The sequence below is a fragment of the Eurosta solidaginis genome, chromosome 4 (assembly GCF_040869045.1).
Source record: "Eurosta solidaginis isolate ZX-2024a chromosome 4, ASM4086904v1, whole genome shotgun sequence".
Lineage (NCBI taxonomy): Eukaryota > Metazoa > Arthropoda > Insecta > Diptera > Tephritidae > Eurosta > Eurosta solidaginis.
In genome coordinates, this window is record NC_090322.1 from 124,520,132 (window position 1) to 124,808,489 (window position 288,358).

The following is a 288,358-nucleotide window of genomic DNA, read 5'->3' on the forward strand; positions in this document are numbered from 1 at the left end:
TATAAATAAAATATTAAAATAGTATATTAAAGTCAGTTTGTTTTGATTGAACTTGTAGACGAGCCTATTACACTTAAACGGCTAAGGTATTTGGAAGACGAGGACTTGGCATACTTGTTTATAAAACGTAAATTGGGAGAAAAGGTAGAGTTCCGTTTTAAGCTCCAGCAGTGGAAATTCGCAAGCGTGAGTAGAAAAATTAATTTTGAATTTGATTCAGTAATAAATAATAGTTTAAAAAAACTAAAAAAACACGCTTTTATAGCAAACCGAACTAAAAAATAGAAAATAATTTTCCATTAAAAAGAGGTTATATAAGAGTAGTAGAAGGTCAAACAATCGTTTATAGTTAATCACCTCAAAATAAAATTATAATAAAATTTAAGTTATTAACAGAATAATTTAATTCAGATTAAAAAGCGTGGGGTGCATTTGACTACATTTCATATCTTTCCTCTCAGATAGTTCCCCAATAGAATGATTGTAACATTCAATATCAAGCACCCCACGTTTCCGTTAAGGTTAAAAAGACAACCCTGGTCCACCGCCATCTTACACCGATGCAGGGTGGTTCCAGGGCAATGTCAAGCTAATTGCCTGTGACGCCAGGTCGGTCAACCTCTATAGGGCCGCCGTCACGCTGATAGGGGTGGTATGTCCGGGCGCGCGCCTCAGGTTAGTGGAGGCGCGTGATATCCCCTCACGCCCAAGGGATAGAGCCTGGGTTCCAGTGACGCCAACGGACCCAGCTGACATCGTGGAGCTGCTCCAGGAGTACAACCCGCCACAGGTTTGGAAGTCAACCCGAATAAAACCGTGCTTGTTCTCTTCACGAGGAGGTACAAAGTACCAAATCTTACATCGTCAAGAATTGGGGGTACGTTCTTAGCGTTTAGCGATCAAGTCAAGTATTTGGGAGTCATTCTGGAAAGGAAGCTATTATGGAGTGACCATATAGTGGAGCAATCCAAGAAGGCAGCAGCAGAGCTGTTCACCTTGCAAGAGGGCAATTGGCACCTTCTGGGGATTCTCCCTTAATGTGACCTACTGTATTTACACAGCAACTGTGCGCCCGATTCTTCTTTATGGTGCCTTGGTCTGGTGGCCTACACTAGCTAAAGGTACCTATCTTAAAATGATTCAAAAGGTGCAACGGAGCTCGGAGCTCTGCATTACCGGGGCTCTCGGCTCCACTCCAGATTCCGTTACATACATACATGGATACATAGATACATAGATAGATACAGGCCAAGCTAATAAAAGCGTGTTAAACAGGGCTCCAGTATGCTCTTTCGTAGATGTGCCATGCATCCACTTCTATCATTAATAAAGGAATGCGTTTTTCGCATTATGTGCAAGGTTTCAAATTTATGGCTATTTGGGGTGGTCACAAGTTCAATTGACCTTTTTGTCCGTTAACCTTATGTAACCCCACCATCACATTATTGCATTGTCATCGAGCCTTGATACGTGTGCAAAGTTTCAATCAAACTTATGGCCATTCAAAGTGATAATAAGGCCAATTGACCTTATGGCCGTTGACCTTATGTCACCACACCATCACATTAATGCATTGTCATCGAGCCTTGATACGTGTGCAAAGTTTCAATCAAACTTATGGCCATTCAAAGTGGTAAGAAAGCCAATTAACCTTATGACCGTTGACCTTAAGTCACCACACCATCACATTAATGCATTTTCATCGGTCCTTGATACGTGTGCAAAGTTTTAAATTAATCAGACTTCTAGAAACCGGTGAAAATTAAGCTCAAAGATTCCGTTAGATAGATACAGGCCGAGCTAATAAAAGCGTGTTAAAAAAGGGCTCCAGTATGCTCTTTCGTAGATGTGCCATGCATCCACTTCTATCATTAATAAAGGAATACGTTTTTCGCATTATGTGCAAGGTTTCAAATCTTTGGGGTGGTCATAAGTTCAATTGGCCTTATGTCCGTTAACTTTATGTCACCCCACCATCACATTATTGCATTGTCATCGAGCTTTGATACGTGTGCGAAGTTTCAATCAAACTTATGGCCATTCAAACTGGTAATAAGGCCAATTGACCTTATGGCCGTTGACCTTATGTCACCACACCATCACATTAATGCATTGTCATCGACCCGTGACACGTGTGCAAAGTTTACTTATGGCCATTCAAAGTGGTAATAAGGCCAATTGACCTTATGGCCGTTGACCTTATGTCACCACACCATCACATTAATGCATTGTCATCGAGCCTTGATATGTGTGCAAAGTTTCAATCAAACTTATGGCCATTCAAAGTGGTAATAAGGCCAATTGACCTTATGGCCGTTGACCTTATGTCACCACATCATCACATTAATGCATTGTCATCGGTCCTTGATACGTGTGCAAAGTTTCAAATTCATCAGACTTCTAGAAACCGGTGAAAATTAAGCTCAAAGATTCCGTTACATAGATACAGGCCAAGCTAATAAAAGCGTGTTAAAAAAATTAAAGTTCTTTTATTTAAGGAAAACTCTGACGATAAAGCCTGCGATACAATTTCAATAGATACGACTTTTTTGGAAGACATCGAAAACTCACCCTATTTGAACTGTAGTCAGTCTACTAGCGCATCTTCAAAAATTGTCAATGATCTTCATGGTTATCGCGGTTCAATCGTAAGTACATACTTAAATAAATATAGTGAATTACATTCAAAATAGAAAACCATTTCTTCAAGTAAAAAATTACATTAAAAATAGTTTGTCATTTTGTTTGTAGTTTACAAGTTATTTACACTTTCATATGTATGTATGTAGAAAGGCTAATGATATATATATTTTTTCCAACATTATAGAACATTCAATCGGTGTTGGGAAGTCATCCAAATGGATACTATATTAACCAAATTTTCAAAGAAACTGGAAAACTTAACGATGCAGCACGTAAAATTCTAACTGATTCGATATTGACATGGCATATTAAAAATAAAATAAAAATTGGGAGAAAAGAGTTTGAGCACATTTCTATTCAAATTGAAGAAACATTTAGGACAGAATTTGATGAGAATCGTTTAAAGGCAATGCAGGACAAAATCGAGAGGCACCATGGTATATATGTTGCACTTTTTGGAAATACACTATAACCAAAATTTCATTTTCAGGTTCACAACGCGAACTTTATAAAAAATGGTGGATCCTTAAAAAATCTTTGGTGCTTTCAATTCGAATCAAAATACAGGGAATTGAAAATATACATGAATTCAAACGCGTATGTCAGAAATGTCGACACAGATTACATCCAAGATGGAAACTCAACTGGAAGAACAGAAGACATATATGGCATCCAAGATGGAATCACAGGAGACACGTATTGCAGAAATGTCATCTGAAATAACAGCGAAGATTGAAGCACAAGAGGCACGAATATCCGAAATGTCGGCGCAAATTTCAGCACAGATATCATCGCAGATCTCTGCTCAACTGGAAGAGCAAGAAGGACGTATTTCTTCGAAGTTGGAGGCGCAAGATACAAAAATTTTACAGTTCGAAGAAAAAATCGAGGCCGAGGTGGATGCTTTGAGAGGACGTATCGAGCAGTTGCAACTAAATCGCCCAGCAGTTTCAACGAGTAATCCAAAGGTAAAAACACCATCCTTTGACCGTTCTGTTCCTTTCCAGGTCTTTAAGCTACAATTTGAGAAGACCGCAACAGTGAACAACTGGAATACTGAAGATAAAGTTGCTGCACTCTTCGTAGCATTGAAAGGGCCAGCTGCTGAAATCCTACGGACTATTCCCGAGGGGTAGCGGAACAACTACGAAACATTGATGAGCGCTCTAGAGAGACGATACGGAACTGAGCATAGGAGACAGACATACCAAATGGAGTTGCTGAACCGCTTCCAGAGGCCTGGTGAAACATTGCAAGAGTTTGCGTCGGATATTGAAAGGCTAGCACATTTAGCGAATGCGGACGCACCCGTGGAATACACTGAAAGGGTAAAGATTCAGAGCTTTATAAATGGCATACGGGACGTCGAAACAAAGCGAGCTACATACGCAAACCCAAAGCCAACATTTGCAGAAACGGTGTCACAAGCTCTGATTCAGGAAACAGCGTCGCTTCTGTGTAAGCCAGTTTTCAAAGCACGCCGTGTGGAAGTAGAAAGGCCAGAGTGGGTAGACGCAATATTGGACGCGCTGAAAGGATCGCAAAAGCGGAGTGAAAAAGTTATCAAATGCGGGAAGTCCGGTCACATTGCACGTCATTGCGATCTTGGTCCTAATAGCTCCAACAATGTGGGTGGCCGTAAACGCAAAGCTGGAGGAAATGAGCAAGAGCGTGTCGGATGTAAAGAACGAAAACTTGCTCCGGCTATTGAATGTCCTGTGATATCTGTGTCGCAAATTGGAAGGAAATCAAGCAGTCTTACCGTCAGAGGGAATGTGGATGGCAAGGAGAGTGTACTGACTGTAGATACGGGCGCATCTCATTCCTTGATCCGATCTGACTTGGTCAACAGGAGAGTAAAACCGTTACCTGGAGCATGGTTGCATACGGTCACTGGCGAGTATAACCAAGTTCAGGGAGAAGTGATATGTGAAGTCCTAATTGGGAAGGTCTTGGGTCTACACAAATTCGTTGTGGCGGGGATCGTTGATGAAATCATATTGGGAGTAAACTTCATGGTTGACCACGACATCAAGATCGATATGCAGAGAAGGGTGATGCGTTATGAGAACCAGGATATACCACTTAATTTCAAGTTGGAGAAAGGGTTCAGTAGTAATCGAGTAATGGTGGAGAAGACTCAATAAAGGCCACGAAAGTCAAAAGAAAAGGTTGATGGATCGAATGTGCCAAATAAAGCGAAATTAAAAGTACCTGCGAGAAAAAGACCGGCATCGACAAACCCTAATGGACGAACTAAAATGACTGAAAGAATTTTTCGGAAGGAATGCAAGGGTGGTTTCAAGCCAGCGCGTACTACTGTTGTGAAACGTCCAGACGATAATGATAATGCAAAGTCAATCCGTCAAGTGCAAGCTCTGCGAAGAAGTTCATTGGCCAAACAACAGAGTGCGATCAAGACTAATGAGTAGTAAGATGAAACGCAGGTACAATGAGAACAAAAATTCGGAAGGTTTTTTGGAGGGAGATTTGGTACTGTTAAACAACGCTCACCGACGGGAAGATGTTCCAGCCAAATTTCGGTGCAGTTGGGAAGGCCCGTACAAAGTTGTGAAGAAGATCAGTGATACCACTATCGCATACAAACCACTGGGAAACCACGGATTAGAAGAGTTGTACATTTGGAGATGCTACCAGCGTTTAGATCGAGAGATTTGTCTGATCGGGAGGATCAGACTTAGGTGGAGGGCAGTGTTACGAATATTAGCAAAACTAAGGGGCGCTGCCATCTCTAGGCCGATGCTAAGCAGTGACGTGAATTCTCATCAATAATTCAATCATTATGTATCTACATAAACGAATCAATAATTGCGTCTACACATATGTGCCATGTACGTATACAAGCAGCGGAGAATCAATGCATAAATACATGCATATATCTGAGATACTCCTGAAAGTATGCAATGAGAGAAGCTATAAATCGTGCAATTGTAGTTACAGCTGAGAAGTTTGAGAGCTGATGGACTAGTAGATTCTGGAAGCGCCTAGAAGATGCGAACGTTGAAATCTGAGAGTATAAAAGGCAACAAATGTAGAGGTGCTGGAATTCAGTTTAATTTGAGCTATCAATCAGTTTGGTTATTAAGCAAGCTATTCGTTGCAAAGTATAAGTGTTATTGTGAAGTACTTTAATAAATGCCATTTTTCCATTATTCAATATTGGAGTTATTTATTCAACAGTTTAGCGATACGAACGTTGGCAGAAGATTGCAAATAAGGGAAATTGCAGTAAATTCGTTACAATAGCTTACACACATACGCATTTATTTATTTATAAATGTGGTCCAATTTGTAAATATGTATACACTTAAACTCAATAGGATATCTTAACTATTTATGTCTGAAATGATATGTAAAAAACAGGCTGTTATGAACAATTTAAAAAAGTATTAATAGCTGTAAGGTTGTTTCCTTTTGTAACTTACTTTTCTTAATATTTAAATCTTTATTATAAAAAAAAATAAAAAATTTTGTTTACAAAAATGCAAATATTATGTATGTATTTTTTAGAAAAGTAAAAGATCAATGAAGGAAAAAATGTAACTACAGAATTCGTAATGATACTTTGAGTTAACTATTCTCTCTCTAATGCTACAATATAAATTGTATTATGACTATTTTTATAGGTTGTACTACCAAAATTTTAGTTACAATACACTTTTAATAGTTACTTTACAGCGAAAATAGTAAATTCTACAATTTTTATGGTAATATTACAATTTCTATAGTATTTTCAACTGCTTTTGTGGTTAGATAGGAATTACTATTAATATTAGTTAGTTTTACTATTTTTGCAGGTTGGAGCCATTCGAACCTACTTTTACGGTTAGATCAACCAACTTCACGTGGTTCAAAATCAACAATTTCTTTTGGTAAAATTAACAATTTTAACCTCATTTTCAGTAAAGACTTCGTAACTATTTTTTATTGTTTAAATTTACAACATTTATGGGTTGGAGCCAAACGAACCTAATTTTTTGGCTGGTTTTACCAAGAGCATTTTTTGAGTGTATTAATTACCACAATTTTGGCAAGAATGTCCTAATGCCTGTTTTTACTTGTTTTAGTTGCTCTTTAACGAGATACTATATCCGAAAGTATTGACGTTATTAACCCTCCTCCTCTTTTTAACAAACATGATACAATTAAAAAGATTGTATGTGAAAGATTTTCTCTTAGTGAAGAAAAACGATAAAAAAAATTATTTTCAAAAACAGAGCTTGATCGTTCACCATCTGAATTATTTAGATTCATCACTTATAGGCAGCGACTCCATTGTTAGTCAATAATTACTTTTTTAATTATGGATCCGAAAATTGCCACAAGAAATACAAATCCATTTAACTTCTAGTAATAATCAGAATAAAAATTAAGTTATTATTTTAGCAGATAAATTTTGATTTAATTAACAAACCCCAATCTTCCAAATCCCCTGTAGTTGCAGATTTAACCACTACGATTTGTCGAAATTTAAATAAAATTTCAACTGATATTAATCAATTACAAATCCGTTTTAGATCTTGTTAAAGAAACAGATCTAAATCACGAAATTCTTCAAGATCCAGAAATTTTTCAAAAAGTCGCAATTTTAATAACCAAAATTACATTTGTTTGTATCACAAAAAATTTAAGAACAACGCTTTTACATGTATACCACCATGTATGTAATTATAATCAAAACAGTAATTCAAATTCGGAACAAAATTTAAACTAAAACAATCCATTATAACGGTGGTGGATAATGGATATTTCTAAACCAACTCACCGCCTATCCATTTTTGAAAAATTTAATAAACTTAATTTTCTATTCGATGCAGTTGTATCAGTCATTCCTTTTTCAAAATTCAAAATTTACAAAAGAGTTTCGGATCCATGATTCAATCACATGAGGATTGCTCGACAGGCACATTTTGTGACAATTGCAGCCATTTTGCTCCCAAATCGAATTGACATCCGTTAACTGTGTTGTTTCTTTGCGAATTTTCGAAAAATAATAGTAGTAGAAATAGGAAGCAATCAGTTTACAGATACCCGATAAGTACTTAACTGCATAATTTCTTACAACATTTATTTTAATTTTATGATGAATTTATTAACTAATGGCATGGATTTATTAGTGTGGCTGAACATAGGTTTTATGAAAAGTATGGACACCAAGGAATCGTGCACTCTCGTAAACCTATGATCATACGAAAACTAAACCAATTCAAAATTCATCGTTCAACGTCAAAACATCGACTATTAAATCGATTCACCTAAAAATGTCATTAGTAAATAATGAAGATGCCATAACGAAATGTACTCTTTGGGCATGTTAACTTATTCAGGTAAAAGTCTAGAACAGGAGTCTACTGCTAATAGGTGTCCAAAACTATCGAGAGAGGTGACCAAGGCAACAATAAGCCTAAGGCGGAAAAGAAAAATTGTATCTCTGTCCGGAGATATTTGGAGTTGAAGTTGGCAATTTTCATGTGGTTGTTGTAATGTTTTTGTGAACTGAAAAAGATTTTGTGTACAAAGGGATTTTGCACGAATTTAATTTTGATTCCACCTCATTGGTGGACCGGCCAGGGTATTTTTTATAAGCTCGGCTGAAGGCTGACAATGCAACCCGGGCCATTTTTCGGTTTTTCGTCAATATCTTTTGAACGAGCTAAAATTTTTATTTCCGCCTTCGAATTATTGTTATCGAGGTCAATACGCTTTTTTGACACTTCTCTCGATATTTTTGGGCTCGTATTAAAAGTTCTATTAATTCCGTATGTTCGGAACATTCGTCTCCATTTAAGAATCTGGAGAATCGGTTTATATTTGGAACATTATGCATATTCGGACCTCGTGAATTAGTATTAAATGAACGTATTCCGAATATTATAAATTAAGAGTTTATCCGGAACGCTTCCATGAATGCTTAACGGAAAAGAGCTTTCCGAAATTTCAGAATAAAAAGGTGAATACTCCCTGTGTAGCAGGACCGCACAAAAGCTTAACTCTTTTGTCAAAGTCATGGTAGGAATATAAAATTCTAAGACAATAAGCCATTTTCTTTATTTTTGTTTTTGTCCGTTCATTGCGGCTGCTGAGTAGTGTATCACACCATGTCGGCTGCCTGTTCAAAATCATGCTATCTCAAAATATTTTTCAAAAATTTCCCAATTCAGGATTTGTCACAAAACCGCCCTATATTAGAGTTAGATTGAAGAATGCTTCATCTCAGAATGCTTTTCGCTAATTCCCTCTTATAACAACAGGCATTGAACTTATGCTTATGTAGGGAGTTTTGGCAACAAATTTGAAGATAGTGTATTTTTGAATAAAATTCTAACGTAACGAATTCTTCAAACAATTTCTGAAAGAATGACCAAGCAAACATAACTTTATCAATTCACAAAATATTTAGTAGAAAATGTATTCTTTCCCCAAAAACTTTTGGCATTTACAAATTTATTTTCACTACTAATATACTACCAAATATACTTGTCTACTACAATTTCACTGAAGGGGATTGAATTATTCCCCGTTTTCCTTACTTCGTAAAAGCAACCCGTCCAGATTTTTCAATTTGGGAGTGACAAAGATCTGTCATCATTGAAGAACAAACCTCTAGTAATTTAATCATGATTCGGATCTTACATTAACTACAGCTAACGGTTCTACAATCGAAACTTTCGGTACAAAACTTCTTAAAATTGATTAAAGTTTACGAAGAGATTTTCAATTTCCTTTTATTATTGCGAACATTGATACACCTATTTTAGGAGCAACCTTTTTAGAGAAATTTGGAATTATCGTTAATATGAAAAATAAAGAAATAATGGATTCTACAACAAAAATTATGGTTTCTGGATTTCCTCCTCCTCATACCATCAGGTACTTTTGATCATATTCATAAGGATATAGTTGGACCCCTTCCAGTCTCAAAAGAAAATCGTTACTTTTTAACAATTTTTGGCAGATACTCACGTTGTCCTGAAGCTTATCCGCTTAAAGATATTTTAACAAATACTATAGTGAAAACTTTTACTCAAAATTATATACCACGTTTTGGTATACCATTAAATATTACAGTAGACCAAGGTTCACAATTTCAACACTATTTATTGAATTAACTAAATTTTTAGGTTCTCACAAAATTCACACATCTCCCTACCTCACACATGCAAATAGCATGAAAGAGACACTTCATCGAACTTTAAAAGCAGCAATTATAGCATCTAACGATTCAGTTCATTTGTCTGAAATTTTACCATTTATTCTTCTTCTTCGAACTTCCAATAAAGAAGATTTAAAATGGTCTTCTGCTGAACTTGTCTACGGACAAACACAACGAGTACCTGGTGTATTAATTGTTTCCAATAAAAATAAAGAGAATAATTTTTCTAATGAAGGTCTTCAAAAAATAAGAGAACACTTTTCAATTATTCGTTCGAAAGTTTTTCATCATAATAAAGAAAACCTAAACGTTCCAGAAAATTAAAAAAAATTGTGAATACGTTTTTGTTAAAGTATTTCGTAAATCTAATTTGGAATCACCTTACGAAGGACCTTTTAAAGTTATTTCTAAACAACACAAACCATTTACAATTCAATATGGAAATATTGCTAGAACTTTTTCTACTGATTTACTTAAACCAGAAAATATTCTTAAACACACTAATTCAAATACAATTCCCAACCAAAAAACAAAAAAAAGTTACCTTTAATATTAACTAATAATTACTTCTTATTAAATTTTCTTGGAGGGGGAGTAAATATGGTGTTTATTATTTGTAATAAAATATACTTTCTATTTCATACTTTAAACTTTTAAAATAATTTGTATGATCATAAATGCAACCATGTCAACTAATTGATAGAATAAGCAAAAATACATCACTGTAAAGGAAGAAAAGAGAAGATGGCGGACTTCCGGTTCATTATTGGATTGACGGCTGAAGAATAAAGTATTAAAATAATTAATCCGGACGTTTCTGCTGTTTTATTAACCATCGAAGGTAGAAATTACATCTCAGGTGTGTTAACGAACTTCGCGCACTATTATAAACAACTATTTTGTAAAATGGATGCTCGCATTATTAAAGTTTTAACTGAAAATAATGTGGATTTTCCTCCTACTGCCAACATTATACAATTACGCAGATTACTGAAAAATATAGTTGGCGTGGGAGATAATAGCTCCGCAAATACGATGAATACCACTCCGAACACAAATATATTGGAGAACATTCCGGACGAAATGATTGAGATAAATGCTGCCGTTTCTATTGAGTCCTCTGCCGCCAATGCCGTTACCGCCGTTCATACTGCCGCCACTGCCGTTCCAACTGCCTCTACTACCGATGTTTTGGTTGAATTCAATTCAACACCTGCCGTTCACGATGTTTTCGCTGCCGCAACTTCCGCCTATTCTGCCGCCGCTACGGCCTGCTCTGCCTCCACTGCCGCTACCGCCGTTCATACTGCCGCCACTGCAGTTCCAACTGTTTTTACTACCGACGTTTTGGTTGAATTCAATTCAACACCTGCTATTCACGATGTGTTTGCTGCCGCCCCATCAAACTCTACCCCAATTGACGCAAGAGCCACGACCATAAGTGTGGATGACGAACTGGTGGCGCTACGAAAACGTTCGGAAATGTTAAAATTAATGAAAGAAATCGACGAGCTAAGAGCTAGTACTGGGGTACAATAGCAACGTAGACTGGATTTTGCCGATATAGAGCATGCTATGCCCAAGTTCAGTGGTGATGATATATCATTGACGGTGGGACATTTTCTTCAAGATTTCGAAGAAGTAATGGAGTCGTTAAGAGTAGGTGAACGATTTAAATTGCTGGCTTTTCGTCGCTGCCTGGTGGGAACAGCCAAAGATTTCCTTACTACCACCAAAGCGTTAAGCTAGGCCGAGTTAAAAAAGGCCCTTACGACGGAATTTGACGTGCCGATACAGAGGAACGAAGTTTATAAGATGTTGGCAAGACGCAAGTGGGACAAAAAGAGCGAGTCATTACATTGCTACGTTCTATTGATGCAGGCAATAGGAAAACGGGCAAACATATGCGAAACAGAAATCATCGATTTCATAATAGACGGCATAGGCAATGTAGTGCCAAATGCACATCTACTGTTACCGGCCAAAACACTTGATGAGTTGAAGGTATTAGTGAGCCGTTTTCAAAGACAATATTTTACAGTAGAACCAGACTAATATTTGTTAGAAATTAAGTTATACTGTATCGAGGTCGATTACAGTGTCATATTGGCCGAGCGGTAACTCTGAACACAAATAGCGAATTGTATTAGATTAAGAAATGTATGACAGTAAAAGTAGAAATTAAGATAATGTATGGAGGTCGATACAGTTTCAGGCTGGCCGAGTTGTAAGATCATAAATGCAACCATGTCAACTAATTGATAGAATAAGCAAAAATACATCACTGTAAAGGAAGAAAAGAGAGGATGTTGGACTTCCGGTTCATTATTGGATTGACGACTGAAGAATAAAGTATTAAGATAATTAATCCGGACGTTTCTGCTGTTTTATTAAACATCGAAGGTAGAAATTACAAATTTTAATTTTGTTAACTTTTGTGAATGAAAATGTTTGATTTATGTACATATGTATGTACAATTTTTTAACTTTCAATTTATTAATAAACATTTTTTTTAATATATATATTAAAAGTTTGTAAGTTAAATTTAAAAGCTTTCAATACCGAAGTCGAACAAAAAGCGATGTATGTACATATGTGCATAAGTAGTATGTTTCAGCTTTCATGTCATTTAATATTCATGATTTTTTCTCTCAATGTGTCCCTAATATATGTATATGAGAGCACACAGCTGGGTATATAATGTTCGGTTTCGCCCGTACTTAGTCTTCCTTAATTATTCAAAAGAAGTTTTTAATCTATTCTAATTAAGTCGTTCCGGGAGAAGTATGTTTGTATGAAATTGAAAATCCGATCAACAATTTGATTACATGACCATACAGTGGAATAGAAGTGTCTGATTCTACTCCAAGTCGTTTATTTGAGTAAACTTGTTGGCTTGAGTCCTCTCTTGCCCTGAATGCTTAATAAATATACATACATATAACTATTCGGAACAAAGCAAGAATTTTCATCACAGCATTTTCTTTAGACTTCGGTTACACATATACTGGCATAGATGTCATTGCAACAGCTTTATATGCGGTTTTGCACTTTCACCGAAGATATTTTTTCTCGTAATTTTAGGTAAATTATCAAAATATTAAAACAAAGTGAAAACAATTGAGAACAAATCCATATAAAATGATGTGAGTATAATACACATTAAATCAATACTTTGTACATATACATACAAACATACACACTTACATATAGTATGAACGTCATATATGCCCATATTTATGTATGTATACATTTGTATACGAATTCGGGCATATTGCACATACAGTAGCATGTGCAAAAAATAGAAGTGTCACATCTAAACTCAAAGCTTCATCATGAACAATCGTTATTATGTAAAACTTAAGTTAAAGATGAGCTCGTCAAGAATTATGACACCCTAGAGAGCTAAAAAACACAACATTACACGTTACATTACACATACTACATACATACATTCATGAGTAGAATATTTATACCCTGCAGTTAAACCTTCTGGTTTTAAACTACCCCGAAACTACTTAGGCGACCTAGTAAGCAAATTACATATCAATTTTCCCAAAAGCTGCTCGTATATTTAACATGGGATAGGCCTATAATACCGAACATTCCACGTTAAAAGATATCAGGTACACTAAAGCCGTTAAACCGCTGTTTTGGTCGATTACTGTTGATGTAATCAATTTGGCTCACTTGCAGAATGGCAAGTTATTTTTTTTAGCTCAGAGTAAATTAAAAAAATGTGTCAAAAATGTATGAGTTTTACCCCTCACGTCAGGTTAACTCTGAGTTAAAAATATAACTTGCCATTCTGCAATTTGGCCTTAATTTATCACTTCAGCAACATTTCGGTATCATTTCGAGAGAGGGTTTAGTGTCGTATTGGAGTACTTTCGGCACTATTTAAAAAAAAAAAAATACTTGGTACTCGAAAACATGGAAATCTACAAACAGAAAACATTCGACGGTAGAATAATAAACGAACAGATAAACACAATTTCTGACACAATATTCGAGCCTTTAAAACTTGTTTACAGGAAACAACTTAATCACACAGGTACAACAGACAAACGCACAACAACAAATAAACACAAAACAATTAACACACCAAAACAAAAAACCGACAAAGAAGGTCAAACGACTAAAATCACAGATTTCTACCTACCCCAGTCAGCCACACAAATCGATTAGTAAACCACCCTCGGTTCTGAACGAACACACAGCACATACACATAACTAAATATACACAAGCATCAATTTGACAATACCTGCTCATATACCTACGAACTATAAATACAGGACAAATGACAACAACAGATCAGAACGAAAATCGACACTGATGATGGCACAACGCCGAAACCGGTTTGTCTCAAAACCAAATTTGACAAGGGATGACGGAAAATCGTTCCAATATACATCATTTATCCACCCTGTCGGAAAATCAACCAAACAAGATAAGTCAAAAAAAATATTGTTTTATTTGTTGTAGACAATACAATAAATAGGCCGAACATTATCTTGAAACGGTCATTAATGTTGGGAAACAAGAGCAAGCACTATGAGTACTGTTCCGAAGGTCAAAGGGCTTTCGAAATATTATAGTGCTGGAGTGGCCTGATATGGGGTCACTTTGTTTCTGAGGGTATGTGGAAGTAAGCGTTTTCGAACTAGTTCGATTACACTATCAAAATTCTATTTTTTAACTAGCCTTCCGTTCTGACTAAATAGTGGGGTTTTCCACTACATGCGTATATGTACATTTAAACTAGTATATTTATATGAAAATGTGAACATACATACATATTTATTGAAATAAAAGTATCTCATACACAACGGTAAACAACAACACTTGTCTGTGGAGGGTTGTTGGTCCAATATTAAACCATCCCCATCTGAAACAATAAAGAGATGGCAACACCCACATACACTTGCACACAAACATATGTATGTGTATATATAAAAAGTTCGCTGGATTGGAAAGAAAATCACTGAAGTAGGCGGCAAGCCAAATTGGCTGCGGCATCAAGGGCATTGGCGTTAACATGCCAACATGTTCTTTGGCTTTGTATTATATTGAAACAGATTGCCGTTCTTGAAAATATTGTGGTCCGCAATTTAGAGCAAATGACTTTACGCTTTGCTGCCACCACAACAGATACAGTAAAAAAAATTAAATAAAAATCGAAAAAGAACAAAACCGGAGGCCAATAATGTTATAAAACGACTTTGGCTACAATAGCCAATGTATACATACATACATACATATACTCCTACAGACTATATAAACATATGAACGAAAAAATATATGAAAACATTTATGTGTGCAGTTTTGTGGGTTGTAAAGTCAAATGATGGCCCACTACGGCTCAGTGGCTGTTGTTATCCCCAAGCACCTCGCCACTCTTCGATCTGCTATGTTTAGTGAACGAGCTTGTGTGGTTCGGGGAAAACATCCTTCTGCCCTATTCATAATGTTTACATATGTGGTTCCTGTTTTGGGGTGAGTCCGATATGGATGTTTGACTATTTGACTTTTCGAATACTGTACACGTATTTGTGCGGTTGTTATTTGAAGAACATTCACTCACAGAAACCCACAGGGCTTGTGCACGTAATTTGTTGGCTCGATGGGCATTCATTCTTGTTATCCTTGTGAGTCAAAGTTGTAAATGTGACGTTGAGCGTTGTGGGCGTAGGAAAATTTTTTTGGTGCCGTTTAAAATTGGCAAATTGGTTTTGAAGATACCTTTATGCCTTTATGCCTCTTACACATTAGACTGGCCATAGGCTCTTGAATGAAAAGCGTAATGCTAGGGATAGAAATTCTAGGGGAATGATTTGCAAAACCCTCCGCGCACTCTTAGGAGTTTCGTATTGGATTGAAAAGTGAATATATATAAGGCATTTTCTTTTTAAATTTAAAATTGTTTAATTTTAAAAAATTGAAATCGGTTAAAGTCATCTTTAAGAAAACACATCTAGATATCAGAAATGCGTGGAACGGAAATTGAGCTTACATATTTCTTTTAAGCATAAGTAAACAGAAAATTACTCTTGTTGTTATTACTTTTGTATACGTTGCCCGAGATTCGAAATAGTAGTGTTGTCCTGAAGGTTTTGCTATGGGCCATAATTAACTTTTTAGCGGTTTGGCCTTGAATGTTGAATTTATTATTTCAGTAAGTTAAGATATATCCGTGTAATTTTTTATATCACACTCACGCAAGATAATTCACTACTATGGATAAAAAAATAATGGGCGTGATTTACCTCCGGTGAGGTTTAGGCCGAGCTTCTCGTACAATTTTCGTCATGTTTTTTTTTTAACTTTTCTTGCAATATTTTATGCCGTCAGCGAACGGCAGCTGCATTTTGACAAAGAAGCTATCCATGTTCTAGTGATAAGTCCAATATTTGAATATCCACAAACTATTCGTACGAAATACATTTTATATTCATCAACATTAATTGGCGCTTAACCACCTAGGCCCTGTTTGGTGTTTCATAAGACGTCTCGCCAGCTATCCCAATTTTGCAATAACTTGCGCCGGTTGGCAGCACAAAGGGTGCAGATAGAAATACTTTCTCGGCCGGAGCTTCTTCGTCCATTCGCATAACATGACCCAGCCACTGAAACCTTTATACATTTATTCGCTGGAATATCTTCATATCTACGTAAGGCTCACACAGCTCATCATTATACTTCTTCGATACTCCCCGTCGGCATCACGGACATGACCATAAATCTCTGGAGAACTTTTCGCTCGAAAACTCCAAGGGCCATGTCATCTTCTCTCGACTTCGTCCATGATTCAGAGCGATACATGAGAGCAGGTATGAGAGGGATTTTTTTATCGCGAATTAGGTTCGTCGAGAGAGGACTTTACTTTCCAATTGCCTATAACAAATAAATGTAAGGTGCGATAACCTCTGTAGAGATTTTAGGCCGAGCTTCTTTTCCAATTTGCGACGTGCTCCTTTTAATTTATCGTACAAATTGGCGAGACGGGACATACTTGTTTTATACTGACTCCGAACGGCATCTGCAAGGCAGATGAGTTTTCACTGAGAAGCTTTTCATGGCAGAAATACACTCGGAGCGCTTGCCAAGAACTGTCGAGTGGCGACCCCGCTTAGAAAAATTTTCTTCTAATTGAAAAAACAAGTTTCTAAAATTTTGATGTTCCTTTTCCTGGGGCGTGAACACAGGATCTTCGGTGTGGTAGGCGGAGCACGCTACCATCACACCACGGCGGCCGCCTCCAATTGCCTATACCGAAAGAAATAACGCTAGTAAAAACAACAAATCGGGTATGTTGTTTTTGAATTAACAGACATTTGGTAAATTTGATATTTTGACTATTCCGATTTTTCTGTTAAAAGCCCTAATTTCATTGGTAATTTTAACAGCTTGATCATTGCATCAGCTAGTTGTAAAGAGACACACGCATGATGCTCAATACTTTGTTTTTGCTACCTCAGAAATCCCTCCCACATCAACAGCCCTCCCTGATATTATAATTATTTTTGCAGTTCTCATTGGCATTCTGAGGGTGACAGTAATAATTGCTAAAGTTAACATAGCTATGGCCTAGGTATAATGAAGTTTTTGTTGTTGATTTGACTGATGAAACAGTCAATTCAGAATCAACAGTTTGTGCAAAGTTGATGCAACAGCTATTTGCGATAGATTAAAATTAACAAACATTTTCGTTAAGTTGACTCCTAATTCGGTTGATTTTACAAGCTTTTTCTTGAGTGTACTCGGTAAAAAGTAGCTCGTGTTCACAGTCTCGAATTTATAACCGTCAACAGTGACGTGGATGCCAAGCCGCGGCGCGTCGATTCTTTTCTAGAATTATCTGCTACAGCATTAGGTTAAAGGAATTATACGAAAGGGAGTCGCTGAAGCCTTCTTTGGTTTCCGAATGTCTCCACGAGGTCCTTCCCTATCCTTGCGCAGCTCGTGGTGTTGCTAAGCCTTTTTAACTTTAGAGGGAGGTTAAATTCAGAAATAGCAGTGCACAAGAAACTCCTCTTCGCGCTCTCAAAGCTGCCTCGAAGTCAGGTCGAGCAAGCTGATTCCGTTAGCGCGGTTTCCTTTCTAAAGTAAGAGCACACTTAAATTTCTATCTGGATGCCTACGCTCGTTCAACCAAATTTTGCAAAGAAGTTGGTGCATGATCTTTACCAACTCCTCGTGCCGTGCTATCCAGGATGTTTGAGTTGTTACTTCGTTATAGTCATCTATCTGCTATCGGCTTCGCCTTCTCCCTTGCTTGCAATTTAAGCATACTCTGTATGTCAGTTACCAGGCCGCCATTGTCTTACTTCCTTACTTACTTAATTGGCGCTTAACCGTCTAAACGGTTATGGCCGTCCAACAAGGCACGCTAGACGCTCCTTCGCTCCGTCAACCTTCGCCAATTGGTCACACCAAGGGAGTTTAAATCGTTTTCCACCTGGTCCTTCCAAGGGAGTGGGGGCCGCCTTTTACCTCTGCTTCCATAGGCGGGTTCCCATAGGAACACTTTCTTGGCCGGAGCATCATCTTTCATTCGCATAACATGGCCTAGCCAGCGCAGCCGCTGCGTTTTAATTCGGTGGACTATATTGATGTCTGCGTATAGCACGTACAGCTCATCATTAAATCTTTTTCCGGTACTCGCCATCGCCAACGCATAGAGGTCCATAAATCTTTCGAAGAACTTTTCTCTCGAACACTCCCAAAGCCGCTTCATCTACTGTTGCCATGGTCCATGCTTCTGCCCCATATAGCAGGACGGGTACGATAAGTGACTTGTAGAGTATGATTTTCGTTCGCCGAGAGAGGACTTTTCAATTGCCTACCTAGTCCAAAGTAGCATATATTAGCAAGATTGATTCTTCGCTGTATTTCAGTGCTGATGTTGTTGCTAGTGTTGATGCTGGTTCCCAAATAAACGAAGTCTTTTACTATTTCGAAATTATGGCTGCCAACAGTAGCGTGGTTGCCAAGGCGATTATGCGCTGACTCTTTGCTGGATGACAGCAGGTACTTCGGTTTGTCCTCATTCACCATCAAACCCATCTTTACCGCTTTAGGCCGATGATATCAATGTCATCAGCATATGCCAGTAATTGCACGTTTTTATATTATATTGTTCCAGTGCGGTTAAGTTCTGCAGCTAGTCAAGGGTCACCCTGTCTGAAACCTCGTTTAGTTTCGAACGGCTCGGAGAGGTCCTTCCAAATTCTGACTGAGCTGATGGTGTTGCTCAACGTCATTTTGCACAGCCGTATAAGTTTTGCGGAGAAAGCAAATTCAGACATAGCGGCATATAGGGAGCTCCTTTTCGTGCTGTCGAAGGCGGCTTTAAAGTCGACGAAGAGGTGATGTGTGTCGATTCTCTTTTCACGGCTTTTTTTCCAAGATTTGGCGCATTGTCACCTACATGAATATGTCATCCGTTGGATTTTTTGGTATCTTCCCGCGCTTACGACGTTCTGCTCGCGTTCTTTTTTCTAAATAGGCGTCTCTTTTTCTTCTTCGCATCACGATAACGCCCCAACAAATCGCGCGCTGCCTCACCCGTAAGCAGTGTGGGCTTATAGCAGCGTTTTTTTCCGAGCCAGCAAGCAATTCCTTATCCCACCATTTTCTTCGGTAGCACGATGGAACCCTATGGTTCAGCAGTGGAGGTCCGCAATAAGAGAGACATATGACTCACTGCTTGGCTACATATACAGGTGGAAGGTTGCTCTTAGTGAGCTGGTGTGAGAATAGAGTGGGGTAAGCATCAACTGTCTGTTTCGTGAGCAGATTTGCGCCGGCAAACTTTTTTATTTTTCGATTTATTGTCGAAAATTTATCGATTTTTTATCGGAAAGGTATGCCTTTATCCTCGAAAAGTTATCGGTTTGTTATCCGAGTGTTACTTATTTGTTATCTGTTTGCTATCGATTTATTATCGAACTATTACGATTGTTATCGGAAGGTTATCAAAAAGTTATCGATTTACTGTCGAAAAGTTATTAAATTTTTATGGGAAAGTTATCGACTTATCATCGATATCTGTTTGTTATCAAGAAGCTATTGACTTGTTATCAAAGTGTAACCAACTTGTTCGCCGTGTTATCGATTTCCTATCGAAAAATTATGGATTTTGTATCGAAAAGCCATTGCTTTCTTATCGTACTATTAACCGACTGCCCCTTGGTTTGCTATGAAGTATATACCGACCAATTAAACTTCAATATAAAATCGATGATAGCTAATACGAAGGCGTTGACTCTGACAATATCAAACAAATAACTCGGCGATAATAATTCCCTGTAGATGATTAGCCGACAATAAAAAAATAACTTGTCGGTATCGGTGACTACCGATAAGAAGCCGTCGAAGCTATTTTCACAAAAGCCCGAAATTGATTGTCCCGAGTAAAGACCTCGGTTGTGGATAACCATCTACCTTTGACCGAGCTCTTGTTAACCTAAAAACGCTAGTCTTCTTGACATATGTTTACACAACGAACTTTACGAGTACTTGGTACTCGTGCCTATTTTTCTGAGTTTCGTGCAAGTTTTTCGAGAAATCGGGTATTTTTCATCGTAGATGATTGTATATGCCACGTTGGAAAAGTATGGACTTCTCCTTTATAAGAATATTCGCGATGACCACCAAAAGAATCCCCGAAGTTGGAAAAATTTCCAATTTTCAACCATTGTTTGACATTCTTACCAAAATAATAATTATGTATGTAGGTATAAATCGGGTTGCACACTAAATGGATGGACCGATCACAAGCAAATCTTAAAGCTCACACTAGAAACTTCCAAGAATGGGCATATGTTAAAAATTATTTCTATATATAAAAGGGGCATGGCTCCTTTCATACAAATGGTATCTTTGATACTGTATTACTCTGGATGTAGTAATAACAGAATAACGAAAATCGGTAAGGAGCTGTATGACGTTAAGTCCTAAGTCCTGCTGAGATAATTTTCTTACAAAAGTGGAGACTATGAAGATACAAATATTGTAAAAACCTTCAGTCAACCGAAAAATATTAAATTTGTTCTTTAAATGCATTTTCAACATCACTTTTTTCCTCTTACAGTAAAGTGCTGATTGAACTGCGTTAATTAGGTAGAAAAAGCTTGTTATGAAAAAGCTCGAGTGATTAATGAGAAAAATAAAGACATTAAATCATCATTGTTAAATCATCTCCATTTAAATATCAAATTGCAGTTCAATATCTATATCTATATACCTATTAATACGCTAACAAAATTTCCATAAAATCAATTCACAGGTAAACAAAAAAGAGCTGATTCACTCAAGTGCACTATCTTAATTCGAAAAGCAAAAGCTCAGGCCAAAGTAAAGACATGTAAGCATATCGCGTGGGATGAGTGCACCATAGCTCATAAACAGCCGCTAGAAGCTTTAGAACGAGCCCTTATGGACTTGAGTGGTAACGGTCATCCCATGGGTGGTGCTTTCCTCTTACTTGCTGAAAATTTCAGATTCTGGCAATTATTCCGAAAAGAACAACCGCAGATGAAGTGAATGCGTGCTTAAAATCGTCATATCTATGGAATTACTTACAAAAATAAACTCTCGCTACAAATATGAGAGCGCATTGGGCGGAACAAAAGAATCTTTTGCTAACCAACTTCTTGAAATCGGTAATGCTATCGGCAGAATTCCTATTACTTTACCACCAGATCTGAAATTTCAATAGCTAACTAGAAGACCCGGCAGACGTTGTCCTGCCCTAAATTTGGCCTATCTGCATACATTTTAATAAGCTTTTTCCGTCTGACTCTGCCCTCCCCCCCTCTTCAATTTTTCCTAATCCTTTTATTTACTCCTCCCTCCGTCTTTTTCGCTTCATCTATATCCATCTTCGTCTCATTCTATCTCTTTCTCAATCTCCTTCTCTCTTTTCTCTTCTCTCAATTTCTTCTCATTCTTCTGCATCCCTTATTGCCTGTCCCAGAGGGTGGTATGTATTTTATTCCAGTCCCAGTCCCACCCCAAGTCTCAGTCCCAGTCCTAGTCCCAATCCCAGTCCCAGTCCGTCTCTGGATAATATATTACTCTGTACTAAAGCACTCATCAACAGGTTTCATTTGATATCCATATTGTATAAACACTGTCTAGGCATTCACTGGCCCACGTTTTCGCCTATATCTCGAGACCCTAGTCACCCAGGGGTATGAAAATTACCCTCTACACAACTAAAGACTCTTCTGAATTAAAAAAAATGTCATAGTACCTCTAAATCGCGGGCCCCCTCAGAAAATTTGGCGCCTAAAAATGAGGATGTTAATATCATTAATACCAAAATCCAAGAAAAACTACCAAGGACCAGGACAACTTATCAATCCATTGACACAGTGGTGGAAGTATCCCAAGTTGTGCATTATCCGGTTGAGTTTCTTAACTGATTGAAGCCATCAGGAATTCCTCATCGATGGATCCTTAAAAAGAATGGTCCATAATATTTTTCTTTGTAATTTGGATTCTCCGCGCTCATGTAATGGGACAAGATTTATCATAACAAAACTTTTATCGAATGTCATTGAAGCAATGATTTTGCTTCGGGAAATCTCGAAAACAACAAAGTTCTTATACCACTGATTCCGTTGATACCAACCTTTGCATTTTAAACGCCTCGAATTTCCTATTAAGTTGGCTTTCCCAATGTCTACCAATAAAGCTCAAGGACAGTCAGCCGTAGCCGTAGTCAATCTTACCAACTCATGTTTCTCCCATGGCCAATTATATGCATAATACTCCAGAGTTGGCTCATCGAAAAATCTTTTTATTTATACTCCAAATAATATTACAAAAAATATCGTTTGTATATTCTATGTTTTCGGCAATAACTAAATTCGCAAATACATAACCTAAGAAGAGGTTTAAAATTTTTTTTAAATCAAATTAATAGATAATTGTTAGGCGCGATAACCTCCGAAGTGATTTTAGGCCGAGTTTCTGTTCCAATTTGTGTCGTGCTCCCCTTAATTTTTTCTACAAATTGGCGGGACGGAACATATATATTTTATGCCGATTCCGAACGATATCTGTAGGGCAGATAAGTTTTCACTGAAAGCTTTTCATGACAGAAATATACTCGGAGTGCTTGGCAAATCACTGCCCAGAGGCGACCCCGCTTAGAAATACTTTCTTGTAATTGAAAAAACTTGTTTATAAAATTTTGATGTTGCTTTGCCCGGAGTTCGAACCCAGGATCGTCGGTGTGGTAGGCGGAGCACCACACCATGGCGGCCGCCAAATTTTTACCGAAACGTGGAGTGAAACCCACGGGTATAAACTAAAATAAAAATAAATAAAAAATAATAAATGTAAGGCGCGATAACCTCCGAAGAGATTTTAGACCGAGCTTCTCTTCCAATTTGCGTCGTGCTCCTTTTTAATTTTTCCTACAAATTGGCGGGACGGGACCTACATGTTTTATGCCGACTCCGAACGGCATCTGCGAGGCAGTTGAGTTTTCACTGAGAGCTTTTCATGGCAGAAATACACTCAGAGTGCTTGCCAAACACTGCCGAGGGGCGACCCCGCTTAGAAAAATTTTCTTCTAATTGAAAAACCTTATTTCTAAAATTTTGATGTTGTTTTGCCCGGGGTGTGAACCCAGGGCATTCGGTGGGTAGGCGGAGCACGCCACCATCACACCACGGGCATGAACTAATACGTAATAAATGAAAAAAAAATATGTTTATGAAAAACATTTCATAAATTTTTCGAGCATTAGATTTCAAAACTCAGCGATTATTCGAATAATCAAACAAATCAACTATTCGAGTAGTAAAATTCCATTAATGAACGTAAAACGAAAATCGAAAAGTCAAGTACTCGACTAATTTTATTTGAATAGTCTAAGCGCCACTATGATAAGGCTCACGTGATTCCAGCACTTCTAGCCCGGCTTGGTTCTGTATACATGCTAAAAAACAATACTAGATCCTTATTTTTCAATTGTTGGCAGAATTTTGCAACTGACGAAAACGGAAACGTCTCGTCGAACCGCCTTAAAAGCTGTTTGATGGCCAGGGTCCAAAGCACATATTGCGACTTTGGAATGGCCCTATTTAGGGATTTTATGGCCTTATATGTGTAGGTGATGAGTCCTTCAATACCTAATTGACCGTTTTTTAGACATTGTTAAAATATTTCGTTGCGTTAGGTGAACTAGAGGTCAATAAACATCTCATATGAAATGAGTGTGCCCATTGTATTACCAAATTGGGTTTGACGACAAAACGGGAAGTCCCCAATAAGGTACAAGGACTCATGTCATAAAATAACTCCTAATGGCAAATGCCAGAAGTTATTCTACGACTTTTGCTAAATTGCTGTATCGAGATGTGGCAAAAATATGATTGGTAAACCAACGAATACTGCCCCATTTCTAGACAAATAAGTTGAATTTAGTTTTATATAAAAGTTGAAACCCTAGCTCTGTAGGCATATCATTTCATCAACTCGAGGGGGTTCCCTTCTCGTTATTTTTGCATCCCCCTCGAATTTGTGGATTTGTTCGTACGCCTTTGTAAATTTGATCGATAATGCACATGATTTTACATACATATGTATATACAGACTTATTCACGAGCTGCATTGCAACATGCGCTTATGAATTAAGTGCGGTTGGGCACAAACTTGCACACACAGGCCATCATATTTCAATTGAAAATTAATTTGCAAGCGCAAACAGCTGAGTACAAACAGACAGGGCGGACTTAAACGTTGCTACGGTAAATTGTGGAAAAAAATTGCGCACATCACTTTATGGACCTTGATTGAGTTATCTTATTTTATGACCATAAATATATACCTGACCATGCATGCGACGAGCGCCTTCGAGCCAAGCAACCGGAGCGCCAGCCAGCAGCCAACAATCGGCTTACGAAAACTACCAGCTGATCGTGGAAGCAATTTTTGAGTATGCAATACGAAAGTTAGACAATGCGATCGCTCATATATGATTTCGAACCCAAGAGATGCGCGGTTGAACGGACGAGGAACCGTTGCTGTGTGATATTCAGGTGATAATATGCCCGCCATTTTCGTAATGGAAAGTAATTATTGTCTGTGGCAAACGAATTACAGTAATCGTCATAAAATGTTTCCCCATGACTGCCTGCGGTAACAGTCAACTAACCAACCAACCGACCATCTAGGTAACCAAAGGGACAAACAGACGGACGGAGCTTTAGTGGCAGCAACAAATGCAATAATAATAACAACATCAATAACAATAGCAACATCAATAACAACAACAATAATGAAAACAGCAACAGCAGTAATAGCAACAGCTCATTTAATATGACCAACACCGAAGCGAGAACAACAAACACTTGCCGCTTGTCTTCCTCCTATAATCAAGGGAAATAACATTTTGAGGCAGCGTTAAAACTAACATTAATTATGTCGAAAGATCGGTTCGAAGTCAACGCGAATAAAGACCAAAGCAAAATTTTTTTCACTGTTTGCTCCTTTTCCTTCTAAATATCTTTGCATGTATTAAATAAGATGAGTGTGTATGCAGTTTTTTCTTTTGGATATTGAATTGGCGACTTACCTGTCGACATCGTCATTGTTTAATCATATGTAAAATATATATATATATATATATGTATTTATGTATGTACATAAATAAATGGGCACGTACACATGTAGTTAAGGATATTGTATATTGTTTCATAATATTTGCTATTGACGATTCGATTTTGCAATTTCTACGCCGAGGTGTCTTGGTATTCATTTTGATTGGCATTTCAACCCCTTGGCGACGTTGGCATACTCAAGGACCTTGCATCAGCTGTCTTTGTTTGTTTTAATCGTTATGACGCCATTTGGCTACCTAAAGCCAACGATATTTCGGTTATGACTTATGGATGTACATATATTTGTATTTATTTTCACAGATGAATATTATTCGTATACAGACATAGATAGGTGTTTACCACATGTTAGGTTTTATAACTTTTTACTTATCAGCAACCGGTCGATCTTCCGAAAGTTGTTGCATCGAAAGATCCATATGCTACTTAAGAAGGTCCTTACAAAAATTGCTTTTTTGTTTGCAATTATAAGTTAATTTTATAAGTGTACAAAACTTCGAAGAAAAGTTACGTTTTCTTTTTTTTCGTTCTAATGAAAATGAATACCAATATGTGGTCGCTTAATGGTCTGCCAAAAAAACATGTGTGATACCTAAATAAATACTTCCGTGTCATTGCATCGCCTTTTAGATGCAACGGAGCCAACTCCTTTGCCAAAATGATAACATCCTGAAATAAACAAAACAGCTGTTTGACTGCAGAATTGCCGATGAACGCCTATTGACAGTTCCGAGCTTAAGTACCAACCACTACAGAGGAGGAATTAAACCTGTCTTGAGAGATCCGAGTAAGACTGGCACAACCTCGACCTAGAAATAGGAATTTTTTTCCCTTAACTAGTTCAACAGCGTAGCATGAGTTTATCCATTCGCATTAATTTGATTTAATATGGCGCCTAACCTTTTAGCTAAATTTTGTACTCCGCTACCTAACGCCGTTTGCAAATATCAAGGGAACTCGAATCGTTTTACACCTTTTCCTAACGTAGTGGGAGGCCTCCCTTTTTCCAGCGGGCGCTACTAATAAAATTTTTTGGGCTCTAGCTTGTGTTGTTCCGATAACTGTGAGTAGTACATATATTGTTCGAAACATAGATGAATGGATTTGCAACTCTTTATTTCGAGAGAGCGCTGTCAAAATGCACATTTTTGTCAATGATGCCACTCCAAACAAAAATGAATAGATCTGAATATGGAGATTTTTTACAAACTTTTCGGCGATTTTATAGTTTCAATTATTTAATAAAATGATAGTCCAAAAATATTCATTTCTTTAAACTTATTTTACAATAATAGACTAGTTAGATTTAAATCTAAGTAAAATTTATATTTAAATCACAGTGAAAACCAAATATTCTTTTAAAGTTTGAGAGTAAATCGGACCTAGTATATAATAGTTAACATTATTTAGTGGATAAGGCTTATCTTACATGTCTGACGTTCCAGGTTCTGTGATCCAAATGGACTGGTTGCATCGGGACTTCATATTTAAAAAACCTGTTTTTAGTGATAACTTTTGTATGGGAAATAATATTTACTCTCCGCCTTCGAAATAATAATATTTACAATATAACAAGTATTTTTATCTTTTTCCAATAATTTTGAAGGCATTTCTACAGTTGTAGGTCAAACTAAAGTTTACCGAAATTTTTGGCCCGTTTTTCGTTTTAGCTGGCACATCTTTTGTTCTGTCACCCGCTCCAGCTGGCGCCAGGGATTTATATGTGATTGTTGCCAGCACAAATTTTAGATAACTCCCTCGTGCGAGCGAAAAAAATGAGAGTGTTTCTATCAAGTCATCTTTTGTTCGAAATACGTTTGTGGAGCTAACTTGGAAACAGATTGAGATATTTACAACAAAGATACTGATCGAAAAGAACTTCAAAATAGTCCTTTGGTTGATAAAAATATTGCACAATATGATTTATGGCCTCTTTGGGTCCATATATTGGTCGATATTTCAACAACGGTTAAAGAACTGCGTGCTGTAGAATCACTTCCGTGCTTCGTTCGATACTTTTACTGTACGAACGTATTTCGGGATTCTCTGGGTTCGAGTGAGAGTGAAGTCTCCGAAATGAAATGGCTATGAAGCAATGCGAGTTTAAGAGAGTTGCTTTAATAAGTAACGGGTTAATTATTATAAGTTTTACTGAGCTTTCTAATGAGTAATTTTCCTCGATACTTAATTTCGTATCGATTACTTTTCTCATAGTTATCCCTTTCATCATTTTCCGGCTCTTAATTGGACTTAAGGCTGGGGGCAAGTTCGCCTAAATTTTAGGTTAAGTTGTATACAAGACTGTTACTACAATTGGGCATGGCATCAATAACTTATTTTGGGCCAGTGGGTCCCCATCCCTACCAAATAGTCAGGATCCAATTTTTATGCCGCGGGCGTCAGCGAGAATCCAAACCACCTCTTCTTCATATTCAACTATCAATCGGACATTGATCATCGCCCAGGGCATTTTTTAAGTAATACGAACGTGGCCAAATGGCCACGTAGTAGTCCGCCGTGGCCACGTAGTAATCATAATCTGTCCACAACTAAATTTCGAAAATGCGTGAACAACACCTAACTGAAATAATGTCAGAAATTTTCTGAACATACATGATTTCCCCAAAATGTCAAAAAATATATAACTTGCTAATTCTATTGAAGTTTTTGGTACTAATCGAAGAAATTTATCAACGAATGAATGATAGTTAGAGATGGGAAAAGGGTAAATACCCAAATGGTAAATACACGGTAAATTGGTTTTACATGGTAAAAATGGGTAAAGTCCCAAATATTTACCCAAAATAAATACCCACGACGGCCACCGTGGTGAGATGGTAGCGTGCTCCGCCTACCACACCGGATGCCCTGGGTTCAAACCCCGGGCAAAGCAACATCAAACATTTTAGAAATAAGGTTTTTCAATTAGAAGAAATTTTCTCTAAGCGGGGTCGCCCCTCGGCAGTGTTTGGCAAGCGCTCCGGGTGTATTTCTGCCATGAAAAGCTCTCAGTGAAAACTCATCTGCCTTGCAGATGCCGTTCGGAGTCGGCATAAAATCATGTAGGTCCCGTCCGGCCAATTTGTAGGGAAAATCAAGAGGAGCACGACGCAAATTGGAAGAGAAGCTCGGCCTTAGATCTCTTCGGAGGTTATCGCGCCTTACATTTATTTACATATTTATTTTTAAGGGTAAAAATAATCTTTTGGAAAATATGGGAAACCAACACACAAATTCATTCCAAAATGTATCCAATTTGTCCTATATTGGTGGGTAGTTATCCATTATGCTATCGGTTGAATTAGTTTTAATCTGTAATCCAGCGTTTTTCAAAAATATTTAGCCAATAATGCATGCCGTTGCAAATATTTAAGTTTACCCAGTAAACATTTTGAGTCGAAAAAGAGTCGGAAAAATATCTAAATTGGAGCCTTTACAGCCGGTATGTGCTCATTTGGGAGGCCGAAACCAATGTATTTCCTTCTTGCAATGGTCGTCCTATATGAGCCTATTAACGTAAATCATTTGAGCCTAAAAAAGATGCTTATACAATAGGGCGGGTCGATTTAAAAATCGCTCATTGCTCTGTGAAAATCGTATTCTAGGGATCAAAATAAGGAACTTTGACGAAGGAACCATACCTCTAAAACGAATTCTGATGTCCCCCCTTTGGGTCGAACTTTTGGGTAGGGGCAATTTTAATTCTACCTGCTGTGTCTTGTGGTGGCTTAAAAACAACAACACAAGTAATTTTACGATCTGCAATTGTGTCACAGTGATACCTTCATTTTTTAAAATGGTTGAATAAAAAACCCACACAACTATGTTTACGACATGCAAATGCATCACAGTGATGCCTTGCTTTTAAAAGGGGGTTGTAAAAAAGCTAATAATTTTTTAATTTCTTTTCTATTACTAAGTTAAATTCATTTTTTCATTTACATATGTTCTGACTAAATAAATTTCTAAAGAGAAAAATAAACTCCAAAAAGAAAAAAAAACATAGGCATTTCAAAGTGGGATTTTTCAAAATTTGCAAGTTCGACCCAAAGGGGGGGGCATCAGAATTCGTTTTAGAGGTATGGTTCCTACGGCAAAGTTTCTTATTTTGATCCCTAGAATATGATTTTCACAGATCAATGGGCGATTTTTTTGCCTCCCCATAAATCGACCCGGCCTATTATACAATAAAAGAATAGGAAGGGTAAAAGTAATGTAAAAATGTAATTCATTTTGTATTAAAATGAACAGTGATCGTAACAAAGTTTCAAAATTTGTTCCAAACTCGCTGTGACGAACATAAATAGTTGATAAATGATAATTTTTGCATGCAAGATTAGGAGCTTTTAGGCCGTTAAATAAAAGGCAAAAATTAAATTTTCTTTTACCCTCCTACGCGTTTCGACGCTTTTCTGATTCCTATATTGCCCACTTATTTTGGATTCGTTTCGGATTCTTAAATTATGAGCGCCGTGAGCCTGTTTGTTTGGGTAAATATGTGTCCCTTATAAATATTCTCTTACAGTTCTGGAGTTTAATATGGTTCAAAAGCTTCAAAAATGCTATCACCTTAGAGTCTTTTATGACTCCGATTTGATGAAATTATAAACAAACGCAAAATATTAGAATTAGTAAACTAGGCAGCTCCGGAAAAAACTCTGAAATTTTTCTGCGACAATTTATTCTAAATAAATAATTAACTCAACTAATACTTATTTCATTTCTATCTTATCCTCATGTGAGTTTTATCACATTCTCCCCTATGTTTTCCGCTTCGGATATATGTCAAAAATTCCTCCTAAAAGCCCTGAAGTAGTGTCATTAAAAGGCTCAAAATTAGCAGTATATGACGCCAATAAGGCTCATATATGATATCGGAAGAAGGTCTGTATAAGACTTATGTTAGAGGCAAAATATAAGCATATAGCATTCGCTTCAGGTTCCTAAATGAGTTCATAACGAGTGCAAACGATCCAAAGTTTGGACTCTTTTCAGACTAATTGTTGACTCCGAGTGTTTGCTGGGTTGTTTGTTTAAAATAAAAACGAAATTTTTTTAATTTCAAATGTCGTATAAATTTAATTGCTGAATTGTAATTCCAAGCAGCCTCGATTCAAACGATTTTTAAATACGCAAAAAAAGATACAAAAAAGGAATATTCCGGGTATTTTCCCGGTATTTACCCATAAAAATGGTAAATACCCGGTAGAATCCCAACTCTAATGATAGTTCATCAAATATACTATCAATGAGGATTTATATGGAAAAGAACATAGGTACTCACGACTTCCGTGACATATATAAATTCTACAAATTCTGCACGTGCTCGAGGGTTTTTTGTCAGCATATAATAAAAAAATTTTGGCCAAGTATGTAATAAGTTGGATATGAAAAATAACTATTCCTGGGATTACTTGTTTTATTGCAAATGTTTTGGTATGAGTGAGTCACAACCACGGTTGCCACAGCATGTTTTTTTTTTTTGACCAAAAATGGCAATAATCAAAAGCTGACCGGTATGGTCAGTCATGTCGAGGAGATATTTTTCTTTTGGCCACCTAGTGAAAAATCCTTAAAAAATGCCCTGTCATCGCCCTCTGACCTATATATGTATGTGGTACTTGTAATGGCGCACGCGCATGTTATTTGGAGATAAAAATTTTTAGAAATTACTGAGCATATATTTTCGCTGCATTCACTCAACGTGTTTATTCGCTGTCTGACAGTTTTTTGACATTTTAAAGTATTGATTATGAAATACATTGTTTCTCTATTAATACATATAGTGAAGTGTGAAAAATAACTTAAGCAGTCTTTTTCCGTAAAATGTAAGATTATTTATTTCATTTGGCTTACCTCGTTGTTTGTAGAACAAAATTTCTACAACTCAACTGACGGAAACATGTTTGCAGCGTATCAATAGAAGTTGGGTACGCTGAAAGCGAGCAGAGTTCACAACATTCGGTTTATTTGAAACAATAAACAAGAAATCAATAAGTTTTCCTCACGAAGGGTAAAAAGAGATGGCTCTTCTTGAAATCTAAAAGAAGAATCGAACAAAACTGTCATAGGTGGCAGAAATAAAAATCACTGCTTGGATAACACAATAATGTGGAACAGTCCAAAAGATCAATGTCAATTTCAGGAGAAATAAAAAAAATACTTGGCACGATTTACCTTCGATGAGATTTAGGCGGGGCTTCGTGCGTTGTGCTCCTTTTTTAATTTTGTCTACAAACTGGCGGGACGGATCCCATTCCCTTTATGTCGACTCCGAATGGCAGCTGCAACTCCGATGAATTTTCGTTGGCTCTGAATATGAACAAAGCAAAGCGCGGTATCTACAACATAAGATAGCGCTCGAAGTTTTTTTTTTTTATTTTCTCCTTCTTAGCCAAAGTTGAAGTTGTTTTTTTTTATTGGAAAATATATATGTATTTTCCTTTTTTATCATTCACATTCTTACATACAAAAGTTCGTTCAAGACGCGGTCTACATGCATCAATTAAAACTTAAAAGGACTCACAAGGATCTTGTCGGCTGACGACCTTCTGTGACGGTATTGGCAAGAGGTGTACGTCATTATTTTCACTTTATTCTTCCTCTCTGATGATTGGCCGGTTCGCGTTACCAGCTGAAGAGTGATATTTAACAAAAATAAAAATAAGATCAAACACATTGTTTTAGAAATTTTAATTAACAATATGTATTTTCAAAAGCCTTTTGCTATCGAATAAATTTGATTGACGTTAACGAATTTTTGAATACGCTCACTAAAATCGTAATACCAAATTACGATACTGATTATATGTTCTTGTATAACACTATACGAAATAGGCACTTTTACTAGATCATGGAAGACCCTCGACTCAGAGGTCATTGATCTTTGAGCAAGTTTGAATCGTCAGGATCTTGTCATTCGCTGTTACTTTCGCACAAATAGTTCCCATTCTTAAAGCGAAACATTTATTAGATGCAGACAAATTTCATTTGCACTTAGCTTTTATGAGGAATAAATTAATCGCATTTAATCTGAAGGTATATTATTAGGCTTTTCCGGTCTAAGTTTTTGTTTTTAAGTGCGAAATAAAATAAAATTATTCCACTTTTCTAACCCAACGTTTCGCTAATAACTTTTTAGCATCATCAGGGGTATGTGTTTATTTGTTAAATCTATTACAAACAACAAAATACAAAAATGTTAAATTACATACAATTCTATTGAGTTTGATAAATCCGTGTGAAAAATCAACTAAAAACAGATAATAATACATGAAAAACCAACTTACAATATTGCACCTTGCCGAGGGGTTTTCCTCTTTTGAAATTATTTAAAACTATTGTCTTTGAACATACAACACTTTTGAAAAACATAAAAACATTGAACATTTATGGACAGTAAATCAATACCAACTTAACGCTATGGTAATCTCGTCAATACTAAAAACTATTTTCCTAAACACGTAATGTAAGCAGATGCTATATTGTCTGTATCTTCTTTCTTGTTAATCGTCTTTTCTCTTCTTTCCATGATTCTCAGGCTTTCTAAAGTGTATCTTGTTGTTTCTTTCCGTTCCCTGTCAATAATCTTCGCATTAGTAAAGTCAGCTGAGTGTCCACTTGATCATTGTTTACTATATAGTTTGGCAGCTTAAGTAGAGGTTATGTTGCGAATAGGGTGGAAGGCAGTGGACTAGGCAGTCGAATTTCATATAATGAAGGAATGGTGTTCGGAGTTTTTTCAAAGTTAAAAAAAAAAATGATAAAAGATTTAATATAAATAAAACTATTGTTTTAATAACAACAAAAACGCCATATATATTCTGTATACATAAATTTGTAAGGATTATCTCACTTTAAAATTTGAATTAAATAATCTTAATTTTTTTCTGAAACTGAGTCGAGAACTGTACGTGTGAATGTGCGAATTTTCACTGATCAGCTGTTAGTTGCGCTACTTGGTAAAATTTACAATGCACTTGATATTATGTGTTGTGATAACGCTGTACTGTTCTTTTGTTTTCTTATATCCGCTTCATATTCGCCCAGTCTAACACCTAAGGGACGCTTTGTTGTGCCAATATATATTTTGCCGCATTCTTCGTTTGGTTTTCCTTTACAAGTAATTTCGTAAATGACGTTGTTTTGTTGATGGAGATCTACAGGACACTTTGTTCTTGTAAATATCGTTGACCAAGTGCGGTTTGACTTATAGGCAAGTGTTGCGTTAGTTGTTTTTTATTATGCTGTGATCAATATTTTCGGTAAGCTTGGGTATGTATGTGACGCTGTAAAACTTTTTCGCTGCTTTCGTTTCTAAATTTGTTCTTATGTTAGGTTGGTTGCTGGATTTCATGATTTCTTGGTTTATTAGCTCTCGTATTAAATTATTAGGATAATTGTTGCTGCATAAAATATTATAAATTTTTTGTATATTGGCATTATGAAAAGTTTTGTGGCTTAAGGTCAAAATTTTATGTATGAAATTTTTTGCTGTATTAATCTTATATTTGGTCGGCTGCGAGGAAAGGTAGTTTATTAGGCGTCCTGAAGAGGTAGGTTTTGAATACCAGTCAAGAAAAAGGTTGTGTTTCTCCCTATGGATGCAGACATCAAGAAAAGGTATTTTGGAGTTGGCTTCTATTTCCATTGTAAATTGCAGTTTTTTGTGATATTTATTCAGAATATCTAGAATAATGTTCGCATCGTTACGTTTAATTATCGCCAAGAGATCGTCTACATATTTACATATAAATTTTATGTCTATATCAAATCGTTTCTTAAGTTCCAAAATAGCATTGTCAAGTAAGTCATCCATAAAAATGTCAGCGATTGTAGGTGAAATTGGATTGCCCATAGGCATTCCAAACGTTTTCGTATAAAGCTTATTATCAAACATAAAATAATTTGTATCTTTAAGGCAGAAATCTAGTATCTCCTGGAATTTCGGCTTTGGAATATTGGTTTTTTCTTTTATTTGGTTCCATTTTCCTAGAATTATTTTCGAGGCTAACATTGTTGGTATGTTAGTGCACAATGAAACGACATCAAAGGACACTAGAACTTCATCATCACATAACCTTATATTGGCTACTCTATCTTTTAGGTTGAACGAATTCTTAACATTGTATTTTTTCGAGAAAACAGTTTTACTTGTAAATACTTTTTTGTTTCCAATATCGTGATTATTAACACTTCTGCCAACTATATACATATGTATTCATTATATATGTAAATAATAAAATAAAAGCTAAAGGGCAATGATGAAAGACCTGAAATAAACAACGTACCTACGTCTTTCAATTACGGTGCCTACTTGTCTTTAACAGTTCAGTGCATTTGCTACAATGTGTACGATAATAAAAAATAATGTCTTGATCATATTGTATCGTTATGTAAATCAATCAGGCAAATTATAACTTAAGGGCTTGCCACAATAATTAGACCCCATTCGTAATAACATACTTATATAAATACGTGCACATATGCATACCATTGAACGCAACATAAATATATTTCCGTGGCTCTCTTTTAGCGGTACGCAAAAAAAAAAAACAAAAGAAAAACAAGTAAGGAAGGTTAAGTTCGGGTGTAACCGAACATTACATACTCAGTTGAGAGCTATCGTGGCAACATAAGGGAAAATAACCATGTAGGAAAATGAACCGAGGGTAACCCTGGAATGTGTTTGTATGACATGTGTATCAAATGGAAGGTATTAAAGGGTATTTTATGAGGGAGCGGGCCATAGTTCTATAGGTGGACGCCATTTAGGGATATCGCCATAAAGGTGGATCAGGGTTGACTCTAGAATTTGTTTGTACGATATGGGTATCAAATGAAAGGTGTTAATGAGTATTTTAAAAGGGAGTGATCCTTATTTCCATAGGTGGACGCCGTTTCGTGATATCGCCATAAAGGGGACCAGGGGTGACTCTAGAATGCGTTTGTACTATATGGGTATCAAATGAAAGGTGTTAATGAGTATTTTAAAAGGGAGTGGGCCTTAGTTCTATAGGTGGATGCTTTTCCGGAATATCGTTATAAAAGTGGACCAGGGTTGACTCTAGAATGCGTTTGTACAATATGGGTATCAAACGAAAGGTGTTAATAAGTGTTTTAAAAGGGAGTGGGCCTTAGTTTTATGGGTGGACGCCTTTTCGGGATATCGCCATAAACGTGGACCAGGGGTGACTCTAGAAAGCGTTTGTACAATATGGGTATCAAATGAAAGGTGTTAATGAGTATTTTAAAAGGGTGTGGGCCTTAGTTCTATAGGTGGACGCCTTTTCGAGATATCGCCGTAAAGGTGGACCAGGAGTGACTCTAGAATTCGTTTGTACGATATGGGTTTCAAATGAAAGGTGTTAATGAGTATTTTAAAAGGGCGTGGGCCTTAGTTCTATAGGTGGACGCCTGTTCGAGATATCGCCATAAAGGTGGACCAGGGGCGACTCTAGAATTTGTTTGTACTATATGGGTATCAAATGAAAGGTATTAATGAGTATTTTAAGAGGGCGTGGGCCTTAGTTCTATATGTGGATGCCTTTTCGTGATATCGCTAAAAAGGTGAACCAGGGGTGACTCTAGAATTTCTTTGTACTATATGGGTATCAAATGAAAGGTGTTAATGAGTTTTTTAAAAGGGCGCGGGCCTTAGTTCTATAGGTGGACGCCTTTTCGAGATATCGCCGCAAAGGTGGACCAGGGGTGACTCTAGAATTCGTTTGTACGATATAGGTTTCAAATGAAAGGTGTTAATGAGTATTTTAAAAGGGAGTGGGCCTTAGTTCCATAGGTGGGCCAGGGGTGACTCTAGAATTTTTTGTACGATATGGGTATCAAATGAAAGGTGTTAATGAGTATTTTAAAAATGAGTGGGCCTTAGTTCTATATGTGGACGCCTTTTCGAGATATCGCCATAAACGTGGACCAGGAGTGACTCTAGAATGTGTTTGTACGATATGGGTATCAAATTAAAGGTATTAATGAGGGTTTTAAAAGGGAGTGGCCCTTAGTTGTATATGTGAAGGCGTTTTCCAAATATCGACCAAAATGTGGACCAGGGTGATCCAGAACTTCATCTGTCGGGTACCGCTAATTTATTTATATATGTAATACCACGAACAGTATTCCTTCCAAGATTCCAAGGGCTTTTGATTTCACCCTGCAAAACTTTTTCATTTTCTTCTACTTAATATGGTAGGTGTCACACCCATTTTACCAAGTTTTTTTCTAAAGTTATATTTTGCGTCAATAGACTAATACAATTACCACGTTTCATCATTTTCTTCGTATTTGGTATATAATTATGGCATTTTTTTCATTTTTCGTAATTTTCGATATCGAAAAAGTGGGCGTGGTCATAGTCGGATTTCGGCCATTTTTTACACCAATACAAAGTGAGTTCAGATAAGTACGTGAACTGAGTTTAGAAAAGATATATCGATTTTTGCTCAAGTTATAGTGTTAAAAGCCGAGCGGAAGGACAGACGGCCGACTGTGTATAAAAACTGGGCGCGACTTCAACCGATTTCGCCCTTTTTCCCAGAAAACAGTTATCGTCCTAGAATCTAAGCCTCTACCAAATTTCACAAGGATTGGTAAATTTTTGTTCGACTTATGGCATTAAAAGTATCCTAGACAAATTAAATGCAAAAGGGCGGAGCCACGCCCATTTTGAAATTTTCTTTTATTTTTGTATTTTGTTGCACCATATCATTACTGGAGTTGAATGTTGGCATAATTCACTTATATACTGTAAAGATATTAACTTTTCTTTTAAAATTTGAATTTAAAAAAAATTTTTTTTAAAAAGTGGGCGTGATCGTTCTCCGATTTTGCTAATTTTTAGTAGGCAGACATATAGTAATAAGAGTAACGTTCCTGCCAAATTTCATCATGATATCTTCAACGACTGCCAAATAACAGCTTGCAAAACTTCTAAATTACCTTCTTTTAAAAGTGGGCGGTGCCACGCCCATTGTCCAAAATTTTACCATTTTTCTATTCTGCGTCATAAGTTCAACTAACTTACCAACTTTCATCGCTTAATCCGTATTTGTAATGAATTATCGCACTTTTTCGATTTTTCGAAATTTTCGATATCGAAAAAGTGGGCGTGGTTATTGTCCGATATCGTTCATTTTAAGTAGTGATCTGAGATGAGTACCCAGGAACTCACGTACCAAATTTCATCAAGATACCTCAAAATTTACTCAAGTTATCGTGTTAACAGGCAGACGGTCGGACGGACGGAGGGACGGACGGACATGGCTCAATCGATTTTTTTTCGATACTGATGATTTTGATATATGGAAGTCTATATCTATCCCGATTCCTTTATACCTGTACAACCAACCTTTATCCAATCAAAGTTAATATACTCTGTGAGCTCTGCTCAACTGAGTATAAAAATTGGCAGCAGCGTTTTGAAAAGATCGACTATTGAACGATCAAGGCGAGAGACCTCGCCTGCTTTCGTGCCACATGCTATGAGCATTATTTTGGTAGGACGAATAACAAGACAAAAGCAATCAAACATTTTTGATATATAAATATGTGGTTGTAAACCTTCAGGGCCATGGGCGTATTCAAGTACTTGCTGGGGGAGGAGGAGCAGCGATTGCATGCATATAAAAAGCTGATGCAGTATACCTTAACCCTGAACGAACTGCCTTAATTGCGATTATTTAAACAATCCTAATAATTGAATCCAAAGATTCAAAAGGATTAGGGGAGTTCTTGGTGATAAAACTGGTGAAAATTAGTTGTGTGATAAAATGTTAGCGTAAACTGGCATTACTGATAGATGGATTCTCGCTTTATTATTTATTGTCAATTTTGCCTTAGATTCCAGAGAAAGACAATTTGTACAACTTTTAGTATTTACGACACTGTTTTCCGGGAAGTGGGCCAGGGGCCGACTGGGACTGAGTCCGGGACTGCAACTCGGAATAAGGGATAGAAAATAATAAGAACTAAAGAGAGGCGATAAGAAGGATAGAGATTCAGAAAGAGATAGAGTTAGACGAAGATAAAGAGATAAGGATAGATGGAGTGGAACAAAAGTAGGAAAAGAGGGAGATGCAGCGGAAGAGAAAAGCAGAGGGAGAAGTGGATAAAAGGATAAGGAAAATGGGGAAAGAGGGGAAGGGAGAGTAAGCGGTAATTTTTTTTTTAATTTATGCAGATAGACCAAAGTTATAGCAGACCAACTTCTGCTGGATATACTAACGAAAATTAGAAAAACAACAAAAAAATATAAAATCTTATTTCTGCAGCAAAAGATAATAAGGCTTTTGAAGAAATATGCACATATTTGGTTAGATGCAATCCGGGTCTGGAGCATGCAGCACATTCAGGGAGGCACTCGCTGCCGTAAAGGTCAAACAGGCGCGCAAGTATCAGCTTCATTCAAGGCAACCTGAACCGAAGCAGGTTAGCCAATATTCTGCTGGACCAACTGGCTATGCGATCATCAGCGAACCTTAGAGGGTCAGGAGTGACTGGCACGTAGACTTAACAGGTGCTGCTGCGATTTGAATCGTGAACGCTGGGACCTACGTAAGAAGCCGTGTTGCCGGAAACGGCTACGTATTCGTAACAGTGGCGCACACTACATAAGTGAGCTGCTACTTGTTTCCAAATGATCCAATTCAAGGGTTTAAAGATAAGCTGGAACTACTTGAAGACGATCTGCGTGATGAAGCTGGTAACTTGGTTGTGACTGGAAATTTCAATGTTAGGTCTGTTGAGTGGGGAATGCCCCAGGCTAACTCCATTGAAAGATTAGTACTTGAAATGGCTGCCCGCCTTGGATTGGCCATTCTGTACACCGGCACGAACACGATATATCGGAGACCAGGCTTTGGACACTCGATATTACATTAGTATCATAAAACCTGCTGTCAAATGCGGCTGAATGAAAGGTCATGGAGAATCTTACGGGTAATGACCATAGCTACATCACATTCCATCTAAATGACTCAAGGCAAAGTTAGATAGGGAGAGCGCTACAAAGTTATCCGCTGTTGTACAAAAAAGCGCACGGCAGATAGTCGACAGTGTCGAAGCGGTGAATGCTACGGTAGAAGCGATCATGCGCTGCACTGGAGAAGTCGACTTCTACCTGAAACGGTTTTTAAGTGGCTACGGCTACTTACAGGAATATTTCCACAAGACGGGCAAGGGTGAAAATCCGAATTGCTTAAACTGTGGGCTCATAGACGACGCCGGCCACACCTTCTTTGAATGCGATCACTTCGCACAGCAATGGAAAATAATGCAAGCAACACTAAGTGACCTATCCCTGGTCAGTGTCATCCATAAGATGACCTTCGGAAGTGACAGATGGGATATGGTTAGCAGGTGCGCGACGCATATTCTCCTCACGAAACAGCAAGATGGTTGCTTAGCCTAATAACGTGAGAGTAGCGAAGGAGCTCACGTAGCGCGCATCTATGAGCCCTCTACATAATCAGTTCGGATTTTCAGCCTTTCCCATTCTGTGGAGATATTCCCGGAAGTAGCCATGGTCACTTAAAAACCGTGTCAGGTAGAATTCGACTTCTCCATGTTGCAGCTCTAACCGTTGCCCCAGCTTGGGAATCAGTTCCCTGGTCCACTTGCCTGCAGCTCTGCAGCCCCATTGCTGTTGCCAGTGTCGGATAGATTATTTTTGTGCCTGCATGGCAGCAACATTTCTGCGTATTTCTCCTGAGCGAGAAGAACTGGAACTGCGTCTCCGGAAACCGTGCGGTAAGCAGAGGAAATTTGTAGCGCCCCTCTGCGTTGGACTGAGGTAAGAGCTGCTCCGTACTTTCGAAATTTCATTGCATCCGCCCAAATTTCTGCACCGTACAAAAGTAGAGAATCGGAAGCGAAAGCAAGCAGCTTTCTTATACATGGCCTCAGCCCGCCTATGTTTACCATTAGTCGACTAAAGTACCCTATGGTCTGCGTAGTTTTCTCGCAGGCTCCTTGAAAGTGTTCTGAGAAGGCTCCCTTACTAGCGTCACCTCAAGGTATTTCGTCTAGCTGCGTATTTGTACTTGTTGTTCCCCAACCAAAATATTGATTATGGTGGTAGTTTGTTTCACGATCTCATTTTTCGCTGTCGCAAGCTGAAGTCCATGGTCACTCATCCATCTATTTACACTGCGTATTGCCTGGCGATGGTACGAACTGAGTTCGAAATACAATCCAACTGAGCACTTTAATCGTTTTGTCTAAAATTGCTAAATGAGTGATTCTTGACTTTTGGTCTTTAATTTGAAACCTATATCCACGGAAAATCGTATCAATACGTGCCAAGGTGCTGAACCAGAAATGAACCCCCCCTTCAAGTACCTCATTGGAAATTATGCCAAAAAACTATTACTAATAAAGGTAGTTAGCTAATAATTTTTACTATAACGGCCTAAATGACTAAAAAGCAGAAATCAAGAAAATAGTTTGCGGACTCAAGTAGAACTGAAAAGAATTCACATCAAAAACGGCCTATCTTAGCTAATAATGTGGATGGAAATTAGTTAAAACTATATTTATATAGATCGAAAGCGAATTCTAAAAACAGCAATGGACAACATTAAGCGTAACTAACTTAAATTTAATGTAAATTAAGTCAGAGTACAATCACTGCACAGAGTACATAAACAGCACGAATTTCCACCTTTGCCATGAATGCGTACGCATTCAAACATACATATGCATTAATGTATGTATGTATATTAGGGTGAGTATCGAGTAGATGCGATACTACATATAATTCTTGGAATAAAGGTCATCTAAACCTCATGTGTCTGAAATCTAACCAATGTAAGATTGCAGGTTTCCATGAACTAGGACTGTTCTTCAAAATTGCTTACGTTCGAATTGAACTAAGCTGCCGTTCCTAGAAAAAAGCAGCTACTTCTCTCACTGGCAATAATAATTTGAATGCCAAGAAGTAATTGGTAATATTATTTACTCATTTTATCAAATAAACCCCCACAAATTTAAAAAATCAGTTCCATTTGTAAAGTCGACTTTTGCGTCGTTTTGGCGCTGGCGTCCTTTTGATAATAACAACCGCTGAAAGCTCCGAAATGAACGTCGAAAAAAATTCAATTTTGATAGAGATGGAAAGATTTTGTTAGTTAGTTTTATTTGAAACATATAAGTGAAATCTAAATATGCAATAGTATTTTATTTTTATTAAATAATTATATTGCTTTAATCAAAAATGTAAGTATCACGGGTGGGACAGCATTTGTCACTGGTGGGACATGTGCGAATTAAAAGCTTTTGATATGGTGGCGAATGTTGACATCACTATGCTGTTAGTAAATAAACGCAACAACAAAACACAGCAAACAGCGACACTTATGTACTAGGCAATGAAGGGATATCTCACACACACACATGAAGTCATCAGCAGAAGAAGTTACTCACACATACGCACGCACATGGCTAGTAGAAAAGCATAAACTACAAATATGCATGTATATAGCTGGTAACCAGGCATGAGATATAACTGTTCGCGAAATTACTAAAACTTAGGAGCAATGGGTGAACGAGAAATCCGAAAGTATAAAAGCAGCGCAAGCTGAGGAATCAGTAATCAGTTTGATTTAAACACGCATTAGTTGTGAAGTACATATTGATACGAACGTTAGCAGAAGGTACAAAATAATCGGAGTTCCTCGACATTCGTTATAATATATTTATTTTTACCAACAACGTATTCCAAATATTCAAAATATTGTTCATTTATTCATGGGCTAAGTAATTTTTAGTAAGGGGAAATTCTAGTAAAAGGTACTTTTAAAACCTTTACATACATCAGATTCAAGGGTTAAAGGGATCTACTTCATAGATGTATTTTGATGAAAATATCTGCTGTAAGTGTATAGTTCTATTTAAAACTATAAGACGTATTAGCAATGCTAACTAACCAGTATCTAACCAATGTATCTATGTTAGCTTGAATTTACACTGAAAGCACGGATCCTAAAATAGTTAAATAAGTACTTGATTTTAAGTAGTAAAAAAGATTTGCAAATGCATTTAAGGACTAAATTAAATTTTGTTAAGTTGATAAGTTGCTGTTTACATGCAAAACGGTTTGTTGCTGACTATCGGTAACTTCTCTTTCGGAGTAGCGTATCATATTTACACACGACGACTCTTTCTATGCAACAATTTCACATTTTCTTTCAGTTCTTTCTTAACATATTTTTTGTTTATATTTATTTAATTAGCAAGACAGGCTAATATTGCTTTATACAATTTTTTTATTATTGATATTAGAGAAAAATTAGAAATTTTAAACATGGTGATGGTTACTAGGGCATTTGTCTGAATTTCACTTCTTCATCAGTTGAGCTCCCGAAAATCGACCTGATTAAGAAGTGAAATTCAAAACCTTGACCTAGTAAACATCGACACGTGTTAAATTTGAAATTTTTCTCTAATATTAATAAGAAAAAATCTTATTAAGCAATATGAGCCTATCTCGCTATATAAATACGAAGTTCTGTTGAACGCGCCTGAGAATATTCCACACTACTTGGTTAATATATATATAGTATGAATATGTACCTAACTGTGCAGAAAAGGAAGAGCACCAAAAAGGCAAAACTTGGAGACAAATTACAAAGTGTACAGTGGGGCACTCATATCGCTGAGTGGGTAGAGGCATCTGCCTGCACACCAGTATGAAGTATGAATGTTGGAGATGTCGAATAACTCAGCATTTGAAAGCTAGCTAATGAAGAAGTGAAATTCAGAAGCATGTCCTAGAAATATCGCCGAGTGTAAAATTTTGAATTTTTGTCTTATATCACGCTGGCCGCCGTGGTGTAGTGATATCGTGCTTCGCCAACCACATCGAAAAACCTGGGTTCGGGGCAAAGCAAGATCAACAATTTAGAAACAAATTTTTTCAATTAAAGAAAAGCTTTTCTAAGCCATGCTTGGCAAACACTCCGAGTGTTCTTCTGCCACGAAAAACATCCCAGTGAAAACTCATTGGCCTGACAGATGCCGGTATGTCGGACAAATTGAAAGAAACATGATGTAAATTAGAAGAGAAGCTCGGCCTAACATCTCTTTGGAGGCTATCGCGTCTGTATTTTTATCAACAACAAAACAATTACATTTTTTATTTATTAAACATTTGAGATTTATTATGAAATATTGGAGATATCAAATAAACGAACGTAATATGTGTATTCAAAATCAACAGTTTTTCAATAAAAAAAAATTTACAAAAAAAATTCTTTCCACAGAGGACAGAAAGAAAGTCGCCGATGAAAAAAACTCGGTGTCCGTCCACTTTCCTCGTCACCCCCTCTTCACTGAGTAACAAGTTTCAGCAACAAAAATATTTGTGTGTAAACAGCGGCTTAAAGATTTTTACAAATTTTGTATCCTCAGTTGAAAATGTTATAAGAAAAGTTATTTCCGAATCAAAGTTTACTTTCTGATGGAACACCTCTAAATGCAACTCCAAAATTCAAACTCCGAAATTTAAACTTTTACGATTTTTCTTATTTCACCTTTTTTTAGTCCCTTTATATTTTGTTCGTTTCATGCTTGTCGGCAAATTTCAGTACAAAATTTGGGTATATTGCAATTTAATTTTGAGTAACTTCCCGTGGAGCTGTAATCTTGAAGCTTGGAGCATAATTCAGAATACGATGACGATGCAACATTGGGGAAAGAAATTCGGATAGGCGGCACACGTGGCAAGATAATTAGAAAATTCATACGGGATTTAGAATCTTGGAATCGGCTTTTAGGTAGCTTCCGGGTAAGCTAGAGATTTAAAATTCAAAATGTAATTAAGTGATACGTGGAGGTTTGACCCACAAGAAAAGGGGTTCCGCTAGATATCGCATGGATCTAGATATTTAGAAATTTTTGGGATCGAACGGAGCCTTGCGATAAATTTTTGAAATAGGTACCTTCCATTGAGCTACAAACTTAATTCCTCACGCCTGGTTGAGAGCCTCCTCTCTTCGTACCAAAATACCTATTATTTCACACATATTTAAGAGGATCAAGACAATGCAAACAAGAAGAAAAAATTCCGGTAGGTGGCGCACGAGTCGAAATGCCAAAATTCATATGAAATTTCGAATCTTTTGATCGACTTTTATGTAACTTCTTGGAAAGCTGGAGAGAGAGGCCGATGGGAGTAAAATACTCATCGCAAATAAATCCGCTTGGAAACCCACATAATTTCTCATGCGTTTTGAAAGAAAGTGTAAGAAAAAAATAGTATCCTTATTATCCTTTTTATCTTTTTTCTAAGAGCAGTATGTTCCAGTGAACATCTTTTCTCAGAATTTTTCGTAGGATTCGAAATTTTTGGGAACAGAATCGCTCTTAACAATTTTTCCTATCCATATATTGCAATATATATATCCTCATATCATTTACCATTTATACATATGTACATATATACAAAATAATAATTATGAACTTTGGTTAAGAAAACGATTTCGTGTGCATTGTGTTTTTAATTTCAAAGGTCGTTAAACAAACAAACTCAAGTGGAACCAGCAAAAAAGCCAAACCGAATCAGTTTAAGCTACCGGCAATATTTGGCATACGCCGCGTCGTTCATTTGGCTGGATTTTATCCACCCTCCGCACAATCGTTAAATACATATTTGTACGTTCAACAAGGGCATTTTGGTGTTAGGGGACATTTAGGTGATAAAACTACCCTCAAATTAACTCTAAGCTATTCAATATTGAATTTGTTCCCAAAGGTGCCGTCAATGTTACATTACAAAAAAAAAACTCACTGAAACCAACTTTAACAAAATAAAAAATTTAACAGACGATTGTAAAAAAAATGTCAACCCACATTTTTTGCTTTTGTTTTTTTTTACACTATAGTGTTAAGCGTGAAATTTGGCCTTGATTTGTGCGCGTTTACAGTTAATCAGTTATTTGGTTAATTTACTGAAAAAAACCTATCCTTTTGCTATAGTTTTTGCATTTTTTTGGTACATTTCGTAATTTACAGTTTTAAAGTAACGACATTTATACATTAATGATGAAAATAGCTATGTGTATATATGTATGTGCCTACATATTTGCATTTATAATTGGTGTAGAATCAAAAAATGTCTACCATTAACAGTAAACGGAAGTTAACATGAAACGTTAAAAAAATGTGTCACTACAAATTTGTTGTGTGGGACAATCACGTCCCAGGACACCCGGCACGTGTGCAATTGACAGTGACGCTGTCAAATAACTCCCATACTACATTTTTTTATGATTAGCGAGATTCCATGCCATTTATGTTCGACTAGACAAGTGATCGGGTTAAAAAGTGATTGATTAACACTTTCTAGTTCGACGTGTCGAATTAGCTGACGATTAGTATGGTCAATATGATCAAAGGTCGTGAGAATCATTTTCTAAAAATACAAAGAACAAAACATGGGATGTTCTGCAATACGACGAGTATTTCATCTAGTTTTTACATTAAAGAGGATTGTTGTTGTAAAGATGAAAGGCAGTATCAAGCTCATTGTTGAATATGCGCATGTAAATTTTAAGGCGATTTTCAAAGCAAGTTGAAGCCCAACGTAGCTGACTTATTGGATCTTATCAGTACTGCCTGGGAAATCTCGACCAGATCTTCACTCTGCACTAAATCTGTGCAAAATGATGAGATAAATTAGCCGCACCCTATTCGATGGTGACATGCGCGCCCTTGTTGTTGTTGTAGCAGTGCTCCGCCCCCTGCCAATAGGTGCGACCACTCACAAATTGTCATCAATGCCGTCCTCTACCGGGAGTCCGAGGAAACTTGCTATTACGTGGGCGTGGCTCCGCCTTTTTCATTTAATTTGTCTAGAATACTTTTAATGCCATAAGTCGAACAAAAATTTACCAATCCTTTTGAAATTTGGTAGTGGCATAGATTTTATTACGTTAACTGTTTTCTGTGAAAATGGGCGAAATCGGTTGAAGCCACGCCCAGTTTTTATACACAGTCGTCCGTCTGTCCTTCCGCATGGCCGTTAACACGATAACTTGAGCAAAAATCGACATATCTTTACTGAACTTAGTTCACGTACTTATTTGAACTCACTTTATTTTGGTATAAAAAATGAACGAAATCCGACTATGACCACGCCCACTTTTTCGATATCGAAAATTACGAAAAATGAAAAAAATGCCATAATTCTATACCAAATACGAAAAAAGGGATGAAACAAGCTAATTGGATTGGTTTATTGACGCGAAATATAACTTTAGAAAAAACTTTGTAAAATGGTTGTTACACCTACCATATTAAGTAGAAGAAAATGAAAAAGTTCTGCAGGGCGAAATAAAAACCCTTGAAATCTTGGCAGGTATTACATATATAAATAAATTAGCGGTATCCAGCAGATGATGCTCTGGGTCACCCTGGTCCACATTTTGGTCGATATTTGGAAAACGCCTTCACATATACAACTACCACCACTCCCTTTTAAAATTCTCATTAATACCTTTAATTTGATACCAATATCGTACAAACACATTCTAGAGTCACCCCTTGTCCACCTTTATGGCGGTATCTCGAAAAGGCGACCACCTATAGAACGAAGGCCCACTCCCTTTTAAAAATACTCATTAACACCTTTCGTTTGATACCCATATCGTACAAACAAATTCTAGAGTCACCCCTGATTCACCTTTATGGCGATATCACTAAATGGCATCCACCTATAGAACTATGGCCCACTCCCTCATAAAATACCCTTTAATATTTTTCAAATGATACACATGTCATACAAACACATTCCAGGGTTTCCCTCGGTTCATTTTCCTAAATGGTTATTTTCCCTTATATTGTCACCATAGCTCTCAACTGAGTATGTAATATTCGGTTACACCCGAACTTAACCTTCCTTACTTGTTAATGATAGAAGCAACTTTGTTAGTCTAAGGTTGTAAGACCTGCACATAATTTTCGACACTTAACACCCCCGCGCTTGAACCCACGCCTTTCCTGCTTGGTCGATCATGTGTACCTCTCGCCTTCGCTTAATTTCGCCCGATCTAATTGGGACGTCTACAGAGCAAGCTTAAAGGGATGCGCCTTTTTTAGCTAATTCATCCGCTTTTTCATTCCCATCTATTCCCATATGCCCTGAGACCCAATATAGATGTATGCTTCTCCCTGTCCCGATTCTCTGCAGGGACTGCTTACACTCTAACACGCATTTAGATACTGTGGTATGCGAGATTATTGCCTTAATTGCTGCTTGACTGTCAATATAAAAGTTAACACGATTGCACCTTGGGCTATTTTCTTCCAGGGTTTCTACTGCTTTGGTTACGGCTACTATTTCCGCTTGGAAAACGCTACAGTAATCCGGCAGCCTGTAGGATCTGTTTATTTCCGGATCAGCACATTTTACCGCAGACCCTACTCCTTCCACTACTTTGGAACCATCTGTGTACACATATATCGCCTCGTTCGCCATTTGAGCACCCTTGCGTCAACCGTCTACCTCTATTGTGGCCTTAAGATCTGCCTCGAAGCGCAGATAGGGAATCTGGTAGTCTGTTCGTCTTGTGATTGATGACGCTATACTACTATGGTCATATGGTCGGCGTTCAAGCTGCACCGAGGCACCGAGCCTGGTTGCATTTGTTAACGCTATGTTCTTTGCTACCAGGTCTACATGTAGAATGTGTAGAATGGTATACAGTGCAGCTGTCGGGATTGTTTTCAGGGCTCCCGTAATGCTAAGCATTGATAGTCTGCATACCCCCCCCCTAACTTTTGAGGTATGTTGTTTTTTGTGTGGCTTTCCACCAAACAAGAACTCCATAGTATAGAATAGGGCTTACAATCGCTGTAAAAACTCAATGAGAAAGAGAGGGCGATAGGCCCCACGTACACCCCAGCATTCTCTTACATGCATAAAGTGCCGTTGAAGCCTTCTTCACCCTCTCCTCCACGTTGAGCTTCCATGACAGCTTACTGTCTAGGATGATTCCTAGATACTTTGTGCAAGGTTTCTCCTTAGGCCTGATCCAATTAGGGACCTTGTACCTCTTTGTAAATAAGACCATATCCGTCTTATCCGCGTTGACTTTCAACCCGACATTTGATGCGCAGGTATGATTATCCGGAAGCGCCCGATCCATCAAAGAGCTAATCGTTGGAAAACACTTTCCACTTGTGACAATTGCAACGTCATCCGCATAAGCCGTAAATTTTACGGGTCCCTCATCAAATCGCCTGAGCAGTTGGTTGATGACCAGCGCCCACAGCAGAGGGGATAGCACCCCTCCCTGCGGCGTTCCCCTGTCCACTGATTTCGTGGCCTCGTACAATCCCCATTGTGATGTGATCTTCCTGCAATTTAACATGCATCCGATCCATCTGGTTAAGGCTGGATGTACTTTAATGTAATTAAGACCATCCATAATCGCCCATTTAGAGACATTATTGAAAGCCCCTGCAATGTCTAAGAAGACTCGCAGAGCATATCCCTTATATTCCAGGGCTTTCTCTACGCTTATTACCACCCTATGCAATGCGGTGTCTACCGACTTGCCTTTGGTGTACGCATGTTGTGTTCTGGAGGGCAGCTTTTCATCCATGTTGGAATTTATGTACACATCGATCAGCCTCTCGATGGTTTTGAGCAGAAATGATGTTAAGCTAATGGGTCTATAATCTTTTGCATATACGTGACCGATCTTCCCCGCCTTTGGTAGGAAAGCCACACGAGCAGTTCTCCAAGAGTGCGGTACATGATTCAGTCCTATGCATCCATCGAATATTATTTTAAGCCATTCGACGACCGCCCTACTTGAAACTTGTAGCATGGCCCGGAATATACCATCTGGGCCCGGCGATTTAAACTTAGAAAACGTCTTCACTGCACACTCGATCTTGGTATCGTTCACCAAGTCCGGCACTACCCGCTCCGTGATCGAAGTGTGAGTGCTGTCTGCTGGCCCTTCTAAACCATTTCCCGATGGGAAATGTGTTCGAGAAGCACCTCTAGGGATTCCTCACTATTACGTGACCATTCCCCGTTCTCTTTCTTTATTAGTCCCTGGAATGTATTTCCCTTTGCTAGGACTTTTCTCAACCTGTTTCGCTGGAGCACTCTATGTCCGTACAGAAACTTTTCCATGAGATTGTCTTCGCCCTGGAAATTTCACGCTTGTAGTAGTACAGTTGATCCCTGTATTCGTACCGACACGCTTCGCTTTCCGCGGTTTTTGCTAGCTTAAACATTTCTTTTACCTGTCTTCTTCGAAGACTCAGCTAATTGCTCCACCATTGCGGCTTTGCTTTTCCTCTGAATCTTGCTTTTCCTCTGAAAATTCTTAGGAATTCATTAGACTCCTCTAGTTCTCCCACATTGGCAACCTCTTTGGGTGGTCCCAGTTTCGTTTTTACCTGTTTCTGAAATTTAGTCCAGTTTGTTGACCTAGGGTTTCTAAAGGTTCCTCCCTTCTCTACCCTCTTTAGGGGGATGCTGAAGCTGATATATGCATGGGCGGAGAAGGATGGTCTATCAAGAACCATCCAATCATACCTTGATATATCACGTTTGGAGCTCAGTGTAATATCGAAAACATTGCTGGATGTTGGACCAATGTATGTAGGGACATTTCCCCTGTTGGCTATCTGCGAATTGGTTTGCAGGATGTAACAAAATAGAGATTTGCCTCTATCGTTCGTATCTGATCCTCCCCACGCATTGCGGTGCGCATTTGCATCCGCGCCTATGACCAACCGCCCTTTGCGCCCTTCGTCCTCTACTAGCCGCTTGCACTCCATCGGTGGAACCTCCGCAGCACGGGCCATGTAGCAGGACGCCAGGATAAATGCCTGCTTATTCTTTTACTCAACGGCCACCGCTACGAGGTCCTCAGTAGTGTAATTAGGCAGCATATATGAATGCAGCTGTTTCCTTACCATTACTACAGCTCGCACCCGTCCTTCCGTTTGCGCATAGTAAACGCCAATACCGCGCGCGCTAAGTCCAGAAACCTTTCCTCCCGATGAGAGCCATGGCTCCTGGATCAGCGCCACGTCAAACGAACCCTCCTCAAGGGTTAGGAGGAGTTCGCTCGACGCCACTTTACTGGGTTGGAGGTTTATATGTAGGACTCGCAGCACCATTGGGCTGTTTGTCTCCCTCCATCACCTTTGTCGTGACGTCGTCGTCATCCCCTTTCCCTTTTGGTTTAGAGTGTTCGATGCCCCCTTCAACCTCTAGTAACTGGTGTGCCGGGTGTTCCTCTGTGCGACGCACAGCACAATCTGCCGTTGGTCCTCTTCTAACACCTTCGTGGTGACGTCGGCTACCTCCACCTGTCTTTCTTCCCTTTGGCTTTTGAGGTTCTTTTCGACTTCGCCCACTTCCAGCGTGTTAGGATTTTTATCCTCGGGACTTCTTTTCCTGAGTCGCATATAAATTTTGCATGTACCAAAGGAAATTTTTGTAAGCTGCGTGTACAATATATCCTCCGCCTGCTTGTTTATTTGGAAGATGTAGAACTAACCTTCCTCCGTAGGCCGAGATACAGTAAGTACCTTTCAATCCTGTGTCGGTATGTTCGGATTCTGATTCTGCAGAAGTCGCAGTATATCCTCCGACTTCATCACGCATGGTATCCATACCTTAACTTTTGGTACCGTGGGGATTTGCGCTTTATCCACCACCTCAAACCGCGCGTTCGTGCCTTGCCTTTGGAGGTTTGGAACCACTTCCTCTAGCCACCGCAAGCTCGCGATGTTGTCGCACGCTATCATCTTCACACCATTATACCATCCCCCCGAATCAAAGGTTGGAATGGGCTTACTTGGTTGTTCCCGCATCATCTTAAGCATTAAGCTAATAAGTTCCCTATCTACAGATCTCCACCTTTCAGTATTCATCTGTCCGAAAGGACTCCTACGATCAACCAGTGCCACAGTCAGTGACTGCTTTTCCACATCACTCATCTTCTCGGGAAAAGCCGGAGTCTTAGTGTTAACTCCCTTTGGCACCTCCGAGAAAGCCGTAATCTTAGCGTTGTTTCGCTTTGACTTATCTCCTACTTCCGTAGTTGGAACTTCCCTCTGACTCGCAGCTTTCGAGGTAATTGCAACCTCGCTATTGGGGCCCATCTATTTTACAGCTTTGGGCCTACTTGTCTTGTCTATGCGACTGCCCTGCCTCGCGGCTCTGGGACTGGGTCATTTCTGCCTCTTGAAAGCAGGCTTGTCGCCTTCCTCCGAACGTTGCCTATTCATTCTGCCATTCGACGCTTCTTCCTCCTCGTACCGGTTGCAGAACCGAGGGTTTCTAGCAGCAAACCTTTTGAACAGCCCTCGACCTACTTCTACCGCCTAATGGGCCCATTCCAAGCGCTCCATCTCCACTTCTGTTGGGTCGACCACTGCTCCCAGGCGTTGGACAATTCTTAGTGCTGCACGGTACTGCGAGAGAGCTCTTTTACTTCCTCTGCTCCGTACTCTTATCCACTCTTCTACTCCGCTTTTCCAACACGGAGTTCATTGAATCAGCACTACCCTCGCTCCCCGAGTCCGACGCATCGCTTAGTGCGTATTCATCGTCCTTGGCTTGCGACTCAGTCCTCCTCTTATCACCCTCCTTATTACAATTTGGTAATGAGTCGTTCATCTTGGTCGTACGACCACCTGCCCGACAAGGCAGGCTCAGCGGTCCAGTATTATATACGGGGAAAGAACCGTCAGCCACAGCAGCCCCCCTTACTGTGATAAGGCCATCAATACTTCCCGAGGTGGCCCGGTATCGGGAAGGCTCCGTTCGAATACAGCCGAATTTATCCCCTAGCTGCAAATCGTACAATAGGCACGGTCCGCATAACACCCTGGATTAGGGGGTTGGCAGTTCTTGGTCACCGACATCCCGCCGCCCTTTTATGAGGCGAAACGGCGCAGATGCCAGTCCTAAACATCTCCGTCTCATAGTCGGGCGCTATGGAGATCGGCTAAGCCCTGACACCAACGACAAGGTGCCTACCTTAGTGCGGGCTTCTAGTGGGGACGGGAGTTTCGAAATGTAAAAATGAAAAAAATTTGGGTAGAACAAAACCCTGTGGCATGCCTTGTTTAATTCTTCCAGGTTTTAATATTACGTTTTAGACAAGGTGGAAAGGGTAGACTCTTCCAATTCCTTTTCACTCCTCCGAAGGCATATTAGGGGATCCTCTTTCTCTCCAATTTCGGAGCGGTCCGTACTGATTCGGCCGGGTGGTTGTACACACAATATCGTAATTTATTGAATTGTTATTTCAAAAACAGGATATTACATTCTTACCAGACGGCCACCAAATTGACCAGATTTTTAATTTAAAGTGCGAAGCACCTGAATATGCATTCGAACCATGACATTATGTACCTAATTAGATAAAATAAATTCATATACCCAACCGAAAAGGACACAACCCGCTTCTTTATTATGGATTAAATTCTGGTCTTATTAAAGCAGAAAATTTGTCTTTAAAATGTAAATAGGTTGTTCGTACGTTTATATGAAATTGTAAGTAAGGATCTGTATGTAATTACGTATGTAGGTATGTAAAAGTGTACAAATGCATGTACCTTAACATCCCTAATCAAAAAAAACTTTCGTGCTAAAAGAAACTCATTGGAAATCAACATCAAGTGATTCAAATAATTTTATTTATCATACCCGTGAGGATATTCCACTTACTACTAGTACCAGTTCTCCACGGCTAATCTGCGAATCACTGTTTTGCCATTCGCTTTGCCAAGTCCGCTTATACCGTCCAGCGTGTGTAAATGATATATGTATGAATCCAAAAAATGTTTGCAAGGGGAGAAGATAACAAGGGCTACTTCAACGCCGACGGCTTTTATTCTATAGCTAAAAAAAGGTTCCTTGTCTTATAGAATCAAACATATTTGACAGTAAATTCACCCCACTCAGTCGTATTTTGGATTTGCGCCCCTTTTGCTAGTCAGGAATCTAACCTTACTCTTAAATAGTTGATGTTATATTTCCAGAGAAGGTTTCAAAACCAACTCCGAGCGATATATGCTTTTTTGTTATGAGTATCAACTCTGTTCTTTATGCTGTCGACTTAAGTCCGCGCTAGTCTAGCGTATCATTACCGGATTGAGCTTCATGTGTGCTCTGCATATCCGACTAAGAATGAATCATCGCGCGAATAATCTTTCATCGTTACTGACGTTACATAGGTCGGCCCAATAATTGATCCTGTGCTGTTACGCATGTGACTTTCATGGTCCGCAGAGCCTTTAAGGTTTAATATATATGGATGCGACCACTTAGATAGCATCTGATGAGGCGCTGTAGTAGCCCGTATGGCCATCTCGCGCTTTTGAAAGCTGTTCTTGCGTCTAAGGTGGCAAGTACAACTCGATTGAACTTGGCATTACATATCTTCGATTGTAGATATGTAGCCATGTTGCACTACGTGGTATTACAATCCTTTCAAAAAGTTTTCCTGCAGTGTCCAGCATGTATAGCCGCCAATTAAGCGCGGTATGTAGTTTTTGAAAGCCATAATGGTGGTTGCCAAGTCGGATGATTGCGGTGAAATACGGGCAGTAGGACAGCTTCAATTGTCTAGGCTGCTGGCGGGAGGGGAGATATCGGGCTATATGATTAATTGCTTCTTCGAGATCTGACGACTCTGTCGCTTCTAGTATTAGCCCGTGCTTGCTATATCTGCTGTTGCTAGGCCTAATTTATGAGCATGTGGCGCCATAAGACAGTGTCCCTTTAGCACTCCCATTATGAGCCGAAGTAGCTTTCAAGGCTCCGGCTCTTCATTTTGTAAAATTACTAGCTTTACCGGCGTACGTTGTAACGCCTTAGATCGAATGAATGTTGCGTTATTTTTCTTTTTGTTTGTTGATAATTTAATTTATTGTTCTGTAAATTGAATTGAATTTTGTTGGCATATTTGGTGAAATTTTCGTTTAAAACATTTTATTATTGTATCTTATTGTAATGCATTTGGGTACACAATATTTTTGGTTTTTTCGTTCGGTGCAAAGATAAACATTTTTTTTTTTTTTTTTTCGTTCCAACTCTATAGCAAGCAACATATACATACATAGCGGGGCATGGGAAAAGAACGGACCCTCTAAATTTAATCCTGCAACAGTCCTTGTGCTTTCTTGATTGTAATTGCAAAATCAAGGCGTACAGTAAACTGTAAGGGCTTAAAATTGAATGGCAAAATTGTAGGAATCATTGGGATCCGTGGTATGAACACACCTTCACCTTTGGTTTTACCGCGGATGATTGTTGCTTCGATTACATTCGGCACTAATTTCTAAACGCATTCCATTGCACAATTTTTGTAGGTTTAAATTCCGAAGAAGCATGATTGGTGAGCCAATTTTCAAAGTTGTTATATGCGCAGGCATTCCAGGTGGTTTTAAAGAGTTTAGAAATTCAATTGGATAATTCACAATTTTATCTTCATCTGTAACTGTGTCGATCGATTTATATTTCGTCACTTCACCAGGAATTTGGTTGTGAATGCGATCATTGATTTTATTTACATTATCTTTTTTTGAAGTTAAGATTGCTCGTTCGAATAGCCAAAAAAAACAATTATTTAAAATTCTTAATTGTGAAATATGACAAACCTTCGTCTTGATCGAAGGAACCTATAGCCAAAATTTGGTAATGGATGAAGTGTGGGAAATGCGTTTCCATAGGGAACACACACACATAATTTTTATTTTTATAGAAGATGTAGATAGACTGAAGCTAACAAATTTTTTTAACGACGGCAGATTACTAAACGTCCAATCGGAATAACAGCCAAACTCAACAATGCAGTCAAACTTTAGGTGTTAAAATAACCTAAGTTTGTACTGCTGCCAAAGTTCTAAAAAATCCCATTTGTATGGTTGGTGCCACGTCCCTTTTATATATTGAAATAATTTTTAGCCTAAAACCTTCCCGTTGATCGAAGGAACCTATAACCAAAATTTGGTGATGATTGAAGTGTGGGAAAAACGTTTCCATAGCGAACACACACTCTCACACTAGGCCCGGTCGATTTGTGGGTAGGCAAAAAAATCGCCCATTGCTCTATGAAAATCGTATTCTAGGGATCAAAGTAAGAAACTTTGCCGAAGGAACTATACCTCTAAAACGAATTCTGATGTCCCCCAATTTGGGTCGAACTTTTGGGTAGGGGCAAATTTTGAAAAATCCCAATTTGACCCATTTAGAGTGCTCCAATCGAGTCCAAATGTATGGCCGACCCCCACTAACTTGGGAAGCCCGACCCACCGATGCCAGTGGCACACCCCCTGGAACCCCCCTGAGGGTTCAGCATACAAACATTTCAAAAAATCGCCGGTTTTGCACTTTTTTTTTTTTTTTTTTTTTTTTTTAATGGACGTTGTGGCAGCGCGCTGCCCTCAAGTGGCCCAATGAAACCAGGCTAATCCTGTTCACGCGATCGATTTATATATATATATAATAACTTTTTTTATTTTTTTTATTTTGCCGAGTCTTTGATGGGCAGCGGTTTGTCAAGCGTCACGATCTGAGACTGCTCAGCTACAGAAGAAATTTCATCAGCCAAGCGTAATACTTAAAGAGAACAGAAGCAAACGTATTATACATTAATTTAGAGAGGTGAGAACAATCTTTTTTATAGAAAAAAGGGAGTCCGAGCTATCAAATGTGTTTGAGTGAGAGTTATATTCTTGGCATAAACGCCGAAAAGGTTCATTTTGTTCGAAATTCGTTCTACATTGTTTCAGCAGAAGAGGTTTGAAGTGTCTCGATGTCCGAGAGGGAACGCAAAAGTTCACTTCATTCAGAAGGAATGGGCTCGAAATTGATCCATTTAAAAGTTTTGTCATAAATATTACACCAAGCATTTCCCTTCGAATAGCAAGAGTTGGAAGATTGATAATCTTTAATCGATTAGTATAAGGTGGAAGATTAGTTAAAGAGTCCCATTGGAAATTTCTTAAGGCAAATAGTAAAAATTGTTTTTGTATTGATTCGAGACTGTCTGCATGGACTTGATAACGCGGATTCCAAATTATCGAGCCGTATTCTAATATTGGCCTAACTAATGTTGTAAAAAGTGCTTTAGTTATGTAAGGGTCGTTAAATTCTTTTGACCACCGTTTAACAAATGCAAAAACACCTTTGCCTTTATTCACTGTAGCATTAATATGAAGATTGAAACTAAGTTTTGAATCCATCATGACTCCCAAGTCAATAAAATTATTTACAGTTTCTAGACTATAGTTGTTAATTGTATATGAAGCTGGTGGCGAAACTCTCCGAGAAAAACACATGAATTTACATTTTTTGAGATTGAGCGGCATATAATTTACATAGCACCAGGTAACCAAGTGATTTAAATCCATTTGAAGCAAGGAATGTTCCTCAACCGAGGCACATGATTTGAAAAGTTTTACATCGTCTGCGTACATCAAGATTTTTGAGTATTTAATTGTACCAGATATATCGTTTATGAACAACAAGAACAGAATCGGACCAAGATGGCTGCCCTGAGGAACACCAGAAGAAACATTGATGACCCCAGAAAGTGTATTTTTAAAGATTACTTTTTGCGTACGATAACCAAGATACGAAGAAATCTAACATATAAGACGGGGTTGAAAACCGAGTTGACTGAGCTTATGAATAAGTAATGCGTGTGATACTTTGTCGAAAGCTTTACTGAAATCGGTGTAAATTACATCAGTGTGAAGGCCTTTTCTAAATCCATTAGAAACGCGGGTGGTGAATTCTAGTAAATTGGTGATAGGTGATTTGCCCTTACAGAACCCATGCTGCGAGCTTGCAATTATGGGGGAAATAGAGAATGTTAGGTGGTGGGTAACAATAGCCTTAAATAACTTTGGGATAGCGGATAACTTTGCTATGCCCCGGTAGTTTTCTATTGAAGACCTGCTTCCATTTTTATGAAGCGGAATAAGAAAAGAAGAAAACGCCATAAATTAAAGATAAATTGAATAAATCTGTTAGCGGCTGATAGACGTTTGCGGCACATTTTTTAAGAAAGTGTGTCGGGCTCCTGTCGGGGCCGTATGAATATGATACTTTTAAAGTTTTTAAATAAGATAATACATCTTCTGAAGATATAAATGGAGCTCTGATTGAATAACATGAATCAATATGGTATGGGTATTCATTAGGTGAAACGTTGGTCTCAATAGAGTAATTTGATTTGAAAAATTCCGCAAAGAAGTCGGCGATCTCTTGATAATCGCTGGAAATATTATCTTGGAATTTCATGGATGATGGAAACCCTTTCACCCTGCGTTTAGAGTTTACGAATCCGTAAAATGCCTTCGGGTTGCAAGTTATATTTCTTTTCATTTTACAAAGATAAGCTTTGTAATACTTTTTGTTCAATTGAAAATACTTGCAGCGTAGAATCGAGTACTGTAAGTAATGGTTATGTAAACCCGTCTTTTTGAACAACTTGAAAGATCGAGACTTTTTATTCTTTAAAATTTTCAGCTCTTTAGTGAACCATACTTGGCTTGTATCGGAATGTACACAAATCCGCTTAGGTACGTATTTTTCAAAAAGACAGTAAATGGTATTGTAAAAGTGAGAAACGCTTTGCTCCACATCAGCACTACATATTGGCCACACTATTCGAGATAGATCACGAAATTGACAGTTCTTAGCAAGGAAATGTGATGCATATAAACGGACAGTTCAGAAGATGGCGGGATATAACAGATGGCCAAATAAATGTGGATATTTGCTAGTTGTGTGCGTATGCACAAGAACTCAGTTGTATCGGTGGCGGTTACGCAAATCTCTTCAGATGGTATTGAAGAGTGTACAGCAAGCAGAACCCCACCTCCAACCCTGTTCAGGCGGTCATTTCGATATATCAGGTAGTCATTACAGAGGATCTCTGAGTTAAAAACATGAGGTTTCAGCCAGGTTTCGGTTAAAGCAATTATATCGTAGCTTGAGTTAAATGACCTTAAAAACAGTTCTGTTAACTTGGTGTTTAAGCCTCTAACATTTTGGTAAAGTATATCTAAAGCAGATTTTTCGTTCAGTTTTTTGACTCAGTGTTATTAACAGGGATCTTTGCTAAGTTTAGAACACTCTTATTCCGCCTATATTCAAATTCCCGCACAAGTGCCCCAGAGGGCCAAAAATCGTTACTCAAGATAGTGTCAAAATGGTCAATAGGTACATCTAATCTAAAGGAAGATACGTTTCTTTCATAACTAAAATTAAATTTCCGAATTGTTACGTCATGGGTTTTCCTTTTTGAGAAGATATACGATTTCAGATCCTCCTCAGTAGTATCCCTCTCGAATCTTGACACGAATATCGATTTTTTAGGAGGGACTACAACCAACTTCCTAGTTCCAGGCTCAGTCGCCTGAGAACGGTTTGCAGGTTCAATATTTTTTCTAGCTGCTAGTTTTGTTGGAGGTGCCTTTGATGTTGAAGGCTCTACTGTAAGAGGACTTGGAGATGCTAAGTTTATTAATTCTATCGTGCTAGGTGTAGGAACGATTGGGTTCTGGATGTTTTGAACGGGGTCTAGGGTCAATACGCCAGCCGAGACATCAGTTCGTTTTCGTTTGCTGTCACGACTGTCGCTGTTAGCATTAGCAGCTGAATCGGTAATACATTTGAAAGTTTTAAACAAGTTTTCATAATACTTGAATTTATCCCCTAATGTAGAAAGTTCCTTACCGATTTCGGAGAATGCGTTTCGGGTATGTTTGAAAAGCTTAAAAAGATCCACTTCCGTGGATCTGCATTTCAAGCACGACCAACGCACACCCTTGTTATCGTTGATCGCATCACACACCCTTGCTGTCAAACTAGCGCACTTCATATGAGCAAGCTCATCACAAAGCCAGCACGACACGAAACGCTCGGTATCACCTTTCAATTGGCAGTTAACAAAATTGCAAGACATTATAAGTTAAAGTAAAATTGATTAAACAGACGGAGGTAGTGAAAATAGTTTGGAGATCACAGTAAGAAAATCACTGTTTGAGCAGTTTGAAGATCACTGTATGAGCAGTTTAAGATCGCTATTAACTGACGCTTAACAACACACAATGCAAACAGCTGTGGCAGTGAAAAGAAAATGAAGTAAATGTGCACGAGCAAATAACAATTGAAAACTGAAAATATATAAATGCCAATCAAATGCAACAACAAATATGCAAAGTGACTCGGCAAATATGTATGTATGTATGGATATACACACTTTATCAATTATTTTTAAGATACAATTTATTTTAGTAAAGAAAAGCAGAACTTTAAATTGCCAATGCAGTACACAACGTGTTTACACTTATTTTTAGCACAATAATTATTTAAACAAACAAATTTATTGATTTAAGACAAAATAAGGCACAGTAGAAATCAAAACACAACTTCACAGCTTGACGTTCGCACTTTTGAAAAAATCAGCGAAATGCCTATGTTTTTTCTTTTTGGAGTTTATTTTTCTCTTTAGAAATTTATTTAGTCAGAACATATGTAAATGAAAAAATGAATTTAACTTAGTAATAGAAAAGAAATTAAAAAAAATTTATAGAAATAACGTTTTTACAACCCCCTTTTAAAACCAAGGCATCACTGTGATGCATTTGCATGTCGTAAACATAGTTGTGTGGGTTTTTATTCAACCGTTTTAAAAAATGAAGGTATGTAACTGTGACACAATTGCAGATCGTAAAATTGCTTGTGTTGTTTTTTTAAGCCACCACAAGACACAGCAGGTAGAATTGAAATTACCATTTCATTCTTATTACCTCGTCTCCTAGACCATATATAACGCAACAGTTTGTGTGAATGCATTAAGTCGTTGTGAAGAACTCAAAGTGTGAAGTGCTAAGTGAAGTGACCATTCCAAATCAAAAAGTTTACAATGAATCCACCATCCTCTACACCGCAAGATGAAGCAACTACATCAACAACTATCGAAAACCCAATGAGTCATATACCCAAGCATGATGTTACTGTTTTTGGTGTGTCTACTGATTTAACTGATCTTAATTTACCAACTCATCTGGATATCTTGAGATATTATTTTTACTTAAGTGAACGTGCTAAAACAGAACAAAAAAGTTTTCCCATAAATCATTCACTATTCAAGTACAAGATAAGTTGATTGGAATTTGGGAAAAACTTGGTATGGAAATAATGCTGAAAAAAAGTGTATTTAATAAATTGAATAAATTGCTTGACAAGTATCAAGAGCAAATCAAGAGAAGAAACAACACCCAACAATTTACAGAGTATGTAAAATTTCTGGAAACAATTTTTTACTTGTGAAACTCTTCCGGTAAGTTATTGCTATCACTCATTTATTATAATTGTCAGCCATTTTTAATTATTTTATTATTATATATTTTCAGGTGGTGGACGGCTTCCAGAAAATTGAGTTGCAAAATATGCCTCTTGCTCCAGAAAAAATTGAATTTTCACCGATTCGCAGTACTTATACGACATGGCCCATGCAATTTCCAGCGGCGTGGTTCCAGTGGATCTGGCTAACATCAAACCAGGGAAAATTGTACATTCTCGGTGGCTCACCAAGGCCGCTAGATTATTGCGATTATATGGGACAACGGAAAATCCAGATGCAAATTTAAGAATTCTGGTTGAATTTATAATTAAATGTTATGTGCCAATGTACTTCAATATCAAGTATTACAGCTCTGTCGTGTACGGCAGTGCGTTATTTTTCAAGTTCATTGGTTGGTCACGATTTCTAGAACCTCGTTTACGCAAAATTGTCAATCAAGTAATTAAAGATAATTCATATTATGCGCATTCGGAAAATATCTTGTTATCAATGTTGTTTGATGATAGCAAAGAAAAGCGCGACTGTACCATCAACACAATTCTACGCTATCGAACCGATGTTGACAAGCCAATGGAACTTAGAGTTTATAAAAAACCAGATATAAACTTTAATTGCACAAGTTATACGGAAATGACCAATCTGAATGATATAAATAGCGTATTTGAACCACCATTCACGCGAAGCATTCCGTACGATACATTGAAAGAATATTTAAATCAAGATGATCCACCGTTTAATGATCCAAAAATTCCATCACACATACAAAGAACAGAACAACATGTTCAATTGCTAGCTAGCGTTTCCAAACGGGTTATACCGGAAAATGTAGAGGCTGTTATGGCGACGACATTAGAGAGCCGTGCGAAATTGCCCAGACTTGAAAGTAAAAAAGACTTCAAACAATAACTTTTGTTTCTTTTCTATAACTCACTTAAATTAATTTTTTCATTTACATATGTTCTGACTAAATAAATTTCTTAAGAGAAAAAAAAGATATTATTATAAATAAATAATAAATATTATTATAAATAAATAAATAAAAATAAAGAAAAAACATAGCCATTTAGCTGATTTTTTCATGTAAAGTGCAAAACCGGCGATTTTTTGAAATGTTTGTATGGTGAACCCCCAGGGGGGTTCCAGGGGGTATGCCACTGGCATCGGTGGGTCGGGCCTCCAAAGTTAGTGGGGGTCGATTGGAGCACTCTAAATGGGTCAAAGTGGGATTTTTCAAAATTTGCCCAACCCAAAAGTTCGACCCAAATTGGGGGACATCAGAATTCGTTTTATAGGTATGGTTCCTTCGGCAAAGTTTCTTATTTCGATCCCTAGAATACGCTCACAGAGCAATGAGCGATTTTTAAATCGACCCGCCCTAACACACACACAGAATTTGATTTTTATATATATATGGCTAAGCCGATTTGGGATTTCAAAATCAACTAACCATCATCTCTCCTTCCTGTATCTTTCCTAAAAACTTCATGGCAATCTTTCTATCCGTTCTCGAGTTATGGAGTGACAATCAAAATGTACACTTCTTTTTATATATATAGATTGTTTTTCTCTCGTTATGCTTATCATTGACAATCTGCATATCCACTTTTTTGTGTGGCTGTCCACTTAACACTTTGTGGAGTTCACAATAAAGAATGACAATCGCACTAAATACCTGACGGAAAAATGTGGGCAATAGGGCCTACTGCATCCCAGCAATTTCTTGCATACATACAATGCCGAGGAGGTTTTATTCGCCCTCTATTAAAAATGGAGGTTCGACAACAATATACTATGTGGTATAATTCTTGGACGTTTCGTGCTGGGTTTCTTCTGTAAAGTACCAGGTAAGGTTGGTACAATTAGGGACCTTAAATTTTTTTTAGTAAACAATACTAGATTTGTTTCTTTCCCTTTGGTGGCTAGGCTGACTCCGGATGCCCCAAGCGCCTGATCCATCAAAGAGCTAATTGTTGGCAAGCATCTGTCAGTTGGTTGATGTCCAGCATTCATACATTAGTGATAATACCCCACGTTACGGCTTCTCTGCTGACAGATTTTGTAGCTTCACATTGACCCCACTACGAAGTAAGCTTTTTACAGCTTAGCATGCAGCCAATCCAATTTGAGAAGGCTCAACGTAGTGCATATGGGCTGAGACCGTCCATGATTTTTGGGTTTGGGTCATTTTTAGCCATTCTGTAATCGTACTACCTTCCATCTGCAACATAGCAGGGAATGTCCCACCTGGACCCGGCGATTTGAACTTGGCAATAGTTTCTATCATCCACTTAATTTTGGTACTGCTCGCTTCGTATTTGGAGTGTAGACGGATGTATGTTAAGCAGCACCTCAAGGGACTCTTCACTATTACGTGAATATGCCATAGTCCTTCTTTATCAGACCATAGACTACATCTCTCCCAGATAGAACTTTCTTCAGCATCGAAATTTTTCAATGAAAATCTCATCCCCCTATTTATTTCAAGTATCCAAATCTCTGTAATTTCCCTAGCACACCTCTTTGACGCAGCTTTAGCCCGCTTAAAACTCCCGTACCTGCCCTTTTAGAAGAATCAGCTGCTTACTCCACTATGGTGGCTTTGCTTTTCCCTTGAATCTTCTTTAAGGGCAAACTCTGCAGCTCTTCTTCTTTTATGCAGTTCTTCTTGCAATCTCGCTGGGTTTTTCAGGTCTTGCTTCTTCACGTTTCTAGAATTTATACCAGCCCGTTGTCTTACGAATTTGTACCGTCCTTAGGGGTATGCTGAAGCTAATTTATGTATGGTCTTGGAAGTACAGCATGTCAAGCATCCTCCATCAATGCCCTGATATATCTTGCTCAGAACTCTATGCTATACCAAGCACATTAGTTGACGTTGGCCCCACATATGTAGGAATGCTACCCTTGCTAGCCACTTGTAGACAACTCTGTAGCTTAAAAAAATAGGGACTTATCTCTATCGTTAATATAAGATACTTTTCACTCACTGTAATGCTCTTCCCCTATGACAAACCTTTGCATCTGTCTTGATTCACCAGCCTTTTGAGCTATTATTATGGGGTTTCCACGATATTAGCCATGTAGCAAAGTGACAGAATAAGGGATGGTTGATTTTTGATTTATTTATGAGCTTTGCTATAAAATCAACAACAATTTCTCTCGTCTTTCAAGTTTTTTTCGCCTCGTGTAACTTGGCACTATAAATCAGTGACCTTATTTATAACGTGGACAAAGCAAATGTCGTCAACAATGGACATGTTCTTGTTGTAGAGATAAAGGCACTGCCGACGGTTCTGGGGAGTGTTATCGATGTTGATGGTCTTTTGTCAGATATTGATCCAGTACATCCGGTAACAATCACCATTAAGGCACAAGCCCGACCATCCTTGGAACGATTTAACATGACCACATTGAACTTTCTAGGCCATATCGCAGCTACACAGAGATCCAGCACACAAGGACTCAGTCGTTCGAACAAAAATGCATAAATAGGCTCTCATCCACAAAGAGGCGGTAAAGTCTTATGCCGATAAATGCCCGGCGAATCCCGTTCTCAGTGTCCAATACTCGAAATTCGTAACAGTGAAAAGCAAACTTCCCAGGGGGTGCGCGTCAATTTGGCACAACTTCGATCTGGAAACAGCAAAAGGTTAAAATCTTCCTCGTATTTTTGGAATTTTTCGATATTACGTACGTTCTAAGATATTACATTAGGGACCATTAAATACCACATATGTTCGGCATTATTTATAATTTTTACCTCGATATTATTTCAACCAATTTTGAACTATTTAGAAGAGTTTCAGTCCGCCAATTCTTACATCTTTCTAAGAATAGTCCTGACTTATCATTAAATAATATCGAAAATAGTGGGACGATAAGCCAGAAATTTCATGAGTCATGAGCATTACAAAAACAGCGTTTTGTAAGAGACAACATAATTGAAACCTCATTCAATAGAAAAAAGAAGTCTGAGTTGCTGCAAGTGAGAAGAAATAAGTAATTTAGGTAAAATATTTAAGCCGCTTGAGAAAGCAGCCGCTGTACTATGTGGGGATAAATTACCATGTAAGTACCCTGAAAGATTCCCCAAACTCCCACAAATGACCACAAATTGAATAAGAAATGACCACGTAAAAACCCCGAAATAGTTTCCAGAACTATGGCGAAATTATGCGGAAAATTACACCGGTAGTACCTTGAAATGGTCCTTAAGATCATCACAAAATGACCACAAAATTACCCCGAAAGAGTCTCCAAAACAATCCCGAAACTATCATGAAGTGATCCCTAAATGACATCGGCAGCGTCCAGAAATTATCACAAATTGACCTCGAAATTACCCTGGAAGAACCACGAAATAGTCCCCATATTATCAATAGCTTCGAAATGATCCCGAAATTACCCGGAAGTGATCCTTAAATGGCCCCAGCAGAACCCCGAAGTAGTCCCCAAAATCATCAAGAAATTACCATAAAATAGTCCTAAAATGATGCCGACAGTCCCTAAAACTATCGCGATATGACAACGAATAGCTCCTAAAACAATCCCCATATGACAACAAAATAGTATCTAAAACCTTCCCCAAATGACAACAAAATAGTCTCTAAAACCATCTGGGAGTGACCGAAATGACCATGGAAGGCAATGCCCTACCTATCCTACCGCTCTGCTACAATTGTTTTTCTATTTGCTGCGCTCTAAAACACGACGTATATGTCACAGCACTGCAAGAGCATTACTATCACTTCTTATGCAATGGTTCCACTCTATAATCTATTCATAGAGCCGGAGCAGGAGCAGGCCATATTTTCCGTTGCGACTGCTGCCCTGGAGTAGCAATAACAAACATTCCTGGCCTTCAAGACATTTTAAACCTTTTTACCTAAGACATTGTAAATCAAATATAGAATTAAATGAGCCTTTCCGCTGAATGTGTCAGCACTCGCTTTTTGCATTAAAAACTCTGTTCTTTCCTCTCTTAATAGTAACTAACTGTATTCATTAATATATTGAATTCATTTCCTACTAATTCTATCCATTATATGTATGTACATTAATTACTAATACGTCATTTATTTCTTCCGTAGGCAAGAGGCACGAGTTCGCTTGATCCCCCCCGGCTCCTTTATGAGCACAACGCGTCAGCCCCCTCATGGGCAACATGTTCCTTTCTGAGCACCTCGCATAAGCTCCCTTCTGAGCTCCTCACAACGACTGATCTGATCAATTTGAATTGTTAAATGCATACGTTTACTTTTATTCAATGTTAACCTTATAATTTACAAGTTATAATACTTTTTGAACTAATTTTATACTTCACCAGCCGACCGTTATGTACGTAAGCGAATATCAATTTTTAATGTCCGCATTGAATATTTATTGTAACACAATTTTTCTCCAATTATTTTAAGTTGTTAATGTAATTACGAGTATTCATTACTTCTCGTTTTCTTATAACTGTAACTCAGCCTTTTGCTTACACATCTATATTAAATATTTTGTGTTAAAAGGAAGCGCTTGGTTAGGGTGGGCCAAAAAAATAAAGGTCGTACATTATTTTTCCTCAATAAACCAAAGAAAAACTTGGTGGTAGGCACCTCTAGAATATTTTCACCAACGCCTTAACCGTCTCCAATCGGAACAAACATTTTTTGTTAAATACTTGTTTGTGGCAATACCCTTTTAAAGGGTGATGAAACTTTGAAACATCGTTCACTAGATTTTTTAAGAATCACCCTAATGTTCTCATATGTAGTGTTACGTTTATAGATGTTACTAAAATACATTCAATTCCGCGTACTTATGAACTTATGTGATGTGCATATGTAAATCTGTACATTAATATTCACATAAATATAATTGCACTAAACCGTGTCATATTTGATTAGCATAATAGGGTTGTTTAATGAAATTGTTTCTTAATATGACATATCAATTTGACAACGAATAAAATTACCTCGACAGCAGTCACAGTTGGACTGACGATTGGCTGAAGAGTTATATGTATATGGTAACGTATTTACATCGTGTACATATATTCACAATGAGGATGCCCGAATACCTAAAATGACTCCAAAGTGATCCTGGAATCATTCCGAATCGGTTCCGATATAGTCTCATACTTACAAAACCGTGTCCCAAAATGGTCCAACAGAATACGATACAGTCCTCTTCAAAATTGTGTTCGAAGTCCATCGCTCCTTTACGCATGGACAAAGCTAGCACTTAGCTTCATATAAGTTGATATCTTCGCGATTTTTCCGTTTTAGCAGCCTTCATTTGAAGCTCCATTCCTCCTTCATTTCAAACAAATTTTCGAATTCTTTGGTTTGAACGTGAGTGAAAAATCAGAACTTAAATGAATCTTGCGACGTTTTATAACTGTACTAGCAGACCCGGCAGACGTTGTTCTGCCCTAATTTTGGCCAATCTGCATACATTTTAAAAACCTTTTTCTGTCTCTCTCTGCCTTCGCCCTCTTCACTTTTTCCTAATCCTTTTATTCACTCCTCCCTCCGTCTTTTTTGCTTCACCTCTCTATCTATCTATCTCTCAGTCTATCTCTTTTGTTCCAGTCCCAGTCCCACTCCGAGTCTCAGTCCCAGTCCTAGTCCTAATCCCAGTCCGCCTCTGGTCTACTTCTCGGAAAAAAGGATCGTATATACTAATATAGGCAAATTTATATACCAAATTTCAGGCAAATCGAATAGGACATAATAAAATATGTATGTGGGTATTACTAATTCATGTCTCTATTTCGGCTTCGCATGCATATTTATCAGGTTGATGCGACCAAATCGAACGTCACAATGAAAATTACTTTAGAGCTCTCAGCAACAGCTTTCATTTGATATTCATATTACCCACACATTCTAGGGGTATCCGGGTCCACGTTTTGGTCTATATCTCGAGACCCTAGTCACCCAGCGGTATAATATATGTGACCCCGCCTATGAAAAGTGGCTTATGACTCAAAAAAAAATAATGCAAAAGAAAAACTACTAAGAAACTGAAGAAATGCATTGTTTATCTTTAATAGCTGTTTCTTTTTTGAGTCATAAGCCACCTTTTAATAGGCGGGGTCAAATATTACTCTGTGCTAAAGCACTCATCAACAGCTTTCATTTGTTATCCATATACTATAAACCCATTCTAGGGGTACCCGGGTCCTCGTTTGAACAAAATCAACCGACGCATCTCTTCAAACACCGGCGAACAACTAACACACATTTTAGCCTTTCCTTATATTAATATAGATTTTTATTTTTCACACTTCACTATAAATTGCACATGGAACAACTAAAGACTCTCCTGAATTTAAAAACAAAAAAATTCTTAGTACTTCTAAATCGCGGGCCCCCTCAAAAACCCGTGGTCCGGGGGTAATCCTCCCCCCCCCCCCCCTCTCTCGACGGGCCTGGTGATGTGCTATACTTGATATCATTCGCTATAATATTTTTTATTGATAAGCACCTTGTTTAATTAAACACCAACCAATTACACGGAAGTATATCCGCACCACCTGAAAATTGCCGTGGCGTATATATAACATTTTATTATTACGTATAAAAATAAAAAATAAAAATTTGCAATAAAATAATATTGAGAATATAAACTGAGATATAACCTATCCTATATTTCATAGTTAGATCAAACTACACACGGGGTGCAAAATAAATTCAAAATCGGTTCAGTAGTTTAGAAGTCCATCGCGGACAAACAATGTGACACGTGATTTTTATATATAAAGATGGAAGGCTCGCTAACCACTGAATACTTCCTTTCAATGGCGAAGAGGCGATGCTATTCTATAAAGATAGCATCTTATGAACATTATTTTTTCTTTTAACATTTTAAAAGTTGTCAGAGTGGCAGTAAAACTTGAAGATGTTGTGATAAGACCAGTGTGATATCTTCAGCATAGACATCAAAATAATAAATATACACGATCTCCTTCTTTACCTAGTTTTAAGATGTTATCATGGTCTCATTCTGCGTCTCTCCCTATCACCCGTTAAAGATAGCCGACCGTATGCGCCGCCATATTGATCATCCTTTCAAAAAGCTGCCAAAGCCCTAAAAAGTAACCATCATGAACATAATGTTGACGGATAAGGTTTTACAATTGTTTTGTAGACAATGCTTGAAGATTGTAAAATATATTTTTTAAGATGTTTATATTCCAGTTTGAGGGGAGGCACTTTTATTTTATTCTACGAATTAAATGTTTTTATGCTGATTCCGAACGGCAAGGTAAAGGAAAATTTTTAGAGAATTATTTCATAGCAGAAAAACTCTCAGAGCGCTTGCCATATGACTGTCGATTGACGACTTTGGCTTTGGAGAGTGTTATCGACCTTCTTGGCAATACCGCCCTCCAACTCCCTAGACCCATGATAAGTTCGGGGTTGCCAGAGCCTCGGATGTTAATAAGACAGGATTCGCCACGGATAGGTGAGGTGACAATTGGGTTTGGAGTAGCTATATATTGCAACCTGAAAGGGTTGCGCTACACAACCCCTTGAATCTGGTATTTTAGTCGCCTCTTACGAAAGGCACACCTACCGCGGGTACATTCTGACCCCCTAACCCGCTGAGGGTGAAACACTTTTTTGTGAATTATTATGTTACTGGGACTCACGGCGAATCAAACAAGGTAGAGTGACCACTGAAGTATTCACTTAAAAAATTGTAAGCAAATATATTAACCCTTTGTGGGCTCACTATAAATTTGGGACGTCCAAAAATCATTTGTTAAAGTAGCAAAACGTATTAATATACATACATTCTTTGGACTTCTTCTGGTCGTGAGCCAGAGTGATCGGGGCAAATAATTGCAGCAAGAGTAGTAACGTGGAATGATTCTTGCTAACTACTGCAAGTTTACCAAGCTTAGAAATGAAGTTATATCCCTATTTGATACTGGAGAAAATTATACTAGCGGCAGAACTTAACCGCTTTTGAACAATATTTTATAAAAGCATTCAAATACTAGCGTATGCTGATGACATTGATATCATCCGCCTGACCATCCGCGCCGTAAGTTCTGCTTACTCCAAACTGGGAAAAGAAGCGGGAAATATGGGTTTGATGGTGAATGAGGACAAAACGAAGCACCTGCTATCAACGAGAAAAGAGTCAGCGCATTTGCGCCTTGGCAACCACGCCACAGTTGGCAGCCACAATTTCAAAATTGTAAAAGACTTCGTTTATTTGGGAACCAGAATTAACACAAACAACATCTGCTTTAAAATCGAGCGAAATGCATTACCAATAAATACAACTTTGGACTAGGTAGGCAATTTAAAACCTAAAGTCTCTTGGGAAACGAAAATCATGCTCTAAAAGTCACTTATCGTATCCGTCTTGCTATATGGTGCAGAAGCATGGAGCAAAAACATCAGATTAGGCTGCTCTGGGAGTTTTCGATAGAAAAGTTTTTCGAGAAATTTATGGACCTCTACGCGTTGGCGACGGATTTACGCAACCATCAACATAGTCCAGGGAATTAAAATTCAGTCGCTACGATGCCTATGCCAGCTAAGAATGAAAGTAACGATTTAAATTCTTTTGGTGGTACCAATTGGCGCTAATTAACCCAGCGAAAAAGCGACTGGCGCGCTTTGTTGGACGTCCGTAACCGTTTAAACAGTTTAAAGCCAGTTAAATAAGTAATTGGAAAGATATCGTTATATGTGATTTTGTGCAATTCTGCATGTTATATCTGAAGCCTTTAGGCGTTCCTTCAAATTTGTAGGAAATTTGAAAAAAAAAAACACGATGAAACCGGAGAAGAAGCTCGGCCTAAATCTTCTCGCGGGTATACCGCGGCTATTTATTATTATTATTTCGGTAAAAATTAGGGTAAGGGCCAGTCTAATGTACATATAAACAGTATGTAATTGATGCGAAAATGGAGTTATGGCTTCGTGCTGACTAAACATCGCATGCAACCCAGTCACATCAAAAACAATTTACTTCACAATTGTAGGCAATTTACCACAGAACTATTTAATATTGAATTTAAGGGCAGGCACTTGTTTGACGGCCACCGTGGTGTGATGGTAGCGTGCTCCGCCTATCACACCGTATGCCCTGGGTTCAACTCCCGGGCAAAGCAACATCAAAATTTTAGAAATAAGGTTTTTCAATTAGAAGAAAATTTTTCTAAGCGGGGTCGCCCCTCGGCAGTGTTTGGCAAGCGCTCCGGGTGTATTTCTGCCATGAAAAGATGCCGTTCGGAGTCGGCATAAAACCATGTAGGTCGCGTCCGGCCAATTTGTAGGGAAAATCAAGAGAAGCACGACGCAAATTGGAAGAGAAGCTCGACCTTAGATCTCTTCGGAGGTTATCGCGCCTTACATTTATTTATTTACTTGTTTGAATGCTATTTGTATAACTGACATTATTCCCTCATTTAATTTCGTACGGAAAGCATATAATATAATTTAAATAATAATAATCTGTGTATACGTTCAACATTTTTAACATTTTTTTTTTCATTTGACGCAAGAACTTCTGTAGAGAAGAGAGAACTGTTAAATTCACAATTAGGTACCTTGTTTAACATATTTTACTGCGATATTTTTCATGCATTTGAATAAAATATGATGAGTACATTTTTGGCATGGAGTACAGTTTCGTACTTAGAATAAAAATAAATACTTAGCGCAAGTTACCTCCGAGAATATTTATAATGGGCTTCTCTTCCAATTTGTATCGAGCTCCTTTAATTTTGATTACAAATTGGCGGAACTACAGTGCTTAAAATAGATACTATTAAGAATGGAGTACTGACATATGTATGTGCACACAAAAAAAAAATACTTGGCGCGATTTAGCTCCGAGGAGATTTAGGCCGAGCTTCTCTGCCAATGTGCGTCGTGTTCTGTTTAATTTTCCCAACAAATTGGCATGACCTGCATGTTTTACGCCGACTCCGAAGGGCAAGGCAGATCAGTTTTGACTGAGAAGCTTTTCATGGCAGAAATACACTCGGAGTGCTTGCCAAATCACTGCAGAGGGGTAAATCCGCTTTGGAAACCATGAATAAATTTACGGGTGTCGAAGGAGGGCAGAAGTCAAGGCATAAATATCAGGTGTGGGAAAAACGGACATAATAAACTCAAAGAGTGCACCATTTTTCTAAAGAATTTTGATGTTAGTTGTTCCGTCACTTTAATCGAGGAATTTCGAATAGTTTGGCCAGCACACGTCCTCTTTGTTACAGTAGCAACCGTAACACACTGATCGCCAATTCAGCATGCAACAGAGAAGGTATGTAAACATATATCGTTACCAAGCAGATTAAAGGCAAGTAGCGGAGAATCAACGTCCAAAGTGGCACAGGTGAGGACAACGCTGCAGCTACTTCGTGGAAACCACATCTAAGCAAAGACGCAGGGGCCATTGGAAATACTCTTAACATGTGAAGTATATAATACAAATATACATAGTAGTTTCTTATCACACAACGGATTTTTAATCATTTTTAATTTTTCTTGCCTTTTTACTTTATTATTACATATATTTAAAAAAAAAGCCCCCCCCCCCCCCCCCCCTAGAACGTAAAAAAGCAAGAAAAATTAAAAATTAGTAAAAATCCGTTTTGTGATAAGAAACTAATATGTAGATTTCTATTATATACTTCATTACAGTCAATACAAACAAAAGTCCCCCCCCCCCCCTGGAACCGTGCATGCTCTTAAACAATGAGAAATGAATCCACATTCTGAAACAATGCGAACTTGCTCCCGGGGTGGATGATGATTTCAAAAATTGGGAAGATTTTAGAGGCAAACGTAACTAATAGCGGCAGGATTGCCACGGAATGTATCCTTATGATATGTGAACATCATTTACACAAAGGGGCGATTTTAATTCCCATCAAGAAGGGAAACGAAATGCTGAACAAACAGGTTCTGATCCATAGAAACCTAGATATCCGAACAGAAAAACTGTTGCTGCGGCCCCACTCCGCAGGTAAAATAGTAGATATCTCCGTGCGCACTATGAAGAGATTCAGCTTCCAAGAACTCAGCTGTTTAATATAAAAGAGCACGAAAAAGCTCTCAACCTCCCACACAAGGTTGGCAAATTCTAATGCCTTCTAACTCTGTACTCAGAGGAAAGCAGACTTCCCTACGCTGGTCACACTGACTTGTTGACTGTGTCAAAAGCTTTTGACAGGTCGAGTGCCACCAGCACCGTCCGACGGTGGGAATTTTCCTAATTTAGTCTGTAATTTATCTGAGTGTTTATGGCATTTAGCGCGGTGGTAGTGATATGCATTTTGCGGAAGGCATGTTTATTGGTGGCTATACGCAATGAAATGAGGGGTCAGTACGGTTCCAATATCTTCACTACTGACGAAAGGACTGATATCGGTCGATATGGCTCACCTTCGTTGGCTGATTTCCCAGGCTTTAGGTTAGGTTAGGTTGAACTGGACGGTCCATGAGGACCTCACATAGGCTGAATAAGTCCGTAGTGTTACCAGAAGTTTGTTTAACGACCAAACTGAAAAACCCTATCAAAAACCAGACCTATGTTATAAAATAACTCCGTCCTCTTGGCAAATATTAGAAGCTTCCTAGGATTTAAGCCACTTGCTGCTTCTAGATCTGACAGCTGTATCACTCCTAATAGCTGGAGTCTTAGCCTGGCAAGCGCAGGGCAAGAGCACAAAACGTGCCCGATCGTTTCCTCCTCCAGCCCGCACTTCATACATCTGCTATCACTGACCAAGCCTAATTTAAAGGCATGTGACGCCAGAAGGCAGTTTCCAGTCAGAATACCCGTCATGAGTCTACAGTTAACTCTTTTTAATGATAGAAGCAACTTTGTTAGTCTAAGGTTGTAAGACCTGCACATAATCTTCGACACTTTACAGCCCTGCGCTCGAACCCACGCCTTTCCTGCTTGGTCGATCATGTGCACCTCTCGCCTTCGCTTAATTTCGCCCAGTCTAATTGGGACGTCTACGGAGCAAGCTTGAAGGGATGCGCCCTTTTTAGCTAATTCATCCGTTTTTTCATTCCCATCTATTCCCATATGACCTGGACCGAATATAGATGTATGCTTCTCCCTGTCCCGATTTTCTCCAGGAACTGCTTACAGTCTAACACGCATTTAGATGCTGTGGTATGCTAGATTATTGCGTTAATTGCTGCTTGACTGTCAATATAAAAGTTAACACGATTGCACCTTGGGCTATTTTCTTTGTGTGGCTTTCCACCAAACAAGAACTCCATAGTATAGGATAGGACTTACAATCGCTGTAAAAACCCAATGAGAAAGAGAGGGCGGTAAGCCCCACGTACACCCCAGCATTCTTTTACATGCATAAAGTGCCGTTGAAGCCTTCTTCACCCTCTCCTCCACGTTGAGCTTCCATGACAGCCTACTGTCTAGGATGATTCCTAGATACTTTGTGCAAGGTTTCTCTTGTGGGGTCACCCCTCCTAACTTAGGCTTGATCCAATTTGGCACCTTGTACCTCTTTGTAAACAAGACTATATCCGTCTTATCCGCGTTGACTTTCAACCCGACTTTTGATGCTCAGGTATGAATCTCCCGAAGCGCCCCATCCGATTGAAAGCCCTGGCAATGTCTAGGAAGACTCCTAGAGCATATTCCTTATATTCCAGGGCTTTCTCTACGCTTATTACCACCCTATGCAATGCGGGGTCTACCGACTTGCCTTTGGTGTACGCATGTTGTGTTGTGGAGAGCAGCTTTTCATCAACGTTGGACTTTATGTACACATCTATCAGCCTCTCAAAGGTTTTGAGCAGAAATGATGTTAAGCTAATGGGTCTATAATCTTTGGCATACACGTGACCGATCTTTCCCGCCTTTGGTAGGAAAGCTACACGAGCAGTTCTCCAAGAGTGCGGTACATGATTCAGTCTTATGCACCCATCGAATATTATTTTAAGCCATTCCACGGCCGCCCTACTTGAGACTTGTAGCATGGCCGGGAATATACCATCTGGGCCCGGTGATTTAAACTTAGAAAGCGTCTTCACTGCACACTCGATCTTGGTATAGTTCACCAAGTCCGGCACTACCCGCTCCGTGATCGAAGTGTGAGTGCTGTCTGCTGGATCTTCTAAACCATCTCCCGATGGGAAATGTGTATCGAAAAGCACCTCAAGGGATTCCTCACTATTACGAGACCATTCCCCGTTCTCTTTCTCTATTGGTCCCTGGACTATATTTCCCTTTGCTAGGACTTTTCTCAACCGTGCTGTTTCGCTCGAGCACCCTATGCCCGTACAGAAACTTTTCCATGAGATTCTCTTCGCCCTGGAAATTTCACGCTTGTAGATCCTCAGTAGATCCCTGTACTCGTCCCGACACGCTTAGCTTTGCGCGGTCTTTGCTAGCTTAAACATTTCTTTTACCTGTCTTCTTAGTAGACTCAGCTCATTGCTCCACTATGGCGGCTTTGCTTTTCCTCTGAATCTTCTTAGAGGGCAAGCTTTGTTATACGCTGTCATAAGCGTCCTACTTAGGAATTCATTAGACTCCTCCAGTTCTTCCATATTGGCAACCTATTTGGGTTGTCCCAGTTTCGTTTCTACCTGTTTCTGGAATTTAGTCCAGTTTGTTGACCTAGGGTTACTAAAGGTTCCTCCCTTCTCTACTCTCTTTAGGGGGATGCTGAAGCCGATATATGCATGGGCGGAGAAGGATGGTCTATCAAGAACCATCCAATCATACCTTGATATATCACGTTTGGAGCTCAGTGTAATATCCAAAACATTGCTGGAGGTTGGACAAATGTATGAAGGGGCATTTCCCCTGTTGGCTATCTGCAAATTGGTTTGCAGGATGTAACAAAATAGAGATTTGCCTCTCTCGTTCGTATCTGATCCTCCCCACGCATTGTGGTGCGCATTTGCATCCGCTCCTATGACCAACCGCCCTTTGCGCCCTTCGTCCTGTACTAGCCTCTAACACTCCATCGGTGGAACCTCCGCAGCATGGGCCATGTAGCAGGATGCCAGGATAAATGCCTGCTTATTCCTTTGCTCAACGACCACCACTACGAGGTCCTCAGTAGTGTAATTAGGCAGCATATATGAATGCAGCTGTTTCCTTACCATTACTACAGCTCGCACTCGTCCTTCCGTTTGCGCATAGTAAACGCCAAATCCGCACGCGCTAAGTCCAGAAAGCTTTCCTCCCGATGAGAGCCACGGCTCCTGGATCAGCGCGACGTCAAACGAACCCTCCTCCAGGGTTAGGAGGAGTTCGCTCGACGCCACTTTACTGTGTTGGAGGTTTATATTTAGGACTCTCAGCACCATTGGGCTGTTTGTCCCCCTCCAGCATCTTCGTAGTGACGTCATCGTTCTCCCCTTGCCCTTTTGGTTTAGAGTGTTCGAAGCCCCCTTCAGCCTCCTGTAACTGTTGTGCCGGGTGTTCCTCTGTGCGACTCGCAGCACCATCTGTCCTGTTGGTCCTCTTCTAACACCTTCGTGGTGATGTCGGCTACCTCCACCTGTCTTTTTTCCCTTAGGCTTTTGAGGTCCTTTTCGACTTCGCCCACTTCCAGCGTGTTAGGATTTTTATCCTCGGGACTCCTTTTCCTGAGTCGCGTATAAATTTTGCCTGTACCAAAGGACATTTTTCCAACCTGCGTGTACAATATATCCTCCGCCTGCTTGTTTATTCGGAAGATGTAGAACTGACCTTCCTCCGTAGGCCGAGAGACAGTAAGTACCTTCCAATCCTGTATCGGTGTGTTCGGATTCTGATTCTGCAGAAGTCGCAGTGTATCCGCCGACTTCATCACGCATGGTATCCATACCTTAACTTTTGGTATTGTGGGGATTTGCGCTTTATCCACCACCTCAAACCGCTCGTTCGTGCCTTGCCTTTGGAGGTTTGGAACCACTTCCTCCAGCCACCGCAAGCTCGCGATGTTATCACACGCTATCATCTTCACACCATTATACCATCCCCCCGATTCAAAGGTTGGAAAGGGGCTTACTTGATCCCGCACCATCTTAAGCATTAAGCTAATAAGTTCCCTTTCTACAGATCTCCACCTTTCAGTAGTCGTCTGTCCGAAAGGACTGCTACGATCAACCAGTGCCACAATCAGTGACTGCTTTGCCACATCACTCATCTCGGGAAAAGCCGGAGTCTTGGCGTTAACTCCCTTTGGCACCTCCATCAAAGCCGGAGTCTTAGCTTCAACTCCATTTAGCACCTCCGAGAAAGCCGGAGTCTTAGCATTATCTCCCTTTGGCTTATCTCCTACTACCATAGTTGGAACTACCCTCTGACTCGCAGCTTTCGAGGGAGTTGCTACCTCGCTATTGGGGTCCATCTTTCTTATAGCTTTGGGCCTACTTGTCTTGTCTATGCGACTGCCCTGCCTCGCGGCTCTAGGACTGGGTACTTTCTGCCTCTTGAAAGCAGGCTTAACGCCTTCCGTCGAACGTTGCTTTTTCATTCTGCCATTCGACGCTTCTTCCTCCTCATACCGGTTGCAGAACCGAGGGTGTCTAGCAGCAAACCTTTTGAACTGGCTTCGACCTACTTCTACCGCTTCATGGGGCCATTCCAAGCGCTCGATCTCCACTTCTGTTGGGTCGACCACTGCTCCCAGGCGTTGGACAATTCTTAGTGCCGCACGGTCTCTGCTCTGTACCCTTCTCCACTCTTCTACTCTGTTTTCATTTGTGTGCTTTTCCAACACGGAGTTCAATGAATCAGCACTACTCTCGCTCCCCGAGTCCGACGCATCGCTTAATGCGTATTCGTCTTCCTTGGCTTGCGACTCAGTCCTCCTCTTATCATCCTCCTTATTACAATTTGGTAATGAGTCGTTCGTCTTGGTCGTACGACCACCTGCCCGAAAAGGCGGGCTCTTGCTGTGGTAAGGCCAGCAATGCTTCCCGAGGTGGCCCGGTATCGGAAAGGCTACGTTCGAATACAGCCGAATTTATCCCCTGGCTGCAAATCGTCCAATAGGCACGGTCCGCATAACAACCTGGATTAGGGGGTTGGCAGTTCTTGGTCACCGACATCCCGCTGCCCTCCTATGAGGCGAAACGGCGTAGATGCCAGTCCTAAACAGCTCCGCCTCATTGTCGTGCGCTATGGAGATCGGCTAAGCCCTCACACCAACGACAAGGTGCCTACCCTAGTGAGGGTTTCCAGGCTTTAGTAGTGGCATTATCCTTGCCATTATCTGTTGTTAAGGAATGACTTCAACGAAAGGTTGAAAACGTGCGTTAAGGTAGTTTATTCCCTCAGCACCATGATCTTTTAGTATTAGGTCTTAGTCTTTTTATGGCTTCTTCAACTTCTGTGGGGCTGATAGTAATGGGTAACACGTCATCTTTGTGTGTATGTGTCTGTCTGTTTATGTGTTTCGTCATCTTGGCAAGTACTAGAAGTTTTCTAGGACCTAGCTTATTTGCTGTCGACAGATATGGCAACTCTGGCTCCTATAATAGCTGGAGCCTTCACCTGGCGAGCGCAAGACACGAGCGCAGAACGTGATCCACCGTTCCTTCCTACAACTCATACTTCTTGCGTCTGCTTACTGACGAGGCCTAACTTATAAGCGTGTGACGATAGAAGGCAGTGTCCAGTTAGTATGCCCATCGTATATGGTCTTTTCTTCAAAATATTTTGTCATTGTACATGATCTTAGAAATTTTGCATCCCCGCGCTTTTGTCAACGCCTTTCCTGCTTGATGGATCAAATGCAGTTTCTGTCTTCTTTTGAATTCTCCCAAACGGGTTGGGGTGTCTACTGTCGATTCAACGAGTGTTACATCCTCCTTTGCCAGTTCATCGGCATTTTCGTTACCTTCTATCCCTTTATGGCCTAGAGCCCAGTATAGATGTATGGTCCGGCCTGAGCGAAGTTTTTCCAATGCTTCTTTGCATACCAGAATACTCCTTGATGAAGTACTGTGTGAGATTATTGCCTTAATCGCCGCCTGACAATATATATGCATATATATTGGCGCGACTTCTTCACGGCTATAATTTCCGGCTGAAAAACGCTGCTGTAATCTGGTTGACAGTATGATCTACTTATTTCTGCATCGACGCGGTAAACACGATCCCTTCCGTTAATTTAGAACCATCGGTATACACGTGTACTATATGTTCTGCCATTTCTGGACCCTGGCGACAGCCCTCCGGCTCAATTGTTTCTTTCGAAGATCAGGTACGGGACCATATATTCTGTTTGCCCGATATTAGACGGCGCTATATTGATGTGACCATACGACCTGTACTCAAGCTGACCCGCTAATCCTTATTGCAGTTGCTGGCTCTATATTTTTGCCTATTAGGTCTGCAGATGTGATGTACAGAATGGCAAAATAAGAACGCCGATAAAACTATTTTCAATAAGGAGACTTCCTTTTTGCCCTTTCAAAGAACCTATGAAAGATGTAAATTCCACATTTTACACTGTCTGGGAACCACTTTTCAATTTTTTGGTATGTGTTTTACACCGACTCCAAACGATATATGGGAAATGACAGCTGGTAAATGAATTTTTGAAAAAAATACTTTCGTTACATTTTCTGTGCTGGCCGAAAAATTGCCGATGAGTGACCCTCGGTTAAATAAAGTTTTAAAATAGGTTATTATGAATAAAGGAATTTGAAGTCAGATGGTGTCGTATTATAATTCCCAGCAATTTTATATGTGCAATATTACTTATAATAAGGTTACACTATGGTACACCAATCCTTATTCAACCTCGTTATTATAACAGCTTATGTAAGCCTGATTTTGGGTAGCCTATATATAAGCCTTATATAAAATGACCTAATACAGCAAGTAGTTTCTTTTAATAAGGCCTTATGTAAGTAAGCCTTATTTTCTTTCCTCCATAAGCCGTATAATAATTTCATTTTCTTAGCTAATAGTGGCTATAAGCCTTACACATAACGGTATCTCTCAAATAAATCGTATGGCTGTTGATATAAATACAGAAAAATCAGGAGTTATCCTAATCGTGTGAATGCAATTTGCAACGGATCGAGTCCGTCGTTTAGGGCAGCATATATGTATCATTGCATAACCCTTTTGTCTACATGCGGACTTAGAAAACTGATTAAATGTGCCTGAAATCAAAAACTCAATTTCGCTCGGAAGCAGTTTCGAATCAGATGAAGCAGCCAATCGAATCGAGTGGCAACTACACGGAACGATAACGTTATTAGGTTGATGTTAATTTAATAAAGTTACTAAGCCTCGATTTCTACCTACCATGAGGCAAGCATTATCTGATCCTTAGCCCCTCAAATTTTCAAAAGCTAGCCCGAATTCATTCAATGTTCTTTAAATTGAATCTAAACAAAACTGTTTATCTAGTTTTCCAAAATTTTGAAAAAAAAGCTGAAACGAGCTAAAAAAATTTCTGAAACAAAGGATAGAGCTGAATTTGCAAGTTTTCGAGCTAAACGAAGAAAAAAAAAGCTAAATCTAGTGTGAAAACAGCTAAAATAGCAACACTAACTGTTTTCTGTGGCGGCCACCGTGGTGTGATGGTAGCGTGCTCCGCCTATCACACCGTATGCCCTGGGTTCAACTCCCGGGCAAAGCAACATCAAAATTTTAGAAATAAGATTTTTCAATTAGAAGAAAATTTTTCTAAGCGGGGTCGCCCCTCGGCAGTGTCTGGCAAGCGCTCCGATTGTATTTCTGCCATGAAAAGCTCTCAGTGAAAACTCATCTGCCTTGCAGATGCCGCTCGGAGTCGGCATAAAACATGTAGGTCCCGTCCGGCCAATTTGTAGGGAAAAATCAAGAGAAGCACGACGCAAATTGGAAGAGAAGCTCGGCCTTAGATCTCTTCGGAGGTTATCGCGCCTTACATTTATTTTTTTATTAACTGTTTTCTGTGGCTGTCCACCAAACAAGACCCCATAGTGTAATATGGGTTACCGATTACCGTAATTAGCCAATTAGCTTTCTTCGCCCTCTATTTCACATGGAGTTTCTACGACAACTTACTATCTAGTATAACTCCTAGATATTTTGTGCTAGATTTCTCTTCTAGGGTTACCTCTCCAAGCTTAGATGTAGTTCAATTACAGACCTTATATTTCCCAGTAAATAATACAAGACCAGTTTTACCGCATTGACGGTTAAACCGACTCCAGATGCCAGGCATGTACATCCTGAAACGCCTGATCCATCAGAGCTGATTGTTGTTAGGCATCTGCCATCTGCATATGCCTCCACCCTGCGGCGTTCCTCTGTTTACAGATTTTGTTGCCTCGCATACACCCCACCGCGACCTGCAACTTAACATGGAACCGATACAATTTGTTAAAGCCGGAAGAAATTCAATCGAGTTGTGTTTCGTGTGCAGAAATAAGCCGTTCTTTAATTCTTTAAACTTGGCAAACGTTTTTGGCATTTTTCTCCAATCCTGGAACCTCTCGACTCCTATTAGGAGTGTAGACGTTGTTACATAATTCTTCCGCATCATCTCCTGATGATAATTGTGTATTAATTAGTTAATTAGTGAATGTCTGAAATTTGTTCCAGTCCGTTGCCTTATGGTTTCTAAAAGTGTTCACCTTCTCTACCCTCTTTAGGGAGATTCTGAAGCTGATATATCCATGGTCTGAGAAGAATGGCCCTTCAAGAACGCTCCATTCATACCCTGATATATCATGCTCAGAGCTCAATGTGATATCAATCATTGACGTTGGCCCAACATATGTACATATGTAGGCCAGTGGCGCATCCACGAGGCAGGATACTGGCGGAGAGTATCCATCCCTCCAATGCTTATCTTCTGATAAAGTTTTTTTTAGTGTATATTTCACAACCACTAGTGTTTAAACGTATTTTGCTTACGTGTAGCGAATAAAAATCTGGCTTAGAAGTACAACGACAAAGTCTATATTACGACCATTCCATGAAAAATCGTTAATTTTTGCAGATTTTCGAACTGCTCTCCTTAGAAATTTTCAATGCTAATACCTGGAATAGTATGTATGTGAATATAACGGCTGCATTCTGTATTGCGAACGAGAGCTCAGACAAACGATTCGCTCCTTGAAACAAACGATTTCGTCTAGCAATGGTATTCTATATCATTTTCGCTCGGCCTTTACGTTTCGTACTTTATGTAAAACAGGAAGGCGAAAGCAATTGTCAATTGATATGTTGCCATCGTTTAACATAGTGCAAATACACTAGCGATTCGCCTCTGAGGCGAAGCGAATGCTCGTTACCTAATACAGAATTAGGCCCTAAGTAAAATGGAGTAAATTTCCAAAAGAGAATTTAGGAAATGGTTACCCTTCCAATTTGTGTCACTCTGAGTGTGGATTTCGTTGTGAACGGACGTGTTATCACGTGGCGGACATTGGTTAAAATAAATTGTTAAAGTGCATTAAGAGTGTTTTCGTTGCATACACAAAGGGGCGGAAAAAACCTTTGTTGATGTAACGTGTGTTGTGAATTGAACATTTTGAGCCCCAGTTTAGCGGTCAGTCGAAGGTCAATCTCCGGCGGAGCCCTAATTTTGTGCGTATGTTTTTGGTTGTTTACCAATTCGCCCATAACCTCAAAGTGCCTGCACGTGGAGGTAAACTTGTGTATGTGCGCGCATCTATCGACTGTGAGTACCCAGTGGAAAACTTGAGTGTGACCATACACTGGGCACTTGTGGACTGCCTGCGTGAGGGGACGGAAACCTGTGCTCGAATTAGTGGCAGTATCAGCTGTAGCGTTTTTAGTCTGCTCGTACAGCTCGGCGAAGCTTTCGTCCCAGTCGACTCGACTCCGATACGGGGAACAGTGTTCCGTCCGTTGTGGCTGCGGTAGTGACTTGGTCAGCGTTTTTTCTGACAGAAAGCGCACGAGTTACGTCACGGCGTTTTTGCTATAGCTGACGGGTTGGGTTGCTACTGCTGCTGACCACTTTTTCCGAGTGGTTATAGCCCTCTGTCTTAGTGCAGCCCACATTTGCCCGGTGGGCGTCGGTTTGCCTTTGGTATATACTTCCACAGTCGTGTTGAATAAGTGTGACCGGGTTTTCCTCCGAGGACAGGTATATCTGCGGAAATGGGGGGCCGCGGAAGGAAGCGTTCGGGGCCATGTTCCGCCGGAGGTGGTTCATCGACGATCGCTGAAGGGCGCTGCTGCCAGGTTTGGTCCCGCTGCTGGCGCCGAGCCTTCCGGTGGTCAGTCCACTGGAGGTAAGGCTGCTAGTGGAGGATCCCCTGCATCTGACATCAACGTTGATGCTTCTAGGGTTGCCTCTGGAGCGGATAGCTCCTGGGTTGTCGCCCTTAAAAAGATCACCGCTAGCTTTAGTAAGGTGGTCTTTGACGACAGTGGTGCAAACCTCAAGTGACGTTTCCTCCGAATATGAGGCCCTTCTAATGACGGCTATCGCCGAGAATGCCCGTCTTCGCGGACAAATTGAGGCGATGTCCCTACGGGGCGTAATGCTGGGGGTACATCCCCACGCGGCGGTGGATCTGCCACCGCGGATGGTTTGGGGATGCCGCCTCCGGCCATAACGGTTCCGGTTCCCACTGCACCTGCTGTCCCAAATCCGCTGCAGACCTGGTTGGCGGTCGTTAAGTGCGGCAACCACGGGGTGTCCTCAAAAGAGGTGGTCGAAAAAGTTAAGGAGGTTGGGCCGACACTTGGTACACATGTCATCGCTGTGTGTTCCAACGCTGCCTCCTTTTAAGAAGACGTATACGACTTCCCTCTGGAATCTAAGCACTCCGTGAACATTGGTTACCAGGTCGCCCTCTTCGTTCTGGCAAGAATTTGACCCGGGTTTGAAACCTTCCGTGTTTCGCCGAAGTTTCTTTAAATGTTTAAACTTTAAACTGAATATGAAAATATTTCGGTAAATAGCAAAGCCGATCGTACCCACTCCATTTATTATTATCTGAAATTGCATAGACCGATGAATGGATCAGCAACGCTAACATAAACTTTTTTTTCGGTTCACACTACCTATTTTTCCGGTTGACTTAAAATCGGATTTTTTTTCGAGGTCTTGCACAATAGATCTGCACGAAGGTCGCAGTGCTTCCAGACCTATTAATAATAATACTTTATATGTAAAAAAATTTTCATACCCCTAGTATTTGTATGATGCAAGCCGAAATAAGGCGACGATAACGCTGCCAGATTCATAAATCCTATTTTTACAGTGCGGTAGGTAGTTATGTTGGTTCTCGTTAAAAGTTTGGGTATTACAGTCAAACCTAAACAAGAGCGGCAGCGGCGCGATATCATCCCGTTGGTCGTACAGAAAATGTAGATACGTGGTAAATGAAGGAACTCCAAACGAATATGTTTTTTTACAAACTGACGATATTATCATCTTAGTTGATATCCTTTGAGTGCTTTTTAACATACGGTTTTTTTGTTTTTCAACCGCTCAGAGTTGTGACGCATTATACTTCGGTCCGTCAGCAACCTTTTCGCCTCCAAGACACTGTGCCGTCACCATACATGATTTAGTCAACGGTGACTCCGCCATAGGCAGCAGATTTGCCTCCACCCGGAGTGTGAAACGATTTGCTCGGTTTCCACTTATCTCCTGTGTATTTTGGTGTTGCAGACTGTGTAAAAATATAACCGCATCGGCAGATAAACTGATAATCACACATAAGTTAAGAGTCACGCCCGTTTTCTTCTTTTTTCAAATTTGACTGATTTTAATCTTACATTGTAATATCAATCCATTTGCAAAGTTTCATCAGTTTTTCGGTACTTGTTATTAATAATCCATTTTCTTTTGCACTTTTCGGAACTTTCTGTGGCGAGTATTAGCAGTTTCGATATGTCACTATGCTGCTAGATAGTAATAAATGCTGGACAACAACAGCAAGACAAGGTGAAAGAGAAAACAGCAACACTTACATGTACACAGCTGCCGTCTTCCAGTGAGTTTTACAGCTCCGGCTCACGCTCAATTCTCACGGGAATGCTCTGGATCATTGAGAGACTTGAGAAGTAGATGTCGTGAAATTTTCGCACACGTGAAATGTGATAGGCAGACCGCCGCTGTTTTTCATTTAACTCATACGGCGAAAGGCTAAGCAGCGACATCTATTTTTGAAAAAGTAGGTATATTAAAGGCAGCGTTGCTAAACTAAAAAGAAGTAATTAACAAATTAGGGGGACTCATGAAAGCATATAAACTTATAAGGTCTAAAATTATATCCCAAGTGTCAAACATTTGTCAAACATTTTTTATTCATCATTAATTTCATAAATACATTTGTTGATATCTTATATTCTATACATATGTTTCTTAACGTATTAATACTTATCTAAGAGTGCTCATAGCTAAATCTAAGGTTTTATAACAGTATTGTTTTGGAATATTCTTTGAATATTAATTAAGTCTGTATTTATCCAGAAAAAGCTAAAAAAACTGGATTTTAATTTTATATTTATTTATATCTTAAAACTAACTTAAAGCTAACAAGAAAGGATAGACAGAAATATATTTACAAAAGACTTAGATCTAATGAGGTTACAAACATTTTTTATTTAAGTTGAAAGTAAAATTATATCCATTTACGCACGCTGTTATATGAACGCACCTAGTAATACTCTTGATAAACTTGATTGTTTATCAGCTGTATTATTGCCAAACAAAATTTTTTTGATCGTTATACAAATTAAAAAATGCCAAGATTAAGTGAAAAATCAAAACTAAACGCCTTTACTTGCTGATGTTGGAGATTTCTGATTAAAATGCCTGCTGTAATGTCTGTAAGGTTGCATTCCTTTGAGTTTACCGCGTTTACACAATGAAATGTGCGCCTAAATTTATACAAATTGTGTAAACGACTTTTCGTACAAAATTTTACAGCTCGTTTACGCACTAGATAAATTTATACGTTTACACACTTTATAAGGCATTTATACGGTTACATGAGTCCCCCCTAATATCTGGCTCACAAATTGAACCAGACTTCTATCTGGATTTATCTGGCTCAAATCGTTGTTGCATTTACATGCAAAATTATCTATCTGGCTCAGGATTTTGCCACCGGATGATGGCAGGCATTAAACGGCGCATATTTTTTAGCCATATACACACATATGCACAGAAGGTAAATTCTCTGTTGAGATGCAGATGCATTTACATACCAATAAAGACCGCATAAGAGCTCAGACGTTATTACACATATGCACATGCAGTGGCGGCGCAAGACAAAAAATGTATGTGGGCGAGGTACATTTTGCGAGGCCCTTTCATGGTGCAACAAAAAGGGAATTCAAAATAAAAAATCACTTGAAATGAGACGGTTTTTATTCGTTCAGAAACAAACATACATTTTTACATACATATAACTTTTTGAAACAATAAAAAAATTAAAAAAAAAATTTTAAAAAATTAGTATGATGAAAAAATTAAAGAAACAAAAATTGTCTACTTTTGGTCTTACTGAACTCCTCAATGATAGGTTTGTAACTTATCTTAGATGCTATATATATAAATTTTAATTAGTTTCAATTTTGAAAAGCTCCTTTCAGCGGAAGCAGTACTTACAGGTATTGTTAACAATAACCTAATGACAATGTAAACATTTGGGTAAATTTCTTTCAAATTGTTCTCTATAATATATTGTAGCAGATGTTTCACGTCTTTAATAGAGTTGGGTAAATTTGGAATCATATTTTGTAACTCCTCATACAACTCATAAGGCTGGAAGTCACTGCTCTCACCTACTTGCAGAACAATGTATAAATCCTGACAGTTTTTCAGTAGTTGCTCCTTTGGAATTCGTTTTAACTGGTTTAAGTCATATAGAAAACCAAAACCTTCAAAATGTTGACTTAAAGACATAAATCTCGATTACATGCTACTGATCACAGAATCAACCATGGTATTAAAAAAATGGGTTTCATACCGGCTTTCTGCAGACTTTATAGGTTGGTCGCTGCCTTCATAATCAAACATCCTTTTCTTTTTGGCTACTCTTTTATTTTTAAAATCTTTGGGCAAATCGTAACTGCTTTTCTCAATAAAATGACGAGCGTCAGACAAGCATTTTTCGAATCCAGTTTGTCGATATTCTTTTATCCAGTCACAAAATGTACGCAAATGTTCAAGAGTAATGCTTAAATGGACTTGTACAGATTGCCATAATTTGCTAATGGTATTGACACGAGTTAATAACTCATACCAGATATGTAATGATACGATAAATTCCAAACTGAACATTTCGTTCAAAATGGAATCGCAACCACTGAGTGTGTCCGATTGTTCCTTTTGGCATTTTAAGTATTCTATACATTCAACAACATCATCAAATTGCAATAATACAGCCTTCATCGCCTGGCTTCTGCTTTCCCACCTTGTGTCTGATAAAGGCTTCATCGTAAGCTTTAATTTATCTTTGATTATTTTCCAGCGTTTGCTGGAACTTGAAAAAAGCAAAAAAATCTTCTGAAGAAAACCAAAAAATGTTTTTGCTGCCAACGAAGAATTGGCTGCGTCTACCAACAACAGATTCCAGCTATGACAACCGCAAGGTGTGAAAAATGCCCTGGGATTTATATTTAGAATTCGAGTTTTAACTCCACTATTTATGCCTACCATATTAGCAGCATTGTCGTATCCTTGGCCACGACAGTTTTGAATATCTAAGCCATTTTTTTCTAGCTCTCCCAGTATTGCATTAGCCAAATATTCTCCAGTCGTTTCGGTGACAGCAAGAAATCCGATAAAGTTTTCTTCTATGGTTCCAGTTAATGTATTACAATATCTTAAAATAACCGACATCTGTTCAACTCTACTAGAATCTCTAGTGCAGTCGAGTAAAATAGAATATTTTGCCTCTTTTATCCTACCAATCACTTCACAGGTAACTGTGTTTGACATTAATGTAATCAATTCATTTTGAATATCATGGCTTAGATAGTGGTGTGTAAGTTGTTTATTATTAATGCGGTTTAAGTGTTCTTGTAACGTAGGATCATATTTAGCTATCAATTTAAATAAGTCTATAAAGTTACCAGAATTCTTAGTGTTTTCGTCAGTTTTGAGAGATTCTATGTGACCTCTAAATGCCAAATTATGAGAGGCTAAGAAGTTTATGATATCAATTAATCTCTCAAACAAGTTGTACCAATGTTTTTGAGATTCAAGAATTCGTCTTTCGTTTTCTTGGTCTAATGTTTTTTCGTGCTTTATTCCCTTCTCTAATGTTATCCATTGGAACATATATAACATATGTTCTTTAGTATTTTCATGCCTGCGCAAAACATCACCCAAGTGTTTCCAATCACAACACCCTTCCTGTACCATTTGAGTTTGTGAATTGCTAAAAAGTCTGCATGGAAAACAGAAAACTTTATTTTTAGAGCTTGAATATACCAACCACCGCCGATGCTGAGTTTCACCATTATTTAGTTTTCTTGAGAAATGAAAATTGGAAAAGTGTCTATGATCATCATCTTGAGGATAATGTTCATCAGGATGATTTAACTGCTGTGTGGGACCGCTTTGAACTATATCATGACGCTTAGCATCCGTCATGGGAAACATCCACAATCCCGCATCAAAACTGGCAAATGATTGCTCCACTACATCACTGGCTCTACTAGCAGATGGCGAACTTATTTCAATCGTGCTCTCTTGATTGGTACTTGCACTACTTAAGGGCAACATAGAAATTTCAGCATAAGATTTTGATTGGCAATCTATTTCTTTTTCCGATTCCCGTCGTTCGGTATCAATATTCGGTGCATCTGGAGTAATTTCCGAATTGTCAGATACAGACACATGTTGTTGAGAAGTGGAAGCAAGCGATTCAATTGACTCAGTACTACTAGATTCAGCTCGACTGAGAAACTTCATCATACCTGAACTTAAAACATGGTTTGATACAGCTCTTTCCGCTCTTCTTTTTCTTTTTGCTGAACCAGATTCCCATTTTCTCCCTTTATCTCTATCTCTCTTGGTAATTAAGCCTGACATGATTGATAAATTATGAAGAAAGTGCCAATATTGTACCCGTAAAATTAGGCGGATTCTAGCGCAACAAATAAAAGATATAAAAAAATAATAACCTCAATTTTCAATCACACAACAGTTTCTTACCTATCTCAACTTTTTAAACACTTGTTATAGTTTTAGAAATATGTGAGGCTATTATTTATTTAAAGAAACGAGCAATACTCCGTCTAAACGCGATTTGTACTTTCATTGGAAATGGCTATGCGTCAAATTTGACAGGTAACATATCATATGCACTTGTTTTGATACACAATGCTTTTTTAATAAGGGGAAGTCCCGAGTAATACTCTTTCTCCTAAAGGGGACTCCCCGCTACAGTAGCTTAACGCCAACTAATGTTGCCGGACTAAATATAAACGAATTGTCAGAAACGTAAGGGATGAGATTTCGAAATAATTGATTTTAACAGAAATATTGATTATTTCATAAACATAAATTTGTGGCGCCGAAGATTGGAATATCTTTAAGTTAAAAATTTATTTTAAGTGAGGCGTTCAGTGCAACAACGGACACAATAGCCGTGTTTTTTAACACGCGTATATCCGTTTACGCTTAAACTTTATATGGACTGCTAGTCGACAAACTATAAATACATCTCTGAAATTGCTGCGCATAAATTTTGTCCTACTAAATTTCAATACGCATTATACTCAGATGTAACTGAAATATGTGTCTTTGTTTCACCCTGTACACTAATTCTATGTATTATATGTGTGTCCACAATTCATCGCAACTGATTCAGCTATATGTTATACCCTATGGCCATCAGAGCGTTGCGTCTCCGCTTTACGATACACCCTGTTGCTGTAGCTAGTTGTTTAACCGCAGCCGCTAGATGGGTCTCCTAAGCATTATCTAAGCGAAGATAGGCGTTTTTTAACACGCGCAAACGAAACGTATACGCGCGTGTTAAAAAACACGGCTAATATTAGCACACACACATAATACACACATATAATACATAGAATTAGTGTACAGGGTGAAACAAAGACACATATTTCAGTTACATCTGAGTATAATGCGTATTGAAATTTAGTAGGACAAAATTTATGCGCAGCAATTTCAGAGGTGTATTTATAGTTTGTCTCTTAGCAGTCAATATAAAGTTTAAGCGTAAACGGATATACGCGTGTTAAAAAACACGGCTATTAACAATTCTCAAATAATGACATTAATTTTAATTCTAAAGTTTTATACAAAGATGGTGGGAGATTTGACATTCTATAAAGCGAAAAGCAGAAAAAGTCCACACATCTCAAGTTTCTTTTCGATAATTGCCATAAAATCATCTTCTTCGGACTAAGCAAAATTAAGATCGGTTTCTTTAAAAAATTACCAGAGGTCCTTTTTTTAGTTAAAAGTTTTAAAGGTACAATTACGCAGAAAAACGCCTAAGGAGTCAGCTAGCTTATTATAAGAACAGCCTTGTGTCGTGTTCTTAGGTATTTTTCATACTTTTTCAATTATAAGTTCGTTGTGGGCCGCGAGGCCCTTATCACCGCGAGGCCGTGGGCGGTGGCCCACACCGCCCACGCCTTACGCCGCCTCTGTGAACATGTAAGCAGCAGCTATAATTGCAGAGGGTAATACTCATGAGATACAGTATTGAGAAATAAATAAGCATATATTCAGGAAGGCTGTTCACAAAAAGTCAGGACCCTGGGAAAAAATCAGCGTAAGCTAAAGTCAAACAGTTGATTTTAAAACGTTGTAAGTGAAGTACGCTATTAAACTAAGTGTGAAGTACTACTGCCATAGAAGTGTTGTAAATAAAAAACATTTTGCTATACTGTATATTTGAGTTATTTATTCGACAATTCAGCAATTCGAACGATAACAGAAGGTGCAAAATAAGCAAGAATTTCCTTAAATTCGTTGTGTTTCCGATAAGAAAGAAAACTTCGTGATACATCAGTCGTAGAAGTTAAATGGAATTGTTAAAAAAAAATCTCGAATTATTTTGAACCAATTTCTCTATTCGGAATGAAAAGTACGTTGGAATATATTTTAAAGTCAAAATAGATATGAAAACGTCGAATTTGTTGTAAAAAATTTTACGTTTTGAGAACCATTTTCGCTCAAACGTTAAGTATGAAAGTGGCAAAATATTTTGTTTAGTTATCTCGACGAACACCAATGAAAGGTGACAAACTAGCAGTATATAATTCACCACATTACATGCTGGAATATTATCGAAAAAAAAACCCAGTGGTCTGGTTAAAATTATACAAAAAAGTTAATGCACGAGTTACAAAGTCGTTAAATTGTGATTAATATACCAAATAAAAGTGCTTCTAACATTAAAATTGCCAAATTGCAAGGTGCATTTCCCCAGTGGTGAATTGCCTACCCCCAATTCGATGGTTAACTGTTTCGCACTATTCGTTCTGGCTCCACTCTTTATGCTTCTTATTTGTTTCCAGGAACTGCCCTTGAATTCAAACCATCGCTAACGCTAAAGCTTCAGTAAGCAACATTTAATACCATATGGCCACTTCTATACTTTAACAGAAAACTTAGGTGGTTATTCCTTGTGGCCATATGATACTTCATGTTGCGTACTCTTCTGCGCACTTGTTACTGTTTTAGATATTTTTAGCGATGGAGTTTTAGCGTTTGCGAAGGTTGGAATTTGGTGGCTGCTGTGGCTTAGGGTGTGTTCCAGCTACAGTTGTTGCAGTAGTGTTACTTTTTTTGACAGACCATCACGTTCTTCGGCAAAGTTTGAGCAGCTGTGGCAACGTGGCGCGTTCGTTGAATGAAATGTTAACAATCTATTGATTATTACTAGTAAACCAAGTGCAACAAAAAATGCTCACAGTGCTATTGCAGGACATTTTCAGCCTGAATATCAGCAACATTCCATCAAATTACTAGCACCTTAGTAACACCGCTGTTATTATTTGGCGGCTCAAACCCAATCTTATCCACCACTCTTGGCGGTATTTAAATTGCACAGGCTGAGAAGTTTTTGACTCAGAAACGAGACTATGCTTTTATGAGGCTTTCGATGATTGATGACAGATTTTTTATTTGGTTTTGGTTTTCGAGATGATCATACCAGAAAAAACACGTTTCTATAGTAACTACGCTTTTTCGTCCCGAAAATGTCTTTTCTTTACAGAACAACACATGGACCCTATATCAGAAAACTTTTGAATAACGCTCTATTTCAGAATTTGTTTTGAAAACGCATTTTCTCGAATTCGGTTGATAATTTTCCCTTGCCAAATATCGTCGCTCGCTAGCCAGAAGCATGAATGTGCAAATTTTCCAATTTTGTGTTAGAAGCTTCGTTGGATTACCACTTAGATTCCTTAGGTTTTACTTAAATCTACAGCTTTCTACCTTACATGGAAACCCCAATAATTTGCAAAGCCGTTTTCATGAATGTATTACGCATATTGTCACTTGCGAAGCGAATGAAAATTTTGTCGAATTTCGCGGTCTCGAATTGCGAGATGCGAATCGTTAGCGAATTCGCCAAAAAAAAGTCGAACGAGTGACGAAGATGAATTTGTCGAATTGCCACAAGCGAAAAAATCATATTCGCTTCGCCAAATCTGTCAAAATTTGTCGAATGCTTATTTTGTTCGCGCTTGAAAATAGAAAAGGACGTATTGGCATTTATTTGAATGTTTTCAATTGAAAAAAGTAAATAAATTGAATAAATAGTTAAAAGTGAGTAATTCATTTAATTAAATTGAGTTATTGGTTTGAATAAATGAAGTTTTCAGAATGAGAAGAACAACGCCGCAGCAATTCCAAAAGCTGGTCGAGCTGATGGAAAATAATCCAAACGTCGCCAGAGGCATGGGGAATTTTGGAGAGACCAGGAGGAGCAGGGCAGAATTGTGGGACCATTTCGCCACGGATCTTAACTCCATAGGTCCTCCAATCTGTAACGGGCGCGAGTGGAACAAGGTAAGAAGAATAGACCTGCACGAATAATACAAAAGTATACATCGCAGAATCGTGGTATCGTACGGTTACTGAGTGGAGTTACTTTTGATACTTAAGGCTCTTTTACGCGAGTCGAATTACTGATGGTTTTTTTGACTCCCAACTCAATTCAACCATCATATACAAGTAGGCACTTTGTTTGAGAAAATTTACCAGGAAATCGACTCGAGTAAAGCAGCTTTACCTGCTAACGTATCTACTCGGGTATGTTACTGGCATTGTGAAGGGTGCTGAGATGGGCTCTAGGTTTGGTTAGATCCTAGCTCCGAGCCACCGCCTACTATTTTTCTGATAATACCCGATAAGATACTTAACCAGTTAGTTTCAAAAGTAACCGTACGATATCAAGATGCAAGTTTCCAAAGTAACTGACAACGTGATAATCGTCAGAAGCGTTACTTAGTTATATACCCGAACCATCGTATCCGTGCAGGCCTCTAGTAGTAACTGAATTGTATTCTGCGTGTCAGTTCATACTTACCAATATATTTGTCCTAGGTTTGGTTAGATTATAAGTTAAAGCTTAAAAAAAAGGTTTCTACAAACCGCAGCGAGACCGTAGCCACTGGAGGAGGGCCGTACGCCCAGCGAAGTTTATCTGCGCTAGAGAGATCCGTGGATGAGCTATTGAACCTCCAAGAAGCCGCCAACCCGACAGGACAGTCCTTTGGAACCAATAATCCGGGTGATAACGGGGGTGAGAGTGACAACACGAGTGAGAGCGAAACCGAGGGTGAAGAAGATCCTCGAGACTTAAATATCACTCAAAGTTCATCGACTCCCCGTCCGAGGATGACACTGGAGGATCGCGAAAATATGAGCTTGAAGGCACTTGAAAAGCAGGGAGAAATGCAAAAAACCCTTTGCGAGGACATTACAAAAATGACGGAAAAATTAGACGAAATGGCAAGATATGCTAGAAAAACGTACGAACTCAAAAAAGACCAAATAAAACTATCGAAAAAGAAAGAAGAGAGAAAAAAGGAAGAAAGTGTTGAAAGAAAAAGACAACAGAAAGAAAAAATGGAGATGAAAATGAAGGAGTTGGAACTGAAAATCTTGAAATATAATCTAAGGAAATAATAAAATCGTCCAACTACTTTCAGTTTCATTTCTACTTTTTCTTTACGTGACTGAATTTGTGTTTATTTTTATTTATCTTATTTTCTAATGAAGTACTGAATTAATATGTGATTTATTTTAAACTAGTTTTTAAGTGTAATATACCCCAGTTCATAATTATAAGATCACCCATATTGACATGTTCTAATTTTTTTTAACATTTCGTATTAGTTTTTATTTTTTGCTAATGGGATTTCAAATTAAGACCCTTTAAATCGACACTCCAAACTTTGTGAACATTTTGTAAAAGTTAAAAAAGGTTTTGAAATATCTTGAAAAATTTTTCAAATATTTCAAACATCTGAACCGAAGTTATATTTCTGTATCCCATTAAATTATAACTCTTAAGGCCGACTCGCCGAACGGCTCAGATCTATGTTAGTTTTTAAAATTATTTACTGGAGACATCATATACTTTCATATGAAGGAAAGTTTAATGGGCTACAAAAAGATATTTTCAGTTCTGAGGTTTGAATTATTAAAAAGAAATTTCAACATTTCTAAAAACGTCTTTTAACCTTTAAAAATATCCACAAAGTTTAGATCGTATATTTGTGCACGACTCCTATTTTGGTATTCTATTAGCAAAAAAAAAATTAACTAAACGAAATAATACAAAAAAATAGAACATGTTAATATGAGTGGCCTTATACTTATGAAATAAGCAGCAATAACCTAATACGCATTCGTCAACTAAAAAGTCTGAAATAAATATTTGATTTTTATTTATTTACTTGTAGTAATAATATATATGTACCTTCACCATTTTATAAGTCTGAATTGAATTGTTGATTTTTATTAAATAAAGAAATAAAAATTAAGCAAATGTCCATTTTATGATTTCAATTTAATCTTATTTCTATTTAATTCATAGGAATTTCAATAAAATCTTCATATTTTAAAATTTGTATTTTTTTGCTTTTAGCTTGGGAATAAAATACAGCTAATAAAACTTCAAGTTCATTACGGAGAATAAAAATAATTTCGGTACATTCCTTAGCTCACTAGCATCACTGTATTCAAATACAAAATATAGGTATAAATTAATAATGTTGTCCATTAAAACGGCCCTACTCGTTTTACAGTAAAGCATCAGCTATTTGTCTTCTGCGACGCTCTCCTGGTGTACCGTTGCCATCTTCATTACTTGGCTCCGATGATACAATGGCGTCAGTAAAAATTTCTGCTTCGTCTGGGTCACTGATTCGAAACATCTTACAAATATTGTGCAAAGCGCAACAATGGATTTAACTTTGTCAGGATTGTAGCGCATTTTTCCGAGGAGGCATCTGAAACGGCATTTCAGAACTCCGATCGTACGTTCTATGACGTTTCTACCTTTTGCGTGCTTCTTATTCAAAATTGATTCCCTAGTTCCGGACTCTGCAAGACGGAAGGGTGTTAGTAAGTAGGCACTCAGCGGGTACCCGGAATCACCTACAAATAAGTATATTTTTTTTAAAATTACGTCATAAAAAGTAAGGGTATTTGGACTTGATTCGTTACTCCGTTAGTCGATAGTTTTGAGTAACGAGCTAAGTCTTAATACCCCGATTATATTTGTGTGTAACTAGCAAAATTACCTAAATAAATAGAGTTATCGCCGCTAAGATGCATATTTTCCAAATGACTTTTTAAGGAACTATTATTCCACACAAACGAATCATGTGTTGAACCAGCATATCTAGCATCCACAAACCGGATATTCATGTCATGATCGCAAGCCTGAAATATACAATTTACTAACAACAATATTTTATGTATCCATGTCTTGACAACTTACAATCATCGCATTTATGCTAAAAACCCCTTTTCTATTCAGATAGAGGTGTCTATTTGCGCTGGGAGCATAAATCGAAATATGCGTACCATCAACACAGCCAATCACGTTGGGTATTCCTGACCTGATGAAAAATTTGCTCTTTGCTTGTTGCTTTTCCTCTTCTGTCATTTCGGTTTTTATCGCCGCCCTGCAAATTTCTCTCTGCAAAATTGGCAGTGTCTCCTTTAAAATCAGGGAAACTGTAGGTTGCGCAAGTCCCAAATGAAAATCATTCCCTACAGCTTGCTGATAACTGCCATGGGCAAAAAAACGGAGTGCGCAACACAATTTTAGCATTGGCGTTACAGATGATGACAAGCGGCAGTGAAAACTATCCTTGATTTTGTCCAGCACATACATAAATGCATCTTTGCTTAGCCGGAAATTTGCTATGAATCTAAAAACACACAAAAAATACACAAAAACTTTACATATTTTGAATAACCAATATGCACTGCACTTACACTGTGGACGGAAGCTCCATGGGATTGGAGTAATCTCTTATAAAACGCCGCTGTCGAAGAAGATAAACTCGCGGCTCAACATTGTAATTGTCTTCGAAAAAAAGATCAACGTTATAAAACAGTTTTAACTTTATTTATTACTATTTAATAAACTTGTTTTTACATTTCTCTTTGTGCACAAATAAATAATAAAAACAGATGACAGAAACGTCAAATTCGGATGAACTAATTAAATTTGTTTGAATGGCAATGACACATGGCAGTCGAATAAGTTCATTCGCCACTCCCAATGCAAATTTGATGTGAATTCGCCAATCTGTTCGACTCGCCAAATATATTCGCTTCGCAAGTGACAATATGCGTATATAATTCAATCACATAAAGTTGGGCCAGTAAAATGAATGTGGCACATTCATGTTTCTGGCTGGCAACAAAGTAATGTTGTTCCTGTTTGTATGACATATTTCGTTGATATGGCTCAACAATTTAAAAAAAAGTAAGAACAGCACACATTCATACTCATATTTACTAATAATTTTAATTATTTTAAATATTTAGTTATTTCTATAATAATTAAAAATATGGTGTTTGGCACTACTTTGTTAGGCAAAACTAAGACTTAAGAAAAATGTGCGAAAAACTGGTTATACTAAGAGAATATCATTCATTTTATCAGGCATGCTTAACCAACGAAACGATATCATTTCGTTACGATAATCAACGTTAATAAACGAAACAAAGTCATTTCGTTTCGTTTATTAACGTCAAATTAACGTTAACGTAATGATATCGTTTCGTTGGTTAAGCATGCCTGCGTTTTATAAAAATCTAAAGGGCAACAGTGAGGTTCGTGACGCTTTACCCGAACCCAACATTTCAGAAAAAACTGAGAACTAGTTCTAAGTTTGCATTAATATCTTAGATAAAAACACATAAGTGTATATGAAATTTAATTTAATGTTTAACTTTTTTCATTTATGTACATACTTTCCATGATTCATAGCCACGGATATGTACCCAAGTATTGTGATGCCCTGAACCCGAATCCGCGAACGGAATTGGCCTGCAGGAATTTTTTTTACGTCTTTTGAAGTTAAGTTCATACCATGACCAGTTGGACCAATTCTTATAGCGTATTCGGATTCAGCGCATCAAAATGCATAGAAAGCATTAGCCGATTAACCTGATCCGACTACTTTGAATTTTTTTGTATAGCTGTGTTGACAAAAAATTAGACCAGTTTTTAAAACTTTTGTTGTGCCAGAAAAATGAATGTGCTAAATCTCGGAGAATAAAAGGGATGCGAGCAAAACAGTTATCTCAGTTGAAAGAGCGTATTGTGAGTAATTTATTGATACATTTTTACATTAAAAACTAGTACTGCTAATTTTAAGGGAGCAATAAACTTTGAAACTCGATTTCCCAACATTTTCATTTTGGCACATTCGTGCTATCTTCAGTGTCATTTTTCATTCGAGAACGTTCTGTTGTGGTATCTGCAGTGTCATTTTTCGTTCTAGAATGTATCTAGAGAACCAGATCTGAAATTTGATATCTGAAAGGACATTCCCATGTTAAAAATACCAGTCGCTTACTGATTGGCAAAGGAATAATAATAGTTGTTAGGTAGTTTACAACTGTTAACAGTTAATGTCTTTTAGTATCTAAATAAAACCAGTATCTCCTTAAACCAATAGTGTCCGGAGACAAAACCAAACAATAAATAGGCAAACATCAAATTTTGTTTGTTTCTTAAATCTGATTATTTTAAGCTCACAAACATATGTGTATAGTTGATAGGATTGTTTTAATATACAAAAGTATATTTTTTACTTGACTTTATAGATGTTGTTTGTGTTCTTCACTTTGATATTATCTGAACATTTTAGAATCCTTACAAATTATTATACAACGCCCTCCTTCCTCCTCTTCCATCATTGTAACATATACTAAATTTATATAATAATTATATAAAACATATTTAGAAATTAAATAAAGAGTTATGAAATCATTACAAATAATCTCAAAAATAAATATTAAATTAATATAACAAAAGTTTTGAAGAAATAAATATGTATAAACATAATAATATTATTCGCCACAGAAATTGATTAGTGGAACGAACAGTTTCAATTCTGGCCTACAGAACTAAACATTTCCTTTTTTTATAAATTTTTTATTACTAATTTTATTTTTCTTCAAATCGTCCACTTAACCCGCGTTGATCATGAAACAATAGCTGCAAGCTTATGCGCATAATTTATTCCATATACAAATTATATTCGAAGAACATAATCAATGTTAATTATTATGATCTCAAATGCAGCAATGGCAAGCAGTTTGGGCAAGTTAACGTTTTAATGTAGTGTATGTATTGAGTAGATATTGTTGGAGTTTATGATGTTGTTGTGCTCTTATTACTCCAGATATGTTGATATGGATATTGTTACGCGCAGCATATAATATTTTTTTATTGTTGAATTGATCTATGGAAGCCGCTCTGATGATTGTTAGTAATGACTGTTTAAAATAACTTGTTGCAGAATTTTTATACTCCAGAAATTTTTATGTATGCATGCTTAAATTTTGTTGTATTCGAAATAACATTGCAGGAAACAGTCTCGCAAATTTCGTCGTTTTTCATGGCATCGTAACATTTTGATTGGTATCATTAGCAATCTGCATCCCTTTCGTCAGTTAATCACTTTTTTTCGATGTATCCTTACATTTTTTTTTTCTCAAAATTAGATCTTTTTACAAGTCGGTTTCACCATATAGAGCTGTACTGAAGGACATGTAATCAAGAGCTCCAGGCACACCATTTGGTCCCTTGTATGGTGGCATTCTTTGGATACAATATTCCGCTTGATCTGGAGGAAGTTCACGTCGGAGCTCATCTGGCAATATGAATGGCTGTGTGGACAAAAAAAAAATAAAAACAAAGGTTAGCAACAGAATCTATTATAGGTAAGTTGAACATTATTCGCCCATTTTACGCCATAACTATAACACTAAGGTATAACCCATTAGAAATGTATCGATATGTCTTCTGAAGGAGAAAAGTGGGACATTCAAAAGTTTAATATAGCGCTATAATAACAATTTAAAACAAGTAAGGTTTTATGGGGGTATTTTTATTAGACGGACACCTTAATATTGTTACGAATATTAGCAAAACTAAGGGGTGCTGCTATCTCTAAACCGATGCTAAACAGTGATATCATGCACATCCATAGATCAATCATTATGTATCTACATAAACAAAACAATAATTGCGTCTAAACATATGTACCATGTACGTATACGAGCAGCGGAGAATAAATGCACCAACACATGCATATATCTGAGATACTCCTGAAAGTATGCAATGAGAGAAGCTATAAAATCGTGCAATTGTAGTTACAGCTGAGAAGTTTGAGAGCTGATGGCATCTAGTAGATTCTGGAAATGGAAGCACCTAGAAGATGCGAACGTTGAAATCAGAGAGTATAAACGGCAGCAAATGTAGAGGCGCTGGAATTCAGTTTGATTTGAGCTATCAAGAAGTTTCGATTAAGACGCTATCTAGCGAGCCATAGCAGTATTATTTTGAAAGTCAGTTTTCATTTGAGCTATCAATCAGTTTGGTTATTAAGCAAGCTATTCGTTGCAAAGTATAAGTGTTATAGTGACTTACTTTAATAAAGGCCATTTTTCCATTATTCAATATTGGAGTTATTTTATGAAACAGTTTAGCGATACGAACGTTGGCAGAAAATTGCAAATAAGGGGAATTGCAGTAAATTCGTTACAATATCATCAAGATATTTCAAAAACTGGGGGACTAGTTTGCGCTCAAACAGACAGACAGACGAACGGACTGCTAAGTCCAATCAGCTCGTCATCCTGATCATTTCCGTATACTAATTGGTGGGTCCATTTCTTCTCTTTTAAGGACTTACAATTTTGAGATTCGTGACAAACTGGGGGCCTCATTCTCTATTACAAATCGAACGTTCGTATCGGCTCAGAAACGAATCGCTAGTGTATTTGCACTTTGTTAAACGATAGTAAGATATCATTTGACATTTGCTTTCGCCTTCCTGTTTGACATAAAGTAAAAAACGTAAAGGCCGAACGAAAAAGAATGCCATTGCTAGACGAAATCGTTTGGAGGCGAATCGTTCGTCTGAGCTCTTGTTCGCAATACAAAATAAAGCCCTTGATATGCCATTTCATTTTTATGAAAGGTATAATGATACCAAGCCATAAGCCCGCATAGACGCTTACATGTAACTATATGGTGACGCTGTGTGTGTAAAAATAAAATAAAATAAAATAAATAAAATTTAAATAAAAAATAGAATCAAATAAATTAAAATAAAATGGAATAAAATAAAACAAACTCAAAAAATAAAATAAAGGGAATAGAAAGATAGGAAGAGGAAATCAAAGGCATAATTCCATCTGTAGTGGTTGAATTTTAACCACTGGGCGAACTCTAGTATACATTATTTTACAAATACATCTTACCTTATCGGCAGCAAGAATTCTGAACGAATCGATTACTTGTTCGGCGGTATCAGTGTCGGTACTTTCACGTGTCATGAAATCAAGGAACGCATCGAAATGCACATAACCAGTTGAATTAGGATCGACAACGGCCAAAATTCTTTGGAAGTCCATTTCACCTTGTCTGTCTTTACCGATCGAGTAACCTAATGAGACCAGACACGACTTGAATTCTTCAGGAGTGAGCCGTCCTGTGCGATTCTTATCGAAGTGATTGAAACTAGACCTGAATTCATTTAACTGCTCCTGACTTATTCCCTTAGAGTCGCGTGTTAAAATTTGATTTTCAACCTCGTTAATATTACGATTGATCGATGTCAACAATTGTTCCCATCCAACGCGCAATGTTTCCATTGTATAATTGGTGTAACGATTTTCGAATATCATCGATTCTTGTACGGCTTGATGAATCTTTTCTAGCTCTTCAATATTAGGCTTGTAAGCATAAACAGCCTGTTCATATTCCTTGAGTCGATGCAATTGATCTTCGAGTGAACCTTGAAGGCCCATTCCGATGGCAGTAACTGCATCCATTTGCCGCTCAATCCATGGTCCAACAATATTGGCTTTTTCGGCAAATTGTCTACGTAACATTTCATTATTTTGTTGTTTACGCAATTCATTAGCAAGCGTTTGATCGCGTTGTGGTACCAATTGGCGTACATCGCTCCATTTTTTTGTCATGTCATTAGCAGTAAGTGTAGTGTATGGATTTTCTAAGCCTCCAGGTATTTGATGTTGCTTAACAATAGATTCTACCTCACGCACTAAATTCACAATCAAATTGAATTCCTTATCAGCCTCGCCCAATGTAGCTTTGAATTGATCATGTGCCTGTATGAGACCTTGGATCTCCTCCATTGTATGTACAATAAACATGTCAACCAAATCTTCGCGCGTACCATCCAACCAGTTGTTAAATGGAGCAGCTCTCTTAGCGAATTCCAGATGAAGAATATCAATCTTCTCCAAGATGCGTTCGGCCTCATCCAAAGCGGTGCGACGACGTTGAGTGAGTGCACCCAAGCGATCCCATTGATCACAGATACGTTGACAGCGAGTATTAACCGAAATACAATCATGATATTCGAGTGTACTATGAAATGAAAGCAAATCAATACATAAACTAATAAATTAGTATTCATAAAAATCATGAGTCGAAGGGAACTCAAGGTCTTAACAATAAGGTTTTGCTGATTACACTGGAACGCAAGAAACAAAGTGGTATGTACATGGGGCAAGACCCATGTTCCTATATGTATTTGAGGGCGCTGAATTTTTCGACAGATTTCCCAATACAATAAAAAAGTCATAAGTTCAACAAGTAAGGAAGCCTAAGTTCGGGTGTAACCTATGTAGACCAAGGATGACGTTTTTTGGAACGATTTTCCTTTGTCAAATAAGGGAAAATCACCATGTAGGAAAATGAAACTAGGGTAACCCTGGAATGTGTTTGTATGAAATGGGTATCAAATGAAAGGTATTAAAGAGTATTTTAAAAGGGAGTGGACCTTAGTTCTATAGGTGGACGCCTTTTCGAGATATCGCCATAAAGGTGGACCAGGGGTGACTCTATAATGTGTTTGTATGATATGGGTATCAAATTAAAGGTATTAATGCGGGTTTTAAAGGGAGTTGTCCTTAGTTGTACATGTGAAGACCAAAATGTGGACCTGGGTGACCCAGAACGTACCGCTAATTTATTTATATATGTAATACCACGAACAGTATTCCTGCCATAATTCCTTGAGCTTTTCACTTCACCCTGCAGAACCTTTTCACACCCATTTTACAACATTTTTTCTAAAGTTATATTTTGCGTCAAAAAACCAACCCATTCACCGTATTTCATTCCTTTTTCGTATTTCGTATAGAATTATGGCACTTTTTTAGTTTTTGGATATTTTCGATATCGAAAAAGTGGGCGTGGTCATAGTCGGATTTCGCCCATTTTTAATACCAAAATAAAGTGAGTTCAAATAAGTACATGAACTGAGTTTAGTAAAGATATATCGATTTTTGCTCAAGTTATCGTGTTAACGGCCGAGCGGAAGGACATACGGTCGACAGTGTATATAAACTGGGCGTGGCTTCAAACCGATTTCGCTCATTTTCACAGAAAATAGTTATCGTTATAGAAGCTATGCCCTTACCAAATTTCACAAGGATTGGTAAATTTTTGTTCGACTTATGGCATTAAAAGTATTCTAGACAAATTAAATGAAAAAGGGCGGAGCCACGCCCATTTTGAAATTTTCTTTTATTTTTGTATTTTGTTGCACCATATCATTACTGGAGTTGAATGTTGACATAATTTACTTATATACTGTAAAGATATTAAATTTTTTGAAAAAATTTGACTTTTAAAAAATTTTTTTTAAAAAAGTGAGCGTGTTCTTCATCCGATTTTGCTAATTTTTATTTAACATATATATAGTAATAGGAGTAACGTTCCTGCCAAATTGCATCATGATATCTTCAACGACTGCCAAATTATTGCTTGCAAAACTTTTAAATTACCTTCTTTTAAAAGTGGGCGGTGCCACGCCCATTGTCCAAAACTTTACTAATTTTCTATTCTGCGTCATAAGGTCAACTCATCTACCAAGTCTCATCGCTTTATCCGTCTTTGGTAATGAATTATCGTACATTTTCGATATCGAAAAAGTGGGCGTGGTTATAGTCCGATTGCGTTCATTATAAATAGCGATCTGAGATGAGTGCCCAGGAACATACCAAATTTCATTAAGATACTTCAAAATTTACTGAAATTATCGTGTTTACGGACAGACGGACGGACGGACGGACATGGCTAAATGAATTTGTTTTTTCGCCCAGATCATTTTGATATATAGAAGTCTATATCTATCTCGCTTAGTTTATACCGTTACGGGGTACCGTTATGCGAACAAAATTAATATACTCTGTGAGCTCTGCTCAGCTGAATATAAAAATTGAGGATATGAGGATAAAACTAAAAAATTATCCAATTAAATTAAGGATATTATTAGTGTGTTTAGATGTTCCGAAATGTAATTGATATGTATTTGAATTCGAACTCAGATTTTATAATTTTGAAATGGTAAACGAACCATATTGGTTTTACTGTTGGCTTCCCCCAACAGTTGTTCAATTTGAAAATGTAGTGTTAAGAACGCTTTACATTTCGCATTTGTCATACGATTTGAATAATTTATTTTTTAAATGAACGCTTTTGAGATTTAAAACACCATAGCTGAAATCGATTTTTGCATTTTTGTTTATTTGTTATTGTTTAGGCCACAAACCTAAATATGGCGGTGCACCCTCGTATCGCTTTACTTTTTCTTTTCGTTATCTTTTCACCTCACATTTTTCATTTATTCATATCAGTTTATACCGATAACCGTTTACCCCGCCGGATAATAGTTAAGCCTAGGATTCGGCGGCGACCGCGAACTAAAGTCTTTTTACCTCTTTCACTTCTTTTGCGAACGTTTAAGAAACCCCCAGCAGCCAAGCCAAGGTAAGTCCTTTGTCAATCAAAATTATAAAATTCATTATACACTCCGCAATCGGAAATCTTGAATTTTTACTAATTGGATTAATTCTACAATTGCATTTACTTTCACTTCAATAAACATTATTGTGTATCTTTTTATAACGAATTCGTTTGTGTTTTCTCCTTTCTTTTCTCCCCACCATTATTGCGAGCGCGCCCTATCTGTGGTCTTGCCGCCGTAACAGTTATTTTTAGAGCAAAGTGCACGAAACTGGCAAATTTTAAAGACAATGAATCCTCCTGCTTATTCTAATAAGTTTTATTAAACAGAAACTAGTTCAAAATAATTATAAAGCCAACCCAAAACGGAAATGAAATTAAAAAATTTTTATTTGAAATGCTCAAAAAAAATTTGTATTGATAAAAAAATATTATTTTGAACCATGGTTCAACTATATGGTTGGCTATCTCTACAGCAACAACATACCTTTGTTCAGATTGTCAAAATCTGCGTGTTGGTGTTAGGCGAATGGGATGGAGAGAAAACATAAAACTTTGCAATTCTTGTGTGTTGTGGGAAAATAAGGCGCTAAATTGGATCCATTTATTGAAAAAATAACTGAGCGTGATATGAAACTATTTAAAAAAAAAAATTTACCACCACGGCAGTAAATTATTGTCAATGTTATATGCTTGTTTTGAGTGCTAAGCGACGCAAATATTTGGTGAAGCAGAAAAACACAAAAAACCCCTTTTCATCACGTGCCGAAACAATTTTGTATTGTAAAGTATTATTGTTTTTATAATACAATAAAAATATATTAAGTGACGAAAAGGAGTTTTTTGTGTTTTTCTGCTTCACCAAATATTGTCAATGTGTTGGTTACATTTTGCGTTTGTCATCTCTTTTTGACAATCCCTATACCAGTGAAATAAAAAAAATATGATCAGCTGATAAGATGAACAATATAATTGAGCCATGATTTTGAAATTTAATTTTTTTTACTTTTGTTTTCGTTTTTCGAACTTATTATTAAGAGCAGGAGAATTAACTACCTTTAAAATTTTACAGTTTCGTGCACATTGCGCAAAAAAATCAATCAAGACTATGCTATTTTAAATCACAAAAGCTTTCATTTATAAACAAAAATATTCAAATCGTATGACAAACGAGGAATGTACAGCGTTTTTAGCACTACATTTTAATACTGAACTATTGTTGGGCGAAGCCAACAGTAAAATTAATTTGGTTCGTTTCCCATTTCAGCATTATAAAATCTGAGTTTGAATCCAAATTCATACTTCCACATCTTAAAACACTAGAAATAGCCTTAATTTAATTGGAAAGTGTTTAGTTTTATTTTCATAATCGCAATGTTTGAACTTATGACTTTTTTTGCAAATATTTCGAGATTTCAGCGTCTCGAAATACATATAGGAAAATGGGTCTAGTCCCCTTATTTAGGACTTTTTTTGTCTTCCAGTGCTTTTATTGTTATGATATACCTCCAGTTTGGTGATACTTGTTACGTATTTGAGGAAAGAAACTTACTTCAATTCCTGTGCAATGGCTGCAATTTGCTCCACACGATCTTGATGAGCTGCTAAATCGGACTCAAAAGCTTCATGTTTCTTCTTTAGAGCCTTCAGTTCATTCAATTTACATTGACGGAAGTCTTGAGATTGCAACATCTCTTCTTTGCCGCGTGTCCAATCTTCATGAGCATCAGCCTTTTTAAAGAAATGCGATAATCAGCAAAATTTCTAATTATTACTTGGAAAAAATGAATGCTTTTACCTTATGCTTGAACTTTTGTGCCAAATGTTCCAAACGTTCCAAACGCATTGTTTCAGCCAAAAGCCATTCTTCAAAAGCCTTCTCTGCAAGTTCTAAACCCTTCCAAGCATTTGAAATATCAGCAACTGTCTTGCCCTCAGTTGGCAGATAAGCTGGACGGTTGGATAGACGTAGCTTGGTTTGCAAAGTATTGAAATTAGTTTCGAGTTTAGCTTTTTGTTCGACACGTGGGGGCTTGTGTTTGCGGCGGTAGGTACGGTATTCTTCCAACTTCTTTTGTACACCTGCCAATGAGTTGTCGGCTTGACGCGAGTTCAGCCAAGGCATAGTACGGCGTATCCATTCCAAAAGCTAACTCAATATAAATGTTGGATAAAAAATATTGATACAAAAAATTTAGTTTATGTTGATTATAGATATGTTCGCGTACTCCCATCCCATTACATCCAGTAATATATTTTTAAAAACTTTGCGAGAATAATAGCTGAGCTCCAGCAAGTTTTTGTTTAAATTCTGAATAAATGCTTAGTTGTAGCAACTTCGCGTGTGACAAAAGTCCCGCCTATAACTTACTTTGAAGATGCTGACTTTCTCAGTACACAGCTATTTAATCTGGAAAAAATGAGGCTCTGCACGTTATTTACACACAGTCGGTGAATTCCTTTCCCGAGTAGTGCCTGGTGAACTACGTTCTCAGAGCTCAATACCCAAAAGAAAGCAAACTTCGATTTGGATTCTGTAAAAGGTTAAACTCTGACTTGTGCAGAATTATCCCCGGCAAATCCGATGTGCATATGCCCCGCATGTAATGTATTCCAACATGACACCAACCATCTGTTTTTTTTTTTAATGTGGAAACAATGTATGCAACCAATTTCTCTATGGTTAAACCCTGTTGAAATGTCGATCCGTTAGAGGATTTCGATGGGGTAGATCACTTTTAATAAACAACATAATATGTCACAAAATATTTAAATTTTTTTAATTGATTCGTACTCTCTAATTCCACAGGTCAGCCACGAGGCATGACAATTCTTATGCCCTTTGTAGGAGCAACCCGTCTATACCCATTATATGCCCTTTTAACATTGGCATGTCATTGGAGGTGGCGTCCTTGCACCCGTATCAAACTAAAGACCTTTTGAAATGCCACACCCCTGGTCTTACAGCAAGGGCGTCCTGCCACACACTGCAGACTTTGAGGTATACTTTTTCCCAACATCGCCCACGTTATAAACTAAATGTCTTGAGAAATATCCACCGAAGAGGCTTGATAATGGGCATGGTAATAGCGCTATGAGAAATGGCTTGTCGAATTGGATATTTTGCCACTGCTAGAATAACAGCGTACTTGCTCACAGGTTATCTCTCTGTGAGCGAATTTCATTAAATAAAAAAAATGGCACTGAAGATGACACAACACTGCAACCGCAGTCTCCACCCCAAATATAACCAATATACATGCATAAATTAGTTCTACTGTCGGAAAACGAACAAAGCAAAATGATAGTGTCACACAGTACGCGAACAGAGCTATTGTATTACAACATTTTTACTTACATCGCTTGCAAGACGTTCATACTCCTCCATAAGGCGCTCATTCTCTTGGTTAACCTTGAGCACTTTGCAAATTCGGTTGGCTGCGGTCTCCGCCTAGGAAATGATAAAATTCGAAATGTATGTTTTTTATTTTCACGTTATATACTATAAACATTTTGTATTAAAATAACGCTTTGGAACATATATTACAAAAATAATTAGTACTAGCGACACGAAACTGAAAATAAAGAATATTTAAACCTGCCTACATAGCCATATTTCTATGTCGATAACATTAAAAAATCATACAAAATTCAAGTTATAATATCTCTAAGATTTATGCCCCTATTACCGTTTACAACTCAACTCTGGTTGGGTTGAAATTTCGCAATTTGGTATTACAGATTACAACTCAACCTGTCAAAAAAATGTCGGTTGAGTTGTTTAGTCTAACAACTTTTTGTGGCATTACCGTTTACAACTTTGTGTTGGTGTAGTTGTCAAAGACGTCAAAATCTTACAACTGATTACTATCAGTTGTCTCATACAATTTTGCAGTTGTTTTGAAAAAATCTAACGTTTTACAACACGGTTCACCACCTAATTTTTAACAAAATTTTTCAAAGTTGGTATCAAAAGACACGTTTCGACCTCCGATTTAAGAATCCGGAAACAAAAATTAAAAATTTAATTTCTGTCATATCATTGCGGTTCAAATTTTCATGTGTTTGTATTTTGCCAGATTTTTTGTACACATTAATGCAGAAAGGCGTTGGATACACCCAGGGAAAGATCTTCTGTGCAAAAAAACTGTGGATCGGGCCTCCTATTTCGGACCCTCTCGGGCCATTTTGTGGTTTTTTTTAATATTTTAAATTTTTAATTTCCGCTTTCGAATCCCAAAAACGGAGATCGAAACGCATCTTTTGATACTATCTTTGATAAGAGTGAGCCCGTGCACCATGCTGATAAAACGTTACCAAAAAATAAACAAAAACAATCTAAAGCGGGTAGTTAAACCTTTTTTAATCAACAATTTTGTACACATTTATAGAAAAAACAACGAAGGATTACATTGAATAACTTTTTGACTTTATGGAGCGACATTCCGAAGTTGGACGAGGCTGGCCGCAGTTCGGATGCAGCCAAAATAGGTGAAATTATGCGAACGCGAGTCACTGATACTAATCACTACTCCTGGGAATCCTGTTTTAGAGTAAAATACAATTTTTGCTGTTTGGGTTTTAATCCACTCCGCACAAATATGATCCTCAATAATATCTAAAACCAGTCCAACACCAAAATCATTTCCACAGCATTTTTGATAGCCGCCATCAGCAAGGAATCTGAGTGTGGTGCATAATTTTAAAATAGGGGTACAGCCTTCCCTCGATAGCGTTTGCGGAAATGGTCCTTAATTTTGTTTAGTCATGAGCAAAATGCTTCCTTTCAAATCTGCAAAATAACTTCTTTCGAAGCTCATCAATTGTTAGTTCCAAGAGATTGGAATGATCACGCGAATGTTTTCCGTATTCGCGATATGTCAGTCACCAACATTTTCGCCATTATAAAATAGATTTCATATCATATAATATTGTAATAACAAAATCACTTTTGCAAATGCTTAAATTTTCCCCACAAATTGATCGGCTGTTCATTTATCTGTCAAATCATCACTTTCTTAGGTTGGCAACACCAATTCAACTTCAACTGAAATAAGTTGTAATTTGTAATACCAAACCGGAGTTGAGTTGTTTTAATTACAACCCAACTAAGTTGAGCTGTATACCGTTATAGGGGCATTAAAAAAGTACGCGTCACGCCCTCAGGCTGTCAGAAATAGCCCCCGATATTAGAAATCTGGCAGCCATGTGCAAAATTGTACTAAATATGGCATATTTTTAGGCATATGATAAAGAAACTTGTAGACGAAATTTTGAAAAAGCTAGAACTGAATTCCGATATTGACATATAGAATAAAAATCAGAATTCCTTCCTGTATTGTTTTGAGTAAAGTGCACTAAATGTTTTGTTTCCAGTAAGTGGTGAGAATGGGAATCCCCTTCAACGACAAGTGCAGGACGTGTAGTGATAAGGTTGTACGGAGACCATTTCCTCTGCGAGTGCCTAGCCCTAGTCAACATAAGATCCCGAACTCTACGCAGTTCTGTGCTGCCCGACCTAGAGGCGTTGCCAAAATTACATACAGGAGAGCGCTACTTCTCTTAGTCTCTCCCAGCGGGCACCACAGCAACTAAGTGGAGTGTTCAGTGTACCAAAAGTCTAGTACACCATGTTCAGCTATGCTTTTTTATTGCAAAATGCAAAAATATTTGAGTCGATACATATCAAAATTGCTTAAGTCCACATATGTCATTTTTACAGAATTTTTTATGCATTATATATCAGCCGACCAAATCCATAATTTAAAACAAAAATGCGCATACATATATAACGTAAATCAGATTGAAAACGTGGATTAAATCAAAACTATTTTTTTAAAGTTGTCTAATACTGCTGTTTGCGTAGATCAAAGTTGCTTAACTTCATTTAAGAGAATCGGATTGGGCTTGTCTATTGCATATTGTGAGACATTTGTTGGATTTTCCAAAGTAACAATTGGAATTAGTGCGGCTTTTGACAGAAAAATCGGATATAATTTATCAAAACTGCGTCACTTGCCCAATTCACAAAATTGTCGTATTCATGTAAAATTTTAGTTGTTGGCATGGTTTCCAACATAAAATTTGATCAAAACATTTTGTATGTCGGGGTTGATTCTGGATAGGTAAGAGTTTAACCTGTTACAGTATCCAGAACGAAGTTGAGCAAGAGTGACACGCGTTTCCCTGGGGAGTATGCGTTCCTCTTCTGCGAGTTCTGGATATTTTTCTTCAAGTACTGGATTCACCGGGCAATTCCCGACATAAAGGTCCGACGCCTGTCTATGGAGTTCACCAAGGACCTGCTTGTGTTTTCCCGCTTCATACGGCTGGGTTCTCAGGTGCCGTATTTCCTCAAAATGCTTACGGAGATGACTCCTTAGGCCCCTAGGCGGTGCTGGTTCGTCAATCAGATGTCTGTTGGGATGCCCAGGTTTCTGGGTATTCAACAGAAACTGTTTGGTCAGCATCTCATTTCTCTCCCTGATGGGGAGTATTCTCGCCTCATTATGCAGATGGTGTTCTGGGGACATAAGAAGACAGCCCGTGGCGATTCTGAGAGCAGTATTTTGGCAGGCCTGTAGTTTCTTCCAGTGGGTGGTTTTTAGGCTTGGCGACCATATGGGTGACGCGTAGCACGTAATCGGCTGGCTAATTGCTTTGTATGTGGTCAAGAGCGTTTCTTTATCTTTTCCCCAGGTACTGCCAGCAAGGGATTTGAGGATTTTATTACGGCTCTGAATTCTTGGAACAATTGCGGTTGCGTGCGCACCAAAATGTAGATCCTTATCAAACGTCACACCCAAGATTTTGGGGTGTAGGACAGTCGGTAGCGTAGTGCCATCGACGTGGATGTTCAATATGGTCGACATTTGGGGCGTCCATGTTGTAAATAAGGTCGCGGAAGATTTATTCGGTGACAATGCCAGGTTTCGCGAGGCGAAAAAACCGGAGAGATCAGGATCAGCTCCAAAGTTGTATTTTGTATCCATCTTTACAATTTTGCAACAATTATATCGAGTAGATAGCTAGGAAACAAATGACTCCAATTTCCCAAAATTTGCTTATGGTGGACTTAGCCAAGTGTTATATGTATCGATTAATAATAAAATTAAGTAAATACAATGTTTTAAAAACTGCTATCCACATAGAAATTAATATTTTTGTTAATAATTTGATGCTGCAAAAACCGACCTTTTGAGCGCCACTAAAACAATGATAGTACGACGACACGTACGTCATGACTGCTCGTTCATCTGGTAACGCGGTATTCTGCAAGTCTGTTAAGATGTAAGTAGAGAAAAAAAGCAACAAACAAAACACAAGTTAGTATCTTAAAAATAAATAAGCAAGCAAATTTGTAAAACTTATTTATAAACTCAGGTTTAGCAAAAATTATGCCGTAACAGGATTGATTAAATATTGCACCCGGATTCCAAAAAGTTGTAATATGAGGTAAGCCTAAAAGCATGCAACATTACCTACTTGTCTTTCATGCTGGCCAAAGTAGTTTGCCAATTGCGAGTACATGACAATCGTTGTATGTTTTTAGGCGGACCTGAATTCGTTTAGCAGTTTTGGACGTAAAGTTTGGGTTATATCTGAAAATGGAATCTGGGTGTTTAAAGCTTAGTAAAACAACGCAAATTTTACATGCAGCAGATTGCTCAAATAATATCAGCGTAAACGAGCTAAAAACACATTTAAAACAAGAAACTCTCAGGCATCAGGCCAGGGGATTGGAAGCGATGATCGATGGCTTTGGATCGAAAGAGTGATGATATTGTAACTGTGATTTCTCAGTAGTCATCCTAAGTTTGCTTTAGTTTTGTACAAAATAATGCATTTAAATGTATGTATGAATGTTTATTAGAATGGTCCAAAAACACGATGAAAGTATCAAGTTTTTAATTTTTCATAACTAGAGACATTTTAAAAAATAGAGGATGCAATTTTTTTGAAATTATCAGTACCCTGTCACTGGTTGGTGCACCAAGTCCTGGTTACACATATGAGATTTAGGAAATAAGACAGAGCACACGGTTAGACATTTGAGCCTAATAAGGAAACATTCATCGGTTGAGGCAATTTTGAAACTTTTTTAACCTAAATTGGAACCCTTTCAGTTTACATACTACTAAGTGTTTTAATTTCATTCCGTTTAAAATATGAACATTCCTGACTGATAAATCTAAAATTTTGAAAATTGTTTTAAACAAAACCCAAAATCTAAAACTAGAAACCTGTAGACACGAAAAAAAAATCAAAAATGTAACCCCATTTAATTTGTTACGCCCCCCCCCCCCCTTCCCCACCACCACACCATTTCTCTAGTTTAAAATGAAAACCCAGTTCTGCGTATTCGTTTTAACAAAGACCGGTATAATCTACATTTTAAATCAAACTTGGATTGGTCATATATGTAAGCCAAAAAAGACTCAAGCGTTCCGCTCAAACTTTTAACCGTGCAGCATTCGATTGGTTCTAGTTTTTAATTTATGTATGTCGATAGGGCATATGTTGTCTCTCCCTCTTTGCTACTCCCTTTTCTCGCTTCTTTATCTTCTGATTTTCCTAATTCTCCATATACCCTTCCTCTTGTTATCCGTTTTCCTTTCACGCATGCTCTTTGCTCTCCTGTCACCTGCTCTGTAATGCATGATCATATAAACTTATTCGATTAGACAAAATCACTGGTTATATCGCACACTTATGTCAACAGAGGCGAACTCAAAAAACTGAGATTTTCAAGTTATACACACTACATGATTCCTCAATCCAATACCTACTGACCTGAATGATCGATTATATGATAATTTCACTTCTCACCCAGAGAGGGTTTGGCAATAACAAAAATTTGCGGTGACACATATGAGAAAGACAATCAGTTTTTTGGCATTGTGATTTTTTAGTTAATCGCTGTTTTGTTCAAAGTGTGCGATATGTACTAGACTGAGTTGGTCCCCATACAAAATAAAAAGTTTCAAAAGAACGCCCCTAAATTTTATTTATTTATTTTTTTAAATAAGTACAGCTGAAATTGTTTTAGTTGTAAAAACTAAAATAATAAAAATAATTTTCTAGTTCACTTATAAAAAAAAGCAATTAAATTAATTTTGCGCCACGACGGGAGGGCGATACGTTGCATTTGCGTGGGCGGGTAATTTAACTGATGGTTGTGAGCGCAGTGGTGGTTGCATGCATAGCTGGGCTGCGCTGCTTGCGCTTGGCCCACTGGCCGGGTGTTGCCAAACGTTATATGAAACGGCAATCGTACTTTAAATGACTAGAACTGGTTTATTGAACGAACTATATGAAAACGACTTTAGAGCTTCAAAGGCCATTCAACGGGAGTATAGAGCTTGTTTAATCCAAAATAACGACATCAAATTTAAAAACCGGATGTCAAGTACCTAAGCTACAATAAAAAACAATTTTAGCTGTAATAACAAGGATCCTGGACCTTCTAAACATAAGCTTCAAACATAGGGAAGGATTTTTGCAATTTTTTTTCGACCCAGTCTAATATGTACCCATCTATGTATATTGTTGGGAACAGTGCATAGCATTTTTATTTCGACTGGAATGAAAGTTTAGTGGTAGTGAAATTATTCTGAAATAAGAATTCCAATTAAACGTAGGATAGAGCATACTCTAAGGCTGAGTTCTTGCATAAAATTGCACCATTACATCCTCACTGACAAGAAACATACGCCAATTGGGAGTACGACGAACTCATAGTTGGGCATAGCGCATTAAGCATAATACTACCACTAAATTGTGAAAACATTTTCCACTTCTTTTTAACTAATAGTCAAAAATGGGTTTTAGGGGTTCTAGGTCGAATCTTGGTCAAACATTTCTGTTTTTTGTTACGCTCTAATACCCAAACAGGTATACAGAAGTAAAACTGTACAGTTTAAGCAAACTTAGCTGACATTAAATTACATACGTATTTTTGGAGTCTCAATGTTGTATGATTATTTGTGCCTTAATTTGCCTTTTGGAAACGTAAATTTTGATAGGTGAAATCAAAGAGTTTAAAATTTTGTTATCGACGCATTTACCAAGTGGCTCCGAAAAGCCTTGGTCGATATTTGACCGCTTCATTTTGAAAATATCAATATTCACTATTTTAGTATTTAATTAATAAAACCAGTTGATGAAAAATGTAAATATTTTTTCTTTTATGTATTACGTAAATAACGGCACACACTCATTAAAGCCACGCCACATTTTGAAAACCGAAAATTGGCAATTTAAAATGCGTAAGTATATAAAGAAAATTTAATTAAAACAAAAGGTGAGCGTAAAGAGCAGGAGCATTTAGCGCGCTTAGCAAATTATGCAAAATATTCATTAAATATTTTCCTATAAATCAGGCCGATAAGTGCCTGAATTATATTTAAATAAATATGGCATTTTCCAAAAAACAAACTGTAAAAGAACATAATGAATAAGTGTATTGATGTGAAGTTTAGTCACATTGTTGTTCGGGACGTAGGTGTATTGTCTTGTGGGTTCGGGTACATGCGTCACATTTCCAACCTGTTGAGCTCCCTGGAAAGCATGATAATAACAGGACACGTATGTCATAATAGCCCGTTCATCCGGCTTTGGAGTGTTGATCAAATCTAGTATTTAGCAGATATTTGTTTCACAGTTGATTTGGTGAAAATATAAAATAATTATAATAAATACATATTTACATACATCCATACATACTACATATATATGAGCTCTACATAATTGAGTTTAAGAAATTTGAATGGCTAGAAGAAACCAAAATGCCCTTAAATAAGTCAATAACTGTCGCATTTGCTTTTCTGTGATTAAAGCCTTTATGAAATAAATAACGAAAATCAGTAACAAAGCCACTGAAAATACAGCAACAATTTCAATATTCTGTTTGGTTCTAAACTCGTATCATCCCATTGAATGCGACAAAAGTTTAATGGAACAAGAAAATACATCAAGATACCCTAAAAATTAAGAGACTAGCGTTCAAATAGACAAACGAGCATGGCAAAAGCAGTCGTCCTGCGCACTTTGAATATTTATTGGTGAGTTTATTACTTCTGCTTTTGTGCTTAAGCCATACATACTAGAGATATACGCCGCCGCCGCCGAGTTTGGTCGTTTTTCGCACGCCGCCGCCGAATGTCAAAAATATCGGCGTGGCGGCGCGGCGTCCGGCGCGTTACTATATTTTCTACTCGTTTAAGACTGTTTAGGCCATTTATTGTTCATGTCGAAAATTGTTCGGATATGGTCGAAAGTGGTATCAACGGATGCACATCACCGCCAGTTATAAGAAACTAATTGCGAAATTTAACTCTTTATAACTATTCAAAAGTTATTTAAAATAACAGGCGCTTTCGATGTCAGCTTAACACGGACTTTCCATCACCCAATTCACCAAGTTATTAAAACAAAATACTAAAAGAAAAGTTATATAATAAATTTATATGCTCACTTTGCATTTTTGAAAAAATTAGTAATGAACAATTAATTCAAATAAAATGACCCAAGGCGAACATGTTTTTAAACTGTTCTCAAGAATAAGCGAAATCAGTGATGCAAAATCCTTTAGTAGGTTCTAGGGGCATAAACACTCCTTTGAAATTATTTTTACCTCATACTTAAGTTGAGGATATATGTACTTATGAGAAGGGTTTGAAAAATCACTTGGGCTTACATTCAAACATCTGTTGTTTATTTGCGAAACTATACAATAGCGTTTGAAATGTTAATTTTGATTTTCACACTTCATCCTTCAACACCCAAGTCTCCCGGTTTGACATTTCCTAAAGTTGGCCGCCCTATCCAAAACTAGTCCCTTGGAGTAAATCACATTGATTATAGCCTATCAACCAAGTTTAAATATCACCTGCACGTTACGGCTCCTTTTACAATTGTGAATACGTAGGCACATATATTTACCAGGTGAAGCTTTGTCCTTCGCAAGAACACTCAAAGTGGTGAAGCAAAATCCCAAGACAGTGGAACTAATGACCGTGTGTGATATTACCCTAACGTAGCGGACAGTCGAACTTGTCTGAAAACTGAAGCTACGCGGTCATCCATAATAAGCTCCTATATCGTAAGGCCGGAAAACAGTAGTTAACAACTTTCTACTTAAAATCCGTCGACTTTCATTTTAAATTTGATTTAACGAAGACTATTGAAATCAATGTTGTGAACACAAACGTCTACAATCTTTGGTCTACATTTTAAAAATTTTACCCAGGGTCCTTGTAAAATTTTAATTATATAGATGCGCCGAGGATTATACGGATTTTCACCCATGGCGCAATGACATCCACGTAGACTGCTTATGATTTCGAGGGCGGCATCTTTGGCCGAATAGTCACTCCCTAACGTTTCAAAGTGTAGCTCGGCAGCATAGCACGACAAAAGCATCCGTTGGAAAGTCTTTGGAGCTACACCTAGAGCTTCTAGGAAAGTGACGTTGACGAAGGTATGAGTTCGAAGTCGCAGTCCTATAGCTTCTGTACTGGCATATGGTGTGAGGCTCAGGCGGCGTGGTAGCGACTGGTGGTAGGGATTCCTACTGTTCGCACATCGGAAATTTTAGCTCTTAAAAACAGCCGAAAAAACTAGAGGTGCCCTGTGCCACGATAGTCATGAGTATTAATAGACCATTCATAGTACCCCAAGTCGCCTTTATGCGTAACCGCCAAGGAGCGACAAATGATTTAAAGAAATTGTGTTCGCGACGATTATTAGGAGTTAGCCCTAGGTGAAACTACGCTTTGCACGAGATATACAGGCAAAAGTGTGACTATTTTATGTATGTCTATTTCTTTTCAGCAGGCGCAGCAGTACCAATTCTAAAGACCGGGGTGAGGTTCGAAGCCTCTCTGGAGCATGCGAACGAGGGACAATCCCTTCGCAAGGAGCTACTCCTGAAAATTTTGGAACGGTCTGCGAGATTTTGATGCAAAAACCCCGGATCTTTCCGAAATGGCCAACACGTTGATTTCCTTAAATACATATAAACAAAACTTTTCCTAAATATTATTTTTTTAAATAGAAAAATCAAGCTTTTAAAGTAAGAACACCGGCGTACGCCGGCGCGCCGCCTACGCCGCCGCCGCCGCCGATAAAGTGATCGGCGTAAACCTCTAATACATACACCTCTTTGCAATGGCGAGTGTTTTCATATGTCTCATACCTTTGTTATTAGTTCTCTTTACGCAAAATGATGGAGAATTAAAATATCTTTCGAAATGCTATGTTTAAAAGAAATTTAAAACAGTGAATATATGTATGTATATATTTCACAAACTCACACTCAATTGTGTGCGAACGCAATACCAATAAGTGGAATGAACTCAATTGACAGCAGTGCGTGAAGGAGCCAATGAATTCAGACTGGATACTTTAGCTCAACGTTGACGTTTATAAAGAGGTGTACATCGAAGCAAAGTTAATTCATGTTCGAAATACCGATACGCACCTGGAAGTAGGCAACACTAAACACCTATTGTGTCTGCTTAATGGCAGTGATAGTGTCACTTTTGGGTGCATGAACTTACCAGCCAATATAAGCGAACTAAATAGAACATCGAAAGATCTACGACCTCACTATCTAAAAGGCTCTCATCATATTTGTCTTGAGGTATGACATAAGGTTATGGACCCTGTGCATAGCGGATAAGATTAAAGTTGGAGTATGAGAGCGTAAATTTCTCCAGTCAGTGTTTGAAAAACTGCTAGCATAGGAGCAAAGACACTCAAAATACGCTGTTACTGTGCTGCAAGGCGAATATAGTATCAGGTGTTGTTATTCCATCACCTGATTGCTTCATCTTGATAATTTCATTGGTACAACAATATGCCAATTAATCGAAATTAAAGGCCGCGGCACAATGAAATTTTTCATATAGATGCGCTTAACACATTCCAGTAACACAGCCACAATCAACCAAGATATTGCGTTTACAAATATGGAGGTACTTCAAATTTGGCAATTGAAGTTTATTTCATAACAAAAATACTTGATAACATATTTTGTGTCGTATTCATTTGTTTTATTGCAGTTTTTAATTGCGAAAAATGTTAGAAAAGTTACCAACGAGTGGGAAAAATAATTTCACGTGCAAAGTGTGAAATCACCTTTAACCAAAGCAAATTTTAAATTCTTCTTCTTATACTCTGCTTGCAACAAAAGTTGGAAGATGGCTACTTTTCAATGTCAGATGACGCCAGTCTCGCTAAATCTACCGTCCTCCATAAAAATACGTGGAATCTACTCATAATGCATATGGTTGAGTAAAACACATCTATATAAAAAAACTGCTTATGTGACGGGGCTTTAATACTAATTTATTTTTCACTTGACATTCTTCAGCAAAGCGTGGGCGAGATCTTCTATCAGATCATCCTTGGAGTATTCAAGCGAAATTCTTAGAAGAAATTTAGTGATTAGCCATTGCAGAGAAAATTGTAGGTTGATAGGATGAACGAATTAGACAAATAACCTATTTTCAAGAACTTCTAATTCAGACGCTTGGACTGTTTGGGTGGTTGGGGCAATTCGAGACAACGCTGCTCTTAACTTAAATATGACAGTTACTTTGTTTGTAACGCGTTTGAGTGCGTATGCACATCAGGTTCCTAAATTCAAAATCAAATAAACGATTTATTCCAGTCTCACCCCTTCAGATCGTAATACCCATACCATACATATCAGCTTTGATGCAAATTGGAGTCTGTTACGGGTTTAAGGGATGGTAGACAGGGGTTAAAGAATCACTCTGTGGAGACTGAGAAGAATAAACATGTCTTTTGTACCCAAATTTTTAGTACCCAAATGCGATAACACTATAATAATCGGCGATATCACAAATATTTTTGTTCCCGATTAAAAAGGGTTAGGTAGTGTCGCGCAGTGGTTAAATTACAGCTATGGAATCGTAACACCAGTGATCGTATAACTCGTCACTGTAAAACATGGTTTTCGAATTATAACATACGCGATCGTAGTACTTCATTCGTATTCGGCATGATGATATACGCGAACGAGTAATTGAACGTAATGTAATTGTTGAATTGATTAATTTTTGATATTTTTAAAACCAATTCGAAGTTTTTGTATCTTTTATGACTTTAAAATATGTCGCGACGTATTTTTGGTCTTTAAAATAGTAATTTACTCAAAATAAATCGAGATTTATTTGCTAGCGTATATTTTATTCCTATTTAACTTATACGACTGTGTAATTTTCTTTCGTATAGTATTCGATCCGCGATCGTATATTTACTCTATTACGAAAACAAAATATGCTAGAGAGAAATAAATTTTAAACAGATAAACTGATAATCATACTGACGTGAATAGGGCAATTGAGTCTTGTTGTTGTTGTTGTAGCAGTACTTCGCCCCACCGAATAAGTGCGACCGATCACAAATTGTCATCAATATCCTCTAACGGGAGCCAAAGCAAACTTGCTGTTTCAACAGGGGTGGACCATAATGAAAGGGGTGTTAGAGGCGTTCGTTCCACATTACAATTAAAGAGAGGGTTGGTGTCATGTGGGGACACATTGCAGGCAGGGCATACATTTTGTATGTCGGGGTTGATTCTGGATAGGTAAGAGTTTAGCCTGTTACGGTATCTAGATCGAAGTTGAGCTAGAGTGACTCGCGTTTCCCAGGGGAGTATGCGTTTCTCTTCCGCAAGTGTTGGGTAATTCCTGGAAAAAAGGTCCGACGCCTGTTTGTGGAGTTCACTGAGGACCTGCTTGTGTTACGGCTCTGGATTTTCGGTACAATTGCGGCTGCGTGCTCATCAAACGTCATACCCAAGAATTTGGGGTTTAGGACAGTCGGTAGCGTACTGCCATCGACGTGGATGTTCAAAATGGTCGACATTTGGGACGTCCATGTTGTAAATAAGGTCGCGGAGGATTTAGTCGGTGATAATGCCAGGTTTCGCGAGGTGAAAAATCTGGAGATATCAGGGAGGTAGCCGCTTATTCTGTTGCAAAGCTCGTCCATCTGTGGGCCTGGGCCTGTGGCCATTATTGTGCATAGGAAACGATAGTAACTCCTTCTGGAGGCGAAGGTAGCTTTGATATGTAGAAGTTAAACAAAAGTGGGGATAGGACACCACCCTGTGGCACCCCCCCCCCCCCCCCCCCTTTAATTCTTCTTGGTTTTGATGTTTCATTTCTAAATTGCACCGATGCCTGCCGACCACCCAGATAATTTGCGGTCCACCTTTTAAGACATGGGGGAAGGGTAGACCCTTCCAGGTCTTGCAGTAACGTGCCATGGTTGACCGTATCAAAAGCTTTTGATAGGTCTAGCCCTACGAGTACTGTTCTATGGTGGGGGTTTTGATTTAAACCGCAATTTATCTGGGTGCTCATGGCATTTAGCGCGGTGGTGGTGCTATGGAGTTTTCTGAAGCCATGCTGATGGCAGGCTAGCTGCAAATTTGCTTTGAAGTAGGGGAGCAAAATGGCTTCAAGCGTCTTAGCTACTGGCGATAGGAGAGATATCGGACGATATGACTCTCCTATGTTAGCTGGTTTCCCAGGCTTTAGTAGCGGGACCACCTTGGCCATTTTCCATTTTCGGCTTTGACAAAGGTGGAAAGAGACAGGTTGAAGACATGTGCTAAATATTTGAAACCCTCTTTCCCTAGGCTTTTAAGCATCGGCATGGCTATGCCGTCTGGGCCTACTGCTTTGGATGGTTTAGCATGACCGATGGCATCCTCAACCTCTTTGGCGGTGATGGTAATTGGTGACGCGCTGAATTTATGTGCGTGTCTGTTGGCCTCCGTCTATCTTTGTCGACCGTAGAATGCATTATATATTGTCGGCAGAAAGCGCTCTCGCATTTTTTCTCATCCGACAGCACTTTATGGCCAAAGGCGATGGAAACTTTGTCATTGTGCCTAGACGGATTAGATAGGGACTTTACGGTGGACCAAAGTTTACCTACACCGGCAGAGAGGTTACAACCCCTTAGGTGCTCCTCCCATTTCGCCCGCTTGTGTTCATCCACAAGCAATCTGATGCGTTGGTTTATATCCCTTATTTGGGGGTCGCCGGGATCGAGCTGTCTTATAAGGTCACGTTCCCTTCGCTAAATTTGCGGCCTCCGCCGGAAAGTGGGGCCGAATTTCGGGAATTCTACCGGCGGGAATGAAGCGAGCCAAGGCGGATTCAATGACCTTGCGTAAAGCACGCTCCCCTTGGCAGGCATCAGTCGGGATAGGGAGGGCAGCAAAGCGGTTGTCTGTAAAGGATTTGAATTCGTCCCACTTTCCTTTTTTAAAGTTTATGAAAGTGCGTTTTTCTGTGACGATGCAGCCGGCGGTACGCTCGAGCGAAATAAGTATAGGCAGGTGGTCGGAGGCCAATGTTACCATCGGCTGCCAGTTGACGAAGTTTACGAGTTCTGCGCTCACGATTGATATATCCGGCGAACTGTGGCAGCTTCCTATCATACGTGTGGGGCGTCTCCGTTTATAACGCAGAACGTCGTTTCTTCTCACCCCTACTGTCCGCCCGCAAGTTTGAATGCCATAGATCGTGATGGGCATTGAAATCGCCTAAGATAATGCGATTGTTGCGAGTGAGTAAGGCGCTGATATTAGGGCGGTATCCACTGGGGCAACAGGTGGCAGGAGGGATGTAGATGTTGATGATTTCTAGGTTTGCATCGCCTGACCGGACAGATAAGTCTTGACGTTCTAATACACTGTCCCTGCGGCCGATGAGGATCAAATGTATGATATTGCACAGAGTGATGTATGATAAACGCGAGGCCGCCTCCATTTCCAAGTCTGCAGAGCAGATCTTGCTGTGAGTTTAGTATCTTGAATCGCAGCAATGCGGATGTTGTGCCGCTTCATGAAATCGACTATCTCCGTGATCTTCCCAGTTAATCCATTACAGTTTAACTGCAGAATTCTGAAGAGCATGGGGGGAGACGTCGTCACTCTGGGAGTAAGTGACGGGTGACTACGCCTGGGTTGTGGAAGGCTAGGACGCAACTGCTGTTGTGGCCCTGGGACTGGACGTCCTTGGGTATGCATTGGGATACCCGGTGTATTTGGGTATGCGGCCTGGCAACATGGCGCAATGAAACCCGTCGGGGGTCGCCGTCGCGGAGACCAGAATATCTAGGAAAGTGGCACCGTCCATGTCAGGAGCTGCATTGTGCGGATGTCGCAAACATATATATTCTGTGCTGTCAAACTGTGCAAAGGGAGGTAGGGACTAAGAGTCTGTGTCCCTGACCTCCACAATTGCTGCTGCGGAAAAGGGGGGGGGGGGGGGGAGAAGACGGGGACAGGGGATGTTGCTCGGCATTGCTCCCGACTCTACTACGGAGATTGTAGGTGTGAGTGGGAGCAGCCGTATGAGTTGGTGACACCGTGGGGCGCGAGCAGCAGCGGGTACTTGTTGTGGCTTGCTGAGCAGCGGGGCTGCTGGAAGGTAGTGGGGCGCTAAGGCGTAGACTACGGGACGCCTTAGGGCGTGAACAGCAAAGAGCCACAAAAGATTTATAGATGTTACGTGGACGTCTGGTTTTGGGATCTAGCCCAGAACAGCCTGTCCGATGGAAACATCCCTTACACGAGACACACTGACACTTTTCCGGCAGATGCAGCAAAACCATTTCTCAGGACCGTGGTCAGGAGACGGACCCGGATTGGGTTCGATACCTTCCTGGAGCAAGAGAATATGGAGCAGTCACGCTGCAAGGAGCTGCTGGGAGGATGACAATTTGTGGAAGGACACAACAAATTAAATGGAGTTACACTGAAATTACAGTCCTTGGTCGGGAAAAATCCCGAGTCGCTCTGGTACATAGAACCGACTGCCTTGGGAAGCGAATTGAGTCTTCGATTTTCGGCAATTAAGTCTTCGATTTTGGGTATTAGAAATCAAAACATTCGATTTTTTTGAGTCTTTCTAGAGCCATCTTAGCTTTGACCACTGTGCGACACTCTTAGCCATCTCCAATTCGGATAAAAATTTATATGTTATATTTCTTTACCGACACTGGAAATAATCAGTTATTCGTCTTATAAAGACCACCCTGATGCATACATGAAATTAAAAAAAAAAAAAACATTGTACTGTGTATTTACTTAAATTTAACTCACCATCAGGATCCAACATTCTTGGAATATCGAGATATTTCTCAGCAACATCAAAGGCAGTGTTGAGATTTTCCAATGGATTGTCTTTGGAGAGTTTGGCATAATCAATCAAGTCGGGCCTATGTCTGTGAATCAACGCGCAGAAAGCTAGACCGTCCTATAAAATAAGCATAATAATGATATAAATCGACGATTGCATAACTTTGATCACATTATAACCTATTTGAATATACCTTGAATGATAGATGGAAGTTTTGAACATTAACGTTCTTATACGGTGCAGTTTTGCGTTGGCACCACAACAACAAGCCTTCTTTAGCGGTCATCTCTTCAACGGAAATATCTTGGATAGCGAAACGTAAAATGATGGTCCAAATCATGCCAAGCGTCATCTTTAGATTTCCATCGACAATCTCCTCAGCGCCAATTGATACCAAATGCACGCCTTTCGATTCAATGAAATCCAAAGCTTTATTTACATTAGCAATTTTGTGGAAGCGCATCTTGCCACGATCGGGCTTTGGCAAAGTTTCACCCGAAATCACTTCGAGCAGCAACATTAATTTCAATCCATTACGAAAGTCCTCCTCAATGTTATCAATGGATGTTCCAGCTTTTCGTAGATGGCTGTTACACCATGCCGTAAATGTCTAATAAAAGAATGGAAAATATATGATATAAATGTTAGTATTAAAGAGTAAAATACTACTTAAAGATAAAAGAGAGCAATTGAATACATGTACATTAGGGCGGGTCGATTTAAAAATCGATCATTGAAAATCGTATTCTAGGGATCAAAATAAGAAACTTTGCCGAAGGAACCATACCTCTAAAACGAATTCTGATGTCCCCCCCCCTTTGGGTCGAACTTTTGGGTAGGGGCAATTTCAATTCTACCTGCTGTGTCTTGTGGTGGCTTAAAAAAAACAACACAAGCAATTTTACGATCTGCAATTGTGTCAAAGTGATACCTTCATTTTTTAAAACGGTTGAATAACAAGTAAGGAAGGCTAAGTTCGGGTGTAACCGAACATTACATACTCAGTTGAGAGCTATGGAGACAAAATAAGGAAAATCACGATGTAGGAAAATGAACCTAGGGTAACCCTGGAATGTGGTTGTATGACATGTGTATCAAATGGAAGGTATTAAATAGTATTTTAAGAGAGAGTAGGCCATAGTTCTATGGATGGACTCCATTTAGGGATATCGCCATAAAGGTGGACCAGGGCTGACTCTAGAATGTGTTTGTACGATATGGGTATCAAATGAAAGGTGATAATGAGTATTTTAAAAGGGAATGGGCTTTAGTTCTATAGGTGAACGCCTTTTCGAGAAATCGCCATAAAGGTGGACCAGGGGTGACTCTAGAATATGTTTGTACGATATGGGTATCAAATGAAAGCTGTTAATGAATATTTTGAAAAGCAGTGATCCTTAGTTCCATAGGTGGACGCCGTTTCGAGATATCGCCATAAAGGTGGACCAGGGGTGTCTCTAGTTGTACGATATGGGAATCAAATGAAAGGTGTTACTGAGCATTTTAAGAGGGAGTGGGCATTAGGTCTATAGGTGGACGCCTTTTCGAGATATCGCCATTAGGGTGAGCCAGGGGTGACTCTAGAATGTTTGTACGATATGGGTATCAAACGAAAGGTGTTACTGAGCATTTTAAGAGGGAGTGGGCATTAGGTCTATAGGTGGACGCCTTTTCGAGATATCGCCATTAGGGTGGGCCAGAGTGACTCTAGAATGTGTTTGTACGATATGGGTATCAAATGAAAGGTGGTAATGAGTATTTTAAAAGGGAGTAATCCTTAGTTCTATAGGTGGACGCCTTTTCGAGATATCGCCATAAAGGTGGACCAAGGGTGACTCTACAATGTTTGTACGATATGGGTATCAAACGAAAGGTGTTACTGAGCATTTTAAGAGGGAGTGGGCATTAGGTCTATATGTGGACGCCTTTTCGAGATATCGCCATTAGGGTGGGCCAGGGGTGACTCTAGAATGTTTGTACGATATGGGTATCAAACGAAAGGTGTTACTGAGCATTTTAAGAGGGAGTGGGCATTAGGTCTATAGGTGGACGCCTTTTCGAGATATCGCCATTAGGGTGGGCCAGGGGTGACTCTAGAATGTTTGTGCGATATGGGTATCAAACGAAAGCTGTTACTGAGCATTTTAAGAGGGAGTGGACATTAGGTATATAGGTGGTCGCCTTTTCGAGATGTCACCATTAGGGTGGGCCAGGGAGGACTCTAGAATGTTTGTACGATATGGGTATCAAACGAAAGGTGTTACTGAGCATTTTAAGATGGAGTGGGCATTAGGTCTATAGGTGGACGCCTTTTCGAGATATCGCCATTAGGGTGAGCCAGGGGTGACTCTAGAATGTTTGTACGATATGGGTATCAAACGAAAGGTGTTACTGAGCATTTTAAGAGGGAGTGGGCATTAGGTCTATAGGTGGACGCCTTTTCGAGATATCACCATTAGGGTGCGCCAGAGTGACTCTAGAATGTGTTTGTACGATATGGGTATCAAATGAAAGGTGGTAATGAGTATTTTAAAAGGGAGTAATCCTTAGTTCTATAGGTGGACGCCTTTTCGAGATATCGCCATAAAGGTGGACCAAGGGTGACTCTACAATGTTTGTACGATATGGGCATCAAACGAAAGGTGTTACTGAGCATTTTAAGAGGGAGTGGGCATTAGGTCTATATGTGGACGCCTTTTCGAGATATCGCCATTAGGGTGGGCCAGGGGTGACTCTAGAATGTTTGTACGATATGGGTATCAAACGGAAGGTGTTACTGAGCATTTTAAGAGGGAGTGGGCATTAGGTCTATAGGTGGACGCCTTTTCGAGATATCGCCATTAGGGTGGGCCAGGGGTGACTCTAGAATGTTTGTACGATATGGGTATCAAACGAAAGGTGTTACTGAGCATTTTAAGAGGGAGTGGACATTAGGTATACAGGTGGTCGCCTTTTCGAGATGTCGCCATTAGGGTGGGCCAGGGGTGACTCTAGAATGTGTGTACGATATGGGTATCAAACGAAATGTGTTACTGAGCATTTTAAGAGGGAGTGGGCATTAGGTCTATAGGTGGACGCCTTTTCGAGATATCGCCATTACGGTGGGCCAGAGTGATTCTAGAATGTGTTTGTACGATATGGATATCAAATTAAAAGTATTAATGAGGGTTTTAAAAGCGTGTGGCCCTTAGATGTATAAGTGAAGGCGTTCTCGCGATATCGACCAAAATGTGGACCAGGTGATCCAGAAAATCATCTGTCGGGTACTGCTAATTTATTTATATATGCAATACCACTAACAGTATTCCTGCCAAGATTCCAAGGGCTGTTGATTTCGCCTTGTAGAACTTTTTCATTTTCTTCTACTTAATATGGTAGGTGTCACACCCATTTTACAAAGTTTTTTCCAAAGTTATATTTTGCGTCAATAAACCAATCCAGTTACCATGTTTCATCCCTTTTTTCGTAGTTGGTATAGAATTATGGCATTTTTTTTTCATTTTTCGTAATTTTCGATATCGATAATGTGGGCGTGGTTATGGTCGGATTTCGGCCATTTTTTATACCAAGATAAAGTGAGTTCAGATAAGTACGTGGGCTAAGTTTAGTAAAGATATATCGGTTTTTGCTCAAGTTATTGTGTTAACGGCCGAGCGGAAGGACAGACGGTGGACTGTGTATAAAAACTGGGCGTGGCTTCCACCGATTTCGCCCATTTTCACAGAGAACAATTACCGTCACAGAATCTATGCTCCTACCAAATTTGAGAAGGATTGGTCAATTTTTGTTCGACTTATGGCATTAAAAGTATTCTAGACAAACTAAATGAAAATGGGCGGAGCCACGCCCATTTTGAAATTTTCTTTTATTTTTGGATTTTGTTGCATCATATCATTACTGGAGTTGAATTTTGACTTAATTTACTTATATACAGTAAAGATATTAACTTTTTTGTTAAAATTTGAATTTAAAAAAAATTTTTTTTAAAAAGTGGGCGTGTTCTTCATCCAATTTTGCTAATTTTTATTTAGCACATATATAGTAATAGTAGTAACGTTCCTGCCAAATTTCATCATGATATCTTGAACGACTGCCAAATTACAGCTTGCAAAACTTTTAAATTACCTTCTTGTAAAAGTGGGCGGTGCCACGCCCATTGTCCAAAATCTTACTAGTTTTCTATTCTGCGTCATAACGTCAACCGATCTACCAAGTTTCATCGCTTTAACCGCCTTTGGCAATGAATTATCGCATTTTTTCGGTTTTTCGAAATTTTCGATATCGAAAAAGTGGGCGTGGTTATAGTCCGATATCGTTCATTTTAAATAGCGATCTGAGATGAGTGCTCAGGAACCTACATACCATATTTCATCAAGATACCTCAAAATTTACTCAAGTTATCGTGTTAACGGACGGACGGACGGACGGACATGGCTCAATCAAATTTTTTTTCGATCCTGATTATTTTGATATATGGAAGTCTATATCTATCTCGATTCCTTTATATATGTACAACCAACCGTTATCCAATCAAACTTAATATACTCTGTGAGCTCTGCTCAACTGAGTATAAAAAACCCACACAACTATGTTTACGACATGCAAATGCATCACAGTGATGCCTTGGTTTTAAAAGGGGGTTGTAAAAACGGTAATTTCTAATAATTTTTTTTAATTTCTTTTCTATTACTAAGTTAAATTCATTTTTTCATTTACATACATATGTTCTGACTAAAAAAATTTCTAAAGAGAAAAATGAGCTCCAAAAAGAAAAAACATAGGCATTTCAAAGTGGGATTTTTCAAAATTTGCCCCTACGACCCAAAGGGGGGACATCAGAATTCGTTTTAGAGGTATGGTTCCTTCGGCAAAGTTTCTTATTTTGATCCCTAGAATATGATTTTCACAGAGCAATGGGCGATTTTTTTGCCTCCCCACAAATCGACCCGGCCTAATGTACATGTAGCAGTTTGTCGCTGAATTTGTTAAGATCTCTAAATTAAGTATGTGTGTATGTATGTACAATAGAACAGGCAAAAGTTCTCTAAGAGAATAACTCTAATATTATTTTGAACATGAGATCTTCAGTTTACTACAACGACCGTTAGGAAACTTCATATGGACTGCTAAGTGCAAACTTTATCTGCACTTATGAAATTGTTGCGCATAAAATTGGTACTAAGAAGTATATGTCTCCACTATTCTCCACTTTCGATTCTGGCATGCGTTATTCACAATGGCCTAAAAAGTGCGTGTCTCCACTATTTCTCCATATACTAGTACAACTATGTGTAATTACTGATGAGCTTTTTTTTAGTCGCAAACGCATATGCATATGCAAGTAAAAAGGAAACACGGTCATTATATTAAGAGAGCCCGAATTTGAAAATTTCCGGTTGAATCAGAAGCTCGTTCTCGTGTTTATCTACGATATTCTCTCTAGAATTTTCAAAACAGTTTTGGTTTTCGAGAAAAATAATTGGAAGCGCAACTATGTTACTTGAAATGTTAGTTTTACTTTTTGGAGGTCCGCTTTGCAATTAGAGACAAGTTTCTTTAAACTGTGTCAAAAAATATTACAAAGCGCGATATATCTCCTAGAATATTTAAGCCCGGGTTCTCTTCCAATATGCGTCGTGTTCCTTATTAATTTTCCTAAAAATTGGTAAGTCCCACATGTCCATTATATGGACTCCGAACGGCATCTGCATGGCAAGGACGCTTTACATCGCAGAAATATACTCAGAGTGATGCTCATATGGCTTTACAAAGCCTGATGAAGAAGTGTAATTCAGACACAATGCAGTGCAATAACGCCAGCGGGCTCTATATCCTAATCTTGGTGGGCGTTATTTCTTTTTTGAAAAGGCTTTACTTCCATTTATGGGGAAATTAAGCCCATTCAGGCATTATAACTTTATATAAAGATTTAGCACATACAATTAAAACTAAAATAAAAATAAAACAAAATCGAATAAATTATAGTAAAATTAATTAATATAAAATAAAATCCAATGTAAGAAAAACTTATTTACATTTATTTTATTTTATTTGACTATTATTTTATCATTCAGTTTTGGTAATACCGTTTTTTTTTTTTTTTGTTTTACATAACATTGCTTTCTTTAATTTAATTTTGTTTTATTTCATTTTATTTTAAATTTGTTTGGTTTTATTCTACTTAAATTTACTTTATTTCCTTTTTTGTTTTATTTACTACTTGTTTTTTACCTTATTTTTATTAACTACATTGACATTTATTTGTTTTATTTTATTTCATTTCCTTTTACTTTATTTTAATTTATGTATTTCATTCCAATGTGGGCCTGAAAATGTTTAACCGAGGGCATTATTGTACTACACCTTCAGAAACATGTCCTAGTAATAAACGCTGTGTGCTATTTTATAATTTTTAAACCGTTTTATTTAGCTTGACTCTGTGTAGCGAACAGAATTTTGTAATTGAAATTTAAGTATCTTCCCGATAAGCTACAAGCTTGAAACTTGAATATAATTCAGAGCCCGATGACAATGCAATAATAAGAAAAAAACTCCGATAGGTGGCGCATGGATCGAAATATTTTAATTGAAAATTGAGTTTCGTATTGAGTACAGCCGAGAAACGTAATTTTCGTAACTTAATGTAAGAATATCTCGAAAGCAAGAACCCAAATAAAAAATCTGATTCGATATTCAGATTTAGCTAGCTGAAAAGAATTAGCTCATTTCTGGACTTTTTTAGATTTTGCTTGCATGTGCTGTTAGGATTTTGTAACGGAATTCACCAACTGACTCGACATTTTGGGCGTGTTCGAACTAAACGGACCTAATAATCTAATTCCGGCCAGCTGTAAATCGAGTAAGGCTCGAGTGCGAGCTTCAACTCCAGTTAAAGTTTACTGGTGTTTAACCGCTTTGGTCGATAACACACTGGAGTGCTGAAAACCCTACCCTAAAAGTTGAACTTTTGACCATTATGAAATAACACAAAAAAATAAAACACTTTTGTTTTTCATGTCAGGGTAATTTCTGGGTAGGATAAAAACCAAGAATTTGAAGACAATATTGAGAATGAAGCATTTCATTGAAGTCAAATCTTTTTCTGGCAGCAGTTCGAACTTTTATTAATCCTCATTAAATTCAGATTCTCGTATGTACATATGTATGTTTGTTTGTATGTCACCTATAGACGGTCGGTGGCTGACAGCGATATTAAATGAAATTGTCCAACTTCCAATTGTTAATAAATAAGACAAGAAATGAACGGCCGTAAGGCGAGTAACTGCATTTTTTCTATTCAGTTATCTGAGCGCTAGAAAACGGTCGGCAAAAATCAGAAATCAGAAACCTGTTTCTGCATATATGCCATCTAAGAATGCTGAGATGCGCTTACCACATGCATATTTAGTTATAAAATGTATCATAGATGGGCATTTTCTTTTGTAGTAGTAATACGTTAGGAATAAATTTTGTTGAGACTTAAACGCTCTCGGGCCTTATTTCCTTTTCAAACTGGAAAAAAAGTCGCCGATAAAATTAGAAGAAAAAAAACAGCCGGCGTTATTTCATTTATGAAACATTTTCATCACAAAATAAAATAAATTTAACCCAAATAATAAAATAAAATAAAAGAATATAAAATTAAATAAATTAAAATAAAATAAAGTAGCATAAAATAAAAAACAAATCATAAAATAAAAAATTTGTAATAAAATAAATTCAAATAAAACAACATTAAAAAACCCAAATCAAATAAAATAAAACAAAACGGCGTGAAATGTAATGAAACGTAAATTAAAGGAATCCAAAATAAAATGAAATAAAACACCGAATGGGAATATTTTAAACAGAAACTATTCCCAAAAAAGGGAGTCTAAGTTCGGATTAAGAATTTTGTTATGATAGATTTAACGGGTTTTGATTTATGAGCATTTTGATACATGGAAGTCTATATTTATCTCGATTCGTTTATACCGTTACGGTCAACCGTTATGTCACCAAAGTTAATATACTCTGTGTGCATTGGCGCTTTACCGTTTAAGTTATTATGGCCGTCCAACAAGGCGCGCCAGTCGCTACTTCGCTCTGCTAATTCGCGTTGACAGTTGGTCGCACCAAGGGAATTTAAATCGTTTTCCACCTGGACCTTTCAGCGGAGTGGGGCCGCCCTCTTCCTCTGCCTCTGCTTCTACAGGCGGGTTCTGATAAAAAATCCTTTCTTAGTCTGATCGTCATCTTTCATTCGCATAACATGGCCTAGCCAACGTAGCCGCTGCGTTTTAATTAGATTAGATTAGATTATATTTATTCATTTTCTTTCAAATCAAAATAATTTTTTACATGTTTACATATATAAAATTGCCACTTAAATTAATACATTGAAATTGAAAGAAAAGTAAGGCATTCTGTAAAGTTATCTAAAACTTTAGTTTTGAATGCCATCTCAAAAAAATTAATAAATATATACAAATGTGTGTGGGGTGAAAATAGTTAATAGGTTGAAGTTAAAGTTACAAAATGTAAAATAAAATGTATAACAATAGAAAATAAAAATGTTGAAATTAAATTACTAAGTGGTAGAATTCAGCAAAGTTTTGATGTCGTCGTGTGACTGCTCTAATAAAAATGATTTGATATGTTTTAAAAATTCGCGCATATTTCTCATGACACGTATAGACGCAGGTAGCGTATTGAAAGCTTTAAAAGATACGATAGTAAAAAAGTTATTATAATGGGTAGTACGAGATGTGGGAACAACAACAAGTCCGAGTGAGTTTTGCCTCAAATTATAATTATCCGTGACTAGGCTGTGTAAATACCCACAACGAATAAAGAATATTTTTAAAGTCGTGTAATAGTACATGTGTTTTACTGGAAGAATTTTCAGCTCTCTAAACAACTCCATGCTGTGGTGGAAACGGTTCACATTACATATTTTCCTTATGACACATTTTTGAATAGTAAGAAGTTGCTGGATTTTACTGTAAGACGCACCACCCCAGCAGCATATGCCATATTGAAGCTTAGAGTGAACCAAACCGTAATAAAGCGTCTTCAGCGTTGCGTTTGAACATATACTCCTTAGACTATAAAAATAGCGCACAGTAGATCGCATGTATGCCTTCAGGCGAGAAATATGTGTTGACCAACTTAAGGATTGGTCCACAGAAACACCCAGATATTGGTAGGTATCAACTCTTTCAATTGGGAAACACTTATCGCTACAATTTGTTTCATGATTAAACGATGTACCAGAGCACGACATATTGCTAAGGGAGAAACGTCTGCAGTCACTGGCGTGGAATATAATGGCAATATCAGGTGAGGTTCTTGGATGTAAATTGAAATACATCAGTTTAGTTTTATTGCTGACGATCACTTTATGTTTAGCAAACCACACTCTCAACAAATGAGCATCGAAGTTGACGCCTGCTACCAAATCCAGATAGTTCGATGAACTATAGGCTATAGCAAGGTCGTCTGCAAAAGCGGTAACCTTGCCATAGAACGGCAAAGAAAATAAAGAATTCGAATAAACAAGGAACAGTATTGGACCTAGAACAGACCCTTGGGGTACTCCTAAGGTAGTTGTCACAGAATTGCTTAAACAATTGCCAACCTTTACTTTCTGCACTCTTCCTGATAAATATGATTTGAGCCAATTGTACATAAAGCCACGAAAGCCTATGCAATACAATTTATCTAACAGAATTTGGTGATCAACCATATCAAATGCTTTCGTGATATCAATAAACAGGCCAGCACAGTTCTGCTTTTTGTCTAACTCGCCATAAATAACGGAACAAAAGCTCAGCAGGGCATCTTCTGTTGAGAGTCCAGATCTAAATCCGTATTGCATCGAGCTGAAAAAATGTTTGTTGTTAAGAAAAGAAAGAATTCTACTTTTAACAAGCTTTTCAAAAGTTTTGGAAATAGAAGAAAGTAAAGAGATTGGTCGGAAATTGTTTATATCTTTTTTGTTCCCCTTTTTATATAAAGGAATGACAACAGCACATTTTAAATCTGTAGGAAAAGTTCCAGAGTACACGCTTTTGTTAAACAAATAAATTAAAATGTCAACCAAATTTAAAGCGACTTTTTTCAAAACCTGATTTGAAACACCATCAGAGCCACAAGATCTGGAGTTGTCCAACGATTTTACTACCTTCAGTAATTCAGTGTCAGTAAAAGGTTCAAAGAAAAAACTACTACCTAAATTTGAAATATCTGAGTTATTCATTGAAAGTTCGTATGTATAAGTAGTTGTATAAGTTTGCCCGATTGCTGAAAAGTGACTACTAAAAAGGTTTGCTACAGTTGTGGGATCAGAAATATTTAGGCCACTATTACATAAAACAATTGATGAGTCAATTGATTTAGGACTCCGATTTAAAAGGCTGTTTATAACATTCCATTCCTTTTTTGGGTTTCCAAACGACGACCTGAATTCATTTCGATAGAAACTGTCGCGTTCCAATCGTACTTCTTTTCTTAACCTTCTACAAAGATCTCTATGTCGACTACGAAGCCTTGTATTCGAAGGATTTTTAGTGCTCTTTCTTCCAAGCTTGTTTTTAAGGCGAATCTTTTTCATCAACTGCTTAGTTATCCACGGCTTTAACCTTATATCAGATCTAGGTGAAGTGACGGAGAAGGTTGCAGCCTGAATGTGGCTTATAAAAGTATTTAAAAAAATTTGGTATGCATTGGATACGTCTTTCTCAGCAAAAACTTTGCCCCAGGACTCAAACCGTAAGCTTTGATTAAGCAAACCGAAATTAATCTTGGTTAATTTTGAACTCGTGTTACTTCTATTTATGCTTTTTTTCCATGCAATATTTATTACTATACGAGTCATAGTATAATCTGTAATTTTAAAGTCAAGGTTTATGTTGGACTATGTTGATATCTGCGTAAATCTCGTACAGCTCATCATTAAATGTTCAGCCGTACTCGCCGTCGCCACACCGTAGAGGTCTATAAATCTCTCAAAGAGCTTTTCTCTCGAACACTCCCAGAGCCGCTTCATCTGATGTTTTTATGGTCCATGCTTCGCAGCATATAGGTGGACGAGAACGAACATGGACTTGTAGATTGATTTTCTACAATGTTTAATGTGATCATATTAATCGTTCCCGATATGGTCGTTACTGGATTATATCCGGCAAAAGACCATCAAAACTTTCGGAGTGTGTCTTTATCGTTAATACAAGAACAACAGTGATTCTGAACCGGATTCCAGAGCTGACTTTGTTGTTTGTTAATGCTGGTTCCCAAATAAACGAAGTCTTTTACTATTTCGAATTATGGCTGCCCACAGTAGCGTGGTTACCAAGGCGCAAATGCGCTGACTCTTTGCTGGATGACAGCAGGTACTACTTCGTTCTGTCCGCCTTCACCATCAACCCAATTTTTCCGCTTCTTTTACCAGTTCGGAGTTAGCAGAACTTTCGGCGCGGGTGTTCAGGCCGATGATATCAATATCGGCAGCATACGCCAGTAATAGGACGCTTTTAGAGAATATTGTTGGTATTGCTCAACGTCATTTTGCATAGCCGTATAAGTTTTGGGGGGAAACCAAATTCAGACTTAGCGGCATATAGGTAGCTTCTTTTCGTGATCTCGAAGGCGGCTTCAAAGCCGGCGAAGATGTGATATGTGTCAATTCTGTTTTTGCGGGTTTTTTCCAAGATTTCGCGCATAGTGAAAATATGGTCGATGGTAGATTTACTAGTTTTAAAGCCGCAATGGTTCAATCAGCCCATTCACAGTGGGTCTCAATCTTTCGCACAATACGCTTGACAGAACCTTATATGCGATATTACGAAGGGTGATTCCGCGATAGTTGACGCATTTTGCAGAATCCCCTTCCTGTGGACTGGGTTAAGAACATTTACATGCCAATCGCCGGTCATCACTCTTCTATAATCTAAGTACTCTCTGAACATCCAAGGTCGCCGTTTTCGTTTTAACAGGACGACTTAAGCGGACTTAAAAGCTTCCATTTTTCGCGGAAAAACAATTTTCAAATTCAAATTATTTTCCCAAAACTTTTTTACATGGGAATTGCTAAATTAAACCGATTTTCCAATTTGTTTGCAATTTTTCGAAGTTGCAGTTAAACTATGCTGAATGTATTCGTAAATTTAATGAGTTTAAGACGTATTCCCAATAATTTCTCTTATTAAATTATAGGAATGTAGTTATGGGGATACAGATATCATTTTAATAAAGGTTTAAAAAATATATTTATAAAAACCATTGTTTAAAAATGTTTTCTCATAGCGCTAGAGCTTTATAAACCATTTTTTTTTTTTTTTTTTTTTAAGAATAAAGGGGTAAGCTTGTAATCAAAGTTTAAATCTGATTATTGTGCGTTTAGTCCCGAACACTTTCTAACAAAAAATCAGCGTATGGCAAGCTTGGGCCCACTTGCAGAACGGCAAGTTATATTCTTAACGCAGACATGTTAGTACCTCATTTCTATACGGACAAGACTGATACCGCCATTAAGTTCGCCAAATACTTGGGATGGAATTTTGGTAGCTACCACTACAACAAATCATGTGTAAGGTTCACTGGCAGTACTTCGACATACATAGTAACATAAAGAGATCACTGACCGAGTATTTAACTAACATTCTCGTACTGCTCATAACTAAAAAGTCCGGAATGGGTTCAAAATATGTGAAAAATATGAGTATGAGGAAATGGTTATGATAGGATAAATTATGAGCCGAATGTTAAGAATGAATAGTTAACGCAACTTTGGAGCTAATAATCATATCTCAAACTGCAATGTGTTAGAAAGAGAAGGAAACAAATATACGTCAAGGCTAACACAACTAAACTGTGCGAGATTTCCACGCGAATAATGAAACGTGTTAATTCCTCCATGGAAATTTAAAACGTGCTAGTTTTCGACGATATAATGACGAATTGTGAATTTTTCTTTCCAATTGATCTAAACTTAGACTTGAATTGACTTGAAAATTGTACATCCTGCAAAAGAACAGCTCTAACACTAGAGACGCATTTAGTCCACTTGTGGTCCTTACATACCATCCAGTTTAACCTAAATGAATGGTCAAAAGCGTGCAGTAAAAATTGTTTTTCATGTTCTTGCAATCGCTGTACCACGACGGCTAATGCTTGCTTTTAGGAATCTGTAATCTTTTTAGCTTTCGCGCCCGCAACACTACGCAGATAGACAAACTGCTTCACCACTGAGGATTTTTGCATCCACATGTAGAATAGAGTCTTATACTGTTTTTGGTTTCATTAAGCACGTCATATTTATTACATATTTTATGTACATATCTGTATATAAATAAAGTCCGCGTAACTTTTAAGTCCAGTCTTATATGAAGCCACATGCTATAGGTAATCTATATACACATGTCCATATCTATAGACCTGAAACAGGCAGCAATTATGGAAGTCCACGCCAAAACGAAACTTTTTTATATGAAAATCGTAAAATGTTTCGTTTTGGTGTGGACCTCTACAATTAAGCCTATGTATGCCTGCGTATACAATACCATTGATCCTTTCCTGTATTAGGCGATCAAAGATTAGTAATCTTGCTCACCCTCAGTTGACGTGCGATCATCGTCAGGGATATAATTTTATCTTTTATTTGTACTTTAAAAACTTTCTCAATCACTGCACACAACAATATTGAACTAATTATTTTTAAAATGAAAACCATGAATCACGAATGAAAACAATATTTTTAGATCTGTCAAACATACAGCTACGTACATAAATATTTGGATGTCTAGAATCATTCAAGGCAATAAAGCCTTGGCGGATAATACGAATTAACATTACATTTACATACATAAATATGTACATATGTAGCCAAATTAATTTTGCCAAAGTTCAATGAGTTAATGCTGAATCTGCAGGATGAGTCACAGGCGAAATTAGGAAAAATTGGAAATTGGTAACTGTACTGAGTATAGTCAAATGGTAAGACTTTATTTGCAATATCCGCAATTGCGCTACAATGAGTCTATTGTCACGTCCTGATAAAACACTTGAAAGTCTGAATGATTTTAAAATATCTGCGAGTTATCAAGCTTAGTATTAGAATTATTAACATCTATAATAAATACTCGAAAGTCAAAAAATTCTCATTAATTTTTGAAAATTACTCTTCAGAAGGGTGTTTAGATATTCTTCCATACAATGTACGTAAAATCATACATATTTGTGTATGGAATTCATTTAAACTCGCATAACTTCTGGCAAATGAAATGGAAATGAAACTTAATTTGTGACAGAAGACAAACGTCCAATGGAGCTTTATCCGAGATTTGGGCATCTGAAAGGATTTAACGTTAAATCTTGCAAGTTTACCATACAAAATTAAATCTGTTTAAATCTTCATTCATTACAATATTTCAGGTTTGGCAACCTAGAATTCATGCGTCTTGTAATCTTTTGATGGGAAATTGTTTTAAGGTAAGAGCAGTTTTTAAATTCATGGTTGACAAATAAAATAAGAAATGTATCAAAATAGAGTATCCAAATATGTTTTTCGTATATATTTAATTCGAAAATGTACATTTTTTGTGACTGAAAAACTTCGTAAAAATTTAAACTTGCATGTGGCCCCAATTTACAGTTTTTTTTTAATAAAAAAAAAAACATGAAATAAAACTACAGTGAAAACATTGCAAATTAAAATATGAAGTTTAGTAAACCTTAACAGTTAAAGCTGTAGATTGAGATATGCTATCAAAAAAAGCAAAAGTATTAAAATTTGTATACCAAGTCTCAAAACAATATTTATTTTATTTGCTGAGACCTATATGACACTTATTTATTTTGTCTTGGATTCCAAGCTAGAAAAACTGACGATACTTTATAGGAATTTCAAAATACAAAAACAATTGCTACCATGAGAAAGCGAGACCACTACTCCCCCAAAATTAGTGAGTTTGGCATGTTTTTGTTTATTTTTAAATTTTTTTTTTTCATTAACATTTTTAACAATAAAAACTATGCAAATATCACTGGAAAATTATTTCGGTCTCCGATGGTTCACTTTTTTCACAAGAAAGTTGATGTTGGTTGCGATTTTATGCACAAAATTTTCAACTAAAAAAAAAATTCATTTGACAGAAAAAATAAAGAAAAAACGGCAGAATGTCAAAAAAACCTATCGAAATATAAACTAGCACGTTTGTTTTTAATGAACTAGGTTGTATTTTTCTTGTATTTCGTTAGGTTTTTGAAATATAGTTTACACACTTACACCAGTACTGAAACCGTATTAGGAGGGAGGGAGACAAGAAATACAAGAAAAATACAGAGAGTACAAAGTAATCTCATATAGTTATACAATTAGGTAAAAACTACCAAGAGGAGAATAATCAACCGACACTGCGTATGAGCAACATATTTTTTGTAATATTGAAAAGCACCAAACTACGAATACAACTATTAAAAACTGCTGCTCGCCTTACCAAACTTCTCCTTTGGCGAATGAAATTTTGGCAAAGCCGCCGCTATTCTACGCCTAGTATAATAGCAAAAATTATTTTCTTTTTAGAAAGAAGCCATATACAGAAAGCGTTATCATATGTATATGCCGACTCGGTCCTGTGAATTCGAATTTAAAAATCTTCAATGACTACGCTGCCGTCCATGGCAAAAAAACAGTCAAGTTCACTTACTGTCTTATAGGAATTTTTATGCCAATATATTTCTGCGACACCAATTTGCTAATTAACATAAAATTTAGAGATAAAATAGATTTAAAGCGTGTTTTATATTTCGAATGTCGTGAACTGCCGAACCAAAAAAGCAGTAAATCAATTTTCAAGGCAAGAAAGCAGTATAAAATAAATATTACGGCTTTTATTGGTTATACATAGCAATGTTGTATTTGAGCATTAAAATAACATTATGATAAAATTTCACTGTAAGAAAGATTTCCAAGCGAAAAAGCTTTGTAAGACCACGTTTACAAATGCCTCAATCTACAATAAATTGTCAATAAATAAATTGGGCAAATATTCCACCCCTGGGAACTAGATTTTTTTCTGTAAATTGTTTACGTTTCATTTTTATTTTTTGTTTTCAATTAGAGATTACACTCTAGAGGTGGAACTTTTTCTGCGAAAAAAATCCGCATCCCTAAAATTTCTTCATAATTATATGGGAAATCTAGTTATATAATTAACGATTAGGTGTTAAGTACGCAAATAAAGATATTATCGTTATTTGTCAAACTATTCTATGAAACAAATAAAAATAAAACACAGTAAATTTCATTTTATTGCCTTCAAAAGGTCATTTGGTTAATTTTTGATGTGTACCAAATAAATAATACAGTATTTATTTATTTAAAATAAACGTTTAACTCGCACTTCATACTTCTTTGATTTCACATATATATTTCACTTTACTGCATTTTTGCTATAGACATCAGTACACTCGGACCTCATGTATTCTTAATTTTGCACTCTACGGCCAACGAAGTGAAACATTAAATTACCAAGCGGCTGTGCCAGACCTTGGCATCCCTTCTGCTGAAACATTTCTGACCCTCGCGAGCAAGTAATCGATAACTTTTCGATAACAAATTGTTAACACTCCGATAAAAAATCTATAGGTTTCTGAAAACATTGATATCCTTTGGATGACAAGCGGATAACTCGTCGATTAAAAATCGGTTTAACTAAATTGTATTAAGTTAATTTTAATTTACATTAATTTTATTTTATTTTTTTTGCTGCCAGGCCCAGCCAATGCTTCTTAAAATAAACAAATAAAAAATTATTTAATTTGGATTAATTTAATTTATTTTATTTAATAATTTGGGATAAATGTTAACAAAATGACATCAGGACGGACAAGGCGACAGCTGTTTCGATTATACCTTGTAAATCTCTTCAAAGCCTTTTCCCCCGGGAGTGGGAACCGAACCCGCACTCCTACGATAGTTGAAATGGTTACAAACGCATTCAGCTACGTCATGCCTTAGTTGTAAAGTTTTTCCCAATTGCCTTCTTTTTGCATATTTTAATCTTTTACACATTGCATACTTCGTATGCAATTATGTGTTAAAGCTATGCTTGGTACGGCAGTTTTCAAAGAAACTTTGGTTTTGTTGCTGTTTTTGTTCTATTTATAGAGAACTAAAAAATTAACCAATTTTGTCTGTTTGTATGATTTAATCGGCGATTGCCCGTTTTGCTATTTTAAATGTACGAAAACATTTATTTGAAGCAATTTTTTAATTTAATTTATTTTAATTTGATTTTTCATTTTATTTTTAAAATTCTTCCTTTTCGTTTTATTTTATTTGATTTTTTGAATTGTTGTATTTTTAATTTAAAAATTTGATAAGGAGTTTATTTAAAACAAAAATGCATTAATGTCGCTCCTCTAGGCGTGCTGCTGATCATCCTAAACTATGTTTACTTTACTATGATATGTATTTATTTAAAAATGAAGTAAGAAATTTTATAAATCAAACAAAGAGTCTAAAAATAAGTGTCTGGAGATAAGTGTATATTATATTTACTGAAGCCCGCGACACAATGAAAATTTTCATATACATAGATGCGTTTAACACAAGCTTATGCATTCCAGTAACATCGCCACAATCAACCAAGATATTGCGTTTATAAATATGAAGAAACTTCAGACTAGGCAATTGAAGTTTATCTCGCCTTGCCCATTCACATCCAAAATTTCGCGAAGCACTGTTATAAACATTCTCCCAATACAACAAAAATACTGGCTAACATATTTTGCGCCGTAAAAGTGTTAGAAAAGTTACCAACGAGTGGGAAAAACAATTTCACTTGGAAAGTGTGCCACCACCTTTAGCGAAAACATATGTCCAATTCTTCTTCTTATGCCTTGCTTGCAACAAAAGTGCAAGTTGGGTACTTTTTCATGTCTCTCCATAAAAATACGTGCAATCTGCTCATAATACATAGGATTGAGTTAAACGCATTTATATAAAAAACTGCTTATGTGACGGGGCTTTAACAAACTTTAATACATCGTTATTTAGTATAAACATTAGTCAGTATATATTGAGTATGGATGACTACATACATATATAGTACAAAGAGAATTCCAATGAAAGTGCGTAAAAGTTAGTTATGCCTACGATCTTTTTGTTTTACAATAGATTTTAAACCTTTAGAAAATTAATTGAATCCCATAATAGCTTATGTTAAATCAAACAAAATAATACTGTTAGCGTACGGTATCTAATGAGCATCGAGCTGCTGAAGAAAACAAAATGCAGATCAAATTAAATCCCAAGATGCTCAGCAAAAATGCAAGAAAAAAATAAAAATAAACCAGTCTTCTCGCAGTTGCAACGACCATAAACCGTTATGCATTGATCTCATTTTCATTGCTGTTTTGCGCTATTCAATGACATTGTACACACACATACCCATTCATATATAAACTCGTGCGGTTATACACTATAGCAACGGCTAAGTGAGGTGGAAAGCCCCAACTGACTTTTCCCATCTAACAGCTAACACCCGTTCTGCAGTCGTATATATTCACATACAAACATTGATACATACATACATACATATGTATATCACATATACAAAGTAGTATACTTGTGTTTTTTTGAAATGCAAGAGATTTGTTTTGATAACGACTAAGATCAACATTCTGTGTATGGAGTGTGTTGCAATACAACTGGTAGCATGCAGCCATTCACTCCGCAACAATAACAACAATAATATGAAAACAATAACAAAGTCAACTATTTGAACATCAGGAGTGGTAAAACCAGACAAACTCCAACGCCATATCTCGCCAAGTTTGAACCAATTCATAAACAATCCGGTTTCTTGAGTTAACCGTTTTGGTAAGTTCAACTAACAGGTTCTATTTGCATTCGGGTTCTGGCAATTTCAATTTGGTAGCCAGCTACATTAGGACCATCTAAGTTTATTGAAGCATAATTAGAGAAACGAGAGTTAAGAACGAGTTTGAAGATAAGATATATTTTACCGTTTTACTAGTAACCGGAGTAGGATCTTCACATTTCAAAATAGATACGAATGTGAATTTTAATTACAGCGCCCTCTTGATAGTAGAAATTACTTAACGTGCTAAGTGTACAATAATAAAACTGTCTACAATACAAAGTATGAATGTGTATTAAATTGAGTTAAAAAAAGATCTTTTGAAACCTTTCCTATTTTTGTGTATCATTCCATATACCGCGGAAATTGTTTTTTAATAACAACTTGGCAATTTGACATCTGATTTTTAAAATTGAACTTTGTTTTATAGAAACTCTATAAGTAATTCTTACATTGTATATACTTTAGAGCTCTGAAGTCGCTTTTACATATTTTTGTTCATTAAAATAGTTATAGGCCCTTAAAGTATGCTTCTCGTTGCAACAAGCTTTGAAAAACGACTGCATAACTCAAGAGGGCATTACAGAGTTTCTGAAAATCAAAATAGTGAAATATCAACAATACCGAATGACATACATATAACCAAGTTGCAGTTTAAAACGAATTTATTTAGCGGTATTTAAGGATCAGCAAAATATAAAAACTTGGTTCCGATACCCTCTTCGACAAGAACAGCTTAGTTTGAACTTCTTAATAAAGATCTCACATGGATTGAATGTGTCCACAATGTTACAAAAATTGGTTTCACGACCAAACGGAATGAAAAGCAATGAACTAGCTAAAAAAAGGCGCATCCTTCGAATCTTACTCCGTAGACGTCCCAATTAGATTGGTCGAGACTAAGAGAAAGCGAGAGTTGCACATGGTTGACCAAGCGGGAAAGGCGTGGACCCAAGCGCGTGGCTGTAAAGTATCGAAGATCATGATCTGTAGGTTTTACAACCTTAAATAAAGTTACTCTTATCATTGAAAAGAGAGGAGAGCCAAGAAGATAAAAATTTTTTTTTTGCAGAAGTAAAATATGACAAATGCCGCTGTTTACTATGAGAGTAGTAACATCGCAGGGAGAATTATTATCGAGCAGGAGAACGTGTCAATTAGCTATCCATATTTTAAATATAAAAATGAATGCGATTTTAAAAATTGTAATTTCGTTAGTTTTATAGTGGTTCATACAAACAGAGATATTGAAATAGATCGATCAGGTGAAGCAAGTATTCGTTATTTGGTATAGAGATGAGATATATGAGAAGATTTAGCTGAGATATGGAGAGGGAACGAAAGTAGGAGAGGATGTTGTAGTGGTAGTGGGGGTGGGAATGGTAGTAGGAGTGGGAATGGGAATGGGAATGGGTTGCGGAGTGGGAGGAAGATAAATGGAACAGGTGATGGATAAAAACTATTAGAACAAGTAAGGAGGGGACTGTCAACGGCTGTGCCGAATACCTCATACTTTTCATGATCGTAGCTGAACAATAATCCGATGAAAATTTAAAAATTCATAAAAGCTGAATAATCAGATGTATGGGGATATATATTATTAGCTGCTATCTAACAAAATGAGGAAGAGATGACGAAAGCCAACTTTTCCAAAAATCGGTTGTATGGGAGATATATGCCTTAGTGGTCCGTCCGGTCGGTTCCGAGAAATGATTATTCGGATACCCGAATACACACGTTTGCCGAATTTCATAAGATATCTGGAATTGACGGTCTATGCTGCGTTCAAACAGACAGAAGGACATGGCTAAATCAACTCAGCTCGTTATCCTGATCATTTCGGTATACTTATTGGTCGTTATATCTCTTCTCCTTTAAGGTTTTACAGCTTTCGAGATTTGGACCAAACTCTCTTTGGACTCAATCTCTAAATTCTAGGCAAACCAATTTTCGGGCAGAACAAAGTCAGCCGAGTACTCTAGTGAACATATATTGTAAATCGTATTTGGTTTAAAATTGGAGCGAAAATGAGAATATTTATTACAGACACATACATACATACAGGTAACACCCCTGCTAACCATGAGTGGATAAAAATTCGGGTAATCGTATACTGACGCTATCCAAAAAATTGGATAATAAGTTGGATAATTTTGTTCGGCGAGGCGCCGATATTATCCATGGTGAAATGGGATATTTCGTGTACGTGTGATCTTCCATCTCTGTCGCACTCATTTAGAACCGCCATATCAAAAATGAATAGCTGAACTGCTCTCAAAATGTCATTTTAAAGAGGCTGCATACTTTTAGGCGCTCCAGAGTTGCCAGCCCGATGATCAAATAACCTATAATGCGAATTGAAAATACCTAAAAAAATTGCAAAAACCCCACAAAATAACCAAAAACCGCCCACAAAATGTCCAAAATTTTTCATTCTATGTTTTTATTAAGAAATTATGGTTTTCAATTTAAAAACACAACAAATTAATTTTAAGGGAAAATGAATAATTTGGATGTATGCATATTTTAGATATTTACAATAAAAAATATTAACAAAAATTCGTTTTAATTCATTCATCTATATATTAATACATTTCATTTTTCTTTTGGTTAGTGTTACGTTTGAGTTTTGATTTTGATTTAAAATTAAAATAAATATTTTTTCTTACTTATAATATAGATATAATTTACTTAGTTATCATTGGCTTAAAAACTAAACTTTCAATTGAATTTAACATATACTCTTACTTTCAAAATTTAGTTATAATAATTTAAGAAAAGTTTTTTATTGAATTAAAAATAAAAATACAGATTTAAGCGCCGCAGGTTAACATAATGGTGTCATCCACAAAATCCCCAACGTCCTTGTTCTTCCACAAAATTTTGTTAAACTTCCTTAATTTTAGTAGCAATACTATAAAAAATAAGGAATTTAAGTGAAAAAGTCACGTTCCTTACAACATTTCATTATTTGATCTGAAATTCGCAAAATTTCCGAAATAATATTTAATTGGCTCTATGAAAGCAATTGGATTACCTTTCTTTTGATGCATGTTAACATTTAAAATTCCTTAAGGATCATCAAAAAAAATTACTTTCCTTGCAACTTTACATTATTTGCTCTCACTACAAATTAATGTTTGCGAAATTCGCAATATTTTCCAAAAAATATTTAATTGACTATAAGGATTTTTCCATCAAAAGAAAAGTAATTGAATTACATTTCTTTTGATGCATGTTAACATTTAGAGTTCCTTCAGGATAATCTAAAAAAAATTACTTTCCATCTAAAAAAAAATTACTTTCCCTACAACTTTACATTATTTACCCTGACAACTTATCCAATAATTTAAATAACTTTCCTTAAGTGAAACAGTCTCCAAACCACTCTGTCACTCACTGCATTTAACATGGGTCGATGCTCCGTTCTTCTCCATGGCTTTCTTGAACTTGCCTGTAAAAAATTAAGGACATTAAAATTAAGGTCATTAAAACACTTGATCAGCCAAATCATGACATTTGCATCAAAAGTTCCACTATAAATTTATTCACATCGAACAAGTAGCAAAATAACTTGATAATCAGGTCGATATTAATACAGAAAAATTTGATTGCATTACAATAATTTGAGGAAATCTTTTAGGTGGAACTTGTGATCACATTGAAGTTAAAATTTGGGTTATAAAGCTGGCGTTTAAGTGTACTGAATGTCCTGCATGCGATGTGTCCCCACATGACACCCACCATCTTTTCAATTGTAATGTGAAAACTACGCATCTAACACTATTCTCCCATGGTCCACACCTGTTGAGACTACCATTTTCCTTTGTCTCCCGTTATAGGACTTTGATGACAATTAGTGAATGGCCGTGCTCATTGAATGGGCGAAGCATAGTTAACATAACTACAACATGATCCTAGAAGTATCCATAGTGGTTCTGCGTTGGCGGTCGCCTTAAGGCCGCTTAAAAAAAATCACCCTTAGGCAAGGTGCACACGAGGCTACGCGTCATAGACGCTGCAGGGGAAATCTGTACGCTTTGATGCCGAACACATGTATTTGAATGGAGAGCTGCATACGATGCGTCAGCTGCATGAAAGCGATAAAGCATGAAATTTTCGTGGAGCTAAGCGTACAGCTATGTTGGTCGCTGAGCATACGTACGCTTGAAAAAAAGGAAGAACAAGATGTTTGTTAACATTTTTTTGTATGCATATTTGTGTAATTAGTTAAAAAATGTTACATTAGTTAATAAAAGTGCGTGAAAGGTATATTACCAAAGCGAAAAAGACCATTAAACACCACAACAGCTTGGTTAGACATTGTTGAAGCGTTTAAAAGGCTAAAAAGTGTTGGAAACTAGAAATCACCCTTTTCTCTAGTCCGCGGTGGTTTAAAATTGCCTTTCATAATTTACAAAGGCACCGGGATGGAAACAACGTTTAATACCTATTTTTCTTTGGTTTCGTGGACGGATATAGCTGAAGAAATTTAATTTTTTTTTTTTTTCAATAATTGTTTGCTTTTTGTAGCGACGCTCGAAAGTAGCTTCGTGGGCAGATCTTGAGGCGTAGAGAAATTGTAGCTATATGAAATATCTTGTACGCGTCTATGAAGCGTAGCCTCGTGTGCACCTTGCCTTAATCAGATTATGCTACGCTTCACATTTTTACAAACTTTTGTGCTGTGCTTCTGTTGCTATAAAGATATAGTGAAAACTTTCCTTTTTAATTTTATATACAATCAACTTTTGTATAATTGCAATTATACAGTATAAATTAATTTGTTTATTTTTTTTGGAAATATTTTTTTTGTAGCGACGCATATCTTGAAGCGTAGAAGAATTGTACCTACATGAAATATCGTGTACGCGTGGATGACGCGTAGCCTTATGTGCACCTTGCCTAAGTGCGCATAATCCCCTGATAATTCACGAAAAACACTTCGGGCTTATTGGGGTACCCGCAATATTTTTGAGGATGGTAATTTACAAGCGATCATCTGCAAGCAGCAAACCATGGCGCAACGATACAAGGTGGCAGCATGGAACAGCTGATTATACCCTTTTTTATTTGATTTGATACATCAACTTCCGGTGCCGTACGATTTTGACATTTGTCCATCGAATTTACAAAAACAAAGTACATGGAATTTGTATTTATGTTTGTAGGTATGTCACCATGCTGCTACCTTGTATCATTCCGCTATGCAGCAAACAATTCAACTTCAAGAGAATCCAAGTTGTTTATTTTGTATAAAAATGTTAAAGCAATAAAATTATGTTACGTTTATTTAATAGGGAGGCAAAAGCTCGCCTATTACCCTCGAAAGTGTTGGCGTTAAGTATGTTACCCCAAGAAAATACTGTGATGTCATTTATTTGATCCTGTTGGCAAACAAGGAATGTGGACATACATATTAAAAGATACTGTTTGTGAATTAATTTAGGTAATTCTATACAACAGCATGAACCTATAAATACAAGTCCAAAAATATCGGAAGATGTATCAAAAGATGCGTCTTGGACCCAGAATGGAAATCCAAAAACGGAAAACAAAATTGTGAGTTGTTCAAAAGATGGTAATTCTATACGGAAGCATGACACTCTTAATACACGTCCAATAATATCGGGAAGGGTGTGAAAAAACGCTAGCCGATTTCCCAAAGGGGTGCAATCAAAATTTAATCCGTGCAAAATCCCTTTGTACACAAAATTATTTCCTGTGTACACCAACATTACAACGACCACACGAAAAGTGGCAATTTCTTTTGCAAGTATCTCTTCACAGACTCAAAATTTGTGTTTTTATATTCGCGTTTCTGGGTCCAGGACGCATATTTTGCTACACCGGTTTGGAGACCAAAACTAAAACGCGCAAATCACATATGTTCATAATTTTTTTTTTGTGGGTACAACAACATTACAACACCCACATGAAAATCACCATCTTCAATTGCAAATATCTCCGGACGGAGATAAAATTTTTCTTTTCCGCCTTCGGATATTGTTGTCGAGGTCAATACGCATCTTTTGACACGTCTCTCGATATTTTTGTGTCATTCTGTCGTACAGAATTACCAAAAGATGCGTCTTGGACCCAGAATGCGAATCCGAAAACGGAATACAAAAATTTTGAGTCGTTGAAATGATGGCAATTATATACGAAAGCATAACACTCTTAATTCATGTCCAAAAATATCGGGAAGGGTGTCAAAAAACGCTGGCCGGGGGTGCAATCAAAATTTAATCCGTGCAAAAAATCACATTTTACACAAAATTATTTCCTGTGTACACCAACATTACAACAACCACACAAAAAGTTGCAATTTCTTTTGCAAGTATCTCTTCACAGACTCAAAATTTGTGTTTTTATATTCGCGTTTCTGGTTCCAAAACGCATATTCTGATACATCTCCCGATATTTTTGGACGTTTATTTAGTGTTTGGTTGTTGTTGTAGCACTGATTTATTTAGAGTGTATAGAATTACCTAAATTAATTAACATACATATCTTTAAATATGTCCACATTCTTTTTCTTTGCCAACAAGATCATAAACAAATAACACCATAGTATCTGCTTGTTACCCCAAGCAGACTAACACTTTCGAGGGTGGTATAAAAAGGCGAGCGTTTCCTCCCGTATTAAATAAGCGGAACATAATAGCTATTTATTTGACATTTTTATAAAAAAAAAAACAATTTTCTTTAGCTCACAACTGCTAAAAATAGTCAAAAAATATCGGGAGAGGTGTCAAGAGGAACTCAGAACAACGAATCTGAAAGCGGAAATTGAAAATTGTATATCTGTGCAGAGATATTTTTAGTTAAAGTTGGCATTTTTCATGTGATTATTGTAATGTTGTTGTTCACAGGAAAACATTTTATGTACGAAAGGAATTTGCACTGATTTAATTTTGATTCCACCTCCTTGGTGGTAATTTTTTATAAGCGCGGCCGAAGGCCAAAATTCTATGGATCACACCGCCGGTTTCGGAGGGACCAGGGGTTTTCGTTAATACATTTTGGGTAACTGCAAATATCTCTGCACAGATGTAAAATTTTCAATTTCCGCTTTCAGATTCGTTGTTCTGACTTCAAAGCGCTTCTATTGACACCTCTCCCGATATATTTTGACTAGTTTTAGCAGTTGTGTGCTAAAGAAAAGAATTACCAGCAAAAATTGTGCCATCAAACATATGTATGTATATAACTACATACCCATATTATGGTGATCACGGACAAAACTTCAACTAATTTGGTTATCACCATAATACCCGCATTTACTCAGAACCATTCATATTATGACGACACCAAACAATATTCCTGATCTCTGTCAGGTCCATAATATGTAACACTGATTTGGTATCTTCATAATAAGGGTAAGTTCTGCAATATATTTCCAAACTTGCACTGCTACAACAACAAAAAAGTTAGTTATACTAAAATACCTAAACATTTACTTACCTCGGATAATCCAACGTGGAAGTGGCGTCTTGGAGAAGCCCTTTTGTGGCTGATGAAAGCTGGAGATTTTTTTTTTTTGAACGTTCGCCCGTTTTTCTTTAGCGAATCCCGAATTACTGCGCGAAAATAATGTCGCACACTTTTCTGTTATATTTTTTTTTTAATGTTCTTACTCACTTGAACACTTGTAAAAATTTTTATTAAATTCTTTCGCAATGAGACGCGTTTTGCTTAAAAAATTTACATAAATGGTGGCGAAATCTGTAGTAGCTTATTGTTTCATTCCTACATCATACTACTGTTTCATTCGCACATATTAGAAATTTACCACAATTATGAAAAATGTCCCACAAATGTGAGTTGGTGTTAGTTGTGTCCAAAAAGAAATTGAGATAGTGTTGGTTTTTGAGGTGAAAATAGCAAAATGTGGTTAACCATGGTTAGCAGGGACCTTTTACCATTTCAGCCACAGCAATACATAGCCAGGTCAGCAAGAATTAACAAAAAGCTTTAGTTTACTCTGCAAGTTAAATGCATTAAATTATACAAAAAATATATAAATTACTTCATTCAAGCAGCCAATATATGAAAGTAACATATTTGCGTCATATGTCATAGGCAATGTGTCCGATTAAGAAGTTATTGCATATGTTTCGATTGTCTTTATTAACATTGCATTAAACGCTTAAATGCATTCAAATTTTCACATTTCAACAAAAGAATTTTTTTGGAGAAATGCTCACGATGAGCATTCAAAAATGTTGTCATAATTGCCCATATATACATACATACTTATACTATAGTTGCGTTCCAATGAAGCGTGATCTAGATACGAATAGAAATTTTACATGCAAATGCAACAACAACGTTTTGATCCTGATATCTATCTGGATCAGTTTCGGACCTATTGATTTGGTTTTTTGTGGAAAATTTTAGACAGCATACCCTGTGTACTTGGTCGCAGCGTATGCAGTAGGGCGTCCGATATTTAACATATTTTTTCCACTTGAAAACCCATAAATTTAAACTTTAAGTCTGAGAACTAATTATTAAGGCCATAAAATAATTACATTACATTCATTTTAAATTATGATAAAAAAAAACTATAGATTTTTTATATGAAAATACAAGAACCACAACATAATGTCCAAAGGCTTTTTACACAAAGCTCCTGACAGATGCAAAATTTTTAATATCAGCATTGGAACGAAAGTTATTTAGTTCAAAGCATTTCTTTTGCTACCTCTCCCGACATTTTTGGACGTGTTTTAACTGTCGACCCTTTTGTTGAGTTGAGCATTACTCTAGCTTTTTTTTTTAAATGAAGAATCCCATACAATTTTATGCAGCGATTTGGGGGAAAAAGTTGAAAATAACAGGCACCCTATTATGTGTTCCAATGAGATTTGATCGTCATCCAGAGTATATTAGTAGTATATTTTGCGTGACCACAATTTTATCGTAACTGCCACATTCTGTACAGAAAACACAACAAAATTGTTCCAAATTTTTGCCACAATTAAATGAATTCATTGTACAAGAGATCAATAAGGAAAGGATATCAAAGCATACATATATGTAGATGTATCTTGGGCTAAAAATTGAAAATGTCATGGATTTTCTTTTGTGTTTCTCTGACTGAGTTTGGAGACATGAGTCAAAATGTAAATTACCGATCTTTTAATTTATTTCTTGTTTTGACTCTATTCGCCGTGATAAGTATCCATTACAAATTTTGTTAAAATTAAAAATACTGGTAGCATTTTACTAAGAAGATTTCGACCACATTATTGTAAAAACCAAGTCAATAATAAAGATAGTAGTAGCTTTCCAAACAGATAACAGATTGATTATTATACTAAAAGCTACAACTACCTTTGGTCGCAACCTAGGTTTGGCTTTTAATACCATATTTTAAAACCATTTGCATCAGGTACACTGTCCCCGACGATAAACAATATTTCATTTACTAAAAAAATAATCTAGTTAAAAGAAGTAAGGAAGGCTAACGCCATAAAGGTTGACCAGGGGTGACTCTAGAATGTGTTTGTACGATATGGGTATCAAATGAAAGGTGCCTATGAGTATTTTCAAAGGGAGTGGGCCTTAGTTCTATAGGTGGACGCCTTTTCGAGATATCGCCATAAAGGTTGACCAGGGGTGACTCTAGAATGTGTTTGTACGATATGGGTATCAAATGAAAGGTGTTAATGATTATTTAAAAGGAAATGGGCCTTTTCGAGATATCGCTATAAAGGTTGACCAGGGGTGACTCTAGAATGTGTTTTTACGATATGGGTATCAAATGAAAGGTGCTTATGAGTATTTTCAAAGGGAGTGGGCCTTAGTTCTATAGGTGGACGCCTTTTCGAGATATCGCAATAAAGGCGGACCAGGGGCGACTCTAGAATATGTTTGTACGATATGGGTATCAAATGAAAGGTGTTAATGATTATTTAAAAGGAAATGGGCCTTTTCGAGATCTCGCCATAAAGGTTGACCAGGGGTGACTCTAGAATGTGTTTGTACGATTTGGGTATCAAATGAAAGGTGCCTATGAGTATTTTCAAAGGGAGTGGGCCTTAGTTCTATAGGTGGACGCCTTTTCGAGATATCGCCATAAAGGTTGACCAGGGGTGACTCTAGAATGTGTTTGTACGATATGGGTATCAAATGAAAGGTGTTAATGATTATTTAAAAGGAAATGGGCCTTTTCGAGATATCGCCATAAAGGTTGACCAGGGGTGACTCTAGAATGTGTGTGTACGATATGAGTATCAAAGGAAAGGTGCCTATGAGTATTTTCAAAGGGAGTGGGCCTTAGTTCTATAGGTGGACGCCTTTTCGAGATATCGCCATAAAGGTTGACCAGGGGTGACTCTAGAATGTGTTTGTACGATATGGGTATCAAATGAAAGGTGCCTATGAGTATTTTCAAAGGGAGTGGGCCTTAGTTCTATAGGTGGACGCCTTTTCGAGATATCGCTATAAAGGTTTACCAGGGGTGACTCTAGAATGTGTTTGTACGATATGGGTATCAAATGAAAGGTGTTAATGATTATTTAAAAGGAAATGGGCCTTTTCGAGATATCGCCATAAAGGTTGACCAGGGGTGACTCTAGAATGTGTTTTTACGATTTGGGTATCAAATGAAAGGTGCCTATGAGTATTTTCAAAGGGAGTGGGCCTTAGTTCTATAGGTGGACGCCTTTTCGAGATATCGCCATAGGTTGACCAGGGGTGACTCTAGAATGTGTTTGTACGATATGGGTATCAAATGAAAGGTGCCTATGAGTATTTTCAAAGGGAGTGGGCCTTAGTTCTATAGGTGGACGCCTTTTCGAGATATCGCCATAAAGGTTGACCAGGGGTGACTCTAGAATGTGTTTGTACGATATGGGTATCAAATGAAAGGTGCCTATGAGTATTTTCAAAGGGAGTGGGCCTTAGTTCTATAGCTGAACGCCTTTTCGAGATATCGCCATAAAGGTTAACCAGGGGTGACTCTAGAATGTGTTTGTACGATATGGGTATCAAATGAAAGGTGCCTATGAGTATTTTCAAAGGGAGTGGGCCTTAGTTCTATAGGTGGACGCCTTTTCGAGATATCGCCATAAAGGTTGACCAGGGGTGACTCTAGAATGTGTTTGTACGATATGGGTATCAAATGAAAGGTGCCTATGAGTATTTTCAAAGGGAGTGGGCCTTAGTTCTATAGCTGAACGCCTTTTCGAGATATCGCCATAAAGGTTAACCAGGGGTGACTCTAGAATGTGTTTGTACGATATGGGTATCAAATGAAAGGTGTAAATGATTATTTAAAAGGAAATGGGCCTTTTCGAGATATCGCCATAAAGGTTGACCAGGGGTGACTCTAGAATGTGTTTTTACGATATGGATATCAAATGAAAGGTGCCTATGAGTATTTTCAAAGGGAGTGGGCCTTAGTTCTATAGGTGGACGCCTTTTCGAGATACCGCAATAACGATGGACCAGGGGTGACTCTAGAATGTGTTTTTACGATATGGGTATCAAATTAAAGGTATTAATGACGGTTTTAAAAGTGAGTGGCCCTTAGTTGTATATGTGAAGGCGTTTTCGAGATATTGACCAAAGCGGAAGCGGAAGGACAGACGGTAGACTGTGTATTAAAACTTGGCGTGGCTTCAACCGATTATCGTCATAGAATCTATGCACCTACCAAATTTCACAAGGATTGGTAAATCTTTGTTCGACTTATGGCCTTAAAAGTATTCTAGACGAAATAAATGAAAAAGGGCGGAGCCACGCCCATTTTGGAATTTTCTTTTATTTTTGTATTTTGTTGCACCATATCATTACTGGAGTTGAATGTTGACATAATTTACTTATATACTGTAAAGATATTAATTTTTTTGTTAAAATGTGACTTAAAAAAAAAAATAATTTTAAAGTGGGCGTGTTCGTCATCCGATTTTGTTAATTTTTATTTAGCGCACATATAGTAATAATAGGAACGTACCTGCCAAGTTTCATTATGATATCTTCAACGACTGCGAAATTACAGCTTGCAAAACTTAAATTACCTCCTTTTAGAAGTGGGCGGTGCCACGCCCATTGTTCAAAATTTTACTAGTTTTCTTTTTTGCGTCATAAGGTCAACGCACCTACCAAGTTTCATCGCTTTATCCGTCTTTGGTAATGAATTATCGCACTTTTTCTGTTTTTCGAAATTTTCGATATCGAAAAAGTGGGCGTGGTTGTAGTGCGATTTCGTTCATTTTAAATAGCGATCTGAGATGAGCACCCAGAAACCTACGTACCAAATTTCATCGAGATACCTCAAAATTTACTCAAGTTATTGTGTTTACGGACGGACGGACATGGCTAAATGAATTTCTTTTTTCGCCCAGATCATTTTGATATATAGAAGTCTATATCTATCTCGATTAGTTTATGCCGTTACGGATTACCGTTATGCGAACAAACTTAATATACTCTGTGAGCTCTGCTCAGCTGAGTATAAAAACTATGTAGGCAATGCAACATACAAAATATTATAAACGCCAATATTTTCTCAATTGACTCTCAGCAAGATTGCAAAAGTATCGTAAGCGCCATTATACCTTTAAATATTGCACGATTCGGGACAATCGTAACAATTAGTATTGTTAAGATGAGAGGATTTAATTAGCATGTTGTTCTATAAACATTAGATAGTTAAAATATTGAACTGGTTAAGCGAGAAACTTAAAACACCTTCTCCAGTAAAATTTGCCTTTGACGCTTAAGATAGAAGCGAAAACCTGGCTCGATGTCATATAAACGCCGAATCTGAACAATTTTTCAGGGAACAATGTATGTAAGTCATATATTTCATGTTCATAAAAGGTATTGAAACTTTTGTTAAAAATACCTAACCAGAAACAGTGGACCAGCGGAACAACGTAAACAAAATAGACCATTTTTAGTGCAAATGGACCAAAGTGGCATTCATGCATATACAATTTAAAATTTCACACCATCAATTATTCGTCAAAATTAAGGTGTTTGTACACTCGAAAACATTTTGTTTGTTTTTAGATTTAACATTACTAAAACATCACTAATCTAATTGCTAACAAACAGATCGCTAAAGCTTAAGTACTTACATTCAAATGTATGTACATATGTAATTCGTGTATGCATAAATTTAGTATTTTATAATTAACTTACTAGTTCAAGTTCTTCGATTTATTTGATCTGATTATTAATAGAAATTTTATTGCACATTTTTTGAATATGAAAACATATTTGCTAATTTTCTGTATTATACTAGAGCTATATAGAAAGATATGCAACTTTGTACGGATATGTATACAAATGGACGCAATATACTTTTGTATTATCTCGTATTTGCCATTTGAACCATTCCGTCAGTGACATCGTGAGTCTATGAACGTCCAAGTTAGATGTTTCTGCCAATTTAAATATTTTTTAAACCTTTTTGCAATTGAAAAACTGTTACTGAAACGCATGCGCAATATTTTTTAACGCTCTCTATGCAAATACATAAGTCTTATGTATTTAAAAGCTTAAAGCTCGAAGCGTCGCACACACTTCTTCACCGCGATCCATTTTTGGGTGAATGAAATTTGACGCTATATGCATTCAATATTGGACAGTCGCTTTTACTGTAGCGAAATGTAAAGATCCAAGATCTTTCAAACATCTCTGTTAAACATTTATATTTTATTAGCGCATGTTTGATGTTTATTACTTTATTTTTGTTATTAGCCACTGAGTCGCAGTATATGCTGCGACATCTATTCAAAAAAAAAAATGTTTAACGATGTTGAAAGTTTGCAAAATATTCTAAATGAATCATCAAGAAGAATTTTAAAAGAAAAATGAATGCCACCATCTCTAGCAAATGTCATGATCACCGCCAATATGGAGCATCATCTGCATACATACATATGTATGTAGGTGAATACATACAGGCGTGCACAACAAAAATTAAAGCACCTGTTCAAATTAAGGTGGCACTAAAAGATCAGTGTTTAAATTGCACGTGCTTAATGTCACTACGGTTGCCAACTACTCAAAAGTCCAAATTCGGCAAATATGAGCAGCGAAACCAGCAAAGTGCCCTATGAAATTTGAAATATGATGTATCTACATTCATATTTTATAAGAATACTAGCAGACCCGGCAGACGTTGTTCTGCCCTAAATTTGGCCTATCTGCATACATTTTAATAAGCTTTTTCCGTCTAACTCTGCCCGCCCCCCCCCCCCCTCTTCACTTTTTCCTAATCCTTTTATTCACTCCTCCCTTCGTATTTTTCGCTTCATCTATCTCCATCTTCGTCTCATTCTATCTCTTTCTCAGTCTTCTTCTCCTTCTCTCTTTTCTCTTCTCTCAAGTTATTCTCATTCTTGTTCATCCCTTATTCCCAGTCCCAGAGGGTGGTTGTATTTTGTTCCAGTCCCATTCCGAGTCTCAACTTCCCAGAAAAAAGGATCGTAATTACTAATATATGCAAATTTATATACCAAATTTCAGGCAAATCGAATAGGACGTAGTAAATAGGTATGTGGGTATTATTAATTCATGTCTTTATTTCGGCTTCGCATGCATATTTATCAGTTTTGCCAGGTTGATGCGACTAAATCGAATATCACAATGAAAATGATCAGAAACAGCTTTCATTTGATATCCATATTACCCACACATTTTAGGGGTATCCGGGTCCACGTTTTGGCCTATATATCGAGACCCTAGTCACTCAGCGGGATAAAACTTACTCTGTAGTATAGCACATATCAACAGCTTCAATTTGATACCCATAATGTAAAAACACATCCTAGTGTTACCCTCATCAACGTTTTGGCCTATATCTCGAGACCCTAGTAACCCAGGGGTATGAAAATGACGCTCTACTAAAGTACTCATAAACAGCTTTCATTTGTTATCCATATTCTATAAACACATTCTAGGGGTACCCGGGTCCACGTTTTAGCCTATATCATCTGTACATCGATCGCAACCAAACCTATGTAATAACGACCGCGTGAGGTATACGCAACTTATGTGAAAGTTTGAACAAAATCGACCGACGCATCCCTTCAAACGCCGGCGAACAACTAACACACATTTTAGCCTTTCTTTGTATATATGTAGATATATTTCCGTCAATCTATTGTAACGAATTTACTGCAAACCCTCTTATTTGCAATCTTCTACCATGGTTCGAGTCACTAAACTGTTGAATAAATAACTCCAATGTTGAATAATGGAAAAATGGCCTTTATTAAGGTACTTAAAGCTTGCTTAATAACCAAACTGATTGATAGCTTAAATGAAACTAAACTCTCGCGCCGCTACTGTCGCCTTTTTATACTGCCTTATTTCCTTGTTGCATACTTCTAGGCTTTTCCATTCCAGAACTTACTAGTTAGTTATCAGCTACAAAATCACCAGCCACGACTACGTTTATAACTTCTCATATGCGTGAGTAATACTTGCACAAATTATTGCCCTCTCTTGTGAGCAACTCAGATAAGATATATGCATGTGTTTCTGCGTTGCTTCTCCGCTGCTCGTATACGTACATATGTGTAGACATAATGATTGAATTATTGATGTGCATACAAATCACTGTTTAGCATCGGCTCAGAGATGGCAATACCCGTTAGTGTTGCTAATATTCGTAACACTGACCTCCACCTAAGTCTGATCGTCCCGATCAGGCAAATCTCCCGATCTAAACGCCGCTAGCATCTCCAAATGTACCACTCTTCTACTTCGTGGTTTCCCAATGGTTTGTATGCGGTAGATGGTGTCATTGATCTTCTTCACAACTTTGTACGGGCCTTCACAACTGCACCGAAATTTGGATGGAACACCTTTCCGCCGGTGAGGGTTGTATAACAGTACCAAATCTCCCGCCAAGAAACTTTTCAAATTATGTGTTTCATCATACTACTCAATACCCTGGTTCGTTCCTCCACACTCTATTGTTTGGCCAATGAACTACTTCGTAAACCTTGCGCTGGACGGATTTGCTTTGCGTAATCAGTATCGTTCCGACGCTTCACAACAGTAGTGTGCCCTGGCTTGAAACCACCCTTGCATTCTTTCTGCGAAATTCTTTCCTTCGTTTTAGTACGTCCGTTAGGGCTTTTCAATGCCAGTGTTTCTCTCACAGGCACCTTCGGTTTTGATTTGTTTGGCCCATTCGTTCCATCAACCCTTGCCCGATCTGCTGCCTTTGACTTTTGCGGTTTTTTTCGAATCTCTTTCACCAGCACTCGATTACTGCTGAACCCTTCTTCCATACTGAAGTTAAGTGGCACACCCTGGTTCTCATAGCGCATAATCTTTCTTGGCATATCGATCCTGATGTCATGGTCAACTAAGAAGTCCACTCCCAATATGACTTCATCAACGATCTCCGCCACAACGAATTTGTGTAGAACCATGACCTTCCCAATTAGGACTTCACATATCACTTCTCCCTGGACTTGGTTATACTCGCCTGTGACCGTACGCAACCTTGTTCCAGGTAACGGTTTTACTCTCCTGTTGACTAAATCAGATCGAATCAAAGAATGAGATGCGCCCGTATCTACAGTCAGTACACGCTCCTTGCCATCCACATTCCCTCTGACGGTAAGACTGCTTGATTTCCTTCCAATTTGCGACACAGATATCACAGGACATTCAATAGCTGGAGCTAGCTCTCGATTTTTAATCTGGCACGCTCTTGCTCATCTCCTCCAGCTTTGCGTTTACGGCCCCCCAAGTTCGAATTACCAGCACCAAGATCGCAATGACGTGCAATGCGACCGGGCTTCCCGCATTTGAAGCATTTGATAACTCTTTCACTCCGCTTTTGCGATCCTTTCAGCCCCTCCAATATTGCGTCTACCCACTCTGGCCTTTCTACTTTCACACGGCGTGCTTTGAAAACTGGCTTACACAAAAGCGACGCTGTTTCTTGAGTCAGTGCATGGGATACCGTTTCTGCGAATGTAGGTTTTGGGTTTGCATATGTCGCTCGCTTCGTTTCTACGTCCCGTATGCCATTTATAAAACTCTGAATCTTTACCCTTTCAGTGTATTCCACGGGTGCGTCCGCATTTGCCAAATGTGTCAACCTTTCAACATCCGACGCAAACTCTTGCAATGTTTCGGCAGGCCTCTGGAAGCGGTTTAGTAACCCCATTTGGTATATCTGTCTCCTATGCTCAGTTCCGTATCGTCTCTCTAGAACGCCCATCAATGCTTCATAACAGTTCCGTTCGCCCTCTGGAATGGTTTGTAAAATCTCAACTGCAGGCCCTTTCAATGCCATGATCAGTGCAGCAACTTTATCTTCAGCATTCCAGTTGTTCTCTGTTGCGGTCTTTTAAAATTGTAGCTTAAAGACCTGGAAAGGAACAGAACCGTCAAAGGATGGTGTTTTTACCTTTGGATTACTCGCTGAAACTGCTGGGCGATTTAGTTGCGACTCCTGTATACGATCTTTCAAAGCATCCATCTCGGCATCCATTTTATCATGTCGTTCACTAAAAGCCTCCAGCAGCGATGATACTTTTGTTTCCTGTGCCTCCAGCTTCGTTGAGATACGCTCTTCCTGTGCTTCGAGTTGTAATGTTATGCGTGCCTCTTGCTCTTTTAATTGTTCTGCAATTTGTGACGCCATGTGTGTTTTCTGTTCATCCAATTGTGCTTCAATCTTCGATGTGATGCGTGTCTCCTGCGATTCCAGTTGGGATGACATTTGTGACGACATTTCTGAAATGCGTGCCTCCTGTACTTCCAATTGTGATGCCATATATGTCTTCTGTTCTGCCAGTTGAGATGACACTGTCGATGTTTGAGCAGATATTGGAGCCAAAATCGTGTGACGACGCGATCCATGTTTTATCCTGGAAAATCCCAGTAGATCTACTCCCAGGTGAAATGGCCGATCTGTATGGCATTGGAATCAGCCGACCATTTGAAGATGCTAAAAAAAGCGCAAGATCACGAACAATAGTTAGGTGGCAAGAACGGTGGGAAGATTCAAGAAAAGAGCGCCGGACCTTCATGCTAGTCCGGAATATAGCGGAATGGTACGAGCGAAAACACGGCGAACTAAATTACCACCTCACACAGATATATTGAGTGGGCACGGCGGCTTCAAGGAATATCTACATAAGCGTGGGATAGAGGGGGATCCTTTCTGTCCACACTGTCCCTTCGAATTGGAAAGCGCAGAACATGTAATGTGTTACTGCTCTCGTTTTCACGCCGAAAGACGGTCTGTACAGAGTTTTTGGAGAGGAGCCTTCCATTAGGAATTTAGTTCCACGAATGTGCGGACAAATAGATTGTTGGATTGCTGTGAGCAAGATGGCCTTTATAGTAATGACGAAATTGATGCATGCTGAAAGGGAGCGCAGAGAAATGCGAATACGAAGTAGTGGCGGCTAAATCGCCTTTCCCCCCGTGACGTTATGTCTAACGGCGGTCCCACGGGGTGCGGACATATGAACAGGATTAGCCTGGTTTCATTGGGCCACTTGAGAGTAGTGCGCTACCCCAACGTCCAATAAAAAAAGAGGTCCCGCCTCCCAGAAACTTAAGAAGTCATCCCCGAAAGCACTTTAAAAAGAAGCCGTTTGAAAAAGAGGAGCATAACAAGACCCTCAGAAACATCCATAAAAGGGGTCTATGCCAAGGAATGCCCTAAACTCGCAATTGAGGAAAGCAACCTCCCAGAGATACGCGCGTCACTCTAGGTTAGGTTAGGTTAGAGTGGCTGCCTCCGCTGTCCGAGCGGAGACTTACGTAGGCCGTTGTGGCCCGTTGTGCTACCACGCGGGGGCCCCTATTTCCTATTACCCTACTTTCGAAGAAGAGGAGAGTTTAGACCCCAGTGAGGCTAAACCAGCGCGTTTGCCTAATGAAACGCAAGATATCGTTTGGGTTTATAGATTCAAGCTCGGCAAGGCACCCAAAAGAGTGTCTGTGGAGGCATTGGTACCTGGTTTTTGACAGTGCGGGACAGTGGCACAGATAGTGCTCAATGCTTTCTATCTCCTCCTCGTCCCTACAGCTGCGGCAGAAGTCATTTGTCTGCAGGCCCATATAGGCACCGTGAGTGCCCATGAGACAGTGACCTGTAAGAAGGCCCACTAGTGGGCTTATAGAGATACGGTTTAACAATATCACCGATCGCGATATCTTTTCATCCAACTTAGGCCAGATTTGCTTGGATATACTACATGTAGGTTCCCTCGCCCATCTGGCGTTTGCCTGATCCGTGAAAAGAGATCGCAGGTGGTATTTGCAAGTGTTTAGAGGAGGGCTGGCCCAACCAGCGGAGGTTGTTGTTTGCAAGTTGGTGCCTTCCCTAGCTAGCTCATCCGCAGCGCAGTTTCCTGAGATGTCACAGTGGCCAGGAACCCATATTATGCTTAGGTGGCAATTTTCAGCTAGTTTGTTGAGGGTTTCTCTGCACTTCAATGCCACTAGTGACGAGGTGTTACTGCATTGCAGGGATTTGAATTGAAATAGAATTGGTTACCTGCAGGTTAGCAAGATAGCGGGCTGCTTCCCAGATAGCTATGAGTTCAGCCTGAAAAACACTGTAGTGATCAGGTAGGCGAAAGCTCTCGCTTAGATTGAGCTTCTCCGAGAATATCCCGCTGCCGACTCTGTTGTTTAGTTTAGAGCCATCTGTAAAAACGGAGATTTCGTGTGATCCCGGCTCCACGCCGTTTGCCCACTCGTTCCTCTCTGGGATTCTTGTGGAAAATTTGTTGTCCCAGCAAGGGGGCGATGTTGTATGGTCCAATTTCAAGAAGGTTTCTGGAATTTGCTTCAGGATCCGGGTGTGACCAAACCTGCAATCCCTCCATGGTTCGATAGCGTTGAGCCTCGCCGCGTTGCAGGAGGCACAGTATCTACCATATAGATCAGTTGGGAGAAGGAATAATATGGTTTCAAGAGCTTTGGTGGGAGTGGAGGGAAGGGCACCGCTGGTGAGCATTGCCGCCATCCTCTGCACTCTCGTTACTTTACTCTTGTTAGATTCGATATCGAGTGCCGTCCACCATACGGTGACGGCGTAGAAGAGTATGGGTCTCACCACTGCCGTAAAGATCCAATGGACTATGCGTGGCTGGAGACCCCACCTTTTTCCGATTGCCGACTTACAAGCGTAGAGAGCCATTGTGGCTTTCCTGGATCGTTCCTCCACATTTCGCTTCCAGTCAAGCTTCCTGTCTAGAATAACTCCGAGATATTTAACCTCGGTAGAGATTTTGATTTCCTTCCCGTTTAGGGACGGGAGGGTAAATTCCGGTATACTGCGTTTGCGGGTAAAAAGCACCATCTCAGTTTTTTCACTGCTGATGCTGAGTCCGCATTCCATAGACCATGTGTTTGTTAGATTAAGAGCATTCCATAGACCATGTGTTTGTTAAATTAAGAGCATTTTGCAAGAGTTCGCCAAGCACCGGAAGGTGTTTGCCGGTAACTGTTAAGGCTATGTCGTCGGCATATGCAATGACTTGGCATCCGGTGGGCTGTAGTATAGATAACAGAGCGTTCACCGTCAGGTTCCATAGTAGAGGAGAAAGAACGCCCCCTGGGGGTTCCTCTGTTGGTATACCTTATTAACGATGAGCTGCCCAGCTCAGAGATAATGATTCTCTTGTTTAGAAGGAGCTCGACGAATTTCACAAGAGGCTCTTCCACCCCTAAAGAACGTAGAGATTTTGTGACCGCTGCTGGGAGAACGTTGTTGAAGGCTCCTTCTATGTCGAGAAAGATACCCAGCGTAAATTCTTTAAAGGCAAGACCCTTCTCTATCTTAGTAGTGATAGCGTGTAGAGCTGTCTCTACGGATTTGCCCTTAGAGTAGGCGTGTTGGTTGTTGGAGATTAGTGCCTTATTTGCCGATCGTCTAATGTAGTCGTCCAGCAATCGTTCTAGAACTTTTGGGAGGAAGGAGGTCAGACTTATTGATCTGAAATCCTTTGGACTGTTGCCCGATATCCTGCCTCCTTTGGGTATGAAGACTACCTTTGCCTTGGTCCATTCCGTGGGGATATAGACCAGGTTGAGGCAAGCCTTGTCGATTTTAGCTAGTAGCGGGCTTATAAGATCGCTTGCAGCTTGCAATTCAGCGGGAAATATTCCACCCGTTCCCGGAGATTTGAAGGGTTTAAAGGACTTGATTGCCCAGATAACTCCTTTTTCGCTTACAATGTGGTCCAGGGGTTGAAATGGCCCTGGGTTAGATTGCGTGTTTAAGATGTATGGTTGATATCTGCAGCCCGGAAAGTGAGTGCTGATCAGGGTTTCGAGAATTTCCGTACTAGAAGTGGCCCATTCTCCGCTCGTTGTGCGAATGCAGCTTGGAGGTATGGGGTTTTTGGAGAGGACCTTTCGTAGGCGATTGGCCTCTGAGACTTCTTCGATGTCATTAGTGAAGTTCTTCCAGGAGTCCCTTTTGGCCTTCTGGATTAACTTCTTAAAAGATTTTAAGGCGTCCCTATAATGAGACCATATTCCCGTGCGCTTAGCCTCGTTAAAGAGTTTTCTGCTGTTTTTCCTCTGCTCGGAGATTTCTTGGTTCCACCAATAGGGTTTCTTTTTACCCCTCACCTTAATCTCCGGGCAGGCTACTGTGAAGGCAGCATTACAAGATTTGATGATAAGATCTACTGCTTCTTCTATTTTTGACGATGAGTCTAGCTCACCGAGAGAAGCAAATGTTGTGTCTAAAGGGGGCGCTTCATCAGTTGTTAGCGGTAGGCTCGGCCTACCGTGAGAAGCGTTCTTTAGGAGAGTAGAGGATAGGACTTTTTTATAAAGGTTCCAATCCGTACGTCTCCTATTCCTGTAAGCCACCCTAGACGGTGTACGCAAGAGCAGAGTGAAAATGATATACATATGATCAGAGTAGGAGTTTTCGTTGGAAACTCTCCAATTTTTGACAAGGTCAGAGAATGCCCCAGAAACTAGAGTAACATCTAGAACCTCCTTCCTGTTTGAGGTGATGAAAGTTGGTTTGTCTCCAGAGTTGCATATACTTAGATGGTTACTTATAATAGAATCAAAAAGAGACTCACCCCTACTGTTAATGTCGGTAGAGCCCCAAGCAGTGTGATGTGCATTGGCATCGGCCCCAATTATTATCGGGAACCCTTTACTGTGGGCCTCCCGTACCGCTTTGCAGAGCCGGTCCTGCACAGAAGTTGGGCGATCGTGCGATAGATATGCGGACATCAGCCAGATTGTTTGCCCCTGTAGCTCGAGGCTAATACAGGTAAAGTCCTCGTCGCTAAAAAGAGGCAGTAAAATAAATACTAGAGTTTTCTTTACTAGAATACAAGATCTGATTCTACCTGTCACGGGCGGTGTCACCAGCCGGTACTCCTTAGAAAAGAGTCCACAGACCTTGCTGCCAACGACCCAAGGCTCCTGGACTAGAACGACGTCCTCATACGTAGTGCTGAGGCGTAAGATTAGGGCAGCCGAGGCTGCCTTAGAATGGTGCAGGTTTATCTGCAGTACCTGCGCGCCCGTTACGGTTCGTTTGCGGCATCGACGTCCATCCTCTGCTGATCCGCATCGTCGGATGCCTCCTCTACGATAGTATCGTCGAATTCGGCATCCGACGGGTCGGATTCCAGCAAAGGCTGCTCGTCCATGCCCGTAAAGAACTGGCCCGCAAACTCAGATACCGAGAGTGTATCGCTCTCGGCATCCGGAGTGCTGCGTGCCAGTTCGATATCGGCCCCGTGTCCACTCAAGGTGTTGCATGGGTCCGTGAGATTCATTGTGGCGGTTGCGGATTCCCTCGAGGCGGTATCCCCGATCACCAGATCCTCCGGCGCGGTGGCGGTCCCCTCCCCAGTGCCATGGGCAGCAGATACACTCGGGGTGTTCCTGTCTGGCCCCTCGCCCTGAGGTACAGGCTCACCCTCGTCCGGTGTTTCCTCCTTCGCACCATCCCGTCGAATTTTCAACGTGATGGAGTAGAAGCCGTAGCTTAATACTCCACCACATTCGTCAAGCGCGCGTCACTCTAACTCAAGCAGAATTATCCCGAAATACCCAATATATGTCCCGCTGGTAATGTATCGCCACATGACAGCAACCTTTCAATTTTCCATGTAGAACCAACGACTCTAACAACCCTATTGAAACTGCTAGTTTCCTCGCGTTAGAGGACATTGATGACAATTAGTTGGGGCGAAGCACTGCTGGGCCATGAGGACCTCGCATATACTGAATAAGTCCATAGTGTTCCCAGAAGTTTGCTCAACGACCAAAGTCTTAGCCTTGCAGCGCAGAGCACGAGCATAGCACGTGCTCCATCGTTTCCTCGTCTAACAATCTGGGCCCAGAATAGATCCCTATTGAAAATTTCACGATAACCACGCCCACTTTTTCGATATCAAAAATTTCTAAAAATGGAAAAATTTCAATAAATCATCACCAAAGACCGATAAACAGATGAAACTTATGTGTGGATTGACCTTAAATGCGCCGGTTCCTTTTTGGATGACAGCAAGTACTTCCCCTTGTTGTCAATTACGGCAAGATCCACCTTTTTTGCTTCTTTACCTAATCCAGAAAAGGCAGAACTCAGCATACGCCAGTAGCTGTACGCTCTTATAATAGATTGAGTCATCACGATTTAGTTCTACTGCTAGAATAATCTTCTCCAGTATTAGGTTAAATAAATCACACGAAAGGGAATCGCCTTGTCTGAAGCCTAGTTTTTGTTTCGCTTGGCTTAGAGAGTTCCTTCTCAATCCATACGGAGCTCGTGGTGTTGCGCAACGTCATTTGGCAGAGCCTTTTTAACTTTGCACGTAACTTAAATTCAGATACATTCACCCTATGAAAATTAACAAAAAACGTTTGCAACCACGCCCACTTCTAGAAAAAATGTCTATCGAAATTTCAAAAAATGGGAAAAATGCGGTAATTTATTACAAAAGATATAGATATGAGGATTTAGTATAGAGGTTGTCCTTGCTATTATTTATACACCTTTCTTAATTAACAAAATCGGTTGGCGACCCCGCTCTCTTAAAAAAAAAGATTTCAAAGTCTAATGGTAATAAAAAAGTTCACCTCAGTAGTGATATGATGTAGGAAAGTCGGAAAATTTAAAAATAAACACAAAATTTCATGGCACCGACCACCTTAAGTAAAAGAAAATTTACGAGTTTTGCAAGCAGTAAATGAGAAGCAGTTAATATCACTTTAAGGGAACGAACTCGCGGATGAGATGGCTAGTAAAGGTTCCTACTTAGGCATAAGTGAGGTGGACAGCTCCGTCCGACCGCCGCTGAGTTATCTCTTAGAGAAAATCGACGAATATGACAACAGGGCAACGGACTGGTCCTCATGGCCATGCTTGGATAGGAAAGGCACCAGATTTCTTCCCAAACTGAACAAATCTGCGCAAGGGTACTTACGGGTGTCATCACAGGTCATTGTGCTATCGCACTAATGCTCCGACGGTGGCGAATACCAACAAGCTCCCTCGGCAGAAGCTGTGAGGATGAGGAGGAAGAGGAGTCGATCTACCACTTTCTCTGCCGATGTTCGGCGCTTCAAAGAAGAAGGCTCAGATTTCTGGACTCACGCTTCTTCGACAGCCTGGCAGAGGTTGGGAAGGTGGACGTCTCGCTTCTTCTTGGGTTCATCAGGGAAAGAAAGTGGTTCGTTGAGGACCACTAGGAGGTAATGGGGCTAAACGAATTTGCCGCCACTCTGTACTTACTGAGGGCACTCACAATGGACAAAAATGTCTCCGAGTGGAAGTGTGGGTAACACTCACGCACACCCTCTTAACCTAACCCTAGTATCACTTTGAATTATGGTTGTCAGTGTCATATTTAGATCTGATGAAAGTTCTTTAACGCCCACGCCCGCCCACAGAAACATGTGGAAACAAAACTAGGACCACCGAAAGAGGTTGCCAATGTGGGGCACTGGAGGAGTCCAATGATTTCCTAACAAAGACGCTAATGACTGCATATAACAGAGCTTGCCCTTTAAGAAGATTCAAAGGAAAATCGAAGCAGCCATGGCGAACAAATGAGCTGAGTCCTCTAAAAAGACAGGTAAAATAAATGTTTAAGCTGGCAAAGGATGTTTACGCGGAAAGCCACTGTGGACGCTGGTCATCAACCAACTGCTCAGGCGGACCGATGGAAAGTGCCTTCCAATATTTAGCACTTTGATGGATTGGGCGCTTGCGAATATACACACTTGGGCTGACCGCCAACGAATCTGCGCAGTAGATGACGTTATACCACTATGTCATGCATTTCCCTTAATGTAATTCCTTACTATGGAATACCGAAAAAATTAAAAAAAGTCCGAAGTATCCTCGAAATTATTGAGAAATACTCTAAAAGTACTCACGAAACTAGCATTGACATGTCTACGAAGCAAAAAGCATTTGTAGTATGTTACTCCTATTAAAACTGACACTCCCCGAGACATTTAGTTCCTTGCCACTCAAATATACATATATTCATAAAAACCATCTGCACTTTTGCATTTGAGCTTAATACAACTTTTTCGATGGTCAAAGCTCGCATGTCAGCCAATTGTCACTCATCACATCTCGGCCGATTTCGAGCCTACCATTCACGGTGGAAAGATCAGATTTGGCACGTTGATAAAAAACGGACTTCCGCTTTATTTCTAAAGCTAAAGGTTTTTGCGATGACCACAAAAATTTTAAAAATATGTCGATTTTTGACAATTTATCTATACCAAAATTTAGATTTTTTCCAAATGTTGTGTATGCATACTTATGTTTTTCGCACTGGAATCGGAAAGTTAGGAAAATTTTACTTGGGGACACCTTTTTTGAAACACACAATTCCAAGTTGCCAATATCTAATAATCGATCAGATTAACAAAGAGTAAACAAAGAAAGCGAAGGAGCGTCTGGCGCGCCTTGTTGGACGGCCATAACCGTTTAGACGGTTAAGCGCCAATTAAGTAAGTAAGTAAACAGAGAAAGCGAAGGCGGTACATGCTTGGCGTATACGTAATTTTTTGCTAGGGACACTTTTTACCAAGGATACTCAACAATCGAAGAGATACCATTTCGCTTCGTCTCCACAAAACCATCGGAGTGTCTTTATCGTTAGTACAACAACAACAACAGCCTAAATCTGAAACTTTTGTACTACATACATATATAACTAAACCAAATTGGGTTTAAGATTTTGTTTATACCGGTCTTCCTGAAAATAGGCGCACAGAACTGAGTTTCAATTTTAAACTAAAGAAGTCTATGGTGCAGTTATAAAAAAAAAGGAAAAATGTAGTCGGTGAAGGCCTGGTTTCGACCCGACGTGCACCGGTTTGTAGTAGCTTGCTCTTCCTACTGAGCTATCACGTGTGTGTAACAAAACATATCAAAACACCGTATATGCATAACAAAATGGTTCGAAAAGAAAGAATTTTAGTGAAAACAAGTAAGGAAGCCTAAGTTCGGGTGAAACCGAACATTACATACCCAGCTGTACACTTGAAATTCTGTTGCTGCTTGTTTTGTGTGCTTAATAATGGTACAAGGCTGCGCAATAATACATATACATATGGTTCTATTCTGAACTAATTTTTCTTCGAGTTATGGCATGCGAAACATAGAAAATTGCTTAGTCATAAAAGGGGCGGTGCCACGCCCATTGTTTTTAATTTGAAGTTTTTCCTATTTATTGCTATAAATCCACTATATAAAGCTCTTTTTGCAAAGATATAGCTTATTTTATTCGTCCACGACCCTTTTAAAAATCTTTTATAGAAAAGTGGGGGTGTTCTTAACCGATTTCGTTGATTTTTCTTCAAAGCATTCCTTATAGTAAAGGCAACGTCTCTGCCGAATTTTGTTACGATACGTTTAACCATTTTGGATTTATGATAAATCAGTCTACACGTCAAATTTCAATATTCTAAGTGTATTATTTACTAAATAATCAGGTTTTATGTGTTTTCCAAAATGTTATATATATAAAAAGTGGGCGTGGTTATCATCCGATTTCGCTCATTTTCTATACCGATCTATTCTGGGCCCAGATAAGCTCGTGTACCAAATTTGGGATATCTCAATATTTACTCAAGTTGTCGTGTTAACGGACAGACGGACGGACGAACGGACATGGCTCAATCAAATTTTTTCTCGATACTGATGATTTTGATATATGGAAGTCTATATCTCGATTAGATATCGATTCCTTTATACCTGTACAACCAACCGTTATCCAATCAATGTTATGATACCCTGTGTACAAGTACAGCTGGGTATAATAAGTTTAAAAATTGCTTAAACAGAGGTAAAGAGGTAAAGATGTTTTTAAGATAACAGGCAATATACAGGTAGATATCATATACATACTTATTATGTATTTAGGTGCGTATATTTGCCGTCTTTCAGTGAGTTTTACAGCTCCGGCTCACGCTCAATTCTCACGGGAATGCTCTGGATCCCTGAGATACTTGAGAAGCAGATGTCGTGAAATTTTCGCACACGTGAAATGTTATAGGCAGATGTCGCCGCTGTTTTTCATTTAACTCGTACGACGAAAGGCTAAGCAGCGACATCTATTTTTTGAAAAAGTAGGTATATTAAAGGGCGCGTTGCCAACCTAAAAAGAAGTAATTAACAAATTATCTGGCTCACAAATTGAACCAGACATCTATCTGGATTTATCTGGCTCAAAACGTTGTTGTTGCATTTACATGCAAAATTATTTATCTGGCTCAGGATTTTGCCACCGGATGACAGCTATTATGTACATGTTGGTATGTAAAATTAAACTAACATATTGTAGAAATACAATATAACATTGTAGGAATACATACTTATGGCATTACGTTATGGCGTAAGGTACACTAAGTTATACATATGTGAACACAGCCTAAGTACTGGTTACACCTTATGTTTATGTTTATGAAATAGCGAGTAAGTCGTTTGTAAAGAACTAGAGAATAAGAAAATACGATGTACACGCCATTTTGAAGAAATAAAAAGAGATTGATTCGATTTTGGACACCGACGTGACTGCAAGTGTTTTCTTTATTCCCCGCGGATTCATATAATATTGTATCAGAAGTGGTGCGCGAAACCACCCTGACATTGAAAAAGCAAAGGCTAAGAAAAAATAAATTTTAACGATGAACAAAACCAGTGAAATAATAAATGCTGAGAAATATACGCTGTTGCAACTAAAAGCGTGATGCACAGCAGTGGGCGTAAATGCGAGCGGCGCTAAAGCTTCTTTAGCGGCACGGCTGAGTGAGCTCTCTGCAGAAGCGCGTAGACTTTGTCCTGGGGATGGCGTTCCCGAAGGAAGATTTCCAAGGAGACAGCATGTAACTGCCGATAGCGACGATGTAACTTTATCTTCAGATAACGGCTCAGTCAACGGTGCACATAACGAGCAATGGTGCGAATAAAAGTACAGTAAATCACGGTGCGGAAAATGTAGCGGTAAACGAGTCCAACAACGATAATGGTGCGGCTGGTGATCCCAATAACGACAATGGTGCGGCTAACAATCATAATGACGACAATGGTGCGGCCAATGATATCAACGACGACAATGTTATCCTAAATTTGAGGAATGGTCGATTTGGCACACATTCAATACAAAATGACGAAGCCGAATACCAGCAAGGCAACGACGGTGACATGGCTTGCGTTTCAGCCGCCAACAAAAGTGACGAAAAAACCAAAATTCTACTGCTTGAAAAGGAGATAGAATTACTAAAACTACAATTAGCACTAGAGAAGGAAAAAAAGCAGTGAATAATGTGACGAATAATGGCGATTTGCCATTGAAAACACTAAAACAATTATTGTCGACGTATGATGGAAGTGATCGTTTTGAGCTGTGGCAGTCACAAATACATTAAAAATTGATAGCGAGAAACTCAGTTTGGTCGTTCGCTTGAAATTAAAGGGTGTTGCTTTGTCATGGTATAACAGAAATAACATGCATCTGTACAGTCTTGACGATATGCTGAAGGAAATGGCAATGGTTTTTACGCAGAAAGACAACACGTTAACCATGCGTCGTGGTTTCGAAAAGCGCGTCTGGAGCGCAGATGAATCGTTTGGCAACTACTACTATGATAAATGTCTACTGAGCAGCGGCCTTAAAACTAGTGATATGGAACTAGTGGAATACCTCATTGACGGTATTCCCAACAAACAGCTGCAAATCCAAGCAAAACTACAAAATTTTAACAATGCAAATGATTTAATGAGAGCATTTCGCACCATTGAGCTGCCGCAAAGCTCAAATGCTCGAGTTAGTACAAACAGGTAGAGATGCTACAACTGTAACGCTTCAGGCCATATATCCAAGGACTGCAGTAAACCAAAGCGCGAAGTGGGGGCATGTTTCGCATGTGGCGAAAAAGGGCATTTCGCGAACAACTGTAAACAGTACAAGAAGTCAGCAAACAATAAAAACAACAACTTTGTAAGTTATTTTAGCATATGTATTTTAGCTAACCCTAATATTAATATGGTTGTAGAAGGCCTAATCGATTCAGGGAGTCCCATAAGCTTGCTTAAGCAATGTCTAGAAAATTACTATGGAATAAATAATTCAAAATTAATAACTTTCGGAAAATTACTCTGTTATGTGAATATATTGAATAAAGACGTTTTAATTGAAATCGTAGTGGTTCCCGATGAATCGATTAGACACAATATTATACTAGGTAGAAATTTTATTGAGGCAAGTGAAGCCAAACTCAAAATAGGCGAAGTAGAGGCGATAGGTGAGGTAGAGGTTGTCGGGTTAAATAAAAATGTAAACTTTAAAAATTCGGAAGTCGGTCAGGAACAAAGTGTTACAAAATATATATATGAAAAAGAAGGTGACGTTATAAGAGAATTACTGGCAATTAATATAGAAGGCGAAATCACCGCTGAAGCAAGGCGGAGAGGTGTTGGCGTAATCATAGGTGCCGATGCTAATGCACACCATAGCATATGGGGGAGCTCGGATACGAACACCAGAGGTGAGTCTTTATTTACTTTTATTGTAGATGAGGGACTTTGTATATGTAATAGGGGGAATGACCCGACTTGTATTACTGCGGTAAGGGAGGAGGTCCTGGACCTCACCCTGGTTAGCTGAGAACTGGAAGATCGGATATCTGGCTGGAGGGTTCTCAACGAGCACTCTTTCTCTGATCACCGATATATTCAGTTCTCGGTGAATGAAGAACGTCCCGGTAAAATATCTTTTAGGAACCCTAAAAGTACTAACTGGGACTTGTATTGTAGGAAGTTGGGAGAGCTATTGCCTGAGGCGCCTATCGTTGGTTCGGACCTGTCCGAATCTGAAATAGACGGTCCGGTGGAAAACTTCACCTTGGCAAGCAATAGCGCCTTTCAACAGTCCTGCCCACTGAAAACTTACAGGGGGAAGGGTGAGCCGCCCTGGTGGTCTGATTCCCTTGACGGCCTAAGAGCGTCCAGTAGGCGGTTCTTTAACAGAGCCACGAGGAGTAAACTACCCTCGGACTGGGAGCTCTATAAGGTGAGTCTGGGGATTTATAAATATGAAATAAGGATAGCCAAGCGAGATTCATGGCGAAGCTTCTGCGAAAACGTAGAGGGCTGCAATGAATCCGCGAGGCTTAGAAAAATACTCTCTAGGAATCCCGCCCCTCGGGGGTATCTGAGAGATGATGGTGGGGACTGGTCGATGAGTAGCGAGGAGTCCCTGAGACTTTTACTGGACAATCATTTTCCCGATGTCCCAGTTGCGCAGGAATATTCGCTTGCGTGGTCGGCGGTTGCTGGCCATGCAGAAATGCCTGCCATCCCACTACGGGAAAGTCAAATATCCTGGGCTATAAATTCGTTCAAGCCCTATAAGTCACCCGGCCCGGATGGCATCATTCCTGCGCAACTTCAAAGGTCGTAAGGGATTTCCTGCCGCTGGTTGGCCATCATCTACACTAACTGCCTCAGGCTTAACTATATCCCTAAGTCGTGGCACACGGTTAGGGTCATCTTCATTCCGAAGGCCGGCAGGAGCTCTCGTGTCACCTAAGGATTTCAGGCCAATCAGTCTCTCGTCGTTTCTTCTTAAGACGTTTGAGCGGCTGATTGACCTGTACCTACGGGAAAGGATACCTGGGGGGTTACTGTCGGCTTCACAGCATGCGTACTGCAAAGGCAGATCGACGGAAACGGCTCTCCATTCGATTGTAAAGCAAATATAGGGGTCTCTAGAACATAAAGAGTATGCTCTGGGTGCCTTTCTAGACATCGAGGGGGCTTTTAACAATGTCTTACCGGGGGCAATCGGAAGAGCTCTGGTGGGTTTAGGAGTCGAAGCGGCTCTGGTTGAATTTATTAGCAAACTTCTATGCGGCAGAATTGTCGCAGCGGAGTGGGGAGGGGCCATAATTAGGAGGAAGGTGTGCAGGGGCACGCCACAGGGGGTGTCCTATCTCCTCTGCTCTGGGTTGTGGTAGTCAACGAGCTTCTTGTGGAGCTGGAAGCCAATGGTTGTCGGGTGGTTACCTATGCAGATGACCTCGCTATCCTAGTCAGGGGCAAATTTCTGGGCACCCTGCGCGATGTTCTGCAGGGCTACCTGGATACTGTGGCTAGGTGGGCTGAATCATGTGGATTGGCGGTCAACCCGGGAAAAACAGAATTGGTTCTTTTTACAAGGAGATATAAGATACCCGACTTCATAACTCCTTCGATTGGAGGGGTACCGTTGGAACTTACTGACAGGGTTAAATATTTGGGAATTGTTCTGGACAAGAAGCTGTCCTGGAGGCCCAATGTGGAAGATAGGGCCAGGAAGGCCGCGGTTGCCTTGTACTGCTGCAGTGGGGCTATCGGAAAGAGATGGGGGCTCTCGCCAGGAGTAGTACACTGGTTTTATGAGATGGTGGTCAAACTGATTCTGCTCTATTGGGTGCTGGTCTGGTGGAAAGCACTGGACACGGCGAGCACCTCCAAAATGTTAGTGTCAGTGCAACGGACGGCGCTTATCGGTATCAGTGGCGCTATGAGAACAACACCTACCTTGGCACTGAATGTCATGCTGAATATACATCCAGTAGATATTGCGGGAAAGGCAGCCGCGGCCCGGTCGTTGGTCAGGCTTCGTGATATGGGTTATATGCTTTCTGATTTCGGACACTCTAGCCTTCTTACTAGTTTCGACTTTATCCCGGACAGGACGGACTATTGCATGCCGGTGGCCGCTCCCTATACAACCTTCACCCCAGTCATTCACACGAGGGAGGAGTGGAGAAGAGGAATTATCTGGGGCATGGGACCGGTTAACTTGTTCACGGATGGGTCGAAGTTGGACGGAAAGGTTGGCGGGGGGTCTTTTGTCAAGAGCTAAATGTAAGCCGCAAGTTTAAGTTGGCTGATCACTGCAGTGTATTCCAAGCGGAAGTTGCTGCGATTAAGGATGCGGTGGATGAAATGCTATCCAGCGCTACTACGGTTAGGGAATTTAACATCTACTCTGATAGCCAAGCGGCTATAAAGGCCTTGAGCTCAACTACAGTGCGATCGAGGGTGGTCTGGGAGTGCCTGACCTCACTTGCGACTGCATCGAATTATTTTACAATTAAGATTATCTGGGTCCCGGGCCATAGTGATATTCCGGGTAACTGTCAAGCGGATCTCTTAGCCCGAATCGGTACAACTGAACCGGATGAAGATGGCTGTAGGGATTTCGGGATTCCGCTAGCCACCTGTGGATTGCTCTTCCATAGCTGGGCCTCGAGTCAGCTCAGCAAACGTTGGGCGGACACTACCTCTTGCAGGATATCAAGATCTTTCTGGCCGAAAGTGGATGGCAGGAGGTCTGCTGAAATAATTGGGTTCACTAAGGCTCACCTATCAATGGTCATTGAGGTTTTGACAGGGCACTGTCCCATGGGTATCCATGTGGTACGTCTCAATATATTGGAAACTCCATCCTGCTGCAGCTGTATGGAGGATGATGAGGTGGAATCACCAAATCACTTTATGCTTGACTGCCCAGCTTTTGCCAGAACTAGGCGAAAGTATTTCAGTCGTGACTCACTTGGATCTCCCGAGGAGCTATCCAAGGTTGAGATCGGGATCATTCGGAACTTTATCGTTGCTACCCAACGATTCTCTAAGTAGTTATATCTACGTCACCGTTAGTTTAGTTTAGTTTATTATATGTGGTATCACAACGGACCGTCATGTTGTCCAAGTGAGCTTCCCCTATCAGGGAAGCTACCACCCAACCTAACCTAACCTAATATAGATAGTTCTAACGATGTTGAATATACAGTGGGAAATAAAGTTAGATATATCGATAAGAAAAGTTTTCACAAACTACTTTCGAGTGAATACTTGCACGCGGAGCGGCCACTCGAACCTAGAGTTGGAGAACAAAAAGCCTTTCAGCTGCGCCCCTAGAAGCTTGTCATACAGCGAAAAGATAGAACTACAAAAGATCATAGACGATTATTTAGCAAAGGGGTATATACGGCCTAGTGAATCCGAGTTCGTTTCACCAATAGTGTTGGTAAAAAAGAAAACCGGTGAATTGCGTATGTGCATAGATTATAGAAAATTAAATAAGGTTACGTCGAAGGATAGCTATCCAATACCTCTGATAGATGACTTGTTAGACAAATTGGTGAACAAAAGATGGTTCACAAAGCTAGACCTAAAAAATGGGTTCTTTCATGTCTTTGTGGAAAAAGAATCGGTTAAGTACACTTCCTTTACGACACCCCTTGGACAGTTCGAGTTTTTTAGAATAAAAAAAAAAAAGAATGCCGTTCGGTTTAAGAAATGCCCCGGCCATGTTTCAAAAGTTCATTAATAAAGTTTTCGCTGAAATGATACGTAGCAATGAAGTCATTGTATATCTGGACGATATCATGGTGGCAACAGAAACGTTGGACGAACACATGCGCATCCTTAAGAAAGTCTTTAGATGTTTAGTACAAAATAAGTTAGAACTGAGGTTGGACAAGTGTGAATTTTTACAGGCAGAGATTTCGTATTTGGGTTACTCTATCACGGGCGAAGGAATAACAGCAGATAGAAAAGGCTTAAAAGCTGTTGAAAACTTTGCAGTGCCAACAAAAGTACAAGAAGTACAGAGCTTCTTGGGACTTTGTTCATACTTTCGAAGGTTCATAAAGGACTTTTCAACTTTAGCGAAACCACTTTATGACTTATTGAAAAAAGAGAAGAAATTTCAGTTTGGTCAACTAGAAATAAAAACATTCGATACTTTAAAAAGTAAGCTGTTGGCTTCACCCGTGTTGGCGATATATAATCCGAGTGATGCAACTGAGCTGCATTGTGATGCAAGCGCTTTGGGTTTTGGAGCCATACTTTTACAAAAGAAAAAAGATAGTAAGCTACATCCGGTTTTTTATTTTTCTAAACGTACCACCGATGTCGAATCAAGATATCATAGTTTCGAGTTGGAAACATTAGCCATAAAATATGCCTTGAAGCGGTTTCGGGTATATCTGCAAGGAGTGAAATTTAAAATTGTTACAGATTGTAACTCCCTGACCTTGACACTTAATAAAAAGGATATGAACCCCAGAATTGCTAGATGGGCACTTGAATTGCAAAATTATGACTATGAGCTTGAACACAGAGCAGGCAAAAGGATGCAACATTGTTGGTAAAAACAACTTATGATCAATTATACTTGTTGAAATTAAATATTATATATTCTGATCATGTGAGCCTATGTTGTACTTGAAGTTTATGAGAAATTTTTTATTCATTCGTTTTCTAATTGTTCAATAAATTTATCAGGTTATGGGCACAGCCAGAATAAGGCTATAACCAAATATTGTATTACTGCAAGGAGTCTTTATTGAAATCATCAAGGAAAACGAATCGTAATGGCAATGAGTACGTCGATTGCAAGAGTTCCGTTGCTGAATGGAAAAAATTATAATACATGGAGGACACAAATGGAAGCGGTTTTACATAAGAGCAGATTGCTGCGTATTGTTCATGGAGTTGAGCAGAGGCCGGACGATTTGATTTTACCGGCAGAATTAAGTGAAGAACAGCAGTGTGAATTGGCAAAAAGGCAAGATGAACAGCAAGAATATGATGACAAAAATTTGGATGCTCGTGCAGAAATCATCATGGCGTTGGAGCCAAATGTTATTAGAATGGTGAGAAACCTGAAAACGGCGAATGAGGTATGGGTCTACCTACAGAACACCTATGATAGAAAATCCACGAGGCGTAAGGCTGAATGCTACCGTAAGTTAATGAATTTAAGAATGAGTGATGGTCAATCAATCACAGATTATCTGATTGAATTTGATGTGTGTATTTCATGTTTAACGGAGATGAATGTGGAGATCGATGATGATCTTCTTACCATAATATTGCTGGATAGTTTGTCAAGCAAATACAAAGAGGTTCGAGCCGCATTTGATACAGCTAGTGAATTTCCGCCACTAAATGTCTTACGTGCGAGGTTATTAGAAATTGGAGACAAACCGACCAATCAAGAAGAGGAGGAAGCTTTAAGGTTCACAAATTTGTCAGAAACAAGGCAAAACAAGGAGAGGAAGTTTGTAAAGGCAAGAGGTTTTCCGGAAATGTTGGTAATACAAATAAACTAGGTATGTTCTTTCCATATAACTGCTACAAATGCGGGAAGAGAGGACACAAGGCAAAAGATTGCAGGCTGAAAAATAAAGACATTTCAAACAGTGCTGAAACGTCAATGGGTTTTGTGGCAACAGCAGAGTGCTATAATACAGACACAATGAAAAACTCTAACACTGTTTTGTGGTGTTTGGATAGTGGGGCAACTTCGCATATGTGCGGATCAAAATCTGATTTTATCAATTTAGATGAAACATTTTCCGGGAAGGTTCGTTTAGCAGATGACAAAGAGCTTGATTCAAAAGGTATTGGTACTGTTGAGCTGAATGTTATTATCAATCAAAAAATGAGAACCATTAGCTTTTTCAAAACTTTATACGTACCTGGATTGCGATGCAATTTAATATCTACTGCAAAAGCAACTGATAGTAACTGCAAAATAGTTATGTCCAAGGATAAAGCGCTTATAATGAAGGATGGCCAAGTTCTTTTAGAAGCTCTAAAGTCACAGGGTTTGTTTATGGTCAAATGTTTCAAATCAAAACAAGATTTGTGTAATGAAGTGAGAGGTACAAATAGTCAAGAATTTGTTCTGTGGCATAAAAGGTATGGGCATTTAAATTCGAGTCATTTGACTCAGTTACAGTCAAAACGTATGGTTGAAGGTTTGCCAAAATTTCAAAATCAGAGAATAGAGTGTGTCACGTGTTATAAAGGCAAGCAAATTAGAGATGCGTTCGTTACTAAAAATAGCAAGTCGTCTAATGGAGTATTGGATTTAATACACACTGTTATGTGTGGTCCTATGAAAACGGAATCGTTGAATGGAAAGAAATACTTTGTAACTTTTATAGATGATTTTTCTAGAAAAGTTTTTACATATTTCTTGCACCATAAGAATGACTATCTAAACGTTTTCAAAATATTTAAGAAGGAAGTGGAATTGAGTAGTGGCAGGAAGATTAAATGCGTGCGAAGTGATAATGCGAAAGAACTTACTAGTGGCGAATTTACAGATTTTTTAAATTCACATGGTATAAGGCGCCAATTAACGGTAGAGTACACTCCACAGCAGAATGGAGTTGCTGAAAGAATGAATAGAACGTTAGTGGAAATGGCTAAATGTTTAATGATTGAAGCAAATCTACCAGAGTTTTTATGGGCTGAATTAGTACATACAGCAAGTTATATACGAAATCGTTGTCCAACGAAATTAAATAATGATAAAACCCCAGAAGAGTTATGGGAAGGAAAAGTTCCAAGTGTGCATCATTTTCGACAAATTGGTAGTAAGGCTTTTGTATTAAGAAAAAATCCAGGAAGGACTAAATGGGATCCAAAAAGTGAAGAATATACTTTAATTGGTTATTCAGAAGAATCGAAAGCTTATCGTCTGTGGAAAAGAGGAACGCGTAGAATTATTAAAAGTAGAGATGTGAGATTTTTAGAGGGAGATTTTGAGATCAGTGAAGATCATGTCGAGAAAAATAAGGAATTTTTCCAAGAGTATATTTTTGAGAAAAAATCTGAAAGTAGCAAAAAATCAGAAACCAAAAATTATTTACAAAGAAGCTGTGAACTAGAATCAGATGACGACGTTTTTATTGATAGTACAGATCAAGTTGATAGTGATGTGAATGACAATATTATGGGAATTGAGAAAAATAGCTCTGAGAGAGAAAAGGCTAATAATAGAGACAATTTCGAAGCAGGAAATGACTTACCTGAAAATTCCATAAAGAGACGTTTACGATCATGGGCTTTTGGTAATGAGTCAATAAAGAAAGTGTCAGAAGAAGAAGACCCTAATTGTTATAAAGATGCTATTTATTCGCCAAAATCAGATGAGTGGCTGAAGGCTATGCAAACAGAAATTAATTCTCTTATGAAAAACGAAACTTGGGAATTAGTAGATTTGCCCAAAGGAAGAAAAGCAATTGGTTGCAAATGGGTATACAAATCAAAAATACGACCTGATGGCACAGTTGACAAGAGAAAGGCAAGGTTAGTTGCACAAGGATATTCTCAAAAGTATGGAATAGATTATACAGATACATTTGCGCCTGTAGTACGACAAAGTTCAATACGTCTTATATATGCACTAGCAGTTGAGCATGATCTTAAGCTACGGCAGTTGGATGTGTCTAGTGCATTTTTGAATGGTAATTTGGACGAAGAGATCTTCATGCAACAACCTGAGGGATATGTTGATGAAAAACGGAAAGATATGGTTTGTTTGCTTAAAAAGGCTATTTATGGACTTAAACAAGCTGGAAGGCAGTGGTTTAAACGAATAGATGATGTAATTAAAAAATTTGGTTTAACACAATCAAATTACGATCAATGTATATACACACTTAAAAACAAAAATTTTATAGTTGCTTTATACGTTGATGATTTAATCATTGCAGCAAAGGATGATATTATGACTGAAAGTTTTATAGAAACTCTGAAGGAAAATTTTGAGATACGCGATTTAAACCAACACTGTAATTGTATTGGTTTGGGAATTAAAATCGATAAAGGGAGTTTGTCAATTTCACAACCTATGTATATTGGAAATTTAATTCGGAAATACGGTCAAGCTAACGCAAAACCAGCAAAAATTCCAATGCATGAAAAGATGGTTTTAGAAAAAGATCCGAAAATTGCAGGGGAAGCAGAAAAAATAGATAAAACTAAATACCAAGAAATTATTGGATCACTTTTACATCTTTCGGTTTTTAGCAGGCCTGACATAGCGTGCAGTGTTAATATGTTATCGCAGTTTAGTCAAGATCCACGTAGGCAACATTGGAACGCAGCTATACAAATAATACGATATTTAAAGTATACGCAAAATTTTGTTTTAACATATAAGAAAACGGGGCGTCAACTTTTAGGCTATGTTGATGCAAATTGGGCAACAGACGTAAATGATCGTAAATATCAGACAGGTTTTAGTTTTTTACTCGCAGGTGGAGTTGTCTCTTGGGAGTCGAAGAAGCAACGTGTCGTGGCAACATCCAGTGCTGAATCGGAGTATGTTGCGTTATCAGAGGCAGCGAAGGAGGCACAATATTTACGTTATTTACTGTGTGAGCTCGGGTATGGATTAGATAAACCAGTTGTTCTTTACTCGGATTCACAAAGTGCACAACAAATGGCTACGCTTGGAGGACATCACTCTAGAACTAAGCACATTGATTATAAATATCATTTCATTCGCGATGCTTGTCAGAATGGTCTTATTAAAATAGAATATTGTTCAACACATGAAATGCCGGCTGATGTTCTCACTAAACCAGTTGCAAGAATTAAAAATGAACTATGTATCAAGTCAATGGGTATACTTCAAACATTTTGATCACAGTTGAGGAGGCGTGTTGGTAAAAACAACTTATGATCAATTATACTTGTTGAAATTAAATATTATATATTCTGATCATGTGAGCCTATGTTGTACTTGAAGTTTATGAGAAATTTTTTATGCATTCGTTTTCTAATTGTTCAATAAATTTATCAAACATGTTGACGCAATAAGCAGAGTTAACAATGTTCTAACGATCCATACAAATACCCTTGAGGAAAATCTAATCATATGCCAGAGTAGGGACGAAAATATAAAAAACATAAAAAAAAGTCTAGAAACTTCGGAGAGTAGTGAATATGAAATGCGAAACGGTGTTGTGTACAAAAAGAAAGACGGCAGCATATATTTTTACGTACCGGAGTCAATGGAAGAACACGTTCTCTACAAATACCATGATGAACTAGGGCACATAGGTATTGATAAAATGGTAGAGACGATAAGCAAAAGTTATTGGTTCCCCAAGGTAAGACAAAAAGCAGCGAGGCATATAGAAAACTGCCTTAAGTGTATAGCCTTTTCCGCAAAACACGGTAAAAAAGAAGGTCTTCTAAACATGATTCCTAAAGGCAACAAACCTTTTGAGATGATACATATCGACCACTATGGACCAATTCAAAATAGCAACACAAAGTATAAACTTGTTTTGGTAATCATAGATGCGTTCACCAAATTTGTTTGGTTATACCCTGCTAGAACGACAGCGTCGAAAGAAGCAATTATTTCGTTGGAAGACTACTTCCGAACGTATAGTAGAACGAAATGTATAACGTCAGACAGGGGAACTTGTTTTACGTCCAGCGAATTTGAAGACTTCTTAGTGAATAATAACATACATCATATCAAAATAGCAACAAACTCGTCACAAGCAAACGGACAAGCCGAAATCGTGAACAAGAGTTTAGGTCCCATGTTAGCAAAACTAGTCAGTACAGAAAAAGGTATTGGATGGCATAGAACGCTGGAAACTATAGAATACACTATGAATAATACGGTACATAAAGCAACAAAAGAATGTCCAAGTGTGCTGTTATTCGGAGTCAGACAAAAAGGAAAAGTGTTAGATACTCTTAAAAAAAATGTTTTAGAATCGGTACAGGTACCCGATACGAGATCGATAGAAGATATTAGACAACAAGCAGAATTAGTACAAAAAAGGTCACAGGAGTATAATAAAAAACATGCAGATGCAAAAAGAGTCCAACCAAGGAGATTCGAGGTAGGCGACTATGTGATGTTAAGTAATTCCAGTTCCCACATAGGGGTGTCTAGCAAATTAATTCCTAAATTTAGAGGGCCGTATAAGGTATCAACAGTTTTAGAAAATGACCGATACATCGTAGAAGACGTAGAAGGTTTTCAGCAATCCCAAATACCTTATAAGGGTACTTGGTCAGTAACAAACTTGAAACCTTGGTTCGACCACACTAGCAGTAACAAATAATAGACTTAGAATCGGGTGATTCTACTTGTCAGGACGGCCGAGTTGTAGGAATACAATATAACATTGTAGGAATACATACTTATGACATTACGTTATGGCGTAAGGTACACTAAGTTATACATATGTGAACACAGCCTAAGTACTGGTTACACCTTATGTTTATGTTTATGAAATAGCGAGTAAGTCGTTTGTAAAGAACTAGAGAATAAGAAAATACGATGTACACGCCATTTTGAAGAAATAATAAGAGATTGATTCGATTTTGGACACCGACGTGACTGCAAGTGTTTTCTTTATTCCCCGCGGATTCATATAGTATTGCAATATGTACATACAATCTATATATACAAGGTGATTTATAACTCAAGAAGGGATGAACCGATTTGGCTGAAAATTGGTGGAGAGGTAGCTTAGAACCAGGAACGGACATCGGATACTTTTTATCGCGTTCTGGCTAGGGTCTTTAGATCAAAACGTGGACCTGGGTAATCCTGGGATTTGTTTATACAATATGGGTATCAAATGAAAGCTGTTTATGAGTACTTTGATACGGGGTATTTTTCGTACTCCTGGGTGACTAGGGTCTCGAGATATAGGTCAAAACGTGGACCCAGATAGCCCTAGAATGTGTGTATAATATGGATATCAAATGAAAGCTGTTGCTGGGAGCTTTAAAGTAATTTTCATTGTGATATTCGATTTAGTCGCATAAACCTGGCAAAAATGATAAATATGTATGCGAAGCCGAAATAAAGACATGAATTAATAATACCCACATACCTATTTACTACGTCCTATTCGATTTGCCTGAAATTTGGTATATAAATTTGCCTATATTAGTATTTACGAACCTTTTTCCGGGAAGGACTAGGACTGGGACTTACGACTCGGAGTGGGACTGGGAATGGGACTGGAATAAAATACATACCACCCTCTGGGACTGGCAATAAGTAATGAAGAAGAATGAGAAGAACTTGAGAGAAGAGAAATTAGGGAACGAGAAGGACACTGAGAAGGAGTAGGATAGAGTGAGACGAAGATAGAGATAGATGAAGCGAAAAAGACGGAGGGAGGAGTGAATAATAGGATTAAGAAAAAGGGAAGAGGGGGAGGGCAGAGTTAGACGGAAAAAGCTTATTAAAATGTATGCATATAGACCAAATTTAGGGCAGAACAATGTCTGCCGGGTCTGCTAGTTGTACATAAATTTCCTGCTTGTTATTTAAATTGACAGATCGCCTACAGTTGCCCGATTCCTTTGCGCCGAATACTGCTGTCACAAAATTCCTATACTGTATGTGATATACAGCACTTCTTTTAGACGTACATAGATGCACGAAAAAACGACAACCGAAAGAAATAAAATAATGGCCAAACCATAGTTTGCCACATTGCTAAAAAATTTGTGAGTGTTCTCTCGCCACCTAGTTATGCCAAAGTGGTAGATATTTCTTGTTTTGAAATTTCACAGAGGTGCTTTAGTTTGACTTCCAGGAATAAAATAATCAGGCATGATTTTGGCTTTCGAAAACCAGAAAGAAGGTTTTTGGAAATCGTTAAAAAAAATTTTAAAACATTGATTCAAACTTATTTGGGAAACTGGAATGAACATGAATAGTGCTGCTCCAATTTCTCCTTAAACATTTCATAAATGGCTGTATCATCACAATGCTCAAGAGCAATTAAACTTAATTCTCAAAATCCAGCATAAGAACTTTACTCAGCACATGCTAATATTTACTACAATGTTTGTTGTCAATAATATGGCATTCAGATATCTCCACCAATTTTTTTACGGTACGTGAATTATTACCGGAGTTACAGTTTTGGAATTATGGTAGAAGTGGAGTCTAAGTGGAGCCACGCCCATTTATTAAAATTTTTGAATTGATGTTGCTAGCGACCAAATGTTAGTCCAAATACAATATTTCTTGGAGTTCGTTCCATTAATATCTTATCTAGGTCGATGCAAAGTTTCAGCACCTGCTCGAGCCTTAACTTAGAAATGGTTGAGACCATGAAAAAGTACGTCACTCTGGATCTATGGATTTATTCCTTGATGTTCAACTTCGCGCGCGAAACTCGAGCAAGACATAGAATACCAGCTCCAGTAATAAAACGAAAGAACTTGTAGTTTTTGACTCGAGTTTTACATTTTGTAATCACTGTAATTACATCTTACCTATGTAAAACACGCTCCTCGTTGGCATTTATTGAGCGTAATAGTTCCGAATTCTGGGACCGCTATACAAAAAATTACTATTTCATCATCTGGAATCTATTCTATGTAGTTCATTCTAATAACATGGGTGCAAAAAAGTTTTTAAAATAGGATTTGCCCTTTATCAGGTTCAAAATGCCTATTCATTTTATGTTTCCAGGTGCAAACTGTATTTGTTGTAGGCCTTTGCAAAACAAAGTATGCTTCCAATGAGCCCATTAGCAGACTTTTCACAGAATTTCATATATTATGTGTAATATGTATATATATTTTCTATTCGTATTGAATTCAAACTAGTTTATATATATATTTGTTATTCTTTAAGTTATTATTTTGCATAATCATGCGCGGTTCCAGGGGGGCCTGTATTTTGTATTGACTGTAATGAAATATATAATACTAATCTAAAGAGTAGTTTCTTATCACAAAACGGATTTTTACTATTTTTTTATTTTTCTTTCTTTTTTACGTTATCACTATATATATTTAAAAAAATGTTACCACCCCCCTAGAAGTAGGCGTGTGTTGCGGTCGGCGCAACTCAGTTGTTACAGAAAATAAAACACAAAACTTTTGTTAGCGATCCGTAGCGACGGAGGCGCTTAAAAGCTATTTTGTTTATTTGGCTTCACTTGAACAATTGTCCTCTAAATATGCAAAATGCTAGTATTTATGCCAAAGTAGGAATATCAAATCTGGCGTGATGTTACCGTTAAATCGGCTGATTTCTTTTCATATGTTAGTCCATGTTATTACTGTTTCTATCATAAAAAACTCTTAAACAATAACGAAGTTAACAAAAGAAGTAACATATGTATGTACATACATATGTACATGTTAGTATAAAGAAAATATTAATGTTCGTATGAATGTATATGAAGTATAATAGAATGCAAGTTCAATGTTTGTTGATGCGAATGATAGAATTAGTGCAATAGAGGGTGGATTGCATATCCATATCATGTGTTCGTAGGTATGTACATTTGTTTGCACATACTCAGTGTTATTGATCTTCTGATCTGCTTTGATGGTAAAATTGAAGTTAGGGCGGCCCAAAATAATTATATTTTTTCGTCGGTAACACTCCACCCGCCGTAAACAAGACATACGCGTTTACTCAGACTTATTACCGACGTCTAAAACTGCAACTTTTGCCACTGGTCGATGAAGTACTCCAGACTTCGTTTGAATCATGACGCTCCGTACCTGTCCATCTTTAGCCGTTATAGTGTTAACAATTTTGCCTTTTGGCCAGCAATTTCTAGGCAAATCGGGATCGACTATCACCACAATATCACCAACACTAACGGGGGGTACTTTGCTGAACCACTTGCTACGCCTGGAGATGATAGGTGCATACTCTTTAACCCATCGCTGCCAAAATCGGTCTGCAAATTGCTGGGATAAGCACCAACGCTGTCGTATGGTATGTTCTTCGGAACAAATAAGCTTGTAACCGTCAGATGATCCAAGTAAAAGATGATTGGGGGTGAGAGCTTCGTCATCGCCGCTGTCCAGTGAGACGTACGTAAGCGGTCGCGCATTTATGATGAACTCCACCTCATGCAGAGCATTTCGCAAACTCTCGTCATTAAAGTTTGAAGAAGGCAGTATTTGGAAAAGTACATTTTTTACTGACCTTACTAGACGTTCCCATACTCCTCCCATGTGAGGAGTACTTGGAGGATTAAATCTCCACTTTATGTTTTCGAAGTGCGATGTTATTTCTGTATCGTTTTTAATCGCGCAAATTATTTTTTCTGATGCCTTGAAATTTGTTCCGTTATCTGTGAAAATCTCCCTTGGACATCCTCGTCGTGAAATGAAATTTTGTATGGCCATTATGCAGGAGCTCGTGTCTAGGCTATGCGCTACCTCAATATGTACTGCCCGTAAGGTAAGGCATGTAAACAATACGCCCCATCTTTTTTCACGCCGTCTTCCAACGATAACCGATAGTGGACCAAAATAGTCGATGCCAACATAAGTGAAAGGTCTTTCAAAAGCCGCTAACCTGGCGACAGGTAGTGCTGCCATTTGTGGAGCTTGTGGAACAGCAACGGCGTTTTTACAGCTCTGGCAACTTTTCCGCACCTTTCGGTATAACACTCTTAGGTGACTTATGTGGTACTGTCCACGTAGATGATTTATTATTGACTCGTGCATCTGGTGATGAAAGCGCTCATGTGTCCAACGCACTATTAAAAACGTAACATAATGGTTATTAGGTAATATTATGATTTCACGATTATTTAAATGCTCGATTCGACTTTTGCTTCGTAATATGTCGTTTTGATCTAAATAAACATTAAGTGAAATTAATTTGCTCGATTTCTCAATAGGCTTACCCTGCTTTAGTGACTTTATTTCAGCACTAAATTCAGAATTCTGAGCATACCTGAATAGAAAATTTTTTGCTTTTTGGATATGGTCGAAGATGATCGAATTATTTTGTTGTTTCGCTGCATTTGTGCGAAGTCGGTCGATATATATAAAAAATGTAGCCACAGCTCGGTAAAGCCTTTTCCAATCTGAAAAATATTCTATATTTAAATAAGGATACTTCATTTCAATTTCCGTAGTATGCAGAGCATAATGCTTAATTTCAGAAACGTCTATTGGAGCTTGTTCTACGTCGTCGAATTTCGGCCATGTTGTCGGATTTGACATTAAAAACTCTGGACCACTGAACCACGTTTGATATGCGTCCCTTGCAGAGACCTTTGTTCCCAAGTCCGCAGGGTTCAATTTTGATGGTACCCATTGCCATTGCTTCGCATTTGTATCCTCGAGAATCTCCCCTATTCGGTGCATAACATATTGATGAAAATTTTTTGGATCCATACGAAGCCATCGCAAGACTGTTTTTGAGTCCGACCAATAAAACTTTGACGTTATTCCTATACAGTTGACTTTACTGATAACATTCGCTAGTCTGACCCCGATAACTGCAGCCTGCAACTCTAACCTTGGAATGGATAGAGGCTTTAACGGTGCGACTTTTGATTTCGCCGCCACTAGTGTTGTTGTTATATTATCACCCTTTCGTACTCGCAGATAGCAAACAGTTGCGTATGCGCTCTCTCCGGCGTCAACAAAGGTATGTAATTGGACGTCATCGGCATCTTTCAAATGTATGGAATAGCATCGCGGTATTTCGACTGCTGCTATCGACGGCATACAACTTTTCCATTCGCACCACTTTTCGTACAGCTTCTCGTTAAATGGTTCATCCCAAGAGATACCAGAGCGCCAGACATCCTGTAAAAGAATTTTTAGTCCTATGGTATAGCAACTTACAAAACCCAAGGGATCAAAAATGGACATTAAAACTTGTAAAGCCTCCCTCTTTGTAGGTACAAGGGGCTGATTAATAACGTCACGACGAAGTCTTGCAAAGCGACATATGTATTTAAAACTGTCGCATGTGGGATCCCAAAACATTCCAAGAACTTTTGTTATAGAGTCCCATTCCTTAGCTGCTTGAGTAGTAACAGAGTTTTCATTGAGTTGCTGTAATACGTCTACTGAATTTGATGACCAACTTCGAAGTTCAAACCCAGCGTTTTCGTGTATTCTTTGCACTTGTCGTGCTAGTGCCAAAGCGGATTCTGCATCCTCTGCGCTGTCGATATAGTCGTCCACGTAGTGATTATGTTTCACGGCTTCCACTGCACGAGGATATTCCTCGCTAAAGCTTTCGGCGTTTTTATCGCGAACAAAGTGGGCAATGCAGGGCGCGCAATTAAGTCCAAAAGTCATCGCTTGCATAACATATACGCTTGGCTTTTGAGAGTCATCAAGTTTATCATACCATAAAAATCTCTGAACGTGCATGTCGCTATTGCGAATGTTAATGCGGTGAAACATCTCCGCGATATCTCCGCATATAGCAACTCTACCAACTCTAAATGATAATAAAATATCGACTAAAGAATTTAGCAAATCCGGGCCGCTAAGCAGAAAATCATTAAGTGAAAAGCCATTTACCTTCGCAGCTGCGTCCCATACCATTCGAATTTTCCCTGGCTTGTTTGGGTTAGTTACTATGAATATTGGCAAGTACCATATCTTACCACCAGGTGACGAAATTTCGTTGTCTGTAAGCTTCTTCGCGTAGCCCTTCGCGATCAGGTTATCTATTTGGTTTTGGATAGTAGATTCCAATTTAGGGTCTTTAATGAATTTCTTGCTTAAACAATCTAGTCGACGTTTCGCATATGCATAACTATCAGGCAAAACGGCGTTACAATCACGCCATAATAATCCTATTTCGAAGCGGTTGCCAACCTTTTGGCACGTATTGTTCATAATGCTTACTGCCTTTGCGTCATCTTTGGACATTATATGAGTGGGTCTAGGGGATTCTATTTTGAAGAAATCGCTTACCATTTCATGTAACTCGCCGTACCTTTTTTCGCAGTCACATGTGTGTATGTTTAGTTGGTATTCTGGTCTACGTCCAGCGTCGCATCCTTGAAGGGTCCATCCCAAGCGTGTTTTTGAAGCTATTGGCTGTGACCAGGTTCCTTCCCTTATTTTTAGTGGAACTGCCAATCTCCAATTGTCTACACCGATTAAAATAGATGGTTTTACGTTCCTATACGATGCAATGGGTAGGCCTGCTAGATATGGGTACATTTTCTGTAGCTCAGAAATGTTAATTGATTGTGGTGGTAGACCGAGGTCATCAACGGTGTGGATATTTTTTAAAGTATACTTTCGAACATTTGTAGTACTCGAGACTTGGATTGTTGCTCTTTTAGAGTTGGCTTCAACGCGCGTTGTATTCCCTGTCCATTTTAGACATAAAGGATCATTATCGCCGTCCAGACCTAGTTCATCAAATACCTTTCTTTCCATCAATGTAACGGACGAGCCCTCGTCTAAAAATGCAAAGGTGTTGTATATTTTATTTTTGGAATAAACGTGGATCGGCACTATTCTAAAAAATGGTTGCTTGCTTTCGTTGCCATCGCAGTGGGTATTAACCGGTGCGTCTGAGACATCAGTTGCTGTGCTAACTGGTTCAACTTGGCTTACCGATTTATGAAGCAAAGGATGATGCTTGAATGTGCACCCATCCTTACCGCATATCCTTTTTAAATAACATTCACGTCTATGCGAGTTAAGGCATTGCCGACAAAGGTTGTTTGCCTTCACTGCATCCCACTTGCGTTGAAGTGTGAGGTTTTTGAATGATTCGCATTGCGCTACTTTATGCTCACCTCCTTTGCAAATAGGACACTTATTAACTTGATTAGATTTTCGTTTTTCCCGAGCACGGTCAGGCGAATTTTCAGCTATATGGGTATTAATCATGCGAGTGTTAGTTGGCACTAAGCTAACTACTGTACTCGCTGCTTCAGCTAAGCCGTACAACCAATCACTAAATTGTTTTACCACGGGTATTTTATCATCTTTTGGATGAACAGCCCAGTTAAGTTTTTGGTTGTTTGGGAGCTTATCGACTAGCTCTTTTACTAAAAGGGGATTGTGTAGGTGCATATACATTTGGCACCCTTCCATCGTAGTGCAGATATTCCGTACACAAAGCGAAAACTCAATGAGTGACTCTAATTTGTCTTTTACTGGTGGGAGTGCACGAGCTCTACTTACTGCGCGCTCGAGAATTAATTCCGGACGACCAAAACACATTTTAAGAGTTTTAATAATTTCAGGTACCATACAAGGCAAGAACAACTTACTTTTTACGACGTCGCGTGCTTTACCTTTAAGGCATGCCTGTAGTCTAATTAAATTTTCAGCGTCGGAATAGCCAGCTACGGCGGTGCTATTATCGAAACTGCTAATGAAAAGTGGCCATTCGTCAGGATCTCCATTGAAGGTGGGAAGCTGCTTAGGAATAGCATGTCTCGCAGCCAATTGCGCGGGGGTAGGGCCAGCGGCCGTAGTAAAATGTGCACTTCTGTTTGAAGGAAGCTCGTCGAATTGCGACAGAATTTTATACTTACTATCCAGGTATTGTTGCTGCATCCTCATCTCTTCGTCTAGCTTTTCGAGTTGAAGTTTTCGGTATAGGTCGTGGTCGTGTGGATTATGTGGCTCTTGGACATTTGGTGCAATTTGTCGTGCAGTTACGTCGCGCGATATAGGGTACGCTGAGTAAACGGATGTCTTACCTGGTGCGATTTGACTGGCAGAAACCCTTGCCGGGAGCATTGTATAGCGCCCTGTTGTCATTGTCGATGGTAGACGGCCCTGCATTGGTGGAGTGGATTCGAAATCCCAAAAGTCCCAGCAGTTGGACGTAAACCTCGGAAAATATGAACTAATGGCGGTGGCAGATTGCACAGTCGCAAACGTTGTCGGTACTGTTACACCCTCGGTTGTAGTAATACTTGCAGCTGACGCCTGTTGTTGAGTATTATTAGAACCAACTCCCAGAAAATGCACATTTCCATTGTTGTTGATTGATGGTGATGAAGATGCTGCCGGTTGCGTATTAGTTGCTGACTTGATTTGCTCGCACAGTTCACAAACCCAACTTCTGTCAGCCACATCGCTGTCGACTCCAACACAGCTGAAGTGGAACCAGGCGTCGCAGGTATCGCACTGGACCATCATCTCGTTGTCTACTTCGTCACATCTTTGGCAATTAGAGACCGAATTTTTACCGCGTTTATTTGGCATGTTCGCGTTTTAAAAATCGAGTTTAAAATTACCGAATCGAAAAGATACTTTTTATAGCACTAAAACACGTTTTTAGAAAAGATATAAATTTATGTGCAAAATAGTTTTTAAGAAATGTTGCGGTCGGCGCAACTCAGTTGTTACAGAAAATAAAACACAAAACTTTTGTTAGCGATCCGTAGCGACGGAGGCGCTTAAAAGCTATTTTGTTTATTTGGCTTCACTTGAACAATTGTCCTCTAAATATGCAAAATGCTAGTATTTATGCCAAAGTAGGAATATCAAATCTGGCGTGATGTTACCGTTAAATCGGCTGATTTCTTTTCATATGTTAGTCCATGTTATTACTGTTTCTATCATAAAAAACTCTTAAACAATAACGAAGTTAACAAAAGAAGTAACATATGTATGTACATACATATGTACATGTTAGTATAAAGAAAATATTAATGTTCGTATGAATGTATATGAAGTATAATAGAATGCAAGTTCAATGTTTGTTGATGCGAATGATAGAATTAGTGCAATAGAGGGTGGATTGCATATCCATATCATGTGTTCGTAGGTATGTACATTTGTTTGCACATACTCAGTGTTATTGATCTTCTGATCTGCTTTGATGGTAAAATTGAAGTTAGGGCGGCCCAAAATAATTATATTTTTTCGTCGGTAACAGCGTGGTTCCAGCCTATGCATAATACTTCTTAGTCTGTAAAGTTTGTTAACGCTATACTTAATAAATAAATAAATATATGTGATAATAATCAGCCAAAGTCAAGAAAGACATTTAGGTACCTGAATTGTACTCAGTACTAGACTATAAAATTACTTTTTATCTGGGTATCGGAAGTAGAAGGTTTTCATGGCAGAATTACAATCGTAACAGCTTTCATTGGTATTCTTAGGCTGACTGTAATAATTGTTAACAGAGCCCAGGCTTATAAATGATGAAATTTTTTTTCATGTGACTGTTAAAGCGTCAATTAAGAATAAACAATTTGTGCATAGTTGATTCAACATTGATTTGCAATTGATAAAAAACGGAAATGGCCATCTTTCACACTATACTGTTTAAAAAAGCAAGAAAACCTTCTTTTTTTTAATTGTAGCATTTTCATCTTCTTTCTCCTCTCGACCGATGACTTAGATCAAAAGTGAATGAGTGTACCTCCTCAACAGCTCACCTTACTATGCGAGCTTGATGAGGAGCTTCATGATAAACGATACCATCCGCTGGTCCCGGGACATATACGTTGAGCACGTAAGCGGCACCAGACAGTACAGACATTACCGCGCCACATCCACGTGAAGACGATACAACTCTTAAACTGCAGCCTTTCAATGTTTAGTTGTAATATTATTACTCGATATTACTTGTTACTTGTTGTACTCAGTTAACGTGCAAAGTCATTGTGAATGAAATACATATTTTATCAGCAACCTTTTAACCTTAACTTGTTGTAAGTATAAAATTAGAAAAAAAATCTGTTACTATAAGGGATCAAAAGGCAGATACTCAAAAAAATTAAAAGCCATAAATTACACAACTACACAAGAAAAGTTGGCGGATCTAGTGATTGGACAAATGCATGTATTGACATGAAATGAAACTGAAGATGGCTAAATGCCGAAAGCGTCTTATGTCTTCAAACCATACTTGACAATGGATGTCGAAAAATCGTTCCAATATACACCTATTGCCATGTATTTTGATACTAGAGTTGGGTCGTTTCGTTCTGAACTTGTTCAATTGACGGGGTCTCTCAAGTGAACCAGATCTTCGATTTCGGTTCTATTAGTTCTTTTAGTTCTTTCTCTCTTCTCATTCGCGAACATTGTAAATTCATACATATGTACATATGTACGTAGAATTTCACAGCGAACACGAATGTCGATGATGCAACTTACACTAAAGATATGTATGCATGTGTGGCACTGCTACAAAGAGATATGTGTGGACTATTTATGAAAAACATCTTTTGTAAGAAACTAATTATTACCAGCCCTATTCTGCATTACGACTTGGATTGGAATTTTTTCGATTTGGGAACTTTGGTATTCTGTGTTCCAATCTCTTTCGATCCAACTTCGAATCGTTCGTTTTAGTTTATTCTGCATTCCGATCGTAGTTCCGTTTTTCTAAGTTGCAAATTTGTTGGCGGAAAAATATTTTCTTCTTATTTTTTCATTAATTTATAACAGAATTTTAACAAAAATGTAAGTTAAACTTGTTGGGAAACGTAAAAGGCTTGATGATTATTTTTATTTATGCATTTATGCTATAAAATCCTTTTCTGTTGTAATACAGAAAGCACTCTTCAGATGACCTCATTATTTTTATATGCGTACCATCAACCATGATGACTCCTGGGAAGCCAGCCTTCGCATAAAATTCTTGCTTCGCTGGTATCGATGTCGATGTCGAAGTCCTTGGACGAATTTGCCCCGCAAAAGTATCTAACACATATTTGAAAGCATCCTTATTAAGTCGAAAGTTTTTTTTTACCCTAAATAAAAAACTAATTCATTAAACTTTACCACTTTTAAGTTCAATTTCTTACAATTCGTCACTCATCTCAAATGGATTAAACAAATCTTGCAATATTTGCCTCTCCATTCTCGCCTGGCCTTTTCGTATGCGTTGCTTTCCACCTCCACAAATAATGCCGCGGCTATTGATTCCATTATAATACACAGCTATAATTTGGGTCTGTTGGTTGGGTCCAGTTATATGCCAAAGCATGCTGCCGGAGTAGAGGAAGGTGAAGCGAAAACAAAAACAATCTTTGCGGAAAGAATAAATAAGTCTTCATAAAGTATTTTAGGCCAGTGCAATGAAATTAGCATCCGTAAACTTCAGAAAATGTCAACTATATTCGTGCAGGAATCCGATTTAACAAAACTTGGTGGCCACGGCAGGGAATTGGCCAAAATAACAACAAAACCACACTTACAATTATGAAAGCACTTCACTCAAAACAATATAATACTGCGGCAATATATTATATTGCTTTTTTTTGTACAAAATTGCGTGGATAATAAAATATAACGTTTTTCAGTGCTTTTTACAAATTTTCTTTAATTTATTTTGTTCCAATGTTCACACATTCCGTACAAACAGCTGATTTCGAAAAATTATTTGCTCTCCCTCTTCTCGTTACAATTTCGTCGTAATGCAGAATAACCAACTTCGACTAAAGCGGAGCGTAGAACGGGAACGTAATCGAAATGCAGAATATGGGTGCACATTTATTAAACTTGAAAAGTTCATATTTACAATTTGTGACTGTACTCTTTCAACTTCCTGGATCTTCCGAAATTTGTAACTTTTTTTGAAGTTAATTATACATACATATGTATAAATATTAACTTATTTATTCATAACACATTTAAATATACCTACACAAAGCATTGCTGCATACACACCTCCATCTATACTTATTGACTTTTTTCGTGGGTGTGAGCAGCAGTGAACAAATTTGCTTGAAAAAAAGGAACAGACCAACAAAAAGAACAACTTGTTCGTTCCTCAGAAAAAAACGAAAGAACCGAATCTCTGAAATGAACGAAAAAGCACAACTCTATTTGATGCACTGATTCCGAGTTCTCTGTTAGAATTGGCCTAGCGGGTCTCGATTCAGCCCTAACCTCAAAAAACGCTCAATATGGTGTGACTTTTTTATACTCAGCTGAGCAGAGCTCACAGAGAATATTAATTTTTCTCGCATAACGGTACCCCGTATCGGCATAAACTAATCGAGATAGACTTCTATATATTAAAATGATCTGGGCGAAAAAAGAAATTAATTTAGCCATGTCCGTCCCTCCGTCCGTCCGTCCGTCCGGCCGTAAACACGATACCTTGAGTAAATTTTGAGGTATCTTAATAAAATTTGGTATGTAAGTTCCTGGGCACTCATCTCAAATCGCTATTTAAAATGAACGAAATCTGACTATAACAATGCCCACTTTTTCGATATCGAAAATTTCGGAAAACCGAAAAAGTGCGATAATTCATTAGCAAAAACGGATGAAGCAATGAAACTTGGTAGGTGGGTTGACCTTATGGCGCAGAATAGAAAAATAGTAAAATTTTGGGCGTGCCACCGCCCACTTTTAAAATAAGCGACCTCTTTATTATTTTGGAGCCCAAAAGGCGCCGCCTTCTAATTTGGGGCGCTTCATATAACAAATTATTTACAAAGTCACGCTTAAGATAGTAAGGCCATACAGGTACTAAAGAATCGCTTTAGTAAATGCTTCTCACTACTTCCTTTTTCTACTGGATAAATAATTTTCATATGAAAATAAGGCAGTGTGCATTTGTCCCAGACAAAATTGTGGAAAGGTTAGTGACGTGCAACTCAATGGCTCATCTACGGACATCATGCCTTTGACTTATCAATATCAAACTCATGCGTTTCTTCACTTTTGGAGAAAAGGAAGATGAATCTGTCCATCGGCAGTTGGGGTAGTACCAGAAGAGGCTAGTACCGAAACGTACCGGAATAAATGCTGCCAACAGACTCACGAAATATTCGAAATTTATTTTTTCCTGTACAATAACAACGCTTCTTATTTAAACCAAACCCTTACTTTTTTACTAAAGCAACATCTATGCAGCAAACGAAACTCATTAGATCCTTCACATCATTTGGAAAATACCACTAAGGATAAATCTCAAAAACTGTGGAATCTAGTGAAAAACAATGTATGCCAGCTGTTATCATGGGCGCTGTTTGCCTGGAACATACAACGTGCTAACGAGTTCTCCATCTGGAAGAGCTTGCAGGATCGTATCTTTTGAGTTTTGATAATGGCCACGAAGATGCTAGAGTGACAGATGTTAGAGCGGAGTATAATGCTTGTACTGCTAAAAAGAAATACAATACTACGATATTAAAAAAAGGACCAGCCTAATGCACATAGATATATTCATATATCTACCCCTGTCTTAAATACATGTGTTTTAAATACAATCTATAACAGTTAATGAAAACTAATTGCTAAATGTAGCGATGTGATGAAAAAAGTCTGCTTTTGAAAAACTGAACACATAGAATATAGGGTGTTGCAACTTGATCGCCAAATTATATTGAAGTGTCAAGCGCTCTGTTTGTTATTGTCAGGTGTCCCTGCAACCGCAATAATGCACTATTTCGAGACTATTTGGGAACGGAAATGATAACGGAAATAACACTTAACATGTAGCATTTATTTTGCTTTATTAGTTTTAAAACCATTTTGGCATAAAATCCACGATTTGATGCGTCCTATAAATATAATTTATTTGATGAATGGAATATATATTTAGGTCACGTGTTTATGGAACTATTTCTGTGATAGGGCAAATAAGTTTTGAGATATGACGTTTTTTAACCTGCAGCCAAACAAACACAACTGTTATGCTCGTTGTTCTTGTTCTGAGGTTGCAATATCTACATTAGGGTGTCCAGCATTACGCAAAGTAATAGTTTTACTAAATTAGTATTTTTTAAATAGTATAATTTCAAATATACTTTAAAAATCTTTCGAAATAGCGAAAATAAAATTTTATTTTCCAAACACCTTATTTACATGTTCTGAACAAAAACCAGCTTCCTCTACACAAACATGACATACATTAGCTAAAAAATGTCCTAAAAAAATACCCTAAATAGATCTCTTATAAAGATTATTAGAAATCAGGTCGCCATGTGACTCGAAATATAAAGGAATTATGGATATGGTATTTTACTCATAGTATTCCTTGATATTTCATAAATTGTCATGAGTTTTCAATTTGTTATTACTAGTCGTACCCGTGCGCATCGCGCAATAAATATAAAAGCCTCATATCAAATATCAACAGAAATCAGCTTTTCTATCAATCAATCACATATCAATAAAAACTTACATGCGCTTGCGTTGCCATCTGGCGAATGCTAGCAACTGCCGGTAATGCAGTGTTAGTTCTAATCAAATATTCACAATAGTGCCATAGTACAAATAGATTTCTTTGTGTGTTCACAATCGTTTATTTTTAACAAATTATTTTAATAAAATATAGCTAAACAAAAGCACTACGACCAATAACGCCCAAAGCTCGCTGATAGCACGAATCTCCATATGTACAACCAAAACTTTATTTATAGATTTGGATTCCAAATAAGAGTGAAAAGGGGACCTGCACATAAAAACAGCAATTATAAATAACACAGTGCTACAAAAAAAGTATCTCAAGCACTTTTGTGGCGACCTAGTGTTCGTCGTAGGTCTTGATGAGTAGATCAAGATACCGTGTTTCAAAATTTTCTAACACCCCGAAATTTTCAAGTTATTGTTGAAAAACTGTTTTTCTTGTACCTCGCGCATTCAAAAATTCGTTACTCCATAATTTTTCCATCAATTTTTGATTGCTTAATAGTTTTGGAAAGCTGAAAGATAGGAATTCAAAAATATATATATTTGTCTACATTTTTTATAGCAAGATTTGAGATTTTTTTTAAGTTATCTAAAACTTTCTCGTTTTTTTTTAATTTTTCAAAGTTTGACGGCTTTTTAATGTATCATTTCTTTAATGAATTATTTTTTTTTAAAGAGATTGAGAGAATATTCTATCTCGAGTAAAAAAAGCACTGGCTGATCAAATTCGGTTGAGAATTGTTGAAATGACAACACTTTTTGTGAACAAGAAAATTCTGCTCTCATCGTAGAATCGATATGGCGCCATGTCAGGATTGAATGTATGATTTCAGTATATCGTCGCCGTTGTTTTGAGCACGCTTCGTTTAACCTTTTTTTTTATGATTTAATTACGAAACAAATATAAACAAAATTATTTACTTTTATCATCAAATCATGTGTTAGGAAAAATTGATATGACCACGGTTTTGACAACGGTTTTTCTTGTTTGTGGAAATAAGATACACAGTGCTTTAATTGCTCTCCGAGACATTTGCCTCTTTGCCTCTGTAAGATAAATGACAACACGAAACTTAGGATACTGCCATTTTGGTAGAATAAATCAGTCAGTGATTGTACGTGTTGCTACAAGGTACTTTTTTAACAATGTGTGATAAGCGTAATAAGTTTTGTTACGTCTGCGGGTTATTCGTTGATACGCAACATCGTGTACAATTAAAAACCAATGCAGCTCTCACAAAAGCTTTCACATCTTTCTTTAATCGTGTGTATAGTGAAAATGTTTGGTATGAACAAGATTATGCTTGTGTGAAGTGCTCCAGCGCACTCAAAAAATGGAAAACTGGGAAATGCAACAAACAACCTTTACCATTCTCAACCCCAATGATATGGCATCGTCAACTTTTCCATAATCCAGAAGATTGCTACTTCTGCAAAACAAATACTGTTGGTCATCACTACAAACCCCGTGACCGTATACAATATGCTAATGTGTTAACTGTATCTCATCCAATCAAGGGAGAAATATCGACTATTCGTGATGCAATTTCACAACCGCAAAATTCATTAGAAGCTGATAATGGAGAAAACTCTGGCGGCCTAGATATCAAAGACACATTCGTTCCAACTGGAATGAAAGATACTGAGCAACATTTAGTGTCAAAAAAAATAAAAATCTTATTAACAGTTTTTATATTCAGGCTTCAATCCATAACATTGATATTTTCCTTTTTTATTATATATACACATGAAAAGAAATATTTTCATCACATTCACTTTCTCATTATTGTCAACTTTACAGGTATTTTTGTTGGGCCACAAATACGAAATATTTTTCTGATACGGAATTTTTCAAAAAATTTAATAACGTAGAGCAAAGAGCATGGGCGAGTTTTATTTCTCTATGCAACAATTTTTTGGGGATTAACAGAAGCGCCAACTACGTAGAAATAGTGAATGAGTTTCTAGAGGCTTATGGGCAGATGGGGTGCAGAATGTCAATCAAAGTCCATTTTCTGCATTCACATTTGGATTTCTTCCCTGAAAATCTTGGACAATTCAATGACGAACAGGGAGAACGGTTCCATCAGGAACTATTAGAGATCGAAAAACGCTTTGTCGGAAAAAGTCAGTTCAGAATGCTGGCAAATTATTGCTGGCCTCTAAAACGCGATACTGACGATGTGGCTTATAAACGTAGAAGATCTAGCAATCATTTTTAACAGCTATCGAAATTCGAAGTTTTTTTGTATTAAGTACATAAAATAAAACAAAATTGTATGTAAATATATTTGCAACGATTTATTTCTTTATTTTTTCTCTCCAACGTAGGAGCGAAATAAAATTACTCGAGAGATGATATAGATAAATAAAAAATATCGAAATTGTTTAAATAATTAAAGTCAATAATTGGAATTTTGTTACAACAAAAAATAATTGGTGGAATAAAAGAAACGATAAGAATGCTCAATACGATAGCAGCGATATACCGAAATCATACAATTAATCCTGACCCGACGCGATATCGATTGTACAATGAGAGCAGAATTTTCTTGTTCACAGAAAGTCTTGTTATTTAAACAATTCTCACCCGAATTTGATCAACCAGCACTTGTTTTACTCGAGATAGAATATTCTCTCAATCTCTTTAAGAAAAAAAAAATTGTTCATTAAAGAAATTATACATTAAAAAGCCGTCAAACTTTGAAAAATTAAAAAAATCTCAAAAATTTGCTATAAAAAGTGTAGACAAATATATATATTTTTGAAGCCCTATCTTTCAGCTTTCCAAAACTGTTAAGCAATCAAAAATTGATGGAACAAGTAAGGAAGGTTAAGTTCGGGTGTAACCGTACATTACATACTCAGTTGGGAGCTATGGTGACAACATAAGGGAAAATAACCATGTCTGAAAATGAACCGAGGGTAACCCTGGAATGTGTTTGTATGACATGTGTATCAAATGAAAGGCATTAAATAGTATTTTATGAGGGAGTGGGCCATAGTTCTATGAGTATTTTAAAAGGGAGTGATCCTTAGTTCCATAGGTAGACGCCGATTCGAGATATCGCCATAAAGGCGGACCAGGGGTGACCCTAGAATTTGTTTGTACGATATGGGTATCAAATTAAAGGTATTAATGAGGGTTTTGAAAGGGAGTGGTGGTAGTTGTATAGGTGGTCACCTTTTCGAGATATCGCCATAAAGGTGGACCTGGGATGACTCTAGAATTTGTTTGTACGATATGGGTATCAAATGAAAGGTGTTAATGAGTATTTTAAAAGGGAGTGATCCTTAGTTCCATAGGTAGACGCCGTTTCGAGATATCGCCATAAAGGCGGACCAGGGGTGACCCTAGAATTTGTTTGTACGATATGGGTATCAAATTAAAGGTATTAATGAGGGTTTTGAAAGGGAGTGGTGGTAGTTGTATAGGTGGTCACCTTTTCGAGATATCGCCATAAAGGTGGACCAGGGGTGACTCTAGAATTTGTTTGTACGATATGGGTATCAAATGAAAGGGGGTTAATGAGCATTTTAAAAGGGAGTTGGCCTTAGTTCGGACGCCTTTTCGAGATATCACCATAAAGGTGGACCAGGGGTGACTCTAGAATGTGTTTGGACGATATGGGTATCAAATTAAAGGTATTAATGAGGGTTTTGAAAGGGAGTGGTGGTAGTTGTTTTCGAGATATCGCCATAAAGGTGGACCAGGGGTGACTCTGGAATTTGTTTGTACGATATGGGTATCAAATGAAAGGGGGTTAATTAGTATTTTAAAAGGGAGTGGGCCTTAGTTCGGACGCCTTTTCGAGATATCGCCATAAAGGTGGACCAGGGGTGACTCTAGAATGTGTTTGGACGATATGGGTATCAAATTAAAGGTATTAATGAGGGTTTTGAAAGGGAGTGGTGGTAGTTGTTTTCGAGATATCGCCATAAAGGTGGACCAGGGGTGACTCTAGAATTTGTTTGTACGATATGGGTATCAAATGAAAGGGGGTTAATTAGCATTTTAAAAGGGAGTGGGCCTTAGTTCGGACGCCTTTTCGAGATATCGCCATAAAGGTGGACCAGGGGTGACTCTAGAATGTGTTTGTATGACATGTGTATCAAATGAAAGGTGAGATGAGTGCCCAGGAACCTACATACCAAATTTCATCAAGATACCTCAAAATTTACTCAAGTTATCGTGTTAACGGACGGACGGACGGACGGACATGGCTCAATCAAATTTTTTTTCGATCCTGATGATTTCGATATATGGAAGTCTATATCTATCTCGATTCCTTTATACCTGTACAACCAACCGTTATCCAATCAAAGTTAATATACTGAGCTCTGCTCAACTGAGTATAAAAATGGCGGAGTAACGAATTTTTGAATGCGCGAGGAACAAGAAAAACAGTTTTTTAACAATAACTTGAAAATTTCGGGGTGTTAGAAAATTTTGAAACACGGCATCTTGATCTACTGATCAAGACCTACAACGGACACTAGGTCGCTATTAAAGTGCAAAATCGGTGTAGCACAGTGTAATATATAAGATATTAAACATTTTTAACAAAACTCGGTTCAAGAGAATATGATTCTAAAGCGGGATCGATGGATTCGTGTAATGTCAATTGCATGTCTTAAAAATGACTATTTCGCCCTATTTATTTTCTGATAACTTAGCGAAATTGATGTATTCATTTAGGCCAAGCTTCTCTTCGAATTTGCGTAGTGCTCTTTTAAGTTTTCCCTACAAATTGGCCGGACGGGATACATGTTTTATGCTTTTCATAACAGATATACACTCGGAGTGTTTGGCAAATCACTTCCGAGGAGCGACCCCGATTAGAAAAACTTATTTTAATTGCAAAAACATTTTTTTTTATGTTTTCTATGTCGCTTAACGAAAAAACTCACAAAATGCTGCGAGCCTACTTGCTATAGAATAAAATATTTTTGGGACACCGGCGTCCAGTATGGGCGAAAGAGCTAAACAAAGTGTGCATATTTAGGATGGTTACAGTTTCATGTTATTTAATGTATTAAACTTGCCGTTTATAAATTTCCAAACACTTAACGAAGGCCTGAGAGGTAACATGAGTGGCCAAACAGCTAACACAACCCTATGTATTTCTTGTGTTTTAATGTGGCATTTTGCATCAGCTGGTTTAATTTTTTATAGGCAAGCGGAAGAGAAAGACATTAAAAAAAATAAAGTATGTAAATTTCTATAATGTAAAAATTCATGTAAAAATTTAGACCTAATTAATATTAATAAGAATTTTGAAAGGTGTCCGCAGGTAGTGTGTTAACTGATTCAAGATGTCAGGTGTTACTTTGCCAATAAGCTGTTATTTATTAAACAATGTTGAAAAAACTCGGAAATCATTAAAGATAAATATACGGGCCACCCTAATATACTATATTTATTGAGCGATATAAAATGAAAATTTGATTTCTTGTTCAGAGGTTTTTTAATTCTTTGTCGTTTAACAAAATGTATAGCATTTTCTAATATATGAATGGTCCCTAGGCCGTATCGATAAAATAAAAGTTCGCCAATTACCCGCAATATGAAATATAATATTCGCTGATCATAAATTTTTCGCTGTATCTTAATATTTTTTTAATGGAGAATTTTTATTCAACTATCAATATTGAAGTGAAGTGATTTAAATACAAATGCCGTATCCACTCCTTTAAGGAAAGTTGTGAATCTTAACTCTGACCTCTTAAGTGGTAAAACCACCCTGCCAACCACCAGCAGTTTGTTTGTACCTAAAACATTTCATGAATTTGCTTACTAGGAATATATGCGGAGGACCTTTCAATCCAGTGTCGGTATATTACGGTTTTGATTATGCAACAGATTCGTCGCATCTTCAGACTTCACCTCACATGGCATCCTTGCCCTGCCTCTGCAAGTATGTAAAAACACCCTTTATATACTTTAAGTGGTTATTATTGTTCTGCCTTATCGACTCAACTCTATTGTTTCCATATACATCTGCCCCTATGAACTCCTACATCTGTTAGCGTCACAGTCAGAAACTGCGTCGTCGCTCCGTTCATCTTATTTTGGGCAATCGGCGTCGCAGCATTTTGTTTCTTTAGAATCTCAGAGTCTCTGCTTCAGCACATTTTTAGCTTATGAATCACTTTGTAGAAGCAGCTCCATTTGCCACGATAAGGCCACCTTTACTACGCAAGGCGACCCAGTGAGGGGAAGGCTCTGTTCAAATTCAGCCCATTCCACGCCTGCAAGCGCATATGCAACTCATCTAAATAGAGGATCTAAGTCCGAAATGCAGTGACAAGCTACCTGCCTTAGCAATGGCTTAACCTTCATAAGTTCTTCAAAATTATTCACGTTCAAGTTCTTTGGGTCAAATTTGACCCAAGCGGTAAAGTTGTGGTACAAAACTAAACATACTAAAATGTTGTATAAAATATAGCATATTATATTTAGCATTTATTTCAATCTTTTCCTTTTGATTTCGCAAAACTAAGCTAGAAACACATATTTTAATACAGTGTATGGAATAAAAATATAATACGAATTATTTAAATTCAAGAAAAAACAAGTAAGGAAGGTTAAGTTCGGGTGTAACCGAACATTACATACTCAGTTGAGAGCTATGGTGACAACATAAGGGAAAATATGCATGTAGGAAAATGAACCGAGGGTAACCCTGGAATGTGTTTGTATGACATGTGTGTCAAATGAAAGGCATTAAAGAGTATTTTATGAGGGAGTGGGCCATAGTTCTATAGGTGGACGCCATTTAGAGATATTGCCATAAAGGTGGACCAGGGGTGACTCTATAATGTGTTTCTACGATATGGGTATCAAATGAAAGGTATTAATGAGGGTTTTAAAAGGGAGTGGTGGTAATTGTATATGTGAAGGCGTTATCCAGATATCGACCAAAATGTGGACCAGGGTGACCCAGAACATCATCTGTTGGATACCGCTAATTTATTTATATATGTAACATCACGAACAGTATTCCCGCCAAGATTTCAAGGGTTTTTTATTTCGCCCTGCAGAACTTTTTCATTTTCTTCTACTTAATATGGTAGGTGCCACACCCATTTTACAAAATTTTTTCTAAAGTTATATTTTGCGTCAATAAACCAATCCAATTACCATGTTTCATCCCTTTTTTCGTATTTGATATAGAATTATGGCATTTTTTTCATTTTTCGCAATTTTCGATATCGAAAAACCGGGCGTGGTCATAGTCGGATTTCGGCCATTTTTTATACCAATACAAAGTGAGTTCAGATAAGTACGTGAACTGAGATATATCGATTTTTGCTCAAGTTGTCGTGTTAACGGCTGAGCGGAAGGACAGACGGTCGACTGTGTATAAAAACAGGGCGTGGCTTCAACCGATTTCGCCCTTTTTCACAGTAAATTTTTGGGCGGAACCACGCCCATTTTGAAATTTTCTTTTTTTTTGTATTTTGTTGCACCATATCATTACTGGAGTTGAATGTTGACATAATTTACTTATATACTGTAAAGATATTCAATTCTTTGTTAAAATTTGACTTAAAAAATTTTTTTTTAAAAGTGGGCGTGTTCTTCATCCGATTTTTCTAATTTTTATTTAGCACATATATAGTTATAGTAGTAACATTCCTGCCAAATTTCATCATGATATCTTCAATGACTGCCAAATTACAGCTCGCAAAACTTTTAAATTACCTTCTTTTAAAAGTGGGCGGTGCCACGCCCATTGTCCAAAATTTTACTAATTTTCTATTCTGCGTCATAAGGTCAGCCCACCTATTAAGTTTCATCACTTTATCCGTCTTTGGAAATGAATTATCGCATTTTTTCGGTTTTTCGAAATTTTCGATATCGAGAAAGTGGACGTGGTTATAGTCTGATATCGTTCATTTGAAATAGCGATCTGAGATGAGTACCCAGGAACCTACATACCAAATTTCATCAAGATACCTCAAAATTTACTCAAGTTATCGTGTTAACGGACAGACGGACGGACATGGCTCAATAAATTTTTTTTTTTTTTTGATACTGATGATTTTGATATATGGAAGCCTATATCTATCTCGATTCCTTTATACCTGTACAACCAACCGTTATCCAATCAAAGTTAATATACTCTGTGAGCTCTGCTCAACTGAGTGTAATAATTGAATTGATGGCAAAATTATATCTAGATAATTCAAGTTTTTAATTATTGCATCGGTTACATAAAACAATAGTTTTTGAATGCTCCTTACATACAAAGGTTTCACAAATGATACAGACTAATCCAGTTTTATTATCTGACTTCTGGCATAGTTGGCATCGACGTCTTTTTGTTGTACTTTTGTCTGGTCTTAACTCCAATCTTGCTGAAATAGACGGCTGTTGATCGTGTTGATCCAAATTCTCTTAGCGATTTCCCGACAAAATTTAGCCCTTGTTATCGTTTCTCTTTTTTTATATAAGGCGCTGTAAGCTGGAGGCCTACGTTCTTCAAGAAGTGCCGGCGTTTGCTAAATACAACTTAGGGCCAACGATTTGTCTTTCTTTTGCAAGTATAACAGGACACAACCTTATCTAACGTATCTGCACAGCCTTTACACTTGTTATAATCCAATATTATTTGAGGTTTTTTGTCTTCGCGATCACTTATTTCTGAGCTATGATGCAAAGTGATAAGCAGAAGAACTAGTCCGTTTTTATTTGGGATGTAAGATAGCAGAGTGGTGTTCTCTGTAAAACAAAATGTCGAAGAATAAAGAAGTCTTCGTTTAGTTGTTACTAACTCTGACGGCAACTCAGGCTTATTTTTGCGAATGGTTCCAACTAAAGTAATGTGTTTTTTCAGTAGTTTTTGTTAAAGTTGATAAGATGTGAAAACATTTTCTGCAGTTACATTGTGCCTTTTAAGTTCAGCTGTCAAATCAAGAACTACATGCATACCTTGGTTTTTTATGGACATGGCTCCTATATCTTTGCCTGTATACGGTTGGATACTCCAGGCATAGCTTGTAACCGCATCACAAAGAAGCCAAAATTGTATCCCATATTTTGCTGGGTTTGATGGTATGTATTGTCGGAATGGGCATCTTCCTCTAAATGCTACCAGCTGCTCATCGATTGTTACATCTTGTGAAGGGTTATAAAGTTTGGGCATCAAGTCAACCCACGGATTCCACAGCTCACGTATCGGTGCAAACTTGTCTACCATTCGCCGTTGGCTCCGAGTGTCTCTATTGTCGAACCTTATTACTCTTGAAATAACTTTGAACCTTTTTAATGGCATAATTGCTCCAAATATGGGTCTTCCTCTTTCAGGGTGCCATAAACTTTCGGTACTTTCATTATTTGACCGATACACTCCAGCTAACAAAAGTAAACCAATAAATGCAAATATTTCAATATCGTCGATATTTTCCATGGGGGCTCTTCCATATCTATTGTTATAAGGCGCCTTTGAATATCTTATTTGTCCATTTTTTTAAACGAAGTCCTCAGTGAAAATATTTGCGTCATTACTTTGACTATCACTTTCACTATCTGACGACTCAGCGTATTCAATGTTATCTTCACTTGCTGGACAAGATTCCTCTTCGTTTGATACTTCATTCAATAGGACCTCTATTTAACTATCTTTTATTTTCTTTGAAGCCATTTTTCTTAGCGTTCAAATTTATTCGTGCTACTCTTTCCGTGTTTATTTTACTACTGAATCAGTTTTGCAAGCAAACATTTTTAGTTCACTCACAAAGAAATAATCTGGGGATTCCCCGAAATAAAAGCACTAACGCAATAAAAGGAAGCGAGACAAACATATGTCTATAAGCGTTTATTTTTAATTTATAGACGTTAGAAAAGCGGAAGTTCGCCAAAAAGATTAACGAGCAAATCAAAAATAATAGTACGTTTACAATGGGTCAAACTTGACCCGAAGACCCTATTTGTAAAAAATTGTATATCAATAAAAGTAGTAAATATATGAGTTCAAAATCATTAGTACATTTGTGGCTTCTAAAATGAATAAAAGTTATAAAATATAAAAAATTATATCCTCAAGCTTTTCCAGAAAAACCGATTTTCTTCCCAAAATGGGTCACATTTGACTCGAAGACCTTATAAAGGTTATTATTATTATATAGTGGAAAAGAAACTGAAACCAGAATTCGAGGGATAAGATATATGATACAATGTTAGTTTCTGCCATACTTCGTGGATTAATACGCGGAACTACAGATACGTCCACGTGAAACTCCGGCAGAGTATTTTGAGGTTGGGTTTGATTGTTTGCCGGCTGCATATTCAAGCTAATTTACCAAGTGTAAAATAAGAAGAACAGATAACGGAAAAGTAAAAAGGGTTTCATAAAACTAAAATGTTAAAACGTATTAAATGAGTGTTGCTGGTTTTCTTCTACACAGCTGAATAACGTTGCCACTCATATTTTCCGGCAGATACAGTTCTTGCATGTTTTTGGACTGTTGTAGCGCTCAACACCGAGCTGGAACCGCCTGTTAAACGTCAAAAATTACCAAGCAATTGAAAGAAAAAGGCAGGTGGAATTGCAAACAAAAAAAATTGTTTGGGACGTTTGTATTTTAAGGATATGGTAGCGCTGTTTGAAAAGAGAATGCCAAAACACACTTTACGTCAAATGTTGGCAGTTTGGGAGAAGAAAAGGGTATCTTTCAATATTTGTATCATGGTCAGACGATAATCGCAAAAGAGGCGCTGGCGGGTAGAGTGAAGTATCCGCGCGAGCACAAATCGAGAACTTGACTTTCACTTATATTGGCGATATTGGGCTTTTGATACGATCTAATATTCCTAATAGTAAATACATACATATATACATATTTTCGTGGGTACATTCAAACAAAATACTGCAAAAAAGCATATACGAATTTATCCTCGAAACTATTAATAATCGAATGAAGAAATGCGTGGACGCCAACTTATTTTTTTAGTTTTTGAGGATAGCATTGAAAAATCATATGTAAATATTCAAATTAATTCAGAATTTTGAGATTTTGTGAATTTATTTCAGTAAGTGGGGCCCCCCTAACACTTCTGAACTAATTTGTGTGTTATGTTAAATTCTATTTTTAAAAATAAAAAGCTCTTTTCTTCAGACATTATCGGAATCGAAACACAAAAAATAAAAATATTTCGAAAAAAACGCATACAGGCATAGGTTAACCAGTCCATACTAATGTGTGTGCGTGTGTGTAAAAGTACATATGTACAAATAAACATGCATAGCTGACCATAAAACAATTTGTTTCTACGGTTAATAAATAAATTGACTTATGAAATGAATTTTCTTAAAGACAATTTTTATATATCACAAAAGTTGGACATTTTAAATGTGGGCAAAATGCGAAGAAATTGAGAAATTTAAAACTGGTCATTATTTATTGTACGTATATATGTATGTATATAGTTTTGTATACAATGAAAATCTATTTCGAACACTTTCGAGGTTATTTTTAGAGAAATAATGCTCATAGTTGCAAAAAAAAACTTCTGAATTTTCGACAACAGGCAGTTTGCAAATGATCTCATTCTCAAATAAATTGGTTTATATGTACCTAAGCAGTGCAATTGGTTCAGCCAATTAATTATTTTCTAAAAAGAGTCTCTATAACTCACCTTCTTTTGTTGCTTCTCCCATGCAGGATCCAGAAGTCCTTCGCGTTCCCATTCTTCCTCTTGTTCCATATAGCCATCTCCATACTCCATGGAGAGTCCATTCTCCATCATCATTTTGATTGTTTTATTGTTGTTTTTGTCTTATTACTTACTATCTGTTTAATTTTGTATCGGAGATTTTTGTAGAGTATTTTATTTTTTTTTTTTCGTTTCTAAAATTGTTGATTTGTTTCAATTAGTAAAATCATGTAAAATGATTTATTTTTGTAGTTGAATTTTAGGTGGAAGATTTGAAGGAGGCGTTATTAAAGTGCACTTTAATTCGTTCGGAGTAATCTTAAAATTATATCTGAAATCCCAAAAAAATAAATAAAAATATATTTTTTAGTTTTATAGACACAAGTGGAAAAAGTTATAAATTTTATATCTGGTCGAATTATTCCATCATAACTTTTTTAATTGTTAACTTTTTATTTAAATAAATCACTAAACTATTTAATTTAATTTAAACAATTCGTCACAGTTCATCACTTCTAAAAACGTTAACGTAAAAATTTTTATTCTGTACATTTTATTAAAGGTACATATTTCAAATATTCTGCGATAGGAGTAGCCTAAGTTGTATAACACTCATCAAAAATAGTTCCTCTTTTCTGATATAATTTGCTTTATATATATTTTTTTCATTTAGTATATCTGTGTATGTACGTATACAATATATGTACATAAAGTAGGTATATAGCGATGCATGCAGAAATGCAAATACATATATATCAGTGAATAATAACTATTTATTTATTTTGTTTCTTTTTTTTTTTATTTTTTTTTTTTAAATTCCAAATTTCCACAAAGCCTTCATTTGTATACTATATATTGTCAATAAGCTAAGAAAAAAAAATTAATGAAAAACTATATAAAAACCGTTTTTGATAACTACGTGTCGCTTGAAAAGAGAATGACCCGCTCGCGTTGGAAGCCAACTCAAAACTAATACTGCGCCAATGATCAACGTTTGGACAAACTGAGCCCCCAAAGCAATGAAAAATGCGATGCAATCGCACGGTAATCTTACCGATGCTCAATTTCACTTCTCGTTTATACGATTGTACCCACAAATACAATATTTATATATGCATCTAGGTATATATGCATGTACATATATATCTTGCGATGTGAAATTGTGCAAACATATGCTTGATCTGAAGTAAACAAACGGTATAGCGAGTAAAACGTACCTACACTAACGTTTAAAAAGTAAGCACATTTGTATACCCATTGTTCTTGTACACAAGGGTATTATAACTTTAACAGATAACGGTAGTACGTCATGGCCTTTTTATTTAGCGGATTTGTTAAGGAATTCTACTAACAAACTAACACTTTTGGATTGCAGCCTTTATTCCTTTTATTGGAATAATAAATATATTTTTTTAGTCATTATTCCTTTTTGTTAGTCCCGACTAAATATTTTTTTTTTGCATTCCCCATGAGGAATAATAAAATTTAAAAGCATTCCTCATGTGAAAAATGGTTTATGATCATATATTTTTATATAAAGAAACGATAATTCGACCTTTACAATCTTACTTACTTACTTAATTGGCGCTTAACCGTCTAAACGGTTATGGCCGTCCAACAAGGCGCGCCAGTCGCTCCTTCGCTCCGCCAACCGGCGCCAATTGGTCACACCAAGGGAGTTTAAATCGTTTTCCACCTGGTCCTTCCAACGGAGTGGGGGCCGCCCTCTAACTCTGCTTCCATAGGCGGGTTCCGATAGAAACACTTTCTTGGCCGGAGCATCATCTTTCATTCGCATAACATGGCCTAGCCAGCGCAGCCACTGCGTTTTAATTCGCTGGACTATGTTGATGTCTGCGTATAGCTCGTACAGCTCATCATTAAATCTTCTTCGGTACTCGCCATCGCCAACGCGTAGAGGTCCATAAATCTTTCGAAGAACTTTTCTCTCGAACACTCCCAAAGCCGCTTCATCTGCTGTTGTCATGGTCCATGCTTCTGCCCCATATAGCAGGACGGGTACGATAAGTGACTTGTAGAGTATGATTTTCGTTCGCCGAGAGAGGACTTTACTTTTCAATTGCCTACCTAGTCCAAAGTAGCATTTATTGGCAAGATTGATTCTTCGCTGGATTTCAGTGCTGATGTTGTTGCTAATGTTGATGCTGGTTCCCAAATAAACGAAGTCTTTTACTATTTCGAAATTATGGCTGCCAACAGTAGCGTGGTTGCCAAGGCGCATATGCGCTGACTCTTTGCTCGATGACAGCAGGTACTTCGTTTTGTCCTCATTCACCATCAAACCCATCTTTACCGCTTCTTTTTCCAGCTTGGAGTAAGCAGAACTAACAGCGCGGGTGTTTAGGCCGATGATATCAATGTCATCAGCATATGCCAGTAATTGCACGCTTTTATAGTATATTGTTCCAGTGCGGTTAAGTTCTGCAGCTAGTATAATTTTCTCCAGCATTAAATTAAAGAAATCGCACGATAGGGGGTCACCCTGTCTGAAACCTCGTTTAGTTTCGAACGGCTCGGAGAGGTCCTTCCCAATTCTGACTGAGCTGATGGTGTTGCTCAACGTCATTTTGCACAGCCGTATAAGTTTTGCGGGGAAACCAAATTCAGACATAGCGGCATATAGGCAGCTCCTTTTCGTGCTGTCGAAGGCGGCTTTAAAGTCGACGAAGAGGTGATGTGTGTCGATTCTCTTTTCACGGGTTTTTTCCAAGATTTGGCGCATTGTGAAAATCTGGTCGATGGTAGATTTACCAGGTCTGAAGCCGCACTGATAAGGTCCAATCAGCCGGTTCACGGTGGGCTTCAATCTTTCGCACAATACACTTGAAAGGACCTTATATGCGATATTAAGAAGGCTGATTCCACGATAGTTGGTGCATTTTGCAGTATCCCCCTTCTTGTGGACTGGGCAAAGAACACTTAGATTCCAACCGTCGGGCATGCTTTCGTCCGCCCATATTTTGCTAAGAAGCTGCTGCATGCGCCTTACCAACTCCTCGCCGCCGAACTTGAATAGCTCCGCAGGCAATCCATCAGCGCCCACGGCCTTGTTGTTTTTCAATCTGGTTATTGCTATTCTAACTTCGTCATAATCGGGCGGGGGGACATATATTCCATCATCATCGATTGTGGGATCGGGTTCTTCATCTCTGCGCGGTGAATTGCTGCCTCCATTTAGGAGAGCAGAGAAGTGTTCCCTCCATAATCTAAGCACTCTCTGGACATCAGTTACAAGGTCGCCGTTTTCATTCCTACAGGAGTTTGCCCCGGTCTTAAAACCTTCCGTCTGTCGCCGTATTTTTTGGTAGAATTTTCGGGCGTTATTCCTGGTGGCTAGCAGCTCAAGCTCCTCGCACTCACGCCTTTATGCTTCTGCTTTTTTCTTCCTGAAAAGGCGTCTCGCTTCCCTTTTCAACTCACGATAGCGTTCACACACTCCTCTTGTCGCGCTCGCTTTTAACGTAGCCCTGTAGGCAGCGTCTTTTCTTTCGGTTGCAACGCGGCATTCTTCATCATACCAGTTGTTTTTTCGTGGCCGCCGGTAACCAATTTTTTCCTCGGCGGCAGTATGAAGTGCTTTGGAGATATGCTCCCACTGCTCCTGTATTCCTTCAGGATGAGTTGTGCCCTCAGAGAGCAGGTGTGAGAGTCGAGTTGCGAAATCATTGGCAGTCTGTTGTGATTGAAGCTTTTCGACGTCTAGCTTTCCTTGTGTTTTTTGTTCCTTGTTTTTAGCCGCGTTGAGGCGGGTGCGTATTTTGGCTGCAACGAGATAATGGTCCGAATCGATGTTAGGTCCTCGGATCGTTCGCACATCTAAAACACTGGAGGCATGCCGTCCGTCTATCACAACGTGATCGATCTGATTGCGAGTATTTCGATCAGGAGACAGCCATGTAGCTTGATGTATCTTTTTATGCATGAACCTCGTGCTTGATATGACCATGTTTCGAGCACCGGCAAATCAAAAGAGCAAATTATTGAATTATAAGTTTTTCAGTGCCAATTTAAAGAACATTTAAAGTAAAAGTTAGCTTTACTCTGCCAGTTTGGCCTTTTCAACTAATATGAACAGTTAAATTCTCTAAAATAATAAACTCCTAATTTCGCGGTTTGGTTACTCGGTAAGAAAATATCACAATATATACATATACGCCTTCTGGTCTCCTGAACGGAGAAAGATAGATCAACGATGGACTCATCGGGGATAAAGTCAATATCGGTCATATCGAACTAGTTTATTAGCTGTTTTTTTTTTTTACGCGCATGTACATATACACTTGAACTTTATATGGACTGCTAAGAGCATAACTTTATCTGCACTTAGGAAATAGTTGCGCATAAAATTAGTACAGAAATTGTGTGTCTCAACTATGCTCCACTCTCAATTTTGGTATGCGTTATACACTGCGACCGAAAAAGTGCGTGTCTTCGCTGTTTCTCCACACAATACTACTATGTGTAATTGCCGATGAGCGTTCTTTTAGTCCCAAGCGCAGATGTATACGCCAGTAAAAACATACATATACCCCGCGTATTTGCGTATTAGGATGACGGATATATGTGGAGTACCTTTCCATAATGTGTCGGTATATCACAGTTTTGATTATGCAACAGGATCGAACCGTCCCAGACTTCGCGTCACATGGGTTTCTTGCTCTGCCTGTGAAAGCTTTGGAAAAACTCCTTTAAATATTTCAAGGTGTTAATATTGTTAAGGCTTATCAAATTAACTACGTTGTTTTGATAGACATATGCCCATAGGAATTCCTACATCTATTAGCGTCACCGCCAGAAACTGCTTCGTCGCTCCGTTCATCGTCTTATGGACAACCGGAGTCGCAGCATTTTGCTTCTTTTAGAGTAAAACCGGTGTCTCTGTAACACCACACTTTAGCTTATCAAACACTTTGTAACACAAGACGCGATATACCACCGAGGAAATTTAGGCCGAGCTTTTCTTACAATTTGCGTCTTGCTCTTTTTTAATTTTTCTTACAAATTGGCGGTACGGGACTTACATGTTTTAACTGTTTGAAATACAACTAAAATGCCGCATACACAAAGTAGAGGAAAATCTGGGGTGGTTTTCCGTATTTCGATATCGATCAAGAACGAGTATAAAATAATCGTTTTCGCTTTCCGTAACACAAACGTTCGATACAAACTGTTCGATACCAAATTAGGTGTCGAATTGCCTTTTTGAAAGTTACAATTTTATGCTTTGTTGATTATTTAGGGAATGATTTTTTCTTCAGAGATTAACAAACAAACGCTATTTATAAAAGAAAATATTTTGGTAGCTCGAAAAAGCTTTCTAAACACCCTTTGAAATCTGCAAACGAAAGAGATCATACCAAGATACGGGAACTAAAATGGCATCATCGAGCGTTCGATATCGACTTGAAGTATCGAATCAACGAGTGTCGACTATCGAATTACGGAAAGCCACCCCTGTATACTTCTTTAAGGAGAGTAGAACTTCTTAAATTACAGCCTCTTAAACCATTAAAATAACAAAATATATAAGGCGCGCTAACCTCCGAAGAGATTTTAGTCTAGAATTTCTCTTCCAAATTGCGGCGTGCTCCTTTTTAATTTTTCCTACAAATTGGCGGGAATGGACCTGCATGTTTTATGTCGACTCCGAACGGCATCTGCAAGGCAGATGAGTTTTCAATGAGAAGCTTTTCATTGCATAAACGCACTCGGAGTTCTTGCTAAATCACTGCCGAGGGGCGACCCCGCTTATAAAAACTTTCTTCTAATTGAAACAAACTGTTTCTAAAATGTTGATGTTGCTTTGCCCGGGGCGTGAGCCTAGGATCTTCGGTGTGATAGGCGGAGCACGCCACCACCACACCACGGTGGCCGCTGCTCTGCAGTTTATTTTTCCTCCTCCAACATTTCGAGTATTGTGACTTTGTCTTGTTTTTGCTCTAGGTACAACACATTTGTCTCTTTGCTTATTTGGATACGGGTATATGCGGAATAGCTTTCAATCCCGTGTCGGTATATTAGGGTTTTGATTATGCAACAGCGTCACTAGCGTTACAATCAGGAACAGCTTCGTCGCTCTGTTCATCTTCCTATGGACAACCAGAGTCGCAGATTTTTCTTCTTTAACAATATCAGAGTAAATTCGGAGCTTATCAATCACTTCGTAGAAGCAGCGCGCTTTGCTATGATAAGGCCACCGTTACTTTGTGAAAGGAAGCCTTCGTTCAAATACAGCGCAATTGACGCGGGCAAGCGCCTTAGCCACTCAGCTACATAATAGGGCTAAGCCACAACATCAGTGACAAGCTGCCGGTCATGAAAAAAGATTGAGATCTCCAGAACATCAGTAACTCCAACGTTCATTTTACCACAATTTACTCCAAAAATGGAGAAGCAGTAGGAAGTTTACCGTTGCATATACATAGATACAAATATATTTGCATACAGCATAGCAATGTTCCAAGCAGCCTGCTATACTGAAACATTATTTGCGTAGTTCTTTTTTTATGGCCTGTAAACATAATACATCCCTAGTGCTTATGCATGAGGTGACTTGCCAGTCGAGGAGATTGATTGAGAATTTCTGCTCCAACTTTCAACTCAAAGATGTGGAACGGTTATTTTCTTAAAAAGGCACATCAAGATAGGTAGTAATTCTATACGACAGCATGACCCTCTTAATACATGTCCAAAAATATCGGGACGGGTATCAAAAGTATCCAGGAATCCGAAAACAGAATGCAAAAATGTAGCGTCTATCAAAAGATATTCACGAGAAACCGAGCCGGCGGCTCTAAAGCGGGGGTGGCATCCACATTGCGCAGAACTCCATTCTGCATTGACGCCTTTCAGTCGCACTTCTTTAAAATTATCCTGAGCGGTCCACCAATGGTTTGGGATCAAAATTAAATCCGTGCAAAATCCCTTTGTATAAAATTTGTTTTCTTGTGTATAAAAAAATTACAACATCAGGATTATCGATCCTGGGCTAAAAACGCTTCTCTTGACACCCCTCCCGATAGTTTGGACGTGTCGTCGTGCCTTCGTAAAGCATTACTAAAAACGCTTCCATGGTATCAGCAGGTTCTTCCGAATGCTATATTAAAATGTAAGAATTGAAGGCGAATTCAGTACCAGGTGTTGTTATCCCAACAGCTGATTGCTTCTTCTTGATTATTTTCCATACAACGCCTTGTACAACAATGTGTCAGTTAAACGAAATAAATTAAAATTTTTTGACTTAACATTCTTCTGCACGGCGAATTGGTTGAATTCGCTTTGCCACTACCTGGTATAGATTCGCCTTGTTTTCCATACAACGTCTGGTACAGCTATGTGCCAGTTAATGCCAAGGACAAATATGATTTTTTTTTGTCAAGAGATGACTTTACTTTTATTACTCTAAAGTAGCACTTTTAGGCAAGGTTGATTCTCCGTAGAAGCTTTAGGCTACGTTTATGATCGAGCGTAATCGCAACACGCGATGCGACGAGAAACGCTCCATCGCTTGTTACATTTTAGCTAGCGTTATCGCTGGCGATTGAGTGTTTATAGTAGAGCGAAATCGCTAGCGATGGAATGCTCAACAATAAAACTCAAAATCTTTTTACTCACTTTGTGGCAGTGTAGAGAAAGCAAAATGCGTACATTAACTCCAAAACTTTTATTATTAGAAAATAGCTATTTGTTACGAAAAAATGTTTCAAAAGTATACATAAGGAAACAAAATATTTACATGTGGGCCTCTTACAATTTCCTGAAGAATTTAAAGAGTATTATCGCATGAGCAAGGAAACTTTTGAGTACATCTTGAAATTTCTTTCGTCGTCAATGATGGAAAAAAAACAGAAACCAGAAATACCAATAGATGCTGCGGAAAGACTGTCACTGACGATTGTGGTAATCTGCATGACGCAAATTCCACAAATACTGCTTGTCACGTACCTTTTCAATAAACACATCCATATTGTTTCGCTAATTTCGCTCAACTGAATCAAAATATTTTGATTGCAAATTTTCGTCGCTTTTGTCGCTTGTAATCGCTCAATTCGCTTTACGCTAAATCGTTTTGTTATAAACATCTCCATATGCACTAATAACAGCTAACAGCGATTCTCGACGCATCGCGCGATGCGATTACGCTCGATCATAAACGCAGCCTTAAGCTCACTTTATTTACGCTGTTATGCGATAATGCAAGTATTTTTTCACGATTTTCCTTAATCGCATTTCAGATTTACAAATTGATATTTTTGAGTCTGGTATAACCTGGCAACAAATCTGCGGCAATTTGAAAAAACAACCTAATTCGAGTTAGGATAAAAGTGATATTCTGGCTTCATAACAGAAATCCGTTACAGATCTCCCTGCGTTACTTACTCATAGCCCTAGCGCCAAATGGCTGCTACAAAATATAGGAAGTTACAATGGTGAATTGCGGCTATCTTTTCAGATAAAGGTCTATGTATCGCCATTATCCTAACTCGAATTAGGTTGTTTTTTTCAATTTTCCACAGAAATAATAAAATTAATTTATTACTATATGGATTCTCCTAAAAATTTTGGTATGCTACTTTAGAATTTTTCCTACAAATTGGCGTGATCTGTAGTTTTTGTGAGGGCATGCTCAAAGCTCAGACGAACCTCATATTCTCTATCATTTTCGCTTAGCCTTTATATTTCTTACGTTATGCCAAAATAAAGGCGAAAGCACTTGTCAAATCATGTGTTACCATACGTAATTTATTTAAAAACTTATAATCATCAATTAAGTTTTTCAAAATTCTGTATGTTTATTTGTTAAGTTTAAAAAGCTGGGAACGCCAAGTGTATCTGTTGACATTAACATTTGAATCAAGGCGAATCTATACAAGGTGATGACAAAACGAATTTAACCAATTCACCAAAGAAATGTTCATTGATTTCTATTTTGATAGAAAACTTCTGCAAAAGATTTATGGTCAATATCACTGGCTCAGCGATTGAAGATAATTATGAGGTTATAATGAGTATTGAAGATAATTATGAGGTTATGATAAGTAGTTGCCAAAATTTCACACAATACTGTATTTAAGCAAGAATGTATTGAAGTTGAGAAGATTTTGTTTTAGCATTCTAATTTGCACATATGGGCATTTTTATATATTTACATTCATACCTACTTATCTGCTGCCGAAAATGAGTGGGTGGGCGGCGAAAATAACTGAGATATTAAAGAATAGCGCTTGACATTTCTCTAGATTCAGGTGGTTCGTGTGTGTTTTTTATTTACATACATATGTACATATATCGCGTTATGTGTGATTGTGGTACTTCATTGTCATTAAACAAAAAATTACCTTATATACCAAATATTTTAATGAAATTTTGAGGTACACAAAGTGTTTACATTCCTACAGCGTATATATATGTATGTATGTACACAAGTATAGAATAAGTATGTTTGAACATTGGTTAGCACTTCTTTAAACCATTTCATGACTTTAACCACTCGAAGACTCGCTAAACAAGTGCAAGAGATCGCAACTTTACGTCCTCTGTTTCTCTTCTGTGAAAATTTACAAATAGAGGAGAGACTTGACATTCAAGTCATTCGTACATACATATGCACAACTTAAATGTGCATCGCACAATAGGGAGCTAAGTCAAAGATCTGAAATTTTGAAGTTAAGCGTACTAGCAGAGCTGGATTCGATTCGATTTTTTAGAGAATCGATTTTTTCGAATCGATTCTCAAAAAAAAATCGATTTAATCGATTAAATCGAGCTGACAATAGTTGATTGCTGCTCAATTCTTTACCAAGGTTGTGCCGCTAAAAAATCTCTCATCGGATTGAGATTGATAGTGTATTCGATACCTAAATATCATGATTTCTGTGTTTTTTTCCAGATATTCCAATTTTGTGCCCAGATATTTCTTCAGTTGGTTCTGCATTCTCTGCAATGTTAGCTTAGAAATCACAAGGAGAACAACTTTTGGCTATAACCCTCTATTAATCTCTCATCATAGCTGCGGTATCGAGAGTCGATGGCATGGCCCTTTTCAAAAGAAAAGTCATGTCGATGAATTATGGTCATCTCCGTTGAACCAGCCGATATGTCTTTTAATGGGAATTCACGAAAAGGTTTCGGCACAGCAGGTGTTCCTATCGGCATCTGTATTTGGAAACAGACCTCCGCCAAGAAGACTTGATCTCCATTGGTGCCCGCAATTGGTGTCAGTTATGTTGAAGCCGAGATAGCGAGGCTGACTTGCGCAACTGCAATCCCAAAATCTCCTAGGCGGCTAAGCGCCAATTGTTGGTGATGTTAAAGTTTTTCTTATTTCTCCTTTTCTTCATAGACACTATCATAATGGCGTATAAGTAGTCATAGCTCATGGTTTTTAAAAAAGTCGAGCTTTTTGAAAATTAAAACACTATTTTATTTGGTACTAGCTGACCCGGCAGACGTTGTTCTACCTTAAATTTGGTCTATCTGCATACATTTTAAAAAGCTTTTTCCGTCTAACTCTGCCCCCCCCCCCCCTCTACACTTTTTCCTAATCTTTGTATTCACTCCATCCTCCCTATTTTTCGCCTCATCTATCTCCATCTTCGTCTCATTCTATCTCTTTCTCAGCCTCCTTCTCTCTTTTCTCTTCTCTCAAGTTTTTCTCATTCTTCTTCATATCTTATTGCCAGTCCCAAAGGGTGGTATGTATTTTATTCCAGTCCCATTCCGAGTGTTAGTCCCAGTCCCACTCCTAGTCTCAGTCTCAGTCTGAGTCCTAGTCCTAGTCCTAATCCTAGTCCCAGTCCGTCTCTGGTCTGCTTCCCGGAAAAAAGCATCGTAAATAATAATATAGGCAAATTTATATACCAAATTTCAGTTTTAATGATAGAAGCAACTTTGTTAGTCTAAGGTTGTAAGACCTGCACATAATCTTCGACACTTTACAGCCCCGCGCTTGAACCCACGCCTTTCCTGCTTGGTCGATCATGTGCACCTCTCGCCTTCGCTTAATTTCGCCCAGTCTAATTGGGACGTTTACGGAGCAAGGGATGCGCCCTTTTTAGCTAATTCATCCGCTTTTTCATTACCATCTATTCCCATATGCCCTGGGACCCAATATAGATGTATGCTTCTCCCTGTCCCGATTCTCTCCAGGGACTGCTTACACTCTAACACGCATTTAGATGCTGTGGTATGCGAGATTATTGCCTTAATTGCTGCTCGACTGTCAATATAAAAGTTAACACGATTGCAGCTTGGGTTATTTTCTTCCAGGGTTTCTACTGCTTTGGTTACGGCTACTATTTATCCATATTATATAAACACATTCTAGGGGTACCCGGGTCCACGTTTGAACAAAATCGACCGACGCAACTCTTCAAACACCGGCGACCAACTAACACACATTTTAGCCTTTCCTTTTAAATATATAGATTTTTATTTTTCACACTTCACTATAATATTAAAACGAAATGCAGATATTCGTTGCTTTTGAAATTCGGCTTAAAAATTGCACATGGAACAACTAAAGACTCTCCTGAATTAAACAAAAAAATGTATTAGTACTTCTAAATCGCGGGCCCCCTCAGTAACCCCGGGTCCGGGGTAATCCCCCATCCCCCCCTCTCGCCTGGCCTGGTGATGTGCTATACTTGATATCATTCGCTATAATATTTTTTTATTGATAAGCACGTTGTTTAATTAAACACCAACCAATTACACGGAAGTATATCCGCACCACCTGAAAATATGAGTGCCGGTGCGTATACGTAACATTTTATTATTACGTATAAACATATAGAAAAAATTGCAATAAAATAATATTGCGACTATAAACTGAGATATAATCTATCCTATATTTCAAGTTAGATCAAACTACACACGGTGTGCAAAACAAATTCAAAATCGGTTCAGTAGTTTAGGAGTCCATCGCGGACAAACAATGTGACACGTGATTTTTATATATAAAGATTACAACAAATATATTTTCTGCACGTTTTGATCAATAAATATTGATACAGTTGCTGAAAGATGATCAAAACTTCGAAGGCTAAAAAAATCGAACGACTATAAAAAGAAAATCGATTCTTCATTTCTTAAAAAAAGATCGATTAAATCGATTAAAAATCGAATCGAAATCCAGCTCTACATACTACAGGATTCCCCAATTCAATAGCTAGCGATTTGTAAGCTCGATTAAAAATTATCTCCGCTACTTACCCAACGAGAGGTTGGAAAGGAACTAATAATTTCATAGGCGCATATAGAAGTCAATCAGATGTTTGCCTTTCCTAAACATTGTGATATTTTGAGTTGATCGCTGTTTTAATCTAGGTTTACAAAATATAATCATATATTAGACTGGCTCTTATTTGTTAAAGTCTTGGCGGCCACCGTGGTGTGATGGTAGCGTGCCCCGCCTACCACACCGTATGCCATGGGTTCCACCCCGGGCAAAGCAACATCAAAACTTTACAAATAAGGTTTTTCAATTAGAAGAAAATTTTTCTAAGCGGGGTCGCTGCTCGGCAGTGTTTGGCAAGCGCTCCGGGTGTATTTCTGTCATGAAAAGCTCTCAGTGAAAACTCATCTGCCTTGCAGATGCCGTGCGGAGTCGGCATAAAACATGTAGGTCCCGTCCGGTCAATTTTTAGGAAAAATCAAGAGGAGCACGACGCAAATTGGAAGAGAAGCTCTGCCTTAGATCTCTTCGGAGGTTATCTCGCCTTACATTTATTTATTTTTATTATGTTGATTTTTGATGTATTACCACCTCAGCAGTGTTTTCTGTAGCTCTCCATAAAAACGGTGTGAATACTAAAGTAAAACTAAAATGTACGTCTAGAAAATCATATATGTGACCCGGCCTATGAAAAGGTGGCTTATGACTCAAAAAGAAATTGCGAGAAACAGCTGTTAACAGCTGTTTTTTTTTTTTTAGTCATAAGCCACCTTTTCATAGGCCAGGTCACATATTATGTATAAATAATTAAGTTTTTCATTCTTTGGCTTGTATAAGGGGCAAAAAAGTTGGTGTTGTGGTAAATGGCACATTCGCCAGGATATAAATTCGAGACTGTTTAGGACTTTGCCCATCTGGGAAACGGCATTAACAGCGAAAACAATGTCAGCTTTAAAATCAAACGGAGAATAACTCTTGTCAACAAGTGAGTAGGCAATTGGAAAGTAAAGTCCTCTCTCGACGAACAAAAATCACGCTCTACAAGTAGTTCATCATACCTCATGTATGGCTAGACACCGCCAGACGGCGTTTTCGAGACATCGACCAAAATGTGGACCAGGGTGACTCAGAACATCATCTGTCGGGTACCTCTAATTTATTTATATATGTAATACCGCGAACAGTATTCCTGCCATGATTCCAAGGGCTTTCGATTTCGCCTTGCAAGACTTTTTCGGTTTCTTCTACTTAATATGGTAGGTGTATACTTTGCGTGAAAAAAAACAATCCAATCACCATGTTTCATCCCTCTTTCCACATTTGGTATAGAATTATGCCATTTTTTTTTTTCATTTTTCGATATTTTCGATATCGAAAAAGTGGGCGTGGTCATAGTCGGAGTTGGCGCCTTTTTCTTTTATTTTTGTATTTTGTTGCACCATATCATTACTGGAGTTGAATTTTGACATAATTTACTTGTATACTGTAAAGATATTCAATTTTTTGTTAAATTTTGACTTAAATATTTTTTTTTAAAAGTGGTCGTGTTCGTCATCCGACGAATTTCATCATGATATCTTCAACGACTGCCAAATTACAGCTTGCAAAACTTTTAAATTAGCTTCATTTAAAAGTTGGCGGTGCCACGCCCATTGTCCACAATTTTACTAATTTTCTATTTTGCGTCATAAGGTCAACGCACCTACCAAGTTTCATCGCTTTATCCGTCTTTGGTAATGAATTATCGACCTTTTCGGTTTTTCGAAATTTTCGATATCGAAAAAGTGGGTGTGGTTGTAGTCGTTTCGTTCATTTTAAATAGCGATCTGAGATGAGCACCCAGGAACCTACATACCAAATTTCATCAAGATACCTCAAAATTTACTCAAGTTATCGTGTTTACGGACGGACGGACGGACGGACATGGCTAAATGAATTTCTTTTTTCGCCATTGTATTTAGTAGTAGTGCCTAAACAGCCGTAATAATAAATAAATAATAATAATAAAGGTACTAGCCCGACCATCTCGGGAACCATTTGGCATGACCACATGAAACCTTCTAGGCCATACCGCCCTCCCACCCTCTAGATCCATCAAGAGTTCGGGGTCTCCAGAGCCTCGGCTGTTAATGAAACAGGATTCGCCACGGGTAAGTGAGGTTGACAATTTGGTTGGAGAAGCTATATATTGAGCTGGCAACCCCTTGAGTGGGTTGCGATACACATAGTACTTTTAGAAAAAGTATCGATACCGGTACTCGTAGTACTCGTTGCGCTAGACCTATCAAAAGCTTACGGTCAACCATGGCACGTTACTGCAAGACCTGGAAGGGTTGTTGTTGTAGCAATGCTTCGCCCCATCCAATAGGTGCGACCGGTCACAAATTGTCATCAATATCCTCTAACGGGAGGATAAATAAATAAATAAATGAGAGGAGTGTTAGAGGCGTTGGTTCCACAATACAGTTTAAGAGATGGTTGGTGTCATGTGGTAACACATTACAAGCAGGACATATGTTTTGTATGTCGGGGTCGATTCTGGATAGGTAAGAGTTTGACCTGCTATAGTATCCAGATCGAAGCTGAGCTAGAGTGACTCGCATTTCCCTAGGGAGTGTGCGTTCCTCTTCCGCAAGTTTTGGGTATTGTTCTTTGAGTACAGGATTCACCGGGCAATTCCTGGCATATAGGTCCGACGCCTGTTTGTGGAGTTCACTGAGGACCTGTTTGTGTTTTTTTACTTCATACGGCTGTGTTCTCAGGTGCCGTATTTCCTCATAGTGCTTACGGAGATGACTCCTTAAGCTCCTGGGCGGTATGGGCTCATCAATCAGATGTCTGTTGGGATGCCCAGGTTTCTGGGTACTCAACAGGAACAGTTTAGTTAGCATTTCATTTCTCTCTCTAATGGGGAGTATTCTCGCCTCTTTATGTAGATGGTGTTCTGGGGACATAAGAAGACACCCCGCGGCGGTTTTGAGGGCAGTATTTTGGCAGGCCTGTAGCTTCTTCCAGTCAGTAGTCTTTACGTTTGGCGACCATATCGGGGACGCGTAGCATGCAATCGGCTGGCCAATTTGTAAGTGGTAATGAGCGTTTCTTTATCTTTACCCCAAGTACTGCCAGAAAGAGATTTGAGGATTTTATTATGGCTCTGGATTTTCGGTACAATTGCGGCTGCATGCTCTCCAAAATGTAGATCCTGATCAAACGTCACACCCAAAATTTTGGGGTGTAATACAGTCGGTAGCGTAGTGCCATTGACGTGGATGTTCAAAATGGTCGACATTTGGGACGTCCATGTTGTAAATAAGGTCGCCGATGATTTAGTCGGTGATAATGTCAGGTTTCGCGAGGCGAAAAAACTGGAGAGATCAGGGAGGTAGCCGTTTATTTTGTTGCAAAGCTAATCGATCTGTGGGCCTGGGCCAGTGGCCGCTTCCCAAGGCAGCCAGTTCTATGTACCGGAGCGACTCGGGATTTTATTAATTTGTTGCGTCCCTCCCACAAAATGTTATCCTCCCAGCTGTTCACGCCCAAGGGCGACCCGTAGTCTACGCATCAGCGCCCCCACTACCTTCCAGCAGCTCTACTGCTCAGCAAGCCACAAGTACCCGCTGCTGCTCGCGCCCTACGGCACCACCAGCTCATACAGCCGCTGCCACTCATAACTACAATATCCGAAGTAGAGTCGGTAACAATGCCGAGCATCAGCCCCCGCCCCCGTCTTCTTCCCCCTGTTTTTCGGCAGCAAACGTGTAGGTCAGGGAAACAGACTCTTAGTCCCTACCACCTTTTGCACCGTTCGCCAGCACAGAATATATATGTTTGCGTCATCCGCCCAATGCAGCTCCTGCCTTGGAGGGTGCTACTTTCCTACATATTCTGGTCTCCGCGACGGCAACCCCCCGACGGGCTTCATTGCGCCATGTTGCCAGGCTGCAAATCCAACTATACCGGCTACCCCAATTCTTACCCAGGGACGTTCAGTCCCAGGGCAACAACAGCAATTGCGTCCTGGCCTCCCACAACTCAGGCGTAGTCACCCGTCACTTACTCCTAGAGTGACGACGTCTCCCCCGCTGCACTTCAGAATTCTGCAGTTAAACTGTAATGGATTAACTGGGAAGATCACGGAGATAGTCGATTTCATGAAGCGGCAAAACATCCGCATCGCTGCGATTCAAGAGACTAAACTCACAGCAAGATCTGTTCTGCAGACCTGTTCTGGGTATAATGTCCACAGAAAAGACCGCGAGAGCGGAAATGGAGGCGGTCTCGCGTTTATCATACACCACTCAGTGAAATATCATATGTATATTTGATCCCGACATAGACCGCAGGGACAGTGTCTTAGAACGGCACGGCTTATCGGTCCGGTCAGGCGATGTAAACCTAGAAATCATCAACATCTACAACTCTCCTGTCGCCTGTTGTCCCAGTGGATACTAATATCATAGCCCTACTCACTGGCGATAATCGCATTACCTTAGGCGATTTCACTGTCCATCACGATCTATGGCATTCAAACCTGCAGGCGGATAGCAGGGGTGAGATGTTGGCGGATCAAATAGAAGAAACGGCGTTCTCCACAATAAACGGAGACGCCCCCACTCGTATGGTAGGAAGCTGCCACAGTACGTCAGATATATCAATCGTGAGCGCAGGACTTGTAAACTGCATCAACTGTCAGCCGATGGTAACATTGGCATCCGACCACCTGCCTATACTTATTTCGCTCGAGCGAACTGCCGACTTCATCGTCACCGAAAAACGCAAGACAGCCAGTTCTAAGGGAAGTGTTTTGGCAGGCCTGTATTTTCTTCTAATGTGTTAAGGCTCGGCGACCATATCGGGGACGCGTACCATGCAAGCGGCCAGCCAATTTATTTCTAGGTGGTAATAAGCGTCTCTTTATCTTTACCCCAAGTGCTGCCGGCAAGAGATTTGAGAATTTTGTTACAGCTCTGGATTATAGGTACAATTTCGGATGCATGCTCGCCATAATGTAGATCCTGATCGAACGTCACACCTAGTATTTTTGGTAGTTGGTAGCGTAATGCCATCGACGTCGATGGCCAATATGGTTGACATTTTTGTTTTTGTATGTTGTAAATAAGGCCAACTATGATTTGGTCGGTGACAATGTCAGGTTTCGCGAGGGGAAAAAACTGGAGAAATTAGGGAAATAGTTGTTTATTAAATTATATAGGTCATCGATGGATGCGCCGGGCCCTGTAGCCATTATCGTGCAGTCATGAGCGTAGGAAACGATACTGACTCCTTCTGGTGGTGTAGGAGGCTTCGATATGTAGAAGTTAAACAAAGGCGGGATAAGACACCAACCTGTGGCACCCCTTGTTTATTTCTTCTGGGTTTAGATGTTATGTTCCTGAATTGCACCGATGCTTGCCGACCAAACAGATAATTTGCGGTTCACCGTTTGAGATTTGGAGGAAGGGAGGACCCTTCCAAGTCTTGCAGTAAGGTGCCGTGGTTGACTGTATCATAAGCTTTTGATATGTCTATCTTTATTGGTAGTATTGTTACGTACCATGTATATGTATATATATATTGGAAATTTTGTTAAGATTAAAACTATTAGCCCCATTTCTTCAAAGTAGGCGTGGTCCTTATCCGCTTTTCATTGGATCAATATATAATACCAAGGACCATAATTCCGGCGCCCGCCGTGGTGTGATGGTAGCGTGCTCCGCCTACCACACAGAAGATCCTGGGTTCAGGCCACGGACAAAGCAACATCACAATTTTAGAAACATTTTTTTTTTCCCAATTATAAGAAAACTTGTCTGGCGGGGTCGCCCCTTGGCAGTGTTTGGCAAGCACTCCGACACTCTGCCATGAAAAGCTCTCAGTTAAAACTCATCTGCCTAGCAGATGCCTTTCGGAGTCGGCATAAAACAGATAAAACAGGAAGGTCCTGTCTCTACATGAAAAACTGCTTATGTGACGGGGCATTTATTTACTAGCAGCACAGTGACGCATCGAAATTGTTAATATTCGCCGCAATACGTATATATAGGAACGGAGCTCGTGTTTAAGACCAAACTATTTTTAATGTTTAATGTGGTCATATAAATTGTTCCCGAGATGGTCGGGCTAGTACCTTAATGATGCTTTGTTACGGGAACGTACCGGACCTATATCCGGCAAAGGACCATCAATATCAATAACCCTCCCCAAACGGGGAGTGTTTTTATGGTTAATACTACAACAACAACAACCAAACTACTTTTTAGGTCCCGGTGCTTTTTCAGGGCAGGGTTTCATTTCACTTTACTTTAACCGTGCTCGAGATATCGCTTATGTTTTAACTTGGTAACTACGTCTTTTTAGTCGTTCTTACGAGATAGTTCTTATATAATTTTTGGTATTGACGCTTTGTAATTTACGGAGGTATCATTCTAGACGTGTTCAAAAGACGTGTTTTTTATATAGAAAATGATCATCAACCGATTTTCGTAATTACATTCAGAGATCGTTTCTTAATTAAGAGGGCGCATACCAAATTTCATCACTGCATCTTAAACCGTTTTGAAAATATCGCTACCGTAAGCCGATTAATAACTCTTTTAATAAGTGGGTGTTACCAACCCTCTTTTTAGCGTGAATAATACTCGTGGCAGAATAAGTAGGATGTCAAATTTCAGTAAAATACCGTTATTCAAATGAAAGCTATTAAAAATGACTCCTAAGACGGGTAGGCTTACGGATGAACGGATGGAATGCATAGATAGATAGATATGTTGTGAGGTTAAACACTGCGACCTATTGGTCTATTGTGCCCTCATTCTCTTCACAACACCTCATCCAAACCGAGCTCTCTGAGAAAATCGAGAATGGTTCTCGGCTTCAGAGAGTGTATGTGACTATCTTCTAGTTTTGGTGATCCTAGGATCCTAAGTCATCCTCTCGCGACTGCATCGCATTCCATCAGGATATGCTCTGCAGTCTCATCTTCTCGATGAAAGAATCGACAGATGCTACAAGATTATATGCCCAGTTTATGCATGTGGATCTTTAGCCCGCAGTGACCTGTGAGTATGCCTGTTGAAATTCTTAGGCTACTTTTTGGGAGGTTTATCATGGCCTAATATCGCTTTGAGTTGTACCCTCCTATTAGTGCATTTGACTCCCGAAGACCTGGACTTTCGCGCCAGTGTTGTTCTCTGAGGCACGCCTCTTTTTGCCTGAACTCTTCCCTTATTGTGTGTGACCCTATCGGCATGATGGGCTCGGGTCCTATTGCCTTTTCAGCCGCTGCCAATGTTGTTGTTGTTGTTGTTGTAGCGATTAGTTACTCCCCGAAGGCTTTGGGGAGTGTTATCGATGTGATGGTCCTTTGTCGGATACAGATCCGATACGCTCCGGTAACACAACACCATTAAGGTGCTGGCCCGACCATCTCGGGAACGATTTATATGGCCACATTAAACCTTCAGGCCATCCCTCCCTCCCCACCCCCAAGTTCCATGAGGAGCTTGGGGTCGCCAGAGCCTCGTCTGTTAGTGAAACGGGATTCGCCGCTCGAAGGTGAGATTGACAATTGGGTTGGAGAAGCTATGTATTGCGCTACACAACCCCTTGAATCCCAGCCGCTGCCAATCTGGCAAGCTAGTCCGCTTGCTCGTTACCATCCACTCCTTTGTGTCCAGGTACCCATGCTAAACGGATGGTGTTATTGGCCCCTAAACTGTTTAACCTCTCTACGTACTCAAGGACTGTTGATGATTTAATCTCAACTGAAGATAGTGCCTTGAGCGCGGCCTGACTGCCGCTGAGTATAGCGATTCTCTCGTTTGTGTATCCCTGCTGTAAATTTATCTGATGACTAGTACCTAGGACCTACCTAATTATTTTCTAGCGTTTAGTATTATTATTACTTAATGTATGTATTGTTTTCAATAAAACCGTTTACCTTAAAAAATTTTTTGTTAATTATTTTATTTAATGCTGTGAAGATACTTAAGAGGCGAGCTTTTAAGAGACAAAACCGCTTTTAAGAGACATTGTGGATAAGGTATGCTACACTATAAGCTCGAAAAAATGTTTGTTCGTGACTTAGGGGTGAAAACTTTAACAGACTTCCCCTCTAAATAGTAGAAAGATGTGGCAGCTTGCCTAATATTTCCAACTTAGATCCTGATTTTTTGTATACATTATGAGAATATTGATAGTTAATTTGTTAAATGAAACTAATGCTTAACAGATTAGAATATATTTATATAATCTATAATAGTATGTTTTTATTATTTTCAAGTTGTGTACAGTAAATAACCAACATAATTACTAAATGAAACATTCAAAAAGAAAAATTATTCAAAAAGTGAATTGCGCAAAACAGCCCATCTAATCACATTTATCATTTAGAAGATAATCTATTCGGACAAATGCTTTGCGTAATCATGTAAGTGTATATGTAGACATATATATTTGTGAGTATGTAAACATTTAGGTATTTAATTGACAATTGCTTAACCCAAGTGTGCATCTAGTTCCTCATAAAACAATTGATCTAAGGGCTTGTCACCCATAATACGAAAAAAAAACAAATGATCCAAACACTTAAGGCTTATAGAACGCAATGCAGGCAAACGAAGCAAAAGTTGTGCAAATCGACTTTCGTCACCAGGATTCTCAGTACGACAATGTTCATCGAGGCAAGCATAAACTTGTTCTCTACATACTTCAATGTCCTTACGCCCCTTTAATCCACGTATATCCGGATTGAATAGAATTATTGCTTTCAAGCAAGATAATTCTGAACGATTTATATTGAGGCGTTTCATTTTCACGCTTAACTCAGATAAAATACGATCGAAAATTGTTGCAACTCCTGCTTTTATTGCGCTATTACGATGATATGAAAAATTATGGTTAAGAAACAATTGTTGTGGTTGGCGTATAGGAGAGCGACGTCCAAAAGATGTATCATGACCTGATGTTGCATAATCAGCATCCAAAGAATCAATACTACACCATGCTACATTTGCAATTAACAACTCATTCCAGCCTGCCTTGAGCAACAAAACTTGATCATCACGTTGTAATTCAGCAAAATGTGGCATTTTTATAGCATATACAATCATTTGATAAAGTTGTTTATTAACCATTTGACAAAGATGTGATACCGCACCTTTATAGTCCGGTTGAACCATAGAATTCGGGCCAACACGTAGGAATGGTATAACATTGTCTCCACTAAGTTGTTCACTTTTTTGCTCGGCTTCAATTATACGTTCAATTGTTAAATCACGCACTGTGCTAGTGGGATTGAAATCATCAGTGGGGCGTGCATTCTGTGAACGTGTGCCACGTTGTCGCTCCTCCTGAACTGCTTCACGCTTCATGCCGCATGCAAGACATTTCTGATAGCGACAATATTGGCACCGATTTCGTTGCCTTTTGTCAATAATACAATTTCTATCTTCTCTACAAGCATAAGTTAAATCCTTTCGTACGGTACGTTTGAAAAACCCTTTGCATCCTTCGCAACTATAAACACCATAATGTTTACCACTTGCTCTATCACCACAAATAGAACACAGATGTTTTGAACCACTTAATGGATGATTTGGAGGATATTGGTGTTGTTGCTGCTGCTGTTGCCCTTGTTGCATAGGAATCGTATTATGGCCTGAAGCAGCGGCAGCAGCTGCCGCATTTGCCATATTCATCGTTTGCAACCCGATTGCTCCAAACGAAACAGGGCTTGCCGACTTAGGAGAAAATCCTCTAGTGTTGTTTTCATTCAATATTGAAATATCTGGTTTAATTTCCTGTGGCGACAATGGTCCCAGACGGAAGTTCTGCTCCTGTTCAGCGCCATCCATTGCATCGGATTTTAAAAACGCAATTCGCCACAAAAAATCGAAATAAGCCTTTGACAAATGAAATCTCTGCAACAGTTACTAATGTACAATATTTCGCGTAGACATTTTTTTGCATGAAAACTTTTTACCAACTTAAACTCACCATCTTACCACGAAATACGTTCGAAAAAGTTTGTTATTGTTAGAGGCCCATTTACATTCAGCTGTTTGGTAAAAGCCTAAAGGGCCCAATTACTGATACTTAGCATAGACTTGACTTGGCATAAACTTGGCAACTTAGCAACGATTAAGCTGGAGACATTGGTGCTTTATCGGTAACCGTATCGGTAACCTTTTAACACCTGATTCGACCAACCTTATGAGAATCAATACAATCGATTATTGGTGCCGCTAAGGTCGTAACCGTATCGTAGCCAACCAATTGGCTTTTGGTTTACAGTCGTAACGATAAACAGCTGATTACGTTAGGGATACGACTACAGCGGTACGACATACGGCACCAATGACTCCCGCTTTATGCTCCACTTAGCGCATATAATCTGGCATCATAATCAGCTGTTTTCCAGCTGTCATTTTATTGGGAAATATTTGCAACAAAGTGGTGGTTTTTAATCAATGTTAATTTTGAGTACTACAATTAATTTATGAGTGTAAAAAATTGTTCAAAATAATCATTAAATGTCAATTTGTATGACAAATGTCAAAATGAAATGGAAACAAATGGCATTTCAAAATGTAAACGTCACTTAGAACTTACATAGAAAATCAAAATTCAACAGACTTCTAAGTCAGGTTAAGTGTTGCTAAGTTTTGAGTAATCAGTAACATGCAATGTTCAATTAACAGAACTGTAAGTGACAGTTCTCAAGTCAAGTCTATGCTAAGTATGAGTAATGGGCGCTTAAAACAGGGGTCGACTGCTAATACGCGTCGAGAGGTGTCAAAAGTCGCGTATTGACTTTGACAAAAATAATCCGAAGGCGGAAAAAATATTTGTCTCTGCCCATCGCCGGTTTTACGTTTATATTTTAGAGCATTTGACACCTCTCCTGTTCTAGACTAATACTCCAGTTTCCGGGGGCCCAGGGTAATTCTTCGGTTTTTTGTTAATATCTTTTGAATGACTCAAAGTTGTTGCTTTACGTTTTTGGATTCGCGATCCAGTAACGTTTTCAAGACGGTGCACCACCTAATTTTAATCAAAAATTATCAAAGGTGGTACCAAAAGACGCGTTTCGACTTCCGTTTTATGAATCCGAAAGCGGAATTCAAAAATTTTGTTTCTGTCGAAAGTTATTTGCAAAAAACTGTAAAATGACCCCAAGAGGGTCCGAAAGATGGGTCCCGATGCATAGTTTTTTTGAATAGAATACCTTTCTGCGTTGGCTGCCTTAGGCAGCGATTTAAAAAATAACTCTGGGTGGGTCAGACACCGGTTTGGGGATAAAAACTAAATGCGCGCAGAACACCTTTCTGCATTAGTGTGTGTGTGTGTGTGTACAACAAATCTGGCAAAAAAACAACAACATAAAAACCTGAAGCGATTTTTTGCTTATATCTTTTCACAGATATAAAAATTTTAAATTTCGCTTCCGGATTCTAATAATGTTTGATAAAAATTAGGCGGTGCAACGTCTTGTAAAACGTTACCTGCGATCCTGTGACTGAAACACGTCTTTTGACACCCGTCGGGTATTAAGTGTCATCTGTTACATAAAATTAGGGTCGGCTATACATTAAGGCACCAATTGATTTAATTCGTAAACCAAAGGGGTTTGCCCTTTGAAATTTTGCACATAGGTTCTCAGGGAGTTTTCCAACGAGAATCAGAGAGTAATTTTTAATTGTTATTAAGAATTTACTAGTAATTATTTGTTAAAGTTACCATGGTATAACTATCACTAGCTATCTACACACGAACATAGAATTTTATACATAAGTACACTCTATAATGTTTATAACACCATAAAAAACTATTTTATTTTGTTTAAATTTACGCATTATTGTAAAATTTAATAATTTATTTGTTTACTTTCCGCAAACAGAAGCATACAGCCATTTTATCTAATTCACTACTTGCTTGGTGCTATCAGATGCTTTGAATTGTACCAACGAATGGAAAATGTTTTAAATAGTTCCAATGAGGAGAACGGACCTTTTTCATTCAACTCCGTATATTTATTTCACGAAAAAATAGAAAATTTGGAATAAAAAATCGCACGATTATTCCAAATTTTCGCCTGCGGAGCTTTTTATTTTTTTTTAACAATTTACATATATAAATTTTCGCCTGCGCCGCTTTTTATTTTTGTAATAATTTACGTATATTTTATAAAATATTGAAAATTTGGAATGCAATTTCAGAGGTGTATTTAAAGTTTGTCGCTTAGCAGTCCATATAAAGTTTAAGCGTAAACGTATATTGAAGTAAAAAAAACACAGCTAATGTATTTTTTTTTGTTAAACACTTTTAATAATTTGTAGTCTAATACTATTTGGGGCGCTGCGCAGAAGGACATCACCGTGTCGACGTGCCACCACCTTATAATGTTCTACCAAGATAAAAAGATATTGTTGCGGAGCTGGCAACACTATTCACAACCTTCATGTTTTCGTTTGTTTAATTGCAACAACGAAAATAGCGACAATAGTACCGACGGGTTTTCCGCGAATAACTTTTAAACGAGATAAAAATATAATTTCTGCTTTCGGATTCTGAATCTTGACAAAAATACGCGTCTTTCGATACCGCTATCGACATGTGCGACCCGAATTTTAAGTGCAGAACTTAAGTTGAAATTTTACTAAATTTGGAAATTAAAAAGCTTATATTTCATAAACTAAGAGTTTCCTAGAGTTGCGGATGATAATTTTGTGATTTTTAGAACCCCCGCCACCCCTCGAAAAAAAATTTGGAAAATCGTGGCACCTTATTCAAAATATTCCCCCATATTTTGAAGTCTGGTAGCATCATTTTTGCTCAATTCGCGGCGTTTTCTTGGTAACTTTAAAATTAAATTGTGATCAAACTATAAGCCTCCTGTGGGTGGGGGTGGTGTTTTTAGAAAGGGGTCACCCCATCCCCTGCCCCCACTCCCAACCGCCTCCTAATGGTCCCTTAATGTATAGTCTACCTAAAATTATCCTAGGGAGTTACTTGCCGCTCGAGCAAATTCATGGACCTTTTTTGGTCGAAGGTGAAGAAACACTTTTAAGTCCCTATAGGACCCTTACGTAGGTCAAGTTTTATGTAAATACGCTCTTAGTATATTTAATACCTTAAAACACGACACTGCTTTTTATTACAAGATTTCACGAACAAAACCAAGGATAAATTCACCTAAAGAAGCTCAAATGCCGCCGATGGTGAATTTCGCTTTGCTGATTTGTTTATGCTTAATATAGAAAATAAATATAGAGGGTGCATATATGTACCGCACTGATATTAACACTATAAAACTATATTTTGTCACTTCGATTGCATTTAATTTCGAATTTTAACTTTCATTCAATCAGAACTCAATAATTACTATGGCTTCTCTTCCGAGTTAACCACATACGTTTTACACCACTTGCGCTAATGTCGTTCGAAATTGCATATACAACCCAAACAAAAGGAGAGAATGCATATATTTGACCAAAAGAGACAAATAGTAAATGCTTAATGCGGCAGTTACCCACCGACGTGTGCCGTACGTAAGGACGTTTGTCGTACGAAGCACGTTTGACCGAACTCTCAAGCCCGTAGGAATCAATGTGTGCGTCTGTGTACATGTACATAACATATTTATGTGTGTATTGTTTACAGACAAGCACTGTTGCCATTGACCATTTTGCATGTATGCTTATGGAAACATCAACTTTTTCCAATTTAATTTTTGATATTTTAAAAGGCCGGAATACATATTAAATAAGTATAAATAGATTACATATTTTTAATCAGCAGTTTTACATAATTATTTCGAATTATTTTCACAATTTTTCAAACTTTAATTAGGTGTTTTTGCATAAAATTGCAAACGGTCAAAAATTAGCGCACAAAAGTTTACTAGGCAACTCTGTATAGTGAGAGAGCGATCAGCTGACACGTTCTTACGGAAAAAATCAAAATTGTTTTGATTTCTACGTTCCGGGCTACGTACGTACGGGCGTTGCACGTCGGTGAGTTTTCGTTTACATTGCACACTCATAAGATAGGTCGTGTCAGCTGACACGTTTTTGGTACGTACGTTCGTGAGTAACTGCCGCATAAGAACGTGTCAGCTGATCGCTCTCTCACTAGACAGAGTTGCCCAGTAAACTTTTGTGCGCTAATTTTTGACCGTTTGCAGTCTTATATAAAAACACCTAATTAAAGTTTGAAAAATTGTGAAAATAATTCGAAATAATTATGTAAAAGTGCAGATTAGAAATATTTAATCTATTTATATATAATTAATATTAATTCCAGCCTTTTACAACATCAAAAATTAAATTGTTGTTTTTGTTGTTTTTTAAATAAATAGATCACCCCTGATGATGCTAGGAAGTCTAGCGAAACGTTGGGTTGGAAAAGTGGAATAAATTATTTTATTTGCACTTCACAGTTAATGGTCAAAAGAGCCTGACTCAAAAAATTTAAAATAGGAAAAAGTTGATGTTTCCATAAACATGCATGCAAAATGGTCAATGGCAATAGTGCTTATCTGTAAACAATACACACACAAATATGTTATGTACATGTACACAGACGCACACAATGATTCCTACGGGCTTGAGAGTTCGGTCAAACCTGCTTCGTACGACAAACGGCCGTACGTACGGCACACGTCGGTGGGTAATTGCCGCATTAACCGAATGCAGGTGGGTGCAGGCGAAAACGGTTGAAACGTCAAACCAAAGAGGATAACGCAGCAGGTACCCACCGACCATTGTTTACTATATAGTTGGCAGCTTAAATAGAGCTTGAGTTGCGAATAGAGTGGAAGGCAGTGGACTAGTCAGTCGAATGTCATATAATGAAGGAATTGATGTTCGGAGTTTTTTCAAAATTTGCCCGAAATCCTGAATCACAAAAGGGAGTGCAGTTAAGTACGAAAATGAAAAAATTTACTTAGGTTTTGCTACTTTTTTAGCAGGAGATTTTCATTTTAAAAATGTATATATATATACCAATGTTCCTTCTATTACTCATTTTATCTATGGATCTTCACATGCACTTTATAAAAACGAGCTTTTTAATTTTACGAACTTATTCCTCAATGAAAATAAATGAAACACGTATTAATGTAAGCATTAATCATATTTATTACTTCTTAAATGTTCTTCTTAAATATTATAAATGTGATATCGCGGGTTCGAATCGAGCTCAAGGCCTAACAATAATTATTTTATCATTATTATTGTTATGATAATTTTTTTCTTAATTGAAAAAATGATTGAATTAGAATAGAAGAAAGAAAAAATTTAGACAACTGCCAAAGCTCGTTGTATAGATCCATTTCGGGAACTTCTAAATTCCTTCATCGGCAACGTTTAGGCGCCGCTGCTATAACCATTCAGCCATCACAGCGGTTTTTTGTTTGTCTTCATTAATCCTACTTCTATTCTGGTTCTTGCCAATTGATATTCACACCACTGCGACATCTGTTGCAGAATGAATGTGAAACTTGGACTTGTTTTGATGGCAATGCTGCCATAGTGTCATATATTTTATTGACACTTTCCCCGTGCTCTGGGATGTATTAACAATTTTCGCAGTTGTCTAAATTTTTTCTTTCTTCTATTCTAATTTAATAATTTTTTCAATTAAGAAAAAATTTATTATAACAATAGCCGTGTTTTTTAACACGCGTATATCCGTTTACGCTTAAACTTTATATTGACTGCTAAGAGACAAACTATAAATACACCTCTGAAATTGCTGCGCATAAATTTTGTCCTACTAAATTTCAATACGCATTATACTCAGATGTAACTGAAATATGCGTCTTTGTTTCACCCTGTACACTAATTCTATGTATTATATGTGTGTCCACAATTCATCGCAACTGATTCAGCTATATGTTATACCCTATGGCCATCAGAGCGTTGCGTCTCCGCTTTTCGGTACACCCTGTTGCTGTAGCTAGTTGTTTTACCACAGCCGCTAGATGGGTCTCCTAAGCATTATCTAAGCGAAGATAGGCGTTTTTTAACACGCGCAAACGAAACGTATACGCGCGTGTTAAAAAACACGGCTAATAATAATGATAAAATAATTATTGTTAGGCCTTGAGCTCGATTCGAACCCACGATATTACAAATCAGTAGGCCAATATAACAACAAAAATTGTTAATACATCCCAGAGCACGGGGAAAGTGTTAATAAAATATATGACACTATGACAGCATTGCCATCAAAACAAGTCCAAGTTTCACATTCATTCTGCAACAGATGTCGCAGTGTTGTCAATATCAATTGGCAAGAACCAGAATAGAAGTAGTATTAATGAAGACAAACAAAAAACCGATGTGATGGCAGAATGGTTATAGCAGCGGCGCCTAAACGATGCCGATGAAGGAATTTAGCAGTTCTCGAAATGGATCTATACAACGAGCTTTGGCAGTTGTCTAAATTTTTTCTTTCTTCTATTCTAATTTAATAATTTTTTCAATTAAGAAAAAATTTATCATAACAATAATAATGATAAATAATTATTGTTAGGCCTTGAGCTCGATACGAACCCGCGATATTACAAATCAGTAGGCCGATATAACAACAAAAATTTGTAATACATTCCAGAGCACGGGGAAAGTATCAATAAAATATATGACACTATGGCAGCATTGCCATCAAAACAAGTCCAAGTTTCACATTCATTCTGCAACAGATGTCGCAGTGTTGTGAATATCAATTGGCAAGAACCAGAATAGAAGTAGGATTAATGAAGACAAACAAAAAACCGCTGTGATGGCTTAATGATTATAGCAGCGGCGCCTAAACGTTGCCGATGAAGGAATTTAGCAGTTCCCGAAATGGATCTATACAACGAGCTTTGGCAGTTGTCTAAATTTTTTCTTTCTTCTATTCTAACTTAATAATTTTTTTAATTAAGAAAAAATTTATTATAACAATAATAATGATAAAATAATTATTGCTAGGCCTTGAGCTCGATTCGAACCTGCGATATTGCAAATCAGTAGGCCGATATAACAACAAAAATTGTTAATACATCCCAGAGCACGGGGAAAGTGTCAATAAAATATATGACACTATGGCAGCATTGCCATCAAAACAAGTCCAAGTTCCACATTCATTCTGCAACAGATGTCGCAGTGTTGTGAATATCAATTGGCAAGAACTAGAATAGAAGTAGGATTAATGAAGACAAACAAAAAACCGCTGTGATGGCTGAATGGTTATAGTAGCGGCGCCTAAACGTTGCCGATGAAGGAATTTAGCAGTTCCCGAAATGGATTTATGCAACGAGCTTTGGCAGTTGTCTAAATTTTTTCTTTCTTCTATTCTAATTTAATATTTTTTTCAATTAAGAAAAAATTTATCATAACAATAATAATGATAAAATAATTATTGTTAGGCCTTGAGCTCGATTCGAACCCGCGATATTAGAAATCAGTAGGCCGATATAACAACAAAAATTGTTAATACATCCCAGAGCACGGGGAAAGTGTCAATAAAATATATGACACTATGGCAGCATTGCCATCAAAACAAGTCCAAGTTTCACACTCATTCTGCAACAGATGTCGCAGTGTTGTGAATATCAATTGGCAAGAACCAGAATAGAAATAGGATTAATAAAGACCAACAAAAAACCGCTGTGATGGCTGAATGGTTATAGCAGCGGCGCCTAAACGTTGCCGATGAAGGATTTTAGCAGTTCCCGAAATGGATCTATTCAACGAGCTTTGGCAGTTGTCTAAAAAAATTTTTTTCTTTCTTCTATTCAAATTTAATAATTTTTCAATTAAGAAAAAATTTATCATAACAATAATAATGATAAAATAATTATTGTTAGGCCTTGAGCTCGATTCGAACCCGCGATATTACAAATCAGTAGGCCGATATAACAACAAAAATTGTTAATACATCCCAGAGGAGGGGAAAAGTTTCAATAAAATGTATGACAATATGGCAGCATTGCCATCAAAACAAGTCCAAGTTTCACATTCATTCTGCAACAGATGTCGCAGTGTTGTGAATATCAATTGGCAAGAACCCGAGTAGAAGTAGGATTAATGAAGACAAACAAAAAACCGCTGTGATGGCTGAATGGTTATAGCAGCGGCGCCTAAACGTTGCCGATAAAGGAATTTATCAGTTTCCGAAATGGATCTATACAACGAGCTTTGGCAGTTGTCTAAATTTTTTCTTTCTTCTCTTCTAATTTAATAATTTTTTCAATTAAGAAAAAATTTATCATAACAATAATAATGATAAAATAATTATTGTTAGGCCTTGAACTCGATTCGAACCCGCGATATTACAAATCAGTAGGCCGATATAACAACAAAAAAAAAATTTATTATAAATGTGTTAAAAGTAGCAGGACTAAAATAATATTGAAAAATCTGATATGTCAAACGGTTAAGCGTCAATTAAGTAAGTAAGTAAGTAGCATAAGTGTGACAAGAAAAAATTAAAATTTAGGTACATTCGATTATTGAATACAAAAACAAAAGCATTTAAACAGCAATATATCGGCACTCTGATGTTTGGGAATGTACCCAGCCTTTTGTAGCAATATAGGAGTATTACATATATGCTTGTAGACTTTTACAATGTCGGTGGCATAGTACATTTTACCAAGTAGCGCAACTAACAGCTGATTGGTGAAATTCGCACATTCACACGCACAGTTCTCGACTCAGTTTCAAAAAAAACTTTAAAATATTTAGCTTAAATTTTAAAGTGAGATAATCCTTACCAATTGATATATATAGGGTATTCCATCCCATTTCGACCAATTTTGAACCCGACCCCTTTAGAATTGGCTGAACGTTTTTCTTCTTTGTCTAGCTTACGAAAGATGTTTTTCAGAATTTTATCAAATTTTTTCATCCACCTCAAAAAAAGTTATGAATTAAAAAAAACGGTGTTTTTTTCAAAATGCTATAACTTTTTCAAAAATTGACCGTTTGGGATCTTTTTTTTTAATTTTTTTTTAAATGTACTTTTCGGAAAAAATACAAAAAAATTTTTTAAGTTTTTTTTCAATTAAATAAAAAAAAATTATCGGCCCACTGCGGGATTAGTGGGGATGATTGCAGAATTGATTGAAGTTTTTTATGAGAAAAAAAAAATGGCGAAATTCGAAAAATCTCGAAAAACTGAAAAATTACAAAAAAAAAAAACTTTAAAATTTTTTTTTTATTTTTTCCGAAAAGTATATTTAAAAACAAATTTAAAAAAAAGATCCCAAACGGTCAGTTTTTGAAAAAGTTATAGCATTTTGAAAACAAAAACGGTGTTTTTTTTTAATTCATAACTTTTTTTGAGTTGGATGAAAAAATTTGAAAAAATTCTGAAAAACGTCTTTCGCAAGCTAGAAAAATAAGAAAAATTGGTCGAAATGGGATGGAATACCCCATATATAGAATATATAAGGCGTTTTTGTTGTTATTAAAAGAATCTTTTCATTTATATTAAAGTTTTTATCATTTATTTTTGAACTTTACTTCGAAAAAATGTATTATTTTTGTGAAATTTTATACTTTATCTTTAACAGAACTGTAAGTGACAGTTCGCAAGCCAAGTCAAGGCTATGCTAAGTATCAGTAATGGAGTCTTTACTTCTCCTTTTGACAATCCCTTCGACCTTGCAATGACATAAATAAAATCAGCTGATGAGATGAGCCAACCTGTACATAATTGAACCATGGTTCCACATCAAATACATATACATATAAGTACTTCGACATTACGAAATACATTGTCGCGTTGTTAGGCTAAGTATTTTTGCATAAAAGGTTTTTGACCACCACAATACCACAGATAAAGTATAAAATTTCACAAAAATAATACATTTTTTCGAAGTAAAGTTCAAAAATAAATGATAAAAACTTTAATATAAATGAAAAGATTATTTTTATAACAACAAAAACGCCTTATATATTCTATATATGGGGTATTCCATCCCATTTCGACCAATTTTTCTTCTTTTTCTAGCTTGCGAAAGACGTTTTTCAGAATTTTTTCAAATTTTTTCATCCAACTCAAAAAAAGTTATGAATTTAAAAAAAACACCGTTTTTGTTTTCAAAATGCTACAACTTTTTCAAAAACTGACCGTTTGGGATCTTTTTTTTTAATTTGTTTTTAAATATACTTTTCGGAAAAAAATAAAAAAAAATTTTTAAAGTTTTTTTTTTGTAATTTTTCAGTTTTTCGAGATTTTTCGAATTTCGCCATTTTTTTTTTTCTCATAAAAAACTTCAATCAATTCTGCAATCATTCCCACTAATCCCGGAGTGGGCCGATAATTTTTTTTTATTTAATTGAAAAAAAACTAAAAAAATTTTTTTGTATTTTTTCCGAAAAGTAAATTTAAAAAAAAAATTAAAAAAAAAGATCCCAAACGGTCAATTTTTGAAAAAGTTATAGCATTTTGAAAAAAAACACCGTTTTTTTTTAATTCATAACTTTTTTTGAGGTGGATGAAAAAATTTGATAAAATTCTGAAAAACGTCTTTCGTAAGCTAGAAAAAGAAGAAAAACTTTCAGCCAATTCTAAAGGAGTCGGGTTCAAAATTCGTCGAAATGGGATGGAATACCCCATATATATCAATTGGTAAGGATTATCTCAATTTAAAATTTAAGCTAAATATTTTAAAGTTTTTTTTGAAACTGAGTCGAGAACTGTGCGTGTGAATGTGCGAATTTCACCAATCAGCTGTTAGTTGCGCTACTTGGTAAAATGTACTATGCCACCGACATTGTAAAGGTCTACAAGCATATATGTAATACTCCTATATTGCTACAAAAGGCTGGGTACATTCCCAAACATCAGAGTGCCGATATATTGCTGTTTAAATGCTTTTGTTTTTGTATTCAATAATCGAATGTACCTAAATTTTAATTTTTTCTTGTCACACTTATGCTACTTACTTACTTATGCTACTTACTTACTTACTTAATTGACGCTTAACCGTCAAAACGGTTATGGCCGTCCAACAAGACACGCCAGTCGCTCCTTCGCTCCGCCAACCGGCGCCAATTGGTCACACCAAGGGAGTTTAAATCGTTTTCCACCTGGTCCTTCCAACGGAGTGGGGGCCGCCCTCTACCTCTGCTTCCATAGGCGGGTTCCGATAGAAACACTACCTACTGCTACTACAATCACACAAGTTTTATAGGCTGTCTTGTTTTGATTTCGAATTCAAAACACATTGCGAGTATTTTCTATTAGCAATATAGGAGTCATTGTAAATTTTACCAAGTAGCGCAACTAACAGCTGATCGGTGAAAATTCGCACATTCACACGCACAGTTCTCGACTCAGTTCCAAAAAAAAATTTAGATTATCTAACTCAAATTTTAAAGTAAAATAATCCTTACGGATTTATGTATATAGAATATATAAGGTGTTTTTGTTGTTATTAAAACGATAGTTTGATTTATATTAAAGCTTTTATCATTTTTTTTTTAACTTTGAAAAAACTCCGAACACCATTCCTTCATTATATGACTTCTATTTAAGCTGCCAAACTATATAGTAAACAATGATAGGAGTATTACATATATGTCTACAAGTAAGATATGTAGCAGCAGGCACATACACAGCCACGCTCACCTGATAAATTGCTTGTTCTTGTTCGTTTTTTGTGGGTGCTATTTGGGACAGTGTGGATGCTGTTTGGCTCTGTTGTACTTCTTAGGACCAACAAGCGTAGTAGATGCTAAAAAAACTGCGTAAAATTTGTATTGTTATATTACAAAGAAATATCCCTATTTACTTTCAAACAAGCACTTAATTACATCTCTCTTTAAAATCCAGCAATTTTAATTAACAAATTGTGATATTTTATTACCGGGGACGATTGCTAAAACACGACCAAAACCGTCGGGGGAGGTATTAATAGACGCATTTTCGCCTCGCTTCCAATAATTCGAATACTTTTTCTCTTTGGACTATTGATAACAGGACAAAACGCGTCTTTTCGTTTCTCTTTCCACATTTTTGACGGGTTATTGCAGTCGACCTCGTTTTCAAACTGTTTTTCACGGAGAACTTAGCATCCGTGTTTGTATTCTTAATGCTGGAATAATTACGCGTCCCCAGATACCCCAATTCAAGACCTTTGTATAATTTTCTGTAGGACCCATACAGGTGCACTACATTTTCATACTAAATTCGTTCAAAAAAATTTACCATCACAACAACCCTTATACTAGGTTCAAACACACACCAAATTGGCAATTTATACTATTTGGGCAATTTATTACGCAATTTGTCATATAATAAATTGTAATAATAATTGCCAATTTAAAAAAAATTGCGTAATAAATTGTTTCAAACTGCAAATGCAACATTGTAAAGTGTGTTTATTGAGTATATTTTAACGTCAGTTACGCATGGCTGAACTATGTGGTTGGCTCATCTCATCAGCTGATTTTATGTCTTTCTTTTCACTGGAGTATGGATTATCAAAAGAAGATGGCAAACTCAAAATGAAACCAAAACATTGAACACATTTTCTTACAACACACAAAAATTTCAAAGTTTTATGTTTTCATTCCATTTCATTCGCCTAATAATGTGCGTGTTCATTTTGACAGTCTGAACAAAGGTATGTTCTTGCTGTAGAGATGAGCCAACCAGCTATCAAATTACTATTGTGTAAGCTAAATCGAGTTGTATGAACAGCACTCAATTCAAATCGAAATTTCCGCAATTTATTTTTCTGTTTGAACATAGTATTATATGATATTCCGCTCCCATTTTTGTTTCTCTGCGTTGCTTTCCACGACAGCAACCCAGGAAATTTTTACACTTCATTCAGTGTTAAACCATGGTTCAACTATATACAGGTTGGCTCATCTGTAAAGCAACAAAATATGTCTGTTCAAATTGTCAAAATCTGTGTATTGGTGTTGGTGCGAATGGTATGGAATGGAAACATATAACTTAGCAGTTTTTGTATGTGTAAGTAAAATGTTGCCAATGTGTTGGTTTCATTTTGAGTTTCCCTGCAAAAATTGTTGGATTACGTGTTCCATTTTCTTCATGTTGGAGTACTCTAACAATACTCCTTTGCAATGCGTTTGCGGACCACTATCAGCCGATCATTGCTCGTTTTTCAACGACAGTGATCACGACACGATGACGATCGAACAGAGTTGCCAAAAGTAAAATATTGCATGCAAATAACTAATAATAAAATTTTACTATGGCAACTCTGATAAAATGCAACAGCGCACTGGTTTTATGTATACATATTATATTAGTTTCTTTATTCACTTATGCGTATGCGTATTATATTAGTTTCTTTATTCACGCAAATGCTAAATAACATAGGAATATTCGTAGTATAAAATATAAAAGTTGTATTGCCCCTCTTCATTTACTTTCATTTTAAATTAAATTCACTTCGATAATTCTTTCCGACACAATTCCTCTTTAGTACTTTGGCACAGGGATGCACCTTAACGTTAAGCTAATCGTTTATCAAAAAATTTCCACCGTTTCCGTTGAAACACTTCGAAATATTATCGATAAAGAAATTATCAAGATAAATTGTATCTCGTTTTTAACCGAAACGAAAAGCCTTCGTTAACGTTAAAAACGTTAACAAATACGTGATACTTTATGTTTGAATTGTGCTGGCAATGCTATAGCCATGGTGAAGCCGTAAGGTGGTAACAGTGAGCGGACATACACACACAAACTCCATGTAATTTCTTTGTGTAATTCGTTGGTGGTAATGTCAAAAATACTGTGAGATATGTTCGTACTGTCAAAATTCATGAGAGAAGTTGCAATCAGCTTGGCTAATGCTTTCACCTTTAATGACTCCGCCATCAATTAGCTTTGCCAGCATAGTTTGAAACAGGCATGCTTAACCAACGAACCGATATCATTTCGTTACGATAATTAACGTTAATAAACGAAACAAAGTCATTTCGTTTCGTTTATTAACGCTAAAAACGTCAAATTAACGAAATGATTTCGTTTCGTTTTCTGCCATATCAAAACGGAATCAAATCGTTTATGTTCATTATTAATTTCAAACTATGCTGGCAAAGCTGATTGATGGCAGAGTCATTAAAGGTGAAAGCAATAGCCAAGCTGATTGCAACTTTTCTCATGAATTTTGACAGTACGAACATTTCTAAGAGTGTTTTTGACATTACCACCAACGAATTACACAAACAAATTATATGGAGTTTGTGTGTGTATGTGCGCTCGTTGTTACCACCTTACGGCTTCACCATGGCTATAGCATTGCCAGCACAATTCAAACATAAAGTATCACGTTTTTGTTAACGTTTTTAACGTTAACGAAAGCTTTTCGTTTCGGTTAAAAACGAGATACAATTTATCTTGATAATTTCTTTATCGATAATATTTCGAAGTGTTTCAACGGAACCGGTGGAAATTTTTTGATAAACGATTAGCTTAACGTTAAGGTGCATCCCTGGTTTGAAATTAATAATCAACATAAACGATTTCATTTCGTTTTTATATGCAGAAAACGAAACAAAATCATTTCGTTAATTTGACGTTCTTAACGTTAATAAACGAAACGAAATGAACTTATTTCGTTTATTAACGTTAATTATCGTAACGAAATGATATCGGTTCGTTGGTTGGTATGGAAACGCATTTACAAGGGAAGCAGTAAGGAAGGCGGTCGGCATGATGTGTTGGTGCACAGTGGCTAGTCATTGTGGGCTGGGGCGGGTCCTTGCCAACCTTACTGTTCCTGCGCCATAAACAGAAAAAAATTCTTATCATGCCTATCAAAACTAGCTGTCAAAAAGCGCAGAGACCGACTCAAAACGCTTATAATTCAAATTAAAACGACATCCGGTCGAACCGGATGCCACGGACAAACCGTTAGACATTCCAAAATTCAAAAAAAAAACTGACGCAAAAAAAATACCGAACCGGACATGACCGGTTACTACTCTGAAATCAAATAACAAAAAAGCTGAAAAAGTAAAACAAAAGGGAAATAAACAAAACGGGCCGAATATAGATAGTGGGCGCCGCGGGTCTTGTTGCGACGCCCGGTGCATTGTCCCACCCTCAAATAACCATGGCCACCGACGCACCTATAATTCGGTGGCCCCTTACCTGTATGCCCTAAGTGCCTTCTAAACAAATAAGGAAGTCAGCATTCCCATTTTAAATAAAATTAATTAAAATTCATTGCTATGAAGACTTAGGCAATATACATATATACTAAGTCCAACTAACTTTGTAAAAAGGAATTTTATTTCAACAGCAGTAAAATAGGTTTTACTTATCTTTTGTCAATTAAATCGAGCGAGCTTTCATTCGCTTTGTGAGTGTGCTTACGTTTTCTTTAAATAAGCGTATATGCGGATATATTTGGACATACAATATTTCATACGAATACGTATATATTAACTCACTTATTTATCAAAACCAAATACAAGATTTATAAAACATTTTAGAACGAAATTTCCTAATAAACTTCCAATTGGCAGGGCCTTATAAACCGGTTTTAATGTTTTTTTTTATATTAATAAGGTGGTTAGTATACATTTTCTTTACCCACCTTTTTTTTCCCACAACTTCCGAGACACAAGTTATTAGTAAATAAATTGACATGAATATTAAGTACTGCCGACTCGCATCGTGAGCACGTTCAATTATTCGAAATTTTACGAAATCAAAAAAAATAAATGTTATATTTAGTACATTTAGTGACGGAACGGAGTTGAATTCATTTTATCGTTACGTCATATGAAAATTAGGAATCAAATCTAGATCTGATTAAATTGTCATTAATTGATTAAACATTAATGTTCTGTAATAAAGAGCGCTGATACCTTAATACGCGTGTCATATATACGGGCACATATTTATTGCCTCATTAATTCTATGTTACTATATCCTAATTATGGTGGTTTCTCCATATAGTTCAACTGGGGGTTGCGCTGGTTCTCTTATTGTTTAAAATTCATTTTGTAATTTTAACAGTAAAATTGCATAATTGTTATACATTCAAATTAAGTTAACATTGCGCATTTGTATTAAAGTGCTACGTAATGCAACATACTATTCAAATACACGTACGTCGCTTCACTTAGGACCCTAAAGCCCGTTTTTCTGTTTTCTGTTCTCAGTTAGACATATCCCATTTGATTACAGGAAAAAATAATTTTATCTATCACTACTAGGTAGGAAAATGCAAAAGAAATGCATCTAAATAATTGAATCAACTAGAGCTGAGCTCCAGTAGAGCTAGACTGTAGTGCCCTAAATGAACCAACGCGCGCCCCTGTGCGCAAACTTCGCATGTAATTACCAATTTTATATACAGGTAAACATATTCCTACCAAAGAAAACCAACTATTTAATTACAAAAATTCTTCTTTAAAGTTTAGGTACAATTCATACAATTTTTGGTTGTCTAATCCTAACTTCTCATTTCGGGTTATTTTAATTTAAAAGAAGTACATGTAGTTATGTCAAATTGAATTGGTTAAGCAACTAACTACTTTAGTACGACTCACCCAGTAGACTGGTACTCACTTGGCCGCCAGAGTACGTACCATGGGCCTCTGCCGACGTGGTTACAGGTGACGGTGTTGTTGCTGGTTAAGTGTCGCGGTTGGTTAACATTTATTTGATGAGTTCCCGTATTTGTTGCTCCTACGCCACTTGCTCCTATTGTTGGTGTATTGTGGTTACCCTTGTTAATGCTAAAATGACGGTGGTTGCTATTACGCTGCTGTGAACGACGCATTAGTGGCAACTGTGTTTGGCTGCGAGTAATTCTATTGCTGCTGCCACCAAGGTGGTTGCATCCATTGCTCTGGTGCTGCCGCACATCATTCGATGTACCCTATTCCAATTTCTTTTTACGTTTATTTGCAGCTAGATTTGCGTAACCTTGTGCTGCTGCGGTTTGTTGTATCTAATGGAATTGTTTCTTTTCCGGAACCCGTGGTTATCCTGTCTTTTCGCTGACGCACTAATTCCTTCTGTATTCTTCAGGTATTCGGACGTGATTTAACTAGTTTGTGTTCTAAGGCTTCCAGTGTATATATAATTCAACGCCAAGCTCAGTGGCATACCAAACCTTCGCCTCTTGCAAAAAAAATAATTTAGCAATAAGCAGCAATGAAGCGGTCTATAAAAAGCCAATCTCCAAACGATTTATAAGTACGAGACAATTTCATTTCCTCTGGTAGCACGCAGTTTCACAAAGAAAGGATTCTAAAACTTTATTTCTATTATCGACGTGTGCCACGCCATTTACAATTTCCAATGCCACAATTCCTCGTGAATTCGTGATGTCCGATTGAGCATGGCTAGCTTGGTGTAGATACATCCAAATCATTTATTATATATTCATATTCGGGAAATACGTTATTTCGGCATATTAGCCAACTAAATTTTTCTTTTTCTACCCCTTCTCGGCCGGAAACTCGTGCTAAAAAAACCAGAATATTTTTTTCTTTTCTTTGCTGCTGTGTGTCGGCCGGAAACTCGTTCTAAAAGGAAAAGATTTTTTCGTAGTGATGGCCGGTCTGTCTTTTTTCTTGTCTTCGATATTTTTTTATCGCCACTTTCGCCACATCGCTAGGTGTGTTCGCGTGAACACGCTCCCAAGTGGATCGTAGCCGTAGACTGTAGCAGCAGACCGTAACATGGTTAAGCATGCCTGCTTTGGCATATGATCCTCTGTGGGTGCTCCATGGAGTACTACAGTGAAAGTACCTTGGAAAGTACTCTCACGTATGTACTCTATGGAATACTCATAAACAAGGCGAGAGTGGGATCACCTACTCCTCTCCGAGGACATCGCAATGTTAATTGGAGCACATTTTTTGTATGAATACAGATTAGATTTGGAGCAGTCCTATACTCCCAAAGGAGTATTCCTTACATTATTTATAGAGTACTCGCGTTTTTTGAAGGGTTTCCATCTCCTTTTGACAATCCCTTCGACCATGCAATGACAAAAATAAAATCAGCTGATGAGATAAGCCAACCTGTACATAATTGAACCATGGTGTCAAACGCAGGTTCCACTGGGTTCCACGCTAGTTTGACACTGACCGAAGTGTCAAACTGCAGTGTTTTAGAAAGAGAAAGGAATTGTTTCCTTTTCATACATATCATACTTGTAAACCTGTACCAACGAGGATAAATACAATTGTAGAGCACACTTCCCTCAGTCTGGTATGGGTGCCTGGACACTCCGATATACCGGGCTATGATATGGCTGACGAACTTGCAAGAGGGGGCACATCCGTTCCGCTTTCGTCGTCCAGGAAGGGATTGAGCATGCCGATCGCTATCTGTAAGCTCACTTTGAAAGGGATTTTCCTTAGAGAAGCGGGTGTGAGATGGAGCAATCTGGAATCCTGCTACCAAGCTCGTATGGCCTGAATGGGACGCGAGACGCACAAGAAGTCTCCTTCTTCTTGGAAGGGGGGACATATATCTGGTGGCTGGACTTGTAACCGGCCACATAGCAATCGGGAAGCATGCACAACGGCTGGGTGCTCCCTATAATGATTACTGCAGGAGCTGCAAAGACGAAGAGGAGATAGAAACAGTCAAGCATTTTCCGTGCGATTGTCCTGCGCTCAGGCGCAAGAGGAAGAACTCTCTGGGATCTCCCTTCTTTGACGATCTGGCTAAGTTGGAACCTAAGAAATTCCTGACATTTGCTAAATCGACCTGTTGGTTTGTGTAGTGGAGAGATCCACGTGGTATCACAATGGGACCTTTTTGGCCTAAATGCACTGGTGCTCGCACCGGTGGCCACTCTAACCTACCTAATTGAAGTTTAAGCTGAGCTTAAGCTGCTGATCTGGCTGGGTTTAATCATAGTTGACCTATCGGTGACTTGAGTTCGTTCGAAATGGTGTCGAATATACCCAACAAGCATTTGGGCTTGAGTACCATTAGAGCTCTTGTAGATAACTAGCATACCCCTAAAATCTCTAGGGTTGTTACGAAACAGTGGCTCAAGTTGAGAATCATAGGGCCGGTTTCACCAACTCGACTTAAATTAGTTAAGTCATATTTTTAAATTTTTCTGTTTCACCACCAATGTTTATACCTATATGACACTACTTTATACCTATATGACACTACTTTTTTCGTCTATTTTTTTTTTTGTACTTTATCTCCAATTTTTCGTCGCACTCCCTCCAAATACAGCTTCAGTACTGGTGTAGTGTAAACTATATTTCAAAAAACTAACGAAATACAAGGAAAATACAATCTAGTTCATTAAAAACAAACGAGCCAGTTTGTATTTCGCATGGTTCAATTATGTACAGGTTGGCTCATCTCATCAGCTGATTTTATTTATGTCATTGCATGGTCGAAGGGATTGTCAAAAGGAGATGGCAAACTCAAAATGAAACCAACACATTGGCAACATTTTACTTACACATACAAAAACTACTAAGTATTATGTTTCCATTCCATACCATTCGCACCAACACCAATACACAGATTTTGACAATTTGAACAGACATATTTTGTTGCTTTACAGATGAGCCAACCTGTATATTGTTGAACCATGGTATTTCGATAGGTTTTTTGACATTCGGCCGTTTTTTCTTTATTTTTTTCTGACACATGAAAATTTTGTTTTTAGTTTGAAAAGTTGATGCCAAAAATACTACTATTTATAAAACAGCGGATATGCCCTGCAAAAACGGTCCACGTCATTTGACTAGTCATTTGACCGTCATTGTGCGGTCACGGCCCTTGTTAAATTTTAGTCACGTTTGCACTAGCGAGAGTAGATTTTTTACATTTTTTTCCCATTTCGTACCTATTTATGTGATTGTGCATTCCGCTCCCACTTATAGGATGTGGGCATAGTACTGTGCTGCTCACACACGTCATAATGCTCGTCAAATGGCGGTCATATTCTCCGTCATTTCACTCTACATTTTCGAGTCATTTGACATTCAATTTTACTGCGGTTTTACCATTTATATAACCGCCATATAACATGAATTTTACCTAAAGATTTACTTTACCTGGATCAGCCATATGAATAAAATATCAGGCATGCTTAACCAACGAACCGATATCATTTCGTTACGATAATTAACGTTAATAAACGAAACAAAGTCATTTCGTTTCGTTTATTAACGTTAAAAACGTCAAATTAACGAAATGATTTCGTTTCGTTTTCTGCCATATCAAAACGGAATCAAATCGTTTATGTTCATTATTAATTTCAAACTATGCTGGCAAAGCTGATTGATGGCAGAGTCATTAAAGGTGAAAGCAATAGCCAAGCTGATTGCAACTTTTCTCATGAATTTTGACAGTACGAACATTTCTAAGAGTGTTTTTGACATTACCACCAACGAATTACACAAACAAATTATATGGAGTTTGTGTGTGTATGTGCGCTCGTTGTTACCACCTTACGGCTTCACCATGGCTATAGCATTGCCAGCACAATTCAAACATAAAGTATCACGTTTTTGTTAACGTTTTTAACGTTAACGAAAGCTTTTCGTTTCGGTTAAAAACGAGATACAATTTATCTTGATAATTTCTTTATCGATAATATTTCGAAGTGTTTCAACGGAAACGGTGGAAATTTTTTGATAAACGATTAGCTTAACGTTAAGGTGCATCCCTGTAAAATATGAACCAAAAAAATTGAATTTTCAATATTTATTATTTTCATTATTATTATATATGTACATGAAATTGGAACTTATATTAATACAGTTTATATAAAAAATAAGTAAGTACTTTAATAATAAATAAACTCGCTTAATTGGTTTTTGTTTTCCAATTGAAATCTTTTCTAAGCGAGCAGAAAATAATTTTAAGCTTTAGAAAAAACTCCAATTATTTGAATCAATTTACTCAACAACAGATTCGATTTACTCTTTTTTTCAGATCAAGAATATTCAAAGCTGTCATGGAATCGGATTTTGTCGTAATTGAATTTGAAAGTAATAAAGTAAAATATGAATTAAAAAATGTAGGACTAGTAATTGAGTCAGACTTATTATTGTTCTAAATCTAATCATTCAAGCAATAATTCTGAAACCCTAGCAGGAGTATTGATTGGTTTCAAATCTAATTCCAACAGCAATCGTATCACGATATACCTTATTATATATGTATATGAAATTGTAACTTAAATTAATACAGTTGATATAAGGAAAAGTAAGTATTTTAATAATAAATAAACTCGCCTTATTGGTTTTTATTTTCCAGTTGAAATATTTTCCAAGCGAACAGAAAATAATTTTAAGCTTTAGAAAAAACTCCAATTATTTAAATAATCTACAACCTAAAGCTTAGTAGAAATTCAGATTAGGTTTACTCTTTTTTCAGATCAAGAATATTCAAAGGTGTCGTGGAATCCGATTGCTGTCGTAATTGATGAACTTAAAAATGTACGAATTGTAATTGAGTCAGACTTATTATTGTTCTAAATCTAATCATTCAAGCAATAATTCTGCAACCCTTAGCAGGAGTATTGATTGGTTTCAAATCTAATTCCGATAGCAATCGTATCACATCCCTTATTATATATGTACATGAAATTGCAACTTAAATTAATACTGTTGATATAAAGAAAAGTAAGTACTTTAGTAATAAATAAACTCTCTTAATTGGGTTCAATTGAAATCTTTTCCTGTGCAAGCACATCGCTAACCTGTGTTGGCAAAAGATATGATTATACTGTCCTCGATAGATAGTCGGACGAGCCGCTACTCGGCGAAATAGAGATGACCGTTGTGTCGGTGGCAGCTGTTACAACAGCAGTTTCTAACTTTACACAATCGGTACAGTGGGATGAATGCTTCACTGCCTTTTCCAATTGCTTGGCGCCAGCAATTTTTGCTGTTTGTAAAGCTTTAGCTGTAATGCAAATATATAGATGGGTTAAAGTGGTTTTCGTATGTTATTCAACAACTCACCCTATACCATCATCACAGCCTCCTCATCGATTTTGAATATGTGTACTGTTTCAATATTCAGACCCAGTTCGTTTGGTGCAATATTTTCCATTTGATGAATATGTATACTATCCGTTAGGCAGACAATTAGGTGCAATCGATTCATTCATATACTGTGGGTATTTGAGCCGTAGACGCAATGGCAGATATTTTGATTCTTTTTGAAGTGTAACATTTTGGGTTTCTCTGCTGTCACCATCACCACTAGAGAGCTATTGTAGAAACGCTCGACCAAGATAATATGTGAGATTTACACGCATATATTTCTTCCACCTTTTCACAATTATTGATGGAGAAAATGCGAAAGCCATATTTACCATCCAATATCGAAATAGAACTGTAGAGGAAGAAACTTTATTTTAATAAAATCAAAAAATGATAGTTGTGCTAACATGGGGTAACGTATTGTATGTTAAAGTATAGCGAAGTCTCAGCGGCTTTGTCCTGGTGAAAATTGAGTTTGAAAAGGTTTTATTCTTCATTCTTAGAAACATGTACGAAGGTACCTGGTAAGATATTAAAAATCCTCAACGCTTTTTTTTGCTATAACTTAAAAAAACTCATATTCAAACTTCTGCTTAACTTCTACATATCAATAGCTACCTTTACCACCAAGAGTCACTATTGCTTCTACGCCTATGCTATTGTTTCCTATATCGATGAGCTTTGTAATAAAATAAACAGCTATCTCCCCAATCTCTCCAGTTTTGCCGCCTCGCGAAACCTGATATTGTCACCAACCAAATCATCGGTGACCTTATTTAAAACATGACCGCGCCAAATGTCGACCATATGGCATTACCCTACCGACTGTCTTACACCCTAAAATTTTGGGTGTGACTTTCGATCAGGATCTACATCTTGGAGAGCATGCACTAGCAATTGTAACGAAAATCATCGTTGGCGTGAGGGCTTAGCCGATCTCCATAGCGCCCGACTATGAGGAGGAGCTGTTTAGGATTGGCATCTACTTCGTTTCGCCTCATAGGAGGGCGCGGGATGTCGGTGACCAAGAACTGCCAACCCCCTAATCCAGGGTGTTATGCGGACCGTGCCTATTGGACGATTTGTAGCCAGGGGATAAATTCGGCTGTATTCGAACGGAGCCTTCCCGATACCGGACCACCTCGGGAAGTATTGATGGTCTTACCACAGTAAGGGGCGCTGCTGTGGCTGACGGTTCTTTCCCCGTATATAATACTGAACCGCTGAGCCCGCCTTGTCGGGCTGGTGGTCGTACGACCAAGATGAACGACTCATTACCTAATTTTCATAAGGACGATGATAAGAAGAGGACTGAGCCGCAAGCGCATTAAGCGATGCGTCGGACTCGGGGAGCGAGAGTAGTGCTGATTCAATGAAATCCGTGTTGGAGAAGCACACAAATAAAAAGGAGTAGAAGAGTGGAGAAGGGTACGGAGCAAAGAGCAATATCGAAGTACCGTGCAGTACTAAGAATTGTACAACACTTGGGAGCAGTGGTGGACCCAACAGAAGAGGAGATCGAGCGCTTGTCATGGGCTCATGAGGCGGTAGAAGTAGGTCGAAGGCAGTTCAAAAGGTTTGCTGCGAGAAACCCTCGGTTCTGCAACCGGTATGAGGAGGAAGAAGCGTCGAATGGCAGAATGAAAAGGCAACGTTCGGCCGAAGGTGACAAGCCTGCTTTCAAGAGGCAGAAAGGGCCCAGTCCCAGAGCCGCGACGCAGGGCAGTCCCATAGACAAGACAAGTAGGCCCAAAGCTGTAAGACAGATGGGCCCCAATAGCGAGGTAGCGACTACCTCGAAGGCTGCGAGTCAGAGGGAAGTTCCAGCTATGGAAGTAGGAGATAAGCCAAATGGAGATAACGCTAAGACTCCGACTTTCTCGGAGGTGCTAAAGGGAGCTAAGACTCCGGCTTTCTCGGAGGTGCCAAAGGAAAATAACACTAAGACGTCGGCTTTTCCCGAGAAGATGAGTGATGTGGCAAAACAGTCACTGACTGTGGCGCTGGTTGATCGCAGCAGTCCTTTCGAACAGATGACTAGTGAAAGGTGGAGATCTGTAGAAAAGGAGCTTATTAGCTTAATGCTTAAGATGATGCGGAAATAACCAAGTAAGCTCCTTCCAACCTTTGATTCGGGGGATGGTATAATGGTATGAAGATGATAGCGTGCGACAACATCGCGAGCTTGCGGTGGCTGGAGGAAGTGGTTCCAAACCTCCAAAGGCAGGGCACGAACGCGCGTTTTGAGATGGTGGATAAAGCGCAAATCCCCAAGGTACCAAAAGTTGAGGTATGGATACCATGCGTGTGATGAAGTCGGAGGATACACTGCGACTTTTGCAGAATCAGAATCCGAACATACCGACACAGGATTGGAAGGTACTTACTGTATCTCGGCCTACGGAGGAAGGTCAGTTATACATCTTCCAAATAAACAAGCAGGCGTAGGATATATTGTACGCGCAGCTTGGAAAAATGTCTTTAGGTACAGGCAAAATTTATACGCGACTCAGGAAAAGAAGTCGCGGGTATTAAAGTCCTAACACGCTGGACGTGGGCGAAGTCGAAAAGGACCTCAAAAGCCTAAGGGAAAAAAGACAGGTGGAGGTAGCCCACGTAACCCCGAATGTGTTAGAAGGGGACCAACAGCCAGATGGTGCTGCGAGTCGCACAGAGGAACACCCGGCACAACAGGTACAAGAGGCTGAAGGGGGCTTCGAACACTCTAAACCAAAAGGGCTAGGGGAGGACGACGACGTCAGGATGAAGGTGCTGGAGGGGGACAAGCAGCCCATTGGTGCTGCGAGTCCTACAGATAAACCTGCAACACAGTAAAGTGGCGTCGAGCGAACTCCTCCTAACGCGCTGATCCAGGAGCCGTGGCTTCCATCGGAAGAAAGGTTTCTGGACTTAGCGCGCGCGGATTTGGCGTTTACTATGCGCAAACGGAAGGACGGGTGCGAGCTGTAGTAATGGTAAGGAAACAGCTGCATTCATATATGCTGCCTAATTACACTACTGAGGACCTCGTAGTGGTGGTGAAATCGCCGGGCTCAGATGGTACATGTCCGGCCATGCTACAAGTTTCAAGTAGGGCGGTCGTGGGATGGCTTAAAATAATTCGATGGGTGCATAAACTGAATCATGTACCGCACTCTTGGAGAACTGCTCGTGTAGCTTTCCTACCAAAGGCGGGGAAGATCGGTCACGTGTATCCCAAAGATTATAGACCCAATAGCTTAACATCATTTCTGCTCAAAACCTTTGAGAGGCTGATAGATGTGTACATAAAGTCCAACGTGGATGAAAAGCTGCTCTCCACAACACAACAGGCGTACGCCAAAGGCAAGTCAGTAGACACCGCATTGCATAGGGTGGTAATAAGCATAGAAAAACCGTGGAATATAAGGAATATGCTCTAGAAGTCTTCTTAAACATTGCCGGGGCTTTCTAAATGGGCGATTATTTCTGGTCTTAATTACGTTAAAGTACATCCAGCCTTACCCAGATGGATCGACTGCATGTTAAACTGCAGTGAGATTACATCGCAATGGGGATTGTACGCGGCCACGAAATTAGTGGACAGGGGCACTCCGCAGGGAGGGGTGCTATCACCTCTGCTGTGGAGGCTGGTCATTAACCAACTGCTTAGGGGATTCTACGAGGGACCAGAAAAACTTACGGTTTATGCATATGACGTTGCATATGGTCTTGTTTACAAAGAGGTACAAGGTCCCTAATTGGACCAGGCCTAAGTTAGGAGGGGCGACCCTACGGGAGAAACCTTGCACAAAATATCTAGGAATGATTCTAGACAGTAAGCTGTCATGGAAGCTCAACGTGGAGGAGAGGGTGAGGAAGGCTTTAACGGCACTTTATGCATGTAAAAGAATGCAAAAGAACCGGCATATACGATCAGAATGAACTCGATGACGATGCCTCAAAACTAACAACCAAAAGCAATAATTATCATTTCACTGACACAAATTTTATAGTTTTTTTTTCGGGATTTGGACACAATGTTGTTGTTGTTTTTGTAGCGATAAGGTTGCTCCCCGAAGGTTTTGGGGAGTGTTATCGATGTGATGGTCCTTTAGCCGGATACAGATCCGGTACGCTCCGGCAACACAGCACCATTAAAGTGCTAGCCCGACCATCTCGGGTACGATTTATGTGGCCACATTAAACCTTCAGGCCATATTTTGACTTACCAGCAACAACAGAATCATGTTTAATTGTACGCCGCACAAGCATTATAGCATCATTTAACGAAGCTCAGTTTCTTCCAAAAATTGTTCAACACACCCACGTAAAATCAATGTACTTGTTCTAGCATTAACGCAACCTTTAAATAATTATAAACTATAAAAATGAAATTAATGTCAAACCTTGGAAAATGTTTAAACGTTCACCACCAACCTGACGTTCTTCAAAGTAATCACATTGACCCAAAACAATTGAATTAATATCATTAGCTGTAGTCATAACAGTACCACCACAAGCTTTCATTCTACGTTTCCAATCTTCTTCTGGTACATGAACAGCACAGAACATATCACGATCTGCAAAATACTGTGTAGCAACATCACCAATTGGTAATTTAGAAAACACAACATTGGCGCCTTACTTAGCTAGTTTATTCTACAGAATACGCCATTCAGCATCAACCATTTTCTGATACTCTTGGACATTGGAGGACATTGCTGTGGCAGAACATTTTTCCAATAAAGCACTTTGTTGCTCCTTTGATTGGCGCTTCGACATGTACAGCCATGTCATATTTTAGCATGCATAATTGTAATGCTTTACGTATAGCTTTAATGATGATACGTGCATGCACGCCTTCCTCAACATCTGGCTTAACTTGTTTTAAGATTTCACATGCTTAAAATACTACTGAAGTGGTGCCATCGCCGACCTGATAAGAGAAACATTTTTATTCTACACATTCTAATATAACAAAAAACTTACCTCGGCCTTTTGAAATTGGCGATGTCTACTAGAGTTTTACGGCTGGATTCACAATATCCAATAGTTTCATAATGGTTGCCCCATCATTTGAAATTGTGGCCTTACCACTGGAATCAACGATATGCTTCTCCATACTACGTGAACCCAATGTAGTGCGTACAGTGCCACAATTGAATGCGAGGCATTGATGTTGGATATGAGTTGAGGTTTACCATGAGAGCTATCGGTACCCAAGCATTTTTTACACAAATACTCATGTACCCAATACAAGTTCAGGACGTTCATATTTATCGACACGCTTTCCGGTATGGCCCAAATGTTGGAAATATGCAGTTGGCACTGTTGAAAAAATATGGATCAATGAACACAAGTAAAAGTGAAAGATTTTTTTTACCATCTCTTGTTACTTTACACATTAGGCATTGGAAACGACGACCAGCATCTACAAGTTGCTATTGAGCCTAGCAACGATTACATCTAATTGCACCCAATTCACCAAAGTTTACAATGGGTGGCTCATATTCACCCTCAACCGTGCGTGCCATTGGTGAGACGGTAAGTGTAATGGACAAAGCTATTGTTTTTAATAAATCAGCTGTTGCAGGTACATATGTAATACAAAGACGACCTGCAAAGAAGGAAGATCAATGCAATTGCCAAACAAAACATTAATTTCGATTATCGATACCTAACGTAACGTGGCGAGGAGTTACCCTGATCTTCTACCACATATTTTGTGGTCACCAATGGTGGTAATACACCCTGTTCATTAGTAATAAAAGCACCACCAGCGCTATTTTGATTTTCAATGATAACGCTTATCGGATTTGGCATCTGATCGGGATATAAACGGCGTTGGGCTTGATCATACTGCTGCGGCTGTTGATATTTAGAAAAGAAAATAACACAAAAATAATCATCAGCAAATTTGTAAATTATTAGTTGTATTAGCATACATTATAACCAGGACGTCCGGACGTGTCCGGGTATTGGGGGTTTACCCGGCTTGGGTGGTTGACTGAGCATTGGCGTCTGTCCAGGTTGTGTTGGTGGCATCATAAAAGCCATCAATAACAAGTGCCAAGAATATATCCGCGGCATACCTGCCGACCAAAATGATTCAAGGGGTTGTGATTGCCAACCTCACCTACCCGCGGCGAATCATGTACCTAACAATTTGGTGTGAACAATTGGTGCCAGTTAACCCTCTGAAATAATCGGCGCAATTGTACGCCATTGTGTTGGCATTAATTTGGCAAAATGCAAAAACTTTTCATCCTCCTCCCGTGACCATTCTGTCTTCTTTATGCTAGGATCAAGCCATTCGTACCAGCGTGCCTTACATTGCTTGGCAGATTTGCGGTGCAGCAGTGATGCAATACGTGACCACTGGTTTTTGCCATATTTCATTACAGCTGCTTTGAGGATTTCATCCTGAAAGTTATCAATTTAGTTAATAAACGGCCAAGAGTAACCAGTCGCGTCAAATGCTTACCTCAGTGTTTCTCCACACACCACCTTTTATCATAATTCGCGGCATGGTGCTTGTTACAGATAGAAATTAATATCAAATAGTTATGTACCGAGTACTTTAAACCTTTTCTTATATTCTTTAAAAATACGTACTTTATAAGCAACTCTGTTAAAAGAGCAACTCTGTTAATAGCCATTTTGTTCGTGCGCATCTGATTCTTTCTTTTGAAAAGAAACATTGGAAGAGCACGAACAAGTAAGTCCTGAATTAATTCGATATAACCAATTTAAATGTAATTAATGAATCCGTTTTTATCAGATATAAAAACATTACAAATAGCATTGTTACAAATATTCTCGTGCGTTTTATTCCAAAGTCTTGCCGTCTACAACATTCTTTTTATATTTGTTCATCGAGAATTGTACCGCATTATATTTTATTTGCACTCGATGAAAAATTCATCACTAATAGAACAAAAAAGCTTCCGAAGATATAATCTGCGCAACTATAAAAATACAATTATCGAAATGCCTAGTAGCAACGAAGTCAGTGACGACGAATCCAATCGCACAATTACACCTTGCAAAAATGCCGAAGAAGAGCTTCGACAGCACGTAAAGCAACTGCAATTGGCATTAGCCTCATCGGAGCAGGAAAAGGTCAACCTGCAAAATATAATTAGTCGCCAACAAAATGAAAATGTCCACAATGTCAGTAATGGACAAAGCACGGAAGCTGCATCCGCCAACATACCCGTCGTCAGCACAGTAGCTGACATAACCTCAACAACAGCCTCTTATGCCACTAGCTCGAAAAGCTCAACAATTTATAACACAATCACTTCAACGAATAATGCTGCCAGCGCTTACGTCAACAGCGCCGCCAATGGTATGTATGCAAATCAATATTCAATTTATTCACACGTCGCCCATGCCCTTGCATTTAACACCACTCATGCCAATGCTGACATATGCCCAAACATTTTTGTCGCCTCATCCGGTAGTGCGGTTCAGTCAACACCGCATACCACCACATTCGTCAATCCCACTTTCCCATACGTTGCCAATAACTCGAATCCTCCCTCAATAGCCACGCCATCAGTATACGCAGCTGGATCTCCTTATGTTTCCAGTCACGTTCAATCCAATTGTTAATTATAATCAGTTGCCAGCAAGCCTTGGAGTCCATCCACCCATACGCAAAGTACTCGATTTACCCGAATTCCATGGCTCGCCAGAAGAGTGGCCAATGTTTTCAGTAGCCTATAAGGAAACCACTAGGTTATATGCCTACACAGATTTGGAAAACTTGTTACGTCTACAGAAAGCGCTTAAAACTAAAGCGCGCCAACAAGTTGAATCACTTTTAATGCATCCCGCAAATGTAAATACTGTAATAAGCACTTTGGAGCACCACTACGGGCGCCCAGAGTTACTCGTTCGTAGCCAGATTGCAAAGGCACGTGCATACCCTACCATCAGTAGCATGAAGATATCTGACATTCTGAATTACAGTACAATGGTTTCAAATTTAGCGGCTTTCCTTGAAAGTTCCGGCGCCGCCCCTCATTTAAACAATCCAATTTTATTGGATGAGTTACTGAGCAAGCTACAGTTTAGCAAAAGAGAAGAGTGGACTCGCCACATACTAACTTTGCAGCAACCGTACCCATCTGTAAGAGATTTTGCGAACTGGCTTCAAACAGTTGCGTTGTATGTGTCAATGGCCACTGATGTTATGCCAGTGAAACAATCTGCACATGAGCAATCGTTAACCAGAAATAAAATGCAAACAAGGCCAGTACTGTCTATAAACAAAGATGATAAAAAGTGTTCAATGTGTGAAGAAAACCACAATTTGTTTAAATGTCAAAAGTTTAAAGACGCTAAGTATTCGTATCGATGGAATGTTGTGAAGAAAAACAATTTGTGTTTCTCTTGTTTACAACCAGGCCATAATTTATATAGCTGCACAAAACGACGACAATGTGGAGTGCAAGGCTGTGATAGATTCCACAACCGATTGTTGCACAAAGAAAATTCTAATAATAATACACATACAAATAATAAAGACGAACAAGATAGCAAGCCAGTGACCACAGTCAGTGAATTTCAAACTTCGCTGCATTCAGTTTATAAATCAGCTGACACAAAACAAACACTTCTGAAATACTTGCCTGTAAAATTGAAAGGGCCAAAGGGCGAAGTCACTGTAATTGCATTCATCGACGAAGGAGCGAAAATCTCATTGATAGAGGAAAGTATCGCAAACGCCATAGGAGTGAAGGGTAAAACTGACATGCTTCGCCTCAAATGGATAGGCAATCAAACGACGAGTGAACCATCGAAGCGAGTTTCATTTGAGATCGGCGATATTTTTTCAGAATCCACAAAATACCAAATGAGCGGTGTACAAACAACAAAAAAATTGTACTTGCCCGAACAGTCTTTGCACTTAGGCGAATTTATACGTAAACACAAACAGCTTAGAGATAAAAATATTTTTGATTATTGCAATGCAGTTCCACAGTTATTGGTAGGCTTGCCACATACGCATTTAATTCGACCGACTAGCGTTTTAAATATTAATGAAGGTTTTGCGGCACATCATACCAAATTAGGATGGACAATTTTTGGATCAAATGAAGAAAGAGCTACTGATGTAATGGTGGGTCATGTAAACATTGAAGCAACAGATTTATATGAACTAAATCAGCAAATCGCCGAGTATTTCGTTGCTGATAATTTCGAAGTGAAATCAGTACCAATAGTCCGATCAGATGCAGACATCCGAGGAGAAAAATTACTCAGGGATACTACAAAATTTATAAACAATAGATATGAAACTGGCTTACTGTGGCGCAGTGATAATGTTAGCTTTCCGCAAAGCTTTGACACAGCTGTAAAGCAATTACAACAAGTCGAATCAAAAATGAATTCAGATGCCGAATATCGTGATTGGTATATACAAAAAATTGATGATTACGTTTACAAGGGTTGTGCAAAGAAGTTATCAGTGGCTGAGATTGACAACGTTGATGATCGTACATGGTACTTGCCACACTTTGTAGCAACCAACCCAAACAAAGGAAATAAACGCCGTTTAGTTTTTGATGCTGCCGCAAAGATTAATGATATGTCGCTAAATAGTGCTTTGTTGAAAGGTCCGTCCGAATACCAACCGAAATCATTGGTAAATATTTTATTTAATTTTCGACTACGAAAGGTAGCCGTATGTGGAGATATACGTGAAATGTTTCACATGGTATTGATTCGCGACGACGATCAAAATTCACAACGTTTTCTATGGAGAGGAGGAAATTCTCTCCAGCCTCCAGATATATATGTAATGAGAGTTATGATATTTGGGTCAATTAGTTCGCCCTGTTCCGCCCAATACATTAAGAATCTAAACGCTGAAAGTTTTCGAGACACCTTTCCGAGGGCAGTCGAAGCTATCATTCAACGCCACTATGTCGACGACTATATGGATAGCTTCAACGACATTAAGGAAGCTATCGAGGTAACTAAGAAGGTGATAGAAATACACGCATGTGAGGGATTTGAACTGAGAAACGTAATCTCCAACTCTGAAGAGCTTATGCAAGCTGTAGGGAACAGTTCAGCACCGCTTTCGCAAAGGGAACTTAGCACCTGTAAGGGGGAAGGTACCACTGAAAAGGTACTTGGTATGCACTGGTGTCCGAAAAGAGACTACTTCTGTTTTAAACTGTCGTTTGCTAGGGTACCAAAGGCGGTGCTAGATGGTATGCGTAAACCCACAAATGGGGAAATGCTTAGCGTATTAATGCCAATATTTGACCCTTTCGGTTTGCTTTGTAGCGCTACAGTTTGCGCTAAAGTATTGCTACAACGGCTGTGGCAGCGGAACGTGGGTTGGCATGACCCCATTCCTGATGACATATATGAAAAATGGTTTGATTGGTATAAAGGTTTGCGAACCATAGAATACTTACAGGTGCCACGATGTTATAACCAGGAGTTTTTTAATGACAAGGCAGACATTCAGCTGCACATTTTTGTTGATGCAAGTGAGCTTGCATATTCAACTGTTGCTTATTGGCGCTTGAGCTACGAAAATAAAACAGATGTCATCTTTATCGCTGGACGGTCAAGGTGTAGTCCACTTAAACCGCTGTCAATACCTCGCCTAAAGTTACAGTCTGCCGTTATAGGCGTTCGGCTGAAGGAAGTCATAATCGCCAGCCACGACGTTACACCTAACATGATACTATTTTGGACGGATTCCAAGACTGTGATCCAATGGATTAGATCCGACCCTAGATGCTATAAACAGTTCGTCGCTCATCGCGTATCAGAAGTGCTGCAGTCATCCGAGGTGCACCAATGGAGATGGGTGCCAGGGTGTGTCAATCCCGCTGACGAGGCAACGCGTCCAAAGAAGTTTGACTCAAATTGTAAATGGATTAATGGTCCTATTTTTAAAGTGGGACGCAGATAGTTGGCCTACTGTTCCAAAAGACATTGCTGAGGAAGGTATCGATACCGAGCTGCGTTCTAAAACACTGTATACAATACAGACATACGATCATGTTGTGCCCTTTGCTAAATATACCAACTTGTACAAATTTCTCCGAATAATGACGTGGGTGCGATTAGCAGTATCGAAATTTCGTTCGCTGGCAAACAAGAAAGATTTCATTGTACATAAATCATTATCGGCGACATAAATAAAGCAAACATAGTCTTTTATCTACCGTCTAGTTCAAAGTACTGGGTTTGCGGACGAAATGCAAATGTTGTCCAGTGGTTCGCCAGTAAGTAAAGGCAGTTCGATTTACAAATTTTGTCCGACATTGGATGAAGATGGTGTTGTGCGTTTGGGTGGCCGAATCGATTACGCCGATTGCGTACCCACATCAACTAAGCGACCAGTGATACTGCCTAAAGGTCATCCGCTGTCTTTCTTGGTAGGCAAACATTACCATGAAATGTTTCATCATCATAATTTCGAGTCTATGGTTGCCGCTATACGATACAATTTTTGCATTCCAAGCGTTCGACGTCTGTTAAGATCAATTAAAATAAGTTGTCAACTATGCAAAAATTTGGCAGCCGCTCCGCAAACACCATTGATGGGTCAACTCCCAAAGGACAGGCTTACCCCGTTTGTAAGACCATTTTCATTCACAGGCGTGGACTACTTCGGTCCAGTCATTGTATCTATTGGACGGCGTCATGAAAAGCGATGGGTGGCCATCTTTACTTGTCTTACGATTAGGGCTATTCACCTGGAGCTAGCGAAAGACCTATCTACCGACGCCGCCGTTATAGTATGTCGCAACTTTATTAACCGTAGGGGCGTTCCAATTCGTATGAGAAGCGATCGAGAAATTTCCTTTGGAACGCACCTAATGGCTAGTGATGGCAAACAAGAAGGTGCCATGGAAATTTGAACGAAATGAACACTAGATGTCGCCACCGCCGCTGTGAAGCCATTTGCAAAACCAGCAGGAAAAAAGGAAAAAACGCAGTTTCCGGTACCAATGCTTTTTCTCACGACGAAATCTGGAAATAAAAACGTGTTTGAGAGCAAAACGCCGTCAGAACTGATAAATCACAGAAAAAAAAGAGATACTGGCGTAAACTCTTTATAAAGTTGCATTGAATAGCAATTTCTCGGACGATACTTTTTGGATTTCCGTGTGAATTATTTGGCGCACCCCAAGGAGGGAAGTTATCTACTTGTTTTATATGACTCTTGAAAGACTAAGTGAAACACCAGTATTCAAAGGAGAACCACCAACTTCACCTCAACGGCGCAAGTTGGTTAGTTCGTACATGAATTCACATAGGCGATACTTAAGCCACAGGAGTCAAAATTTTCTAGTAACAGACGTCGGAAGCTGCAACCTTTTAGAGAAACGTGAGCCAACCGCATTCTCATATCTAGCAGCCACAGACATATTTTCACTACTAAATCTGCGAAATAGAAACGTGTGTCAGGTGCTTAAGGGCGTTCAAGTGTTGCCGAACCAAAATTGAGAAATAACATAAAGCGCATTCTTGTATATATGTATGGGCGCCACCACTCACGCCCGACAACCTGCCACCATAAGCAGGCGACCACCTTTCGATTCCGCCTACTAAAATAGGCGGCCACAACACCACTAACGGCGCCAACACCATCGCAGCGCCATCAATGCGCGTTATACCATCGGAAGCGTCAACCAAACGCGCCACATCCACCAGACGTACCACCACCATCAACTTTAGTAACAACAACCAGCAGGGCCGCCTCATATAGGCCTGCTGCAACATCAACTTTAGTAACAACAACCAGCAGGGCCGCCTCATATAGGCCTGCTGCAACATCAATCTTAGTAACAACAACTAGCAGGGCCGCCTCATATAGGCCTGCTGCAACATCAACCTTAGTAACAACAACCAAGAGGACCGCCTCATATAGGCCTGCTGCAACGTCAACTTTAGTAACAACAGCAACGAGTAGGGCCGCCTCATATGGGCCTGCTGCAACGAACCCAGCGTGACACCAAGACCAGCAACTAAACCTGGTGAGTTCGTTCTGTAATACGGAAACAAATTTTTTTCTCATATTTAATTTAGTAAACCATTGATGGGTTTTGAAAAAAATATACTACATATAGATAATCCACATAGATGTGTGTAAACCCCATTTAAATCTTTTGTATAAAATTTAGTCTTTACTTGCGAAATACGTACATCTATGTAAGGGCGTGTACGTTTGCTACATATTTAAAAGCATACATAGATGCAGGTATTTAAGATAAACCCCATTTAAATCTTGTTGTATAAAAGTTTGTCTTTACTTGCGACATACGTACATCTATGTAAGGGCGTGTACGTTTGCTACATATTTAAAAGCATACATAGATGTAGGTATTTAAGATAAACCCCATTTAAATCTTGTTGTATAAAAGTTAGTCTTTACTTGCGACATACGTATATCTATGTACGTTTGCTACACATTTAAAAGTATACATAAATGTTGGTATGTAATATAAATTTCATTTAAGACTTTCTACCAAATTTTTAGTCTTTACTTGCGACATACGTACATCTATGTAAGGGCGTGTACGTTTGCTACATATTTAAAAGTATACATAGATGCAGGTATTTAATATAAACCTCATTAAGACTTTTTGCATACAATTTGTTCTGTACTTGTGTCATATGTAAGTAAAGAAAAGTAAATACAACGAACAAATACCCAAACCCATTTACATAAATACAACTCTATACATACATAAATTTACATAATAACATGCTTACGAATAAAGATGTTACAAAATAAAATAAAAATAAATCAAAATAAAATCAAGTAAAACCAAGATAAAATGAAAATAGTAAATGAAGAGATAACTAAAACTAATATATAAAACACTATTAACCACATAACCACTAATGAGATAGCAGGCCACTCATAAAAACCCATAATACTTGCTAATTTTAAAATAAACTGCATTTACTGTTAGGTTTATCAATAAAAAAAAGAATACGATTTCATTAATGTTCCGCTTTTCAATAAGTTTAACGTGTTCCTTTCTCCTTTTTGGGTCAAAAGATAAAGATTTTGTTTGAACCCCTTTTCGAAATAAATAGGCAATACCAAAATAGCACATAAATAAGTTTAGTCTTAAATCAAGTAAGATTAAGTAAAAAGATTATTTTGCTTTGGAAATACGCAACAAATTTCGGTTTTGGATAAGCTAAATTATAATGAACTTGCTAATACTATTTAATAATGAGTTGTAAATAAAAATATTGTAATAATGGTAATGCTGGCGTTCAGTATTAATTAGAAGGTACTAGGGTATACAGGTAAGGGGCCACCGGAAATTTAGGTGCGTCGGTGGCCATGGATTTTGAGGGTGGGCTCAGCACCGGGCGTCGCAACAACACCCGCGGCGCCCCAAGTTATATTCGGCCCTTTTTGTTTATCCCCCTTTTGTATTTATTTTCAGCATTTTTTTTCCTCTGATTTTCAGAGTTAGTAACTGGTCATGTCCGGTTCGGCAATTTTTTTTTTCGTTTAGTTTTTTTTGAATATTTAAATTTTGAATGTTTAAGGGTCTGTCCGTGGCATCCGGTTCCACCGGATGTTGTTTTATTTTGAATTTCCAGCGTTTTGAATTAGTTCTGCGCTGTGTGACCATTTAAAAGGCATGATAGGAACTTTTTTTTGTTTATGGCGCAGGACGGTAAGGTTGGCAAGAACCCCGCCCAGCCGACAGGACTAACCACAGAGCACCACTAGATCATGCCGACTGCCTTCCTTGCTGCTCCCTTAGAAAATGCGTAAACTATAACAGATGGCGCCCAACATGGCACCTGAGGCGCTGGTCTCAGTGGTCAGTTCGGGCAACGTGTGAAGTTGACCAGTCCGAGGTTAGCAGCCGCAGGAGCAGCCACCTGCGGTGCGGTGGAATGGTTGACGGATCAGGTTGTCCGGACTGGTCATCGGGGGCAGTAGTCGAAGGCGCCATTTGACTTAACGTCAGCCCTTCGGACTTTTGTATTCACCCGATGAGGCAGTGCTGCACGCACTTAGTTTTTTTTTTAGTTTGGGTTTTTTTTTTTGTTACCGGATTGTTGTCCGTTAGTCGGCTTTGGTACATATAGGTCCGCTAATTGGGTTTTTTTTGTGATGTTAAGCTTTTCATAGTCCTTTTAGTTTTTTGCCGAATTTGTAATGTCCAGTATGAGTGAGTATGTGAATTGCAAGAACCCCAGCTCATCCCACGTCTGGTACGTCAGAATACCACCTGGATTGTGACGGGTTGAGCTGGGATTCAAAGTGGAACCCCTTTCTGTCCCACCAGTCTGGGGAGCGGCCCTTGAAGCCGCTCCACCCATTGCGGCGGAGGCAGGAGGGGTGTCCAGTGTGAATGGACGGGAGGTCTCAACACCCCCAGCAAGACCCACTATCGAGTCCCTGGCGACCGCGTCTGCGTTGCGGCTGGGTGTGTTGGGACCAACCGGTGTAGGAAATTGACCCTAGTGGCCCCAACCAGTCCCAGAGGCAGGTCCTCAAGCCCCCTTATGCGTTGCGGTTGGGAGCACTAGGGACAAGTATGAATGAGTTTGTGTTGTTTTTTTCTTCGTTTCCCTGTAGCCCTATTGCCTTCTTCTTGTCAGCATTCCCATCACACCTCCCGTAGTATATATATGTAATTAATCGTTTTTTTACAGCTTTTTTTTTCAATTTCTTTCTCCCCTTAAGTTTTTTTTTTGAGATACTAAAACTACGATTTAGCTAATTATTTTTTTTTCTAATTATAATGTCGCATGACCAATTGTTCGGGCGAATGCCCACCAGAAACACTCCTTCCGGGAGTGATGGCAATTTTTTTTATTAAATTTATAAAATGATTTTTTTTAAACTTACAAATTTGATTTTTTTTTACCCTGTCTGGGCGTTTTGGCGGTCGGGGACATCTCGCCCAGTATTCTCCCCGAGCTATAATATCATAGGTTGTTCACACGCGTACTCACCGAGAACCGTGAACAGCCTGGCAGTCCAAACTTGGGTTGGACTAGCCTTACGGAGTTTGGACGAGTTCTCTTTTATCAAAATGTCTACACACATACACTTTTTTTGGCCTTTCTGTTGGGGGCGATAACCACTAGAACCATACGGAGTTTGGACGAGTTCTCCATAACAAATGTCTAATTTCCGCAAAGCCGTTTAAACTAAGAAACAGAATTACTTCACTATTTGACTTAACTGATTTTTTTTGATGGACCTTGTTGCCCGGCTAGCTTCGCGGTAGAACGTTGAGATTCTTATCTTAGGGGTGAGTCGTGCCCCACGTTGCTTGTCATCGGAGGTTCCTGGAAGTGGCTTCCCACAGATGAACCGGTTTCCTGTTCGCTCCATCGTCAGGTCTTCAAAGCGAAGCAGGTTTGTTATGGTCCATTTGGGAGCGTCACCTTTGGAACGCACCTAATGGCTAGTGATGGCAAACAAAAAGGTGCCATGGCAATTTGAACGAAATGAACACTAGATGTCGTCACCGCCGCTGTGAAGCCATTTGCAAAACCAGCAGGAAAAAAGGAAAAAACGCAGTTTCCGGTACCAATGCTTTTTCTCACGACGAAATCTGGAAATAAAAACGTGTTTGAGAGCAAAACGCCGTCAGAACTGATAAAACACCGAAAAAAAAGAGATACTGGCGTAAACTCTTTATAAAGTTGTATTGAATAGCAATTTCTCGGACGATACTTTTTGGATTGCCGTGTGAATTATTTGGCGCACCCCAAGGAGGGAAGTAACTTGTTCTATATGACTCTTAAAAGACTAAGTGAAACACCGGTATTCAAAGAAGCACCACCAACTCCACCTCAACGGCGCAAGTTGGTTCGTTCTTACATGAATTCACATAGGCGATAATTAAGCCATAGGACTCAAAATTTTCCAGTCACAGGCGTCGGAAGCTGCAACCTTTTAGAGAAACGTGAGCCAACCGCATTCTCATATCTGGCAGCCACAAACATATTTTCACTACTAAATCTGCGAAATAGAAACGTCTGTCAGGTGCTTAGGGGCGTTCAAGTGTTGCCGAACCAAAATTGAGAAATAACATAAAGCGCATTCTTGTATATATGTATGGGCACCACCACTCACGCCCGACAACCTGCCACCATAAGCAGGCGACCACAACACCACTAACGGCGCCAACACCATCGCAGCGTCATCAATGCGCGTTATACCATCGGCAGCAACAACCAAACGCGCCACATCCACCAGACGTACCACCACCATCAAGTTTAGTAACAACAACCAGCAGGGCCGCCTCATATAGTCCTGCTGCAACATCAACTTTAGTAACAATAACCAGCAGGGCCGCCTCATATAGGCCTGCTGCAACATCAACTTTAGTAACAAAAACCAGCAGGGCCGCCTCATATAGGCCTGCTACAACATCAACCTTAGTAACAACAACCAACAGCGCCGCCTCATATAGGCCTGCTGCAACGTCAACTTTAGTAACAACAGCAACCAGCAGGGCCGCCTCATATGGGCCTGCTGCAACGCACCCAGCGTGACACCAAGACCAGCAACTAAACCTGGTGAGCTCGTTCCGTAATACGGAAACCAATTTTTTTCTCATATTTAATTTAGTAAACCATTGATGGGTTTTGAAAAAGAAATACTACATATAGATAATCCACATAGATGTAGATATTTAAGATAAACCCCATTTAAATCTTTTGTATAAAATTTGGTCTTTACTTGCGAAATACGTACATCTATGTAAGGGCGTGTACGTTTGCTACATATTTAAAATCATACGTAGATGTAGGTATTTAAGATAAACCCCATTTAAATCTTTTGTATAAAATTTAGCCTTTACTTATAAAAACCCATAATACTTGCTAATTTTAAAATAAACTGCACTTACTGTTAGGTTTATCGATAAACAAAAGAATAAGATTTCATTAATGTTCCGCTTTTCAATAAGTTTAACGTGAGTTCTGCGCTGTGTGACCATTTAAAAGGCATGATAGGAACTTTTTTCTGTTTATGGCGCAGGACGGTAAGGTTGGCAAGAACCCCGCCCAGCTGACATGACTAGCCACAGAGCACCACTAGATCATGACGACTGCCTTCCTTACTGCTCCATTGTAGATGCGATTCCATAACATTATATAAACTTATATAAGCTGTTATTAAAATTAATAACACTACTGAATCGATTTGCTAGATGTATAGTCCTAGTTATAGATTCATTCATAGCATAATTCATTTTATGAGTTATTTCGATAAATAATTTATTATGTCGAAGATCACGCAGTGGAATATATGGAATGAACAAATTAGATAAATCAGAGCAGTTCGAGATAAAGTTTTTTACATTATAGGCAAACATGAGTAAGATAAAAGTTCTTCTGTCATGCAAAGCCTGAAGACCAAGCAACTTGTGCCTGCTGGTATATGATAGGAGGCCAGTAAAGCATACGTAAATCAATCTTGGTAACAATTTTTTGGACTTTCTCAATTTTATAGGAGTTAGATTCATAGAAAGGATTCCATATTCAAGACCACTTCTGATCAAGGATATATAAAGTGCTTTCAACATTGCAACAAATTTTGACTAGAAAAAGAGAGTTTGAAGTCAAAAAATTTCACCCAAGTCTTTACTCTCTCAACGATTAAGAAATTTAGCATTTAGTTTGTAGATAAAGTATGTGGCAGTTCTCCTTATGGAATAAGACACAACACTGCATTTGTTCGAATTTAAAAATAAATTATTGTCTACGCACCATCCGGCAAAAAAGTCCAGATCAGAACCGTTAGAAATAGTTTGACAATATGTAAATAGTATTTTTTGTGAAATATATAGTTTTAGTGTTATATTTCAATCATTAAAGGGGAGGAATGATGGGGAAACATATTGAGTAAAAAGTGCTAGGTCAGGAGAAAAAATTTGTTTTGAGTGCGGAAATTGTGCTAAGTATTAAAATAGCTGCTGGGTTAGCATACATGATTTTTATTTATCTTTTTCAAAGCTTCTACACTCAAAAGTATTGCAACTAAGGTATCCTCATTCACAGTTTTGAAAAAAGGTTATTTCAAAAATTATTCATTTTTTTCGTCTCCTGTAAAATTCGTAAAAGTTGACTTAGCACATTTTCACATTAAGCTAACGATATTTCTTAGTCCTCCAAGTGTTAGTTTTTTTTTTCATTATTTCTTTTTGGCTCCCCATGATTCTTTCTGAGTTTATTTACTAGTGCTTTTTTATATCCGTTGCTTGCAGCAATGTTATATATTACTTCACGTGCTCCCTTATATTCTGCTTGTGTAAGAGCTGTTCTTTCATGACTATGTTCCCAATGCCTTAATGCTACATATTTCAAAAAAAAAAATTAATTTGACTTATACCTATCTGCCACTACTTTATTTTTCGCTTCCCCAGGCAGTCGGTTCTATGTACCGGAGCGACTCGGGATTTTGCCCGACCAAGGACTGTCATTTCAGTGTGACCCCATTTAATTTGTTGCGTACCTCCCACAAATTGTCATCTTCCCAGCAGCTCCTTGCAGGAGGACTGCTCCATATTCTCTTACTCCGGGAAGGCATCGAATCCAATCCGGGTCCGTCTCCTGACCCCGGTCCTGAGAAATGGTTTTGCTGCATCTGCCGGAAAAGAATCTTTTTAGGACGGCCATACTCTGTTCAGTGTGTTTCGTTGCATCGGACAGGTTGTTCTGGGCTTGATCCCAAAACCCGACGTCCACGTAACTTTTATAAATCTTTTGTGGCTCCTTGCTGTTCACGCCCAAGGGCGTCCCGTAGTCTCCGCCTCGGCACGTTTCATTCCCGCCGGGAGAATTCCCGAAATCCGGCCCCACTTCGCGGCGGAGGCCGCAAACTTAGCGAGAGAACGTGACCTTATAAGACAGCTTGATCCAGGCGACCCCCAAATAAGGGATATAAACCAACGCATCAGATTGCTTGTGGGCGAAAACAAACGGGCGAAATGGGAGGAGCACCTAAGAGGTTGTAACCTCTCTACCGGTGTGGGTAAACTTTGGTCCACCGTAAAGTCCCTATCGAATCCGACTAAGCACAAAGACAAAGTTTCCATCGCCTTTGGCGACAAAGTGCTGTCGGATGCGAAAGAATGCGCGAGCGCTTTCTGCCGTCAATATATAATGCATCCTACGGTCGACAAAGATAGACGGAGAGCCAATAGACACGCACATAAACACAAATTCAGCGCGTCACCAATCACCATCACCGCTAAAGAGGTTGAGGACGCCATTGGTCGCGCTAAACCATCCAAAGCAGTGGGCCCAGACGGCATAGCCATGCCGATGCTTAAAAGCCTAGGGAAAGAGGGTTTCAAATATTTAGCACATGTCTTCAACCTGTCTCTTTCCACCTTTGTCATACCCGAGAAATGGAAAATGGCCAAGGTGGTCCCGCTACTAAAGCCTGGGAAACCAGCTAACATAGGAGAGTCGTATCGTCCGATATCTCTCCTATCGCCAGTAGCAAAGACGCCTGAAGCCATTTTGCTCCCCTATTTCCAAGCAAATTTGCAACTAGCCTCTCATCAGCATGGCTTCAGAAAGCTCCATAGGACTACCACCGCGCTAAATGCCATTAGCACCCAGATAAATTGCGGTTTAAATCAATACCCCCACCATAGAACAGTACTCGTAGCGCTAGACCTATCAAAAGCTTTTGATACGGTCAACCATGGCTCGTTACTGCAAGACCTAGAAGGGTCTACCCTTCCCCCATGTCTTAAAAGGTGGACCGCAAATTATCTGGGTGATCGGCAGGCATCGGTGCAATTTAGAAACGAAACATCAAAACCAAGGAGAATTAAACAAGGGGTTCCACAGGGTGGTGTCCTATCCCCACTTTTGTTTAATTTCTACATATCTAAGCTACCTTCACCACCGGAAGGAGTCACAATCGTTTCCTACGCCGATGACTGCACAATAATGGCCACAGGCCCAGGCCCAAAGATCGATGAGCTATGCAATAAAATAAACGGCTACCTCCCTGATCTCTCCATTTTTTTCACTTCGCGTACCTGGCATTATCGCCGACTAAATCTTCCGCGACCTTATTTACAACATGGACGTCCCAAATGTCGACCATTTTGAACATCCACGTCGATGGCACTACGCTAACGACTGTCCTACACCGCAAAATCTTGGGTATGACGTTTGATCAGGATCTACATTTTTGGCGAGCACGCAGCCACAATTGTTCCGAGAATTCAGAGCCGTAACAAAATCCTCAAATCCCTCGCTGGCAGTACCTGGGGAAAAGATAAAGAAACGCTCATGGCTACATACAAAGCAATTAGCCAGCCGATTACGTGCTACGCGTCACCCATATGGTCGCCAAGCTTAAAAATTACCCACTCGAAGAAGCTACAGGCCTGCCAAAATACTGCTCTCAGAATTGCCACGGGCTGTCTTCTAGCCTAGGGGCTTAAGGAGTCATCTCCGTAAGCATTTTGGGGAAATACGGCACCTGAGAACCCAGCCGTATGAAGCGAAAAAACACAAGCAGGTCCTTGGTGAACTCCATAAGCAGGCGTCGGACCTTTATGCCGGGAATTGCCAGGTGAATCCAGTACTTAAAGAAAAGTATCCAAAACTCGCGGAAGAGGAACGCATACTCCCCAGGGATACGCGTGTCACTCTTGCTCAACTTCGTTCTGGATACTGTAACAGGTTAAACTCTTCCCTATCCAGAATCAACCCCGACATACGAAATGTATGCCCCGCTTGCAATGTGTGGGGACACCAACCATCTCTTTAATTGTAATGTGGAACCAACGCCTCTAACACCCCTTTCCTTATGATCCACCCCTGTTGAAACGGCAAGTTTCCTTGGACTCCCGTTAGAGGATATTGATGACAATTTGTGATCGGTCGCGGCTGTTAGGTGGGGCGAAGCATTGCTACAACAACTACTTTATTTTCTCTTGTATTTTTTGTTGTCCCCCTCCTAATACTAGTGTGTAAACGATATTTTAAAAAACTAACGAAATACAAGAAAAATACAACCTAGTACATTAAAAACAAAAGAACCAGTTTGTATTTCGATAGGTTTTTTCTTTATTTTTTCTGACAAATGAAAATTTTGTTTTTAGTTTGAAAATTGTTTGCATAAAACCACAACTAAAATCAACTTTCTTGTGAAAAGAGTGAACCATCAGAGTCTGAAATAATTTTCCCGTGTTATTTGCATTGTTTTCATTGTTAAAAATGTTAATGAAAAAATAAAATTTAAAACATAAACAAAAACATGTCAAACTCACAAATTTTAGGGGTAGAAATTGTTTTTATATTTTGAAGTTTCGATAAAGTTTCGTCAGTTTTTCTAACATGGAATCCAAGACAAAATAAAGTAGTGTCATAGGCATTGCAAGGAGAAAATAAAAAATATTAGTGAGCATTTTCTCATGATCTGGATACCACGCTTTATATGTGATATTCTTGACCTTGGTGTTACCTTTGAAATCATTCAAGTGATTAATAAGGATTCAAAAAGGGGTATCAAATTCTACTTAAGTAATGGTCAGTGAACTACAAATTGAAATGTTACTGAAAATCTTATTTATTCGATGCCACTGGCGGAAGCATCAAAATTGAAAGAGTGTTAGATCGTTTCCGGAATAGTTCGATCTGCCAGTAAGTTCTAGGTATAAGGTATTTAATATTTTTTTCTTGCTAGTTTTCTGTTCACTGTGCGGTATGTATTTACAATTTTATGTGCGTAGGCTTTTGTCAACGTACATTGAGGATATTAATTTGATCAAACCCAGAGATAATGATTTTATAGTTTGTAAATTAACAATATTCTGCCTGAAAAGGGTGTCTACGGTGTCTAGTTTGCCTTTCGAAAGACTCCCTCTTGTCTAGAGTTCACTGTTTGTACCTACACATATCGAAACGATGCTAAAATGCTAAAGCGCCAAATACACGACACGAACATTTCCGCGAACATTCCCGTTATGTCATGTTTCTGCGACCTTTTCTGTCGTGTATGGTGGTGTTTGCCAGTTCGCGCAAATGTTCGCCAAAAATCAAAATATTTTAATTTTTGGCGAACATTTGCGCGAACTGTTCGTGCGTGTATGACAAAATAGCTCATAATCGTAGTAATTTCTGAACGGAACAGACGTGCGCGGAAAAGTAAAATGGACAATAAAAAATTTCTGAGTGAATGAGTAATGTTCGGCCAAAAGTTCGTATGGTGTATGGCCAAAGCTGCGAACAAGATTGCGGAATGTTCGCGGAAATGTTCGTGTCGTGTATTTGGCGCTTAAGTCACCGGAAACTCATTATGCCGGAGTCATTGGTGCCGTATGTCGTATCTCTGTATCCGTATCCCTAACGTAATCAGCTGTTTATCGTTACGACGTTAAACCAAAAACCAATTGGTTGGCTACGATACGGTTAAGACCTTAGCGGCACCAATAATCCATTGCATTGATTCCCATAAGGTTGGTCGAATCAGCTGTTATAAGGTTACCGATACGGTTACCGATAAAGCAGCAATGTCTGCAACTATAAATAGTGGACGCGCATAGAATGCATAGAATTAGTGCAGAGTGTGAAACATAGACACATATTTCAGTTACATATGAGTATAATGCGTAAAGAAATTTAGTAGTACACATTTTATGCGAAGTAATTTCAGAGGTGTATTGAAAGTTTGTCGCTTAGCAGTCCATATAAAGTTTAAGCGTAAACGTATATAGATGAGAAAAAAAAACACAGCTATTATTCCCTTCAACAAACGCTAGTACTCCATAAATAGTGTAAGGAATACTCCTTTAGGAGTATAGGAGTGCTCCAAAACTAATCTGTGTTCATACAAAAAATGTGCTCCAATTAACATTGCGATGTCCTAGGAGAGTAGGTGATCCCACTCCCGCTTTGTTTGTGAGTATTCCATAGAGTACATACGTGAGAGTACTTTCCAAAGTACTTTCACTCTAGTACTCCATGGAGCATCCACAGAGGATCATATGCCAAAGTACTCCAGAAAAACTACTCTATGGAGTATCTGCGGAACAGTACTCTCTAAACTGCTCCTGAAATATTACTCCATGGAGTACCGACAAGAGATTACTTGCGGAACTGCTCTCAAAACATTACTCCTTTGAATACTAACAAAAGAGTACTTTTAAAACCATCGCACAGTGTTTCGTGTAGAACAAGCTAGCTGGACAAAAACAAAGTTCTTATTCCAAGAAAAGTGCAATGAGAAATGAAAGAAAACAAACAAAATAACGGGATTTTTGGTTTTTTTTGAGATTTTTGCTCATATATATTGAGTGATTGAAGTAAGAAGGCAGGAGTGGCCGTAAAATACATTGATTAATTTGCAAAATTCTTGTTGAAATGAAAAGATTCATATTTCTTTTAAGTGAACACTTTTACATAATTTTTTTGATGGATTCTAAGCTCGAAGGTAAGCAACATTTTTTAATAGTAATTCTTTCACAATTAGAGTATTTTCAATATATTTAACATTCCGTTATTAAGAAGAAAAGGTATTTTTTCCCTATATTTTTAACTTTAGGGACAAAAAAGTTACATACATCCGCGGACAACCGGGCTTAATTTTACATATGTTATAGTCGCAAGTATTCTCTAATAGTCGAAAGAAAAAACCATTGCGAATTCTTTGCACATCTATTTTTAATTTTTTTTTTGTAGATTTAGTTATCTCTACATATCAAATAGGATGCATGTACGTACCAGCTCCGACGAGATATTTTAACCTTTAAAGCTGATCTACAAACGGCAAAACCAATTCCCTGGTACAGGGAACAAACACGTAGCCATAAAACATACAAAAATAAACGTGCAGGTCAACAAGAGCACACCAAAAGCAAAAATGCGAAGATCATTGACTTCAACCTGCCACAACCTACCGCACCAGTCACCAAGGCATAAAAACAGGTACATACAATGGGTTGATGAAGATAAACCAAAACCAGGTTTCGGCAATACCAATGACGGCAACACTGCCCGTAGGTTTTTCGAAAATTCTGAGGCTAGTGCTGAGATTCGACACTCTCCTTCGCGCATTAGCATCTGGGTACAATATAAATATCCAAAGATTTGAAAAATTTGCGGTCGAGACTAAAAAACTATACATAGATCTATATCCATGGTTTAATATGCCTGTTACAGTTCATAAATTCTTAGTGCATAGTACTGAAATTATAAAATCAGCAGTTTTACCTATTGGTCAACTTTCCGAGGAAGCACAGGAAGCCCGTAACAAAGATTTGAGACGATTCAGGGATTATAACACACAAAAGCAGACGCGTGAAGCAACGAATAGAGATCTTATGAATATTTGGCTTATAACATCGGATCCTTTAGTTAACAGTTTTAGGGAGATACCTAAGAAAAAATTTAAAAGTCTGACTTCAGAAGTCTTAAATTTACTGTCCCCCGATAATGTTGAGGAGTCAATAAATACCCCAGTTGTTTCAAGCTTTCACATTAATGTTGCTGATGTTCATGACTATTCCACAAGTGACTTATCCAATGAAAGTGATGATAGCGAATAATAACATAATTATAAAAGATAACCTACCCTATAACTTTTTGTTGGTTCAGGTTTTATTCAATTTAAATCTATTGTCTTTTCTACTTTGTATGATACTTTACTTTTAAGTTTTTGTAATAAGTAATTTTGACATAATTAATTTAATTATTTACATTGTTATTATTATTATTATAATTCACTTTTACATTCCTGACTGGTACTATAAAATAATTCTGTAAAAATTGTAGTGCCAGGATAAATACTCAAATAAATACAAAATATGTATGTACATATGTACAGTCACTCACATAAATAAGTAGACACCCCTTTTTGGATAATTCTTACAATTTTCGCTTTCGCAAATTTATTTTAACTAATTTCCCATAAGAAAATTTGTCACGATCTATAACAAAAACTAAATTATATTTAAAAAATTCGACGAATTTTCATAAAAAATTTTAATTTTTTTTCCGAATTTTTAGCATTTTTTAGAGTATTGAGATTTGTATTCCATTCAATTTAAGTACAATAAAGTAATATTCTTAAATCCTTTAAATTTTTTTGGATCTATGTCACTTATTCACATGAGTTACTGTATATGAAATAAGCAAATGTATGAATATGAAGTAAAATTTTGGAAACAAATAAAAACAAGAACATATGGCTGAAAAAATGACGTAGTTGTAATAAATGACTGCATATGAAACGGAAAATCTCATAAAATAATTTTGTCCAGCTAGCTTGTTGTACACGAAACACTGTGCATCGCTAGAAAAGAAGCCACGCAAAATAAAACATAAAATTTATATAAAATTCATATTAGTTTCTTTATGCACGAAAATGCTAAATAACATAAGAATATTCGTAGTATAAAATATAAAAGTTGTATTGCCCCTCTTCTTTTACATGTATGTATATATTAAATTCAATCCAATAATTCTTTCCGACACAATTCCCCTTTGAATATTTCTCTATACTATAGTATGTGTATATAAAACCAGTTGCGCGGTTGCATTTCATCAGAGCTGCCATAGTAAAATTTTATTAGCAGTTATTTGTATGCAATATTTTACTTTTGGCAACTCTGTTTGATCGTTAAAATACGAGCAATGATCGGCTGATGGTGGTCCGCAAACGCATTGCAAAGGAGTATTGTTAGATTACTCCAACATGAAAAAAATGGAACACGTAATCCAGCGTGTTGCCGCCAAGCAAACGCCACACAGACAAAGCTAAGCCACCAAACATAATCCACAAACATCAACGAACGATGGTCTTCGCAAACACCGTAATCTAGTTGTCACTTTTTCGTGAATAAAATGTCGTTTGAATTCGAAAACGTTTTGTATTGCTGTTTGTCTTGTCCATTTCGTATTCTGAAATTCATTGTCTTCGACTTACCGAAGGGCGGAGCTACGTTTTCATATGAACGCATGCAATTGTATGTTGCCCTTAGTTCAATTCATCATCATGTCGTTGGCCGTCTGATATCGGATATATTTTAAAGGGCAAACATTTCTTGCAGGAAATGAAATGTGTCATAAGTTGATTGTTTTCATTCATCATTTTCGTACGTAAGAATTAAAATTGAAGATTATGTGTTTTTTTGTAAATACATATTGTAACGAATATTAGCAACACTAAAGGGTACTGTCACTCCCTAAGCCGATGCTAAGCAGTGACGTGAATGCACATCAATAATTCAATCATTATGTCTACCAGGCATGCTTAACCAACGAACCGATATCATTTCGTTACGATAATTAACGTTAATAAACGAAACAAAGTCTTTTCGTTTCGTTTATAAACGTTAAGAACGTCAAATTAACGAAATGATTTCGTTTCGTTTTCTGCCATATCAAAACGAAATCAAACCGTTTATGTTGATTATAAATTTCAAGCTATGCTGGCAAAGCTGATTGGTGGCGGAGTAATTAAAGGTGAAAGCATTAGCCAAGCTGATTGCAACTTTTCTCATGAATTTTGACAGTACGAACATTTCTCAGAGAATTTTTGACATTACCACAAACGAATTACACAAACAAATTACTTGGAGTTTGTGTGTGCATGTCCGCTCGCTGTTGCCACCTTACGGCTTCACCATGGCTATAGCATTGCCAGCACAATTCAAACATAAAGTATCACGTTTTTGTTAACGTTTTTAACGTTAACGAAAGCTTTTCGTTTCGGTTAAAAACGAGATACAATTTATCTTGATAATTTCTTTATCGATAATATTTCGAAGTGTTTCAACGGAAACGGTGGAAATTTTTTGATAAACGATTGGCTTAACGTTACGGTGCATCCCTGATGTCTACACATATGTACGTACACGCAGCAGAGAAGCAGCGCACAAACACATGCAGATGGCAAAATAGCTCATAATCGTAGTAATTTCTGAACGGAACAGACGTGCGCGGAAAAGTAAAATGGACAATAAAAAATTTCTGAGTGAATGAGTAATGTTCGGCCAAAAGTTCGTATGGTGTATGGCTAAAGCTGCGAACAAGATTGCGGAATGTTCGCGGAAATGTTCGTGTCGTGTATTTGGCGCTTAAGTCACCGGAAACTCATTAAGCCGGAGTCATTGGTGCCGTATCGCTGTATCCGTATCCCTAACGTAATCAGCTGTTTATCGTTACGACGGTAAACAAAAAACCAATTGGTTGGCTACAATACGGTTACGACCTTAGCGGCACCAATAATCCATTGCATTGATTCGAATCAGCTGTTATAAGGTTACCGATACGGTTACCGATAAAGCACCAATGTCTGCAACTATAAATAGTGGACGCGCATAGAATGCATAGAATTAGTGCAGAGTGTGAAACATAGACACATATTTCAGTTACATCTGAGTATAATGCGTATAGAAATTTAGTAGTACAAATTTTATGCGAAGCAATTTCAGAGGTGTATTGAAAGTTTGTCGCTTAGCAGTCCATATAAAGTTTAAGCGAAGGTAAGCAACATTTTTTAATAGTAATTCTTTCACAATTAGAGTATTTTCAATATATTTAACGTTCAGTTATTAAGAAGAAAAGGTATTTTTTCCCTATATTTTTAACTTTAGGGACAAAAAAGTTACATACATCCGCGGACATCCGGGCTTAATTTTACGTATGTTATAGTCGCAAGTATTCTCTAATAGTCGAAAGAAAAAACCATTGCGAATTCTTTGCACATCTATTTTTAATTTTTTTTTTTGTAGATTTAGTTATCTCTACATATCAAATAGGATGTATGTACGTACCAGCTCCGACGAGATATTTTAACCTTTAAAGCTGATCTACAAACGGCAAAACCAATTCCCTGGTACAGGGAACAAATACGTAGCCATAAAACATACAAAAATAAACGTGCAGGTCAACAAGAGCACACCAAAAGCAAAAAGGCGAAGATCATTGACTTCAACCTGCCACAACCTACCGCACCAGTCACCAAGGCATAAAAACAGGTACATACAATGGATTGATGAAGATAAACCAAAACCAGGTTTCGGTAATACCAATGACGGCAACACTGCTCGTAGGTTTTTCGAAAATTCTGAGGCTAGTGCAGAGATTACGGGATTGGATGTAACGCTTTTCAAAAGATTCGACACTCTCCTTCGCGCATTAGCATCTGGGTACAATATAAATATCCAAAGATTTGAAAAATTTGCGGTCGAGACTAAAAAACTGTACATAGATCTATATCCATGGTTTAATATGCCTGTTACAGTTCATAAATTCTTAGTGCATAGTACTAAAATTATAAAATCAGCAGTTTTACCTATTGGTCAACTTTCCGATGAAGCACAGGAAGCCCGTAACAGAGATTTGAGACGATTCAGGGATTATAACACACAAAAGCAGACGCGTGAAGCCACGAATAGAGATCTTATGAATATGTTGCTTATAACATCGGATCCTTTAGTTAACAGTTTTAAGGAGATACCTAAGAAAAAATTTAAAAGTCTGACTTCAGAAGTCTTAAATTTACTGTCCCCCGATAATGTTGAGGAGTCAATAAATACCCCAGTTGTTTCAAGCTTTCACAGTAATGTTGCTGATGTTCATGACTATTCCACAAGTGACTCATCCAATGAAAGTGATGATAGCGAATAATAGGTTAGGTTGGGTGGTAGCTTCCCTGATAGGGGAAGCTCACTTGGACAACATGACGGTCCGTTGTGATACCACATATAATAAACTAAACTAACGATGACGTAGATATAACTACTTAGAGAATCGTTGGGTAGCAACGATAAAGTTCCGAATGATCCCGATCTCAACCTTGGAGAGCTGCTCGGGAGACCGAAGTGAGTCACGACCGAAATACTTTCGCCTAGTTCTGGCAAAAGCTGGGCAGTCAAGCATAAAGTGATTTGGTGATTCCACCTCATCATCCTCCATACAGCTGCAGCAGGATGGAGTTTCCAATATATTGAGACGTACTGCATGGATACCCATGGGACAGTGCCCTGTCAAAACCCCAATGACCATTGATAGGTGAGCCTTAGTGAACTCAATTATTTCAGCAGACCTCCTGCCATCCACTTTCGGCCAGAAAGATCTTGATATCCTGCAAGACGTAGTGTCCGCCCAACGTTTGCTGAGCTGACTCGAAATCCCTACAGCCATCTTCATCCGGTTCAGTTGTACCGATTCGGGCTAAGAGATCCGCTTGACAGTTACCCGAAATATCACTATGGCCCGGGACCCAGATAATCTTAATTGTATAATAATTCGATGCAATCGCAAGTGAGGTCAGGCACTCCCAGACCACCCTCGATCGCACTGTAGTTGAGCTCAAGACCTTTATAGCCGCTTGGCTATCAGAGTAGATGTTAAATTCCCTAACCGTAGTAGCGCTGGATAGCATTTCATCCACCGCATCCTTAATCGCAGCAACTTCCGCTTGGAATACACTGCAGTGATCAGCCAACTTAAACTTGCGGCTTACATTTAGCTCTTGACAAAAGACCCCCCCGCCAACCTTTCCGTCCAACTTCGACCCATCCGCGAACAAGTTAACCGGTCCCATGCCCCAGATAATTCCTCTTCTCCACTCCTCCCTCGGGGGAATGACTGGGGTGAAGGTTGTGTAGGGAGCGGCCACCGGCATGCAATAGTCCGTCCTGTCCGGGATAAAGTCGAAAATAGTAAGAAGGCTAGAGTGTCCGAAATCAGAAAGCATTTAACCCATATCACGAACCCTGACCAACAACCGGGCCGCGGCTGCCTTTCCCGCAATATCTAATCTCTGGCACTAACATTTTGGAGGTGCTCGCCGTGTCCAGTGCTTTCCACCAGACCAGCACCCCATAGAGCAGAAACGGTTTGACCACCATCTCATAAAGCCAGTGTACTACTCCTGGCGAGAGCTCCCATCTCTGTAGCAGTACAAGGCAACCGCGGCCTTCCTGGCCCTATCTTCCACATTGGGCCTCCAGGACAGCTTCTTGTCCAGAACAATTCCCAAATATTTAACCCTGTCAGTAAGTACCAACGGTACCCCTCCAATCGAAGGAGGTCTGAAGTCGGGTATCTTATATCTCCTTGTAAAAATAACCAATTCTGTTTTTCCCGGGTTGACCGCCAATCCACATGATTCAGCCCACCTAGCCACAGTATCCAGGTAGCCCTGCAGAACATCGCGCAGGGTGCCCAGAAATTTGCCCCTGACTAGGATAGCAAGGTCATCTGCATAGGCAACCACCCGCACACCATTGGCTTCCAGCTCCACAAGAAGCTCGTTGACTACCACAACCCAGAGCAGAGGAGATAGGACATCCCCCTGTGGCGTGCCCCTGCACACCTTCCTCCTAATTATGGCCCCTCCCCACTCCGCTGCGACAATTCTGCCGCATAGAAGTTTGCTAATAAATTCAACCAGAGCCGCTTCGACTCCTAAACCCACCAGAGCTCTTCCGATTGCCCCCGGTAAGACATTGTTAAAAGCCCCCTCGATGTCTAGAAAGGCACCCAGAGCATACTCTTTATGTTCTAGAGACCCCTCTATTTGCTTTACAATCGAATGGAGAGCCGTTTCCGTCGATCTGCCTTTGCAGTACGCATGCTATGAAGCCGACAGTAACCCCCCAGGTATCTTTTCCGGTAGGTACAGGTCAATCAGCCGCTCAAACGTCTTAAGAAGAAACGACGAGAGTGATTGGCCTGAAATCCTTAGGTGACACATGAGAGCTCCTGCCGGCCTTCGGAATGAAGATGACCCTAACCGTGTGCCACGACTTAGGGATATAGTTAAGTCTGAGGCAGTTAGTGTAGATGATGGCCAACCAGCGGCAGGAAATCCCTAAAGACCTTTGAAGTTGCGCAGGAATGATGCCATCCGGGCCGGGTGACTTATAGGGCTTGAACGAATTTATAGCGAATAATAACATAATTATAAAAGATAACCTACCCTATAACTTTTTGTTGGATCAGGTTTTATTTAATTTAAATCTATTGTCTTTTCTACTTTGTATGATACTTTACTTTTAAGTTTTTGTAATAAGTAATTTTGGCATAATTAATTTAATTATTTACATTGTTATTATTATTATTGTAATTCACTTTTACATTCCTGACTGGTACTATAAAATAATTCTGTAAAAATTGTAGTGCCAGGATAAATACTCAAATAAATACAAAATATGTATGTACATATGTACAGTCACTCACATAAATAAGTAGACACTCCTTTTCGGATAATTCTTACAATTTTCGCTTTCGCAAATTTATTTTAACTAATTTCCCATAAGAAAATTTGTCACGATCTATAACAAAAACTAAATTATATTTAAAAAATTCGACGAATTTTGATAACAAATTTTAATTTTTTTTTCCGAATTTTTAGAATTTTTTGAGATTTGTATTCCATTCAATTTAAGTACAATAAAGTAATATTCTTAAGTCCTTTAAATTTTTTTGGATCTATGTCACTTATTCACATGAGTTACTGTATATGAAATAAGCAAATGTATGCATATGAAGTAAAATTTTGGAAACAAATAAAAAAAAGAACATATGGCTGAAAAAAATGACGTAGTTGTAATAAATGACTGCATATGAAACGGAAAATCTCATAAAATAATTTTGTCCAGCTAGCTTGTTGTACACGAAACACTGTGCATCGCTAGAAAAGAAGTCACGCAAAATAAAACATAAAATTTATATAAAATTCATATTAGTTTCTTTATGCACGCAAATGCTAAATAACATAAGAATATTCGTAGTATAAAATATAAAAGTTGTATTGCCCCTCTTCTTTTACATGTATGTATATATTAAATTCACTCCGATAATTCTTTCCGACACAATTCCCCTTTGAATATTTCTCTATACTATAGTATGTGTATATAAAACCAGTTGCGCGGTTGCATTTCATCAGAGCTGCCATAGTAAAACTTCATTATCAGTTATTTGTATGTAATATTTTACTTTTGGCAACTCTGTTTGATCGTCATCGTGTCGTGATCACGGTCGTTAAAACACGAGCAATGATCGGCTGATGGTGGTCCGCAAGCGCATTGCAAAGGAGTATTGTTAGATTACTCCAACATGAAAAAAATGGAACACGTAATCCAGCGTGTTGCCGCCAAGCAAACGCAACACAGACAAAGCTAAGCCACCAAACATAATCCACAAACATCAACGAACGATGGTCTTCGCAAACACCGTAAACTAGTTGTCACTTTTTCGTGAATAAAATGTCGTTTGAATTCGAAAACGTTTTGTATTGCTGTTTGTCTTGTCCATTTCGTATTCTGAAATTCATTGTCTTCGACTTAGCGAAGGGCGGAGCTACGTTTTCATATGAACGCATGCAATTGTATGTTGCCCTTAGTTCAATTCATCATCATGTCGTTGGCCGTCTGATATCGGATATATTTTAAAGGGCAAACATTTCTTGCAGAAAATGAAATGTGTCATAAGTTGATTGTTTTCATTCTTCATTTTCGTACGTAAGAATTAAAATTGAAGATTATGTGTTTTTTTGTAAATACATATTGTAACGAATATTAGCAACACTAAGGGGTACTGTCACTCTCTAAGCCGATGCTAAGCAGTGACGTAAATGCCCATCAATAATTCAATCATTATGTCTACACATATGTACGTACACGCAGCAGAGAAGCAGCGCACAAACACGCAGATATCTTATCTGAGATATGCAATTATAATTGTGGAAGTGTCGCTCACAAACACACGCGCATATGAGCTATACACGTACATCTGTAGTTATAATTATAACAGATAACCAACTAGTAGATTCTAGAACAGAAGTGCCTAGAATATGCAACGAGGAAATCAAACAGTATAAAAGGGCTCAACAATAGAGGCGCTACAATCAGTTTCGATTAAGCACGCTATCTGTCGAGCAATAGCAGTATTATTTTGAAAATCAGTTGTAGTGTTATTGTAAAGAACTTGAATAAAGGCCATTTTGCATTATTAAATATTGGAGTTATTTATTCAACAGTTTAGTGATTCGAACTTAGCAGAAGGTTGCAAATAAGAGGATTTGCAGTAAATTCGTTACAATTGGTGTCAGAAGAGGAATTGTTGAATAAATTCCAGAGGACAACAAGGGCATGGCAAAGTTCCAGCAACTGAAGAAGGAGTTGGACAGCCGTGGATTGAATACAACCGGCAATAAACTCGAACTTCAGGCACGACTACGAGAGGCAATGGAATTAGAGGGAATTAACGTGGAAGAGTATGTTTTACATCTTGATGGCGAGGAGACAACAAAAATTGAAGAGAAAAACGAAACATCGCAGACAGTTACCAGCACAGACTTGAACATGATATTGGCTGCAATATCTGCACAAACATCGACAGTAACATCAATGTCGTCGCAAATGTCATCTCAACTGGAAGAACAAAAGATATATATGGCATCACAATTGGAAATACAGGAGGCACGCATTTCAGAATTGTCGACACAGATTACATCCAAGATGGAAACTCAACTGGAAGAACAGAAGACATATATGACATCTCAGTTGGCTGAACAATTGAAAGCACAAGAGGCTCGCATATCCTCGCAGATGGAGGCGCAAGAGATAAGGGTATCATCGAAGTTGGAGGCACAAGATACACAAATTTTACAACTCGAGGACAAAATCGATGCCGAGATTGAAACATTGAGAGGTCGTATACAGGAGCTGCAACTAAATCGCCCAGCTGTTTCAGCAAGCAATCCGAAGGTAAAAACTCCATCTTTTGACGGCTCAGTTCATTTCCAGGTGTTTAAGATTCAGTTTGAGAAGACCGCAGCAGTGAACAACTGGAGTGCTGAAGATAAAGTTGCTGCACTATTCGTGGCATTGAAAGGATCTGCTGCTGAAATCCTACAGACTATTCCCGAGGGGGATCGGAACAACTACGTAACATTGATGAGTGCTCTAGAGAGGCGACACGGAAGCGAACATAGGAAGCAGATACACCAAATAGAGTTGCAAAACCGTTACCAAAAAGCTAATGAGACTTTGCAAGA

General features: G+C 38.3%; 2 protein-coding genes, 2 long non-coding RNA genes and 1 pseudogene across 10 annotated transcripts; all 5 read right to left on the reverse strand.

Annotated features, from left to right (window-relative positions):
- Positions 1-93,825: 93,825 nt before the first annotated feature.
- On the reverse strand, positions 93,826-97,403 carry LOC137250271 (putative nuclease HARBI1; annotated as a pseudogene).
- Positions 97,404-97,966: 563 nt separating this feature from the next.
- On the reverse strand, positions 97,967-210,230 carry Actn (alpha actinin). Of its 4 annotated transcripts, none has more exons than XM_067782772.1 (10): positions 210,089-210,230; positions 209,152-209,500; positions 123,646-124,062; positions 123,416-123,569; positions 111,454-111,539; positions 107,618-107,710; positions 106,058-106,408; positions 105,812-105,990; positions 100,740-101,874; positions 97,967-99,140 (listed from the first exon to the last, which is right to left on the reverse strand). In XM_067782772.1, the coding sequence occupies exons 2-10, from the start codon at positions 209,263-209,265 to the stop codon at positions 98,982-98,984; spliced, it is 2,688 nt and encodes an 895-aa protein (XP_067638873.1). In that variant the 5' UTR covers positions 209,266-209,500; positions 210,089-210,230; the 3' UTR covers positions 97,967-98,981. The 4 variants fall into 4 exon arrangements, with proteins under 4 accessions (XP_067638873.1, XP_067638872.1, XP_067638870.1 ...); XM_067782771.1 differs by lacking the exon at positions 111,454-111,539 and adding an exon at positions 114,808-114,893; XM_067782769.1 differs by lacking the exon at positions 111,454-111,539 and adding an exon at positions 114,745-114,893.
- LOC137250272 (uncharacterized) lies at positions 144,807-149,937 on the reverse strand. Its single transcript, XR_010952886.1, has 2 exons — positions 149,786-149,937; positions 144,807-145,772 (listed from the first exon to the last, which is right to left on the reverse strand). It is a non-coding gene; the product is annotated as an uncharacterized lncRNA (long non-coding RNA).
- A 19,358-nt stretch (positions 210,231-229,588) lies between the features above and the next one.
- Positions 229,589-231,360, reverse strand: usp (ultraspiracle). The gene has a single exon (XM_067782768.1). It carries the CDS (start codon positions 231,217-231,219, stop codon positions 229,861-229,863), a length of 1,359 nt encoding a protein of 452 aa, XP_067638869.1. The 5' UTR covers positions 231,220-231,360; the 3' UTR covers positions 229,589-229,860.
- Positions 231,361-252,046: 20,686 nt separating this feature from the next.
- Positions 252,047-259,808, reverse strand: LOC137250273 (uncharacterized). 4 transcript variants are annotated; one of them, XR_010952888.1, is made up of 9 exons: positions 259,278-259,808; positions 259,010-259,200; positions 258,716-258,949; positions 258,322-258,660; positions 257,978-258,268; positions 257,770-257,912; positions 257,562-257,712; positions 253,327-253,702; positions 252,047-253,267 (listed from the first exon to the last, which is right to left on the reverse strand). It is a non-coding gene; the product is annotated as an uncharacterized lncRNA (long non-coding RNA). The 4 variants fall into 4 exon arrangements; XR_010952889.1 differs by having other exon boundaries at positions 257,562-257,695; positions 257,770-257,922; XR_010952887.1 differs by having other exon boundaries at positions 257,770-257,922.
- Positions 259,809-288,358: the final 28,550 nt, after the last annotated feature.

Coding starts and splice junctions, on each gene's coding strand:
- Actn (XM_067782769.1), bottom strand. CDS start 209,265: ATGATGATGGAGAATGGACTCTCCATGGAGTATGGAGATGGCTATATG. Junction 124,063..209,151: donor GGGAGAAGCAACAAAAGAAG/GTGAGTTATAGA, acceptor TTCTTTTATTAG/ACATTTACGGCATGGTGTAA. Junction 106,409..107,617: donor ATGAACGTCTTGCAAGCGAT/GTAAGTAAAAAT, acceptor ATATTGAGTTAG/CTTTTGGAATGGATACGCCG.
- usp (XM_067782768.1), bottom strand. CDS start 231,219: ATGGATGGCGCTGAACAGGAGCAGAACTTCCGTCTGGGACCATTGTCG.